Source organism: Pseudopodoces humilis, chromosome 6 (genome assembly GCF_049639895.1).
Source record: "Pseudopodoces humilis isolate 2021_Gansu_Grassland_sample_001 chromosome 6, ASM4963989v1, whole genome shotgun sequence".
In the NCBI taxonomy this organism is placed as follows: domain Eukaryota; kingdom Metazoa; phylum Chordata; class Aves; order Passeriformes; family Paridae; genus Pseudopodoces; species Pseudopodoces humilis.
This window is the reverse complement of record NC_142205.1, coordinates 56,188,060-56,476,417: the sequence shown is the minus strand read 5'-3', so window position 1 is coordinate 56,476,417 and position 288,358 is coordinate 56,188,060. Positions and strand designations below refer to the sequence as shown.

Below are 288,358 nucleotides of genomic sequence, written 5' to 3'. Positions count from 1 at the left end.
CACCGGGTTGACAGTGTGCCGCTGTTTCTGAGACTACTCTGTTCCTGAGATGCAGCACTGACACAAATCTGTACAAGGGCTGATTCTGTGAGTGCCCTAATGGAATCCCCTTCAACCGCTGTCTGCTTAGTAAGGCTCAGTGAATACTCAAGGGGAGACTCCTTGGCAATGGATATTGCCTTTTGCAGGAATTCTGTGTTGGAATTTTTAGTATAGGATGGCTCTGTTGGGCTGTGTGCTCTTTTTTTTAAAAAAAAAAAAAAAATCACTCAGTTCGCAGTTAAAGTTTTGTTTATGTTTCTGCAGTGTTTAAAGTTGTTCCTTATCTATTGCCTGTGCTCTTTATCATTCATAGGTCTGAGGGAGATGGAAAAGACCTGCTGGGTTTCAGGGAGGGAGGCAGGCAAGCCAGAAGCAGAGACAAAGGTAGGCTTGGTCCTCAAGAACAAATAACACAGTAAAGAATGACATTTCCTTATTATACTGTTTTCCCACAATATAAATGTGCCCCCTACTGCAGTATTTTGCAGTATTTTCAACCAGAAATTCATGCCTATATATATACACACACACACACACCCCCCTGCATGTGTGTGTGTATGTAAATACAGGCTTCGTGACTGCTGAAAGTCTGAAACCTGAACGACTGAAACTGTATTGATGTGGTTTCAGAGGTTGAATGTCACCCACCTGTACCTGCAGTCGGGAGATTTCACACCACCACACAAAAACACAACATAATTCTCTGTGGCATTTGACAGCGGACGTCACACCCGCAACACACTCAGACTGCCCCCAAGCAGTGTCACAGGAGCTGCCCCTGCACCAGGCAGTGAGAAGGATGTCCAAAGTGACCTGCATGATAATTCTCTGCATTATTTGCTTTTCATTATTCATTCATTCTCCAATTAGCATCCGGATCTCATTGTGTTTAGAGTTTTTTTCTAAACACACAGTCAAATCCGTGCTGTGAAAATTTTATCTAACAGTATTTGGGTTTTCTTCTCATGCTTATATGTATTTTTTGGGGGGCTTGCAGGGGTCTTTTCAGCCCTCGTTTGGTCTGTAAGTAACAATGTTTTGCCATAGCTATAGTAGGGCTGAAAAGATCACTTTTCCAAAAGGTGGGGCTGTTTAGATATTTGCCTCACACTTACTGTTCGATTTCCTATTTCCCTGCTAACTCATAGTTTCTTTAAATGCCATGCTGTAAAGGAAGGTTGGGCTTCTAAGTCTATTTTAAATTTTATTCTTGATAGTTTTCATTTCCCACTGCGTGGTAACTGTACTGGATCCGTGCTGTAGAATTTACACAAAAAGTTCTATGAGATTTGCTGGGCACAATTGTGAAAACTGTTCAGTATATCCTGTTTTCTAAATGTCAGCTTTTTTTCTTTTTTTTCTCTTTCATAGTGGGTGGGCTGACTAAACAGAGACTTTTTTACATGGTACTTTGCTGTTTTCTAAACAGAGCAGCTATGTATGCTATCTAGTTTATATACAGCTTCTTTTTTTTTTTTCCTTTTTTTTTTAAGAAGCAGGGTACCCTTATAAATGTATTTGATTTAAAAGAAGCTAGTCCTACAGAAAGTGCTTTGTTTCTAGTATCTAAAATTTCTCTTGATGTTTTTTCCTTCGTATTTTATTTGTTGCTTTGCTGTGCACCACTTTCTGAGTGTTTTCAAATAATTATGCATAGGTCCTACAATACAATAAGGCCAATGTTTGCAAGAGTTTTTGTTCTGACATATAACATGGAATGAAGCTAATCAAAATCTAAGTGTGGATTTTGCACTCACTGCAGCTTCTAAAATACATAATCAACATTATTTTGGGCCTTATGACAGCATTTGGCTTTAAAACATTAAAAAAGGACCATTCTAAATTAGGAAAACTAAAACAAAGAGCTATCCTAAAATAAATAATTAGTATTCTTAAAATATATCAGCACATAAATACATCTTGGATAACTGCCACTTTTGGCCTTGCTGGAGAGTCAAAGGAAGGCACTTTTTTGCTGCAATTAATGCCTCTAAATGGACCACATACAAAATTATTACCCTAAGTAAATGAATTAATCCTGCAGGCAGCATATCAGACCAGGTACTGCATGGCAGAATTCAGAGTGAAATTAAAGGCTCTTCTGAGCAAAACTGATTCCCAGCCAGGGCAGCCCTCATAAGCACTAGGGAAGTCACCTGAAAGTTGCCACTGGGGATGTTGCCCAATCTTTATTCACTCTAAGTCTGAAAATGGATTTCTCTGGATCTCTCGGGGCCAGGTCTGTGTGTACAAAGAACTGATAAAGTGTGTGCTGAACTCTCTTCCTACAGCTCTGCCGATGTAGCTGTATCTTTATTTCCATGCTATGCTTTTTCTTTGTAGTTTCTTTTGGTTTGATTTCCTTTTCTGGATTATTTCTTGCCTTTTTTAGTATTCTGCCCATTCCTGGCAAGACTGAACTCCTTTTTCTAGATTTCAGCCATGCCCCTATCCACATAAAAGTTCTTGACTATGGTACTTGATTTGATAAATGCCTGTTGAGTGACATCTTAGAGTTGAAGGCAGTAATAACCAATAAGCAGCTAGCCAGTTTAAAAATTCAGCTTAGGTTTCCTTTGGAAGTGATTACTTAGGGCTGCATCAACTTTCAGTTTTGTTGCACAGTACATTGTTATTTCTGTGTTTTAGAAAGTGTTTTATGAGGATGTGTGCTACTCTTAGATTAAACGTGGTCTTGATCCTATGACAATGTGAGTGTTCCAGCCTTGATCCCAAGTAACAGTTAACATTAGAAGCATGAAGAGTTTCCGTGGGTTAGAGGTACGAGTCTCATATTGAATGTTCTGTTTCTTTGATGGAAAAGTGTTTATCCAGAAAGATGCTTTGGAGAGAAATTTTTTATTCAGTATGATTCAGTTTGATCAGTCATTTTTGTAGGGGAGGTGATCTTTGATGCTTTATTTGGTTATTTGCACTGCCACAGAAGTATTCCTGGGGAGCGATTGAATTTTAAAGGGGAGCAAAAGGCAGCCTGTAACGTTTGCTTCCCAGGTTCCACTGCCCACAAAACAGCATCACTCCGTGGGGAAGTAGGAGGTTCTAGCATTCCTTGGGATGTGTGGGAAATGGCGTGTGTGTTTATATGGCCGTGGTTTCACCTTACACAGGGACCACCAGGTTTTAATGACACACTTGGCCACAGGAGGCTCAAGCCACTGACCACTGTGTTTATTCCAATGAGCCAGCCCGCTGGCACTGGGAAATCTTTTACCCCAGTTTACACCACGACATAAAAATAAAACAACACATTTCTTGTCTATAGTCACATTTTCCAATATTGGCACTGGAGATTCCTAGGGAAGGCTTTTTTTTTTAAAACATTTTTTTTCCCCCATGTGCTACCTGTTAATGGCAAATATAATGGAGGGTGTTTTCTCAGAAGGACGTAGGACAGCATGAGTGTGCAAAAAATGAATTTAGGCAGCACATCTTTAAAGAAAATTCTAGAGTGTGGGGTGAAAACAGTCCAGCTCCCCATGATGTCCTGTTTCTAATGAATGCTTTGTTCCACATCAGATTCTTGCTTTTCAAAGTAAATAAGGCTGGATGCTGAAATTCTCTTCAGAAACCTCATGTTTGTTAGTACTGTTTGAGGGGTAGGGAATGGGAGCAAAACTTTTAATCAAATGAATTATTAATTTTACAGTATTCTCCATTATTTTTTTTCCAAATCCATTCTTAAAATAACTAGGAAGAGAGAGGAAAGTCAGATGACCCAGCAATTTCAGGCAGATTCTTCTCTTTACAAAGAATATATGTCCACTGGTGTTGATGAATAATGAAAGGATGTTACCTATTGATGCATTGATGCAATACTGATGACTGACAAAATTGTGACGTAAAGGGGGGATTAGATGGAGGTAAATTATGTAGGGCTAGTAATGAAATGAATGAAAGTGTCATTAAAGTGGTGTAGAAAATGTTCTTATGGGATTGGTTTAGGTCTGGATATGTCTTGTACTAGAATTATAAAGTTTAATCTGTTCTTGATTAAGTCAACTAACTGAAATATCTAGTTGGAGGTATATGTATATTTGTTATTGAAGTCAACCCTGAAAACTTGTTGTGGGATTGGTGAAAGCCTGGTTGTCTTTGGTTTGGACCTTTTAACCATGCTTACCACAAGCTACCTAAAATATAAAGAGCCTCCTTTTTACTCAGGCCTTTTCTGATGTTGAAAAATACGGACTGTTTGGCAGGGTGACATTATGTAAGTGCCCTCATTCTCTCCTATATTGTGGAGAAATGGCAAGATTCATTTAAATGCTTCACAGACTGTTATTCATAATTACTTGTTTTGAAAGGTTTGAAAGGTTTTCCTTTCCAGTGTCTGGTTGTTTTACACATTTCCACAGTGGTGAGGCTTTAGTTTTTATAGTGTGTTATCGAATTTGCTTCTCTTTGCTATCATTCTTCCTCACTCGTGTTTTGATCACTAAGAATACATTCTGCCTACATACTGCATGTATTTGTTTTCCCTTTCTCAGTATATCACCAACAATGGTTGAAATATGGGCTGCACAAAAAAACATAGAAGCATTCACTGAAGTTCTTCTACTGACAAGAAACTTCTTTATTTTTGCCTTTAACACCTCTTTCCTATCTGCTATTCTGCCATGCTTGAAAAATGAGAGAGCTTAGGAGGTCTGCACCTTCACTTTGAAGCACAAATTAAATACATGAATTATTGGGCAATCTCCAATTCCACTAATTGCATTTAATAATGAGATATTTCTTGAGAAGTGCAGTGAGGATTAAATACCTTTGGTATATTGAGCTTGTAAAGTATAAAGGCCCTAATTCAACACTATTTAAGCATGTGAATAGCTCCAAGCACATCTGCTTTACTTCCATAGGAATCAATGGAATTTAGCCATGTGCCTAAAGTTAAACCTGTACTAAATCACTTCTCTGAGTACAAACAAACTGTAATTTAAAACTTATAAAAGCTATCTCTTCTCCCGAGTTCTACAGAGAAATTTCTAATCAGACTGAAGATAAGAAGCTCTCTTTTTTAGAAGTAATGTTCCATTTTCTTTTCAAAATAGCTTTAGTTTATTTTGATCAATATACTAACTTTAATGCCCATGCTTTCTCATAGGAAATGTCTTCTATCTATTATAAAAAATTCCTAACTATTTGAAAAGCAGTAGAGTGAGTCATAAAGCTTGTCCAAAACCATCACAGATTATCATTTGTGTGCAAGGAAGTATTTCATATTATACTAAAAAAAAATTATCAAAGAGAGATTGTCAGAAAAGTGCCTTCTAGTGATTCATACTCAGGGAGACTGGCATTTAAGTAAGATATTCTACAAAATAAGTAATCTGATCAATGGTTAAATAAAAATGCAAATCTGTCATTTTTATTAGATCCTGCTCTTCTGTCCAAAAAGACTTTGAGACATGAATCGTTAATCAATGGTATCAATGATATTCAGTATGTACTCAATTCTTTAAATATTTGTATTTCATGAATAGTTGTCATGCAGAACTCTGGACAATTACTCAGAAGAAATAACAGCAATACCTGGCAGACTGATGGCAGTAGGATTCAATAAAGAGTCTTGCAAGATCAGTGCTATTGTCGGAAACTTGTTTTGGTGAAAGCAAAGGTGGGAAATTTTATAAGGGAGACAGTCAAGTCTAATAGAAATTTCTCCAAGTGAGCTACACCCTGCCTTTCTATATAGCAACAGTAATTTTACCAAGAACAGGCAAAATCTTCTAAGCTTCATTCCACTATCTAGGAAGTATAAAGATTTGGTCAGCAGCTGGAATATATGATCTCCCAGGACTTTGCAGGCTTCAATAAATGCCTACAAGTAGTAGAAATTTCTGCAACAGCAAACACAGCATTTCTTTCCTCCAGATGTTAGTCCATCCCAACAAAATGGGAAATCTGGAAATGATCAATCTTCTTTGTGAGAACTCTAGTAAACACATAGCAGCTTCATTTCCAGATGGTGAAATCCACGTGCATCAGGCTTTCCACCAAGCACTCAGATTCACCTGAATGAGGCTCTGTGTGTGCTCACTCTGTTGCTTTCCTGCTCCTGCACACATCCCCCCTTCCCTTCTGTGTCTGTTCAGAGGAGGTCTTACTTGCAGTCAGCCATACCCAAAAAGTGAACTCATTGACAGTCATCTTGTCTCGTGTTTTACCTGTAATATTATGCACATGATGAATTATGGCCTAACCAGCTAGCTCTGTTGTGTAACTCAGTCAATGACATCTAATTCTAGGAGTAATTCTTAACACCAAAATCACATTGTCCCTCCTACTTTTTCCAGTCATTAATTCTTAAACATCTGCAGTGGTTATCTGCACTATATATATGTATATATATGTGTGTGTGTATATATATATATATGTGTGTGTATATGTATATATGTATATATATACCTGCAACATATAGACTAACCAAGGAGGACAGGAATAGTGGATTACGGATTTGCTCTTCTTCGGCACAGCCCCAAAAATCCATGAGGACATCTCCATAAGGGAAATATGACAGAAGTGGAGAAAGCAAAGGGGATTCAGAACCACTTCTAAAAAGGATGTTCTACCTTTTATCTATGCTCTGAAAGTTGACTACATTAGATAATGGTGTTTAATTAGAAACTAAATTAAGTAGCATTTAAGTAGTATGTTTTAAATATCATCTGAAGACTACTACCAGTAACAACACTGATTTAAAATTCTTTGTTTGTGTTTACTATTACTTAGTTTAATATCTTTCAAAAAATCAATTGCATTTTAATGTACTTTTTAATTCCTGCTGTGTGATGTAAACTGCCCAGTGAGATTCTTCCTGCCCAACAGAGTTTTCTTTCTATACAGACAAGCTTCAAAGAGCAGAGAAAGTATCATTATCCCCATTTTGCAGCTAGGAAAACCTGAATTCAAACATGTGAAAGCTCTGTCTAGAATGAGAAAATGGGATGAGCTTAGCAGGTTCATTAGCTAGCACATTTTAATAAAACATGGTTTTAGTCATCTTTTGATGACCAGAATGTACAGCTTACTTTAAAAACAATCTGTGATACTGTGGTCTGTGATATAGTTACTATTTTGTGAGAAGTGGTTTCTATTCTTATATTCTTCTGTTTTTCTTAGAGCTGCTGTTTACTATCCCTGCAGTATGGGTGTTTTCAGCTAGTACTGACATATTTGTCTGTATTGTTAATTATAAGTAATACTGATTTTTGCAGCTGAGATTTTTGTAAGAGCATATATTCTGTGTCTACATTTGAACTACAATCCTTTTGATCAGTAGGAATATGCTAGAAAAATTATGAAAATTATAGCACAGCTGCTCAATTTAGTATAGTATGTTTAATTTACTAAAGAGGTGATCAATATACAACAAGAATACCAAATTAAATGGATTTTCCTGAAACTTTTATTGCGCTGGTTAGAGGAGTTTAACAGATGCACTTATTATTTGGGAATCTATTATACTCAAGAGGGTATTGAGAGATGAACAGTGAAAAAATTCTGAAGCACCTGAGCAACTTAAAAATCATGTGTAACCTTGGTTCTTTAGTGCAACAGAAAGACTTGGGTCTTGGTTTCTGTTGGTTTATAAGGAATCCTCTGGTCATAAATGGTCATGATTGTTTTAAAATAGAGACTCTAAAGAAGGATTTACTAATGACTCCCAGAAGAAGAAGAAGACACTAAATTGCAGTTGTGATTTTTTTTTCCAGATTAGAATTCTTCTGACACATAACTGTTCACAACTTCCTGGGAATGTTTCTTGTCCTCTTGGTTAAGGAGTTGTCTTCTTCCAAATGTAGTTTTGATGAAAACTCTTAACTTGAGTTGAAATAACTCTTCAAATAGCCATACCCAAATCTGTGAAGTATTTTGGATGTGACTGTCAAGGGCTTTCATTTCTCTGTGTTGAACAGAAAGCCAGTGAACAGAGAAGCATACTGGGTGAGGTTTCGGATATGTTTTTATTATCTTCTAGCACAGCAGTTTCAGTGACAATAGCTGAGATCAGTGCCTGAGAATTTTGCCCTCTCCCCAGCGCATATTCACTTCAGAACAGCCCTGAAGATCCAGTAACAAAAAAAAGGGGATCATGTAATGTAGAAAGGAGAAATTGGGAATTTAAGGACTTTTCTAAGGCCATAAACAAGCAATGGAAGATATTCTATCCCTCACAGAGGTGATTTTCCAACAGAAAAGTTTAAATCCGTCACTGGGCAGCCAACAGAGAAATTTCTAATACCGGACATTTTTCATCTACATCCATTTTTCAGACTAACACATGATGAAATCATTAGTCCCTGTGGATCAATGGGTATATTGCCAGTGATTTAAGTGGAACCAAGATTTCTATCTAGAACTGTTAGTCTTGTCCCAGCTTTAAAAATAGGACTGTCTGCTTTAACAAAAAATTGGGTTCCTTACTCAGACATTCTCCTTTCCTTCCTGCACAATAAGACAAATAATTGATTGATTTTTACAGAAGAGGTAGCTGCAGCCAGCCAAGGTAACTCCATTTTTAATGCCTGAAGCCTCTTGGTAAACCAACCTCAATCAAAAAGTTGCAGTCATGAAGGATCAATGCAACAGTAAGGTTACACTTTCACTAGTAGGTTATTTTCTTCTTGGTGGAACACAACAGTAGGTCTGTGGTAAGGGGGGAGTTTGTTGTTTTTTGGTTTTTTTAAGTAAAAAATATAACAAGTCAATAATATCATAAAATAAGTAATGCTTTTCTTCAATATGTCTGTCAAGTGAAATGAGTGATATTTTACCGGCAGTTTAGATGAGTAACTACTAGGACAGGATCAGTGTCTTGTGCTTTAAAAATAAACTTCTTTGCTCTGAGTCAACATCTGTTTTGCCTTGGCCTTCATTTAGCAGCAGGAGACCATTATCCTGTGATGACTTTCTATTCCACTGACATCTCATCTGGTGCACCGATATTCTCAGTATTTTACTCCCCTGCTGTGCCCCTTCCCCTCAGCCACACACACACAAACACTCTTTATCTCAGCCTGTAGAATGCTGTGTTCTGCTGTTTCCATGAATAGTAGATTGCACATAATGTAATCCATCAGTTGCTTCTACCACTAAGGAAAAGTGCGTCCTTCCAATTAACTTCTTACATCCCAATAACACCAGCAACAGAGTTGGATAGGTGCCTAAAATCAGGATCATTTATCTAAACTGCCCTGACATTCAGAATCTAAGGTGGGGGACTCGACCATCTGAGAAGGCAATCTTGCAAAAGTTCTGGCCTTTCAGATCTGGTCTAGTTATTGCTAGGTTTAGGAAAATTGGAAATAATTATGAAATAAACGAGCTGAATTTTTAGAAAGACTTTGCTTGTTTTGGTTTTGGGGTAAATATTTGGAATCAAACTGGTTTCCCCAGACTTATATGAGATAAATTATTATTCAGAGTGACTAAATCTGTTAAGTTTATTGGTTTGGGACAGTTTATTCCTAATGCTACATCCTTTACTGTAAGATTTTTGGGAACATCATAGCGAAAATTTCTTTGCTTGATGCAGCAGGGTTTTTTTCTCCAGAAAGGAAAAGAGAAGAACATAAAACCAAAATGTAGCAATGCTTGTATTGGAGCACTCCAGAGGTCTATTTAACCCAAGATGTCAACAAGAAGATGGTAAGGGTTTTGTGATTCTACAGCTTTCCTGCTTTTACAATGGTGCAAGGACTAGATGAACCCTGGGGCCAGGGCAGGGAGGGAAATTGCTGTTATGGTTTGCAGAGCTTCTGGAAGCACTCAGTGCCTAATGGGGTGAGAAGTTTCCTCCTCCTGTGTCTTTTTCCCTGTCTCCTACACAGTCATGCATGTCCACACATGCACTAAGGTAATGGAGGACCATTATGTGATGGGAGCATGGGCATGCTTTTCTTTAAGATAGTTTTTAGGATACACCCAGAAAGCCCTCTGGATGAGTCAATCAAATTCATCCCATTTTCCTGTATGTCCTTTTGAAGTGCCTGCATTGAGTACCAAAGCCAAAACCTATCCTTCAGCATTATTATTTTAAATCTAAGTAGGACTAAAAAAGGATGTGTTATATGATGGGTTTACAGGCATGGTCTGAACCTGTCACCAGCAGCAAATTACATCTCTCACATTAAAATATAACCTCCTCAGTACTGTTTATTATACCTGAGTGTAAGCTGATTGTGATGGACCATGATTGTCAACTGATGCAAGGAAGAAAGACAAAGATGGCTTTGTTCAGTTTTCTTTTTTTCCGTGAGAAGTTTAAGCTAATGTGTCTGTATGTGGCCAACTGAAAACCTCCTCCACTTACTTTTCTCAATGTGAAAGTATAATCTGTGCATTTTCTTTTCTATCTTACTGTCTTTGAGGAATGACTGTGGGAACTTGCAAGATAAAGCTGCTATTGCTGCCTACTGCTTCAGATTATGTAGTGCACACTGCAGAACCACTCTGTGTATTTTTCTTGTTCATGGGTTGTTTCACTGCCTCATGCCTAAACATCTAGAATGAACTGGCATTCAAGGTTAGTAACTTATTCTAGTTGGTTAACCTACAAGTCTTTACAGTAATTTGGACTAGTTTCCTTTGAAACAGCATTTTCATAGTTCAGTTTTTTTACTGTATTGTAGATTCCTACTTTTCATCTATTGCCAGTTGTAGTTGATGCTTTTGCAAAGGCAATTAAGATGGGAAAGGGGGAGAAGAGTACAGACTTTCTCACAAATGTGTCCTGGATTTGTTTGAAATGTTTTCAGAAATGGTATTTTCATCTCTTACTTGAGTAACTTGTAGTTCAGGATGTTTGAGGTGATGTCATGGTGCATATTTTGCCACATTAAGTGGCCACATCAGGAGGAAGATCACCCTATATCATCCCCTTTTATGTTTCACCTTGGGAGGATAAAACACACCTAAGTGTACATGGTATCTCTTGAGATGCAGGAAAAGCTGTTGAAAAGTGCTGATTTGTGTTTGAAGACAACTCAAACAATTGAATCAAAGACAATGTTAGAACTCCATGTGGAATGCCCTAATTTTTAAATAATTTAGAGAACATCCCAATCAATGTATTATTTCTGTTAGTTCTCACTTCTTTACCATGAGAAGAAAACAGAGTTATGTGACAGTGGGAAAAGGATATTCATATTTCGGACTATTTCCATATCGTCTTGCAGTTCATTGCTGTGTTGAAAAACACATTTTCTAAGCTTAACCTACATGTTTCAGGGAGATGAGCTCCTTGAATTCAGCTTGGGATGAGGTTCTAACATTTACTGCTCAGTCATCTGATTCATAGGGCTCCCAGCTTTGCACCTCTAAAGGAGTTTTCCATACAAATACAGTTTCAAGCATTGCTAAAGTATATATGGCAAGTATTTGATTCAGAACACAGCAAAGAATTGCCCATGAGTAGATCTAATGTGTTTGAGAAGCAGCTTTCTGCCCTCAAATATTTATGTGTTAGCATATTTCATTAAGTACGTGAGTTTATACTGTTCTTAAAAAAAAGTAAGATTTAATATAACTTTTGATATATTCATTATCCGCAGACTTGTCTAATTTTTCCCTTTCTTGAATTTCCTGAGAATGTAGTTATTTCTAATTAAATAATGTTGCTTTTTAAAGAGCAGGACATCTTCAAAAACTCCATCAAGCTCTTTTTCTATAAACTTGGGACAATCAGTGCAGAAAATGTTAAAAACGCCAAATCTGTGAATCTTTAATTTTAAAATATGTCTGCATAGAAAAGGTATACTTATGGACCACACAGTTCAAGGAATCAGGCCAGTAAGGTTCAGGGTCCCATAGCCATAGGATGCCGTGTCAGATGTGTTGCAATAGCTCCATTAATGCCTTTCACCTTGATTTTGAGAATGAGGCAAACCTTGCCAAGGCAATACTCATTATACCCATTATTGTTCTTTGAATGCTCCAATGAGGCTACATTGCTCTCCCAAGAGGTAGTAAGCCTTCAAGTGTGGAAGGTGAGAAAGTCATCAATATTCACAAACTTGCAGTCTTTCCTGATGTGCTTTATAAACAGAGTCACTGCATCTTACCTGTTATATAACTGTAACCTCCACAAACTTTAAAGGTATTATTAAAGGTATTATTGTGTGTTTAGTTCTATGTAATAGTCTCAAGAACACTAATGGAGACATTTTCTTCTCTCTGCAAATGCAAGTAATTTTCATTATTTAGAGTGTGAATGGTGAGGTAAACCAAATACCACCTAAAGTACTTTGTGGTTTTATTCAAATGGCTGTTTGTAAATACTTCTTGCAAAGGGTTTCTTTACCCTGTATTTGCTCAGCATTAATCCTTGAAAAAAAAAATCTTGTGTGGTCAATGAAGACATTCAGTAGAAAATTGATCTGCTGAAGTACTTCTCTCAGAATGAAATTTGCTTATATGACATGCTTCTTTAAAGTCTTTTTTCTTAAAAGCATACAAACCTCATATGTCATCTATTCATATAACTTGTCTGCTATCTTCCTTGCTCTTAGTTATCTGCCTCATTCCTTTTCTCTGCCCATTTTTGCCTTCATGTTTTTTTCCATGCTGCTGGCTGAACACAGGATATCAGCTAATTCATGTGCTGTTGCTGCGCCTTAGCTCAGCTGACTATGTAACATGCATCAAAAAATGAATTTTCCCAGTATTTTCCAGTGCAGATTCTTTTCCAGTGTTGACAGTATGCTAAAGGATGTGTGTAAGCAACAGCTCTGCTGGGACATTTAATGTCCTGTCTGGCTACAGCTCTGTCACACACACAGACACACGCACGCACGGCCAGCAATCACTCACAGAAGTTTTAGTCTTCTTCAGCAGTCGTCCTTTGATGCTTCTGGAATGCAAAGGATTCATTTCTAGTCCACACAAGATATATTGCAGAGTATATAGATGTACGGAAATCGGAGCTTAGCTGTTTTTTGGGACTGCCAAAGTTTCACTGTAAACACAACTTCAAACAGAGCTGCTTTCTCTAGACTTAGGTTTATCCTGAAATTCGCAGCCTGTTTTCATTGTGAGTGTGCTTGTGGGAAAAGCCTGTTACACTGTAGATAATTTGCATGGCTGCCCAGAAATCACTGTTGTACAGCTTCGTACAAGAAGGTTGTTTGGCCAACACAGGCTGTTCTCTCTGGATTTTATTTGAATATGTTGGCACTGGAATGGAACCTGGAAGGTAAACTTGATGGTTGGTGTTATAAAGGCCTGTTCCTGCTTTTGCTGAGGTTGCAACTGAGTAACTGTAGTAGTCCATAAACTATTGAAATTTTTAGCAGTTCCAGCTCCTGGAACCCTGTGTTTGCTACCCTGAAAGTTCTTCCCAGTATAGGAAGAGCAGCATTCTTCCAGAACCTGGGCTGCCATGTTGTTAGCTTGAAGACACCTGGATTTGTGGAAGTCCTGCCTCTATCACTCGTCATCACAAATCTTTGCTTAGAACACCCTTCTCTGACCTAAATTTCTCTCTTGTTTGTCACACTGTGTTTTTCATTGAGACTCAGGTGAAAACAATCAACAACTTGAATTATTGGACTTTTCGCACAACGGGTAGACACAGGCGGCAGGCTGAAGATGGTTTTGGATTGATATGCCAAATACACCTGAATTCCAGGGAGCTCAATCTTCTTCTGATTCATTAACAGCCATCATTAATCTTGATAGGACCTCTTAATGGACATAGTAATACTTGAATTTTGTCCAATCCTATTACTCAGATAGCTGCCTACAGTCAGACAGTACTGTGTTATCCTAGAATTAACAGATAAATCTTCTCCATGTGCTAATGCCTAAGTAGCTGGAGTTTTAACAGAACAGTTAATGTGACAAGTCTTATGATGTTAATTGGGGCAGAAAATGAAATATTTCTACTTGGTAGAAAAGAACAAATATCCCAACTTAAGATGCAGACAAATTTCTGAACTTGCCAGCAACTTAGAAAGTAATGTATATGGTCATCTTTACTGTTGTGTGTGTCCAAGCTTGCTCTGTGCAAGTTGTCAAAACTATTTTTCTCAGCATAGTTTTTAAAGAGGGCAAAATAATAATTACAAAGAAAGATTTTGCCTCACACAGTATTAATTTATCTGAGCAGCTTACACATACATTGGATGATCTGTTGTTCTTCTAAAAAGAATCTGTGGTTCTAAAAATGATCCTTCTTGCTCAACCATGGATTTGAATTCCTTGCCCAAATATGCATGTGAATGTCAGAACCTAACGTGCATTCATGTAGCATGTAGTTTTCTGTTGATGAGCAGTGATGACTCCACAGTAAAAATCCATATATAACATTTTTTAATATACATGTGCATTTGTAAAGCTTTTTAAACTATGAATTCTTTTAAATGAAACAAGAAAACATTTTGCTTTTAAGCTAAGTAATCTTCAGAACTGGAGGTGCTGATAGAGTAATTATGTTTATTCTTCCAGTTTCACAATTTCTGTCTTATAAACATTGTTTTGCATTATTGGGCTCCACATTTCCCCTTCTCATCTGATGTTTTACAAATATTTTTCTAATTGCTTGAGACAGTGTGGTCCAATAAAATTACATCGACTTTCTGCTGAACTTGTTTGTCTGATCCGCTGCCAAAAGTTGTAGGCAGCTAGGCAGAACGGTTGGTCTCGCTTTCTTTCACTCCCCCTCCTCTAAGGCAGTGCTTTCAGTCAGCCCTCTACCCTTAAAAGAACATGCCTGTGAAGACTTAGGGTTGTGAACTATCCATTTTACACTTCTAAGCCACTCAAACGCTTCAGCAAGGCACTACATCCTAGCAGATTTTCAGGACTGAAACAGAATCTCTTTCTCTCTCTGTGGATTGTTATGTGATGATGTTAATAGAGATAAATCATACCTTACATTTTAAAGCAGAAGTACTTGTTTTGGCTCTGTGCCCATTCATACTTCAGCATAGCAACTATGTCAGCCTCTATTCAGTATTTCTTCATCTGATAAAGGACAAATTGTCCAGAAAGTGAGGTACTGTACTGCTTTATCACCCTGAGAGCCCACATAAAGAAGGTACAAGGGGATATAATAGCTGACATACATAGCTGTAAAGCATTCTGTATTTTTACAGTGACAGGGATACTCAGAGGAGAAGTGCAATCCTGTGGTTCTGAGTGTCTGAAAGAGCTAGCAGAACAATGAACTATTATTCTTGAGTCTTGATAACTGAGTGCCTTACAATGAGGGATGAATTGTAACTAGCTGTGAACTGAAAATAGACCCTTCCCTTTCATTGTCACGAACATGTTGCTGTTTATGATCAGTTTGGCAGACACTTTCTTCATGACATTATATCTCCTGGTTTTTTTGCTCTCATATAATGAGTCTGTAATTTCTTTCTTTACATTATATAGATTTGTTGGGTTTTGCTTTTAAAAAGACAGCATGCACATCACATGCCTCATTTCAGGTGCATTTTTGAGCGTTTGCTTATCTTGTGCCACATTTTGTGTGATAGAACATGATCAGGTCTGAGATCCCTTAAAATAACTGCCTGCTTGATATTTGGAATACTTTTTTTAAGTACCTTGAGGCAGAGAAACAAAGCAAATAGCGCTGGTTTGCCACAGTGGAACAGAGATGGTATGTGATCAGTTAGCTGCAGCCCTCAGATAAACACAGACAGACAAGCTAGCAAGCATCAACAGAAACCACATTATTGTCCCACTTAGATTTTTGGCCTCATGTTTGTTAAGTGATCTCTAGAGTCTGAAAAGCAAAACAAAAATTTTCAAGTAGGGAGAGCTGAGTTTGAACATTACTTGATATTAAGCATCTATGGTTCTTTTAATCTTCAGCATCAGCCATTTTTTTAACTGTCTTTCTCTCCACTTAGTTAATAAATACTTGGGCTGTATAATGGATGGTATTTATCAGTGCAACCTCATTTAATTTTTTAAGAGCTGCATAAAGCATAAACATAATATCTCTGGCTTGGGCAAATTACTTGACATCCTTAATAACATAAGAATAGCTAATAGTAATTTCAGAGAGAGTTTGTTGAAGCCTCCAGATGTCAGGGGCTATGGAAGTGTAAAGTATTATTACAGATGTTTCTCATAATAATAATACATCTGATAGCAGGGCAGAAAAAGGAATTAAGGGCCAAGTACTTCAGTCATTAACTGAGCTGAACTCCCACTAAGGTCTATGTGAGTTTTGCTCAAATAAGGATTACAGAATTCAAATGTAAGTAATTATTTCCAACATGGAATGATTTATACTGCTTTTCCAGCCTTGTCTTTCTAGAATCTTGAGAACAGAGTCAGAGTATATTGACTCACTGTACACAGAAGGAAAGCTTGCCAGTGCAGGGCTTGGTAGCCTGAGGAAAGTTTGACTCAGCCGTCAAAGAAAAGCCGTAGATACACAAAATCAAGCGGGGTGACTTATGTCTGCAGAGCAACCAGAAGTGTGCCTGCGGCAAAAGGAGTGATACCCACAGCCCCTCTGGGTTCCAGAGAAACCCTGTGTTGGAATCCTGGCTGCTGCATTGACAGTGCTGCTCACAAGGTGCCGCAGCATGGGTTCAGCTGTCCTGAAACACACCCCAAAAAACCGATGGGGAGGGAAGCTGCCGTGCCAGTTGATGGAAGGATTTTCACTGAGAGCTTTCTTTTTAGGCTGTGAGCTCTAGGTTGTTTGTTTGGGCTTTTTAAAAGCTGTTTATGAAATAAGTAGCTTTAAATAGCCTGTGTGCTTGTGGGAAACCACTGCCAGTAACTTTTTGTTGCAAAGAGAAGGTACTGTAGCAGTGCTAAACACATTCAGGTGCAGTTTGGTCCTACAGTATGGACGGCTCTGACCTTGTTCAAATGATGTGCCTGAAATTCTGATAAAATGCAGATGTTTAGAATTGGCCCGAAACTCTTAAAATACGATTAGGTACGTATTCACCGTACAACTTGTAGGTGTGCCTTCTTTCTCGAGCAATCAAATCCTGCAAAATCCCTTTTTTTCTTCTACTACACAAGTAGAAAGCTGCTGTGTATGTGGTACACAAGTCTTCTGAAACACTGGTGTGCAAGATGATAGGTGGAATATTATTTTTGGCAACCCTGAACTTTTTGAAGGCCTCCATATTGCTCCACATCTGTGTCTGGGACACAGAATTGTAGTTGTTTAGTGCTGGTATATCTGTTTATACACATGGAGAATAAAAAGAGGACTGGCATAAACAAAATGTCATATACATTCAAATTTTGATTACAATAAAATAATCATTCTGACATCATCACAAAAACCGAGTGCCAAAAATAGTAATCTGCCAGCTCATGAAGGGCAAGCCTCAGATTTCTGTGGTTTGGTTCATTTAAGCACTAAGAAATTTAAGCATGTTCACAAAACGTCTCATCTCAAAACTTCAGATAGAGGCTCTGTTCCTACCTCTTCACCAAGCTGTAGAGGCTTAAATCATTGTGTTCCTTTCTGTCCCCCTGCAGCTCCAGCTCAGGTATCCTGTGCAGGATACATCTTGTTTAACTGGACATCAGCAGTATAAGACCACTATAAGAACTAGTCATTAAACTTCCTAAAATCAGTAAAAGAAAACGGGGCATTTTGTAACCCTGATTCATCAAGCCTGTGTAGCCTTGGAATGAGGTATCTCATGCCTTACTAGTGCAAATTTTTCGCCTCAGGCTTAGGAGGGATGCTTGAACTGTCCCACATGTGACAGTTTAGGTCCCACTCATCTGCTGTCTGTCTTTCAATACTTTCAGATTCAGCAGCCCAATAGCTGAGTTTCTCTCAATTTTGCCTTGGAATTATTAGTGTTATTGGGGTGATGATCAGCAACAGTCAAGCAATTTGAATTTTAACGTTACTGCTGGAATATTTTATTTTCCTAATGTTATAATACATATTTAATGACATCTTGAATTTTTATTCTTTTCTACTCCATGGCCTATATAATTCAGTATAAAAAAATAAATTGCCTAGCATTGTGATATTGTGGGTTTTGATAGATATTTAAATAAATATATTGTTTTGTATATTCAGATATTTATTATAGCAGATATTGATATGCTTTACTATTTAAATAGATGAAGACTTTTGCCTGATCAACTAGAAGACATTTTTGCCCAAATAGTGGGATTTGCACAAACACCTCCACTGTTAGGAGGTAATATACTCAAAAACAAGGCAGCAGAGACTCAAAAATTTACTGGAATAGTGATGCAAGTTGGGAGATTCTTAATGATCAAAGCTTGATAATACTTTGAAGTACTTTGAAGCAAGATGCAATTCCCCAATAATGTTATGATATAAATCAGATGACAAAACCAAAGAGATGTACTTGGTTGTTTCATGAGCAGTGCTGAAAGAAGCTGTCATTAGTTCTGGAATGGCAAAATTACCCAGAACACACAATCCGAGCAGAACTTGCTGTGTCTGAATTACTTCATGGATTTTGCTAAATTAACTCGACATTGTAAATGTGAAATGTGAAGTTGGAATATAGATAGCTGTGATGTTTGATAATATTTGTGAAAAGAACTGGTGGTATTTAGGGAAGGTTTGATATGGGAGAGCAGAGCTAGTGCTCTCCACTGAAGAAACATCTGGAAATTTCAGCTACTTTCATGAGAAATTCTGGCAACCCTAAAGTAAACACCAATCATAAGTATAATAGAAAACTCATTGGAAATTTTGGTTCCTCAGCTCCCAGCAGCTGAAGAATCATAATTTGTCAGAGAGCTATATGGAGTCAAGAATGAGGATTTCTAATTGTAGATCTTGAGTGATCTAACATATTTGTAGAATATTTTCATTTTACTAATTTTCAGATTATTTTCATGTTTCAAATGCTCATGCTGAAAGGTAGCTTGTGTCTTGTAAAGAAGAATACTCCTAAAATGAAAACTTCCAGGAAAATGAAATTTTCTTGAAAGAAGATGGTAGACCATGTATAGAAATTTGGATGACCAAATCATTTACAATCATTACAAGAAAGAAAACATCTTTTATAAAAACATTTTTAAACAGGTTTTGTTTAAAAACTGCACAATACATTAATTCAATTTTGTATAATCATATGAAGTACCTGTAAGGTAGGTAGTTTAGCTAGATGCTGTTTTCCTATGTGAGAGAAATGGCCTCAGAATTCTTAGAATATTTAAGAATAAGTGACTTTTTTGGAGAATTATTATTTTCAAAAGTATAAATTGGATTTTCAGTGAAATAGTCTTGCAAAGAGTTTTTTGAAGGCTATGTTTCGGATTTTAACATTTTACCAATAATTTGAGGAGAGCAGCTCACATAGAAAATCTGAAGCCTTCTCTGAAACTTTTCTCCCTGCCCTAAAACAGTGCTGTTTTTAACCCAGATAGTTATTTTGCCTGTTTGTAAATGTCTGTTGACACTTTCTCTTCCTTTTTGACTTCCAAATGCAGAATGTTGGGTAACTGTGTCATCTCTCAGATTGCTAGGATCTTCATACTTTGTTTCCCACTGTAAATAACCTTTGCTACAAGAACATGCCACTCTTAGAGATTTTTGTGCATATCAGAAAATGTTCTCAGAGCAGTATTCACTGAATCTTTGGGAAGGTTTGCAAGCATTTTATAGACTAATCGAATGAAGTCCTTTTTCTTCTTCTGCTCCCTGGCAAAGGAAGGGACCACCTTTCAGTGAGATGTAACTGTTTTTTATATTTGGTGCAATGAAATTAAGATTAGATTCCAGACAAAACTGTTTTACTCAACAGAAATAAAACTGTGATGATTATATACAGAGAAGTCTGTGTTTGTAACTTGACTGGAAATCAGCCTAAAGCTTTGAGTCTTCTTCAACTGGCACTTGAAAACTGTGTATAGCTGAAATTAAATAAGAAAATGAAAGTATTTTATTATATTTTTGTGTTTTATTGTACCTCTATTGCTCACACTGTTAGCGTTCAGGAACACACATAATCATGGAATGATTATATGAAGGTGCTTTATTGAAGAGCTCTGGCTGTCAGGGGTACACATACCCAAATCTGACCTGACTTGGTTTGGAGTTTTTATATGTTTTTATACTCTATCTTTCTATAACTTACATATTAATTCTTAAACTTACATTCTTCTATTGTATGCATTGTTCTTACCCAAGCATGGATTGCTCGTGATCCCCTCTCAACCCCCTAACATTGTTTCTCATGTTCTTTAAACAATAATCAAATCTAACAATTGTATCATTTATCATCTATTGATTACACAAGTGCAGTTTCCCATGATCTTTAGCAAGCACAAGGCCTAACATTTCTCAGGGCCTACTTTTCCCAGGCCTTGCCAAGCCTAACTTTCTTTCTAAGTCCCCAAAGTTTCTGTGATTTTAAAACCTTTTACTATCAATGACATTTGCACCTAAACATCCACCAGATTGTGGCCTGAGAAGTACAAGGCCTTGCATCCCAAGCAGTACCCGTTTCTTTTCCTTGTACAACACACACTTTATTTGCCACAATTATTATTCAATTATTATTCAATTCTTATTTATTGGCCACAAGAACTACAAAGCCCATGGCTTTAGCACATTTCCCCCAAATCAGTGGCTACGGTGTGATGAGAAGAACGAGCTCCTGACTGCTCAAACCAAGAGCCTTATTTCCACCTGTTAAACAACATCTCTGTCTATCAGCACAGGCCAACACAGAAGAGCAGACAGACTAGATTTAAATCAATCAAAACTTTATTTATAACTGAACGCAGAAAAAATGAAACTATGTACAGAAAAAAACTATATACATAAAGAAGCAAGCCTCTACACCGCCTGTTCTTCAAGGTCCACCTGAGACTGTCCTGAGCAGCAGAAGCACTCATAAATAAATTGGAAAGTACAGCCCTGGATCGAGTTGCACGCCGCACATTGGGCACATGCCGGTAGTCTCCAGGGCAGCAGGGAGGCACGCGCTGCAGAACACGTGGCCACACACAGTTGTCACAAGCTGTCGTCCATTTTGCATAATCTGGAAGAAAGAAAACAACAACCACATGTATTGGGAGGAAAGAATTGGAGTTTGCTGCTCTATTGGCAGCAGGCAAATGAGACTTGAGAGCATCTGGAATCGGTTAGAACCCAGGAGGGACCCACAGATCTGCCAGTGCCATCCTGGCAAGGGCTCCTCCCTCTACATTCACCAGCAAGAAGGGATTTGTGGAGCTTCCCAGCAAGGGCTGTGCTTCCAGCCAGCTGCCCACATCAGCCAGCTGACTTGTGCAACTCCCCTTTTGGCTTCTTCCTTCTCCCACAAAGCACAAAGGATGACAAGAGGTGCATCCTTACCTCTGAGTAATAGTCCATGCAAATTGGACAGCTAATAACAACTCCTGGCTCTGCACTAGAGGGAACAGAAGCAGAAAGAACATGCAGCTGTTAATATCACCACACTTCAATGGTTATTGATACCTAAAATCTCAGCTCATCATGCAAGTGCACTGACTAGCCGTGGCCCATTTCCTTTGAAGAAGCCTGCTGTCTTTAACTCTCTCTTTCCTGCATTTAATGAGGATTTGGGCTCTCCCTGCCTCGAGGGAAAGAGCATCCTGGTTTTCACTAAGAGAAAGGTGCAATCAGTCACCCTGCTCTGGGATTTGAAGTAAGAGCAGTCTATAGCGCTGGCCAGTTGGTGTTTGGAAACTTGGACTTGCAGCAGTGGGTCATCAGGAACAGCTTTGGAACGACAGCATCCAGCTGTCCTCTGGGAACTATTCAGCCAGGAATATTCATTGCAGGAGCCAGTTCTAACGCTACAGAGTAACATGGCTCTGGCAAGATCCAGCCCCAGGAAGGAGCCTTTGGTCAATGTTGAATGCTGCAGCACTGAGTTCTTTCAGAGCAGTTCCATTCTGGAACAGAGTACTGAAGGGACAAAGTATTCCTTTTCTATATGAACCAAGTGGTGGGATTTGTTCACCTACAGAGGGAACAACTAAAACTTAAACATGTCCAAATTCACTGGCAAAAGGCATTATGCTTAAGAAGAGTGAAAGCCCTTGAGGTGGCATGTTTAAGACCTGACACCTAAAAGTTCCATACTCAGTTTCTCTCCTACATTGCCTTTCCCAAAGGCTCAAAGCACACCAGCTTTAATAAAACCTATGCCTTTCCCTTTCACGCCCAAAAAACCACTTTAGAAAACCTTCCATCATAATTCTCATGTGCTTTGTCCTCCCTAGTGACACAGACACCTGGTTTAATCTAATCAGCCTAATGCATTGCCTCTTTCTTATTCTGCTGGAACGCTCCTAGAGCAGGACTTTGCTGTTTCTCTGCAGAATGGGGATCTTACTGTGCAGGCAGCCAACTTGAGCTGCAAGATCTCCATGCCAGAAGCAAAGAAATCAGGGCTTGCGACATCCAGCACTGGCCATAAAAGCAGGACCTCCACAGCTGCCTGTGTGCAAGTGTACCTTGGGAAGAATGGCTCCAGCTGCAGGAGAAAGGGAGCCAGCTGGCAGCATTCCAGCAGGGAATTTCTGCTGGAATTTGCCCAGCTGCTGCCTGCTGGCCCCATGATGCCAAGCCTCATTGCTAGCAATGGAAGTATTTCCATATCTAAGATGGCTACTAGAACTTGTCAGAAAAAGCAAATGCAATCCTGAGCTATGGGCTTTGACCGATGCCCTTCCTTGCCATAGCCCCACTCTCATCCCTAAGGTTCTGTGGCATCTGCCTTGAGCTGCCTTTTTCTCCCAAAATGCAAATGGTATCATTTGATCATCATGCAACACAGGAGAAGTATGGAAATGCATAGAGTAGGGAAGGCTTCAGAGATAAAGCAGGCATAGCTGTATAACTTAGTCCTACAGAGAAAAGAAACAAAAGTACAAAATTCCATGTTTGGTAGGGCATGAGCCATACATACACTGAACTTTCAGTATCCTCCTCTGGTCCATGTTCTGCAGGGGCTGCATCAGCCACAGGTGCGTCATTAGCTCCTGTGCCATCAGCAGAGCCATCCACCTGTTCCTGGCTGTTCAGTGCAGCATTTCTCTGTTCTTCTCCATGCACTGTAAATGAATTTTCAGAAGTTAGATCGGTTATTCCCCCTCTCTCCTTGGAGCTGCCCTTCAAATGAATTCTAGAAATAGTCAGTAATGGTTCCTATTTTAAATGGACTCTGTTCATCTGGGTTAAAAACAATCTGAAACAAACTACTTTCCCAAAGAGTAAGGCTGAACCTTTCCAGACATTGGGACTACTTGTGGATGCTAAATGCAAAAAGCAAGTAGGAACACGCAGTCTGTGTGAAACTAAGTGACACAAAGCTTCTCACTCTGGCCTGAGAAAGCATAATGAAAAATCCAAATAGTCCTTGGTAAAGGACAGCAATCTGTGCAGGTGTTGTTTAGAATCCTTGTTGTTTCCTTGCAAGAAACAGTCAAGGGGTGCTGTTCCAATTAAGCAATGATAGTGATGTGTAAGTTTAATGAACAATGAGGGTTTTACCTCTCAGACCTTCTGGAACACGTCTATAAAAGAAGATCTGGAATAATAAACTTGGCTCTCTTGGACAAAGCAACTAAGAGAGTCATATCGTACTTCTGGTTGTTCCTAATACAGTACGACAACTACTCTGTTACAGAGCAACACAAAACATTTCCTTTGTTCTCTCTACACCCAGCTAAGAAGGTGATTCTCAAAGACAGTCCCTGGAAACTACAAAATTACTTGGAGCAGTGTCCCCTTAAAAATTGTCATGTCCCTCCTGAGTTAAGGTAATTTGAAAATGGAGTTCTATGGGATGCAAAATGTAGAACATGTAAAAGATTTCTTAAGGAAGGATGCTCTTTGTATTGATATATTTCATCCTGGTACATTTTCAAGCCAAAGCAACCAGAAGGGAGATTTAATCCATGAAATAGACAGCAACTAACAAACAAGCTCTAAGTGATGCCCATGGGTTAGAAAAACAAATCCCTTGTTGGTAGAATTGCTTTGGTAAGCTTCAGGCCTTGGCATGCTTCAAGGAGCTCAGAGGCAGGGGAAGGTTAAGAAAGCTTCAGGAGAAGGATGCCCACTGAGAGTGGACACAAAGAATGCAGAACTGAGGGGCCAAAAGGACATCCAACCCAAGTCCCAAGATAAGGAAGCCACTAAGAAACCCAACTCTCCTGAAATCAGCTTTGACTGGTAAAAAGTAATTCCTGCAGGGGGAGATTGCGACCACCAACTCAAGGAGCTGCAGCTCAAGAAACTGGCCAGCCCAAAAGAAGAGAGAGACTGAGCAATGCACTGATTGGACTAATTCTAGGGAGAAGTGAGACAATTGGGAACCAAAAGAAGACAGAAGACTAATTAGGAAGATAACAGTGTCACTTGTAACCAATCAATACTAATTTCTTTGTTTGTTCAAATTTGTAAACAATACAAGTTTTGCTAGTGAGCGTGTCTGATAGGTGAAATACCACTGAGCACCCAGACTGAAAGTGCAACACTGAAAGAAACAATCAGTGTCTCTTCCAAGTGTAGAACTATTGACCTGTTGCACCAAACCCAGTAACCAATCCAGTTTTTGTGGGCAACATCTTGACCAAGTTCAAGAGAGATCAATTTGAAATGGCCTGGTCTGTAACAGCCAGAGGGTCAAGAAATGCTGCTTGCTTTTTAACTCTCAGAAAATGCAGGCACCCATGACTTCTGCAGTTCCATTCTCCATGTGATACTAATCAACCACTAATCAATTAAAAGTGTAGGAAGCATCACCAAATTCCAGTTCCTTCTGCATAAGTATTCAGCCTCAACTCTTATGGCAGGGATTTTCCACTGTGACTGATAGAGGCCACCACACACACATTGCATCCATTCTCTAAGACACTGGCTAGCAGCTTGAGCCTGTCCTCTGCCTTTTACTAAAAGCAGTTTCAAGCCCTGCTGCTCCAGGTTCTTGGAAAAGAACAAAAGTCATGATTACATTCTAGATCAAAGTCCATTACCAAGTGTCAAACATCAACTCACCTTCAGGAAACTTCCATTGATGCACATGAGAAGGGAAAGAAAAGAAGATACAATTAGATTGGGTGAGCCCCCTGTGCTGCATGCAAACCTCAGCTCAGAAAGCAGTTCTAGCAGAGGAGTGAGGAAGGCTAGGCTATCACCCTCCCAGTTGGCTTAAGAACATTCAAAGCAGGAGCACAAACAGCTGCTGCCCTGAAAACAACCAAGTGGCTGCTGCTGATTCTGCTCTCATTGATGCAACAGGGTACAAACAGAGGCAGCTTAGGAACCATCTGAAAACCCTCCTCCCTCCTCCCCTGTTCCTGTGCCCTAATTCAATTTGGTCTGGAGCTGTTTCTTTCCCTTGTTCTCCCCAAAACTGGAAAATTCTGCTATTTTAACTCTAAATAACTCATGTTAGATGAAAGAGCTGCTGAAGAAAGGAAACCACAACAGGCATTGGCAATAAAGAACTCTATTAACCAATGCTAGAATTCCAAGGAACACATGGATCTGCCAGTGCCATCGTGGCAAGGGCTTCTCCCTCTATGGACACCAGCAAGGAGGGACTTGCAGGAATGGGCAACTTGGAGCTTCCCAGCAAGGGCTGTGCTTCCAGCCAGCTGCCCGTGGCACCCACCTAAGACAAGTGAGTTGTGCAGCTCCCCCTCTGCCCCTTTCCCTCCCACAAAGCAGGACAAGAACATGTGCATCCTCACTTGGGAGTCCTCATCTGACCAATCTGGAGGATCAAACTCAAATAGCAGCCAATCACTAGAGAGAGGAGAACCAAAAGAACATACAGCCATTTAAATGCACAGCCATTTCTTTCACTGGCCACCAAGGGTTACCAACAAAGAAAATGTTGGTACTCAAAAACATCCCCTATTCTGAATAAGAAACATTCTCCCCCAGAAACACCATCATTGCAAGAATTTTTATGTACTGCAAGCATTTCAGCATGTCAAGCAGTTCTCTTAAATTCAATTGTGGCTTTACAAACAGGGAAGGAAGGTTTCTGCTGGATTTTGCTGGGTTTATTTTAATTCTCCTCCAGGCAGACCACTATATTCCAGGTCTGAAGTATTTGCACAAAGTTCTGCAGAACCCTACGGCTTGGCAAAAACCTCTTTCTACCACATATATGAAATCAGAATTTTAATAGACACTTTCTCTCTCACATACCCATCATCTTCCCTTGGTTCCTCTCCATCGTTCCCTGACAGTGGCTCAGGTGAATTCTCTGAGGCCCTGGAAAGATGTGGCTGCTGCTGGCTCTGCTGCAGGGGTAGAATGGGGTAGAAATGGACACACTTAGGAAGCAGCAGAACTTGACACTTCCTGCTCCCCCGTTTCAGTTTCCTAATTGGATTTGGGCCAGAGCTGTTTCTTTGCCTCTTTCTCCCTCCAACTGGCAAGTTCACCTGTGATAGCCTGAGCACTACTTTTTATAGGAACTGCTACTGAAGAGAAAAAAAACCCTAGACCCAAACCTGGTCTTGAGTTTGGTGTAAGTGGAGCTGGGTCATGCAAAGTGAGTTGAGAAATTGGAGGCCTTTTCTTTGCACAGGTTCAGGAACAACCCTGTCAGGATATAACTGCCGTGCAATGTTTGCTGCATGTGTCTGCTTTGCACAGCAGTAGAGGCATCCCAGATTTGAGCAGACACAGTGCTCTGAGGGGTGGATTAAAGCATATTCTTTCAAAATAGTAGGGTAAAAAGAAAAAATCCCAAATGTGCCCCTTTTAAAGACTTAGGGGAATAAGAAACAGAATTAGTGTGTACCTCAGTCAGCTGCAGTTGCTTTTTACACCTCAGTGAGAGGGGGACCTTAAACTGATGCTGCAGCTAAAACACTTCTTCAAATCAAAGACTTCCTGTGCTCTCTTTTGAATCACTGAAGCAACAACCTCTTTTAGGTTGTTCATCCACTCTCTGCAACCGATTCTCAGGCATGCTGATGTGTTTCTGAGTGTGTTTGGGGTTGACTGGGAACTGTGTCTAAAGTGGTAGATCTGAGCCATCTTTCAACCTTTGAGGCCAGGGGACTAAGTAAGATTGCAGAGGGCAAGAAAATTCCTATGGATGCAACATGGAGAGGAGTGTGCCAGTCACTACTTACCACAGGAGATTCATCGCTGCTGATGGTGATGACTTCAGGCTCTGGAGAATCTCCTGTGAGATCTATGACTTCTTCAGCAGTTGAAAAAGAGAAGGTTAGAAGTGAGGTCAGAGATTGCAGAGGAATGAAATGGGCTGCCACTGTGGAACAGACTGTGCTTGGATTCCCTGTGCCCAAGGTGCCTTTTTTTCAGGAATGTGTCCAACATTTCACTCAAGCTTTGCCCTCAGCAGTCCAGAGGGAGCATTGTCCTCTGTGCATTGCCTCATGTGTCCTGGTGAGCATTGCCCTGTCCCCTGAAGGGACAAAACAAGAGGAAGAGCACCTGAGCTCCTCACAAGTTCTGTTGGATGACAACAGCTTACGGGAGGTACACACCAACAGATCATTCCTCTCCCATAGGGGAATGTTTAGCACACAGGAGAAAAAACCACCAAAACTAGAGGGGATCCTAATTCTACAATACCATGCTGTCCATGCCCCCCTGAAGAATGGGCCCCAGCTAATGGCTAACTTTTCTTCATCTTTGTGCAGCTTGGGAGATGCCAAATTCAGCCTGCCACCTCCACTGTGGCAGCTGCAGTCACTGCCAGCTCGTCAGAGCCCACATTCAGGTGTTTGAGCAGCACTTGGGGCCTTGGCTACACAGCTCATCTCCCACTAGAGGCCAATGGACAGAGTCCAGTAACAAACCAAAACAGCTGTCAGTGGGCTGGTTGTTTAGGGATGCCATCCCAGGTGCTTCCTCAAGCCCAAGGTTCCATTCCTCCCCAGGAAAGGGCCTAGGAAGTGGCAAAAGCACGTGTTCAAATGAACTCCAAGCCTCCAGAAGCAGTTTCTGTTCTTACCAGGCTCTATTGGCTCTGTCTGCAAGGTTCCACCAGCTCTGGAGGGCAGCAGCCTGCTCCGTTTCTGGGCTGGAGTGGAATCCAGCGCCTCTCCAGGGCGCTTTCGCTGACCCTGAGAGAGAACAAAGCCTTAGCATTTTCTGTGGCACTAATATGAACAGGGCACTTGGTTTTTGCCACACCAATGACAGCACACAAGGATACAAAAAACACTCCTGCAAAGGCTGCAATATGCATCCAATGGTGCTATGGGCCATTCCCACCTAAGTGCATCTCCTCAGAGCAAAGACATCAGCCCTGAACTCAAACAAGCTGCCTCACCAAGAAAGAGCCTGTCCCAATGGCTTGAAAATGAGGAGAGCAGTTCCCAGTTCTAGCAGGCTGCTGCTCACACTGTAAGCATTTCTGAACTATTGCTGTGTATACCCACAGAGATTCAAAACCTTCAGTATTCCAGAACATCAAGTTGCATGAAATTTTCAAAGGTTTCCATTCTTGTGCTTTTGCTACAAACTCTTGAAATACTTCCTAGAAGTACCCCATAAAATGTTTCAAGATTCAGATCAGCATTGAGTAGCAATGTACTTACGGAGCTCATGGTGTTTTTTGATCTATAAACACCGGCAAAGGAAATGGGACCAACACCAAAAAAGGAACCTCAGGGATGGGATCAATCCCTTCGGTTCCTTTGGGTAGCCCACTGCAGATTTTTTGGAGTGTCAGAAACCTGCTGTTCCAAACCTATCAGAAAAGTACAGGAGAGATCATCTATTTGGAATGCCAATTTTCTTGAATACCCCCATGCCCCAAGACTCCCATTGCCAAGTCTTCAGTTCCTGTTCAAAGCTAGATGGGAAGTCCGTGACTCTGGCACTTGAGCCCACCTGCAGCCCATGCTGCAGCCCAGACCAGCCCCTCAGCATGATACTCAGCTTTTCAAGAGTTGTCTGCACTCACCTGTACAGTCACTACAGAGTTTGGCTGGCAAATGTCAGCACACGGCTCTCTATTCGTAGCTGGGATGGAGAAGACGGATGCTCCACGTCTGCTGCGCAGCAGAGAATCCGTCAACTGGCTCAAGAAACTCCGTGTCAACAGAACCTTGGGAGCAGGAGTGCCCCTGGCAACTGATGCCAACATTCCATGCCCAGGTAACGGGGCTGCGCTTTGCTCACCCATGGAGTTCCAGAAGGCCATAGAGGCACCGCAGCCATGGCCTGGTTCTGCTGTCACCCGCTCCATCAGGGTGCTCAGGGCCCTGTCCTGCCTGGCCTGGAACCTTGCAGGGACAGGGCATCCACAGCTTCTCTGGGCAGCCTGTTGCACTGGCTCAGCACCCTCCTAGCTCTTGCAAACATCTGATCCCAACCTTCCCCTTCCCCCATGGCTCTCTGCCCCCTCTGGGCACTGGAAGGCCACAGTCAGGCCTCCCCAGCCCCTGCTCCTCTCCCGGCTGCACAGCCCCGGCTCTCCCAGCCTGGCTGCACGGGACAGCTGCCCCAGGCCTCCACACATGCCCAGGGCCGCCTCCAGCCCTGCTCCACAGGCACATCCCGCTCCTGCTGGGCCCAGCTGGACACAGCTCCGCACGCGCGGCCTCACGGGCACAGCTGTGCCTCCCACCGCCTTCAGCCTCAGGCACCTGAGCATCACTGGAGCCTTCCTGTGCCCAAAGAACCCCCAGCAAACCACACCTCCCCAAAGGAAGGGTTAAACCCTTCCTTAACCCTCCTCCTCCAGCTTTATTGGTCTCTGGCTGGTTTAACTCTTATGAGACTGCTTTAACTTGAACCCGAGTAAATAGCAATTAAAACAGAATCCAAGTTTGTTGGAGTTTTTTTTTTCAAACTGTTGAAACTATCTAACCATTCAGATCCTGATTTCAAGTCTCTGAAATCTTGACATTGTCAGGTGTTGAACTACTCCTCTACTAGAATTTCCCAACAGGGCTGAGGAGCTTTGCTCTGCTCCCAGGGTCAGCACCTCCCTCCTGAGGCCCTGCTCTGCTCTCCAAGGTGCCACAGCAAAAAAAGCAGAATTAATAATCAGTTTTCCTTCTAGCCACTCTGCCACGGGACCTGTGTTGAGAGGGATGGGCTGGGGCTCCTGAGAGCACCAGGGAACCCATCTGAGCCCTGCCAGATGCAGGAATGCTCCTCAGCCCCTGGTCCCTTTGGTTGGGTGCCCTCTGGTGTGGGGAGAACGGTGGAAATTGTTCCAGTGCTGTGGATATGAACACAAGGATATGTTCAGCTCGTGCTCTACACGAGGAGCCTCATTTCTTACAAAAATTTCTCACTTACTACAATTCATCCTTTTGGGTAATTAGGTATCAAGTGTTGGAGAATGGGTGGGGATGACTCTTCCATTTCTTTGAAAAAACCCTAAAGGAGATTCAATGCTTTAGATAAAACTGCTAAGATGCTAAAGCAATTCCAAAGATATATTTAATATATAAATAATTAAGCTACTTGTATGGGTCCCAAAGCACTGAATATGAGAAATAGACAGTGCAAATGTGCAGTCTCTCTGTTCTGGGCTTCTGAAGCTCAAAAAACCCCAATTCTTCTATGCCTCCAGATCACTGATGGAATGAGCTGAAAATGTGCTTTTCCTTCTGCTGACAACTATGCACCAAGATGAAAAACAAATTTTAAACCACCAAAATTTTAAAAGAAAATTGCCTCAGCTGATGCTGTTGAGCCAAACCCACATCAGTTTCAACTTCTTATAAAATCAGTTGAGTGCCATTTCATTGCAGGTTAATTAAGATCAAATTTACTTGACCATAAATGCTTTCTTTAAATGCTCTTTTCAATGAAAATACCTAGCATAGCATGTCACCTACGAATATAGCTATTTAAGAAGACATTTCTGCTTACTGTCATTGCATCCACCAGGAAGTTCAAAGTCTAGCAATAATGAGAAACAGAAAACATTGGTTTAAAATTTATGGCCGCCCTATGAGTACATCATTTTATGTGTGTCTGTGGAAGTGTTATCTTGGAGTACTATTGACAACTCAAGTAGTTTTCATGAATAGGAAAAATCAAAATATCACTTTATCAGGCTAATACTAATGTTTTAGTTTTTTTTATTAAGATCAAACCAAATAAGAATTAGCGGATACAATGAACCTTGTTTATTACTACCTCTGCCTAAATATGGCAATACTAAGACATCTTGAAGTATGACTGAGGATGCAGGTAAATAACACAATCAAGACAAAAATGAAAAACCCAAATTAAGGATGCATGTCCACACAGATAACCAAATTTTAACACCTAGAGGACTTAGTTCAGTTTGGTCATCTGTGTTTTCTGTTCCATGGCACAATGAATTTACTGTTGCATTGTTGACCTGAGATCTGCCTTTGCCTTATATAACAGAAGTCATTTTCTCTCCTCTCTTATGTCCAGTTATTATAACTCTGGACAATTGCATTTCTCTTCAATGTAACTTTGGATTAAACTGCTATAATTGAAGGAAATGGAGCTACAACACAGTGTACTGCTAACAGCTCCAAGTCAGGAACCAACTTCATCCATTCAAATGCACATTCCTTCAAAAGCCAAAACTCCAACAAACTTGGATTCTGTTTTAATTGCTATTTACTCGGGTTCAAGTTAAAGCAGTCCCATAAGAGTTAAACCAGCCAGAGACCAATAAAGCTGGAGGAGGAGGGTTAAGGAAGGGTTTAACCCTTCCTTTGGGGAGGTGTGGTTTGCTGGGGGTTCTTTGGGCACAGGAAGGTTCCAGTGATGCTCAGGTGCCTGAGGCACAGCTGTGCCCGTGAGGCCGCGTGTGCGGAGCTGTGTCCAGCTGGGCCCAGCAGGAGCGGGATGTGCCTGTGGAGCAGGGCTGGAGGCGGCCCTGGGCATGTGTGGAGGCCTGGGGCAGCTGTCCCGTGCAGCCAGGCTGGGAGAAAAAGCCTCCAGATTCTAACTCGAATGAAACCTTGCAACACTAAATGCAGCAGTTTGTTAACTTCCCAGTTATTCTCCAAGAAAATTGCTTTCTTTGGGTGTGTGCACAACCTGCTCCTCTCTCCATCTTCTGAGCACTGAAATCATGATGTTAGCGTTCAGGAATAGACATAATCATGGAATGATTATATGAAGGTGCTTTATTGAAGAGCTCTGGCTGTCAGGGGTACACATACCCAAATCTGACCTGACTTGGTTTGGAGTTTTTATATGTTTTTATACTCTATCTTTCTATAACTTACATATTAATTCTTAAACTTACATTCTTCTATTGTATGCATTGTTCTTACCCAAGCATGGATTGCTCGTGATCCCCTCTCAACCCCCTAACATTGTATCTCATGTTCTTTAAACAATAATCACATCTAACAATTGTATCATTTATCATCTATTGATTACACAAGTGCAATTTCCCATGATCTTTAGCAAGCACAAGGCCTAACATTTCTTAGGGCCTACTTTTCCCAGGGCTTGTCAAGCCTAACTTTCTTTCTAAGTCCCCAAAGTTTCTATGATTTTAAAACCTTTAACTATCAATAGCACTCAGAATTTGGTTGCATTCCCTAATGCTGTGGATACTGGAAAACCAGGGCTTTTTATAACTGTTTAAAAACAGTGCTCCAGTGAATTTCCTCCAAAACATAAAAGACCAGAGAACTTGGTGCTTCATGGCAGCTTTTTCTAACTCTTGCAGGCTGCAGTGGCATTACCTCAGCTGTCACGGTGCCCTTCCACAGCTGTCAGTCTGAGCAGAAGGCACTGTGAGCAGTGTTTGTGCCCTCCATTGGTCCTCTGGGGATTTGATGCTGTAGTGAATAAAGAAAATGCTTGCTCTTCCTTCATGGGAAATAAGATGATGAAACTGTAAAAATCCCACTATAAATATGTAAATATCCTCAGTCTGGAGATAAAAATGAGAAAGAAATAGTAGTTTCATTCATCCTACATTAAACTGTTTAACTACATTAAAATACAGCTTTTTCCCTGACTGGCTTCCTGAGTGTAGTTGCCCCATATAATTAGTGTTCTGAAAAATTATATGGGTGGTCAGGGAGAGCATCTTTAATAGAATTGCTCCTGTTTATGAATTATGGTAACCATAATATATTTCTCTTAAGCTAGACTTGGTAATTTCCTGTTTCTTCTTGCATTATTATTTCCTCTGAGATGTAAAGAAATTGAAAAACTTACTTTTCATATATTACAGTGCTCAAATAAATGTTTCACAACTATCACAGCTTTAGAAGGTCTGTGTATTTGTAATTCTGTCTCCCCAAATAAACTTCACATAACTTTACATTTTTCTGCTCTTTAGAAAGTGCTTTGTCCCCTGGGGAGATTCAGCAGAATGTGAATCTCACTCTAAGATTCATGTTTTATGGTTTCATTTTACTTTTGGGCAAGAGAAACATTCCTTAGGGACAAACTTTTTAAACTGTCATTTTCACAGAATCATGGAATTATTTGTGTTGGAAAAGACCTCCCAGATCATCAAGTCCAACCTTCAGTGGAACACCACAACGACAACTAAACTATAGCATTAAGTCCCATGTCCAGTCATTTATTGAACACTTCCAGGGATGGTGACTCCACTATCTCCCAGGATAGCTTGTTCCAGTGCTTAACGATCCTCCAAGTGAAAATATTCTTTCTGATGTCCAACCTGAACCTCCCTTGGCTCAGCTTGAGGCCAATTCTACTTGTCCTGTTGCTGGCTTCCTGAAAGAAGAGACTGACCTCCATCTTGCCACTACCTGCTTCCAGGTAGTTTTAGGGAATGATAGTGGCTCCGCTGAGCCTCCTTTTCTCCAGACTAAGCACCCCAAGCTCCCTCAGCTGCTCCTAATATGATTTACTCTCTAGACACTTCACCAGCTCCATTGCCCTTCTGTGGACTCGCTCCAGCACCTCCATGTCTTTCTTGAAGTAAGGGGCCCAGAACTCTTCTATTCCCCTATTCAGGCTTTCAGGAAAGTTTCAGAAAACCTGTATAAAGGGGATAAGACTTAAAAATACAAGTGATTTTTAATTTCTATTCATTGAAGATGGGACTTGAATGTAATTCTAGTTACACATAAGAATCAAAGCCAAAACTTGAAATCATTCTTAAAGCAGAGCTGTGAAGTGAACTCCGCACTATTTGTTATATCTTGGAGCAGAATTTGCTAGCAAAGAACTACTAAAGATTTCCTTCTAGAATGTTGTAGCTGACATTTGTGACAAATGTCATTTTACAGATACAGAAATACATGCCCACACACATAACTTTCCTTGGCCGTGGGGAATTTAACAGGATCCCATTTCCATGCTTTCACTAGATCTTTTAAAACTAGACAAGGAAACGTACAGAAACATGCCAAGGCATAGCCAGCTTCATGTTCTTCAAGAGGGATAATATGTTAGCAATATAATACATAGAATCTCTGCCACATGAACCAAGAATTCAGAACAGAAACCATCAGGCCCACAGGAAAGGTTTGTTTTATCCAAACTTGGAAGAAATGGGCCTATGGAAATGAACCAATCCAAATTATCGGCTGAAGGGATTCTTCAGCAAAACACCAGAAACAGATGTTGATGCCTTTTCTCAACAACTGCAAGCCAGTCAGTTCAGTTTCCAGTTTTCTCCCTCTATGATAAAGTTTCATGTTCTCATGCAGGTCAGGCAAAGGAAAGCCTTGAAGTAATTTTACACTCCTATGGCTTTGGGTTTTGTCCTTTCTGAAGATGCTGAAGGAGTTACCAGTGATCTTTATGTGGCATGAATTTACAGTATTTCCAGTAAATTCACTCATTAGGAAATATTTTCTTCCTCTGGAAAAAAAGAACCTTTCCCCATAGAGATTGCAGAATTACATTCCATGGAGGGTAACTGTCTCTGGAACAAATGTGTCTTATGGAGGATCTTAATCTGTATGGCATGTAATATATTACTTGGGTTTACAATGATTTTACATTTACATTTACAATATATTACTTGGGTTTATTTCTAGACTTCAAACCTCTCACTCGGTATTAGTGTGTTAATGCATTGGCTTTTCACCTTTTAAAATTTTGGTTAAAATCTTATTTCACTGAAAAGTGAAAATTAGTTTAGCAGGCTAGACTGACTCTGTTTTCTCTATTACACCATGTAGCACAATGAGCACAACTGGCAAGGCACCAGTGAAGAAAAAGTTTGGAGACTAGAGTAACCTCTTCCCTTCAGAAGAAGTGCCAAAAACCACTCCTCGGTATTTAAAAGTGAGCAACAAAGAGATACTTGATGCAATTTCATCTGCATGAAGAGCTGAAATTTTACTAGTGTCACTTCATTATCTCGATCCTCAGTTCTACAAGTATATAATCCTTGCCATGGAACACAGATTCCAAAAAACAAAATGGCCATAGCTCTTCAAAAATTTGTCACAACTCTGATTCTTTATGTTTGGTATAGGAAGAGACTTTCTATTTTAAAAGTTGGTAAAAAGACATTCCTTAAATCTTTTAGTTGTTGTAATAACTAAGCTTTAGATTAATGTGCTTCCAGTGAGTATTTTTAAAGCACTGGTGTCCAAAATAAATTTTAAGAAAGAAACTTTTCTCCTTGAGAGATACTAGGAACCCATTAAATTAACAGGAAGTACTGGCATTTTATTCAGTGATCTGATTCACATGTACTTCTTGTGATTCTAATCCTACAGAGAATGGCAGTGGAACAACAAAAATGTTTTATAAATGTGTTATAATGGTCAGGTTTGAATATCAGCAGAGGAAAAAATGCAGGTTTTTTTTGGTGTACAAAAATCTACCAAATTCTAGAATTTGTGGTATAAAATGTATGTACCATGAAATACATGGAAAGAAGTATACATTTTCATGTGCAGGTCACTAAAAACTCTGAAAAGACAGGAAGGTATTTTTGCAAACTCCTCCTATGAGGTGCAAAGTGAGGTCTAAGATCATAGATGACCATTAGGCATCCAGCAATAGAATCACCCCAGGCCCAGTCCAGTACTCAGTGAACTCCTCAGGGAATTTTTTGTAGTGAATAGACTGTTTTACATTAGCAGTATGCTGCACTGATCTTTATTTCATCAAAGATGTGCAAAAGTTGCTGTAGTCTAGGAAGAAATATTTTTACTTGCTCTACTTTTGAGTCTGTGGGTGGGCCACTGAGGATCCACAATTATTTCTACATGAGACATATCTGGTTTTCTGTCTTTAATCTGGTCAAAGAACAGTACACTATCTGTGACAAGTTGTAACCTCTTTAGCATTGTCTTGAAGTGGCAAATGATGAGAAATTATTTCTGCAAGGTTTTAAAGAGAAAAAAAGTTTGGCCAAGTGATTTTTATTTTGTCTTTAAGGCTTTGAGCAACTTATTAATTAATATTAGCGTCCTTCAGTATTCTGTGTTGTCTTTTTAGGAGAAACATGCTTACTATTTTGATAGATTCAGAAGGAAAATAATAGTCTTTAACACCTTTGGTTTTATCTTCCTCTGTGGTCTTTGTTCTAAGTTCAATGGCTTTAGTGTCACTCTTTAAGTCTTAATTGCTGCAAATATTGTCTGAAACAAATTCCTCATCTAGTGTATCATTGTATTTTGAGGAGTCCTTGATGCCATATGAACAGCAAATCAAATATATCTTAATATCCAAGCACGATATTATCATAGAAATGAAGGAAGAAGGCAACAATGAAAATCCAGAAACATTAGTTTCCTGTGGAAATGAACAGAAACTCCCTCAGGCTTTAATTCTTGGAGAAATGCTCTGGAGAAGGCAAAGCTAACCAAGCATCTCTCTGTACAGTTGAATTCCTCTGGAGTAAGTTGTAAATGATAGACAGACAGCCTGTAGCTGCATCCCCTGAGCCCAAGAGGAACACAGAGAAACAGACACAGAGAGCTCTGGTGGAACTGTTTTGTCTGGTGGGCTAAAATCCAGCCTAGGAGGGAATGAAGAAACTCAACGCTGAAAGGAAATTAAGGAAAAGCTGTTATTTCCCGGAACTCATCTGCAAATAGGTCTTCACCAAGTCCCAGCTAGGGACTCCCCCTGAGGAGTTTTGCCAGATGGCACAGGGAATGCAATGACTGACTTTTTTCTCTCTCTCTTCCCATGTCCTCCCCCAGATATTCCTGGATTGTTTATCCTTTGCTATCCTCTCTGTCCTAACCACTAGGTCTTCTGAGAAAGAGCTGAAAGAAGGGCTGGGATGTTATTTAGTGGGGAGTCTGTCATGTGAAATGTCCTCAGCAGGGAGTTAAGGTGCTTATTTAGGAAGATTTAGAGATGTGAGGTGGTATAGGAGAGCAGCAGCACAAGACTGGGATAAACAGCACTTCTTTGTCTCTATCACCAAGCAAATCTCTGGTTTGTGAAGAATTTTGTGCCCAAAGTCAATTTTTAATAGAAAATAAAATAGGTATAATGTGATTCCAAAGAAATCCACCCTCTCCTGCTTCTGTCCACTGTTGTCTACTGGAGGCTTAAAATGAGTTGGCTGATAGATTTGTCATCAGCTTAGGTTTCCTATGCTAATAGAAAAAAACAGATGAATGAAAAAATTTCTCAGGTGCTGTGTTGCTCTGCTTCTATGCAGAAGAAGCATTTTACTTCTATTTTACTTGGCTTAAGTTTCACAAACATGAGTCTTGCTCAGGAAATGGGGTCTGCAATTTTATACCTTAGAAATTTGTTTCTTGATGAAAACTTTCTATTTTGGATGTTGATATAATACAGTTAACTACATAATAGTTTCAGACCTGACACTGGCCATCTTCAGAACTGAGAATGTCATGCTTATTTTCTGTTCCAATATACCTTATGGATCAAGACGGTTCTTTCAGAGAAACTGTGGGTGCCCCATCACTGGAGGTGCTAAAGGCCAGGTTGGATGGGGCTCTGAGCAACCTGGTCTAGGGAAAGTTGTTCCTGCATGTGGCAGGGAGGTTGGAGGATCTTTACATTTCCTTGAAGCCCAAGTCTTTCTATGATTCTATGACTGTATGATTTAAATCACCTATTTAAAGAGTTGAACAATATGAACAATTACCTTATCAGAATCCACCAGCTGAGGAATATAAATTTATGCATACACTTGTGAAAAATATGGAATTCATGACATCTTTGCTGTCATGACTTCCCTTCTGGAAATCCCAAGGACAGTATAGTGCCAGCATGGGAAGGTGGGGCTCTGGCTAGCTTTAAAGTAATGCAGTAATTTATCTAACTATAAACTAACTGTCATGTTCTGAAACTTATTTTTCAGAGCAATAGTGAATGGAGATGATAAAAAAATCTGAATTTTTCAATTTTATGAATAGAAGATTAATTATTTGGGGAAAAAAGGACAGCTTTCCATAATGCATTCAGGGGAAAAAAAAGGAATATTAAAAGTGAATCAATGGAAATCTTTTGGGTAAGTTTATTTCCCATTTCATTGTTTACAATTAGTGATCATGATCAGTTCTTAACAATTTTTGTGCTCAGCTTGTTTTAGTTAGGATGAAAATGGAAAAAATATTTCATATAAGAATTCTGCCTTCCTTTCTGATTAATTAATAACACACAGTTTTAGAAAGTATGAATAATAGAGGCTGCAATGATACTGGTTTTATGTTTTCTCACAGACACTGTAGTAGTGAGCCAGCAAATGAAATATTGCATGTCATGCCACTTGATAGGATATAATTCTGTTTTGGAGCTCAGTTTAAATTCAGCTTGGCAGATCCATTGCTCACACTGTCATAAACCAATCTATTTTTATTCTGTCATTGTGTGAACTAAAAAAAAAAGTTAAGTTTGAATCTGTGTGTGCTGTACTTCCCCATTATTAACTCACTGTCTCTAGAATAGTGACCTGCCTTTCAGTCTTTTCTAGCAGGCTATACTCTTATTTCTATATAAAAAAAATGTGGGATGTTTCTAGCAAAAGAGGATTTTTTCATTATTTTCCAGTGTTACTGCTTATTGAGGCCTCAGAAGTTTCCCTACTAAAAGACTACAGAATGCCCTTGAAAGGTGCCTGCTCTGTGCCAACTAATTTTACCTTGGCTCTCTCAAATGAGAAGCTGACATTTTCATTCTGGTAGGAGGGAACGAGGGAGGGAGAGAGAAAACTTAAACACTGATGATAATTTGGAATAAGCAATTTTAATGCTGTCTGTGAGAGGAATGTCCAGGCTGGCCCTGCTGGCTCCTGCTGTGATACTTCCTGCCATAGCCAGGGAAGTCAATAACCATCTGCCCAGAATTATCCAGTTGTGGCTGGTCAGTTGACACGGTCTGGCATGTAAGATGTGCATAAACTGATGAACAGAAGCCTCTACTGTACCTTTTTTGGTTTTAACATTTTCCTCCCTTTTTGGTTTTTTTTTTTCTGAATTTATTTCTTTGTCATGCATCTTCACATTGTCTCTTCCCACAGGTTTGGTTTTTTTTCCCTGAGGGCTCAGCTGCTCCTTCCTGGGTGTACTGAACAGTGCATAGGGCTGGTCACATTGCTGCCTAGGTTTTACTTCCTGTGAAATTTCTGGCATTTTCACTACAAACAAAATCCTTTGGGAAGAGATTGTTTTTTCTTTCCCTGTAGTTTCTATTCCCTCGCCCTTCAGTAGTTTCTGTTCTGTTGTAAGTTGCGAGACAAAACTCCAGAAAACTGCTCACACCTATTCAAAATTAGGATGGATGAAGGATCTGGAAGATGGCAGATGTAGCAGAACAAAGAGGAGAAAAGATGAGTAACTTGGCTGCAGTCACAGAGCAAAGTGCTGACAGAGAGTGGAATAGAAACCAGAAATGCTGTTTCTCAAGCCCGTGTTCAAAACAGTAAACCATGCAAGTTTTCCACAGTGTTATCTGGAAATTTCAAAGACAGAATGACATGCTGTTGTAAAACTGATAATAGAAAACTACCATCAGAGAAGCACTATTTATAAATGGGAGGGTGGGAAGGAGCTCTCTGTGCTGAATGCCATAAACAAAGAGCACCAAGGGACTAGGGTGAATATTTTTGAGTTGGTGTGCTGTGGTTAGCTTTATTTAAACACAAACATTGTTAATAAACACGGACTTATGTATTTTCTTTGATCAATGAAGTCTGATATGTTTTAAACATCCTGAATAACTCATTTCTGTGTGTCCAAAAGCAGAGGAAGAAAGACTCTGAAGCACATGCTTAAATCTGTTGCAGTCCCATTTTTGTACAAGTTTACTCTGGTATCAAATAGACAGATTTTTCAAGGACTATGTGGAACTGCCTTTTCAAACAAAGGAGACCTAAGCTGATCCAATTAAAATGTATCTAAGGACACTTTTTTACATTTTACTTTCCCAAAAGATTTAAATAAACAGGTACAGAATGAATTTTTGGTTTTTACAACTTGATTCAAAGCCCAATTAAAAGGTCGCAGCATAGGTACTGTGTGAAAAAAAGTCCACCTTGAAGCTATATTTGATATGTACTAAAATCAAAGTGAATAACTAAAACAAATTTTTTCCCTACAGTATGTCCTTCTCTCAGTTTATTCACAGAAGCAAAACACAGATGTATTTTATTTTAATTAGTCCCTTAACTTTCTTTTGTATATATTTTCAATGACTCTAGACTAGTGGATATTATATCCTAGGGATGTTGTTACTATTTATTCTCTGACTCTTATTCACAGACCTTTTATTCTTTTGCATAGTATGCTGCAAATTGCCTGCTCATCTGTGTCCTTCACTGCTTGGATTACTTCATGGTGTTTACATAGCAAAGCAAACTATACAACGTCCCAGGGGCCCAATGCTGCTGCCCTGGAATACCGGCGAGTCTAATTGACAACAGGATGTGCCTGTGCTTTACGGTAGGAGAATCAAGCCCTCATCATAGCCAGCCAAGCTGGAGCAATAAAACCCATACTCTTTCACTCCTTGGTTCTTGAGAGGCAGAAATCCCTGGTTAGCAATATGTCAGATTACCTTTATATCTGTAAATATTGATTGCATAATAATGAAAATTAGTATGAACATTTATATGTGTTTCTTTCAGTCACTGATCCCCATTGAAATGATATTCAACAAGTTTAAGGTTACATATTAATTTCTAAGTTTTAATGAGAGGGTGTCACCTTATTTCGAAATATTCCATGCTGTGAGTGATTCAAAAGTGCCTTGAATGAAATCCTTGCTTAAATCTAGTGTTTACAGCAGTTTATAGCTGGCTTATTTTCAATTATCATTTTTGTAATTTGTCCTCTACTCTTCGGAAGGTGAGGGAGTCTTGTTTGCCACTCTGTTATTAGTGAGGAAACCAGAAGATAATGCAACACTAACTAAGCAGGCAAAAGCAGCTTAGCTCTTTCCTTGAAGTTCTATTTAAAGAAAAATTTTTCTCTTCTTGGAAAGAATGATCCTCAGGAGCAGAATCTAAAGTGAGTATCTAATTTAAGCCTGTGGCTATTACCTAGCCACAAAAAGGAACAGAAACAACTGGCTTTCTAGTTTGGGTCACTTCTGCAGAGGAAGCAGCATTTTATTCCCCATGAACAGAAAAGGGTAAGATCAAGAGTGGGTCCATAGGCATGCAGTAGATATCAGACTGCAGGAAGCATTCAGGAAAATCTGCATTACTTGTTTGGAGGAAAGCCACACCATCCCTCATGGGCCTTTAGAAGGCAGCATCACAGCCTGACACATAATCCTGCTTGACTTCACCAGCTCTGTTTCATTCCCTCCAGTCCTTCCTTTTCTATCTTTCTGTTCCCTCCCACCCATAAATTTACTCTTCTTCCCAAGAAAGCTGCAAAGTTCTGAGATGTGAGATCTGTCTCCCAGAGGGAGGTCAATAATAAATTATAAAAAGTGGCCAAGCAAAGCTAGTTCAGCATGCTGTATACCACATACAGGGAGAACAGGGCAGCATGGACCTGACTCAACCGTGACAGATTGCTCTAACATGAACTCTGACCTTTTGCATGGAAGAAATCTCCTTTCAGCATTCACAGCTTGTTTCTTTGAAATGAAACAGTGAATTCCATGGACACTGACTGTTTACTCCAACAAAATTGCCATTCACATGTAGGTAATGCAACAATTGCTTGGAATAACCTCAAAACAGCAGTATTAATACTGATCTTTCCTTTTAGTGTGTTTAATAAGAAAAAAAGGCCTGAGAAAGTGACGACAGTGGAGTGCTGAATGCACTCAGTATAAAATACTGCTTTTCTGCTCCCCAGTAGGAACCTTCCCTGAAAGTCAAGTATTTCATCTCATCCTCTCTTTGCAGCACTCGAGGCCTAGCATGTGGTGTAATGATAGCAGTTTTGCTGTGCAGACTGCCATGATGGGCTATGTAAGACAAATATTCCAAATCTTTTTGAGCGCAGGAGCAAGTTTACCATGAGAGTATCGAGTGTGTGTGTTACTATTAACTGGCAGTTAAATGGCATTGTTAGGTGTAATGATAGTCCAGGTGAGTGAACTGTCCATAACTTGGGGCCATTTCATCCTAGTGAAGCTAAAGTCTTTGCATTTTTCTATTTTGGCAGCAGCACTGACCGAATCCCCTGCTTCCTCTTTCTGCCCTTCAGCCTAGTAAATGACACCATAGTAGCATATATGAACTGTCCAGGGAGAGACTGAAGTAGGGAGGGCTGCTTCATAGCCTGAAGAACACAGCTACTGAATGTGTAACTAAATCCCATGCCTGAATATTGTAGGTCCAATTTAGGGGCCCTGACAGTTGTGATGACAACCTTGGTATGAATTGTTTCATTAAAGATGTGTTGGATATGTGTTTCATCCGTTCCTTGTGGAAACAAAAAAGGCGCGGTGAAATTGTGTAATGCTTCCCATCCTGTTTTTTGGCCATTATTGCTTCTTCTGGAGAGTCTGAACTTCCAGTGCCTAGGAATGAACAAGCCCATCTGTTCCACCCTGCTGCTCAATACTCAGTCTAGCCTAGCAAGCCTTGTTTCCAGCAGCTGGCGATTCAACTCTACCAGTCTGCGATGGTTTTGAAGGATGGTGTCATGATCTTATGCCACATGCATGTTGACATGTTCCTTTCCCCCCCCATCATCTGTTCTCCTGTTAAGCTGTGTCAGTGATGACAGAGGTGTGGGTCCATGATGGAAAGGGAGCAGTAAGAGTTGGAGGGCAGCCCTTTTTAAAATTTCAGTCCCTTCTGTTCATAGAAACAGAGCTTGTGTGTCAAGGTAATGCATCACTCAGTGGCTAGCCAGAGAAACATCCCATTGGGCTATGACTGAATGGAGAGACTACTGCAATAGTTTTATGTCTTTACTTCACCAAATAAAAAATACAAGTGTACTCTTCGTGCCCTCTTTTTTTTGCCTGTTGAGAAAAGCATAGTCTGTCAATCAAGAAAAAAGCTTCCAATTGTGTAGCCTGTTAGAATCATTGCATTAATAACATGTGTTTACTACTGGGAGAAGCAGGCTCAGTGTGCTAAGATTTTGTTTGTCAGTAAGTCATTGGAACCCCACTGTTAATCGCATACAATGGTTTGTGGTTATGCCACAATTTAACCCAGGTTTAAAAATACAAACTAGAACCTTGGTGGTCTGCTGAGAGCAGTGAGCAAAGGTATTGGTTGAACCTGCCTTGTGGGCTGCTGGCTCGGAGTCCTGTACGAGCTAATCAAATTTATTAACTCAAGCCATGACCAGAATGCGCACACGGGTGAGCGTGGGTGGGTGCACCCAGGTTAGGATACATTTTGGCTGCATTCTGCAGGGAGGAGGAAAAGCAAGGCTTTGGCTTCCCTTCCACAAAGACAAATTGGAACCAGATATCAACTAGATTTTGGGATCTCTGGCAGTCTAATAAGGAGGAGGTATTTCTTTTTGTTGTTGTGGGTTTTATTTATTGATGTAGGGAAGGGCTTAGGAAAAAACTGAGGGTGTTTCAAAACTGAATGCCGGTGGCATTTGATGCATGTGTGTATCATTGCTGAATTGCCCCCTGTATGCCACTTTAAAGGCAATATTACAGGCACAATCTCTGACTGCACAATAACGAGGTCTGAGTGTGGTTGCCAGAAAAGGGAGAGGCATTTGGCTACTAAGAAAAAGAATCCTGGAGAGGCAGTTGTGTGTCTTTATATGAATCTGGACCTTCTGGCAGAGGTAGGAAGAGACCAAGTGACTAAAGCATATTTCTTAATTACAGCTAGAATAGGGTAAGTGAAAATTCCTGTTTGCCACAGCACTGTAGAAAATATCATTCATAAACTGCAGGACTTGTAACACTCTGAGAAGAACATATTCCCCTCCAGAGATAATTATATCCATTTCACCACATTACCATACAGCCCAAGACATTTTGTAGGAACCCCTTCCAGATTTAGAGCAATGTGATATTTTTAAATAGCAGTGTTAGCATATAGTCAGTTCTATACATGCTTATTGAAATAAAACAGAATTAACCTCAAATCCTTTACTCTAAATAAAGATTTCATAGTTTCATTTATCCTAATAACTGAAATTATAATTGGCAAAATTAGTGTGATTTTGAAATGCCTAAATAGATTAATTCATGAAGTCAGTGAAAAATATATACTTGCTTTAAATTTATATCATTTTTCGGGATTTTTTTTCACATTTCTGATTAATATGCATTAACTCCTCACTGCTAAGTTTTTTTAATAAGAAATTAAATTAAATGCATTGAGATTTGCTGAAGGTACTTATACTAGTAAAAGCATTAAGCTTGAAAATGTGTGTAAGATTCAGGGCAACATTGGGTTTAACTAGCAGTGAGTTGAGACCATCCTTTGCTCATCAGGTCAATATTCTACAGAGAATACTTCCCCTTTGCCCTCTTGCCCCATCTCTACCACTCACAATGTACTCCACAAGATCCTATTTTTCTGGTTTTATGGGAGCTAGAGAGGAGCATTGGAGCTGCACAGCATCTGGGACTGCTTAAACTGTGGCAAGGAAGCAGAAGACAAGTGCTAATAAGAGGTGAAGAGGTGAAGACTGAAACATCCTTATACCCAACCGTAAATCTGCACCTCCTATAACTATTAAAGTCAGTGGGAATATTGTGTGTGGTGGCCTTTGGGATAAGACAACCATAAACATCTCCTCCCTCCCCATAACAGTGAATTATTGTTTGAAAAAACTGTCTCTTGGAGCTTTTTTGCCCTTTGTGTGCATTACATCTATCTGATTGTCCTTTACATGAGTATTTAGCTGATTTTTCTGTGTTGTGATGATGATGTTTCCAGTTCAGTGGCAATATCAGCTTAATTTCAGACTTCTAAGTATTTCTGAAAGTTTTTAGTAAAATGGAGAAGAAATTTCTACAGGCTAATTTCTTTCAGAGATGTAATCCTAATTGTATGTCGCACTCCAACTTCAGTGTTTAAACGATGGCCTGGTCTGGCTTCATGACTGAAATGTGATCGTGGCAACTCCAAGTTAGAAGTCAACTAACATTGCAATCGAATATTTTGCATATCCTGAATGCACAGTGTAGTTTGCAAACTGGCTGGCTTGAGCAACATCACTAGTGCAGGGCAGTAGGGGTGACATGCAGAGAAATTCTGTCACCAGAGTTAGCAATGGAACTTAGATATCAGGAGCCTTTATTTATTACTTCTTGAATAAAAGCCCTACAGCTGAAAACAGATGTCTTGCCAGTGAGCAATGTACAAGATCTCTGGTACCCATTCCACCAGGGTCACTCCTTTCTATAACATATGCTGACCATTCCTTTCTTTATCTTGTAGACAGTATTAAACCAGGAGTGACACAGTGGCTTGTAAGCAACTGCAGCTACTGTCAAATTTTGGAATTTTTGTATTTTAGACCCTGTGTGCCTCTGTCCAGTCATGGAATTCCCTTTTTCAGGATCTAACTTGTGGGTTAGAGCATGTTCTAAGTGAAGAGACAAAAGAAGTTGACAAAAAAGAAAGAAAATAAGGATCATATAGGCTTTGCCAGACTTGGAAAAATGTGGATGTATTAATCACCACTACCTGTGAGCTGTGTCCATACTGCAGAAAAACAGTCTTGGGCTGACTGACTGAACGGAACAGAACTGTGAACATAACAAAAAAACAACCAACAAAGACCAAACAAAGCGGGGAAATATTTCAATGGAATGAACATCTCAAGTTCAGCCCTGATCACTTTATAGGCTCTAAGTTTTCGGCAGTGTGTCTTATGTTCTGAACTCTGCATTTTTCAGCAATTTAGGTTTTTCTTTTTTTATGATCACTTTTTTTAGAAAAGCTCAAAATAATGCTTTGTGACTGCAAATGTCTTTATTTTGCACATTGTTAACACTTTGAAAATCACACATTGTTGAAAATGTGTACCTCTGAAAGATGCAAATGAGCGGCTGCTTAGCCTCCATTAAGTTTTAGCTGCAGACAAGGCTAAAACACATTCACTTACATGGTAGAATGTGTGATAGATTGGTATTCTGTGCAAATTGTCTTACTCTGCACATGTAGATCACAGGCTCAACTTCACATTTTTTTCCCCAGTTGATAGGTTTTATTCTAGTCTGCACAGATGTGTCCTTTAGAATGTTTGATAGCAAGGAAACAAGAATGTTATTTAGAAGATATTAAGTGGCTCTGTTGCAGATCATACTTCTGGAGGGGTGGTTTATGTTTGAGAAGCTGAGCACATCTCCACTGTCTGCTGTCACACAAAATTAATTCTCTTAGTTGTGTGTTGTAACTTGCCTTTTGATAGTGCTAGATGAAAAAACATCAAGTATGAGTAAGGGAAATACTGCATTTCCATCTTTTCACCCTGCCATTGCCCAGAAATCCAAGGAAGGCAGATCTCCACTCAGACATATGTGCACCTTTTAGAGAGGTAACACAGTTCTGACCATCCTTTCTCCCCTGAGAGGTGAAAAGATTTGAAAGTGGTATGGGGTTCTGGCTGCATAGCAAGGAGAAGGTTCAGGCTGTTGAAGTCATTGCTTTAGCACCCTCCTCTATGTGAGAAGTTGCCCAACAAATTTTGGCAAGGAAAAGTTGCCACTATGGATTTGCCACTTGTTCAAGTTGCATTTTAGCCTTGTTTCTATCAGCTGCTGTAGCAAATGCTCCAGAAGAGCTGTCTGGAAGCTGGCCTTGTACACTTATATATGCTGTATGTGTGCTTATATATATAAGCATATATGTATATAATTTACATACACACACACACACACATATGTATATACAAAGCTAAATTGAGAACTTTTGCATAAATTCCAGGCAGTTAGCAGCTGTCACACACTCTCATTCTAATGTGACTGTGAATAACATAAACGTTTCTAATCTTTCTAATATCTTCTGCCAAACATAAAACAAACAACATATTTCAGGTTGCCATGTAAAAGAAAAGAGAGTGAAGTTCTTTGGCTGAAAGACATATCAAAGCAAATATATTTAGTTGGTTCTTAAATGAAATTTAGTTTGAGGGATGGCAAGTATAGTTCTCTGTGGTGTTACACTCAGTGTTAGTGTAAACAGGAGTTTGCTTTTGGTTTCTCCCCCCCATTTGATCTTTAGATTTGTCTATTGTTTTGCACATTGTATTGATTTTGTAATTAGCGTTCCTAGGAAAAAAGCAGAATGTACAGAATTTGGACTCAATCACTATAAAAACTATGGGTCAAGGAAGTCATTCTCCCAAACCTGTAAATTTCTGTTTATGTGGATAAGACAAAAAAAAACCAAACCCACTAAGTTTATCAGAACCAGTCTGATGCAAAATATGGTTACCAAAACTGCAGGGACAGATTTTCACATGGCACTAGTACAAAAGACAGATGTTCCAGTTGAAACATCATTCAACTGAAAGTGGCCTAATTTCAGAGTTTCAGAGCATCAGGAGCAGCTAACATGGTCTTTTTCTTTGACATTTGATGACATTGCCCATTCTGAGTTTCAAACTTTGAATTTTAGAGCTAGAGAGGAACACTGGTTAAAATTTCCCAATTTTTTTTTAAAGATAATCTATGCTGGGTTTACATTACTTATCCATTCTGCTTTTCCCCAGAAACGTTCTTATGTAAAAAGGTGCATTCAGAGAGTGGGCAAAGGGACTCTGAAACTCAGCCAGGTGTGGAATGACAAAAAAAATACAGGGTTGATATTATTTGAGCCATTTTTGCTGTTTTGAATGTTCTGCAGTTCAAGACTCAGATCTTCATCTGTCATAGAAATTAGCACTATATATATTTTTATGTCATTTTACTCATGCTAATTGGATGAAGGAATTTGGAATACACAGGGAGTGAGGGAATCTGGCAGTGTGACATGTGAGTCAGGTTAGCACAGGAACACATGGATGTATATAAGTGCCTGCCAGCTTTCATTTTCTGATTATTTCAGTCTATTGTCAGTAAAAGAACTTTCCTGACTTGGGATTTATGGCCATGCACCTGTGAAGTGTTCTTCACCTCTAAAAGATGCTTTCAGCTCATCTCTAGGGTGGGCATCCTGAATGCCTAGGAAGGGCTGGCTGAAGCAGTACTGAAGGACTTGTGCTTTGATTAAAGAGAACCAGCATGCTCACCTAATTTTACCTTTTAACCTTTAAATTGCTAATGTGTCCCTGTCTTGTTTAACATGGAGAGAAAACACAAGGCATTTGCCACAGAAATATGACACATTTAGATGGAACTTGACAAAGCCTTGAGATATAAGAAGTTCACTTTTATTGGAGATCTGTAAATGTTCTGCGGACAACACAATGACTAAGACATGTTAGAGTATGTGCCAGGGATAAATTGCTTACATAGCCTTCTGGTTTTGCTCTGACTAGCTCTCCCTTCTGTCAAAACAACTTGCCACATTTAGAAAGGTGGTTCCATGCTGGCCCTATAGCCCAGTCTGTAGGAGTTTGCACACACAGAGCAATGTTTGACTAATAATTCTAATTTATAAACCATCAACAATCCTAAAAACAGATTAGCCAGCGAGGACTTTTTGTGACAAATACCATGGCACTTTTCCATACCGAACCACATAAAAGGACTCTGGGTCAGAAAAATGCATTCATTTAGGATCAAGTCTAGCAAAAGTCCCACGATTGCCAATGGAACAAGAATAACACCCCTGTTGCCAGACTTTTCCTAGGCAGTGGGTGGCCATGGATGGAGTGCTGTCCCTTCCCCCACCAACATAGTCTGTGTGTTACAAGTTGATTTCTGTTGAAGTCCAGCAGCTCCACAGTCTCAGGGTAGCTGGCTACCAGCCTGTGCTTGCATTCCTGCCTGGACTGCAGGGGCTCTGACAGCAAAGCTAACCGTGATGGTTAACTTCACTTCTGGTATGGCACAGGCCTGGTGGAAAACCCTGAGAGCTTTGGAATTGCACACTGAGGTTCAGGAACAAAGCACACAGGGAGTTCTAAACTGCCTCTGCCACCTCTCTGACACCGCTGTGTGCTTAGATCTCAAGATTAAACAATTCATTTGTGCCAGGATTTAGCCTGAGTTATGCAGCAAGCCAGAGCTCTTGAGAAACATGAGCAGCCAGGTTCCTCTGAGCCAGCATGGCAATGGGTGCAGCCTCTTCTCTTTGAGTGCAGACCTGGACACAGGTGAGGGGAACCGCTTGCAGCTACAGAGAGATCCCTAAATGATGCTAGTGAACTACCTTGTCCTGCAAAGTCACCCCAAAGCAGGTGTAAGGACACCCTGAAAACGAGGCTGTAAGGACTTGAGAAACACATTGATCCTGTCTAAACCAGTGAGGATTTCAGCTGCTTAGAGAAAAGGATCAGAAAACGGATGCACTTGGCCCATTTGTTGAGTTCACCAAGCTGAATGTATATTCTGCTGATCATAATACTGTTTTCCAGCTGAGCTTTCTCACCAAGAAGACATTTTTAGGGAGAAAAAACGAAGTGCAAAACAACAAAACAACTGAATAATTGAAACAGAAACATAATTTTGGAAGATGCTGAAAGTTAAGAAAATGGGAAGGGACCAGAGGGATAAAATATTATATTTGCCAGTTGCAATATTTATTTCCTCTAGTTACAGGGCTCTATGATGGGTGGATGAAGGTAAATGAGACTTGTTTATAGTAGATTTATGTAAATACAGAAGAGCTTTTCCAGGATCTACATATATCCACCAAATATGAAAAGTGTAATAAATTATTGCAGTAAAAATGTCAGAAGCTTCCCTGAGATCAGCAAGAAAAACTCCTTGGTTCTTCAAACCCAGCTACACAGCCAGTGTCGTGTGCTACTACCCTTACCCACATCCACAAAGGCATGAGATGAGCTTAGCAGCATACCTGGAATATCAACACCTCTGGATGTTTTACATTAAAGGGGAAATTGAAGGCCCAGTCTCATGCCAACTTGTATCTTTTATGTGCATATCCATAAAATACATGCTGCAGTTCAGTGACTGACTTTTCAGTCAAACTAGTTCAGACTTTTGCCAGAAGGGTAGGTCCCATCTGCCCCTTCCTGTGTTTGCTGTCTTGTGCCAGTGCCAGCATTTGTGTCTGTAGAACGTGCACTGCTCCAAATACAGGGTACAGGTAACAGAGAACTGAGCCAGGTGAAAGCTACATCTCTGCAGAGCTGTATCTCATAATCCAGTATCTAAATCTCTTCACTGGTACCAGCCTTTTCATGAATGCACTAAGTAAAAAAATAAACAACTTTTGTTTAGGTAAGTGCAGATCCTGGATAAATCCCGTGGGCAGTAAAGACCATATCTGACATATATTGATGCTGTGCTGCACGGATGGGCTGCCCAAAAGAAGCCAAGAGCAATTTCCCATGGTGCATATCCCCATGCAAGACCAGTTCTCAGCTGTTGCTGGTGCTTCATTCTTGCCATGTGTGTTGGTCCTGGTGTAAGGTATACCTCGGGCTGGGCACAGGCATGGCAGTACTGTAGGTGTGCCACGCGTTGCTCTGCTGACACTCAGCTCGTATCTGCTGTGGGCTCCTGAGAGAAGGGGGAGGAGGAGAGAAAGGAAAAAAAGCCCATGAGCAGAAGCTGCAGGAGCTCACAAGAAAAGACCCTCCACAAAGTTCTGTGTCCCAGATCTGATGCCTGACTCACAAAGCTTCACAAAACCCCTTGATACTCCTCCCTGCTGAGCTGAGCTGTCTTCCCTGATTACCTTTGATCATAAGTAGTGTGTTAACTTATATATTGCAGTTTTCTGGGTTTGTGTCTTGCTCATACAAGAATCTATAAGATGCGGGCTAGATTCACATGTGCTCTCACATTCCTTCCAGAAGAATGTAGAAAAATCAGAATGTAGCCAGAAGTCTCCATCTAGTTTGATTTGTCTTTTCTCTAACACTATCTAGGATTGCTACACGTAGCATATTGTAGGCCAAAGTTTGTAACTGCATTTAACTGCACCTTCCACACAGCTCGTAAACCAGATTTCTAATAGCTGTAATTTTAAATTTCTCTCCTTGGATGCAGTGGAAAATGTGACTTTCATGCTTTTCTGTATGTTTACAGCATCATAAATAACACGCAGATCTGAAGTGTTTTAAGTACATCAATATGCTGTTTTAAACAAAGTAGTGAAAATATGTAGCATATAGTGTCTAGTTGTTTTTATTTCTTTCAAGGCTAAGATTCCTCCTGCCTGCACAATTTTTAACTTTGCATGATTCAAGACTTCTTTATGTGCTGCACCTCATAGTAAATGGAATTCAAAGTGAAATGAAACTTGGGTGAAGAAAGCAAGTGTGCAAAAAGCCTATGTGTTATTGCTACTTACTGTAGATTTTACGATTTATAGAGTTCCAATAGACTTTTCACCAAAATTTCAATCTGTGATAGGTTTAATATCCAAAATTGTACAAAATCTTTTGACAAAACAATCCTTGAGTTGATACTTGACATGGTAATAACTTTCAGTCAACCAAGAAGTCTGTCTGTTGGTAAAACTGTTTGATTATAATCAGTTTCCATAGCTGCAGCAGTATGCTTATTATACATTACGTATTTACTGCACTGTACCAATCCAACACTTTTATAAAACAAATCATTGCTAAAAAAAACCTGCTTCTTATTTAGGATTATATTAGTATCATTCATTATATAAATAACTGATGGAGTATATAAACTTGGTTGTTAAATTCAACTACTGATCTGATAGAAACATTTTAAGCACCCCTTTGTCTTTTAGAGGTTAAAATCTGCATGTACATTCTCTAAAGGAATGGCTGTGCTCAGGCATAGATTTCTGAGCATTTCCAACCCTCTTCGCATGCAAGAGGACTTTGGGGGTTTTTTGTTGTAAGTGTCTCTCATAGAAATGGAAAGCCCTGAATGTATTAAAAGATGGTGTGGTCTCTTGGTCAAAAAATGCAACTGATGTTCTTGAACGTTCTGCTTCAGTGAACCCCTCACACACCACACATGGAACCAGTAAAGGAGCACTGTTTCTTCCTTGAAATGGGCCATGCTATTTCGTTGAAACAACATGTGTTTCTGCTGGGTGTTCTGTGGTTCTGTCTCAACAACATTACTCAGAGCTCAAATACAGCAGGTATCAGCCAAGGAACTCTCAAGTATCAGAGGGATGAATAAATCATATTTTCAAGAAACACCCATCCCTTTCAAATAGATACACAGCTATACATCTGAGACATAATTTGCTTGAAAGAAATAGTATAATCTCACTCTTCCAAAATTCGAGTTGCCAAAGGACTTCCAGTAATAACTTAAATGAAAGTCACAGGAGAGGGATTGAGGCCTCAGTACTACTGGGAACTATAAAAACCAATCCCTTTCCTCGTGTCTGTTCCACTGGTGACCTCTAGTGCCCAAGGACATGAACAGGTATTCAAAGTTTCTCCAGAGCATTGCTTTGAGAGAACGGGCAAGCAGTGACTTTTTTTTCAGTGTTAAAAATTCTGACCTGGGCTTTCAATTCACAGTATTTCAAGTGCAAAATAATAATACAGAAACTTAGTGTATTAAGGGAAGAAAAAGATTTATGCTAATTGTAAGACTAGAAAGCTTCTTATTTGTAAAGATGAATACTGTGCAAGATTATTCACATTTGGACCATCAGTTTCAGGCATTGTCTTTTCCTCAGTCTGTGAAAAGGAGCCAAGCCTACATTGCAAATGTTGTGCTTTAGCCAGCACATACTTCTGAGCAGATGACCTTCGAGCATGAGGCCTAAATGGGTAACATTGTTGTCAACTAACTGGAATTTATCTGAGAAATAGGATGCCTAAGTACCCACTCAAAGACCACAATGGTTCAGAGCTTTATTTTTAGTTAATATATTTCTTTTAATGTAGTATGTTCTGACATGAGAACAGGTTGTTTTCTACGTGAAGGAATAAATTTAGGAAAATAAATCTTAGGTACTTCCTTCACAACAATATTGTTGAATGGAGATTGAACAGAAAAGCAGTTCTGAACTTCACTGCTTCACTGTCAGCTACGGAAGCAACAGGCAGTTACGTAGGTCCAGGCATTCCGTGTTTCTTGGGCAAAGTGCTTTGGTAGATCTGACTTCCATGAAGTCCATCTCTGCCTGTGACTCAGACTTTAGGTAATAAGAAATTTTCCTTGGCTAATGTTTACCTAGTGATGTGCAAATAGCAGATAGCTCATGTGTAAAAGTGTTAACAGGAGTAGATTAAACTGTGCTCTGAGAGAAGCATGCTAGAGAGAAGTGCTAGAGAATTGTGTGTGAAGGAGCTAATAATTGAATGCATGCATTAATACTTTGCAGATATATATATTTTAATAGAAACAAGATAAAGTACAGCAAGGCTGGAATCTCAGATCTCTCTTTCCAAGACTGTACCCTAATCAATAGCAGGAATCACAGAACCACAGAATATGGTGAGTTGGAAGGGTGCAGAACACCGCTAGAGTCACACCATGTGCCTGAGAGCATTGTCCAAATGCTTCTTGAACTCTGTTGGGCTTGGTGCTTTGACCACTGCCATGGGGAGCCTGTTCCAGTGCCCAAACACCCTCTGGGGGAAGAACCTTTTTCTAATGTCCAACTTAAATTTCCCCTGAGGAGTTTTGCTCTTGCATCCTGCCCACCACTTGTAAGTATTTTGCTGCACTGTAATTGAGTTTTAACAACAAAATAACAGCTCAAGCTGCACCTCTGAGGAGGAACCCTAAACAAAGGAATCCCTGGGCTTTTATATTCCTCAATACGATATTGATGAAGGAATTGTATCTCCGAGTGTTCTGAAATGTCATCTCTTACAGGAGAGGTGGGCAGGTGCCCTCTTCTCTGATTATGTTGTAAAACAGAAGGATGCTGCAATGGATTCTAAATTGAAAGTCCTGGACGAACGAAGGTATTATCCTGCAGCTCTGTGCCAGGAGTCTGTGTCACAGGGAATGCTTTGTAGTACCTTTGCTGTTGCAGAACAAACCTTTGCTGTGGTGTGGTAGCACACACCATCACTGCACGGACCTCTTCTGCAGAGTTCTGATATTTCCTCCAGAGATCAAATGCCTAAAGCTCTTTGCTGTTTCAGTTGTTTATTGGGTCTGTCCTGAGAGGGCTAATGGCCTGGGGTCGAAGAATTCAGCCTTGTAGTTGCTGAATATCTCTTGAGTAAAAGCATGTGTATGGATGTGTAAGAGACAGAAGAGAGTGTGAGAATGGGAAGGAGAGGAGGTGTGTACAGAAGCTGGTCTTCCCTGTAATATAAACCGTGACAAATCCACTTACACATAGAGAGATGTAAGTGCAGTCTTAAAATCTGTGTGTTGGGTGGCAAAGCTGATTACATGACTTCATTCCTGATGTCATTTGATGGCTGTGGCAGTGAACACAAGCCACCTAAGCTTTCTGCAGCTTATATAAGAACAGCACAGTAAACTGCAGTAGCTAATTGCATACAAAGTACAGCAAAACTGTATGGGGAGACTTTTTGTATTTTAATAAAGGCATGGGAAACAGCTGACATCTTAATTCAAACAGGAACAGAATACTCTTAAAGTAAACATTATTACCCTGTTATCACATTGGCTGTCTGGCAGCAGTCCTCTGGCCAGGATCTGAGGTGTGAGGTGGTAGTGATCCAAAGTGCTGCACACACTGCCTAAGGAATACAAGCAGTACTCAGGTAGTAGAAATGTGCTACTGGTGTTTAAAAGAAAGCCAAACACTGCTCTGCTGTAGACATCACTGCTCAAGCACCTGGAGGCTCTGGGTACTTTTCTGACAACAGCAGCTTCTTCAGAGGATTCAGAGCATTCAGAGTATTTCCTGCTTTTAAGATTGCTTTAATGACTGAATCATCCATAGTCTGAGCCAGAAAGGGAGTAAAAATCATAAGATGACTCATTATGAGTGTAAGAATATAAGATCTACTAGTTCTAGAACTTTTATATGTTTTCAGCTGGAATCAAATCTTCTTTCAAGTGCAGTTTGACGAAAGAAAAAAGCAAGTAAAAAGGAACAACTGTAGGTGGCACAGAAAATGTGTCAGTCAACATTTTCAATTAGCATAAAAACTGTTTCTAAGTATGTTCAAACTATATTTACTTACATTATTTACATTACTTACATTTACTTACCTTAAAATAACTATCCTTCTGTTTGACCAGAAGGTTGGAGATACTCAGTTAAATAAATTATCAAGGTAAGATAAACATTTCAGATAAAATTTCCTTCTTTAAATTTTTAATCATAATTAAAATTTGTAGTTTAAATCAGGGTATAGTGCCTGCTCTCCTCCTCTATGGCTCAGTGCAATACAGACCCAGTGCTGGCCTCTGAGCACTGGGGAGAGCACACATGAGCAGCATCCTTTCAGGGGGTCTCTGTCATTTTTTATTCATCTGAATAATAAGGGTACCCCTTAATTTGAAACAACAACTTTCAGGCCATCAGGATCTATGTAGTCTTGCTACTTTGGTTTTATTTGGTTTGGTTTTATTGGTTTTATTATTCTATTTTATTATTCTATTTTATTATTCTATTCTACTGATACAATTGAAAAAAAAAAGGCACAACCTTCCAATTGTGAATAGGTTAAATTTAAGAATGTTGAACCCATCAGAAAAATGAAATGCTTTACTCTAAACATTCCTACTAAACATCTGGGAAATCTTAGCTTAAAAACAGTGCAGCAGGCACAATGGAAAATCCTTGAGAGTGATGACAACTCTGATTTCACATGTATTTATAATCCTTCACTTTGTTTATTTTCTTGAGATTTCTGAATTTGACAGAGACAGATATCTGAAAATAACTGACATAACTGACATGCTAGCTGTCAGCCTGCCCTTAAAATGTGTGGTCAATACATCAAGGGAGCTAAAAGATAGGGGGCACAATGTTATTTTCCACTACAAAATATAGAGAAGATGAAGCATTTTATGGTTCTTGAGTGAAATGGTCATATGTGAAAAAACAAATAGCTGACAGTCTCTCACTTCAGCAACTTGTATGTGGTGCTGAAGGCAAACTACTACCTGCAGTGTGTGAAGGAAGGACTTTGCCACTGTAACACAAGCATGGAAACACAAAAATGAGAGCTGTTGCTACAGGGATCAAACTTTCACCTGGGTTGTGGGTAAGATTTTCACCAGGCCTGTGAAAGGTCCTTCCTCAATAAATGGGATCATTTTGTGCAGTAACTTTGAGATAGTTCAATTCAATGTGCAGCTCAATCTCCTTTGTTCCTGTAGGCATTAGGGTTAATCCATAGTTTTGGCAAGTAAGAAAAGCAAGAGAGACCTAAATGAAACCAAAGCTGCTTTGAGACAGGAGTTTTGTGTTCTACACGTCTGCAGCTCCCAGTACAAAGAGGACAGTTTCTTCAAATAAAATTACATCACATACAGACTGCTGTGACAAAGAGTTAATGTGTTACTTGTAATTCAAAAGGCAAAGATAATAAGATGAATTTTGAAATTCTCCAAATATGAGATGGAAGACAGAAGTGATTGCTTGCTGTCCACAATACTGAAACTTCTTGTGTGGTGTCAGTAGTTCTGCCAAGGTAAGCAGGAAGAGGAATGAACTACTTACCTCCATTTCCTATATCTGCTAGGCGCTGCATAAATTTCTGTGAGAACCTACCAATGAGTGGCTGCAGATCAGACTAGACAAAATTTCTTCCACATGTTACAACCACATTGCTCATTAACCACAGTGATTTGAGAAATCTGCCCCTTTCAGTTATCTCAGTTGTGGGTGATGGCTTTGTGTAACAAGAGCAGTGCACAAAAGGCAGCTAGGGCTGGGAAAACCTGCCAGAGAGGGATGCTGGCAGCTCATTCCTCAGGGGGATAAGCCCTGTTTTTCCAAGGAAAATTCAGCAGGAGTATTCCTGGAGCACTTCCTCGCCTAGAAAAAGAACTGTAAGTGTGGTGTACATTTATATATGTATGAGGACCAAGAAACAAATGGTAAGCTACAGTGAGTATGACTGAATCTGCAGAAGCAATGATTTTGTGTCACCTTAGAGTAAACATGTTGTTACAAAGACCTTCTGGTTTAAGAGATATGCCACTTACTATTTCATAAGTAAATAGAATCTGTCTTACAAGGAGATAATGAAACATAATAGAGTTTTAATGTAATATTTTTATTTTTCCCAGCCATAGTCCTCTGTTTATACCACAGCTCCTGAGCACATACAATAATGTAGACATGAAAATTAGTGTGTGTGACTGTCACATCCCACTTCTACAAGGAAAGAAACACCCAAAATTCCTAGATGCCAGTGTTGGAAAAGGAACAACAAATTTCACAGGGTCTGAAAAACCTTATCGAGTGTTATTAGTAAATTTTCTGTGTATTTTCTGTCACTTCAGGAGCCCTGAGGTGCCTCTATTTGGATGTGTGAGGACAAGAATAGGACTGCAAATGAGAATACAGACGTGAGAGAGGTTGTTAAAGGGTTACAGATATTTGGACAGCTTCCTGGGGAGAACCAAGCTGACAAAATCCTTTTGAATTTTGCAGTTTCAGCAAACCTGCATATAGATGTCTTTCTAAATTTTCTCTCCTACTTTCTCTTTTTTTTATAAATCACTGTTGTTTGTTGTACAGTGCACCTATTGCTGCTGTGGCACTTTGTAAAATTAGAAGACTGGATTCACTCTGGCATTCTTGCTAGCAATGACAATGACAGCAGATTTCAGAAATGCAGAATATGGCAACCAGGGCAGGGAATTCCAGAGTATTCCATTGAGAATATGGGCTCTTCAGACTTGTCTTTTGTATAAATACTTTTTTTCTGTGTACACAGGAGATGCATGAAGATAATAATTTCTTACTCCAGTGAAAATGTTTGTAAGAAGGCAGAGGAAACATAATTGTTACTGGAGATGGTCTTCCAACAAAGTCTGAGATGAAAATGTCTGGTACACAAGAAGAAGTCTGAGAGAAAGGAAAAGGATGCATAATTAAAGTGGTTTCTTATGCTGGTTAGGAATGGACTTGGAAGGCAGCAAACATTGTAACAGTGTTTTTCACTACAAAAGTCTGCCGTAGCCTGATAAATGTTTTGAATAAAAGATAAGGGTGTGCACTGAAAAAAAGCTGTTAATGACACATTGCTGCAAGCATTATGCTGTCCTGTGGAATGGAGATATTTGTCCAAATGCTTGTCATTCCTGCTTGCTTGTCACTTCTGAAAGTCCAGCTGGTATCTTTTTCATGGGTTCAGGGGGACACAAGTATTCCCTGTTGTACTGCTGTATACCTCAAAAAATATTGTCTCAGTAGAGAAAGAGGGTGAAATTTTGACAGCAGGATGACAGTTTGCCAAGCAAATTCCTTTTTATGGATAAATTTATTTCTTTTAAATTAAGTAGTCAACTCAGTATATTCTATGGTGTACCCTCTGATGAAGTTCATATTTCTGTCAGCCCAACTGGAGCACTGACCATCAGTTTTGAGATGGACTTGGGAAGCAGCTATGGAAGGCATAATACTGTTTCTTTAAACTATCCTAAACAGCCAGGTATGTGAATAGTCATTACACTTTACAGGCTGGCACTGTTTTTGCTCTGAATACTTAATTTTATGGCACACTAAATATTTGTGAACATATTATGATCTGTGACCCGTGCCTGAGAAAATGCCTGGCTTTTGCAATCAATGCGCATTTCACTTCCATGTGTCCAGGCTTTTCCATCTGGATGCATTTTCCATACTTACCAAGAGCTTTGAGATCTACACAGTCTCTTTGTAGGTGTGACATACAAGAATCATAATACAAGAATATCCTCATGAAAACTGGAGTGCTGTTAGGAAATGAGCAGTTCAGAACTTGTCTTACTTATGAACAGGACTTGCCATTCACCTGTTGGTCTCGTAATTTCTGTGCTCACTGCACACTTGGTGAAGCGTGAAAATTCTTTACAGCAGATCCAAAACTTCTGGAGTCACAGAGCCCATTTGGCATCCCGGGTCTTGCAACAACTGTTTCAGGAGCCAGTCTGGTTCAGCCAATAAGCAGCACAGCCGAGCGATAAGTGCAGCAGGAGCAGGCTTTTGATGTCTGTGGCTTTTGGTGGCGCTTCTTTGCTGTGGGGACAGTGACCTGGGGATTTTTCCCTGGTGCTTTTACCCTGTTCCAGACACAAAAAGAAAAGATTAAGATGTTTAAGACAATACTTGTGTTCATTCTATTGTTTACAGGTGAGTGAACATTTCTTTATATTTTTTCCTCAGCTAATATTTCCTCTTCAATACTTGCAATTGCTTTTTGAAAATATTCCTAAGTACATTCTAAATTTAATTCATATGGATTGATCTATAAGTACAATCACTGAAAGTGTTTTGTATGTGCATTATTATATTGAACCACATGAATTATATATATATATATGAATTAAATATTATATATTTAGTTAGATCTCTATCAGTAAATTAAGGTTAACCTAATGTTTAAAGAGCACACAGTTATTTTGCCATGCAAATATCTGTGCCACTCCTAATAATAAAACTTCAAGATTTATGTAGGTTGGATTGAAGATTTATTTAGGTTTAGATTCAATTTAGGTTGTATTTTAAAGAAATTCTCTGCAGGTGCAGAAAGACACATGTGCCAGTATAAAAGGTAAGACTTGTTGCAACATTAGTCATCTTAGACTCATTAATGAATGAAAAATTAAATGCTAATATCAATTATGATCAATATTCTAACAATCAACAATAAAACTAGAGAAATGACAAAATCTACAGCTTGACCCTTTATATTTGTCTGCACTGCTGGTTACAGCTACAGTGACAGTATCTCAGTGATGCTGCAAGGAAACCAAAACTTTAAGTTATTTCAGGCCTTTTAACGATAAGCACCAAGCTTTCCCACTTGTCCCACAAAGACTTTGCAAATTTACTGAGTAGAAGTGAAAATGGCTGGGATCTCCCTCTGCAATTTTCATGAACTTCCCAACTGCACCATTTGCACAATTAGGACTGTCAGGTTCCCTTGTGTCAGTCCTGTCTAATGAAAACATTTATGTTTGATACTCAGAATTTGTGACTGAATGTTGTATTACAGAGACCTTACATAATCTGAGTATAATATTAGACAGTAGTGAAGATGTTTATGTTTGTCCATTAGAATTTGTGATTAATTGTATCAGTGTCATAAATTTTCACCAGAAAACTGTTTCCTTGTGAAGAACAAAAAAATAGGCTTAGTCTGGTATGAAGACATAAAGCACTTTCTTCTTTATACCTCTAAAGGCAGCAATAGAAGGAGAATTTAAGAAGGTGCAAAGAAGTGGAGGGGGCTGGCTAATGGACCTTCTTATCATGAAGGCACATGTGTTCTGAAACAAGCCTGGCTGAGAATTTATGCCATCCCTTTTCTAAGGAGTCCATGGAAATACGTATATCACCTCTCTCTGCTGAGCTGTGCCCGGCTTGGCAGAGTCCTAGGAAAGCTTCAAAGTGACAAAGCAAGTTTTTCTCCTAACCCTGGAGTAACTTGAATGCATTGCTAACAAATGCTGCACGTTCTCAGAGAGAGGCAGCATCTGCCCAGAAGTACTGTTGGGTGCACATGTTTGGTCTCTTCCAGAGAAACCATGGATGGATGTTATGTTTGGAGGGGATGCTATACTTCTAGGAAGAAATTTGTAGATAGCAAATCTCAGGGGAGATCAGAATTAAGTAAGATGTTTGATGATGCTGATTTTTTTAAACTTGTATGTCCAAGAATCTCATAGGGCAGAGCTTTTCCCCCCTGTGATGTTTCAGAGTCCATGTGGAATCTCCTGGAACTTCTGCTTCAATAGAAGAGGTTTTGTTTTGTTTTGCTTTCTGTGTCACAACTGTGGCTGTAAAAAGCATCTCCTTAATGCTCCAATAATGTAAGAAAGGGTATGGTTTTCCTCTCTTCCTGTCATTAACAAAAAGTTGAGGAAAAGTATCTTTCATTTCTCCCCAATTATTTTTTATTAATTTGCAATTGAAGGGGAGAAGTAATGTGAGAGAAGAGGTGTTAATTATATTTGTTAATTAAAGCAAGTAAATGAGTGTCATAATCTCCATCAATGTTGCCTCCCATTTGAGAAGCATATAGGGAAAGTGGAAAAGTGAGGATGAGGATGAATATATCAATAAATGTCCCAGGTGAGCTGAGCTGCCACATCCTATCAACCCCCATCAAAGCAAATGAAAATGGTTTTGCTAATTTTCACAGAGTGCCCAAATCTAGTAAAGGCTCTGATACTGTTCCCTTTTGTGTTTCATTTTCTTACTCTGGAGCAAGGAAATAATAGCTGAGAAGAATATATGTGACTTTTTTTTTTTTTTAAGCTATGTAAATGGCCGTGAGGGGAGTTTTCCCAAACTTTTTCTGATAAATATCTTAACAATTTCAGCTGAAATGTTCACACACAAAAAAAAGGGATGGAGGAAAAACATTTCAAATCAGCAGGCCAGATTGTCCAAGTTATGAGCACTTGAATCTTATGACTGAAATTCTCAAACATTCTCATACATGGTATGGCATACTCCAGCAATAATTTATTGAAATGTTTTTAATTTTAGGATATCTTTGTAATGATGAGGATGAAGACACAGCAGAGATTGCACCTCTTAAGGGAGATGATAAACGTGCCCAAAATTCTTCACTAGGTCTTGCAACTGAAACACAGGAGCGTGATCATGTTGCAGGTCTGTTTTTAAGTTGTTGCTTCCTTCAAATCCTGAGTCAGTTCTTCCCTCAGGTGTGCACCTCTGAGTCTTGTGAATACATTGTTCCACTTTTCCACTGTTGTTTTCCACCCAATGTCTGTCCTTAAAAGAATTGCAAGCGCAAACCAATTTAGCAGCAATATAACCCTGTGATTGATTTAAACAGGTTTCCACCTGTTTCTACAGAGGTGGAAGCTGAAGCACAAAGAATATTTCCAACATCTCAAATAACACAGCCTAAATAATTCTCTGTCAAGGGACAGGAAATATATCCTTTAATATGAGCTGTCAGGCATTTTCCATGATCAGTGGCTAGCTTCATATTCTGTGCCAAGAACAGAACACCAATGAAGAAGATAACAGCAGAAAAGGGCCCCCAGACCTGTGAAATGTCTCAATTGTTTCTGTGACACCTCTCTGTGTAGCACCTGCCTCTGGGTGTGTCTCAAATGCCACTCTGCTCCCGCTGGGCTTTCTGGAGTGACCTCTGCTCTTGGCACCACAGCCATGGGCTGCATGAAACTTCCTAAGTGCAGGCTCAGAACACTACTGCTTTCTCAAATCCTCCTTCTGTGGGGCTTTGGGTGCTGGTGGTGGTCTCCACAGCAGCTGCTGGGGTAGTGTTAGTAGCTGAAGTGTCAGGGATTTCACCTGCCATCCCTATTTCCTCCTTTTGTATTCTCTCTGCTTCTTATACTGAGGTAGGAGAGCCAATTTTAGCTTCATTACACGTGGCTGTGCAGTTTTCTCAAGCTTCTAATTTTTATTATTTCCCTTTTGGCAGGAAGAAGTCTGCCAACTCTAGTAGGTAAGCTGACAACTTCAACATATTGTACTTTTGCTTAAATAATTTTTTCTTTACCTAAGTTTTGAATTTTTAACTTCTTTTACTGCAACTGGTTATAGAATACAAAAGCTATGTATGGACTTGTCATTAGCCTGAAAAACTCTTTTTTCATATAATAATATTTAAGACACTCCTTAATTGCAAGTCATGGTATTTCTCTGGTGATTTGAGTAATGAGAGTATCACTCAACTAGACTAAACCATAGTAATTTGGTTTCTTATTACTATTACTTTGGGGCTTTTCCTCTTAATAAAATCTGTAACACAAATATTAATCTTGTGATCAGCAGTAACTGTTGCTCACAAAAAAAAAAAAAAATTGGTGATTAATCGTAGCACATATCTGCACTGCCAAAAATAAGAAAAGTACTCTAATGATCTGTCACATGTTTGGCTTATTTGTGTACAAACCCAGACCTGAATGAGATTCTTGTTTGTAGGAAAAATCAAGACCTATATTTTAGTGTCACATATAACTATTTTATGCTGCATAATTACCCGCCACAAATGTAGGTATTAATCTTTTCCTAGTCTTAATGGCTTAGAGTCATGGCTACATTTCTTTTTGCTCTTCTAGTGGCAGGAGTCAGCATTGCCCTTGTGTTGCTCTGTGTTCTTATTGTTTCTGTTTTTTGGTATGCATGGAAAAAATCACAGGTAAGTCCAGTTTTTTCCTTTGGATATTTGTTACTGTGTGTATAATATGTATATATTATAGAACATGAAGTTTCAGCTTTCCACTTGTCACTCAGATTTCTGATGTTCATTTGCACTGTAGTTGTTTTTCCACTGGGAAGGGGTTTTTTGTTACCACTGGATGGCATTCTTAAAATTAGGCAGCTTATAATCAAAATTTAATTAATCTCAGCTGACCTCCCTTTTTGGGTAGGACTCGCTCACATTTTTGTAGGAATGGTTTCTTGTTTGCAGATCTTTTTTATAGAAGGTCCTGCATCTGCAATGATAATTGTAGTGTTTGAGTTAGTCTTATCTGTCTGAATTATTTTAGGTCCTATAATTACTCATCATCATTTATGCTATAATAAGTTATCACAGACAGTCTTATCTGTGATGAGTTAATATTGATAAAAATGAACATACTAGGTAATTTATAATAAATGAAGTAACACGATAGAAACAGATGCAAAAATAGTCTATTACTGAAACAATTTAATAATATGGAAAAATATGAGGAGAACTAATATTATATTGACATTATTGGTTTTCCATTTGTCTAGCTCAGGTGCACACTGCAGTGGTGATAATACATTTGTGTTTCTTTCACAGGAAGGTTCAATTGAACTCAATCCTATCCCCTACGGTGAGGCTGAAGTGTCCTTACGAAGCCTTTCGGTGCCTGAGAACCAAAAGGAGTGGCCTTTTGAGAGAGCAGTGCAGTGACAGCAGGAGAGCTGCTGCATAACCCTCTGGGAAAAAAGAAAAGCCCTCTCAATTGTAGATAGTTGAACAGCACGCTCAAAAGAGCTGTATCTGCAAAAAAAGTTACATTCTTGAAGTTATAAATGGCCTTGTTAGGGAAAATGTCACACTTAGTCTATTTTTTAATAAATTAAACCTACACAGGAACACCACCACTGTTGAGATTAGCTGGAATGGCCACTGTTTGTGCTTGTATACCTGTGCATTTCCTATTGGAAATGGCTCCTGGAAGGTTTTAGCTTCCAAAAATCTGTCTTGGGCCACAACGAGTTTACCAGCATAAACAGTGCTATTCCAGTGCCTGGGGGTTTCCTAGGCATTGTTTAGTTTGCTAATCTAGATATCTATTTACAGTTTAAATTTCACAGTTGATACACCCACCCACTCATGGCCAGGGATTATTCAAAGATGACCACTGCAAACCTGCTTGCTCCTTGTGCTACTCAGCAGAAGAAATAGTGGAAGAGTGACAGTATCATCCAGTAAAATTCCGGTTTCTGGGCTTAACTGATTCTTAAATTTAAAATTAATTTAATAATAATCAAGAGTCACTCTTCCTCTGTTTCTTCCCCTGACTGAGTAGCACTAGCTGCTGCCAGGTCCCCTCAGCAGCCAGTGAGTGCTGTGGGGCTCTGGCTGGGCAGGAGCTGGGTAATCTGAGACCCAAAGACACACCCAAAGGGCTGCCCTGCAGGAACTTGGTACAGGCAAGAGGAGCAGAGAAGTGAGGGGATTGTCTGAGATGGTTCCCTCAGAATATTCCTGTGTGAGCTTTGGCAAGTGACCCTCATTCCTGAGACTGAGCTCCTGCTCTGGAGGGCAAGACCAGTAGAATGTACTTAGCTTATATTTATCAGTGAAGATAAATACATTTAAAAGCATGCAGTGTGTATCCCCACAGCAGTGAATCTACCCTGAGAGCTGTAAATTGGCAGGAAGGCACAGGTTCTGTTTTCATGTGAATCTTCTCAAACCAATATTACTTTTCCAAGTAATAGTAAAGAACTCTATGTCAGCTTTCAAATTTAGGTGACATTTTCTACAAATAAAGGCAATTTCTTCATGAAACTCAAAAAGATTTTCAGATGACTTTTGTGAAATACAATGTGAAGGAATATTTGAAAGCTCATCAGTTCCATAGATAACAATATCTTTTTAATTTCTGTTCATTTATTCTGAGTTTAAGAAAGAGGTAATTGTATGAATTTTATGTGTAGCAATATTATTTAGGGTGGGAGAGTTTGGCTAAATCTGCTTCCTATATGGTGGTTTTTTTAATGTGAATCTTCATTATTTCTCTTTCATTTAATAGAAATTTTGGAAGTGCTTAAATGCTTTTTTAGATATAAGATCAAGAGTGCCCTAGGCAACAAACAATGTTAATTGAACGTAGAGGAAATAAGAATAAAAAGTATTTGTGAGGAATAAATCATACGAACTATGTTTACAGTGCTTTTTAATTGATGTTTGTAAGCCTGTTTGTGAATAACTTTGCTTTTGCTTTCAGAGTATTTGTATTTTTTTCCTAAGCTTTTACAGAATCTATGTGTTAGAAATAATATTTAATATTTGCTATTTGGTGTTCATGTTGGTTATTACACTGTTGAAGACATTTTTGATTGCTGAAAAAGTTTTTCTCTACCTTGGGTGGCCAGTCCCAGAGGAGTAGATGCTGAGTACTTAGCAGATAAACTACCTGTGGGCTTGAAATTACTTGTGTCAATGAAGCCTGAGCAGCAGCTGGGCTGACACAGGTGCTCACAAATTGGGCTTTTTTGGCCCACAGCCCTGCAGTTCCCTGTCTGCCAAGCAGGGGAGCTCCTCATGGGAATGATGGAAGCGTGGGGGAGAGGGCAGTCCCAGCTTTCTGGGAAACAGGGGAGATGGTATTACAAAACTTGAGAGACATATGTTCTGTGGCTCTGGTTTGGAAATGAGACAGGGAATAAAAGGAAAGGGAGAACTCTGGGGAAATCGGGAAAGCCCTGATGAGCAGAAACTGCAGATGTGGAAGTCAGAGCATCAGCACATCCTACCTGTGATGTGATTGTCCTTACACTCAATTGAAAGGTAAGCACATTTTTAGTTTATTCACACTTTTTTTTCCACTCTAGGAAAGATGAGTAGGAATTGTATTGATTTGAAGGAAATTAATCTTCTAACATTTAGAGATGAGTCTTTATGAGTTCAAGAAGAGAAAAGTGAACTATCCTAAGTGGTGTTGGAACCTTGCTAACTGGGGATTACTTTTAAAAACAAATTACCCAAATAACCCTTATTAGCAGTGCAGTGTGAAGAAGGCTGAAGAAGTCTTTGCAGGCCCCTTCAAGCTCTGACTTCCCACTCTGCAATGATTACCACAGCTAGATAGTTGTGCTTGTACAGCAGGCTGTTTCATTTGTGGATAACTTGCAAAAAGTTGAAAAGCCCTCTATGCTGCAGCCAGCAGCACTAGGAAGAAGTGCCTTAGCAAATAAACAAGCATAGGGCAGATGTGGGTGATTTTCCTTGCTTTGCATTCAAATATTTTCAAATTTACTGCCTTTCCAGAGGTGTAGACTCTGGTGTAGACACAGCAGTGCAACATGCTGAAGACATGAGTTCCACAGCTCAAGATCTCTTCTCTCTCCCATGTAAAAATCTAATTGAGTTGTTCATTGTCCTCTTCATCTTTTTACTATGGGCAAAACCAGTGGACAGTTCTCTTTCCCTTTCCTCTGTCATTCGTATTACAGAACCTCTAGCACAACTGCTTTGTCTTCCAGACTAACAGTGTGACTTATCTTGCATAAATTTAAAGTTTAGAACTTGAAAAATGTGAAAGTACATCTTCTTTTAATAACTGGAGGCTAAAAATGAAAAGTTACTGTACTTTCTGGGGTAATAATGACATTTTTTACAGTTTCTACAAAATTTTTAGAAGTTGGTGTCTGCACTTACAGTGTGAAACATGTTTGAAACAAAAAAGATTTGCTTGGCCAAAGAACATGGACAGTACTTTAGATAGTCACTTGTATTAGTTGTGTACCTCCCTGGATTGATGCTCATTAGCCATCTTGGTCAGGGCAAAAGATTTACTCTTGCTTACCATAAGGATGAGCAAAAATTGAAAAAGTTTCACCACAAGTGTGTTAACCTCTGTCTCACAAACAGTAGAAGAAGAAACAGGAGAAAAAGTTTTCAACATTATTAATATTGAAAGCCAAGCTGTAAAAACTTAGATGTATTTAACCCTTAAAACTTTTCTTACACAAAGTCATCCTTCAGGCCTTTAAAATTTTGGTTATATCCAATTGTTTTCCATTCCTCCTTTCTATATGCTAGAAACAAACTCAGCAGCAACCAGCATGTTTTCCTCTCTATAGAGGTTTAACTTAAAAATGAAACCAGATAGAATATTGTCAAGGGTAAATATGATATGTGGTGGGAAAGGACTGCAGGGCCCAGGGTGTTATTAACAATATGTGTCTTTATTTAGACAGAAAGTAGGTGCAGCCACTCCTGCCAGGCCACTTCACACCACCTCAAACAAGAATGTGCAAGCACCTTGTTTGCAGTGAGCTGTCCAAACCCTGTAGGACTGCTCTGTCCTTCAGCAGTCCTTGCCAAGAAGCAAAGCATCCAATGGGCACACAGACAAACACATGCAATACCTTTCTGTCTCACAAGCCTTCCTGCTGGTGAGCTTTGAGCCAGGCTGCATGGCTGGAAGCAGTGGTGCTGGAGACAACCTGGATGCTTTTTGTTGATAGCACTTTTGATAGAAAGACATCAGTCCACTGGTGGGGAGTCCCCAGCCAGTTGATTTCAAAGCACTAAGTTTTGCTGTCAGACACCACTTTAGAATAGGTATTAATAGTATTGAAATAATTGACCATGGCTTTCTGTTCCCTCCTGTGTGTGCCCAAGCACAGTATGGGCATGTGACAGAGTAGGACATCTGTGCTGTCTGATTTGGGACCCCAGTCCACACAAAAGAGCGGGAATGGGGTGTATTCCAATGTGTGCCAGTGATAAGGCTTGTGTGAAACGCCCCTGCAGAGATAGGTTCTCGTGTGCCCCTCCCTGACAACACCCTCTTTTTCACTTCATGCTGGACATAACTTCATTTCTTTGGGGTTTGGTTTTTTTTTGTTTGTTTGTTTTGTTTGTTTGTTGTTTTGGGTTTTTTTGCATAAAAAGGATGTTTTGAACAATAAGCACCAGAATTTCTTCTGCCATGTTTGTGCCATCAAAAGTATACCAGACAAGGAGAACTTTCTCCTGCAGTTAGTGAGAGATCATTTTGTGTAGCTATGTACCCTTAGTAAGTGGAATGCCTGGGCTGATTTTGGTGGAACTACTTTGTGCATATTTCAGGTATACCTCCATTTAAACAAAAATGAAAAGGAAATTTCTAGAGGACTATTTACTTAAAAGTTTTATCAGTAACACCTATATTTTGTAGCAACCTCCAGAAAAAATTCTGAAAATAGAACAGATTGAACCATAAGGTAACCATAAAGATGTATCAGTAATGTGGAAAAAGTTGTTTCACATACTCTGGTTAACGTAGTTCTTGAATATGTAGAATCATAGACTGGCTTAGATGGGAGGAACCTCGAAGATCATCTATTTCAAACCCCTTGTCATGGGTAGGGACAACTTCCACTAGGCCAGGCTGTTCACAGTCCAGTCCCCCCTTGTGCAAACATTTTTTTCATTATTAAAGACAGCAAAATCAACTCTGTGAAACAAAGCAAAATCCAGCTCCCTTTCTTCTCCACAGAATGCAGAAGAATTGCTGCTGTTAGCAGAGAGTAAAAGTACTCAGAGGAATCAAACCTGTTTAGTCAGTGAGTGTAACAGGCTTTCAGTTACTACTAAGGAGGCTGTTGTTTTCTAAGGGGGAAAAAATATTTTTACATTGTTTATTCCACCAGCTTTAATAGTTGGTAAAATTCTGATCTGTGTACAAGGAGTCCTTCTTCATCTAGCACAGGTTTTGTAATGTTCTTCAATATTAATGTCCACAGAGAGTGTTGTTAAGCAACTCTGTGACATTTTGAGAAGTTGGCCATGATGCTTTGTGCTTCTCGGGGCTCCAGCTCAGACCATTTAGGAGGTTTCAGGAGTGTTGCTGATCACTTCTAAACCAAACTAATTTTCATTGGAACAGTGAGCCAAACTGCAAAATTTTCTCACACCAGTAATTGACTGGTCATCAAAACCGCTCACAGGAGCAATTTATTGAGCTTCATTTCACTTGCTCTGTGCTGCAGATATTGTGCTGGTATTGTCTTCTACCATGCAATTTGTTTATAACTGAAACTCTAGATTTAGAGCCTTTTGTGTTAACAAAGGAATTCCTTCTACAGTTTCATCCAGCTTGGCATATTATTTTAAGGGCTATAATTCCACCAGTGAATGTTATTCTGAGCTTGCAAAGTGCCTTCTAACAGTAAGAAGTTGCTCTGGGATACTAACAGAACAAATGAGCATAGACCTAGTGCCTGCATGTTATGTCAGAAGAGAGGTGCTGTCTGAATAACAGAAGAGGGTAATAATCTGTCATTCTTCAGTCCAGATTTGCAGTTTCAGCAGCAGATGGCTCAGATGCTGCAGGATCTGGGTATATGAATAGGGACATTGTTATTCCTCCCTCAGCCTCATTACACCTAGGCAGTCTGTCTGTGCCCTCTCACAGGCACCCCATTGTCACCCCAGAACAAGTCTTCATCAAGATGTATAACCCTAGCATTAAGTAAGTGCATTTTTAAATAAGATTATGGTGAGGATGATTAACAAGTTCTGATTAGCAAACCAGAATTTTACTGCAATTAGAAGAATTTATTTAGCACCTCTGCATTTTGAATCTTTGTACCTTGAGACAGTCAAGTGACTCAGGAAGCTGGAATTTCTTTCTAAAGTATATGTTGAATTCCAAGACCAGTGACAGACCCTGATGATAGAAAAATACTCTGTAATCATCAGAAGGATTCTCATTAAAATAATGACATTGCAAAAAAATCCTTAAAAGCAAAAAAAAAGGAAGTATCAACTTCTTGGAAGTACCTAGATTGGTATTAAAGGAAGGAGGTTACAGAATCATGGAATGTGCCGAGTTGGAAGGGACTCATCAGGATTATTGAGTCCAATTCCTGGCCCTGTACAGCACCATCCCCAAGAGGCACACCCTGTGCCTGAAAGTATTGTCCAGGTGTTTCTTGAGCTCTGTCAGGCTTGGTGCTTCCCTGGGGAGACTGTTCCAGTGTCCCACCACTCTCTGGGTAGAAAACATTTTCCTGTTGTCTATCAGATCTGATATCCCAATGCCCAACTTGAATTTAGGAAGAAGACTGAAAGGGAAACAGGGAACATACACAACTAAAATCAGGGCATAGCATGTTTAAAGTTTTTGACTAGGATTAAAGATATATTCCATTCAGGATTTGCATTTGTTATACAATCAGGAAAAGTCTAGAGCTGGAGGGAGGGCAGGGGAAGCTACCTTTCACAAGGTAAAATACCTGCTACTTTTAGATTTTATTAAACCCCTCAGATTTCTATTTCAAAAATATTTGTAGTACTTTTGTTTAAGAAGCTGAATTGGTTTCCACGATTTGTAGTGGCTGAAATTTTTAAGGGTTTGCTTTCAGACGTGTGTTTTCAGGAACACTCAGTATGGGTGAAAAGTAACGAATTAGGAAAAAAAGAAAGGGATATGTTGCCATGACATAAAAGAGGTGGCCACCAGCTGCAGTAAAACAGGACTCTGTAGAGTATTTGTATCTGCTGTATTTGGTATGAGCTATCAGAGAAGGCTGGTTTCCCCTAGAAATCCTAAATGGATTCTTTCTTTGCAGTAAGCTCCTGATCAGCTTGTGCTGGTGGAACTGAGATGAAGAGACTTTGTTCTGCACATTTTATGCTAACCAAGCAAAAAAGAAATGTGACTCCTTGGTCACAGGCTACTTATTTATCAGGAAAATTAAACTGGTTCTTGAAATGTTGACAGGAATCGCAGTATCTTTGGAAAACTGGATGTTTTTTCACACATTTTACTAACAAGCATTTTGGTTAGTGCCAATAAAGTCCATGGGTTTTTTTCCCACTGTGCAGGTATTTTCTAGGAAGCCAACTGAGAAAATGAAGCAGGTGTGCATGTGCTCATTACAAATACAATTGGCACCAAAATTGGGTTGTGTTAGTGGGGAAAAATCACTGAAAATTTAACTTCAGGTGAAAGTTATCCAGAACTGATAGATGGTTTGGCAGCTTGTTATGGCCCACTGGTTCAGCTCCTCATTTCCACACCAATGCCACCTAAGGCCACCAGTTTCTCTCTGATGATGAATTAATGGCAAACCTGCAGCTTGTGAGCCATGCTGAGCTGTCTGCTCTTCTCTTGTGAGCAGGGTGGTGAAATGCACAAAAGTCCTGTCTTGTGTAGCTCTCATTGCAGGGGCAAAGAAAGGGCATTCACTGAGAGCACAGGAGGTGAGATGTAAGCATGAAAGGAGCCTAGCAGGAAGGTCTTGGAAGTCATGAGCTCAATGACAACATTGTAATCCTCGTTTCTGTTCTTCTGCAAAATATTTGCATGGGATTCAGGGATTCTGGTTATTGAAAAGATAATGTCTGATCCCAACCTTCATGGACTTCATTAATGTTACGATTAATGACTTCATTTTATTGCTCCGTTCTGGGCAAAAGCAGTCAATTAAGAAAAATAAAACCCACATGAGGGAGTTCATCCTTATTCATCGAGGAATGCACTTTCTATCTTCCCCTACTAAGGCACTTCATCCTCTGCACACTGGTGCAAATGGGAGGAGAACATTAGGAAGCAGTCCAGGCTCCACTTAAGGCACCGTCTGGTGGCAGGATCTGTCTCTCTGGGAAAGTTTCTGCTTTTCACAGAATCCTCAGCTTCCTGTCTGTAGGATATATTAGGTATGTTTTAATGACAACTCCAGACTAGTGGAGGTTGGTGCTCAGCATTTTGCAGCCACGTACGTTATGCTACGTTGCAATTCAAAGAAACTGCAAGTCAGGAGCTGAATGGCAGGCCAGAGGGAGATGTGGCTGGACTGAGTATTAACCAAAGAAACTGGATATAGCATCAGCCCTTTGAATACTAGGGTTTGGTTGGCTTTTACTACCGAAAAAAAAAAAAAAAATCTGTTTGGATTCACAGCTAAAAATGTTACTGTTGTGTGCACTCACTAGAGCTCAGAATGAGCTGTCAGTGGAAAATACGATCTTCTAAAAAAATTCCCTTGTGCTTTTTCACCACACAGAATCCTGGAACCCTCAGAGGTGGTGCAGAGGCACAGAACAATGTGATTTTTATGTAGTCACACAACGTGCATGACCAAAATGTCTTCTGCATATAAATAATACAGATACAGATGCCCCCTTTGTGAAGATGTAAGAAATAAAGAAGTGTAGTTCTGAAATGCTACAGCAAAAAGCTGTGTTTTCAATTTGGAATGAGAGCTGGGAGCATGTGAAGAATAAATGAAATGGAGAGATTAAGCAAGAGTATAAGTCTTTAGTGACAATGTCAGATGCCTGGGGACAAAAATTAAGCAAGGACAGAGATCAGGAATAGAAAGAGTTTACATAAATTGAAGGTCTAAGAAGTCCAGAAGATTATAAAAGCTAAAATAGCAAAAAGAGTATTGAAAGAGCAATGACTGGAAGAGCAGATGGAGAACTGAGATTTGAGGGCTGAATGCAGTCAAGATAATAAGCAACCAACAATGCTGAAGTCTCTGAAGTGAGGGAAGACAATTGGAGGTGGTGGCTTGGAAGGCTGAAGGCGTCAAATAAAAGGAAGTGGAAAGGAAATGCTGAGATTTAGAGATTAAAGGTGAATAAAATCCAAAGACACAAGTATTGATTTGAGGTATCAAAATGTTAGAAAGGACCAGCATGCTTCAGAGTAAGAGCTTATGTGTGACCTGAGTACTGTACCACTGTCCTTTTAATGGGAAAAACAAAACTGTAGCTTGAAGTAATCCTGAGCTCAGAGTGTTTTGGCCCAAACATTGATGATGCAAGCATTCTTCTTTTTTTAAAAAAATAAAATTGTAGCTTCAGCAGCTTTTCAAACACAGCTATTGGGCACAGGCTTTAATTACATTTAAGTCAGTGTATTGGTACCAGCTTGATGGTTAGAAGATACCTACCAATTGTTTTGCTTTCTTACTTGAAGGCCTTTTAGTTAACAGGAAAGTCCATATTAACTGGTATTTCCAGCTCAGACCGAAATCAGCTCAGTAAAACTGTGTCCTTTCAGATGTTTCTTCACAAGATAGAACATCTTGCAGTCTCTGAATGTTACATAATAAATAAGGAAAGAGGAGTTATGTCTGGAGGACTGCCTCTAAATATGAGTTATTTTTTTCCTAGTGCTAAAAGCCCTTCCTATGTTAATTCCTACACAACAGCCCTGCTGTCTGGTTGTGTGAATACATAAATGGTTTTCAATAACCAAATGCAATGCAAGTTAATGATGCACACCATATCTTTAATGGAAAGGTTAGTAATTATCTTCTGTTTCTCCTCTTCAGGAGAATTTTTACTAAAACTTTGAATTTGGGGAGTTGATGGTTGATGGAGATTTTGGTTGCTACTGGGTTTTTGTGGGTTTTATTCATTAGGAGCCAGCTTCTACTTCTTCACTCATTTCTATGGTAATGTAACAAAAATCCCTCCCAATGAGAAAAGTTGAACTCTAGAACAGTCTCAAATTTTTGTCCTAAATAATTTCAGTATTCATAGTGCTTGAAATGATTCACAAATTCTCTAAAACTTGGAAAATGATCTTTTAATAGAGATTTTCCTTTCACCTGCGGAGAATTCCTTAACAGAAGCAGCCAAATCAAAATGGGCTCGAATACTATGGCAGTGCATTTTCATCAGCAATTAAAGCACCATGGTCTCTTCAGATGACAGTCAGGAAAAAGAGCATCTCTCTTCAGAAAACCACAGTGAAACCAATGGACAGCTGGAAATTTCAGGAAAATCTAATTTTGTACTCCAGTGTATGAAACAGTTATTTATAGGGTGTGTGATGGCAGTGGTGAGAATGGCATCAAGGTGACAGGCTGCTGAGGAAGAATTCAGAAAAACCTGACTAGATGTTTGGGCAAAACACTGTTTCTTTGTTTTTAGTAATTCTTCCAATCAGCCTGGTGTGGACTTCTCTGAAAATTTTCAGAGGCTTTCAGTGGTAAAGAATAACGTATTTTTTTCTTGCAATGGGATACAGAAACTACCATTTAAAATAGAAATAAATACCAGAATTATTTCTTGTTTTTTCAGGGGAAAATGTCTTCCTCTTGTCCCTACCCTCCTGTAACTCTAGAATATAACTCTAGTGTCTACTCTACCTCATCTCTGATATCTAATTAATGGTGTGAGACTGAAAAATGGGACTCTGTTGTGGGGGATCTTCTTCCTAGACGTGTAGTCAGATGCCAGTTTCTGCTTCAGTAAAATGAAAGAAGTTCTCTCAGTGTTTCCACCACTGTTCCAGTCAGCTGTTGGAATTGTTTCTAGTTGTTCCCCTCTTGGTTTTAGGAGGTGTGAGGAGTAAAGCAGTTTATTCATAATTGCCCTCCATTTCAGCGTTTGCCCGCTAATGCTCCACCTGCAGGTGAAGTTTCTCTTATTTCCAAAAGAACTGTAGGCCTCCTGCTAAGGTCCCTGACTCCCTTTAGGGATGCTTTGACATACAAGTGAAAAACATCAAGAGCAACTAGATAATTCAGGATTTGTTTATAAGAATCTTTGCCTCAAAAATAACCCATTTTATGTGCTCTGAAACAGCATGTCCTGTTCTTCTATACCACTCTTTAACCTCTGACAATGTTAGACAAGATTTCATTATTAACTGACCATTTCCACTTCTGGTCTGGAAAAGGATTGTGAATAATAAGAGTAAACTAACTACATAAAAAGAAGTTTTAAAATCATGGAAAATAATACCTGAATAAGTTGGGCTTGCTCCATCTTAATTATTCTTAATTACATTTTATTAATTCGGATTATTTCACATTCTGATGTGAAAAATGTCATGCTTTTTTCTGCTACTTCCCCAGCACTTTAACATCACTGAGAGACATTCTGGTCGTACATTAGGGTAATGGAAATACTTGCTGACATGCAAACCATGCTCTATATGTGCTCTGTAGGATGTCTGCTTTAGAAGATGCAGTCAGGATGGGACAATGATACATAATTGCAGCTCATTTTTTTTGGTTGTCAAGTTTTACTGTCTCCTTTAAGGCCTATTGTTAGAGTTTTGATAGATTTCATTGGAAGATTACAGACTTTTTGATCAAAAACTGTCTTTGCTTGGTTGGAATGGAATTCAGAGCCTAAATAGACTAAAGAAAAGCTCAAACTTTAATCCCAATACAAGTTCAGAAAAATCATGCAATTCTGCAGCTATCACACTTTAAGAGTTGGAAATGATAAAGACCACACAAATTGTTTCATGGAAGATCTTCAAACAAAACTTAATTTTTTCCCTTTGGAGAACTGGAATTTCTTCATCTTAATGAAATCCTTGTCTATGGCACTGGTCTTTTTCATTTCCTCCCATAAAACAGAAAAATTACCCCCCCCTTTTTTTTTTTTCCTCCCAGCTGTAATCTACTCTGCAAATACAAACAAATGCACATGCTTATTGAAGTCCTACCAAAGTTCAAAACCCATCTTTGAGCGGTTGCAGCACTGGAATCTGAGGTGAATGCAAGATGGGAAGTCTTCTTATCCAAGGAGGTTGCTTGCAGCTGTGCTGGAATGGTCCAGCAAAACAGGGAAAATGATCTTTTGTTAATACAAAATATGAAGTCACTTCTTTAGTTCAATGTTTGGTTCAATCTGAACTGCTCTAACAGTTGTACAAAATGAAGCTTTTATACATGCACCAAAAATTCAGATGTGAACATGGAGCAATTTGGGTATTTTTCTATCTGACTTCAGTGATTAACAGGTGGACAACATCTGACTTTTGTATATTTTTAAAAATCTAGAAATGTTTAGTCTATTTGTGTAGAGTCTTAAGAAAAAAATCCCCTCACTTTCAAAAAATGCTTCTGCATGAAATTGTGATGCTTCTGCATTAGTGTTATTTTGGGGTTAGGCAGAGCCGTTAACTCTGAGCTGCCAATTAAAACATGAGGCGCTTAGCAAAAAAATTGTGCATCTCTAGTCTGACATGGTTTTCAGAGAAGCATCTGCAGTTTATTGTGTTGTATTAGATATATATTTGTAGATATATATGTGGTATTTAGATAAATATTCAACTTCTTTCCTCAGCAAGTCCAATTTTTCTTTCACAATTAAAACTGGCATCTGAGTTTACAATATACAGACTGGTCTGGACAAGGAGCACTTACAGATTAAATAGCACTGGAGATAGCTGGATCTGAAGAGATGATCATAGAAATGTGTAGGTAAAACCCCCAACCATGGGTAGGATGCGTATTTCCATTTGGTGAAAAAAGCTGAATGTTTCTAAATGTCTTATAAATATTTGGGACTTCTGCTATATTTTGCAAAACTGTTTGTAGAAACTCTCCACAACAGACACACCCAGATCACCAACCCTGTCTGCTGGACCTAGAGCCAGGAATCCTATGCTTTTCCTGCCTGTGCCCTAGTTTCTGATTAGTTTTAACTTCCTTTTTATTTTACTTGTCATTCTCCTCAAATCTTCGTATCCTATGTCTTAACTCATGGATAGTTTAGGACATACCCGCCTCACCAAAATAAATCCAGCAAATGGGGTTATTTTTAAGTAGTTTCATGGTACTCAGAACTCATGGTTGCACAGCTAACACCCAAGTGTGCCTGCTTAGCTTTGCTCAGCACCGGGGGAAATGTAGCAAGCAGAGTGCAGGGATGTTATTTGGTCCATCGCCGCTGCTTCAGCGGGAACCCCTTTTCTCTGTTGTCTCTTTTGGTGTAGAACTGGAGGCTGCTGGTCCTGCTGAGAGTGAGGGGGGTGCTCTGGGGGCAAACACAGAAAGCTCACATCAGGGCATGGCTGTGGGGAAGGGGTGAGGGCACCACAGAGCCTGGGAGGGCTGCCGGGAAAAGGGATGGGGCAGCTTCGGAGCAGTGTGGTGATGTCCCAAATGGCACAGAGCAGCAAGGCAGGAGTGGTGCAGTGGGGAAGGAGAAGTCTGCAATTCTTTCATGGAAAAATACCCTGTTCTTTCCAGCTAGACCAATGGCTTCCCTTCATTAACTTGGATAATTTGTTTCATCCCATGTGATTTTGAAGATGAAGTGCCATACCTGGACTCTAGCTCAGTAAATGTCAAACTTATCTCACACTCGCGGAACAAAATCTTCTCTATGTAAAGCAGCATTTTATGTGCTAACACGGATATGGAAAGCTGGGGAAGGAAAATATGAGTTCTGATACTTGATCTCCTTTAAATCCTACAAGTATAGCTGTGGTGTATTTCAAATAACTGCCTTGCTGAGAAAAAAATGTCTTCTATTACTCAAACCCTTGCTACCTGATTGGAATTTATGACTGTCTAAATATGCTGTGTGGCTGAATTACAAGGCATGTGTATGTTAAACCTGGAGACTGTGGGAAGCAAGTAACAGTGATATACAAGGTAAAGAAGTATCAAAACAAGGAGCTGATGCGACCAGTGGACTGTAATAGATGTAAGGAGTTTGAGTGCTTGTCATCTGTCCACATGATCCCTAATGCTGGCAGCCTGTGGAAAGTGATGCGTGGAAAACTAGTGCAAAGTGCTGATTTATTTTATGCTAATGGGGAAAAGTCCATATTGTTCAAATTAAATCCTAAAGCAGAAACAAATCATCCAACCAAAGCCCATCCTATGGAGTTTCATTGAAACAGTTAGTGGTCTTTTTCATGACCTCAAAGTAAAAATCAAACAATGTTAGCGACTGCTGTTTTCAAGTGCTTCTGGCTGCTGAAAGCAGCCGAGATTCTCCTTCCTACATATGGCTATTTAAGTTAAAAGCCAAATTAAGGGATCACAGCAATTAGTGTGCATTGGCTTCTAACTGCACCAGAGTGAATAATGTGGGAGAAGGGAGCCAGGACTCTGCCTTGGCCTGTGCTTTTTCCCACCAGAGGCTGAGTACCAGCAGTTCTTCTCAATTAAAAAAAAAGAAAAATAGAAAGCAGGGGGAATTTCTTGCTGCTGCTTCACTTGAACAAAATAAAAGAGATTTTGAGCAAAATAAAAGAGATTATGCAAAGATGAACTAAAGTGGGAGTGGGAGGAAAGAAAAAAATATTTCAAAGAGAAGAACAGCCCACTTCAGGGCTCTCCAACTGGATCTGTAGTACAATGCTTCTTCTACTTTTGTCATAAACTGCTTCCCCAGAGGCTCACTGCAGGCTTGTTGCTCTCACAGGCTTTTTTTTTTTTAATGTACCCTGAGGCCTAGAAAAGTGTAATAGGACTTTTCAGCATTTTTATTTAAAAAGAACTGAGGGGAGAAGTGATTTATCAGCTTGGAGATTTAGAATTTCCTGAGGAAAAACAGAGGGGCAGAAGGCTTATGAATTAAATTTTTGGTTTTTTACTGATTTGAGCAAGAGCTACGAAACTATATAATAGTAGAACTCCCATTTCACTAAAATTCTTACAATATTGTCCTGTGGCACTTTTCTTCTCATTCCTGAATGTCCCCGAGTGTTCATTTTTCCAGAAGTTTTTTAGCTGTCCACTGGAATGACTTGGAGCAGTGAGATGACGTTGGAAGATACTGATCAGAGAACTGGTCTCAGAATTCAAGTCAGAAAATGTCTCTGGAGAATGGTCAAGAAGAAAACCAGCATTTTTTTCCTTCAGGTCTTTTTCTTAGGGTGAATGGTAAACAATGGTAACATGTTTGTGTGTCATGGTCTTTGTTGAAGCTGACACTCAGCTTTTGCCTCTCCCAGATGGAGTGATATAAATGCGATTGCCTTATGCTCCTTCGTGGCTTGTCATTACCACCTTGGGACTAGTAATGTGTAAATTCTGTCGGTGCTTCAGTGAAAAGGTTTATTGGTGAAAAATTAAAAATGGGGATTGCTTTCTGCACTGCTCTTATAGCCTCCTTAAAAATGAGGAATGAGCCCACAGCTAATAAATCCAGAAGAGGAATGCTCCTAATATTGTGTGGAAGGTGGGTAGGGGACCGTGCTCAGTGATCTTCGAGTGGTCAGGGTGATAGGGTAGATTCCTGAGGACCGGTAGCCAGCAAGGATTTATGAAAAGCCAACCTTCACCAACCCATCAGCCTTTTCCAGTGTAATGTCTGGCTTGGTGAAGGAGAGCAGAGCAGTGGATGTTGTTTACCTCAACTGTAGCAAGGCTTTCGACTGTCTCCCAAACCATCCTCATGGATGAGCAGACTGAGAAAGGGGGTTGAGAACCAGCTGAGGCATCAGCCTTGGGAGGTTGAGATCAGCAGCTCTAGGTCCAGCTGGAAGCCAAGGAGGTACCCCATGGGTCTGTCCTGGGGCTGTGCTGGTGTAGAATTGAAAATGTGAAAGGTGCCCTGCCCCTTTCCGACACTGATATGTCCCTACACAAGGGAATCGAAGCCCAGGGCACAGCCAAACTACCTCGATTTAACAGTACAGATCATTTCAAGTAAAGGTTGCTGGGGGCACAGGGGGAAGCAACATTTATGTGGCAGAAAGTCTCAAGCTGATTTTAAACCGGGAGAATAGAATAAATGGATGCCAGCCAGCTGTGGGAGCTGGTGACAAAGACAAGAGGCTGTGGAGCTGACCCTTGACACTGACAGTCACAGTTGCCTGGCACAAAACCTCCCCTATTGCTGCAAGAGGAAGACTGAGAACAACTACTGGTGCCAGCAGGGGTTTGGGGAGAAGCCAAGCGGAGCTGCATTTCCACTGGAATTCATTTGCTCACAGAACAGATGAGATACAAACCAGGGAGCTCAGTGTGGCAGTGGGAACTACAACTCAGGGGTTTGCACCACTTCATGCAGCAGAGGAGGCTGTTTGAGACCATGGCTGCTTGTGGGAGCAAGTACAGCATCACAGACCAGCTTGCTGTAATGCTTGGAACCAAGGGCATCATTCATTGTTCTCAGGACCATTGAAGGTGCAATCTCCACCTACCTGCTTTTCCTCTTGATTGGAATGTTGGTGAATGAAGGTCCAGACACCTTCTCTAGTATGTTTTGATGAAGTATTACAGCACCCTGACCTAACCATTTCTTTGAATAATTCCGGGAAGCGTCTTAATTTAGGATAATATATGCTTTTTTATATTTAAAGTACATCCCATGTGACATAGCGTTCACACAGAAGCATAGTGAAGTGTTTGCACAAATTCAAAAAGCAGTCCCTGAGGTGGACGGTTTTGAGCAGGAATTGTACACACATTTTGGACTGGAAATTATTCTCTACAGTGCAAAACACATACAGACACACAGACATCCCCCAGCCCTCCACCCCTTCTTTTTACTGTGAAATGCAAACTCCAGCGCCTGTTCAATATGCTAATAAACATGCAGATAAGATGAGGTTAAATAAACCTTCCTGCAACTTGGTGACTGGAAGTACTGAGTATTCTAACTCTGTGTTAGCATTAATGCTCTCTTTTAATGCGATTTGGGATTGAAATTCAGATGAATGATACAAAAAAGATAATTCAGTGATAAATTAAAATCAGCTACATCTGTAACACCAGTTGTTTCTAAATGAGATTGAGGTGTTTGTGTATATATAAGCAGTGTGTTGACTATGAGATGGATTGTAGAGATGAACAGTTCCTTACGCTATAGGAGTGTTGAAGGGAAATTTTGATTTGAAATGTAGATCCTGAAATGTGTATATACCATCAGAAAAACTATATAATCTCATATTCTGATATATACTATCAGAAATCTGCAGGGAGAGTAGTGAAATGATATTGACTGCCTTTATGTCTATAACTGCAGAAGGCAAATCCACAACATGTTATACATCATCAATGAAGGTGATGAAAAATACTAAATACAGCATAAAGCAAATATAAATAATAAATCCAGTAATAATGTATTTACACATTCCTTTGTATTTTTGCAGTAGTTCATAGAAACTAGAAAGGAGAATAACAACTGATAAATAATAGCTTTTAAAATTGTTTTCTTAAAATAAATATTTATCTTAAGATAAAATTAAATGAAGTCATGGGATGACACATTCAGCAATGCACACTGAATTAATTTCTTAACCCTGAAGAAGGAAGCCCTTGCAGAAGGAAGTTATCACAACCCACACTGGAGGGCAGTGTCGGCTGCCAGAACTGCTGTCAATTCCTGTTAACAGAGAAGAGTTTGTGCAGCTTGGGTTTTGGAAAGGCTGGGTGTGCCTTTAGGGGCTTCTGTGCTTTGGAAACAAATCTACAGGTGTCTGCCTCACATGCCTAGACATCATATATAAAAATTAATTTTTTTCCCCTTTCAGGAGGAACTTTGGTGTGAGTATTGTCTTTATCCATGGCGGCATCTGAAAGATTTTTGTGAAATGTAGCATAAGCCACTATCCTGTAACTTCAGTTATGGACTTCAACATATGCTTAACACAACTGGAATAAATAGTTTCCAGATGCAAATTAGTTGGAGGAGCATTTTGATAGATGTGAGGAACCAGACAGATTGTAGTAACACAATCCCAGGTAAAAGGGAAAACCCTTATTTGTTCCAGCTAAAACAAGTTGTCCTGCTCAACATCAAATGTCTGCAAAACATCTGAAAAAAAAAAGTATTTATGAAAGATTAATAATGAGAGCACTTTATCAGCTCAGCGTTCCCACTTCTCATGTTTCCTTCTGAGACCAAATTGCAACATGTAGCATGATCACATTTAACTGCCTTAATGTCTTGTCTTCTTGTGCCCAAGGAAAAGAATTTTCAGCTTAGAAACAAAGTTTTAAAAATTCCAGTCTTCCATGTAAGCTAGAAGGGTACAAACCAATATATAATATCAATAATTTATTAAGGTAAATATAGTGGTATATAAGCTCATATTTAAATGGGAATGTCAGTGTTTAGAAGAGGAAACAAAAATTCAAGAACATAAATGTCTTTATTAGAGAAAAATGTGCAGCTAAGAAGCAAAATGGTTTATTTAGCAAACATTCTTGTTACAAAAGCAGTAACTCTCATTTTAAAAAAATAAACCAGAAACCAGAATGGGAGTAAACATCTTGTTCTGTGGCTTTATCAGTTGCTGACTGATGGTTGATTTCCTCCTCCCTGGACATATCACACATGATTTGTATTTCTCAGCCAGCAAGCCAGAGGCAGGTGAAAGTCTCTGCTGAACATGTTGTACTTAGATATTTGTCAGAAGCTCTCTTGCCTACCTCTACCAGCAAACAGAAAGTGGCATTTCCAGGAAATGGGCCAGCATAGCTTTTGCAGCATTTTTATTCTTTGTGTAAAGAGGTTGAGAAGGATATTCTCACTAGCAATAACAATTTTTCCTTCAAACATTTTGCACTGCTGTGAGTGGCTGTGATACAGGAATACACACATTTACATATCAACCTGGCAGCCAGTACTACTTACACCTTCCCATAAGCTGTGATGTTGATGGTTCATTTTCACCCTCAGGAGCATTCTGTGAAGGTGTCAGTGCCAATATAAATTTCCCTCAGCAGCAGGATTCTCTGCAAATAGAATCAAGCAGAATCTGTCATAAATCGGAGGGGGGTTGAGTTTTTTTAGAAACAATTTGTAAGATCATGACTTTTCTACCCTTTTCCTAGTCAGACTATTTTGAGACCTATCAAATGAGCAGTGGAAAAACACAGTGAAGGCTTTCTAGGTAGCACTTCATATTCTGTTAATACACGGGATTTTTGGTAGTAGTTATCACGATAAGAGGCTTTTTTAGTAACTTTTTTTTATAGGAGAGCTCAAGAAATAACCTCTCATGTTTCCATTCTCCTGCTGCTTTTGGTGGGCATTGTAGTGCAGGTGTAGGTGGACCTTAAAGATCTGTGTCCATAGGGAATGGACAGAGTACACTGGCAGATTATTCATGGGTTTAGATGGAGATTCTCTCTTCCTCAAATTCAGAAGAGGTATTCTCTGTCCTCCATGCATAAAACTGCATTTCAGGTGGCTGCTAATGCTCGTTTGGAAATGCTTTCTATCACCTTCACACAGACCCTGGTCCTAGCTTTGGACTGGATCTCTGATTTCTCTCTTGTCTGATCTTAATTCTTCAAATGCTTTTGCCATTGGACAGCCCACTTTCAACTGTGTATGAAGATGACTTTCCTTACCAAAAAGAAACTTGTGTTCACAAGAGGACCCCACATGTGAATCTCCTTACCAAGCTCACCCTTAGCTCAACACGAGCTCTGCCCACTTCCCTGGGGCAGAAGGGACGGGTTCTCTTGCTCTTGGTGTAATCCCAACTCCACTGACATCTTGCTTATCTCCTTCCCAAGGCCACTGACTGAGGTATAACACACTGCTGATCCTGGGGTCTGATCAGGAAATACAAGCTTGTCTTACTAAATTAGTCCTAAAATAGGTCTGAATTCATTTAAAACAGGTTAATTATCTATCAAGTGCCTTTAACCTTGTCCTTGTTTCAGTCTTGGCTTTAGTTCATCAGAGTAGATACTCATCCATCAGAAACAGGACTCACCATTCCTAGTCTGTCACTGTCTCTTGTGCTCTTCCATGTGGGATCCAAATGCCCTTTTCTCAACAGTGGACATTCTAGGCTTAGCTGCCTGTTTATCCTGCTGCTTTATGCTGATGTGCCCTTGAAAATAACAAAATATAGTAAGGATTGTTAAATGACTCTTAAGGGGAATTCTCCTCCATTTCTATACACTCAGAGACTCACTTCAGATCCTATGAGCAGGGAAATTTCACTCCAGTGGAATTAATTCAAATGGAGAGCTAAGCTGAAAAAGTTTTTAATTTGTTTTACTCTGTTGTGTCTTAGTGCTCCATTTGGATAATCAGGTACAGCTTCCTAAAGGAAATCATGTGCAGCCATTAATGGCAGTCTGGGTGTCTGCTGATTTCCAGAACAGGTGTAAAAGACTAAGAATAACCTGAAGTTTTCAGTAAAGAGAGAACTTTTGTTTTTAGATGAAACCAAGCTTTCTGGCTCGTGCATACATAAGTGGTTTCCATACTGAAAATGCTCTTGACTCCCTGTCCCTGTTGTATGAAACAATCTGTAGTTTGCTTTAATTACTGTGTAATTGATTGCTAAAGAGAATACCTTCTTTATGGTCACTGCCTGTGCTACAAGTCAGAAGGAAGTCTTTACACTAAGCTAGTCCTGCAAAAATCTTTTTGATCCTTTTCAAGTCTAGCTGTAAACAATGAAAGAATCAAATATTCTCAGACTTCAAATGGTCCAGGACAACCTTCCATTCCCTCATTATCTGGAGACAAGGCTTTCATTTTGTAGCCAAATAAGCATCAAAGGATCACGAACTTGGAAACAGCAAGTTATGGAGGATTATGTGGAACAACTGCAATGAACCCTTTTATTATTATTATTATGAGCGTCAGTGCAAGACTCCTTTGGCAGCTCCCAGTTCAGCATTTGTAATAGACAGAGACACTGGTAAGTGAAACATTATGGGATTCATTAAGTGTAATTTTATAGGTTGTAACTAAAACCATTGACACTCAATAGAAATTTTTAATACAATGCCTTTTGTTGTACGTTATATTGAAAATTATATGTATATCCAAGAGAGTTTAGTCATGGTTATGTTTCTGTTAACAATGATTAAGGGCAAAATAACATTTCTTTTACCACATGGTTCAACAAATTAACTGCACAGAGAGACTGAATTCTAATCCAAGAACTATTTCCACGTAAGCAAGGAACAATTGCTAAACACTGCTGAGCCAGCCAACAGAGAACAAGTGTGTGCCAGAAAAGCAACAAATGAAACCCTGCCCTGTACACTGCTGTATGAACCATTGGGAACATCACAACTCTGGGTGTTCCTAATGGGGTGCCAGAAATCCTTCTTCTTGCCTGGTGGTCAGGGAAGATGCAGAGAGCTGCCTCATCAGTTTGTACCACTGAAAGAAAATGCAATTTTTCTCCTTTAGGTAAACTGGAGTACAAATGTTTTGCAGAGGCAAGAAGAGGAGGAAGAAAACCAGCATGGGAGTAGACAGAATCTTGATTTATGTAATTCCCCTTTGAAGAACAGGAACCCCTAAGGTTCAGTCAGGGCCTTGAAGCAATTTCTTACGCAAACCAACCTGAGCTCAAAGCCAATAGAAAACATTTATTTTTAAAAGCCCTCTAGATTTTTAGGAAGATCATGACATTTGCAGGGAGAGGTGAGCTGACGTGAGAAGAAAACAGCTTGGTATCACTGCCTTGGGGCTTGTCTCTCCCAGTGCAACATGCCCGAGAACCTGGAAAAAGCATCCTGGCATCTGCAGGGAGAACATGTCATTCCTCTAGAAATTTGTGACATTTTGGCAAAGTACAATGCAGAACTGACTAACCTCCATATTGTAGCCTGAGACCATTAGTGAGAATGATTAGGATTAAAACCTTAAGATTTGGATTAAACTCTGTTAAACCATGCAGAATCTAATCAGAAGGGCAGCTGAGCCTTTGCCCTACCATACTGCTTCTTATCTGTAAGAACTGGCATTTGTTAGACCTGGACTGAAATGGTCTGGCTGCTTAAAGAGGTGGCAGATAACAATTTCTGTAGTAGCTAAGCTCTTAGAGCAAATAATGATCACAACATAAAGTCCTGTTGAAATGCTCAAGACTGCATCTCAAAAACAGAAAGAGCAAAGATTAGCGCTGCACTGCAGAGCATTTGCAGAAATACCATAAATAAACCCCTGATGGCACCTGGAGGATGAAACAAAGTTCCTGGGAGACTCAGTGAATCCCCTCCTGACCATGAGCTGCTGCTGAGAATCCACCTGCACTGTACCCTGCTGAGCCAAGCTCTGTTTCACACACTTGGGCACAGATTAATCAAGAGACTCCCTAAAGCTGAGGAAGTGGACACCTGGCAGTACAAGAATCTGTCCACACCTGCTCCTAACCCCAGGTGAGACAACAATGCCTCCTAATCCATGGGGCTGGGGGTGGTATTTACTCAAATGCCAACCCCTAAGATGCAGACCTCAGGAAAACAGACATGGGAAACTCTAGCAGCTTCTCTTCCAAAGACTCTCCCCTGTTTTTTTACAGTTCTGTATTTAGCAGAACTGATTTCTGTATCCCTTCAATGGACTTATTCCTCTTCTTTCTGCCTTTCTTCACCAAGCCCCAGGCAAACACCTGTTCTAATGGAACATGGAAGCTGCTTGGAAAAGTTAAACCTTATGTACCCTCTCAAGAGCTTCCCTTCTTTTCAATGTTGTTATCACTAATACAACATCAAATTAGTATGGGCAGAACTTGATGTCTTTGCATACATTACATTATTTGAAGAGACACCTCAATGTACAGTCACAGAAGACACTGGATTATTCAAACTGAAAATAACAGTATTGAATGAATAGCTTTGGCTTCACTTCTGCAATTTGGGTTTTTCCATGCAGGCTTTACCATCGTCCCCTGGAGTCACTGGCCACGACAGCTCAGCTGTAGGACCAGCTGAGTCTGGAGGCACCTCACTCAGGGTAAGCTCCCTGTCCCAGCAACTCTCACCTCAAACCCCTCTGCTGACAAGACTCTCCTCGGCTCAGCCTCTCCCAGCAGCTCCAGCATTACCTGCAATTTCCCTAGAGAGATGATTTCTTACTCTCAGCTTGCAGAGGCAGTAGTAAGAATTGGGATTTGAAGCTGTTCCTGTTGATCGATGGGGATGGAAGGGAGAGGAGACATCAGTGCCTGCCCTTTCCCTCCCTTTCAGACAAGCAGGTAATTACCTTGCACAGACAGGCTTTCTGACAAGGAATATCACCAAACCCCCATTCCCAGCAGCTGAGAAGGAGCCATTCAGGGAGCCCTCAGGTACCAGGGCCAGACTGTGCAGCTGCTCTGTCCAAAGGCTGCAGGCTCATGCATTCAATGAAAAAAGGTGACAAGAAATTAAATCCTGTGACTTGAGCATTTTAAGCAGTGATGGAAATTCAGGGAGACTCTTTACCAGTCCAGACAGGAGAGCTCCTGGAGTGCCGCCTCTGCAACAAGAATTTCACATGTAAATTATTAGTTAATGGGATGAGAAAAACAAATTGACATTGGAGTGCTGTAGCCAGCAAAGCACCACAGCCCATCTCTACAAATCACAGATTCTTTATAATTTCTTCAAAGTACAGCTGATTCCGGAAAAATTCACGTAAGAAAAAGCTGCCCATCGGATGGTGAATGAATGTGGTAATAAATCATCTCAAAGAGACACAATTAATCTAAAAAATAAAAAATAAAATCAGCACATCATTGATAAGATACAAATCATCAATTCCAAGAACTCCTAATTTGATGAACAAATCAAGGAGATGATTTGTTCACCTCAATGATGAAAAATAATTACCAGATGATTTTTTTTCATGAGAGCAGACTGCTGTAGCTCTGTTGCTCTGACTACCTGTTATCTGCACAATCTTCTTTCATATTAGAATGCTACACTGCAACTCTATGTCCTAAAATTTTCTGTGAAAAGAGGGAATCACTTATTAAATTCCTATTTAGGAGAGTTTTCAATCACAACCGTAACAGCACATTTTACTGCCTGCCCTCAGCCAAGACACAAGAGCTATACTACCCAGCCTCCTTCTACCTAACCCAGTTTCCCAAGCCTGAACTTCAACTTTATGTCATTGGACATAAAATCAGAGGTTTAATTTCTCTTCACTTTTTTTTTAGTTTTATTATAGAATTTTCTACATCCTCAGCTTTAAACATACATTTGTGTTTTAAAGGATTTAAGCTCTTGTATCCCATTTTCCCATACTGCTGCATTTATTAGGAGAATTAATTTGCCCTTGGAGCACTTCAAAAACAATATTAAAAAAAAAAAAAAAATCTACATTTATTTCTTTACCAATGTTCTTGCAAACCAGCTTGCCATTTTCCAGTTGCCACCAGTCATTGCACAGTTGTGGTGCATGTTCTGTCCCACTCACACAGTGCCAAGGAATCATTGGAGAGGAACAGGGATGCACCAGGACCATGTCTGAACTGTGCTGTGTCAGCTACCAAACTGCAGTGTGGGATTTTCTGTTTTCCAGAGCAAATCTTGCCCTTACCAGCAGGGGGAAGTAATGCCTCTGTCTGGAGTGATTCCTGTCTTCCACTGGCTACAGAAATACAATGAACTGTTTGCCTCTTGTTCAATTATCATCACAGAAAATCCACTGGCTGTCAAGAGGCAGGTTTTGTGTGCTAAAATAAATGTTGTGCCCATGATCTGCAGATTTCTCTTGCCTTAGCCAGACTGTTTAGTCTAATCTACTACCTGCACTCAGTTTACTATTCCAATTAGTACTGAATATAATCTAAGTCAAAGGCTCACTTCTCCCACCTGTGTGGGACAAAAATCTTAGAAAGGATTTTGAGCATTGACTGCAAGATTCACGCCCCTAATGCCCTCCAGGTTCTGATCTGCCTGCACAGTATTTCATGGCCTGGGCTGGAGCCCAGCTACCTTTTGCCCACAGCCTCCCTGGTCCAAAAGATTACAATGACTCCCAAGGCACTACATTATCTAAGTGATCACTCCTTCACAGTTGTTAAACTGACAGGATTTTCTGATTCTTTCAAATGGAAATTTAAACAAAGACTTGACTTTACCACAGCTATGGGTTCCAAGTGAAAAGTACAGCAGGCAACTGGGAAAAGCCCCACATGGAACAAGTGAAAAACAGATGCATTTTATTACTTGGAGACTAAAAAAAAAAAACCCAAAAAACAAAACCACCTAAACTATTTTTCCCATTGACACGTATTTCTTCATATGCAACTGGCCAGCAGTAAAATCAAGATTTCACTAAACAATCTACAAGTTTTGTAAATGTCTCTGACAGTATAAAACACAGCCTTAAAGCTGCAACATGAAGGGCTAGACCCAAAAAACCCATAGCCTCAGGCAATACTGAGCAGGAGAGGAGGAAAACCCAGCAGTAAATTTGGGATCTCCACACCTTGACAAAATACATGACAAAGCAGCAGTGAGTGCACACTGCTCTTGTAAAGTGCACAACTTTCAGGAACACGAAGGTTATGGAAACACATTCAGAAAGGTTGATGATAGCCCAGAACAGTGCTGGTTTTTTGTGACAGGGGTTGCTGAAACTGCAATTAATGCAAGGAAAGCACAGGTTGCCAAGGGGTTATTTTAGTGTTTGGACTGAAAAAGTGCAATCGACTTTAACTCAGCTGTTCTGCCAAAAATTACATTTGTCTTTGAAAAGGATAAGCCAAGCCGAAGACAGAATGCAAGCTCATCTATAATCAATAACAAATCTCAAATTAAACAGGGTTGCAAAATTAGGTTTGGGCAATAAAGACTCAATAATTAAAGAAACTACAACAAACTATTATTGAAAAAATATTTTTGGCTGTGTTAGCCCAGAGGGGCCACTGCCCTGGGCAGAAAGCCAAGCAGGGCAGCCAACACTTGCTATAGCCCCACATCCTGCCTGGCTTTTGGATGCCCTCCCTGCTGGCATGTTCAACCCCATTTCCATCCCACCCCCAAAATGAACCCTCCCTGCTTTGCCCCAGCCCTGCACTGCCCATGATGCAAGAGAGCATTTCTATGCACAGCACCTGTACCAGCAGCATTTCCAGTGGGTATTAAACTCGGCGTCAGTATCCTCTACAATTTACACAGTGCATGAGAAAACCACATCCACTATTAGCAAACATCCTGGGGGCAATGCTTGCTGCAGAATAGACCTGAATCTCACACACAAATTATATCCCAACGGTGCACAGAGATGCCAAAACCACTCTTCCAAGGAACAGCTACGTTGCCTGACAGAAAACAAAAAGTGGGAAAAGCTTCTAACAAGAAGTGCAAGGCTGTGGCAGAGATCCCCTTGCACAATCATTGCTGCCACAGAGCACAAAATCCTGTGGGATTCCCTGAGGGAAATCCTGCTCACAGCCCTTCAGAAAGCAATCCACAAACAGAGCCCTGCAACACCTTTGTGGCAAAGACACAGCAGGAGCCTTCAGCCACCGCTTCTCTGCCTTGTCTCCTGGTTTCTAATTTACCTTGGATTGTCTTAAACCAACCTGTGGGATGTTTCTGTCAGGGAGTGCTCAGAGCCAGGCTCTGAAATGGCTTCAGCAGCTGGCCCAGCACATGGGATTTGGGAGGAACGTGTCCCAAGTGATGACGCTTCTGCCACTCTGAGCATCTACATTTGCACCACTTTTGGTCATTAAGGAAAGGGCAAGGGGCAGCAAGCAGGGCAGCAAAGGGAACAAGAGACTTCTTGTACAGAAATTCATACCTAAACCTCATTCAGAAGGAAAACACTAAGGCCATTCAGAGAAAAGCTACACTAGAATTTCTCTGCAAGAAGCTGAGAACACAAGGACTCTTGAAACACCTCATAACAAACATTCATTTATTGTTTATTTCCCCCATATGAATCAACCATCTCAGAAATTCCATCACACACAGGGCAGAAAAAGTTTATATACAAGAGGGACATACATCCCCAAAATAAGATGTACAGATTTATCGTGGAAACCAAGAGGGAGGGGAGAGGACAAAACCAAAAAACAAGGGCATTGCAGTCAGACTTTGACTTTCAGTTACAGAATAGATCTCTATCTCCATGTAAGTGGGGTTTTCAACTATTAAATAAATGGCATCTTAAAAATAGAACATTTGACAATTTCAACACATGTATTATTATTTCTTTTAAATAAATATTGCATGGAAATGATGCTGCTTTGCCACCATAGCTGCCTCCTTTCTTTCTGGGATTAAACAATCACCCCTGATTTTCCTTGGGTTAATGGTTTGCTTCTTAATGGCAAATGCTATTTCCTCCACTGCTACACTTCAATTTCTGTTTTTATTTATTTTTTGTTTGCTTTTTTTAAAGGCCTGAATAGGCCCAGGTGAAAATGATGAGCTTCCTTCCTAACGCTCTGCAGGCCTCTGACCTGGCTCAGGGTTGAAATATCATGGCTTTTCTTAAAATTTCCTATTATATGAACAATCTTTCTCTGTGTCCTGAAACAAAACCTACCTTCCTGCTGTGGAGCTTGGGAGTGATGCTTCCACAGATTGCTTTCCAACTGAGAGCCCCCAGAGAGCCCCCACACACCTGTGACAGAAACTGCCTGTGGTGTTCTTTCCTGCAAAGCCCAGGGGAGTTTGTCCTGGGAATGGGAGCAGCCCTCAACCACTTCCGCACAGCAGCACCTCTCCTGGCAGCAGGGAGGGACGTGGATGCACACAGAAGGAAAGTACCAGGACATCCCTGTCCCTGCTGCCCTTTATGTTTCCCCTAACACTCTGCTACAGTTCCTGCAGGCTCCCACGGTGGTTTCCGGGTTCAATAAAGCTTTTGTCTTTCCTCCCCCTCCTCCTTAGCTGGTGATCCTAGAAATAGCTTTGTCTGAAGACAAAATCCAAAGGTGGCATCGATCCACCGGTCTGGGATCAAGTTCCAAAGTACACTCCAGCCTCCAGGCTGGCTGCCCATCCCCACACTTCCTGAGAACAAAACATTTAATGCTGAGCCCTTCTCTGTCCCTGCTTACTCTGAGCAGTCACTGCTCCAGCGGGGATGAGTGCAAGCAAAGCTTGATAGGTAAAATGGGGAGGGGAAACATGGATCTTCCTTCCACTTGATAGGACAGCTGATCCCTGAAATGCTCTGAGGCTTTTAACAAAGCGAACATCAAAGGCCAATCCCTTCAAGGAGCAGAAAGGCCCAGCCATGATCCCGGTGGTCCTGCACTGCCAGGGAAGGTGACAGGAGAGCTCCGCTGTGCTCGGGACCAGCACGCTTCCATCACCTCCTCCCAGAACCCAGAAGAAGAGCCCAGGCTTCCCCGTGGCAGGGGCCATTTCTGCAGAAACTACTTTTGGAAGTGCAAACCTTTCGCTGATATTTATTTACGGTCCATTTTCAAAGCCTCAAACCCACAAGCAGGTATTTAACAAGGGGGGTACTTCTGCACATCTGCAGACCTGTTCCTCCCTAATCATGAAATTATGTGGAAAGGAAAATTCCTTCTCGTAAACACAATTATTTTGGGATACCATCCTTCTCTTCACCAATCCCACAGGTCTGTCAGAGAGAGGGCAAGGGATGTGAGAGGGGACCAGTGGGCTAAGGCACACTATTATGTATGAGAACGGCGGGATGCTGCTGTCACACCACAAGGAATCTTTGAGTAGAGAAGGGTGTCATCTCACTGAATACACAAATGCCATAGGTGCTGCCTTCACTGATACTGTGACAAGGAAAATAATGTTTGGAAACAGCTCATTATTCCCTTTCTTGTTCCCTTGATAGGTTTCTAAGTCACTGGGCCCATCCTATAGCATTGCTGAGAGAACATGTGAGTTGTCTCCCACATGAAGACAACCCTACTTTGGTACAAATCCTGCTCTTAGATATTCACCAAGACCCTCAATGGTTGCAGGCAAATATCTAAACGCAAAATGTATCTCATGTTCTGCATTCAGCCACTTAACCCCTCCTTAACCAGAAGCAATTCCTTCCCATGGAAGCTCTTAGAACCATCTCCAAGCAATCACAGTGAACCAGTGTAGCTTTCCAACCCCACCCACCGAAATGACAAAAACCAGCCCAACAAAGAATCCTCATGGTGACATCTCTCAGCAGAGGCAGACACACCACGTCGTTTTGCCACCCCAACTGTGTTTGGCTTGCAAGGCTAAAGCTGAGCCAGCCCCTCAGTAACACAGCCAGAGTGCCCAGGGCATGGATGTGCACGAGAGCACAGTGTGGAGGACCAAAGCAGTGATGACTTGAAAAGAAAACTTGCAGCACTGAAGGCAGTGGCTTCCTCAGTTATGTCAGTTGGCTGACAAAAGCAGGAGGGTGAGGTTGGAAAGCAGGCAGAGCAGATACTTTTGCTGTTTTTCCTTCAACATAATGCTGTTTGGTGCTTGATGAAGTTGCTACTTGCTCTCTGAGGAACAAAGACACCAAAGATTGCATCTGCGCTTGCAGAAACAACTCTGGCATGTTGACTGGGCACACAACTGCTGCAGACTGTGGGATGTTGCATAACCACCTCTGGAGGCAGATTTCCTTCTTGTCAGCATCATGTGCAATTATTGTCCAGCTGGTTATTTGTGACAGAAATGTTTATAGACCATCAATACATCGGGCCATTCAGACAATTCATTGCACTTCATTGTTTTAAAGGAAGGTGCCATCTTCCGTCTCTTCTTTTTCAAGGTAGCAAAGTGCTACCCTAGAAAAACACAGTTCAAGGGTTTTCCAGTGTAACCAGATAACTTCCAACTTTATTTAAAATATTTTCCCTTGCAGGTGCTTTGTATTGAACAATTAAAAAAAAAATTAAACTGTTTCTGAGGCTTCAAAAGTGCAAAAAAACTTCAAGGTATTCAACCACCTGGAGAACCAGTTAAGGCATATTTGCTTCCAGTCTCAGCCACTGTAATCCCTGTCTGATGTAGTGTACCAGGTCTGTCAGGCTACTGGTCAGTGCCAGAGCACTCGTCGCTCTGCTGAGTTCAGAAAAAAACTCTAGGAAAAAAGGGAGAGAGAGAGAAAAGATTTGGTTGATTTCATACACCAGGCACACCTGACAGGCGAGGAGTGACAGCAGCAGCAGTCAGCTGGCCAGTCCTGTTAAACCGTGCTAATGCAGACAGCTCAGCAGTGTCACGGGGCTGGGAAGGGTGACAAGCACAGCAGGCAATACAGGCAACAGGAAAACAAATTAACACACACTGAGCCACCTCCTCATGTCCTGACTTAAAAGAACACAGCAACTCTGTGGTAGGGGGACAAAAGTTTGGGTGTTCGCACCACAGTCCCTGCTTCAAGCTTCTCCCAAGTTCTAAACAGGACAAATTTGAGTGTCTTCCTGAGCAGCACCCAGAAGCACACACAGCTGTGGTCCCTTTCCTTCATCCATCCTCAGACCTTGGAGACACCAGAATTTTTCTACTTGTGCAGCTTGCCAGACTATACAGCTCTGGTTTGGATTGCTTATAGCTGAGCACGTCGGGCAGATCTCACATTCCTCCCATCCCACCACCAACTCCAGGCATCCCGCTCCTCCTCCCACACAGGAGGAGGCTCTTGCAGCACACCTGACCCTTCTGTGAGGGGCTGGCAGGCTGCAAGCCCTGCTCTGTGCTGGCAATCATCCGTGCAGGTAACCATGAGCTGTGAGAAATTCTCACACCTATTCCTTTGCAGTCACCCTTCCAAGATATTCCTACCTCCCACCGACACAAGCCCAGTCCCTCACTCTTCAGCTCAACGATATTGTTAAATACCTTTTCAGAAACTGGTCATTCTCTAGAGACAGCTCTCCTTTTTGACACCCAAAGACTGAAGCTAGAGGTGGAAAAACTCTGCTTGGTTGCGCAAGGAGCTCTTCAGAGTGCACAACACTTCCTTTCTAATACTTGCCGCTGCAGAAGCAGAGAGCATGTTCCCTCTGATTTTGCTTTTGTTTACAGAATCCATGCCCTCCATGGGGAATAGAAGGAATTCAAAGCCACTGTCTGAGCAAACAGAAGATAACCTGATCTGTCAGCACAGCATCATGTGAAAGGAAGACTTCACATCCATGCCTGCAGCCTCAGCTTGTCCTTGCAGGAGGAGATCAGAGGCTGAAGACAACTTGCTACAGCCTCGTGATCCACAGTGCTGCTCTGAATTATGGTGAGGGGCTGTCAGTGGACACTCCAGAAGGCACTTCAGCTCTGCACCAGTGACTTGGACAGCAGTTACTGCTTTCCAATAGCTTAGGACTTCCCTGCTTGTATGATCTTGATAACTAAAGGCTGCTGCTCTTTCTTCCTCTTCTTATGCCCTATGAATCGCACAAAAGAATCAAAGATGTGGCCTTTTTTATTCACTTTGTATATTACACTGATCATCAGTACATTCCAGTTCTGAAATGCCTCCAACTGTCCTGAACAGTGACACCACCACCAAGCCTACGTGAGTATTTACTGGTCTCCTGCACAGATCCACTCCCTGTAGAGTATTTAGTACCCCAGTCATCATCCCCCTACTTCAGGACCAGCCACACAGAGCATGTTTTGAATTTAGTCTTGACTGATGCAAGACTGTGCTAAGGCTGCCCTCCCACACATTTTCCTCCATGACTCACTCCTCTGGCTTATTAGCAGCATCCACTGCTTCTATCTGACTGTCTTTTATCAGCCTTTTGAGGACAGAATCAAAAATGCCACACATGAACTGCTGCTGCAAGCACAGATTTGCTCAAAGAACAGCCAACAACCAGTTTTTTATTCATAGGTGACTTGGAAAGCCTTTTGATTTTCAGCAACTGCCTCATTAGTGTGTGTGTGGATTTCTACAGCATTCCAACAATCCAGCCAGGCACATTGTGCTTATTTTCCTTCGCAAGTTTGCCAACAGGTCACGCCAATGCATCTCTTCACCCACACTGGCTCACAAAACTCGGTGTTGTATGGAAAACGACACTGCTGAGGCCACGTGAAATGGCAGGTCACACGCTGGACTGCACCCACCCTGTGGCTTTTGTGTATTCACCACTCCTTGCACCAAAGGACAATACAACATTTTTAACAACAAAAGAGTAAAATAAAAAAAAAGTTGCAGCAATTCTAGGAATTGCTGCTAGCAAACACTGGGCATGTGCCCAGCAAGGACTCAAATTCAAGTGCTGCTCAGCTTCTCTGTTAGGCACAGAAGCCAGCTTCACCATTTTCAAGACAAAATGACCTGGAAATTTGACAAAAACTAAAACACAAGGCTACAGGCCAAAATTATGTTTTTAAACAAAGTGAACCAACTCAGACAGAAAAGCTCCGTGTCCCAAAAGGAAAGAGAAAAAACACAAACCCCTTACGCTCCTTGTGTTACCACAAAGCAAGTTGGCTGGTTTCCTGCACTTGACACCGTCATCCCTTAGCTCTTGGACATTTGAGGATGCCAAGAAAACCTTTTAATGGGAACACTCATCAATATATCACCATCAAGTATCTCTGCCAATATGCCCTGGCAGAGATATTCAACATATTTCATGCTTTGATCTTTAGGTATGGCACTTGTTGCACTGAGTATCAGGATTGAAGAAAATACACACATAACCATGAGACAGAAAAGACAAAGGGCAAAAACTTACCTTTATTCTTTCTGGCCAGTGCATCAGCCTTTTCCCAAATTTCATATGCATGGAGGATATAGGAGGTGATGTTGACATAGGAAGAGGTGACACTGGAGATATGACAGGAGACAGTGACAGCAGAGCCAGTGCTGTTGCCAATGTTGTTGTGACCAACGCCGTTGCTATCATTTGATCCCTGCTGAGAACTCACAGATCCAGCAGGAGAGGGTATTGGAGAAAGAGGAGAAGGCAAGCCTGTGCTTCTGCAGCAGAAAAGAAACACCATCATGAACATTCTACTTCAGATCTAAACATCTTTCCACAAGGCTGCCTCATGCCAGGTGCTATCTGGCGTCACCCAGGCCTGCAGCATGGAGTGGACTGCTGAAAAGCGAGATATGTTCAGCTACAGCACAAGCAATTGTACTTCGAGGGCAAGGCCAAGTTTTTGGAAGCAATTTTGAAGGACTCTACTCAACAAGAGAAAATGTGGGACCACACATTGAAAAGGGTCATCCATCCAACTTCCAAAATCTACACCTACTTGTGAAAGTCTTTCACCAGATTGCCCAAGTGTTTTCCCTAATGCCTTCCAAATCAGGCACACTGAAGCTCCCCTCCTGTGGAGGCTGGAGCTTCTGGCAGCTCCTCAGAGCAGCCAGGTCAGCCTACACACACTTATTTATAGACCCAGGGCAGCTAAATGTGGTCAGCCGGCTGCCTTCCAGACACAGCCTGGCTCATCACACCCCCACCACTTCAACGGACCTAATTTTAGTCACTGGTATGGCAGGGTTTCCACCACTGCTCTCAAGAGACCATTCACTTCTCAATGAACTATCCTGTGCAAGGTGGCCAAAAAATGTAACTGGAATCAGCACCACTGTCAAAGTCCAAACAACCTTCTCTCAGCCATAGATTTTGAAAGACAACCTGATAGCCGTCTGCCACATGAAATGACCAAAAAACTCAGAAAAGCTCCTACTCATTGTCATTGAAACACAGACACATACCAAGAAATTTTTAAATCTTACCTTGCAACACCTGGAGAAGGTGCTTGTATTACTCTGAAATTACTCTGCAGCAAGGAATAAAAGTTTAGTTAGTTTTGGATTGTTCAGCTGACATCAGTAACTACCACAGCCATCAGCTGGCAACTTAGTGATACCTGTGCCCTACCTTGAAGTGGTCATTCAGGAGTCTGGAATACCTCATTGCAGTGTCTTTTTTGTAACCAAACACTGCCATGTGCAGAATGGACTGGCAGCGCATGCTGTGGACAGAAACACACCCAAATGTTAGTGCTTGTGCTCAGCCCTCATCAGCCTTGTGGGATGGAGGCAGGCACACCTCAGCTATATTGGAAGGTCAAGAGAGCTCAAAATTTCTCCTCCTGATCATGGTAAAAAAAGACTTTGTGAAAAACAAAAATCACAAGGGAAAGAAAGAAACAAGGAAGGGCCTTCTCTGGTCTTTCATACCAACAGGTGTCCAGGCTCTCAGAGGTGCCAAAGGGCTGAGTAAGCCCCATCCAGAAGTGCCACGTTCAGCTACAGCTTCAGTTACATAGCTCAAACACAGGCAGCCAAATCACATTCTTTCACCTCAGGTGAAAGCCCTTATGTGCACTCAAGTTACCAGCAGATAAAAATTTAAAGCCTATGCCTTCTGCATGTGGTCCCTTGTGATCGCCCAGCTTACTTTAGAGATGTTTCAATTCATTCTAGTCTTTATACTGGGTTTTTTTTCTGTTCCTTTATATTGTTTTTTCTTCCTTGCATAACTCTAGCTCCCATTTAACTCATTCCTTCGGCCGTAGAAGCAATGGATCTTTCCCTTTATCAAGTTTCAAAGCAGTGCACAAAGGAACAGGAACAGTTACTCACTGTAACACAGCAAAGATTTTTCCATGTGAAGAGACTGAGGAGTCTGCAAATGGTTTCAAAGTCATAATGAATCTAGGAAAACAAAACAAACAGGACCTTGTCAGCCAACAGAGCACTCTGAAGCCCCATATATTATGAAAAAACAGTGCATGCCATCTTAAAACCAGTTGGAAAGTCAGGAAACCTGCCCTGAGTTCTTAGTCCTGGCACAAAGAACTTTGTAAGATCTTGAGCAGAAGACTGTGTGTCAAAATGTCCTCCCCCCTCAAACACACTGCACTGCCACCCTCTGAAAGCCACTTACTTGATGAGAACTATGGTGTCACTGAATATGCTGTAAGCTGATTTTGGTTCCAGCACATCTGATTCCAAGGCAATCCCATATTCAATGAATAAAAGAGCAGCTTCCAGGTACTGAAAGGCCTTTCCAGTCTTGTCAGTCTATTGGGAAGAAAATTTTTAAACTAAGACCAAACACACTTCTCTCAAGCATACTTGAATTCTCTTTTCTTCCTAGTTAGGCAGGATTTGAAGAAAGAAAAAAATTTCAGTCTGGCCTCTGGGTGAAAATTAAAGGGTTCTCAACAGAACCCTTAATGTGATCCCAGTCATCAGCTTTGTATGCTCCATTTGTCTCTCTTTGCTCAATGGTTTCCTTGAGTAATTTATTATCTTCACTTTTTTAGATACTTTTGTCTGGTCTTTGAGGCTTGCCTTCTGCGAGGCACAGGGGCATTTCCCACTGCAGTATTCCCTCATTTCATTTTCACAGGTAAACAGAAAGTAGCAAATGGACATTATCTGACTGAGATAATGATCTGCCATAATTAGCAAAGCAATATGTTCACTTGTGCATGCTGTTAAACTGCACAGAGCAGAGAAAATCAGATCTGCCAAGACCACTTTCAAGTCTCAGTCATCAGCAACTCAATAACTGCCAGGATCCTGACTTTTCTGACTTGTTTAAACTGTCTTAAAACTAACTGTTTCATCTGTTCTCCAGGGATGCTTTTATAGCTCTGAAAAGCTAGCCCCCAACAATGCCAGTTCTGAATCCCATTCTCTAGATGTTTGTTTGTATCAAAGGGAAACATCTGAACCTCTGGCAAATAAAGGCAGCCTCCCGACACGACTGAACGCACTCCATGTATGGAGGATGGAGGTCATGGTAGCCAGTGAACCTCATCCCCAGACACACAGCTACCAGGGCTGAGTGCAGGAGCTGGTCAACATGCTCAGCACAAGGTCAAGACTTACCATTGCATCAGCTTTGTGCTTCAGCCTCTGGGCCTGTTCAATGTAGTATTCCTTTGAATGCTGCCTGAATTGGGGACAGAGGGGAAAAACAGATGAAAAAGGGTAGGATAATTATTAGTTTTACCTTCTTATCTAGAGGATGCTATGGGTTGATTGATTTCTTAAAAAATATATGTTGGAATAATATTTAAAGTTACACTTAGAAGTAAAAAAACACCAGAAATTTGGCTTCTATGGAAGCAAGTTAATTTTCTCATACCCATGGAGACTGTAGTTACAACATCTATCATTCCTCAAGTACAGACCCATAAATATATTTTAACTGAAACTTTTGATTTAATTGAAAATTAAATTGAAATTTTATTTAATTAAATAAATTTCAATCCACACACTTATCTGAGACCAAAACTTGCATTCAAGTTACCTGCTTACAAGAGAGGTGGTCCCTAATTTCCAGAGTAGCTTCCCTCAAACCAAAACCGTTGTGAAACTTTGCTTTCTTGTAAACCTTTACTTTGTGGTGGGTAGGCATGAGAAGGCAGTACAGGGCAGATCTCACACATCTCTCCCCCTCTCTTTCCTCCCAAAGAACTGCTCATGAAAAAGCAGAAGCCAGGGTGGCCTCATAACCAGCCCTGGCTTGTGTCTTCAGAAAGTAAAGATGAGCGATGTCAAACAAAAACTTACATTTCAAACTTGAGCAGAGGTCTTCTTGGCTTAGAGGTAACATTTGGCAAAGAAGGCACTGGGAAAGGCTTTGTGACATCACCAGATCCCTGGAAAAGGACAGAGCTAAAGCTGGTTAGAGAGAAACGCCTAAACCAATTCCAAAGCTTGGCTTTCCTAAATTTCAAGTGAAAATGTTTATCTGTCCCAAGCATAGTCTATTCTCCAGGGTCTCTTCCCCAGCAACCCCTGCTTGCTTCTCACTGACTGCTTGTCATGTCTAACACCATTCAAACTTCTCCCAGGCTCAGAGGAATTCAGCAGCAGGTTTCCTTGCACAATGACAAAGAGAGCAGTAAGGCTGGAAGCAGCACAGTTTTCATGTCCTCTAGCCAAGGCAGAATGGTAAAAATCTATTGACACTTATTTCCACCTTAACCACACAACAACTGCTGATTCCCCATTACCAACTACAGGGAAAAGGAAAAAGCAAGCAGTTAGAGCCAGCTAATAGAGTCTACAGTCTGGCTTAACACACACAGAGCAACATCCCAGACCACACATCCCAAAAGCCTCCAATAAACAGTCACGTAATTGAATTTTGTAACCCAGAAATGCAAAGAACCAGCTGCAAGGATCATGAACCTTTATGAACAAGTTATAAATGCTTATACCTGGGTTGTAGTCAATGCCACAGGTTGCTTGTTTTCTTATTTTTAAGCAATCCCCTCTTTTTATAAGCACACTTATTTTTATACCAATACACCAGTACTGTATTTGCAGTTGCCTCCAATCTGAAACGGTGGCATAAACATGATTCTCATGCATTTGGTGTTTACAGAGTATGTTTCTGAAGAGAATCACATAGCACCCATGTTGGAGGAAACATCTCACCCGTTATCCTGGATACCTACTTTGATGCCCTTTGACAGTTCTGTGTGATTTCCCTCCACTTTCCTGTGCTTGGCAAACAAAGGATCCTTGTGGCTGCTCTTCTTCCTGGGAGGGCTATCCATGGCAGGAAACTCATCAGTCTCATTTCTGTGTCTCTTTTGGCTCATCTTGGCTGACTTTGGTGCAGGATGTGCAGCAGACACAGCTGGCAGTGGTGGGAGTACATCTTTCTTCTGGGTTTCAGATGAAGCTTTTGATGCTCTGGAGATGGGAAGCAAATTCATCAATATGGTATATTTACAATGTAGGGATTTTTTACAAACTTAGTTACATCATGTGCCAATTCTGTTAAAACTCCTCTGGAAGTATGAGATGACCTGCTAATACAAAGAATTCAACAAAAGTCAAATAAAACTTCTGGGGCTTCATTGCGCTTTGGACAGCAAACCTTCACCTACCATCAACATACAAGCAAGCTGCTTTTCAAGTAGGAACTAAGTCTCAAAACTTGTCCTTGGAGCAAACACATGTAACCAGAACATCAAGACACTGCAAAAAAAAGCATGCCTCCAATACAGCCCCTTTTCACTCAGTGAGGGAGCTGATTACAGTGACTAAAATCCCTGGGAAGTATCACCCAACAAGGCAAATGAACTGCAGCACTGCCTGCCTCTTCTCTTTTCAGTAGATGGTATTTTCTGTGGCCAGAGATACTCACCCTGACGCTTGATCCTATATGTGCTTTGACAGAATTAAACTGAGTTTCTCCTTTAAGACTTGCCAGATCAACAAGACAACACTCAAGAAGTTGAGAGTGACTTAAAATGCTATGCTTTTAAATGACAGAGATTATTGCATTTAATAACATTGGATTTCTGATCATCTGAAGTTAGGATAAGCAGGGAGCTCTGACAGCTCTAAGTAGCACCAAAATATTCTACTTTGTTTCACCGCTGCTCATTTACATATTTTTTACTCAGTTTCTCAAAGTTTCCAAGAAAACACAGAGCAGGGAATCCCAGCTCATGGACTGCAACATCAGAAGAGGAGGAAATGAATCTCCCAGGGAGGAGATTGAGGTGTAATGCTGCACATTCTGCCTCATTCTGTTGAGCATGGGACAATCCTCTTTCACCACGTACTTCTCCCATGGTTTGGTCCCTACTCACATCACACACATGCTCTCAAGCTTCTCCACCTTGGCTCAGCTGATGCTCCACAGAATCACAGAACCATCACCTGACCTGCCCAAGTGCAACCTCTCCCCAGAAAACGCATCCTATCCTTCCCACTCCGAAAGCCAGAACATGACTAAAACAGGTGCTCATTTTCACTGAGAAAAAGGGAGGAATAAGCCCCAGAATTAAAGCTCTTGCATTACTACCAAAGTTCAAATATCCCCCTTCACGCAATTAAGTGTCAGTCCTGATTCCTCAGTGCTTCCAGACTGCATCAGTGTTTTCTCTTCAGAAAAGCAGTTTACTCCTATTGTCAGGACACAAACCTCAACACTACACACCAATCCAAGCCAACACCTCAAATTCAAGCCACAAGCAAGCAGGAATCAAATGCAGTAGCCCATGACTGAGGCATGAGTCTCCCCTCTCTGGAATGCTGCCCAGTTGGAAACAGGCTCTTGGAAGCACTCACTTGAGCAAAGGCCTAAGCCAGAATGCTGGCAGTGCTCTGGTATGCAAATTACAGGGGAAGCTCCAGCAGAGCTACCAGAAGCACTGCAAATGCCACACTGGGAAAAAGGAGAAATTCCTGGTCGCAAAGGCCACCTGAAATTCCAGACAGTCAGGACCCAAAAGGCACATTGGTTTTGTGCCCATTGGGTCACTTAGGAAAACCAGACAAAGACAACAGGATGACTTTGGAGAAGGGAAATGCTCCCTGCCCATACCCACCCACACCTACAGAGCTGCTTTCTGGACTGGTTGCTTCCAGTATGTAAATCTTCTGTAGATTAGGTTTTAGAAGGAACATTATGTTAGAAGCAAACTCATGTGTATAAGGACAGGAGATACAGTTCCTTGATCCAAGCTGTTTAGGAAAGATGTGGATTTATACATCCTTCTGCCATTCCACCACTGGATACTCACTTCAATTTACTAGAGTCCTGGTTAGCTGAAGACTGCAATGATTTTGTTTCTTTTTCTGATTTCATTTTCTTCCTATCAGTCTCCTCCTTCTTTCCTCTCTAATAGAAAGGGAAAAAAAAAGGAAAAATAAAATTACTTATGTTTTTAAAGTTCACATAACCAACACAGACCAACACAGCTAAGCTTGATTGATTCTGGCTAAAAAAAGAAAAAATACCTTATTGGAACCAACAAATTGCAAACCCACAGCACAGAAGATACGGTTTGCAAGCTCATTGACAAGTAACCTAAAATGACATTTTATCTAATTTTGCTTGGATAGATTAATTGATTTGTAGTGGCAGGGATGGAACTCCTAAATCTGTTGCTGCTAACAGTAATGAAAAGCAAGGCACTTGCATGTGAGTTAGATCACACTCCAGATGTGCAGGGGGTTTGGTTTTAATCACCAAAATGCTGATATAGGTGAAGTTTTAAAGCACCAGTAACCCAGGGACCCCAGAGCTGATGCAGCACTGCAGGTGGGGTCTCACCAGAGCAGAGTAGAGGGACAGAATCCCCTCCCTCAGGCTCATGACCACACACCTTTGGATGCAGCTCAGGACACGTTTGGCTTTCTGGGCTGCAAGCACATGCTGCTGGGTCGTGTCCAGCCTCTCATCTAGTGGAACCTCCAGGTCCTTCTCTGTCGGCATGCCCTCAGTGAGCTCTTCTCCAGTCTGTACTCATGTCTGGGACACAGCCAGCTTTGTGTCACTCACAAGGGTGTGCTGTGACATAGAGTCTGCCTCTGGCAGGGTGCTCAGGACAAAGCTCCAGCACTGAGATCACATTCTTACACTGCTTTTCAGGTTCCACACTGCCACAAAAGATGTCTGACAGTGGTACCTGACCCAGCTGGCTGCCATGAGGCCCCAAGGGTCGTGGTGCACTGACAGAACTGACAGTGAGGCTCTGAGGGGGACATCCCTGCAGTCAGGCACCGAGATTGCACGGGAAGACATGTCTAACATCAAATAGTTCCCCTTCTGTCTCTTAGAGAACAGGAAAAAACATGACAGATTGACTGCCTGTTTCCCTTTCTCCCACTTCTCTGCAAGAGCAGGAACTTCTGGGGTCTCTCAAGTTTCTTCACAATTTCCCTGCTCTTCTCAATTCTCCCTCACAACTACAGTAAATTCATAAAATGGCAAAACTAAATGAAACACAAACCGAGGTTACTCACCCACCCATGCTGAACCACCTGCTCTGTGAGGAGGACCAAATAGGGAGTCAGAGGCTGAAATATCCAGAGGGAATACCCAATCCCCACAAGGCCTGCAGCCAACTCTTTGTGCAGCTGACCCAGCTGGCTGGAGGTATATTCATAGTCCCCTTTGGGAGTCAGCTTTTCAAAAAACACATGTGAGCAACAATCACCTCAGTTAAATAAGGGGATGTCTTGTAATTCAAGGGAAAGCGACTGTTACAACTGGTTTTATCGTGTGAGAAAACCAGGATTTCAAAGAAACAGAGCAAAAATATATTCTAAAACACCAAAGCATGTTAGACAGCTTACAGGGCTTTTTGTTTGCTCAGGAGGGATTTGTGACCAATAAAAAAACATATGCAGACAATTTTGATTTACATTCCCCTTGATAACAGCTTTATAGAAAGATAATGGCTCTACTCCCAACCTATGAAGTGGGAAGTCCACACAGGCATTTCAAACACCACACTGGCCCTTGTACAAACCCAACTCCCACTCCACCTCTCACCCTCTTCTTTCCAAGGGACTCCTCAGGAGTGTCCGTGGCTTTCCTCTTCAAGTCCTGCTTCCTCGCACCAGGAAGGTCCTTGGTCTCTGCTTTCCTTTGGTGCCCGTTTTTGTTGGGGAGCTGAGGGACTTTGTCCAGGTGACAGAGATCTATTTTCACCACGAGGCACTCACGGGCTGGGGGATCCCTCACTGGTGAGAGCAACTTCTCCCCGAGAGGCAAGGGCAGTTTCTCCTTGTGCAAATCCTGAGGCCTGTGGCTGCTGGTCCTGATGGGGGTTGTGCCCTGGCCCTGAGGAAGGGGACTGAGAGCATCATGTGCCTGGGCATCTCCCATGAGCCTGGGGTCTAAGAAGGGTTTGGCATTGGCTTGGTGGGAGCCCTTGTCCTTTTTTTTCTCAGAGGGCTCTTGAAGTCCTGGTTTCAGATCTTTTCTGTCATTGGATTTTGTCTTCACTGTTTTTTTTACTTTTGGCTTGTCCCTGAAAGACTGGTCTGTGATCTCTAAAGGACCAGGCTCACTCTCCACCTTCAGGCCTCTCTTGGGCCCCTCATGCACCAGGGGCTTGCTGGGCCTTTTGATCCCCACAGTCTGCCTGGGTGAGGGCTCCTTGGCATGAGCAGGAGGCTTCTGGCAGCTGTGTTTAGTGGGAAGAGGAGCCTCCTGAGGAGCCCTGACCACCTGGCTCTTGTGAGGAGGCTCCCTCAGCTCAGTGTGCTGCTGGCAGGAATTGCTGCTGCCGCTGCCCTGCTCCTGCTTCTTGTCCTCCTCACGTCCATCCCCACGGGCAATGCCACTGAGGCTCTCTGCTGGCACTGCCGGTGGGTTCACCTTGGTCAGCCAGTTGTCAAGCTGCCACTTATTAGAAGTCGGTGGCTCAGGCTGCAGACAAAAAGAGAAAGGGAGGATTCAAAACTCATGTCTTTATGGGCTGTTTCCATCCTAACACAGCTTTCCAGAGTCCAGGGACTATTGCCTAGAGGTCTCAAAGTGTTTGCTTTTGCCTGTGAAGAACTGACTAGAAACAAACAGGCCATGTGCACTAACTTGCTCCAGAGCATCAAGGATGAACAGTTGGCTGAATAAAAAAAGGACAGAAAGGTCAGTGGCAAGTAGGTAGGACTTCATTAGTATTTTCAGGACAAACAAGGCAGAACTTAGTAAAAGAGAAGTATAACATCTTCCTTCAAAGACACCATATTGCCATGGGCAGTCTGTAACTGAACTGCTAGAGGGCAAGGTATCAGAGTGAGATGGAAAGATAGGCTGTTTCAAAGCTTGTTCTTGGTTTCTCCCTGTTCATGCACCTTTAAGGCAAAAAGAAAGAGAGATAGAGTGGAGGCAGGAGAGGAAAAATATATTACAAGGGGCTTTGTAAGAGTACCTCAAAACTGCCAGTGGATTGTTCTGCATCAGCTGTGGTCTGCAGACACAGCCATGTACTTCCCAGTGGCCTGAGAATGTTTTGCAAGCTGGAAGAACTGTTTGAAAGCATGGGACATGAGCAGCTGTGCAGCAGGTTTTTTAAAAAATGCATGGTCTCAATTATGAGAGCTGAAGGCACCAAGTTCTGTTTGTCTGCTTTCCTCAGTAAAAGCCTCAGAAATGCCAGTGCAAGCCAAATTCGAGAGCAGCAAGACTAAGCTTATTCCAGCCCTTCCTGCAGGTCTGATCCCTTCAGCTACAACCTGGGAGAAGCTGAATCTGTCTCTCTGGCACAGGAGCTGCCAGGAGGCAGCAGCTCCTCTTAAATTACCAGGAAACTGGCCTCACCCTGACACTACCATAAAGGCACCCAGAAATCCTGCACAGGCAGAGTGGGCCCCACACAGCCCCACTGTGCTTTCCAGCTGCGCCTTCTCTTGTCTCCCCAGTGAAGGCACTGATTCCTACAGGAGAGCTAGACAACTGTGCCAGAGGACATGGGGGAGCACTTCCAGGTTGGGCATCTGAAAGTCTAATTATGCTGGTACTAAGGGTAACTAAGGTTAATGAACCAGAAGGGAAGCAAAAGGCAAGAAAAGTCAAGTGATGCAGCAAAGATGTCAATCTTTGTCAATCACCTGAACAATGAGAGTGTTTCAGGTCTCCTGCCCTGACTGCATTGAGACAGCAGAGTGTGAGACAAGGGGCTGTGTAAGCAGCCTCTGCCTTTCATTTGCATTCACCTCAGGTGCTGGTGCTCTTGGAGGGTCGTTTGCTTCACTGTCACTCGAGTGGCTCTCTGTCTCCGAGTCTGAGGAACTGTCTGAGTCACTGGTGCTCCCTGACTCCGAGCTGCTGGAATGTGCTGATGCCACACTCTTGGGCTGGGACTGTAAGGAACTGCAAGGCCACCATGAGATAAAATTAGAAAGCAGCATGTCTGAAGGTTACTTACTTATTACATTGACAGGACAGTATTCAAAAAAAAACCCTGAAACCACATGCTTTGGCACTGAGATGAGAGGGGAGAAGGCCAGAGAAATACATTGGCATACTTAAAAAATAAAGCACCAGAACACAAAATTGATGGAAATAATAAAACTTTCAACTTCTACCCAGTCAAATATGTAGGCAGGATGCCACTGCTACAATGTGGAGCTGCATTTTGCCAACCAAAGTTTAAAAAGCACCGAAACTGCCCACTGCTTTCCTGAAAGACCCAACTCTCAAAACAAAAAACTTCCAATAAAAGTGAACAAGTCAGGAACATATATTTCAGCATGGTTTCTGTTTTCTTTGTTCTCCCCCTTAAGTTTTCACTTCATCTGTGTTACTTGGTCATGCTGCTGTACCCACTTCATTAACAGCCACATCAGGCAGCAGCATTTCTTGCAACACCCTGCTGTAACAACAAAAAAGTGTTTTTCTCCACACTGACAATGGAGTGGATGGAATTGAGGTATGTCCCTTTTATGCACAGTGTTTTTCTTTTGAAATGGGCTTACAAAATTAAAATGTAGACATCTGAATTTATTTTTTCTACTTTGGTTTCCCACATCAATATCAACATATTTGTATGAGTTGGAGGCAAGCCCCTTGCTGAACACTCCAACTTTAAGAGTTTGCAGAGACACAGATCATGCCAAGTATTGGTGTGTTCCTCTGCAAGTCTGACTTTGTAGACCATTCTTGTGCTTGAAGAATATACTTATCAAGCAAAAAAAAATCTATGTCAGTGCTCTCGTATAAGAAGACTTTCGAGCTTTTCCATCTTTCTTCCTCAAATGCTGGCATGTGGCTGCTCAGTCTACCTTGAATATTGCTTCTGACTAACAATACATGGCAGGAACTGCTTATAATCAGCTTCCTTTTCAAGAGGAGCTGAAACAGCCTCAGTGAGTCTTCCTAACCCCTTCCTGTTCTTTACCCACTTGGCTTATGAGCTAAAACTGGACTCAGATCTCACCCATCAACACTACAGCTGAAAATCCCATTAGCTGCAGTGTGATCTACAGATACACTGGTGGAGGGGAGGAGAAGAGAACGGAGCAGTTGAGGAAATACAATTCTGGCTCATAGGCAAAATCCAGCATGCCTGGATTATTAATTTCTAATTGGAGCTTTCTGGAAAACCCCACACAACTAAAGCTGACTTTCAGGAGCAGCCAGAAACCAAAGTCTGTAGCTACAAGAGGAACCAGGAGCCCTTACCGTCCTACCCCGAATATAAAAATCAGTTTTGTTTTTCTCCTTATGTGGTCTAGCTAGTAGTTTGGGAACAAACCTGTACCTTGGAGGAGCAACTGAAGAAGGTGACTTTTCAACAACCTGTTTTGTTCACAAAGACAAAGAGGAGAGGGGGAGGAAAGGTTAGCTCAGAACTCAGAACAATGCAACAAGTGGTGGTGTTTAAAGGGAAGTCTGTGTGCCTAGTGTATAAAACAGCTAAAACCGACTTGGTCATCACCACTCTCTTCACTATCACTGAGCTGCAGGTCGTCCTGGAGCATTCTGAAAGACAACCAGAAGATAAATATCAGCCAAAGCAGACACATTTTGAAGCAGCAGGCACTGAAAAAGATTTGGTTTGTACTTGCCAAAACAAATCAATTTCCCCCATCCTTTCTGAACATTTGGCATGTTCAATCTACTAAGCCCTGTCATTACCTGAAATTAATGGTTAAAATGGTTTGCTTTCTTTTTTTTTTTTTAAACTGGTACAGTAAGAGACTCTCATGCTATCAGCCTGCACTGGCTCCCCAAGGGACAGAGTATCAGGAGCTGTGCATGTTCACACACTCTCAGGGGCTGTGAGTACTTCTTCTGTCCCAGGGGTTCTCGTTTTGCTGCTCAAGTCTCCTACCTCACATGTGTAAATCAATGCCAAGGTAAAGCCTATCTCCCATCTCTTCTCTACTCAATGAACTCCATGTTCCTGCACATCTCAGCAGTATTGTTGAGCAGTTCAGGTACTCAGAGCAGTTTACAAGTGAAGAGGCTTGAGCTCTGTTTCACTACTGCTAGAGAGCAGGCTGCCCACAAACATTTCCAAAAGCATAATTTAGACCTGTGCCTGCAGTAGGTGGTAGCTACTGTTTGCAATTTCAGTATTTTGCCAAGGTTCTTAAAAGGCTGGAAGGGAAGGAGAGAGACCCAAAGCTCTCCCAGATTGTTATCCCGATCTCTGGCAATCTTGCAGCCATCCCAAAGGAATTGAAAAATAGGCAGGTAAAACTTGGCTATTCAAAAGTATAGTTATTCAAATATTGAAACTAGCTGGCAATTGACTCCTCAACCCAGAGGATTATTCAAGTGTCCTTCCAAAAATAGGATCAAAAGCTTGGGAGCTGAAACAGGGATTTTAATCCATCATGTCAAAACTCTGCTTATTTCAACCTCATTTCAAACCAAGGCCTTTCTGTGAGAAATTTTTCTTTTGGCCAAAAAAGTAAAATAGGACTCTGACCCCTCATGACAACATGTTTTATAGCAAGAAAACAACTATAAACGCTCCCCAGTGAACTACATCACCCTGGAAAAAGGGGGAGAAAGTTGGAAAAAGTCGCTGCTTTCTTTGTTCAGGCATTTTGACTGCCATTCCCCTGTGATCTACCCTCCACTGCCTCATTTCCTCACACACCTTCTCACTGGAAATCACCTCTTGCCTCCTCATTTAGAGTAAACACTGAAGGGAAACACTATGAGACACCACCTTGGAAAAGGAGAGCCTCAAATTTCCTACAGAAGGCAAAGAGCTCGCAGCCTGCAGCAACCCTGCACGAGCCAGCTCTGCTTATGGGCCAGAGCCCAAGCTCACTGCCAGACAGATGAGGCACAGAAATGAAAAAAGAACAGTGACAGTACAGGCACTCTCCACACTTCTGGGCAGTTTGGCTAAGCTTCTACTGGTATCCCACTGAATCCTTTTTTATTTTCTTTTACAACTCCTACGGGGAAGGAGTCTTTTAAAGGTGGTAGTGAAGAAACTTTCAGGGATGCTAAAGCAGGATGCTGAAAGGTTTTAAGTTCAGTTTTGGGGTGGGTTTGGGTTTTTTGTTGGATTTTGTTTTGTTCTGCTTTAAGAATTGTGGACTAAAGAGTTATTTCCTTTAGAGGTAAGAGTCATAGAATGGTTTGGGTTGGAAGAGACCTTAGAGATCATTTAGTTTCAAACCCCTGCTGTGGACAGGGACATGCAAAGACACTACCTAGATAGATGTCATTAAAACTGATTTAACTGTTTGTAATAAAAAGGACTACCTTTTCCACCTGAGCTGCTGGTAAATAAAATTCATTAGCATAAAAGAAGACTACAACTACTTATGGCCCATTTGGGATCAAGGAAGAAGACTAAAACTTCAAGTCATACTTCTGCAAGGGTAGAAAAAGCTAGCTTTCCCAAAATAAGGTTTTGACAAATCGTTAAATAGCCTAGTTAAAGAAAATAAATCTTCCTTAATAATTTTAATGCTCCAGTTAGCTAAGGAATTACTAGATGCCAAGGTTTCATTTGCAGGACCTGTTCATTTGCAGCTTATATCACCATTAATCTTCCTAAAGCTATTTAAAAGGAGTTCTTTTAGTGAGAGAAGCAGCACTAAAATTATTTGCTAAATATCACTTGCCAAACAACCTCACTGAAATCACAGGCTGGTTCCTCTCTGCTAGCCAGGTTAAAGATGCATCACCAAGAATGAGCTGGCACCTCCCCTTTTAAAAGCAGGGCTGCTTCCATTCCAGCACTGCCAGGTGCAAACTTCAGGACTGCATTCAAGAATGAAATCCATCTGGGAAATCCCTGCATGCTCTGAAAAGCTGAATGCTTAATTTGGGCACACAGATGCCCTGGGATTTCAACTTCTAATTAACCAACACAATCACTGTTTGTTTTCAGCCTGCTACACTTTGCAACACAAGCTACTCCAGGCAGCTGAATTTTCAGACAGTCACGTGTGCTTTGAACAACACAGAAAGCCAGGCCTGTTGTGCCAGAGAAAACAAACACAAAAAAGGAAGGGATGCATCACTTCAAGGGAAAGATGTAGAGGAAGTCCTCGGGCAAACTTCACTTGAACACAAATCCAGGCCACCCTGTTCCTCCTGCTTTCACTGCCTTTGCTGACCATGGGCTCACACATCCCTTGCAGATGAGCAGTGGCTCTGAAATGCCTGCAAGGATGCTGAGTAGAGAGGGGATCATGGCTGAGGACAGAACTCCATACCATGCCAAATTTACAATTCTGGCCCTGTAGGCTAAGGAAGGAGTCTTTACCAATTCTTGGCTGCAGGAAAAGTCTCTTCTCTCTCTGCTGCCCAGGAAACTGACTAAAGGGATTTTTACAAGCAGCTGAGAACTGAAATAATGATGATGGTCATAGGGTAGCTGGGGAGGAAGGCACAGCCTGGAGCAGTTAGAACTACTAGCTTTAGTAGTGCAATGAAAATTTCCAGATGTTCTTGAGGAGGAGCAAACTGGAGTGGATGAAAGTGAAGCAAAATAAGGAAGAGATTAAGGGAGCTGCTGACTGCTCGGCAAGACACTATCCCACGCTCCCAGTAAGTGAGGGCTCCTCTGCATTATGTGGAACAGTGGGAAAAGGGATGCTTAACAGACCCTACAGAGCTTGAGTGAAAAATTCTTCAATCTCAACCAAGACGGAGACATGCTTTTGCTCTTATTTGTGACTAGCCCAGTTTTGCTTGGTTTTTAATTAAATGATTTGTGATAAGGAAAAGGCAAACAAGTGGAGTAAGCTTAGTAGTCTGTAGTTTGCAGCCTTCCATGTAACAATATATCATGGACTAACAAGATCTTTATGTATCATATTAACTGACAGACATTTAAATTTGATGGTTCAGCAAGTGCCTTGCACGTGGACCACTGAGCCTTCCAGATATGGAAAGATTTCTGTTTGTTACTCAGGGCTCAGAACCTAGTAATGCTGCATTCGGCCAAGTTAATCCTGAAAGATTATTGTCAGCCCACACAAAACTGCTTTCAAAAAACTTCTGTAATTAACCTAATTAACTGATAACCACTTTCACCAGCAAGGACAACAGCAAGTTATTTTATCTACCGATTTTTTATTTTATTTTGCTTTAAAATTTCAGCCCTGTTTTTTACAGTTCTTGTAGGTGTAGGTTTACTAGCCCTCCCAGGCTTCAAAACAATATCCAGGATCAATCAGATTCAGTTTGGATCCTTTGTAATTTATGTCAGTTGGATGCATTATTGTAGGTTGAAGAACATAAAATCGTGATGTTAAATAGCCACAGATTAAAGGAATAAAATCACTAATCTGCTGCATTAATAATTGGGTTTTTTCTTCAGTTTTGTTTTGGATTTAACACAGTCATTGTAATCATGAAAAGGTTTAGTGGACTTGGCATTGGTAGGTTAAGAATTGGACTGGATGATCTCAAAGGTCTTTACCAACCTCAATGATTCTATGATTCCATCAATAATAGAAACAATAATGTTTCTTTTGGTGAAAATTCCCTGCATTGGAAGTTTTCTAAGAAAAATCAGATTGATAAAACCCTGATCTTCAGAAACATTGAGTAACCCAAAATTTAGTTATTTCCACGTTCTTTTAATTAACTGCACAGTAGAGATGTGAACAGGGCCTGGTTACTTACGATGTTCTTGGCTGAGAACCTGCCAATGTTTCTGAAGGTGCTCCATATTGCTCTGGAAATAAAAATAAATAGGTTGGATTTATATGCCTCCTATGGTCTCTTTCTTCCAGGACATAATTGTCATTCAGATTATTCATCATTCCAAATGGGGTTTCCTAATGAAATACTGTTTCTCTTGTGATGAACAGCTGCCTTAATGTCTAGGTAATGAATGTAATCTCTTATGCCATTTCTAAATTCATCACTGTTCAACAAAGCAGAGGAAACCACACCTCTTAAACATTTGACATGTCATGTATAACACACAACACTATCTGTCAATACACATATTATGTATTTCCTTTGGGTATCTACTTACTCCGGTCCTTTGCTATAGATCCTTCAGGTTGCAATTCCTAGAAAAAAAGGACAAAGTGCAAATTGAGAGTAAAATAAATGAGCTCTCTTGTAAGAGCAGAGTACTGATGATTTGTTTTTCATGTGTCACTTTACTGTGATACTGTAATAAACATTTCAACTAGCTTGCCAAAGTAGCCAATAGTCTAAGCTGGCCTGACATAGTTTAGCATGGACAGAAATGATAATGTGCTACTGTCACCAAAACCGGGTTGTTACCACATTAGGGGTATGTGCATTCTTGAAGGAATATTTTTAAAATTTTATAAGAGCTGCCAAACACTTCTTTTTAACACAGTCAGCAAATATTTCTGTTGACAAGAAGATAAAATGTATTTTGTGCTTCAGCAGAGACACCTAAAATGTCTCAGAAAAGTAGTTGCATTTAAAGTCCACGATTACAACAAATGTCTAAGTTGCTGAAGCACTTTTTATTCATCCCCACTGTGCTTTAATTTATCTGACTACTTCTGAAGGTAATACCTTCTAACAGCCCTTATTTATAGAAGGGGGACAAAATCAGATGGAAACATGCAAGAGGCAGAAAGCTCTCTTCTAGTTTTTCAAAAGTCCTGGCAGAAAGAGGGTGTCTTACCTTTGCTGGGAATGGAAATTTGGAAGGCTCTGCTTTAGTAGGTGTATTAAGAGCTGTCAGGGGAGGTGGCCAAGAGCGGGTCATTTCCTGGAAAGACATTGAGAGAAGCAGCTATCAGGATTTTTGCTGATAGGCACAGAGGTTCATTTGGGCATACCTCTTCATGCACTTGGGCATGTTTCCCCATGGCTGCTACAAAATTAGTGATATGTAAGAACACAGGATGTGCCTGGTGAAAAACAAAAGGATGCCAGACTTCCAGGAGTCCTCATCCTGCAACCCCAACCAGCACAGGGCACCTGTGCACAGCTCCCATCCAGCTAAAACACTGCTCCAACAGCAGCTTCTGGAGAGCAGTCGAGGCATCAGGATTTTGCAGCCCCAAACAACAAGCAAGGGAAGTGAATTGCAGAAACCACCAGGACTGTTCCACCAAGACTTCAGCATCTCAGAACAGCACTTCACATCAAAGAACCGTTTCTTCACGATCAGCACCACTAGCTTGGGAATCTCACGGTATTTTCACACTGTGCACAGAGAAGGGATAATACAGACTCAGCCACAGCCACTTGAAGCCTGTGCACTGCTCACAGAGTCAGTTCTGAGACAAGGTTACAGCATCAGACGTGGCTTTGCTCTGCATGAGTGGACTGGAATTACAGTGCAGTGCCATGCACAGGCAGGTGGGAAGGATACAGGTGTGCTCCTGCTCAGGGCCACACTGCTGGGGCTGGCAACATGGACACAAGGCAGTATATCCAGAGCATTTGGAGGAAGGGCACTTGGGAATGGCAACCCCCTGACTTGATGCAGGAGTAGCTCTGGCTGTCTCAGACGACTTGTCAGTCTTGAACTGTGTTACACTTACGTACTGATAGAAAGACTGATCCTACAACTCCAGCTGTATTTGAGGCTGACACTTATCCTTACTTCTCCTCAGCACACCCCAAAACTAGTGACAGCTACATCTGCTGAGTCAACAGAAGCAGAGAGGTATTTTTTCCCCAATTACCTTAATTACCTTAAGGCATGCTAAATCTAAGCAAACACAGAGATATATTACTTAAGAGTACCTACCCTCAAAATTTCTTCAATGGACTGCACATCAATGGGGTTGGTTTGCTGTAACAAGAAAGATGGAAGCAGCATGAGTTTGTTTAGGTTTTTTACCAACTGACATGAGAAAGGCACGCACTCAGTGAACATTTGCTTACCAACAACTCAGTAAATTTCAGGGGAGTCCATTAGTAATAAAATGCTAGTAAGGATTAAAATCCCCATCAGAAGGGCAGTTAAAAAAAGCACTTCTAAAATGCTTCTTGTTTTCAAGTCCTTGGCAGAGGTGACTGGAGATGCCGCCAGGATGCTCTGCCTGGAATGGGGTAAAACGACTTGAACAATTCCACCAGTGGAAAATGGTACTTGCAAAGTTACTGGTGGTAAATGGAAAAGGGAGCATCACAGCACTTTTGGTGTTGAATAAAGCTGAAACCAGTCTGACTCATCAATCCCAAAGTTCAACTATCCTCCTGATAGTGAGATGAAGATGTGGTAGACCTGGTAAAGTACCTGATAAAGGAACAAACATTCTACTGATACTACCAGTAATTTATCTAAAGCTGCTGAGCTGACACAGCTGGCCTGACGAGATCTGACAGTCAATCACCTGATACTATAAAACCCCAGTCCCAAATTTTAATGGCAGGGTCTTCTAACATATCCCTTCTTGGAGTGCATGTGTGCTTCCAAACACTACTGGGCCCAAGCCCTGGGGAACACCACTTCCACAGATCAGCTTCTCACCTACTAACAAGGCATGTGTTTTGAAAGTATCTGTCATTTACACGTCCTTTCCTAACTGATGCCATTAAAGGAGGCGGAAACAGAAAATAACTAAAGAGCTGAGTAGCTGTAACAAGCAAAATGCATGCCAGAGCAGTTTTCTTGTCTATAAACAAGAAATTCTATGGGAGTGTCCAGTCATTGGAGTAACTGCTGAAAGGGAAAGGCCAGGAGGACTTTATTCATATTCAAGGACACAGACCGTGAGCTACAGTGCCCAACCAGAAGGACCTTCCCCAGAAAAAATGTAAAGAGCAATTCAAGCAAGCATTTTGGTAAAGTCCAAAATTGTCATCCCCGGCCCTTTCACAGGAAGTCCCCTCATCTGTTTCCCACATGCTGCACTATTTACATTGGAAGGAGAACAGGAGATGAGGAATGCCTTTTCCTTGCAACCTCATTTGTCTGAGTCTACATAAAGCTCTCATTGAAGCAGTGCTCATTTGACAAAGCCTTGAATTTCTTCAGAAAACCACATATGGAGAGCTGCTTCTGACCTGACTCACCCAAACAAACGAAAGCAGAGGCAGGGCCAGATTAGTCACATGAATGAAAGCAAGGCCTGCAGATGTGTCCTACATCAGACAGGAGGAGGGGACAGGGAGAGCAAACAGCAAGGAACTACCACATGGCAAGAGACTGGAATGCTTCGTAACTCACCATGCCAAAAAAGGCACCCCTTTTCCTCTTTTCCTTCTCAGCAGGCTTAATCTGATAGCTCAGCCTAATTTGTTTCTTAATTCAGTAAGTGGTGAACAGCAGACATATTCACTTGCATCACCCTGTGCAAAATGCTTCAGAAACTCCTGAGATATCCCATGACAGCACCACAGGAAAAAACTTCCCACAAAAATGGTAAGAAATTAAGGTCCTGCCTGGACAAAGTATTTCAAAACTCTCTCTATAATAGATTCATTGCAACAAATTAAAATCAGTTTACTTCAGAAACTTTCAGAAACTTGAGTTTTATGAGGTGATAAGTGATGACAAAAGTGGAATGCAATTAACCTTAGAATAAGAGAATATCTGTGACAGCCAGTCTGGACCTCTCTTATCCTTGCCAAACAACACACATCCCCCTTCCCAGAGTTCCTTCTGATTAGCCCGAAAAGACTTTGACATTGATACAGGTTTACATACACAGAGTATTTATAGTTCAGTTGTCAGGAGGATTTATCATAACCCCCAAGGGTTCAGTGACTGGTTCTTCACAGGTCCAGGGGCTCAGCAGAAACCACTTTCTTTCTCATGGCACAAAATTTAAAGGAAAACAAACACATGGCACTGAACAAGCACCACACAGGTCTGCATCGGCGGCATAAGGATCTCTGTTTTTGTTGGGTTTTTTAGAACACCATTATCAAATACATGGTGAAATTATTGCTCTAGAGATTACAATCACAGATTGTCTGGGACATGCACAGGATCAAAACCACACTGGTCAGAGTCAGCTGACTGCACAGGGGTTCTGTTCTCAGGTAGGACTGTGACTGTGCCCCAAACCTGTGGGGCACACCCCCTTTCCCTCCATCCCAGTTCCAGTGACCGAGGACACTTCATCTTTTACAAAGCTATGAATCCAGTGCCTGAAGGAGCTGGGCTTTTCTGCATCATGAGTATTTTTTCCCCTTTTGTTTGTTGTTTGTTTTTCCTTCAAGTCACATCTTGGCTGTGTTTCAGCTTGTTAAACCACTAAACCACCATTAAACCACAATTACCACCCAGCATGAAGGGATGTCCTTGCCAGCTTCAAGAGAAGAGTTTAGGGGAAAGGAGAAATACGATGCTGCTGCAGGAAGAGTTACAAAGCCATAAAGCCTAAGAAATCCCCGAAAGGAACTCAGCTCCACTGAAGACTGTGGGTGTGGGAGACCAAATATTCCACATCGCTGTCTGTCCCTGCTAGCACTTTACAGCCTTTCCTGAGAACGCTGTAGCGTGCTCCCCACAGACAACTCCAGTTAAGCCTGGTGCATATTTGCTGTCTGACACTGTTGTCTGACTGTACAATCCCCATCTTGGATTTCCTTATACTACATCCACACTCTTTCAGTTTGGGAATGGCACAGGCACCTCCAAACATCACTTACAAAATGTTTTGATGGTCAAGGTCAAGCACAATCGTGAGACATCCAGAAATGTTGGCTTGCTAGATTTAGTTTGGTTTTTTAGACCCAGTGTTCCCATACAAACTCATGTTGTGCTTCAATAGCAGCTAGTTCCTGCAGCAATAATACTAATTTAATTACTAATAATATTAATAAGAATACTGATTTAAAAGTAAAAAAAGGAAAACAGTCACTGAAGGATTCATTACTACTTTGATCATGAACTGCGCAGGACTTCAGGCCAAAATAATTTCAAACATCTACACAAATGTAAGAAGCCCTAGAAGTTACTTCAGGAATTGTATGACTTTACAACAACAGGCATGCAGAAATGCACAGGTGCACATACCCACAAAAGAAGAGAGGGAGCTCTTAATTTAGAAAACAATTTAAAATCTGTGCAGGCACTCAATTCCCACTGCATAGCAAGAGTGTGAGGAAGCTCTCAGAAATACTTCCACGTCCTCTCCTCACGAGCAGTTCCAAAATCCACACACTTTCATGAACACATAGCTCTGCTGATGCCCCGAGCCTTGCACTGCTCTGCTAGGGAATTAATGAGGAAATCAGGACAATAAACTAAAAACCAAACCCAAACCAAATTGCCTAAGGAACCACCAGGCACAAAAGAGATGCCCCACTGGCTATGATAATGAAGATTGGGTTAGAGAGATTCTAAAGTTATTTATTTTTTAAAAGATATTCCATTAAAAATTACAGCACATATTTTCATCCCACCCTGTCACATGTGCCAAGTGGAGCTGAAGGACCGTATGGCTTTCATGTGTGGAAGTAGGGGGCTGAAGCTTTCTCCCTGGTCTTTAAATAGCTTGCCTCGTCAGGAGGCTGTGGCAAAGTAGTTTCAAGCAAGATGTCAAAAAAATCACCTCCCCGAGAGAGTTGGCCATGCATTATTTCAGAAGCCACTGTGTGACACCACTGAGATGTGTGGGCTCAAACAAGGCCAGTGGCAGTCAGAGCACACAGAGTGTGCAAAGATGAGGATGGAAGGTCTGGAAGCAGACATTAACTGGAACGGATACAGGCTGCCTCTCAGGCAAGTGTTAAGACATTACAGACCTTTCTGTTCCTTCTCATCTCAATAATTTCCACCCAACTGCTTATCCCTGCTACTTGCAAGCCTCTGCTGTCACATCCCATTTGGAGCTGCCCCCTGACATCCTGTGCATAAACAAGCCCCTTGTTTCTCCATCTCCATAATAAGTGAAACTGGTGCTGCAGGTACCCAGGCAGTGTAGGAGAGGAACAGCACAAGTGGGTTACCTGGTATCTCCTCCTAATTAAAACTGAAATGTGTGTGTGTACAGCTCCAGTATGCCATCTATTGCTCTCTGCCTGATCTCAGGCTGAGTTATTAGCACCAACAAAACCCAAGCGAGAGATGCAGCAACAACAAGAAAAGCCAATTATGAGTTCCATGCCCTTCATTCTGCTGCCAGGTTTCCTTTGTTTCCTAATGAGAGCTTTGCCCCTGCAACTATCAGCAGAGAAGGTCTCCAGCTCTCATGCTAAAAAAACCCAAACAAACAAAACAATCACATTTTCAGCTGCCTCTTATTTAACACTATGCTTTATAATACTTGAATAGCAGTATCTGTTTTTAAATTTATTTTTTCATGTCAGCTGCACAGTCATTGCCACTTGAATACCATGAAGATCACAAAACTGCACACATCACTATGTGAAGGCTTAGTTTGAAAACAACAGGCAAAACAAAAATCAGACTGAAACCTACCATCGTGTCCTTACTTCACCCATCTGTGCTCAGTCAGCCAGAGCAAGAGGAGATCTTGCATATTAGATACCCTCTCCTCCTTGCACACAAGTCACGCTAGCGATAGCAAGCCAACTTACTCTCCAAAGCGATTTCCCACCTGTGTTTTTATGCAGTTAAAAATCCATCCTCTCTGTGCTATAGATAGATGTGAGATGGACACACACAGGGCACATTTCCAATATGACCCAGCCAACAAGAGATGAGGTGCATTTTAACCAAGCCTCTACTAATCCTGATGATGGATGCAATAATGTTCTGCCATGTATTGAAAGAGGCTGCCAAAACTTGAAGCTCAAACTGTATTGTGGATCGACACAAATACATAAACATAAAAATTCATAAAGGCTTTCACACACCATCTTGAGGAACACCAGACACCAAGCAGATTCTCTGCCAAGGCTATTTAAACATTCCATATCACAGAACGTAAGCCCTGCAATTATTTTCATTTTACAAATCTGTAGCACCTTTTATATCATACCAAATAACGTGAAAATAATAATTTAAAAACTTTTATGAAGTGGGTATTTATATTATGAAAAAAACACAAAATCTGCCATGCAATCAATGTATGCTTTACTACCAGCAAATTTTCTTTTCCCTAGAAAGCACACAAAGTCCATGTACAACACTGTATTTTCCCATGTGCACTAACCTAGTCCATGGCCTTGTATTCCCTGAACTATCGATCGGGGATATTTTAATTGCTTGTAGCTAAATGGATTAGCAACAATAGAAAACAACTTGGTTTTGAAGCACATCCTGGTGAAACTTAGTAACTATAACAGCTCCCTGGGGGATAAAACCACACTTTCATTTCCAGCCCAAAGGCTCTATCAGCACCCAACTCTTATAACAAAACACAACTTTCTCAGGTCTGGCTGAGCCACTTGGGTGAACCTGGGAAAACATGCTGTTGCAGCTGCTGCAATAAAAAACACCCTGCAAACCACTTGAGAAGTGACTACACAGGGGAAAAAAGAATGAAAAGCAAACGAAACCATCAAAGTTGTGTCAAGTAAGAGAGATGCAGGCAGATAGTAAACACAAGATCTTCTTCTGATTTCTTTCATGTTAAGAAATTGTAGGGATTTGGGTATTTGTTTGTTTCCTTTTTAAAGTTCAGGCAAAAAGTATTAGTGTTTTTAAAACGAAAAAGGTGGAGTTTGAGCTAAAGTCTACAAGTGTAACTCTGCGCTGCTGCCTGTGAGCTTTGGATTAAGTCAATAACAAATCAGGCTAAAGTGTGTGCAAACACTACAAATCAAACTGTACTTTAAGGACGAGACCATCCCTTCCTTGACTTCACACTTCCCTCATATGCAAGTGTGGGAATACTTGCATATATTTAGGTTTTCCTTGGTGCTATTTTTCTATTAAGCTTAAAAACATTTCAGAGATATACAGCCAAATGGGACTTTCATTAGTGTCATGAAACCTTTATAGACATTTGTTTAAAAATCTCAAATCATATGGAGCTCAGCATGTCCCTTAATGACTGACTTCATAAACTATGGCTACAGATTTTAAAGGAAATTTTATTACAGGGAATATTGTTTGAGGTTTCATTACTACTGTAAAATAACATAGAGGTACTATTTGGCAGCAGAGTCCCTCTAACAGCAGCTTGAGCTGTTCCAGGAAATTCAGGAAGCTGCTGTCACAAAACTACAAATCCGTGAGAAGGGAAGGCAATTTTCTCAGCAGACTGCCCAAGACTAGGATTAATTTTCACAGGAGAAATTACCGCAAGACACATCACTTTTGGCACAGAAGAAGAAAGCTCGCTCCATTTCAACAAAAACATGACAACCACAAAAACTCCCCCCACCACCCAAATATAAGGTATAATTCAAAAGGGAAAAAAAAAGAAAATTAAACTCAAAGAAAACTGAAATAGCTGAAATTTTATAAAAGCCTTATATCTGATTCTCTTTGTGGAAAGCAGTAACAAGGTAGCACACACTGCAGCAGAAATACATGTTTGGGGATGCACTTGTTTGAGTTTTGTGCCAGCTTCAGGTAGCTAGATGGGTGAGTTAAGCTATGGAGAATGAGCAGAAACAAGCAAAACATCCTGGATCTCCCCTCTCACCAACCTAGTTCTTCAACCTAATCAAGTGAGACTGGAATAATTCCAGCAAATCAAAGCACAGCTAAAGCAGATCTGCTTGACACTGCTTCCAGTGTTAAGTTTCACTCCTCTAGTTCATGAAAAACAAACCTATTTATGATTTTTGCTATATGCACACAAAAACAATGCTGAGACATCGCAGAAATGTACAGAAGGAATCTGACTTATCCAGCCAGACAAAGTCTTCAAAATTACACTATAAATGCATTTGTTTTCTCATTTCTGTTTATGCTTCTTGCTTGAAGTCACAAGACTTCATTGTAGCTACATCTACAGTCTCAGAGTCCACAGAAACCTTCTAAAATAATTTCTCTGGGTGCTATTTCAGGTCCTCTGTGGGTACCAGGGTTTCACCAGCACCTACAGCCAATAGCCAAGCTCCAGCCAAAACCAGTGCCTACAGCCAAGTTCCCTGTGGAAGTTCCACACACACACTTAACTCATTTGACTCCACTCCTCTCTTTTCCAAGGCAACACCAAAGTTATTCCACTAAAAAAAATGCCACACCACCTTCTCTTCTGCTTCTGCCCACACCTCAACTCAGCAGCCCAGCTCCAAGCAAAGACAGCAGCTCCAGCCTGTCACCGCCCTCGTCATAGGTTTGAAAACAAATCAAACCATTCTCATGAGCTTTCTTCAGCTGACACTGGATGATCCTGGCAATTTAAGCATTTTACATCAAAATACTCAGCAAACAATGGTTGTACTGTCCTGTTCCTGCGTGGGTGCCTGCAGGAAATAAAACATTCTTTAAAGATTTTACACGCTTTTCTAACCCCGAGATGGATTATTTTGCTCAATCTAAAAATAAATACACGGGCCTCCTTGTGTTCAAACGTGTAAGAAAAACAAATTGCTGTTTTGTCTTTCTTTGACTAAAGTAGCCAAGGGGGTTGTGTCCTGGGGGAACAGACTGTTGATATGTTTTAATGAAGGATTCCTTACAAATCCTGAGCTGCTGAAAAAAATTTGTGCCTGTCTTGTTAGCCTCCATCTAATAATAATATAACTCAAATCCAAACAGAGTAAGCATGGAAGTTAAGTGTAGCACTGCCATGCAGACCAGGACTCCAGCCACAGATTACCTCTCTAGTAAATTGCTCATCACAAAGAACCTCCACACAAGAGCAGCTCTCCACTGCAATGACCATCTGTACAGTAGGTCTCAAAAATCTAGTTCTGATCCCTTGATTCCACAAAACTTTCTTACCTACTGTCCCCTTAAAATCTCTCCAGTAAATACTTTTTAATACTGCTTAAGGTGAATCTGTAAGTATTTTGCTCATAAAATGCTGAGGCTGTGTCCCCTTGTTCCCTGCAGAACGAAAACACGATTGTCTTTCAACATAAGCATTTGAGTGGGAGCAGCAAGACACTGTTCCAGGTGTTTTCTCATTTTCAGTACCAAGTCATTGTAATTTATGCCCATAGACATATTTTTACAGTATTTTGAGTAGCCCGACTCTATCCTACTCCAGAAAAAAGCTGGTCACTGCAGCTGAAACAACAAAAGAAAATAGTAACTATGTTTGTTAAGACCATCAAGGCAATTGGGGCTTTGGTGGTGAGAGGCATCCCGTGGTTCTAGAGATCACCTCAGATAGTTAACTGCTCCCATCTCTCAGAAATGGTTTCCTTTTCCAAAGACCACTTTCCCTTTGGAAAGCAAGTCAAGTTAGATATATGATGGCAGTGGTGGCACTTGGTGCACCTCCTCTTAATGACTCAGTAAGCAAGACTTGGAGATGCAGGCTCTCCCAGCTGTTTGAAAGCACCCTCGGCACCTCCCTACACTACCAACACTGCCAATAAAAGTTTGGGAAACAAAACAAATTGAAGAGGCAGGCTGGAGCCTGGAGCAACATCACCAGCCCCACACCAGCTCCCAGCACAGCTCTGTGCTGCTGCTTGGGACAGACCACACAACCTGGAGGGGAGCTATAAGGCATCAGTCACCAGGGCATCAAAGGAGAAGGCAAGTGGGAGGGACACAAAGGGATGCTTTATCTAAGGATAGTATTCCCAATGGGAAAAAGAGAACACATGTGTTGAAAGGACAGGAGTTGTATCTCTCTCACTGAGAAAATGAAGTTCTTAGCTCAGAAAGAGCGTACATGCTATTTTTAAACCTTAATGGAAATGCAAGAAATATCTTTAAATTCTTCCAAACCAAGGAACTTAACCTGCAGGGACAAAAATAGCAGGATATCCTTTTGCTTGCAAAGGCAACTATCACTATTGTTTTATAACTGAACTAAATGCAAAAATACCTATTTCTAGATTTTATGTTTTGTGGTTGGAACAGCAAGGTGCCTTATTATTATCACCAGTATCATGTCTACACAGATAAAAGTTATCCTCCTCAAGACAAATATTGGACAAGACTTTTGGAAGCTCCCTATCTTGCTAGAGACAATGGGAAACCAAAGCAAGTCCTGTCCACCAGTTACCTGGCCACTCTTGTATGCTAAACAAAGTGACCAGATAACTGAAAGTAGCCTAACTTGAAAGCAGCTTAACTTATACTTTCAGCTGAAAAAGCAGTGTCTGAGGTTGACACAGTCTGCTCCCAGGAGATGTTTATTATTACTCATCTGAGCATATGCAGACACTTTCATCCTCTCCTCAGCAAACAGCTCTGTGCGCTCAGCAAAAAGCTTACAGCACCCTGAGCTTGTTTGCCAGGTGGGAACAGAGGCCAGGCCTGGACAAAGCCTTCTAGAACCTTCTTTGCTTATGCTGTGCCTAGAATAAACAGTCCACAATATTTAAAATCCATATATAGAAGACACTTGCCTTTGTCATGACTCAAAATATAAGGTTCCTTAGAGACATTTCTATCATTCCCTAAACTCTGCCATAAAGACTGCAGACAGTGCTCCCCAAGTCCCAGAAATTCTTTATGGCCAGGCTTACACACTGCAGAGCTGTCACACATAATTTTTATCTGCAGCCAAGCGAAGCAGAAGGTGCTGAGCTAACGTACCTGGCTGGCATTTGGGAAGTGATCCTTGTCAGTCAGGTGTAATAGGAAGGCTACAGGCCATGAGCCTCCCAGGCTCAAAAAAGCTATCAGAAAACAAAGCAATGCTCAGAGGATGGGACAGGGTCACTTCACTGTTTCTTTCCTTTTCTGTATAATCTAGAGGGAAGAAATGGCTTTTTTGATTATTTAACATTCTGTCTGAATGGCTTGTAATTAAAACCCAAACAAGGAGAGATGACTACAGGAAGTACCAAGACACCAACAAACCTCTGCCTAAGGAAAAACTTTCTCCATCTGATGCATCCTAGGGACAGCAAACTGGAGAAGACTACAGACATTTACAGATTTTCTCTATCACCGTTTCACTGCCCATAATTTCCTTCATACATAATTGCTCAAATGATGCCAATGTTTGTGTAAAAAGTTCCCAAGAACCAATGGCAAAATACTCAAATCATTTAAAATACCTCAGGGATGTGAGCAGGCAGGTTCCTAATTTGTAGCCATGATGGATAGGCTCAACACCTTTACATACTGTGACTTAATGTCCTCTCAGACAATGTATCTACATTGTAATAGTTTCACATGCAATCCCTTAGACTCTTGAAAGCTGGACAAGCATTTCCCTACATGTGCCCCACAGAAGGCTCCGAGGAAATGTCTAAGGGAAGGGTAGGACATACCCAAGGGGTTACTGCTACCATAGCAAAGAGAAAAATAAATACCAAACTGCTTCTCCTCTTGTTTTCTTTGTGGAAAAATGTGCAATATTATCGTGGTAACATCAATACTGTATTGGCAAAGAGGGACAGGAGTGGAGCTGACCTGCACCAAGGAGGCAAGGGATGTCCCCTGCACTGGTAAAGCACAGACAGCATTCCTTCAGCACACCCAGACAAGGATTAGCAAAGCAAAGTTGCAAAGAGACAAGCAACGTGACAGCACAAGAGCACCTTCAGTAAAATGCCTGCTTCAAGTGAAAATATTCAGGCTGAATATACCACACCTTTCACCTTTAGAGAACAGATGGTGTCCAGCCAAGTCTGAATTACAACTTGGTCTGAACAGCAGTGAGCTAGCTGACAGGTTGATGAAAGAAACAAAAGTATTCCTTGTATGAGGAGCAGGTTGGTAGGATCTGGATCTAACATAACTTCATCTCCTGTTACATGAATTCACCCTACATCTTCCCAAACCTTTACCATTCGTCATAAGCCACTGCTATTCAAAACACAACATGCGTAAGTCATGTTTAAACAAACTAATGTTCTTAAACCAAGTTAAAAAAATATAAGCTTTAGAAGAAATAGATACCACAGTGTTAATAAGGGATCATTCCACACATCATTTATTTTACAACAAACTTGTAAAACGCCCAGTCACTCCGCCAGTGTGCTCGTTCTACAGACACAGAAACATACTTGTAAACACATACAGCAGTTAACCTTAAAAATCATGGAGAAGTGCTAACTCACTTCTCCCCTTGGGGGTGTTTTCAATTAAATAGTGTATTAAAACAAATACTTGAATTTAGGCTCTAATTCAAGACAAATTCTCTTAAAATTATGCTAATACAGAGACTGAATTCTTTCATCTCACAAGAAAAGGAAAAAAAATATTGCTATGTTGTTGCTATTCTTTTTAACTTCAAGCAGTGGAAAAGATCTGAAAACTTTAAGTAGGTTTTCTGGAGTTTTTCCAATGGTCAGTTTTTCCTTTTGACTTAAGCCAGTCAAGATAACATTTCTGACTGTGGCATAACCTAAGCTACACAGTAGTCTCTTGAATAGCAAAAGTTACTATTTGTCTTCAAAGGAAAGTGCACACTTGAACAAGTCACCCAAACTGGAGTTTCTGTAAGTGATACGAGTTTAGGTCAAGTTTCATAATTGGTTAAAAATTAGTCTGCAAGCCAAGTACTACTGAGCTGTATTTCCTTAGCAGCCAAAGCAAACATCACCCTTGTTCCTTCCTCCTTTGACTCGAGAAAAGCTCCACGTGAAGAATAGGCAGAAAGGCCAAAGCAGTTGAATTCAGTATCCTGGAAGGGGGGGACTCATAGAAGGCTGTAGAGTCTTTTATTAGATGAAGGTGGCTGTGGGGAAGGGAGGGCACAGAGGACACTTCCCAGCATCCAGCCCTTGCTGGGTCTGAAACAAGCACAGAGTGATGTCAGCTGCAGTTCGTATCTCCGTGGCTGGGTACATGCAAAGGAAGCTGGACTGATGGCAGAGCCTCTCTGGGAATGCACCCGGACCTTTTGCTTGGAGCACAATGGACTGCCAAGATCACATCTCCTACTATTTGCTACCCTTGGCTGAATGCAAAAAAAGCATCTCAATATCTAATGACATTTATGAACCATTTGGTCAATGGAATAAATTGGCAGGAAAATGTAACACTGCTAAAGCAGTTTGGAGGAGAAATTGGTGTGTCAAAAAGGAGAAGATCAAAAAGTTAGGAGTATCACCTTTTGCAACAGGGAATTAAAATATTTTGCTGGCTTAAAACAATAAAGCACTATTTTATTGCCTAAGCAATAAATGCTCATCATTATGAAGATAAAAACTGGCATCTAAAGCTTGGGAGGGAGAAGGATGTAAAAGATAATTCAGACAGCAACATTGTTAGACATCAGAGAAAATGAAAAATGACACCTCAAACTTCAAAGCACAGAATAATGACACAAGGAAACAAGAGAGGCATAACTTCTATGAAAACGGACTACACTGAGTAGTGTGCTGGGGCAGAGGAACAACACTCATTTCAGAAATTACCAATTGCTGTAGTCAGACTTTGGTGAGCTCTGGCAATCTCATGCCCTACCCAGGACCATCAGGAAGCCCTTCTCCATGCAGGACTGTTCCAGCTCATACAGACAGCAGGCAAACTCTTCTCCCCTTGATGCTGCTGCTCACTGAAAGCCAGAGGGCTGAGCAATGCCTCAGTGAGGCACCTTCCTGCTGCAGCACCCACATGGGGAAAGAGCACTGCAATCAGTGCCCAGGAAGCAAAAGCAATACCACCAGACTTATCCTAACCCACATCACTGTGCTGATCCATGTTCCTATGGAGCACTCTTAAGCTGCAAAATGCCATTTCCAATGAGGCTCACTGGTAGTCATTAAAAAAAAAAATCCCACGAAGTAAGAAATACTACACAAAGCACACGCTAAACATTTCCCTGCACTCAAACAAAGCAAAGAAACAGATCAAAGTCCAGGAGGTGCTCAAAGTAGCATTAGGAGAGTGTTAATGTGATGACCAACATAGGAAGATAAATCTTGTGTTTCATTCCTGAAAACACATCTCTTGAAAAAGGCACAAGGAGTCTACAGCCAAAATAATTCAGAGGCTTGAAACAGGCAGATTCACTCTCTGAGGAAATACCTCCAGTGGCATTTGGGACCACCAAAGCAAAGACCTCCAGGCTGGCACTTACCTATGAAGTACTGCTCGGCCAGGGAGGAGCACAACCACACACAGTGTTTCAAGACTTGCCTCATTTATAAGCTTTTTTATCTTTCAGTAACTAGAGAAGTTAACTTCATCCACATGAGGCAGCCTGCAATTATTACAAGACTCACTGAAAACACCCCCCTCTCCCTGCCAGTCCATCCTTCAGCAACCTGCTCCCGGTCAGATAGGAAAGGCAGACTCAGACACAGCCTCCACCGGACTTCACGGGGCTGGGTGTCTGCCTGGGTTCCACCTCGTCCCACTGCAGCCAACTGTTATACCCACCCTGGCACCGGCTGCATGCTGCACTTACCTCTGTGAACATGTCTTACTGCCTTCCCACATGGCAGGGCAGATTTCCTGTTTTCATACATTGCCTTGTCAGCCCTAATCAGTGTCAATAGGTTATGGTGTCTTTTGTGCTGGCGGCGTCAACCCTGACAGGAAAGAACTTTTAATCTCTTCCCTCACACCGAGCCATGAGAAGCTGCAGGCACTCCCAGGCATAACTCCCTTGGCTCCTCTCCGAAAAATTCTCTCAAGCACTCGGTTGCTTAGCAATATTTGCCTTCCCCCTGTACGGTTCAAATTGGCAACATCTGTCCCTTTGGCACTTTCCACTTGTGCAAGAAACGGTGCGGAGAGTTTCAGAAATCTACAGAGAGGTTGGTGGAGAATGATTCATGTGAGCCATCAGAGCTGCTTTGGCATTTTATTGCTGGTTTGTTTCCAGCCTGGATAGAAAGTGTGGCTTTTACCAAAGGAGATGCACACAAGGGAAAATCCTCTTTTGGGACTCGCCTACTAAATCAAATACAAGTAGCTTTTTTTGTTTACATAACTACACCCGCATGCTCTGGCTTGGTTTAGCTGAAAAAACCCAAACAAAATACAGCACTGACATATAATTCTTTCCTGTCAACTGGCATTGTGGGAACTGCAACTGTGACTTCTTCTAAGATACTGCATGCTCATCAAGTGAGAGAAAACAAGAGAAGCCAAAATGCGTTTATGCATTTAAAAATGCAAAAGTGGTGTGCAATCCTGACCTCATAACCAGTAGCCAAACCCCCAAACTGCCTGTGATCCATGCAGCCATCCCAAGGAGAAGTGATCAAGGTCATTGCCTCTGGATGTACCTGCAATCCAGCGAATGATGGGAAGAAGAAATTAAAATAATGTAAGAGCATAAAAAGTACCAACTGTTTTCACTTCTGAGAGCCAAAAGGGAATATGGAGAAGACCCAAGTGAAAGGCTTTGTCTTTGGGTACTTGGTATTACAATAAGCAGCAGAGAATCCCACAGTAAAACTTACTCTGGCTGCAATTAATTTCCACTCACACCACAGTGCCTGAGAGTTGTGAGAAAGGCCTTGGATGGCACAGCTTTGGATATCTACATGCAAAGTTGTTACTTCTCACATGCAAGGTGTATCTCAAAAATGAGATAGCTCAGTTTCAGCTCTTATGGTGAGGCTGGAGTTTACTTTTTATGCATTTAAAAATTTTCTTACTTAAAACAGTCAGCAAAAGTAACAATTCTCATTCATGCTTGATTTGCTTCTTTAGCAGTCACCAGCAACAAGACAAATAGACACAATGCCTGTGGGGAAGCATGTAAACCCTTCTCCAATCACCTAAGGTACTTCTGATTATAAAAAGGGCAGCATAGAAGTAACACCTTGTTACCTGTCTTGGTGCAAAGGAAATAAAATGGTCAAAAAAAAGGAATACAAGGGGTGAGGGAAAAAAACCCCAAACAAAACACAATCTCCCTTCTATTCCATAAATGAGAAATACATAAAAGATTGGTAGAAAGATGACAATAGCTTAATGCTAACTACTGTGTACTCATTACATAAGGCCAATAGCGTTACATACGTCTTTAAAGATTTTCATTTTGAAAGGATGCAGAATTAAAACAATATATTTACTTCTACTTTACAGGGTTCACCTGTCTGACAATTCCTACCAGTACAAAAAACTCAGGTGCCATGAAGAGAAGCCCAGTGAAAAGTTATCTATCTAGAACTGACTTTTTATATTTGACTATTTATATTTGCCATCCAAACATCTTATTAATTACTATTTACTATGTAACAACCGTGTTTTAATTGGTGACCATTGATAAATGTTTACTGAGGAAAACACACTTAACACATCTGGGCTGCTCCATTGTTGCTTGTTGTTCAGGGGCTCTAAACTGGCTGCTTCCCTATTTGCTTCCCAGTTCACAGGCAGGAGAGTCCGATGAAGCTGCATTACACGAGGTCAAAGGAGCTATGCCCTAATACACCCAAAATTTTTTGGGAAAACAAAGCCAAATCATCAATGGGCATCAAGGGCCGTACATTCCTCCATACACTATGCCCTTAATAATGCTTGAGGATTTATGAACACTCTCCCTTCAAAACAGCCTGACTGCTTCTTCCCCTGCTGTCAAGCCGATTCCCTTTCACACATCACAGTCTGTGTCAATGGAGGCAATACAAGGGTCCTTGTTGGTGCTGCAGCTCTCCGAAGGACATGGAGAGAGAGAATGGCATTAAAAGCATCTTTGTTTAGGTGCTGGCAAAGAGGTAAAACCTGGCACATGAAGAGAAGGGATACATCCAAGCTTCTTCATGTGTGCTGTATTTTTAAGCCTCCTCACAACAAATTTGGAAAGATGCCTTAAAGGGACAGTGATGACATCTGAAAGTACAGGCTTTGATTTGGGGAAGAGTGGAAAGAGCTGTTCAGTGTCTCTGTGAATGCAAAGTGAGTCACTGCACTGTTATCCACTGTGGATTCATTTACTCTGCAGTGAAACTGTGTGCCTATCTGGCCTGAAAGGCTGAACTTTTCAGTGTTGCCATAAGCAGAAGCTGCCAATAATGAATTCACAGCTGCAGGTGAAACACGCCTTAGAAATTCAATTAACCAAAACACATGTTGAAGAAATGGCTTTCCTAAGTTATGTCGAGGGAGATCACAGGAAAAAATGTATTTTGCATGTGGCTGTTCAGTAAACTGGGGCCAAAGAGCTCAGGGAAGAAGAGGGAAAAACAGCAGAGTTTCTGCTAGTCTAGACCTACTCACTGTCAGGGTCATTGCAAGGCAGGAGCCCCCCCTGTAGCTCCTGTTCCACCAAGAACTAAAGAGAGGGACAACCTTTCAGCCAACAGATCCCCTGTCAGCCTCTCCTGTACAGTACATCCAGCACATATATCCAAGGGTGTCACCTCACTGTTTCTTCTTCTTCTCCCTCCAGGCCCCAGCCCTGGAGGGCTCTATTATCAAACAGATGTTCATCACTGAGACCAAACAGAAGTAAGCAAATGTGACCATGACAAGACTGAAAAAAGCAGAAATCAAAGTAATGTATTTTTCACTAGAACTTACAGAGCCATTATCCAAAATGCCTGTATTCCTCCCTGCCTATGCACAGAAAACAAACAGGGGCCACAGCCTAAAGATCCCTACTGTAAAGCAGTATCATTCAGCATATTCACAAAAAAGGTTCCTCTATCAGCTTCAAAATGGACTAAGCATGACTTGTACAGAAACTTTTTTATTATCTTCCATTCCCTTTTTATTGTGTTCTTTGCCACAGATAAAACAGAAGGAGCATGAGCAATGCTACTCCTGCGCTGGCAACTATAGGATTTTCATGGGCATTTGCACTCAGACTCATGTGCTCAACAGAAAGCACTGGCAACTGTAGGATTTTCATGGGCATTTGCACTCAGACTCATGTGCTCAACATAAAGTGAGAAAAATGTTTCATTCAGCACACAGCATCATAGCTAATGCTGCCCTATCAAAAGTCATACTAAACCAAGTTACATGAGATGACAGAAAAAGTATGGGGATGGGAAAAGAGATAAGACAATAATGCAGATGAGACAATAAGATAATGTAGAAGGTGATGCCCTGCACTGCTTTATTTCTCTCCCAGGAGTAAAATCTGGTTAAGCAAATAAGGTAATGTGGACCTCAGTGAACTTCCTGTTTTCAGGTGTGATGTGCAATGCTAAACCTACTTGGTAGCAAATAAAGTCTCTCAGCATGAAAGTAATTTCACAACTTCTCAACAATGTCATTTTGACAGTTTCCTTTCATTTCCCACAAGATACTGCCTACAGCCATTTGCAGCTGATCCACACCCTTTTCCATGGAAAACAGACTGCACCCACACTCTTCCTTTTCATTACAAAGGTGGCAAAATACAATTTGAAACAATCTCCATAGCTCCCCTTGCCCAGCTGCCTTAGGACCATGGGATTCTACACCCCATAGGGCATAGCAATAACCTCAGGGCTGAAGGATGAGCACAGTAAATCTCCAAAATGTACCAGGGGATCAAGTGCCTTTGAGCTCACAGGAGGCCAAGCCAGGCAGCAGGCAGAGTCAGCGTGCTGGTCCCTTGGCACAGCTGAACCTGGGCTTCAAAGCGCACAGGAAAAGGAGCTGCATTTGCTGAACAACACATGTACAATGCTGCTCCTCCTCTCCCACTGCTTTACCAGTCAGGGCTTCTGCCTCCATCCCAACATGACAAATCAGAGAGATGGATGGGTCAGCAAAAACAGATGGAGTACAACAAGGAAACTTGCAGTATCAAGTCATGCTTTCCTGTGGATCTACAGCGAGATTTAACAAACGTAGAGAGGAGAATCCTGTTGTGTTCGCAGTCCCTTATCACAAAGCCCAGGTGACCACAGAATACACCGCATTGCTGGCTGTCCAGCAGTATTCAGTGAGGATTTGGGGCCTCCACCCACTACCACTCTGTGTCCTGACACTGCATCAACACTTGATCTTCTCATTATATCATTTCCCCCTTATTTTCAACAAGCCTTAGAAGAAAACAAAAATTATGGGCACAGAGGCAGGCTCAAACCACAGAACCTACTGCAGCCTCACTGAGAAAACAACAGAAAAATCAGAAAAGTGTCACATCCTCACCATTCAAACAGCTCTCTCACACCCAGGTCAAGCTCAAAATGCACCTTCTGAACAGGGTAACACACACAGTCATCACTACTCCTGGCAGTCACTGCTGTTTGATGACCAGTTCTCCCGCAGCCAAACTTACCCTGCTCAAACAGACATCCCAAAAAGTTGCACTCACCTCTATGGGCTCGGATGAGGTTTCAAATTTGGATAGTTCTGCCTTGGCTTTCGCCTTCAAATCTAAGAGATCTTCATCAGTCTCTTCCTTGGGCTCAGAAGGGGTTTCCAACTTGGATAGCTCAGCTTTAACTTTTGCCTTCAAATCTGAGACATCTTCATTGGGTCCTTCGTGGTATTCCTCCAGGAGAGGTTTGAGCTCCAGGGATTCAAATGGTGCCTGATCTTGGCCATCCATGGGTCTGACATAGGCAGTTGGTTTCTGCTGCATTGCACTGGCTTTTGATGTCAAAGAAGGGGGGAAAGTCTGAGAGGAAGGCTGAGTGGTGCTGGTCAAGGTAACGGCTGGGCTGTCCCGACTTTCCTTCTCCTGCGATCCTGTCACTAAGTCCTGCAATGATTTGGTTTGACTGTAGGTTGACCCATGACTTTTGATGCTGTTCTGTGACCTGGAATTGATGTGCTGGCTGGAATGTAGAGGTGACAGGGGTGCCACGGGAGAAGACAACAAACACGGCAGGAACGGGGAAAGGGCCAGAGGGGAGGCCTGCAGGCCACAAGCGTGACCTTCCCTGCTCCCAGGCTTGTCATTTTGGCTGTGGGGAAAACCTGCCTGAGTGTCCTGGCCATCACAGCCGTGTTCCTGACCGTGGCTCCGAGCGCTGGGTAAGCTGCGGCTCTTGCTGTGCAAACCTGAAGCTGGTTCTGTTCCTGACTGTGCCTTTTGGCAGTGACTGGAGTGGCTTGGAGGACGAGGGGGTACAACCATGGGTCCCACGGGTGGACGGCGGGTCGGAGGCTGGAATGAAGATGGCAATGTACGGATGGCCTTCTCAGGGAAGTATGGGCGATCAGGCTGTCTGGGGGGAAACAGAGGGGCAACACTCTTTGGAATCCCTATAAGGTTTTGACAAGATTTGTTGCTCATGAACTCCTTGACCTCCTCATAATTGCCCAGCATGTTCTGAATTCGGCTTGACAACTCATCTTCTTTATTAGTCTGCAACAGAAGAACAAAGAGGTGGACATTTCAAAAGCCCCCCAAGAGATCCAGCTCAGGAAGAGACATTCTTCAGGATCTTAACTTAATCACCACATACACACACACTCACTACCATGAGTGAAGTTAGGCAAGCTCATCTTGATCCTGCAAATCTCTCCAAAGCAGACAGGACCACTTGAGCCACTATCAGCTATTCCAAGCCAAGCTTGGTGCACCTGCAGCCTCCAGGAGTGCTAACATCAGATTCATTTGTTACACCCACAGATGCAGGCAGACAGGCAGCCAAGCTGCTCCTGAGCACTCTCCCTCAAACTACAAGAGGCCATCCCAAAGTCCATAATGCTCTTGCACAACCAACAGAGATTCACACACGTACTCTGAGGAATTGAAATTAAACATATAAATAAATTTGTATTTATCGTGCTCAAGTCTGCTAAACCCTATGCAGAGCCACAGCCTCTCCTCTTCCACCCCAACCCTCTTTCCTCCCTCTCCCACACCCTGCACCATTACCTTGTAGGGTTCTGCAAAGAGGGGAGTCTTCTCAGAAAACTGTTTTTTGTCTTCCAGAGCCTCCTGACTCCGTCTCTCTTTCTCTCGAATCCGCAGCAAGTTTCTATCCTCATTGCACAAGCTTTAGGAAGGAGAGAAAGGAAGGATGATTAACACTGTACACCAGTGTTATCAAAAGTATCTACTTTGCACAGAAACCCTGGTTTCAGACAATGGCATAGATCCAGAATGAAAGTAATTTGAAATCCATGGGATGGTTACAGCTGACAAATCAGTTACATCAAGGATTTGCTGCACAACACAGTAACGGCACACAAGGTACATGCATCCTTCTCAGTGATTTCTACTCCAGATAACATCCTTCAAGAACAGTGGGAAGGAAAAAGCTATCCATCCATTTCATTGTGAAACAAATTCAAGAGCAGTCAGTGGGGTGACAAGCACACCAGCTGGCAAATCCATTTGCAACAGTAAGTGTGAAAAACTACCATTCTTGTTCTTCAGACTTCCACCCCAACTCTTCACCATTCTTCAGGAGTAAATGAGAATGCATTATTTTGAAGGTGTTGCCACTTGAAAAGAATGAATTTTGCCTACTTGGCAAAAAACAAGGCAATGCCACTTGGCAATAAACAGGTTTGAAATCTGTTCACCCGGAAACCCATGTAGCTGCATTTAAAGCAATCACCCAAACGTTTTTAGAAAGGTCTCAGAAACTCAGAAAACACCAGGTCAAATCCCCCTGTTCCTCCTCAACCATTCATCTGCATGCACTCAACTCCACCAGCCCCACACCAAAGCACCAGTAAACCTGTGTCACATGCCCAGCAGAAAGACTTCATGGGAAACCAGATTCTTTAAACTACACCTTGCCTGTGAAACACTACTGCAAAACAAGGGAATCTCTTGCTCTAATCTTAATAGACATTGGAGAAGAAGAATCAGGCAGGCATCTCTCTCCTCTCCTATTTCTACTCTACTGCACAGTCTACTGTATACATACAATTCCTATACGCTTTTTCTTCATACTTGCAAATTCTCAAGTGTCCGCTTTGCAAGGGAAGAGCCTTGTCCTCCCCACCAGTGACATCTTCCTACACCAATAGCCACCTACTGAAAGTTTAATCATCCCTAGAGGAGAGGCAGAGGACTGGCTTTGTTGTAGCAGTTAACTAAGAGGTCTGACTGCTGCAGAGGGGGTTTCCTGGTTCAATGGGAGCTCTGGAAAACGATACTGACAGATGGCAAATTTCTATATAAGGAACTGCAGTAAGGATGTACTTGTACCACTGAGGCAGAAAAACATATTCAGGGGTTAGACTGTGCACATGTAGCATAGTTTCCAACTTTGCCAGTGCTGAACTGTTTCCAAATATAGCAATACTGAAGTGAACAGTATCTATGTACCCTACTTCTCCAAACAATTCTAAATGTTCATTACAAAAAAAAGAAGAAAGCAGGAATCACAGACCACTGCTTCAGTAAATACATACAATCCTTCTGTAATAAACTGTATAATAGAACCATTTCCCCCGTGCATCTGATGTCATTTTGCATGTCAGCAATTTCCTATCTATAAGCAGTCAGCTGGGCAGTTGCACTGTTTGTTCCGGAAAAGCTTTGTGCAGTCAGGTGTGGGAAACACCAACTGCAAAACACAAAAACTTAGGAAAAACTATAAGGCAAACTAGAAGCAATGTTAGCTATATCTACTATCTGAAATTGTATGCTTGCAAATGATTTTTTAAATTATTTTATTTATTTTTATTATTTTTTAAATTATTGTGTTTCACAAAAAGGCAGGCCACATATTATGACCCTGAAAATTGCTTTTTACTAAAACACTGCGCTTACATCCTTGTGGATTACGGATGTCCTTCTATTTCTAGGCTGGCAAGCACCCAAACTCAGAGTAATCAAGTTGTTTTGCGCAGAGGTTCTGATCATGTTCAAACAAAAGGAAAAACCTAAACCACTTGAGTCTCTCACAACAATAATATTTATGATGAGAAGTAGCTATGTTTCCTATATGTGCCCTGACAGTGAATGTAAAACAACTTACTTGCCGCTTGCTGCAAAGACAGAAGCTGTAATACCTCTAAAGGCCTCTTCTTTCCCTGAACCTTCCTTGACCCCAAGCTCTCTTCCCTGCAATAAATCCTTTCTAAAGAGTGTGGAGGGGGGGCAGAGGGGAAGGGCAGGGACACCGCCTATTTGCCATAGTGCCAGTTCCTGGAAGTTTAAGAGGAGACAAAGGTGCCTGCTCGGGAACATCCCAGTGGACACGGGCGCAGGCACACGTACGGGATTATCGGACAGTGCTCAGCGAGGTCCATCTTCATACCCTCACAGGGTACAGTGCCCCGGGGGGCTCCTGGCCATGCACAGCCTACTGTCCCTGCAGCCAGGCCAGGCCAGGGGTCATTCCCCTCCCCTTTGCTGCTCAGGATGGCCAGCGACGCCCTGCCTCCCTCTCTGAATCGGGTCAATGTAATTTTCATTCCGAGATTTCCTCCAACTTCATTGAACAGAAAGAGCTACAGTTTCAAAAGCAGAAGGATAAGGGAAAAAACACTAAGTAGCTACTTATTTAATAATAATAGTATTTAATGATGCAGTTGATAGTAGCAGCCTTCCCTTCTCTAAGTTGCAGACAATACCTTAAACTACCTGAAGAGCTAAAGCCCTTCCAATCCTATTTTATCATATAGGTGTCATGAAAACCTTTTGAAAACCGGGCTATGCTGTAACTCACGTGGCAGCTACCCTAAGGTCAAGTGTCAGGAAGCCAGGCAGAAAGTCTCTGAGAACCACGGTCAGCTCAGGCCCTGTGTGGCCCCGTGCCAAGAGGAGAGGAGGTCTCCACGTCCTGCCAGGCGCCAGCAAGGAAACCCAAGCGGAGAAGCTGTCTGCCAGGCTCCAGCATCCCTCGTGCACACGCAGCCCCAGCCCTGCTACTGACAAAGCTGCAGGGAGAACCCCAATTCCTGCTCTTCAGGAACCTCTTCAGACTCGTAGCTTTGATATTCAGATTTTCCTAGAATGAGAACTTGAGAAAAACCTCAAAACTACCGCCAAGCTCTTCCTTACTGGTTTGCGGAAATGCTTTGGGAAACTGGACCTCGAGGCTTGGCACCAACTCTTCAAACACACGGGAGCCTGGGAGGTGGGGAATACATGCACAAATTGCCCGCATCCCCCAAAAAAAAACCCAAATTGTGCTTTGATACAGACTGAAACAGGAGAATTCTGCTGGCTTCAAAGCAGCCCAAGGTGAAGGCACTGCACTGGCTCCCATAATAAGGGATTTGGTTCAGGAAGTTCAGCAAAGCACACACCCTGACCCGCAACATCATCCAAACTAGGGTCTGTAACAGAAGCCATAAAATACCGACGTGCTCTGAAGCTGCTCCCAGTGACATGCCAACTCTTACTACAGAGTTTCAAATGCTGATATGTGACAATCCAGACCATGACAACATTTTCAAAAAATAGACTAGTGCAGGAAGAAATTCTGCCTCTTCTGTCCCATGTGTTCTCCAAATGAAAATGAAATTAAAATAAAAATCTGCTTTAATAGCAATAAGATCTAGTGCTGATCTAGTGCCCAAAAGGAATTATCCAGGAGCAGGGAAGGGGTGTGGAGAAAGGCTAAAAAGCAAACACAAAAAACACTTGCTTCCTTCTCAACCCACAGAACCTCTTCCTCTGAAACACCAAGATACAACATTTCATTTTAGTACAACTGCAGGAAAATACAAATTTATTGAAGCTGTTTTGTCATTAAAATTGATTTTTTTAATGTGAGAAACTGCTGATCATGATTGAGAGACGTGTTTTTGCTTAAGGCAAGACACATCATCCCCAAAACCAATTTAACAGAGATAACAAGGATGCATCACAACAGCCTTGCTGCAGCACCCCGGCTCTGTTCCTATTAAAATCTCCACAAAAGAACTGCCACCAATTTATAGAGCCAAGATCAAATCTGCAAAGATTAAATATGCATTTTAATTCATCAGCCCATTAGCTTGAAAAGAAATGTGGATAAAGGCATGGCACAGAAAGTTCCTGAGTATCACAGCTGGGCTCAGCTCTCACACTGGTATCACCTACGCAGCCTGACAGTGACTGCAACACAAGCGGACAAAGGGACAACACTACAATATTGCTAACAAAAATTGACAAAAAAAAAAATTGTTAATACCAAACAGTATCAAAAACTCCTCATCCCAACCTTTGCTTCCTTTCCTTTATGGAAACATCAACAAGTTGTGACTTGCTGAATCTTTTAAGGTCTGCTTCACATCAAACACTATTTCTCAGAAAATATACAGTTTGAACATACACAAGTGTTAAGAGAAAAACATACGGCAGAAGTACAACAGATAGTACAGTTACTCAATAATTTTCTGCATCATCATCAATCAACTTTGGTACATGCTTCCCAAAAATACTAATCTTCTCACTTAAGTGATATGAATTGGAATTAGCTTTTCAAGGTTTTACTTCCTCTATCTCCTTCAACTCATCGCATCCATGCAGCCCTCTGACTGCATGATCAGGGCATCAGACCCACCGAGCAAGAGATTGAGGCCTCACAGCCCACCTGCTTATTTACAATGACTACAAGAAATCTCCTGACAAATATTTTTGAACAAAAAAAAAGTTCCAAGAAAATGCAGCAGCGCTGCAACCTTTCCTTCAAAGAATATGGAAAAATGATCCTGAATACACCTCTTTTTATGTTTTAAATATAGACCCCTCTAGGTTACACAAAAATAAAATGCAGGAGAGAAGGCTGGGATGTTGTAACAGGCAGAAGGGAACTGCCACTTTGCTTAAGTAGAAGCTAAGTTGGTTTTTGCTAGAAAAAAAAAAAAAGCAGTTCTACTTTTGTAACATTAATCATCTTCTCACTCAGCCTCTCCTATGATAATCTTTGGGTTCAAATTCTTAGTTATTTGTTTCTTCCCACTGTTGCCAAGTTTAAAATTATATTCATTACTCAGCCATTAAAAGGCTTTTGCTTCCTTTCAGCATCAATAGGCCTTTGATCATCAAGCAGTTCCCAGGAGTAAGCCTGATCTTTTCCTGAGAAGAACTGAGCCCCTGCAGCGCCCAGCAACTTTAGCAGGAACTGGGAACTCTCAGATGTTCTTCAAACATGACAGATCCTTCATAGACTGAGCCTAAACCCCAGTGCAAAATGGCTATGCACTTAAAAACACACCCCAAGATTTCTCAGCCTGTGGTCCATAAACCACTGAAGTCTCAAAAGAGGAAAAAGCAGATTTGTGAAAAGACGCAAATAACTGACAGCAACAACCTCTTTTGTGCCTACTCAAGAAAGGCAAACAAGTGAAAAGTTTATGACTTGGACTTTCCCTCACACCCTGGAATGTTTGAAATCTAACTATTATTTAGTCAGAAACTGCCACGTACAACAGCAACCTAGGACATCTGGAAAAACGTGACAATTATAGGGCATGTAACTATGGTGCTATAGCGAAAGAACTGAACAAACCAAGAGGCAGCATCTGCACTTTTGATGCTGCAGAAATGAAGTCTCTAAAGTAACCCAGGCTTTCAGCCTCTCCCCACGTAGGTGACGTTAATAGAACCGTCAGAAAAGGCGTTAATTATAAGTTAGACGGGGAACACGAAAGCTGTCATTCTCCATCTAAATGCAAATATACTAGAAGGGCTTTTAAGAAGGTGTGATTGTGTGAAGTGTAATTACAAGGAAAGCAGACATGGAGTTGATGAATTTAAGGCTTTGTTTGTTCTGGATGTGGCAGGCAAAGCAGGAAATGTGAAAAATTTAAATCACCGGGTATGTGCAATGAAAAATCCTGACCACTTCTCCTCTGCAAGGCGTTCTGTACACAGCAGTCCCAGGCACACTTCCCAGGATTTCCCCAAGCCACGTGAGTGGTCTGACTGCCATTCAGCCCCGAAGGCATGCGTGTCTTTGTGGGTAGGTGAGTAAAGATCTGCAACTCGAGAGCTATTTCAGTGACCGGCTATGCAAGAAAGAGTCAAAGCTGCTGGCGCCTTGGCTGCAGCTGATGGAGCAGCTCTAGAATGGATGGAACCTGAGCCCAGGACGAGTCCCCCCAGATTTTAAGGACCCTCTCATAGCTGCACACCAGGCAGCCTTGATTGCGGTGACCCAACCGTGACAAGACTGAGCTTCCATGTGAGCAGCTTTTCCAGGCAAGAGAAGCCCATCCATGTCTCTTCTCAGCAAGGATCAAAAACTTAGCTTTGTCAGGATACAGATAGACAGTTGCCCAAATGGGTTTATTTTGCAGAGGTGACAGTGAAAAATAAGTTACTTTAAACCTCACTCTCCGTTGCAAAATGGGAGGCTTCAGTTTGCCTCTAACCCATCTACACTGCTCCGTTGCACAGCTGAGCAAACACTTTCACACAGCCCCAAGTGCCTCCTCCCACAGAGAGCTCTCAGACCCAGGGCCAATCTGGTCAGGCTCAGCTGGTACACCCAGATCCCTCTGACAGCGTGCTACATCCTGGCTTTGTCTGAGAATCCGCTTCTATGGAGAAGCGGCATTCCCTGCTGAGCAGATCCTGCTCCAACAGAGGGGGGACTTTGACTCACCCACGATTGTCTCGGCAGTGACCTTTTCCCTTTTTTATGGATTTAAAAGTCAGCTGCAGTCACGAAGTCTCTCATCCACAAAACACAAGCTGGCATTATTCCCGACTTGCCACAGAGCAAGCGCAGGGATGCTGGCACAGCAGGCTCACCAGCCCTGTGCCCCAGACCCCGCTGCAGCAACTGTTCCAGCAGCACCTTCCCTGCCCCTGCAGCACCTGGAGCTAGCTGCAAGCTGGATTTTTCCCCTTGAAGAAAACGGAGGGAAAGCACTTGGCAACTACCACAAACTGAGCGTGTAAACTTGAACTCACACGTGGCCATGTCAGAGCAGCACAGCGGCAATTTGGACTAAGTCAGTGTTCAGGTAGTATGCAGGCAGCAAGAAAAATTAAGGTGAGTAGACCCATTAGAGACTCAGCTTGACACGTTCTGCTTTCCACCAGCATTGACAGCACCTGGAACACCTCTGACTACTTCGGAATGGACTGCCCTGCAGCATTACTCTCTCCCACAGTGTTCTTCCTCTTGATTATCTACATGTCATTTACAATAAAAAACATCATGCATTTCTCCCGATTGTTTAAGTCAGTCTGAGATGCATAAACAAATTTAACTCATTGTCTTAGAAGCCCCAGCTCAGGAAAATTATGCAACTGAAGTAAAATCAGTGGAAGAGTGCCAAATCTCAAATTCTGTTAAGCCTGGCCAGATCCTCCAGCACTCTGCACCTCAGTGCCTGGCTTCAGATGTTATCCCTAAGCCAAATCTTTCTGGCAAGGCTCTTTAAATCAGCTGCATGAGCACAAGAGCAGGGTCACCAACATGTGGTGAGCAGCAACCCTTTCAGAGCACGCACATGTGTGCACAACTGCCCAGCATGGGGAGAAGGTGTTCCCCAGTGGAAACACAGAGGCAGGATGGTGATATTTTATTAACTCCCCCACCACAAGCGAAATATCAGTGTCCCTAAAACTGACAAGGCATACTTGAATAGTCAGAAGCGGTTATCAGCTGCTGCCCGAGCAGTCTGAAGGCTTTCTTCAGTGAAGTGGTGCATGAAATCTCCCACTGTACCCATCTGCCTCTGAATTCCTCATCTCAGTGGCAGAAATCCAGCACCTGGGATGAACTGTTGTAGGCTTGTCTGGGAAAACACATAGGGTACAACCTACATTCCACCTTCTATAAAATATATCCCACCTGTTCATTTGCTTTTGCCTTGAAATACCTTTTTTGCTGTTCTTATTCAGTAAAAACAATAGGTTTAAAGGCAGCAATAGAACTGTGCGCTTGCAGTAGCATAAAAGGCAGAATGTAAAAATGTAATGTAAAAATGAAATCAGGTTTCTATTTATTTAAAGTATGTTCTAAAACAATGTCCTTTACTGGCAAAACATGGAGAGATTAGGTAAAAAGACTGTTGCAAACTTGTGCTATTTGAAAGGGAGCCAAATCATTAAGGGATTAAGAAAAGGCATTTTTACCTTTAATATTAATTTCCCAGGACTATTTTAATTCATTTTTTCAGACAACTGCAACTTTTGATTCACACACATTTTCACTTTAGTGGGTATAGGAGATTAAACCATGCTTGCTTAGACCTACTGTTTCTTCCCACCCAATATCCAAACATTTTATTCCTGATGTAGCACAGAAGTATTCAGTGCCTTTTGTTCATTGATTTTATAGAATCCCCTAAATGCCACTAAACAAACCCCAACATCATTGTTCTCCACTACAGTAAAAAAGGAATTTCAACAAGATACACAGTTAGTAGAAGAAAACCCAAAATGTTTAGTGAGCAGCTGCTTCATTGGTGTGCATTTTAAATCCCTTCTCACGTAACACTTCTTCTCATACAGCTACTATCCCTGCACATCTGGCCAAGTGAACATGCCACTGGTTTTTCCCCAGGAGCCTGCTATCAGCTGACCTTGTCCATGCTCTGCCAAGCAGCTCCTGTTCCATCAGTCACTCTGCCACGCGGTCCACAGGTGCCACAGCATACACCTATTGCCACAATCTCACTTCACACGCAGCTCAGCTTAGCTCGGTTCCCTTCAGCCATCCCCAAAATCCTGTTTTTTAAAGACCTGACTTCATCCAGCTTGTTGTAAATGCTGTCAGACAGCTTGCAAGGGCTGGAAGGGAGACCTCTGCATAGCCCAAGAGCCTTTCACCTCAGATTTCCTGCACAGTCTGGAGGGTCCTCCTTTCTTCCCTCTGTGATCATCCCAGCTGAGGGCCAACGCAGGCTTCTGGAGCTGACAGCTCAATGCAGCTCAAAGCCCAGTGTGTAAAATGTAACATCAGCCTGAGAATTTGCTCCTTTCCCGACTGCAAACCTGAAGCTATTTAAAGAATTAACTCCACATCAAATGCTATCTGTGAGGCATGTCAAAAGCAACACCTGCAAATATGAGCATTTGAAACTGTCTCAGAAATATGGATATGTGCAACTCTGCCTCCTGAATCTTTAATTCCCTGCAACCTATTAAACACAAGAGCAACTTTTAACATTTCTTGTGAAACATTCTCACTGTAAATCCTTCCCAGACAACTGAGTAAATCAAATAAAATGAACAGGATAGTACTGTAACAAAATTGAGATTAAGAAAAATTTAAAAATATGAAAGAGATTAATTATTTCATACTTTCATAGGAATTAGCAGCAAACAGATCATGCATGAAAGAAAGGCTTCCTATCCTTGTGAGTTTTTCACTTACATAACAGCATGTACCAAGTAACAGGTTGGACAAGTCTTATCTGCATAGCAAGGACTACGTAGAAGCATAACAAGATTAGCAATGTTTGTTGAAAGGATCTGTTTATATGCTGAAAAGCCCATTTAAAAACCTTTCCTGCATTCCCTGCCAGACTCTATTCCAAAAGTATATTCTATTTTTTTTTCATCATACACAGAAGGGCCTGCTAACTTTCCTATGGTTTGTATCTGTTTTTCAATTTTATTAAGAGGTGCACATGCTCTGTAGCCGACTACCTCTCTGTGCTGGAGTTTCAAACTGCAATCGAATCATCAGCCTGAACAAAGCATCTCATTGTCATTTGAAAGAACTTGGCAAGTGTTCAATCTAAGCAAGAGCAATAATCCATGACAGGGTGCATTAGGCAGGTACTGATGCATGCCTAATGCACACTGCAAAGCATATACTCCTCCAAAATACACTGTGAAGTATCTTCTCTTTCCTTTTTCCTGCTTTTTAAGAATATTTACATAAGCTGTTACTTTTAACAACTAGAAAAAACTATCCCTTTAAAGAATAATGATAAAATGCATATGAATATTTTCCCCCTTCAATTCTGTACACGATTATTCAACATCTTTCTGATTTTCCAATTAAAAACTAAAAAAAAAAAAAAAACCCAAAAAATACCTCACAAACCAAGACAAACACAAAATACATTTTCACCACATCATCTGCACCTCTGTTTAAGAAGCACCTATTTTCCCTTGGTTCTGGAAACAGGCAAGAGCTCAGCTCCACCACCATTAGCCACACGTGCATGCAGGCAGTGGGAACATCACCCTCTGGCTCGGACCAAAAGCAACAGCCAGCCCCCGTTCCCACGGGACAGCAGCAGGGCTTTGGCAGTGCCGAGGCCACGGCAAACACTGGAAATCTCTGAGCTGCCTGGTACAAGCCAGGTGCTGGGTCTGCATCCGTGCGCACCGGGCAGCGCTCAGCGGGCACCGGGCACGTCCCAGCCCTGCCAAAAAAGGCTTGAGCAGTGCAGGGGATTCTGCAGGCAGGTGAAGTCAGGCGTCCTTGCCTAAGGCAGCACCAGGAATCCAGGCATAAATCTTGGGAAAGGGGAGTACTGGTGGGAAGCAGCGAGGCCAACTCCGAAACACTTGGCTCGCCTCCCTGAACGGCATGTGCTCCTGGAGAACATCTCCCCTGCTAACCATGCCCTGTTCTGGAGAGCACACAGCTGCACCCCAAACCAACAGCCAGCTCAATACCCAGCTAATTGTTGTTTCACCTGCTGCTGTCTAACCTAGGTGAGATATCTGAAGGATGGACACAGTTTCTCTAAGGACTAATATAACTTTTAAGGCTTGCAGCAATACCAAAAAATGATAATGGTCCATGCGCCTCTGAGCTGCTTAAAAACACGAGGTGTTTTTTGTGAACCACGTAACACAGCAAACCCCATGATTTTTACAGGGAGGCAAAGGGACAATGCATTTTCTAGCTGAAATAGCAAACTACTACATACCAGGAGTTTTCTGCCAATAATTGGGCAATGTGCTGATTAATACTTTTTCTGGGTTGCCTAAGGACACTGCATGCATGAGTATCTCGCCACTATTAATTAATCACTCTTTGTGCTTTTATCCTGGTAGAATTTACATGTTGCACACAGTGAATACCCTGAATGAGGCAATTTCTACCTCCAAAAGCACTTACTATTGTCAGTTCATTTGCCCTGCTTAGCCCGATGCTCAGATTGACAATAAATCATCATTCTTAGCAGCTGAAGTGTTTAGTGTCTTTCATTCAATATTCTTTCCTCCTCGATGTTCCCCCTGGAAGTACAGTAATCATGTGCTGAACAGTCATTTACAGCACTGCAATTAAGAGATTATTCCATTAGGCTTTGTATTTCTATCCGGTTTTATGTTTCCATTAAAAGCACTTTGTTAAACAATTGAACAAACAACTTAATGCAACAGCAGGAGCCTCATGAACTGATGCCTGTCAGGCAGAGCCCCGGTGAAGCGGCCCACGATGGACAGGAGGTGCTCATGGGTCCACAGAGAGAGCCTCCTTTTTGGCAGGATCCCAAACCAGGGAGAGGACAGGCAGCATGACTGCAGACGGGCCAGTGTGGTGTAAGCAATCAGGGAGTGACTGCTGCCAAGAGACTGGGTGAAACTGGGCAAGACTCACTGGCCGGTGACGTGTGAGTGGCGCATTCCTCTGTAAACACAGCATCGCATCTTGTGCCTCTAAGAGCAGAGCAAAAAATGTCAAGGAAGTTCTACTTCCATCAAAAACTGACGACCTCTTCAAGAAACAAAACCTGACAGCCAAAGGAAGTCACATCTGCCCAGGCAATGACTGTGGTGATTTCACACTGAGCTTGTGACCAAGGCTGGAAAATCACACCAAGGTGCCGCAGAACTACACGCGAGGAGTTTCACCAGCGTATCCAGCATTCTGTCCACTCTGTGGTGACTCAGGGCACTTCCAGGGAATACATCACCTTCCCTGGTAACTTTCCTGATTCCCTTTCCCAGCCTCTGCCCTTACGAGTATTTTCATGGCAACGGCCAATGAGTTCCTGTCCTCAACGCCATGGAGGTAACAGACTTGGAAGGAGAATGAATCAGCGCTGCCTCTCCTCGGGGTTCCTCATCCCTGCTCTCCCATGCGTGTTCCCAACAATACTCACTCCCTGCCCTCAGGATGAGGCAGGAGGTCTGCGCGTTACTCGAAGAGGGACAGAGCAGATGCCCTACAGTAGCCACTGCACCGAGCTCCTGCGGAAGGTTTTGCATTCTTACATGCAGGCTGTTGGACTTTTCCTCACCCCCTGACTGTCTGCCCAGAGCTACATTCAGTGCCAAGCACAGAAAGCCCCTTGAACAACCTGCATCCAAACAGAAAACTTCCTGCATCATCACAGGGATGCACTGACTCAGGATTACTTCATCTCTCTGTACTCTCTCGCTGGCCCCGAAATTCATTAATGAAACATCCACAAACAGAACGAATAACAACCTCAACAGCAGCTAACACCTCACATAACCCACTAACATCCAGCCAAGTCCCATGTAGAAACCTAGGTATTTTCAACGAAATGCAAATTGATCATAGTAATTTGGAACCACAGGATAACATTCTCTGTACACACTTTTTAACACATTCTGTAACTTTTCCATCTTGCTCAATTGCTTGGCTACTGCAGTGACTAAACACAGGCTGCAAAGGAGTAAAATTCTGCAAAGCAAAACTTGCCATAAGTCTTTCTGGAAGCCACTTGAAAAAAGGGAGCAAAGAAAGAGTCTCTCTATTTATGCATTTTTCTATTCCTCTTGAAACTTTCATTAATCCTCAGAACAGCTCTTAGAATCCTTTCCAACTAGCAAATTGTGCCTTAACTCCCCAGTTTTTCACTTAATAGCCCTGCTTAGAAATGTGGTGCTTCTAGTAATGCATACAACAGAGAAAGAACACAGGAAATTGTAAGGTTAATATCCCTCCCTTTTCTACCTCTCTTTTTCTGTCATTCCTCAGTTTCAAGCTGTGAATCGGGAATCCATTTTGAGCACTTGCTTATACACATGCAAAACCTATTCTCTGTGCAAAAGCTCCAGGTCAAAAATTCTTTTTGGGCACAAGCTCAAGCAGAACTCTTTACCAGGAACACCCTTTTGAAGTGGACCTAAAAACCTAAAAGCCAAAGGAAACTAGAAAGTTAGATACTGGCATAAATTCCCCTTTTCACTGAAGTACAACATTGCCTTATAATAACACAGTTTAAGTCTCTCAAAAGATATGGAAGGGGTAGACCAGCTGGAACTCAATGTACAAGCTGAAGGCTACAGTTTGGCCCCAAATGAGGACAGCACAGAAAAACCCAGAGGAACCAATAAAATTTGGAGCAGCAGCTGTAACAACACCTTGTGTGTTCACCCTGCTGAGCCCCGGCACATCAGTTCTCACCACTGCCTCAGCTTTCAGCACACCCTTGGCCAGCTGAACTCACACAAACCATTTCAATCCTCCTCTGGTTTCCTACTTTCCATTGAGGCTTCACTGTGTATAAGCAGGCTCCTAGATCTCTATCTAGTCAATGCCTACACCTCCTTTGCACTCCCCTCTTATTTGCACTCACCCACACGAAACAGAAGAGGAAGGGGTGAAAGAACAGTTCAAGGGCCTTCTAAGAAAACTGCATGGCTTAATTAAAGACCTTTTAAATGTATCTTATTAACCTCAGGAACTGCTACTGGTTGTTCAGACCTCCCCCTCTCTAGGGGAAAGAAAGAAATATTGAACAAGTAAAACCAAATCATTATTCACTTGGCAGATTACTGTACACAAACAGCCTTTCAAGTTGTTACATTCAAGTAAACACAGCTTATATCAATATCATCTGTACTTTTCCGTCATTAGGCTGCGAGGGAGAAGGATGGCTCATTTTCAAGGAAGCAATTTTTACAAAAGGAAACCATTAACTTGATATTTAATCAATGCACAAAGGAACAGGGAAGTGAAGAAGAAATTGCTCAGAAGATGGGATTGGGACACAGAAAGAAGAGAGTTTTCTTCACAATACCATCTTTTATATGGCATTTCTATCAGACTTTTTCAAGGGGGAATATTTTCAAACATTATTTCAATGTTTTGTCCTGCTACAGTTGAAAATAGGACCTTTTCTCCTACTTTCTACTGTTTTGACTAGCACAAACAACTGCCAAATCAGAAAGTTACTGTGCTGAGTGGAAACAGTACTGAACACTGGACCCTTGGCTGAGACACCATGAACTCCATATATCTCTTTATAAAAAGGTACAGCACAGATACTAAAGTCAGTTCTATGAAAGGAACTGAAGCCACTGCATTTGGCCAATGTTCAGCCTAAAGGACAGAATGTCAACTAAATGTCCATTAGATTTAAAAATTAACCCAGACTATATCTTGCTTTATAAGCATTACAGGATGGGGGATGTGTGTGTATGTTTTTCTTTGATTTGGGGTGCTTTGGTGGGGTTTGTTTAGTATGCAGTTTCTCAGTTTTCACAATAAATTCGCTCACAAGTTGTTCAAATAGCAAAACAACATCAACACACACCAATACAGTTGCCAAACCAGATCCCAAGAAGGTTTTGGTTGCAATTACCAGATTATGCAATAATTAAAAACTGCTTTCATTTATTCAAGAATTACAGAAAGGAGGTTCTGGCTGTGTAACACAGTGCCATACTACATCAGCTGTCAGTGTTCCTCTATATTGCAAGAAAAACAAACAGCAATAGGTTCCCTGCACATAAATTCAGCCTGTCCCTCCAAACATGCAGGAAAAAGGGATGTGTAATGAGAGAAACCTATTTACTGTTGGTCAGTTCATCCAGTTTAACTGACTTGGAAAGAAAACACCCTTTCCAAATCATTAGGAACCAGACTGATTCACATGCTTAAGTAATGGAAGAACCAGCTTGGGAGCCAAGTTTTAATGTTATCAATTTCTGCAGACTGACAATTTCATCCATCTGTTTTACTCCACTGTGGTCCTACTTGTGTAGAGCTGCACTGTCAGTGCACCATGGCACCAAACAACAGCACCACTCATCAGTGACATGCTCAGGTAGGTAAAGAAACTCCACTTTGGGGCTGGCTCACTTGGAACCAAAACCAAGGCTGAAGTCATCCCATCTGCCCACTAAGAGTTTGGAACTGGTTTGGAAGGAGGAGGGAACAACAGCAAAAAGTTAAAGGCATCTTCAGAAGGAAATTCTAGACTGAAGCTGTTAATGCGTTTTTTTTTCTCCCATCCCAGGCCAAACTCTTCATTTTTATTACAAATAAATACACAACTGCGAGGGAAAGCTTTGTGCTACTTCATTCACTAAATGACCAAGCCTTTTTTCATATGTAAAACACTCTGTTACTGAATTTTTCCAAGTCAGCCAATTTAGGAAGTTATTTTGGTCTATTGCTCTCAATTCCTCATCGTACAAGTCAACTTCTTTTCCTGCAGGTCGCAATGGCAAAAGTACCCCATGTCTCCGAATAATAGATCTCATTATTATGGTGTTTCTAAAAGCAGATGCTTTTTTTAAAGAAGCTACTCCTCAAAGAGCAGAACATGATTTTACCTATTTTTCTCTCTCCCCAGTATAGGTGGCTACAGAGAATTTTCTTATGCTCTAGACCAGTAGCTTTTTTTACCCCTGTAGTGCATTACACAGAACCAGACATTCCCCCTAAAGAGGGCCACAAACCCAGCTAAGCAAAGAGAGCCTATTATTACTTTGCTGAAGCCAGTCCATGTAAAATAGATAGGGGTTTGCAAACAGATAAAGATCACCTACAGTGTTCCTAAACCTCGGCAAAGTGATCACATTCCCTTTAAATATTAAGGCACTTGTTCATCTTGCTTCCAGAATGAAAGTTACAGAATATCATGCATTAAATCAGAAACCCAAAATCAAACCAATGACCAATTAAAAGTCAACTGCTGCATAAAGCTGACCACTCTGCTACAAGGGTCTCAGCAAAGAAGGGAGACACAGCAGTCCAAAAGAGCTCTTTGGACAACACAGCTTGCACCCACCACCCCACAGCCATCCTCCCAGAAACCCTATGTCAGAAAAAGCAGACTTCTTCACCAGTATCTTGGAGTTCACACTTGGGCCAACACAGTTATCTCACCTCTGCAGTGTATTTGTTGCCTTTTAGCTATGCCAGCACTTTTCACAGTAAAAAAGGCCTGTGACAGACATACAGACATGGCAGCTTCCAAGCAGTGGCAATTCTAAGGGAGTCTTCTAAAAATCCACTGCAGCACAGAGGGATAGGCCAGGCTCTCTTTCTGTTAGCCCATGCTATTTTAGTAAAGCTATGAAGAAATAGGTCTCTAGACAGACAGCCTGTTCTCAACAGAGCCACAGGTTTACTGACATCAGGAAAACAAATTTCCTAGGACAGCTTGTTCTGGCAAGAGCTGTGGGGACAGGGAAAAGAGAAGCATGTCACCAAAGCACTTCTAAACTGCCAGTATATTCCCTGCCTTCAGATTAGGATGATTTTTCCAAAATAGCCTACGGGGGGGGAGAGGATTATTGAGAAATAGCTGCATACCCGTTATGAGGGAGAGTTTCTGAGCTGTGCTTGAAAAGATGAATTATCCCAGTAATATCTTTTTAAGCAAAACCTTACAAACTGCAGAAGAACAAAAAACCCAAAAGCAATTTCTTATCATGTCTCCAGTTCTCCAGAGAATCAGCAAATATGCCTTTACTGCTCCACATTTTAATAATTCCTTTCCATTTCAGACGCCAGCAGACACTTGTATTTCAAAATGCAGTGCCCACAGCTCAGCTCAGGGAGAAGGCACGTGCATTGGAGCTCTGTCACACACCTCACATGCACACACCACCTGCTCAATACCACTGTGCCATGAAGGACCTGATGATACACCACTGAATACATCCCTTGCTGCTTGCAGCTTGTACAATATACGGCATTCTAAGAAGCAAAGATGTATGGAATAAAAATGCTACCATATGCTTCAAGAATTTCCTCTTCTGTTCCTTTTTAAAAAGGGCTAGTTCTTACTCATGTTTTGTTTGATGATAGAGGTGTTTTTGTTGTTTGTTATGCTTTGATGAGTTTTTGTGGTTAATTTTTGTTGCTCTTTTTTTATTTACAAACACAAAAATGAAATCCCCGTTCTTGCAGTTCTGAAAATGAGTTTTACTGTTGTCTCTGAGGTTAAACATTAACAACTGGCTTGTTGAACTTTCTCTAAAAATTACAGCAGGGATATTATTTTCTCTTAACCTGATGGCAACATTGCAAAAACAACAGTAAAGGAAAACTTCAGGTTGCTAGTACAATAAACACTCAGAACAGCTGAAAATGACAATTCTACAAACAATACTTAAGCCTAAACTAATCCAGAAGACAAACATCTTCATGAAGCATTACTGACAAAGGTTGCCTAACCAAGTGTACCCAGATACCTCAGCTTGACAATTCTGAAGCATTAACAGGGGCAGAATAACTTCCCAAATGCAGTTTTGTGCCCACACACCTACTCTTTCTCCCCCATTTGCCACCTCCCCCTTCCAATACAAGAATAAGGCAGCAAAAGAAATGAACTTTTTAAAAAGCCATGCTGTTCAATAAGGTGAGCAACAACTTCTGCACCTCAGCAGCAAAAGAGCTGGCTCTACCCACAGCAGCTGCCAGAGCTGAGGGAAGATGGGCTGCAAGAATCCTACCTCTCACCATTTTCCACAGCTGCTTGATTCTGTACTGATCTAGAACTCACCTTCTCTTCCCTGAACTGGCTAAGATTAGACAACTGGGGAAAATCTTCTCCTAGTACCTGCAGTAGCTCTTGTCTGTTCCCCACAAAAGCATTCTGCTGAAGAGGCAGCTCTGTCTTAATCTATATATGGTGACACCTTGTTTTGGGGGTGATAATAGCCCCAGCCAGCCCCACACTCTTCTCTTTTTTATCATGGACACAGATGAACTGCAGCAGCCAAAATTGCAAAACATAAAATAGCCAGTACATTTTCCACTATTAACATACCACAGGGAAAAAAAAATTTCCAGGCTGTGTTCAAGACCAAACAGGAAAAGGACTTTCTCTTTCCTTTGAGGCTCATGCACCTCTACACTTACTCTTTTGTCATGCCAGGTAAGCAAACCAGCCTCTGCACTCCCAAACACCCAGCACCAAACCCAGGCCCTAGGATGATACCCTGCACTCTGTGGAAAACTCTTCCTCACTTCACCGCCCTCTACCTCATGGAAAACAATGTCATTGTAGCATTACCACATAACCTTTCTATAATAGAAAAGGAGACACCTTTTCTATTCTATTTTAAAGACATTTAAAAGCTTCATGCATCATTCAGTATGGCTCCTCTCAGAAGAAAAGTGCTGAAGAGAATTTACGCACCTCATTAAAATCTTGTTTCCTGCTCTTCATGCTGCATCTTGCAGTTGTACTAGCAAATGATTTTCTCGTAAAAAGCTGTGAGAAGAGGCCTCTCTTTATAACACAGATTCAGACACAGGAAAATTATATGACCTGAGGAAACATTCCCTTGTACACCAGCTCAAGTATGCCATGAGAGTTGTACTTCAAAGTTTTCAATGGCCTACTGTGAATTGGAATAACCACTGCTAAGAAAAACCAAACCAACCAGAAAAATCCACTTCCCTGTGAGCATCTCCTTTTTCTGTGTGGGAGCATTTCAACTGCAGGTCTGCCTCAGAGCAACTCCATGCTCAGAAGGTCCAGGCAATAAGGAACTGCAAACTGAAAATCCCCAGCAGCCCACAAAACTTGTCATAGATCATCCAGACATCTGGTTCTGGAGAAAACAGATTTGTATTTCTAGGCAGAGCCAGTAGCAAGCAAAACCAACAGGGTTTCACGGGAAGCTTTAGCTTTCAATAGACAAGAAAACTCCAACAAGATGTTATTTCAGCCCTTCTTGACCTCCATCAGCTGACTGGAACCCAGCATCACCATGGCATTCGCCTCTATCAACAGGACCCATGAAACAAACAAGTTATGATAAGTGTCCTTACATCTGGCCTGGAAAGCTGTGAAACGACATGGAATGAACTAAAGCTGCATCTTTCAATGCAGCTTCTCCTCAGGGAAAAGCCTCAGGAGAGTCCTGAGAAAAACCTCAGTGTTACTCCCTTCAGAATCTACTGTGTTTTAAGTATAAATAAGGCCACATTTTATTTCTGCACAACATCACCTTTTTCTACCAAAATGGGCAGTACAGCCTCCTCTCAAGACTTCTGGGTTTAGCTGGTACAACTTGGCTTTAGGGGGTAGAAACAGAGGGTTTCCCAGACTGCTGTCCATTATTACCCTTCCCTGCAGGGCTGACTCAGGAGAAAGAGCAAGATGAGCCCAGCAGGGATGACAGCACAACACTCAGGTTTCATGTTGCTCTCTGACTGTGGACTGCATTCACCTATGTAGAAAGATTAGGAAATTGCATTCATTCTGAACACCAGAAATAATCCTAACCATGTCCACACTGAAAAGCAAGTTATAGATAAAACAACATGAAATTATTTGCATCCAAAACAAAGTATTTTGTTTATCCTCCTACTGTAAATAAGTACAACTAATAGTGTCTGCAGACAATTTAAAATGGACTCAAGCAGCCTGAGAAAAGTGGCCTGCATCTTAAAATAAAGAGGCAGATGTTCATCTAAAGATCCTCAGCTTGCAATCGCTGCAGTAGAGCAGATATTTTAATGAAGAAAGAAGCAGAAATGAGATGGGCTCTGTCAGTCTGTCCCACACTCCTCCCAAGGGTCCTGCTGTATTCCCAGAGCAGCTGAGCGGCACATGATGAACATCACACCACACTCGACAAGAAACTAAATTTGTCCTTATTCAGATCAGTTCTGCTTCTGCTCACAAGTTCCTGAATATACCATATAAACCTGACAAGCCCTGTTGCCTGGGGACACCACAGGCATCAGATCATCCGTGCACTCCAGAAGTGAGCACATAAAAAGCTACAGCTGCAAACCTACGGCTCAGCGAGCAACTTAAAAAACCCCCACAAGCCCACATTATACACAAAACAACGATAACTGGAGGATGGTTCCTCCACCTAATAGCTCCAGATGTAAGCTATTTGCAGCAGCAAATGGGAAAAGCTGGTCATTCTCAAAAGCTGAAACCAAACCATGCCCAACTCGCCCTGTAACCATTTTTTAGGATCATGATTTTAAAGAATGCCGTGGCATCCATTAACACACCAGCTCCTCAGTTACCACTACTGCAGTTTTTAAAAGCCTAAGGAGCAGCAACAGGCAGGTTTCATCACCATTTCCTTGCCCTTCCGCCCTTCAAGACTGTTAAGCCCAAATGCTAGGTGAACTGCTGAGGATCATAGCACTGAAACTGAAGAAGGGATGCTGGATTTTCTTGTTTCCAAACAAGCATCCTTCCCTATGTCACATCACTTTCACTAGCTAAAGCAAACAGCATGTGAGAAATAGAAAATGTGAGCAGATGGAGGAGTGCCTGAAGGCCTTGTACAGAGTGATACAGAAACCACTACTGCACTTGGTATCACACCACCTCATCAGTAATTTACTGAGCTTGCAAAAATTGCCTGTATTTTTTGCAAAGCACAAATAAACACAGAAAGCTCACCCATTTCTTTTGTCAGCTACCTTGCAGAGTAAACTCCCTGACATGTTTTGGCAAAATGAATTCTGGAGACATGTGGCTTCTCAGCCCCATGCAGTAGAGTTCTAATTACTTATTGTGAATATTAATTCATCCTTCACTGTTGAATAAAAGCTTCTACACACCCACAATGAACAATTTTTTATTTTTTTTTTTAAATGGGATAGATATCCCTGCAGATCTATGCCACTTAAACAGGAATACCACAGGCTCTCTGGCAGATGCACCTTCTCTCCTACAGACTCATTTCTGCTGCTCATATGCGCTCCTACTCCCTTTAAACGTCTTAAAACAAGCAATAATCAGAGATCTTATCATTGATCTTCAGGCATACAGAGTAACCTCCGCACTCACTGTGCTGAAATGCTCTGACGCAGTTTTACAGCTTGAGCACCTCACAGCAGCCTGACAAAAGCAAACGCCAAGGCACAGCATGGAGAAGGAAGGAGGGTACAGAATGGCAGGTGCATATCTTGTCCCCACATCTGTCTCAAATGGCAGGTGCGGGGCATGATCCTTCCACTTGCCCTGCAGAATTCAGCCCCACGGTCCCAGCCCTTGGACCATTTTCCTCCCTTCAGTCTGAGCCGCTCGGTGTGTAACACTTGATTCTCTGCGCCATTCACTTTAGGGGTCAGGGATGTGGCTCACTGGCCCCAGTGCCAGCTCTGCCCTTTCTCGGCCAGCTGGCTGAAGCTGGGGGCTCCTGCTGGGGCCCGGCTCCCGCGTGGCCTCCTGCCACCCAGCAGAATGGCTGTGCGACCTCTGAGACATCAGGCATGTCCCTGGCCTTGGAGCCAAGCCAAGCTCCAGGGCCAGCCAGCATCCCTAGGATTTATGCTGCATCCAGCATGCGGTCCTATTACAGCAACGCTGATAATGCAGGCCAGTAAATCATGCAAAGGAAAAAAAGATTCTAGAAACTCAATCTTTACCTTTTTGTTAAGTACTCTTTATGCAAAATACTCCCAGTATTGGGAGAGTAGGCCGTGGAAGCTGGAGAAGAGCTCAGCTGTTAACCAAGCAATCAATCTTCCCCTGCTTCTTCCACAAACCTCAGAGCTCTGTCCTTCTCCAGTTTGTAATTTAAAGCCAACCCTTGGCTTCAAACCTGCAGAAAAGCACCATGTGAAAACGCACCGTGAGTGCCAAACTTACGTGTAGGATATACCACCATTTTAATTTTATTTTTTTTTTCCTGCCTGCAGGAAAGAGGAACAGGGTGGTTGTATGGTGTGGGACTAAAGAGCAAAAAGGAATTTCTCTCTTTGGCATTTCTGAAATGCCCATTAAGGCATCGTAAACGCTGAAAGGCATTTAACAGGTACCTTAAATAGCACTGCTCCATCAAGTACTACTGCTTAAGAAAAGCTGCCTCCCCCATGCTGAGTGTGAAATTTACTTTAGGCAGGACACTCCCCCACTCCTCCGAGAACAGGCAAAATGCCGCTTCTTTAAAACCACAGCTGAAAAGTATTTAACCAAGATCAGTGTTTTCGCTTGAATTTTGCTCCCCGACAGCAACTAAGTAACTCATTTCCATACTCTTCTCTGTTGTAACCATTTTCTATCCCCGCAGCTCTCCAGCAGACACAACCTGCTTTCCCCGCGCACAGCCAGCTCCGCAACCCGGCCGAGCAGAAACCATTCCCCACCTCTGGAAACACTGCTGTAAGCAATGACAGAAACCTGCTCACGCCGGGCTGCTTACAGGCGAACAGAAACACACGCGAGACAAGTCTGGAGGAGAAAAGAGAATCAATTTCAAAGAGCTTTTACACAGACGAGTCCACGGGGGGAGAAGGAAATCAGTTTCAGGGAGCTTTTAACTTGTCGGACTGGGAGAGATTTGACGGGGGGCAATTAACACTTTGTTTTTCCTGCTGGAAGAAAGTTTACGCCGAGAAGAGAGAGCGGGCACATCGGTGAGCAAAACACGCGGACAAATCCGACCCGGGGCTCAGGGTAAAACCCCATAGCCAACTGAGCCTGAGCAGGAGCCAGGGCATCACAAACCCAGCCCTCGGCGAGATGCATCGGGCGCGACCGAAGTTATTTAGTGCCGTACCTCGACTGGGCAGCCATCGCGGGGTTATCCTGCCAAGCGTCCTCTATCCATGAGCTCCGTCCGCAGCCGTCCAGGCTCTCTCTACCCCGCTGCTAAAGCCCGCCGTCCCATGCGCCGGCCGCCTCCCCGCCGCTGCCCGGTGCCGCCGCGCCGCGGGTCCCCCCGCCCGGGCGGCCGGCGCAGGGCTGGGGCTCGCTCATTTTGATCGACATCCGGGCGCCCGGCCCTCCCCCGGCCGCCCGCAGGGGGGGGGGCCGGCCCCGCCCCGGCCCTGGGGGACGGCCCCGCTCCGGCGCGCAGCCGGCGGGGCCGGATGCCGCTGTCCGCCGGGGCCGCGGCCCCGCCGGCTGTCGGCGCGGTGCCCGGGGCGGCGGGAGCTGAGGCAGCGCGGGCCCCGCGCCCGCCCCGCGCCCGCCCCCCCCTGCCCGGCCGAGCGCTCGTGGTACGGCCCGGCCTCTGCCCGGGCGGGCGGCGGGAGGGCCGTGCCCTGCCCCGGAGCTCGCCTGAGGCGCTGCCTGCGGCCAGCGGGGCCAAAGGGCACGGGCCGGGCCGGGGCTGCACCGCCAGCCGGCCCCTGCCCTCCACCACGGCCCCGAGGGTGCTCCCGCGGTGTCTGCTTGAGTTGGTTGCTGTTTTATTTGGGGGGGGGGGGTTTCTTGTGTGTGGGTGGTTTTGTTTGTTTGTTTGTTTTATACTATTATTATTTGTATGGGAGGTTTTTTGTTTTTAGAAGAACAGACTGCAACAACTCTTTCAAAATTTTTCAAAATTTCGGAAGTTTGAAAACCTTGGAAAGGAGCTGCCCAGCTGCAGACACGCGTCCCAGGTGTCCGCACAGATGTGGCAAAGGAAGTCCTGAGAGCGCTGCTAAAGCCAGAGGGGGAATTGCAGGCTAAGAAACCTTTGGGGAAAGGTTTGTTGCGCACACGTGAAGCTGGTTATGCAATTTCTGCTGGGCTCTGGTCCTGGCCGTGGTTTGCAGACACACTCGGAAAGCAGGAATACCTGTCCTTTGCTCTGGGTGTTTCTTGGCACAAGTGTAGAAACAAACTACTCCTGCAACTGCTTTCAACTAGGAATTAACCAAGCATTCAGCAGGCAAAAAAGGACATTTATCCAAGATCCCTTCAACTTTTCTCCGCAACTGAGTATGGCTGAGATTTCTACCAACACTGCAACAACCTTATGTTCCTCCTGCTTTTCTGGTTTAAAGCACAGCTTGTGTCAAAGTACTTGGCAGATACCAGGAGAAGAATTTATGCTTGATTGTTTTCCTATTTCAGATAACCTTTATGGGAATCTTGTGTCTGAGCTATCTCCACAAAGATTAAATAAAATTCATATCAGCTCTTTCAGGCAGAACAAAAGATAATGGAAAAAAAAAAATATTCTCTAGATTTTCCACAACAGCTGAGCTTTCTCCATGAAAGAAAATTTGTTTGCTCTCACCTAAAGTTTTTAGCAGTTTTCCACCTGCCCCCCTTAAAAAGCACTTAATTAAGTGCATCCAACAGATCAGTGTTTCTCCAAAGAAAGCTTTCTGTCAGAATATGTCCTGTTACCTGTTGACTGCTCTCTCTTCTTCTCCAAAATCAGCAGACTGAAGCTTTTCTCACCTGTTTCTATTCACTGATGAAGGATATAATTTTCTTCTTTTCTCCCTTTTTGTAAGATGTCTTGCAAAATGAAGGAAAATGTCTCCCCTAAGTAAAGCGCAAACAAAACAAATCAATAAAATAAACTCTTTGCACTCTTCAGCTCATCATAAGCTCAGAAATGCACTACTGAGCTCTCTGTCTTAAAAACCTATCAGGAAAAGCTTCCTATAGATGATCATCATTCCAACTGGTATTTAAGCTGCATATAATATTTCAAGATCTATTCATTCATATCTATCTATGCGCTGGATGAGAATGGAATTCGCCAGAGATGAAGCTTGTGGTTTAAACACTTCACAGAAATGTAAATCTAACCAAAAAAACAATCAAACAGGCTGTGCAGGCAGCCTGGATGCCATTGCTACTTAATTGTGAACTCCTGAAAAGGCCAGGCTACCAACCTCAGGCATCAGTGGTAAAGCACAGGCCGTAGGTACCTTATGTTTCTTTTCAGTCCCCTCTCACTGCCTATAGACCTACCTGTATCTGGGCATGTTGACCAGAAGGATATTTCAACAACAGCAACAACAAAAACCCCAAACCAACCAACAAACAAACAAACAAAAAAGGACTGAGAAGTTTCAAGCATAATGCAACATCATTTCCAGATAAGGCACAGATAATGATACATTGCCACAAAAATTACTTACAGCATCTACAGCAGAGCCTGTAGAAGAAAGATGGTAGTCTCTTTGCTCACCACTAACAGTGCTGGCCACACCCAAGTGTTGGTCCAGGAAGGGGAATGCAGCATCCCTTAACTCCAGAAAAAAATAGAATATGACATTACACTAATAAAGGTATAATAATTTATTAAGTTTGTGGGACAAGTGCCAGAAGCTTGTGGCATTGCGAAACAATTAATCAAGCATAGAATACCAATGAAGTAGGAATACATACCAAGCAATAGTAAAATCATTAGAATAAAGACATGGTCAGTAAGCTTTCCTGAAATACATTTGCAGTAAAGTAAAACATGTATTTGTTTATACACAGAAATAGGTCAAATTCATGCCCTTACCATGCTGTTCAAAACATCTCATTGCACTGCACTGCGTCAGGTTTTTAAACAGACACACCCCCTTACCTTCACTCTTCAAGAGTCACTGCTGTCCTTTCATTAACATGCTCTCCCAGCTCTGTTGACAAGAAATCCATCTTACTTCTGCCATTTATTGCCACTGATGAGTCATTCACATCTGGAGGTGAAAAGGGTCCAATGGATATTGTGTTTCCCGGCCTGAGGGAGCTGTGGGTGGCCTTTCATTTGCAAAGGGCTCTTCTGCACCACGTCAGGAGGCAAGAACCGTGCTCCATAAAGGCTTTGCTGCCCCAGCCCAGTAGAACAATCCCTGACCCCTGAGCCCTTCTAGCTGTTAGCTCCCTTCTGCCTTGCATCTCTCTGCTACCTCTACAGAGAGCCAGAGGCTGCACACCTGCAGAATTGCTTGTGTTTTGGCAATCCCAAACCCTACACAAACCTGCCAAGGGCTTGATTCTCTTGTGTCTTTCCCCCCTGGTAGGCAAGGAGCCAGCCACACTACAAATGTGTGTGTTGGTGCTGTAAAGCAAGGGCTACGGCCATAATGCACACGGTTTTGAGGATTCCACGTATTTGGAGGAGCTGGATAATCTCATCCTCAAACTCCTGCCTCCAAAGTTGAGTTGGAAAGTGAGCAAAGCTCAAAAACCCATCCAGGCAAGCACACACAAAAACCAGTTCAACAAGGTAAATGAAGCTATGAGAAATGATGAGTCTGAAGAAGGCTGAGGCAGCAAAACTCCCTCTTAACCCTGATTCAGCAAAGCACTTCCCTGTAGGCTTGTTTTATTGCATCTCCTTAACCTTAGCACTTTCCAGAACCAAAGCTGACGGCCAGGAACACATCCTCACTGGGCAAATCCTGGAAAGCACTTGGATTTCACCGGGTCTAACCCACACAGTGTAGCTTCAGTGAGGTTAAAGGAGCTGCAGGGCAAAGGAAAGAAACAGACGAGTACAACACCGAAAAAAGGGGTAGGGAAGAATACAACCAAAAGGGTATGTTGACTTTAACGAAGAAGACTAACTTGGGTACAGTCTGTTGTGCAAGTAATTGCTCTACAGATGTTAGGAATCAAACTTTTCTGGGAAGAGAGGAAAACAACCCTTCATCTTTTAATATCTTAATTGAAGAAAATAGATTTTAAAAAGAAACCACCTCACAGGCACTAGAGGCTACACCCTACTAGCTTTTGGCAACCAACAGGAGCAATTTCCATCATCTTACTTGGCATTACTCACTTATCACTCAGAATGCCTTAAAATGTTCCATAATGCCTATGAACTTTCACAAGTTAGGGCTCGTTCCTCGTAGATGTATTGCCAAAAAAAAAAAAATGAAGTTAGATGTAATTTGGAGAGTGATAGCAGGTGGTGTGAGGGTAGAGCACACTGGCAGCTGTAAAGATCTAAATGAGAAACAAATGGAAACGGCATCAAAATTATCCTTGGGGGGTTGGGCAGGGACAGAATAATAAATTTTGCTAGTTATATGTGTGTAAAACCCTCATTGTCCAAAATTCCAAAGATTTATTTCTTCAAGCACTGTACTCTAAGCAGTACATCTGCATAAGGATCCCACTGAGACCCAGTGTCCAGCACTGATCATTTCTCAACAGATTCAATTTACAAAAGACATCAATTGTTTGGTAAAGACAGCACGCTAGATTTAAAACTCCTTCCACTCAGTGGTTATGATTCTTGCCTTGAGGGGGGATTATTTTGTTTAAAACATTTGTCACAGCACCTGGGAAGCCAAGATTTCAACAAATTAATTCCTAGTTATTGCCACTGTTCTGCATGCCTGTAAATTCCATTATGAAGGCTCAATTTGGGTCAGCTTCTCTAGAAGAGAAAAAGCAGATATTTAACATCTCTTTTCCAAAAGAGCATATTGTTCATGATAGATGCCACCCAAGCTTTGTTTCAACAGTCAAAAAGGCCAACCCAAAACATGCTTCCTTGGAGTCAATAGTGGGAAAAAGGGAAAGTCAAGCAAGAAAACATGAAAAATCTTCAGTTTCCAAAGCAGCAAGTTATTCCAGTAATTGCTACAGTGAACAAAAAATGAAATCTAAACATTTATTTCCTCCTTCGATGTGTGTCTGTGGGTGCACACCCTGCATTTAGGTTTTGTGTGTGTTCCATCCGAAATCTCCATTTTAAGTCAACTCTCCAAAACAATTTTGTACTGCAAAATTAAAATACAGAATACTTGCCCCCAACCCTCCCACAGAGATTTTCAGAGTTGTGTGAATCCTTAGGTTCTCCCAAGCAGCCTAAATCATCATTCAGTTATGATTATGTTCAGTGAAATACTACACAACAGGAAGGTTAGATGGAAACTAAAGAACAGATTGCTTACCCGAGGCAGCAAATCATTTGAATTTTTGATGTGTACTAGGTTGACAGCTTTTTCCACACACAATTCCCAATACTGATAGGCTGAGGCAGAATCTTTGCATCAAACACACAGTTCAAGAAGCTGAGTTCAGGAAAAGCTTGTAAATTCTGGGAATTCTCCTGTAAATACCTCTTTTGGTTTCAGAGAGACCTCTTAGAGCCACACACGCTAATTAGTAGATCATAATTAATTTTTGCAGAATTTTGCCTTAACTGTCAAGAAACAACAAAATAGATTTGGTAATCGCCTGTCTGGAGCTGCAAGGCAGTGGAAGCTGCCATGTGACGTTGGCTCCATGGCAGGTTTTTCAAAGGACCAGCAGCTGCCAAAGCCAGCATTTCTGCTGAGCTTTTCAGCATTCCTCACAGGGAACTCAACTGTGACAGGATGAGGGACACTGGCTTGAGATCTTCAGGGATGTGCTATGCAGAGAGCCTGGAATGTCCAGCTGGCAGTCACTGACAGTATTCCCAAACATACAAGCCAAACATGTGGATTGTATATAGCTAAGGAAGGGACAACCAAGAGATCCATTTTTCCCTTCTCCCAGCAGTGATGCTGTATTTCGGGTCAGCTGCTAAAGAGAATTTCAGGCTTGGCCAAGAGTGTGACAAATGAGAGTACTGCTACTGGCTCTAGGATATTTTGCTCAATTTTAAGAATAAATGTGCTGTTAGGATCCTCCCTTTAGACAACCAAATAGGATGATGAATGTCAACATTCAAGAAAAGGGGAGAAAAGAAAAAACAAACACTGAAAAAACCAGCTATAGACTAAAAGGTAGCACTGGATAAAAACTCAAAGCAACAATGCTCAGGAAGCAAGGAAGAAAGAGAAGGGAGGATCTTATAGCAATTAAGCTCCTCATGTCACTGTAAGAGCAGTTCTGCCTAGCAGGTGACAGTTTCAGCCACTACAGAGCTGGCACCATTTTGCCTCATCACAGTAAATACAAAAAAAAAACCCTCCCCTTGCTTTGGTCCACGTAAAGGGGGTGAACTCACTCCTATAATGCTGTTCACTCACAACGTCCACCACCTATTTCTCACCATCCCGTCTGACCCAAACTTGTCTTTGGTTGACAGCAGAGCAGAACTGATGGCATCAACATCATTGTCATGAGGTCTGGCCCAGCCCGTGCTGCGCAGCCATGTTCTACAAAGACTGGAAGAAGTGAATCCTGCCTGGAAACATGATAAAGAAGTCCTGATTAATTAAGTGCAAGATCGCCTCAGCAGAAGCGAAGCCTCCAACAAGAAGAAATAGGACAGAAAATGTTTACATTTCAATTTGTTGCATTCATTTGCAGCATGTCACGCTCCTGAGGGAGCAAAATGACTTCTGGCAGGGATCCAGACTACGGGAGCTTTATGTGAAGCCTCGTGAACCAACCCACTTAAGGCAACTGATATGAAACAGGAGCACAGGTGCTTTGATGATTAGATGAAGCAGCTGACCTCTAGGTCATGGCTTTAACAGCAGGTGAGGGACCATCAGACAACCATTCTGTGAGCCACAGAAGGAGGGGTTTCCTCAGCCAAAGCACGGACCTCACAGTGTAACAACACAGGCAGATGGAGATGCACACACACATGTGACTGAACAGGGTGCGGGGGAAGCCTGCTCTGCTGCCAACTCATCTTAACACAGCAAGAAAGCATGTGAGCAGCCAGCAGTAAAATCTAGGTTTCATTAAACAATCTACAAGTTTGGCAAATGCCTTTGACAGTCAGGTTCTCAACCACACTGATGCCCCACGGATTTGCGGTTGTGTGGGCATTATTAACCTGAAGTATTTCCCCAAGTTACAGATGCCTTTGCAACCAGGTTATGTTTCATTTCCTGAGAGATTTACTGAAGAAATCCTCCTGGGGGTTATCACAAGAAAAATTAAACAGGTGATTGGGAAAAGCCAGTATGGATTCACTAAGGGCAAATCGTGCTTGACAGAGCTGATCACCTTCATGATGGTAAAGGAACTGCTCATTCCAAGTGGGACGGGTGGCAGACATTGTTTACTTGGATTCTCCAGGGATTTTGATATGGGTTCCCACAGCCTCCTCCTCAGGAAAAGGACACATTATGGTCTAGACAAGTGGGCCTTGCAGTGGGTGGGGAACTGGCTGGCAGGAAACATCCAGGAGGTGCTGGTAAACAGCTCCTCTTCAGGCTGGTGACCTGTCACAAGTGGGGTCCAACAGGGATCGATATTGGGCCCAAAACTGTTTAATATCCTCACAAGTGAGCTGCGTGATGGGACCAAGTACACCCTGATGAGGTTTGCCAAGCGGGGAAGCAGGCACTTCAGAAAGGAGACTCGCCCTGCAGGAAGACCTGGACAGGCTGGAAGAGTGGGCATTATGGGTTACTTGGGCTAACATGAACCTTATGAAGTTCAACAAGGACAAGCATAAGGTCACAAAAGCTGCTTGAAAGACCAAGGTAAGAGCTAGATAGAAGATGTTTTTAAATAAATATTTCACTTTGACTAGACCCTTCATAAGGACTTTGTTAGAATTATGATGCTCAGCACAATTCACTTTTGGATTCCTTTCCTGGATGAGCTGCTTAATACACAGTGAGTGAGGCAACTTTATGTTCCAGAGGAAGGGGAACATTTTAAAATGCCCTTTGTGGAACTCACCTCTTTCCTTCACTTCTTTCAGCTGTGCTGAGCTCCTTTGGGCTCAAAGGTGAATTTTCACAAAAACTAACTGTAATGTAACATCATCTTCATCTCCACATACATAATATGAAAAATTTCTCATGTCAGGTGCTGATTTGTGTTCTTACCTAGGGCCAAGAATACTGGCAAATCTCAACAAATTAAAGTGAATGAGACAACTGGACAACATGACACAGTCAGACTGCACAATAAATTGTGCAAGGGAAGCCAGGAGGTCTTGAATGATAAGGTATCCACGTGTTTTCCTTGGTTGCACTTGTTTTCTACCCTGTTCCATAACCTTGGAGTGCAAAAGAAGGTTACTGTATCTCTAGGAGCCTCTGATACCATGCCCAAATTCACAAAACAAGTTCTGAGAGCTGCATTATCCCTATGTGCTATAAACCATTGAGTCACTGGTCACCCAAAAGACATGTAAATAATGTCTCTCTCACAAGAGAGTAATAAAAAGAGAAAGAAAAAAGATAAAGTGATTTGGGGGTGAAGAAGGTAAGTGTTCTGGAGGTAAATAATGCCACCCTCCCTAGCAGTACACCCATCTGGCTGGACACACAAATCCCACTTAGGCAAATGCTTCTGTTGAATCCTGTGCTGAGAAAATGCTGATTTCTAAAGCAACCATCAACGTGCCAGGGCTGCACATTGCTAGACAAGGAGTTTATATCCAAAGTCCTGGGACCAAAAGGCCTGAGACAAGTAGCCTGAGCTGGTGGGAGCACAAAGCAGTCATGGTAAAGACTTATCACAGCAGACAGCATTGCTGAATGCTTACGGTGATACAGGGATTTGAAACAAACAAAACAAAATTTAAGCTCTGCTGGGAAAAAATGCAGCTGTGCATGAAAAAGCAGGTTACAGAAAGGGGATGAATACTGAATAATTATCATATGAATGGACAACCTTGCAGGGCTCACATAACTCCTGCCTAAATCTAACCTTGTTTGCTAGTGCTTTATGATTCCCTGAGAAAAGCAAAGCAGGTAGCTGTGCTTCAGGGAATTATTTCCATTATGGGACTGGGTAACATGAGTAGATTGTGCTGATGGGAAGACTGGCAGTGCTCTAGGAACACTACCGTTGAGGAAATGCCTCCTGATAACCACTCACTCTCCTGTTACCTGTAGCATCAGCACGATAATCTTTTCATAGAAGAGCTGGGAATGCTGCCTTTGTGTCATTATACCGAAAGCCAGCTTTAGGAGGAACCAGACAGTGTCACCTCTGCTTCAGAGCATTCAGCACCTGTTAAAGACATTGAGGGGATAAATGGACTTGACCTTACTTTATAATTTGATTTAGCATAAATGAACATTTTTCTCCTAGATGCAAGATGACCCAGACCAGTTATTTTAATTACCAGGTCAGAGGTCACTGTTCTTTGAGACATTATTATTTCTTGTTAGAAGAACTGACTTAAAAAAAAACCTTGTCACAAACTAGGATTGTTCTGAACACAGCAGAATCTAAAGACAGATTTGAATGCAGGAAACACACAACTGTAGAGACCATGCTCTATAGGATGTCTTCATTCTCAATCCAGCAGCAAGCTACACACAGGAGATACAATGAAATGCAAGGAAAGTTCTGCTGCACTCCCCAGAACGTTACCACTCAAGGCCAGGGTATTTTTAAACCCACACATGTTTGACAAGAGAAAATTTATTTACTTGACAAGTGCCAAAGGAGCTGTGGAGAAAGTGACCCCATTCTACAGTGCATAGCCAAGAACTCTCTTGCTTTATCCTCTAACCCTGTCCAGTTTCCAAAAGGCTACTGCAGGCTTGCTCAGCACATCAAATTTGCCTCACTCACCTCAAGGAGACAGAGAGGTGTCACACACCAAAAGCTCAGAACACTCCTATTTCAGCAGGCTTGTCCTGAAAGCTCAACAATGTTAGAGGTGGAACCAAAATCAAGTTCTTTTATTGAAGCTCTGAGTTCCACCTCTGACAAGACTTCAAGGAAAGAACAGTAACTTGAGCAGGTTTTAATGAGATATCCCAGTGTATCTGTTCTTGAGGACAGTGCAGAAATATCCAATCTGGCTTTAAAGAGAGATGAGAAGACAAAACAGACCATACAAAGTTTCTTGTTACTGAATACGAGACTACATCTGTGACCAAGTTAACTTGTTTAGAGATAATAATTTGTTTGGTAATCTGGCTATTGTACTGAAGTTACAGTTAGAGCCCTACCAGAGAAAACTTTTTACTATGGAGGTCATCACAGTACAACAAGGAAGATGAAATTTATTTCCTAGAACCCACTTGAGGAAATTAGCAATTAAATCAGCTCCCAGTCCAATGATTCATCCTTGAAGTCACATTCTCATAGCCAGCAAGATCTTTCCAGCATTTCATTAAAACAAAACCAACCACCCTTTTCCTAACTTCTCATTAAGAAGCAAAGTTCCCTGCAGTGCCCACTGGGCTGGCCAACACAAAACACTAGTAATTAAGCCCAAGAAGTGATGTGCAAATTGAGGTCTGAATGTCAGCCACAGGACACGGTGTTCTGCCTTTTTGTGTGTTTGTTTACCCAAAGCAACAGTGGAAATTCAGTCCTCATGTCCACAGCAATACAAGACTTTCCATGATGGCTATTATCAATTTTATCAGAAGCTGACAGGAACTGGACCAAGATGTGTCTCTGCAAGAGATCTACAGAGGCCAAAATTTCAGACACAAATGGTCATTTTCATCATCGCTCTCTCAAGGGAGAGGCTGGTGTGAAACATCCCACTCCACAAATTCTTCAATGCCCAGAAGATGTGACAGATTCACCATTGTCAAATATAACACCTTCATCAGTCAATACTCCACTGGACAGGTCACTTGAAATTGAATGGGAAATGCAGAAAGAATTTTCCAAAAGATGGAATCCAGAAGTTTAGCTTACCTCCAATTACCACAACCTAGTGGCTGTGCTCCAGTTTGCAGTAAACACTACGCAGAACCATGTGCCATGGGAGCTTGTTATCTCATCATGTATGTGTAAGTCTGCTCTTCATTGTCTGTTCAGTATATCCAATAAGGCATTAATTTGTAACAGCCACTTTTGGTCAGTATTTTCTTTCCCAGTGATGAGCTGGACTTTTCTTCTCAGCTGGCTCATTCATTAATTTATTTGCCACTTTGCCCAGCCAGGAGAATGTCATTCTCTGAATTAATATTTGGTGAATGAGCACCCTTAATATTCAGAGCCCTTGCTAAAATGCCCTCTTGAAGCTGCTTAAACACTGGGTAACGTTTTCCTGGGTTTACCCTTGCGATCATCAGCACCAGACAGATTCTCTCCACTTCAGCTGTGCCAAAATCCACAAGCCACTTGATGTTTGCCCCAGGTAATGTCCTGACTTGTCTATCAGTGGGTGTCAGAAATTCAAACTTCCACCCAGATGATGGTTCTTTTTTTTTCCCACACAGGTAGGTTTAGGAGTTCAGTTTTAAGGAAAGAGGCTGCTCAGCAGCATTCAAGTAACAACAGTAATGAACCCTCAAAACAGTTTCCAAGGAGCAACTGGAATCCCTTTGTTGCCCTTCTCCTGGAGGCAAAGACCAGCAAGGAAAACAAAGATATGATAAACTACTAATGGCACAGGGCTGCTTATGTGGCAAAGCGTTTGTGCTCCTGTCAGCTAATTCTGGCTGGAAAAACAAAAGGATCCTTTCTCTCTTGGGTTAACACGCTGGGTCAGTTCTTTAATTAGAATTATAATGGATTATATATCAGTTTTTTCCCTAGTCTGGTAAACTTCCTGCTAAAAATCAGATACCTATGTAAAGGAAAATCCCTTTCATCTGCAGCATGTCCTGGATGCTTACTCAGCAAGGCATCCCAGTTCTAAAAAAAAAAAAAAAAAAAAAAGCCTCTCAAGACTTTCTGGTTCTGCAAATCATATAGTCAGCATAGTAAGAAAGCACACAGCAATCTTCCTTTCAAGGAACTAGGCTTCTTAATCATTTTACTTCTCATTTCTTCAAATGGGGACATAAGTATCTTAAGTAATCTAATCTTTTGAAGAAAAAGATGAGCATTGGTGCATATTTCCAACCAGATTTTCCACAGAAACCAAGTTTAAGCCATCCCACTGCATAAGCACATCCAATTTTTGTAATGGGGTAATTTTTGAGCTGTGGGGTCTTTTTCAACCAAACTGACCACATCAGGTGTCAGAGAGGGGAAGCTCCACCCGCTTACCAGAAAACAGACAACCTTCCAGTGTCCTCAGCAAGTGTTAGACTAGAGAGCATTCAATCTTTGTTTGATATTCTATTCCTTAGTGTTGAGACAAAAACCCAAAGAAATTCAGAGCACTTCTCAAAAGAGGCCAATGCCACCTTTCACCATTTCTCAGGAACACCTGAATGCTTTGTGTGTGTGCATGTGTTTCTTTTTTTTGTACATATCTCTAACTTTTTTGTTTGTGTACACGTGTGTGTTTGTCCTTTTTCTGAGGGAGGTTAGGCCAAGTTAGTTATTCTCTGCTTTTTTGTGTGCCAACCATTAAAAGGAAATTTGGTAGAACACACCACAGATCATCATCATATCTGTGAGGACAAGCAGCAAAATCTGGAATCTTTTACTGATTCGTGTTTCCTATAAGCTGTAATCTGATGCAAACGGTTTGTGCTGCACTTGGCTCCATGCAGCATGCTATACAAAATCTGTTCCTGCTTCTACATTGTTTGGCACGTACCTGAAAACATTTAAAAGAAGAATTTAACTGCCTTAACTGTTCTGTCTGGTTACCATAACACTTTCTTTTGTTTCTAAAACCCAGACATGCCCAAACCCTCTGAACTCACTATTTATGTTAAAGCAACAGCAGTGTACTAACTAGCTGTGTTTAATTACTTTGCCTGTATACAACTGTAGTCCTGAAAATCTGTCTTCAATTTATAGCTCTTTCATATAGGTGTACTGCCAACATGACAAATCAATTTGCCTCTGCTATCTACACAGAATTAATTTTCCTTCCTCAAACTATGCTGCTCTGAAAAATTCACAATTTTGCTGTTATGCTGGATGGAATAAAATACACAGTATTACTGACAAGTGAAAAAGTCTCTTTTCCTTTTTTAAGTCATGCTATTGCAAGGCATGATTGTAATTGCCTCAGTTTTGGGACACAGGAACACTGTGGGCTACTATTTCAAAGAGTCAAAACCTTGAATAATAACTAGCCTCTGAACTTACTTCCACCACTTTAATGCAGAATGCTGTTAAATCAACACTCTTACACCCTTCCTGACAGCACAAGTCAAAGGCTTCAGTTCTGGCAAGGATTGTTGGGACAGGAATTTTGCCCAAGCCCTCAAATGACCACTTGGAGGCTGATGTGTTGGATGGCAGCATTTATTCACCATCCAAGGCTCCCAGAGAGGTTAAAATGAAAATTTTCTATCAGAACAGTTTTGACTGTTTACAGTATCACTAAACCACTGAGCTACTTAGAATCTGGTACCTTGCCTCCAACCTCAAGCCTGGTTGCCCTAAGCAGAGTAGGTTACATTGTTGGCAGATCACTGCAGTGGCAGCGCAAACACATCCCCTCAAAAAAGTGACATGGTCTCAATGACCAGGTGTGCTGAAAAACAAGGAGGGAGGGAAAATAAACTCTTCTGTTCACTGTAGTGTGGAAACTCTCCAGAAAGGAGCCCACAGCTCTGCCAGATTTTTCCAACAGATACAAGAAGAGAAGGACACTGAAAATTTAAAATGTGCACAGCCTTTAAGTCTTAAGGGCAGCAACCACAAGAAATGATGCCATGGAAGGCCAAGAAAAATAAATCACAAGGACACAAAAATACCCAGACCCACTGTGATCAGTGTACATTAGGTATATTTTTATTTACAGAGTAGAGATGTCTAATCAATTATAAGGTTAGACACTCAATAATTCAGCTTTTTTTTGTGTAAAAGTATATAAATATATACATGAAATTCTATGAAGTAAACATTATTAACTGTGATACAGTTAACATTCACTACTATCCTTATGCTAACAGGCATCTCTTAAAGCTTAAATGCTGATTTCAAGATACCTTCTATAAAATAGCTGTAATTGTACCAGAAGGGCAAAAAATTCTGTGCCATGAACAAGCTTTCAGAAGAGACTAGTAAAATGTCTGTAATAAAGTTTGCCAGGATAAAAATACTGCTTCATCCCTCCCACTTCCCCACCCTGTAAGAAACAAATACCCCAAAAACAGTTGCAGAACTGCAGGAAGTAGTATAGGATTACTTTTTTTCTTCTTTACTTTTCTTTTTAAATTAAAATATTTTTATTTCAGTATTTTATGACATATTAAGGAAGCTGCAAAAAAAAATGCAGCTTTATTAAATATTGTTATACAAAAATCTCACATGTGCATCCATGGGGCTGAAGACAAAAGTGGTATTGTGTGAGCTATCCCTTTCCCTTAGAACTATATACTTTATTTGGAATGACGGAGAGACTTTACAGAAAAGACATTGGACAGCAACTGAAGAAAGAGATTAGAAAACTATTGGCAGGACAAATAAAATGTTCCAGAGCCTCTCAACCTCTTTGCTTCCTTATTTTAAATGCACTTCTCCTTCAGTATTTTATTTGTCTCTCTGTTGCTCTTCGTGCTGGAGATAGTTCAGGACATAAAGGACAACCTGATAGCAGAAAATGTACTGATCCTGCAAGGAAAAGGAAATTACAGAGCATGTGAAAAATGCCTCCATCACCTAAGTGCTCTCACTTGCACTTCACAGTTGCACAGCGCTTTCAATACTAATTATATTATTAAATAATAAAGCCACCACCAAATCTCAAAGAAAACAAAATACCCTGAACAACAAAAAGCCCAAACAAAAGGGCCACAGTGGAAAAATACACAACCTCATCTTAAAGCAAGTACAGATATGACTCGGCCAACTAAAGATTTATTTCATATGGGACACTTATCCTCCTTTCACACCAAAACCACCTAAAGGAGATTAGGCACTTAATGTAAGCAGAAATGAAGACAGCAAGTGAATTTCAAGGTCTTGCATCAATGCCAACTAATACAGAACTCAGAGGACAGTGCCACTTTTTACTTTAATCTCAGTGACAGAGGTGTGGGGGGGTGATACATGTTTTGGGGTGTGAGATGGGCATGGGGCTGATAGCTTAGTGGTTTGATTTCAGGGTTTTTAACTAGGACTTCACAATTCCTTCCCACTCAAAGAAAAAGTGCGTATTTTAACAAGACCTCGTGATGACCATCTTTAAAGTTAATTAGATCTAGATCCAGATTATTCCTAAAAGATTGAACTTCTGGTTCCCAGTATCTCCCCAAAGGAGATCTCAAGACATCTCTGATACTATCAGTGATTCACAGCAGCTACAGTTAGGCCTTCTCTTCAGTTTATGATGCAACTTGAATCCAAAAAAGCTTAGCTGATTTCCTCTATAAACACACAGTTTTAAAGATGAAAACTCACAATTTTTTAAAACACTCTTTTTTCAAAACAATACACCATGTTAAAAACAGCTTGAGTTTATATATGTTAAATACATCCTGCTGCTCATCTGATTTAATTCTTGTGACACAAATGGCACGTTACAGTGCACAAAGGCAATTGCTGTGTGCATTACAAAGTTCTGGCACTTCAGATGGTTCAGTGAATGCCTGGGGAATCCAGACTCACCTCTGTCTGAACCATTCCGTGTCTCTGCAGACGCATCGTGCGCACCAGGTCCGAGATGTCAAACTACCAAAATGAACAGCAAGTTAAACCTTCAATAAAGACAGACATGCAGAACAAAGAAGCATCCCCAGCATCAAACCAGCGAATAGAATTAGGTACATTAGTAGTGAAACAAGTAATTCACTAGACCCTATGTCTGTGTGGTAGGTAATCAGCACGTGCTGTCTCTGGGCAATCCAGATGTGGCCTGACATCAGGCGCCCCCACCTTCTCTTGTGTTCTTTCTGTACACTGTCCCTCTTGCTTACTCTAAGCTAAGTGTGCAGAAAAGAGTTTTAGACATTCACAGGGTGCTTAGAAACTCCACTGAGGTAAGCAAGACATAGCTCATCTTCCCTAGAAATTCACAGTTTTGCTACCCTAGGCCGCTGAAGGACATAAACATAAGGAAGCTAGCACCCTCCTGTGGATCACCCTAGAAAGCAATCCCTGGTTGTGCTGGAAAAGTTAATTTCCACACCCTTTCCACCGATTGCTCAATCCATCATGGCAACATCATTTTTCTCACACCACATGCCAGAAGTCCAGTATGGTAGAACATGTCCTTGCAACATACTTCAAGTGGCACCCGGTTGCTGCAGTTCCCTAACCCAAGGGCCGCTGGATATTAGAGCTCTCCCCAGCTGGGATCACCAGCAAGGAAACACAGCGTGACAACAGCATGGCACGCTCTTTAAAAGATTGCACGGATTCAGTGGAACACATTTCCTGCAGGTCAGAAGCACCACGGAGCCCATCCCTGGGGATACTCACATCGAGGTCTCTGCTGATCAGCCCCAGCACCACATCTATACAGATGAGGGTGCCCGACCTCCCGATGCCGGCGCTGCAGTGGGTGATGATGGGTCCCGACCTGTGCACGTGCCGCATGTAGGAGATGAAGGTGAGCAGATCGTCTGGCTGGGAGGGGGTGTCGTGGTCAGGCCAGGCAATGAAGTTCAGGTGGGAAATGTGCCGCACTTCCCCTGTCTGAGGTTCAGAAACAACACCGCCATTTGGCATGTGGCAAGAATCAAAAGAAAGAAGTTTGAGTTCCCAAAGAAAAGTCTCAGGACAGAGAGGTTTTCCCAGTGAAGGTGCTTTGTAATACAATACAACAAGAGCTAAACTAGAAATAACTAGTAAGTAATTTAAAAGTGTAAGGTTCACTGTGGTGACTGAGCTGATCACACAGAGGAGTCAATAAGCCAGGCTGAATTTATTAGTGAATTTCATATCCCTACATATGTTTCTGTGGCCAGTGGGAGCCAAAATTTAGAGTCTCATTAGTGTAATGAAATCACAGCCTGGCCCAAATGCTTTCTCCTATAAAGGTTACAGAGCAGCACAAGCTGCAATGAAAAACAGCTGCCCAGTAATGATCGCTGGGCAATGAGGAGAAGCCCTGGGTTGCCTCTTGATGTAGGCAATGCAAGTGAAAGCAGGCAAGCCAGAAGTATAAGGATAAATATGGCAACACTCAGAAAAAACTCTAAGCATGCAGAATTGGATTCACTCACCTGAATCTCTTCGAGCTCCAGCACTCTGATGATGAAGCCCTTCAGCTGCTGAAGTCTCACAAGAGCAAGGCGTAGTCTGTCATTGATCATGGTGGTTTTATTGAGCACATCTGGCCAGTAACGCTGACACTTTATCTTTTCTCCCTCGACCTCCTGAGTCATCATGGCAATCACAGTACAGTTTTGTTCCCAAACCATTTGCCAGAAATCTGCTACAGTAGTAGGAAGAGGTCCTTGGCACGCGATGTAAACGAACTCCTCATTCCCCACGGGCATGCGAATGAAGCTGGCATTGATGTACCCACCTTCAACCCCGAGAGGGACTCTGGTGGTGTCATCTGCAACCCCCACACAACAGAAAGAACTCATGTTAGGTGTGCACATCATCAGACCTCCATGCAATACAGGTGCTGGGCCTTTCACACAGCCCTTATCTCCACAGATGCTTCCACAGCTTGCTTTGAAAGAAATAAATCACTTAAATACTTAATTTAGGGCACTAGTCGGTATTTCCAATAAAGAAAAAGGAGGGGAAATATAAATCAGCAGACTGGTGGGATAAGTGATTCGAACTGCAGCAACCCTAAAAAGCAGAGGTTGAGTTTTTCTCACATAGAACTAACATCTGTCAGATCTTACTTCTCAACAGCGAACAAGCAGAATTTTATGCCAGGAATATTTTATGGCAGGAAATTCACTGGCAATAGTACACGTCTGTCAATTCTGCATGGGTAAAACAGTAAAAAACCTTGTCTGGTTCCCCATGTACACATTATTTAAGACATGGGATCTACTGAAACAACTGAAAAGTCTGTGAACATCCATCCCTACCTACCACAGCACAGCAGTTTATTTTCCACTGATATTTAACTGCTTTATAGGTGCCTGCTTTAATTTCATCCTTACTAAGATTAGGAATCAAACCATCCCACCTCTGATCCGATCCATCTGACCATATAGGTTTGTGACAGAATATCAACTGGGAATTTCAAATGAGTTAGGACTTACAAGGAAGTATGTTTTTATATCTGTTCTTTCTCCTGTTCTCCTTTGCTTGTCCAATCAAACACTGATCCAGAGGTTTTAACTCCTGAAGGTTCTGTAAAGAAGCAATTACATTTGCATTAGGAAAGCACTGATTGGTAGTAAGAGCGGTTATGTTATTAAGTCATTAACAAACAGAATAATTAAAAATCAAATCCTAATGTGGATATGGAAAATAATGCAGTCACAGGAAGGAATCTTTTACACAGCCAAGAAAATGAAATTAACAACAAAAAAAAAATCCCCAAACTCCAAAAAACAACCAACTCAAAACCAAACCCCACCGAGTATCCAGTAAATATTTTATCTCAAAAAAGAGAACATGTAACATGGCTAACTTAAGCCTTTGGAAAGACTGGTTTCACATTCAGCAGCTGAGCTTCACAGCCTTTGTCTATGCCTGTTTACATCATAGTCACTTGGTAATTTACCAGAAGTAAGAATGATGTAAAAACACTTATGAACTGAATTCAAACTGATCTCATCTTTCAGCAGCTTGTGGGAGAAGGGAGAGAAGTCTTTGGTGTTAAGTCTTTTCATCTCTTTTTAGCTTCCAATTAAAGAGCTCTGGTATTCAAGGCAGTGATGATCCAGCCATTCTATTTTTGTTTCATACTGGGAAAAAGGACTTTAAAGGACAAAGAGTTACTCACTTCAATCTCTTTAGAAGGGACTCCCTGTTCCAGCAATCCACGCAACATCCTGATCACTGACTTCAATTTGGCTCCTGAATATTTGCCTCCAGGGAGCACATTCACAGTAGGGAGTGCAGAGATCTCTTCATTTGTCACTAGGGGGAAATCTAGCAGAAGATATAAATATAAATAAATAGGTAAAACCAGGGAAACATAAACTGTAGCTCACAGTTGGATTTGCATGCTGCTGCACTACCTGTTTTCTCTTGAATGTCCCCATACACCAGAGAGAACACACAGCTCTCTCAGTTTGACGGGCAAAACCAAATTAACTAGCAAAACCAGCAAGACAAAATCAGCTCTGATGACTTCAGTAACTAAAGGGCGTATTTTCCTGAACTTCCAATAAATACATTGAAATAAACTTCAAGTACATTTTAAATATAAGTTCACACAATAACCTACACAAATGGATGAACACACACAGGTATGAATTCAGAACTCTCCACATTACAGCCTGTGACTTGTTTTTAGCACTAATACTCAACATGTATACAGCATATCTTACAATTATCACTTGGAAGGACTTTTTTTTCCAATACATCTTGCCTCCCATCAGTCCTTCAGTGCTTCTCTGAAGCACAACAAAATTCATAAACCAAGAATCAATTGGTATTGCAATTAGAAGTGTCCTAAATCTACTTAGTCTGAAGTATCACATGGATTATCTTTTTTTCTTTCAATGAATGCAAAGGACTGCTGTATATGAACTTGAAGAAATGACATTTCTAATGCTAGCTCAAAAAAAGGGAAGACCAAATTCTGCCAAACACATCAAACTGCACAGATTTCCACTCTGCCACACTGAGCAACACCAAAAGAATGACAGTCAAGACACAAGTAGCGCCTAATCTGAGCATGGGGTAGTTGGTACGTGAAGCACATGACATATCAATCTAATCACAGTCAAACATATATTTATTGTCACAACTTTTGTGAGACAGATACAGAGGAAGAAAGTATCTCAGCTGCTCTCAGCTCTTTTACAACTACGGACACTACGTTGCCAATACTTGCTCCTGTTAACTCTCACACACCACACAAAGATGTAGAGATCCTCCCCAGTGCATTGCTGAGCTGTTAGAATCCCCCTTATACCTGCCATGACACCCTCAAAACATACCCAGGATGTCTCAAAATTCACTTCTGTCTATTTAAGGTGACCCTGAAGCTTTTCCACTGATTATGTTAAATGTCCTTGCCTTTATTTACACGTTCCTGGCTGACTGATTCAATCGGCAGCTCGTCGCTTCCCCATGTGATTTCCTCCTCATCTGCCTGGCTCAAGGAAGGCTGTGGAGGGGATCTATAAGAGGGCAAGGTATGAAAGTAAGAAAAGAACACCTAGAACCAACACATTTGCAACCTAGTCAAAAAAAAACCAAAAACCAAACAACAAAAAACAACAAACCACACCAGAAAGTAATTTATAGCTAACAATTACTTCTGGACTGAAATGATACCAATGATATCACAAACCTAACTTTTTTGCCCCCATCCCCCCTTTTTTTTTTTTTTTACATCCCCACTAGTAATAACTACCACTGCAATTATTTTTCAAAGGCTAAGCAACTGAATAGCATCCAATAGCAGATTTGGACCACTCATACAATTCACTACACTTGAGTATCTATTTTCAATTCCAAGTTTTCTAGTTTTGAAGATATTGATGAATGTATTAAGTACTTTAGGTGATAATGTCACTGCTTCTGCCAAGTATCAACCCCAAACTTCCCACAAGTTTAACAACATAAAAATTTTCACTGAAATTTCACTTAGACTAAAATTATTTCACTAAGAAAAACAATCTTGGGAATATCTGAAGTCCAAAGTGGCTCAAAGGGACAGCTAGCTAGTAACTTGGTCAGGCATATGCTTTGTGCTCCATGGAAAAAATAGTAAGGCCCAGGCATCCAAATGGGAGCTGATGGAGCAGAGGAAATCTACATTTGACTTGCAGTGGTCTAAAACCAAGAAGATGTAACACTAATGAAGCTTGTATAGATTTGAACTGAAGACAGCAGTGTTTGGATGTTTTCTTCACACCCAAGTACCAAGTTGTTAGCACAAAGCAAATTATGTTATATGGAGCCATCTGAACACAGTCCAGTTACTTGCTACAATCATGTATCAAAGGAACAAATAAGAGTAGGGCATAATAAATCACAGAAAGCTGATTAGTATTGAGGCAAATTACAACTTTTTAAGTAAGGAATAGACCAAGAGAACAATTCAACAAAGACATTGCACAGATATTTTATTTGGTTTGTTTTGGGGGTGGTTTCTTGGGTTTTTTGTTCTTGTTTTTCTCTCATTCTAACATATTACACTTCAGACTTACAGACTTCACAAGTTTGCTTTCAAGCAACACCAGAAAATAAATCTTACCTTTCTGGCACAGCTTTTACTTCACAATAGTCTTCACAACCATTTACAGGTGTTGGCTAGAAGAAATAGTATTTCAAAACACATTTAAAGACATAGTTGCAACGTTCACATACTGCAAATTTTAAACAATTAACAATTACAGGGACTATTTCTGAAGGGTACTAAGTTCAAAGCAGCACATAATGGAAGACTTTCCTCTTTTAGACATCTCATTAACCCAAAATAACAGAGGACGAGAACACTGAGCACTTGGAAAGATACTCTACTGTAACAAGGCCAAAAAGCTATATTAAAATCATTCCTGACTCACAGCAGCAGTAGAGTCACCTAAGTTTTCCCCAGTTGGCTTTTTTTTGTTTCTAATACTTAGAAACCCTTTATGAAGTAAGCTTGATAGTGAAAACTTCTGCCTCAGAACTGCCAAGCCACAGTTCCTATACTGTGGACGTGTAACATAACAAGGCACTACTTCTAAATGACACATTTATTCATTCACACCTTCCTGAACAGACAATGAAGACTCAGCACAGAGGAAGGCATTTCCATCCCTCTTTCAGGAAAAATTCTACAAAATCATTTATGCTTTCTTTTTGCTTTTCCACTGCCATCCCAGGACAATTTTACTTGTAGCTCTCCCTAGAGCACATTGACACAGAGCCAGATTCCTGATTTGATTTTCAGCCCCACTAACTGGACAGAAAGCTGCAAAAACCAGGATGCACTGGAGAGACAGAGTTCTGCTGATTTGAAACAAGAGACAAAACCCAGGCATCCAGTGCTGATGTAAAACAGGACACACAATAACAGAGAGTAAACCACATATAGAAGTTATTCAAGCTAATGAACTTATCCTAGCAAGATATTCCAGCAGCAGGAAAAGAAATTTCAAATCCACATTTTGGACACAGTGAAGTCTACACAGCATTAAATTTTCACTCTGACTGCTTCCCTTCTTTGAGCAGAAGTCACTGAAATATTTTAGATTAAACAGCTGAAGTAACATTAACAAGGTAGTTTATTACCACCCATTTCATAATATGAAATAATATAATAACTTATTTTTGAAAAAGAAGCTGATGGACTTCATATGATAGTGTAAAATAACTATATGCTTTGTTCTCTTATATAGGTAATTTATGATAATCAAGTGCTATTTAAAGTAAGTGTTTATATGCCATTTAAAGCTACTACCTACAGTAATGTTCTCATTTAAAGAACATGCCATGTTATTTCCACCAGTTCTATGCCAACAAAGAAAAGAATTGAAAGAGCATCTGCCAGCTTCTTGCCATCCTACCTCTGAAAAATCTTCAGGTAAAGATGACCCATCACAGTCTGTGTCCTCAGACTTATCTTCTGTCACCCTTCCATTCATCTCTACTGAACAGGAAAATCAGGGTAACATAAACATAAGATAAACATACCAGAAAATGCCCAGGAGCCACCCTTTCTCAGATGTGAATCCTGTTCCACCTGTCTGGCACTAGACAGGGAATACAGATGCCAGAAAAACCAAGAAACACTTTTTAAGTCCCCTTGATACCAGTGTGTTGGAAAAGAGCTCTTACTGTACAGAATAATCAGACTTTAGGTTTCTTTATTTTATAACTGGAACAGCTGCTATGATATGTGAGGTTGTTTGCACAGAATATCTGTGTCACAGCATAACTGGTGCACAGGCTGCAGCTAAGTTATCACATTCCAATGAATGCCAATGTTTTTTCTTCAGTTCAGTTAGATTTAGACGAGCAGTAGATCCAAACCAGGATTCTACTTACTCTGTGTATTAACAAAATGTAAATAGCACATGCCAGAGAAAAAATCTGACTTGTATCTGTCTGCTATGGAAGCACTCTGCTGCCATACCCTATGGATTCAATTCATCTTCAGTCACAAAGGACAGCCTACAGGAATTTGGAAGTACTGGAGCTCCAATTATATTCCTCAGCTGATGTCCTTGCCCAGCCAGAACCTCAGTGATCCCTAACTTCTAATTGCAATGACCAACGACAATAATCCAAAGATCTTGAAGTCATGACCTGTAATAATTATGATTTTGGTGGGTGTATCTTGAGTTTTAAAAGGAATCTCTACAGAAGTAGCAAGTATCTTGCTTGAATTTTTGGAGCATGTATACATGGTGTGACACCACGAAGGAACTACAAATCCTACTCTTCATTACATTTGAGTTAATAACAAGTAAAACTGAGGAGATGGAAAGAAGGAAAAGTGTACAATCAGAAGGTGGTACTGAAAAAGAGCCAGTCTTTCTAAAAGAGACAAAGCAGGTTGTTAAATTGTTTGGCTTTTAAGAGATCTCAACACATTTCCAAGTTGCGCAATCTGAAATAAATGAAATGCTGAAATGCTTCAGCATGCTAACATGACTGCAGCTGCAGGACCAGGTACCTAAACAATAGGAATTTCACTCAAGAGACAACTCTAGAATAGGAATAATTTTCCCAGATTACTTATAGCAAAATTCAGATTTTTCAAATTAGAACTGCACTTACTACATTGCATCTCAAATTCATGGTAATCAGCAACTATTTGTCTGCATTCAACTTGGGAAACTTGCAGTTCACAGATCAAATCAAAGTCAATCAACTCTCCCGGCTGACAAATCAACTGCTTACTTGGCACCTTGTTTCAAAGTGTTTATTGTCAGTGATGTTCTTTTCTAATGGCTCATGTTACCTGGCAGGTGATTTTCTGATGCAGCCTTCTTGAGATGTAGAAGACTCTGAGCCTCTGAAGTCACATTATTCTGATTTAAGAGGTTCTGGGCTTCTTCATCTACAACATCCAACAGATACTGGACAACTTCATTGTGGTCATCCTCATCATAATACTCATCATCTGGAAACTCTGCTCCTGAAGACAAATAGTGCAAAATGACAAGTTTTCCCAATATAGAATAGTTTGGGATAACTAATTTAAAGGGGTAGACACAAGACATTATTTCTAGCTGTTAGCATGGCCTTCCTTTATTTCTCTCTAACAGAAAATCCAATTTCTGTAAATCTACTTTCAGCATCAACTAAGTCCTATAAAGCAAAGCACAAGGCTTGGAAATGACCTTCTAAAAGCGACTGCCAGCCTCACATTTACTTATTTCAGCGTATTCAAACATGCCATGATTCTCTTGCACTGGTACAATAAAGACAGAATAATGCAGTCCCCATCTCACCTCCTCTTACCTGATTTGTCAATGTGTTTAGGAAAATCTGACATCTGATTGGTGAAACCAAGGGAAGGTGCATCTTCTGCCTCTGAGAGGTTCATTAGTGCTTTCGTGTGATGGATATCGTTTTCGGTATTTCCCTGAGAAGGTCCTAGGATGCCATTGCCATTGACCTGAGGAAACAAAGAACAGTACAAATTAACTCTCAAAGAGCCTGGCAGTTTGTTGAAGCAGAAAAAAACCACTAAAAAGTTCTCATCTCTCCTCAGCAATAAATAAAACCTCTATGCATATCATCTGAGATACCTGGGTAATGGATGGGAAGTTACACATGCAAGAGCAAATAAAATAAAAATTAAAGCAACTAAGAAAAAAAACCCCACATGCTGATGAAGCAGCAGCTTCTACAAGAGAACATATAGTAGTAGTTAACATTATTATAACCCCTACAAAATGTATGCAAGCTTCAGAACTTTTGGTCCCACAACACAGCATTTCTAAGGAAAAACTAAAGGGAAAAAAGAAAGAAAACCACCTAGTGAATATAATATGAAATAATATAATAACTGCAGAAACTGTGGGCTGAATGGAGTATTCTGGTTGATAGCCTTGCATCCTTCTCATAAGACAATTTATCAACAATAATATCAACAAGGCAGTGCCAAAGAAAGAGCAGACCAATTAAAAAAACATTTACTATGATCACTGCTTATTCATGTCAATTGATAATAGTGGGTTTATATACTTTGATCAACAGATTATTTCATTTTATTTAGTTTTAAAAGTGTTTGAAGAGTATTCTTTTCTCTGGTTAATGGTAACAAGCACAAGAGAGAAGCATTTACCTTGGGCCCATAGGCATCAGTTGACTTTTCTGTTTTATCACAGGGATCACCACAGGAGCAACCTAAACAAAAACAGGGAAATAACAACAACTTTTTATCTGAAATTAAATTATCCCCCATTAATTATTTTTATAAAATAAGCACATGAGTAGCATTTCTCCCTGGTTTCTGTGCATTGCCAAACTTCCATCTGAATGACTACACTTCATATGATGGCTTTTTGAACGTTCTATTTAATGGGATCAGAAAGCATGAATGCTAATACAAGCAATTAACGCAAAGCAAAGAGAAATGTTGATAAATAGTTTAACAACTTACAGTGGAAACATGCACCTTAGAGAACAGTGTTGATTCCCTTTTCCTCAAAACGTAGAAGATACAATCAAACAAACACCCATCATTGACCACTTTATTTTTTAATATTATCTGACATCTGAGTCCTTCTTCAAAGGAACCCTTCTGCTCTATATTAGAGGGAATTTCTAAACTACACAAGGAATGACAGCATAAAGACACTATTGCTGAATTTCTTTTCATGGAGCTTGTAGAGGAAAGATAAGCAAAGTCCTGTTGGAGCTGGTCACAATAAGCTGGACAAGGATAGTATCTTACAACCCATATCAGTTCCTTTATTTTTATAAACTTCATATAACTTTATAAACTTCACTTGCTGTGAGTAAGCACACAAATCTTACCATTAGCTTTCATTGGCCACAGACTTGAGTTCTCAGAGCTTTTGTGTTTCGGGAACACTGCATGACCATCTCTGTGAAAAAAAATATTTACAAGAATATTTATTAAAAAAATAAGTAAATCACTGTAATCATCAGATATTGAAGAAAACTGTACTACTGGTAAAACTTCTAATCATTCCCAACCAACTTGGTGTCATTTGCAAACTGAGTGAGGACACGTCCAATAACCTCTTCCAAATGATCAATAAAGAAATTAAACTGGACTGGCCCCAATACTGATCCTTGGGGAAACCCCACTAGCACCATTCACTATTGCTCTCCCACTCCAGACAGTTTTTAACCCAGTGAAGAGCATCTCTCCAAGCCACAGGCTGCCAGCTTCACCAGGAGGATGCTGTGGGAGACAGTATCAAAGACTTCACTAAATCCAGTAGACACATCCACAGTCTTTCTCTTATCCACCAGATGGGAAACCCAGTCATGAAAGCCAGGTCATGAGGGCCAGGCAGGACCTGCCTTTCCTGAACCCCACCTGGCTGGGCCTGAGCCCCTTGTCCTGTACATGCTGTGTGGTCACACTAGAGGTGATCTGTTCCGTGACCTTCCCTAGCATTGAGGACAGGCTGGCAGGCATGTAGTTCCCTGGATTCTCCTTCCAGCCCTTCTTGCAGATGGGTGTCACACTGGTCAACCTGCAGTCACCTGGGACCTCCCCAGTGAGCCAGGACTGATGACAAATAATGGAGAGCAGCTTGGTGAGCTCTCCTGCCAGCTCCTTTCATATCCTTGGATGAATCCCATCCATCCTCATGGACCTGTGAGCATCCAAATGCCACAGCAGGTCTCTGACTAATTCCTCCTGGATTGCATGGGGTCTATTTGAACGCTTGTAGCTCACAGCTGGACACAGCCTTGTGTTCCCAAGAAGCACAAAGCACAGCAAGTACCACATACCCCTGTGCTCCACTGCAGCACCAAAAAAGCTGTGAATTTACAGACCCTTTCTGTGGAGTCAGTCCTCAGTAACGTGTGGTGAATTTCCTGTCATACCAGGAACAGGTTTTACTCATATACTCATACATACACTCATACAATCATGCAAGAAAACAAAAAAGCACCGGGAAGCATTTGCTTCCAGAACACACCTGGTTGCTTTGAGCACCACTGTTGGAAGGTAAGTTTCCAGCATTCTTTTGGCTTCTTTCAGAGTCATTCCTTGTGTGCTTACTCCATTAATGTAATGGATAATATCTAGTACATGCAGACTCTCCTCTCTGGCAGCAACTGATTTGGGGAGAATGTCACTAATATACACAACTTGATAAAGGCTGTCATGGCCTCCTGATAACGACAAACCTTCATAGGGAAAGAAGAGGAAAACAATAAAAATCAAGGTTTCTTTGTAGCTGAGAGGGGAGATTTTCTTTAGGGCAAAAAGCAGATTAATTCCATGTTACCTAGCTCCTCCTTATGGCACATTAGTGTAATGTCAGGCAGCAAATGAGGCAACACTGGCATCTTTGGTAACTCCAGAACACGCCCTAGCACTAATCTGACAGTCCTTGGGGCAGCTCGGAGAAAGTTGACTGCATCAGTATGGCTCATGTTAGTGACATCGATGTCATTAACCTGCAACAACGAAAGCAACACAGGTGTCCTTGTTATGTCCCAAGTAAGACAGCATCACTGAAGACACATTTATTGCTGTTCCCAAGTGCTACTGAACCATGCCTCTCAGAAGGTGTGTGCCTTTGTCCTTTAACCACACTTGACCTGCCTTACAACACAGTTCACTTTTGTTTTTGGACTCAGTTGTCCTTTTCACGCAACCCCTGTATATGAAAACATTAATTCTCTCACTTTTATGAGTCGGTCTCCAGGCCGTAGTCTCCCATCGCTTTTGGCAGGATCCTGGACAATGTCATGAATGTAGCAGCCAACACTATCATTACCCTTGGTCACTGTAAAACCCAGACTGCCCTTTTCTGACTTTGTCAGAGTCACTCGGAGCTCCACTTCCTAGGGGGACAAAACAGCAAACTTCACAAACAGGCAATCAATCAGAAGAAATACCAACATTTTACTGAATTTAAGACAGCTGGAAGCAGACAACTGATTCACCTCCTGATTTAAGTGGGACACAAGCCTGGAACAAGACATATTTCTTATCAGGCTTAGCTTAGCTGCTTCAAATAAGCATCTCTAATGAGTTCAGACAGAGCCAAATAATGCTTTGCATGGAAATAACACAGGGCCAAAGGTCTATGAATTAAACAAAATTCTGAGGGCACGTATCAAAACTCACACCTTATTTGACACCCTTATCTAGCTGCCAGAAAGGCTCTGTATTTTTAAATATCTCAACACATCCATAATTATTCAGAACAAAATAAGTGAATATATTTTCCTACAGTGAGGCACAACACCATAGAGCTTATCTTGAAACTGAACACATGCATGTGTTTTGCCCATTTAAATTTGCATTAATTTTGATTTGAAAGATATAGATCTGCCTCATTTGCACTAAAAAAAAATAAAACACAAAGAACCAAGAAAGATGGAGAAAAACTTCCGAAGAAGGGATAAGAAAAATGCAGTTTCTTGTCAAAAAGGACTATTGGCTAGAAGAGCTTTATAACCTGGAAGACCCCCACAACTGGGACGTATCAAGATTTAACTTCAATTTTTTTCAATCTTTGAACAGATTATGTGAGGATATGGAAGTCCCTTCTGATACATAAGGTATTTCTGTGGTGTCAAGAAGCTTTCTCAGAAAAGCCTCAAAAATAGGCTTCATCTTGCAAGCAGGAGCAGGAAGTCTTTGGGATTCACAGTTATAAATGCAGCAAAGAACAGGGTCTCCTGATGCCCTCAATACCTCAATTTATTCTCTGACCTCTGAACAACCACCTGAAACTAAAAGAGCAGAAACAAGATATCTACCATTTAAGCTTCCTCTGAGTACATGGTTGAGAGGCAGGCAAATATTTAATGCCAAAGTTTCCAGGATGAAATAGCCCATGAAATGGACATATACACATCTACCTATGTACAGATGGATGTCTCCACATACACAGAGGGAAATGCATCCGCTCTTCAAGAGCCCACACAGAAACAAAATGGTTGCAGACATTGGTATGAGCAGCTGCCATTAACTGATTACAAATGGCAATGCATTTGCCCTTTATAAGGTACACACCCAGATTAGTGCAGGTATAAATTACAACTATGCCATTTGTTAATTAATGTGCCTAATTTCTAGCCGCTCTCAAAATTATGGCTAAAACAACCACAGCGGGACATTTATGCTCCTGAAAGACAGAAATAGTGGATTACTGGCTCATATTCTTCAGCATTTTTTTCCAGCTGGGTGAGTAATGAATCTATTTCTCCCAGGTGTGAAGTCAGCTCAGAGACAGGAGTAGCGTAACAATCATTTATTAACATGGATGTGGTAACATCAGGCACAGTTCTACAGGTTGGGATCACTGGCAAATCCAAAGGCAGATCACTACAGATAAAGCAGAAAAAAAAGAAAAACGGGCATAAGTACAATATAGCTGTCATTCATAAATTAATATATGAACCAAGGTTGACTTTATGCAGCTCTAAAAAGCAAACAAAAAGAAGTATTTCTATGAATAGGTCCAATAAAATACTCTTATAAACATTTCTGCAGGGTGATGAGGATCATTATCAGCAGCATACCTGTCCTCAAGCTCTGCCTTGCCAGGAGCCTCTTGATCAGGATACAGGATGGTGCGAACAGTGTCCTTCTGAGGAGGGTGTGCCTCATACTGACTCTGTGCCCGTGCCTCGGCTTCACCTGAGCTGTGGTACAGCGCTGAACTCCAGCCAAGGCCCACCCGTGCTGCTGACTCCATCACCTCCTCATCACCACTTCTGCTGCTGTCGCTGTAGCTGTCTCTTCTGGAGGGAGATTTTAGCTGTTTCTTGCTCAGATCAGTAGTTTCATTTTCATCTGAGCTGTCACCTCGTTCTCCATTTGATGGACCTGAAACTTCCCTGCTGACCTCTGGAAAAACTTGTTGGGGCGAATGGATGGGGGTCTACAAGAGAAAAAGCATTTAATTCATCATAATCCAGTTCTGATGACAAAAGAAAGTTTCAAAGACTGCATAAAATTACCAAAAACAAGGAGTCAGTGGCTACTGACTGAACTGTGGAAACGTATCACAGCAGTTTCAAAAAGTTCCATGCAACGTGGCCAAGACAAAGTGTACAAAACTTTGAAACTTATGCTGCTAAAAACCTTTAAATTCATCTGAGGAAAACAAAAATACTTTAGCTTCAGAAAGCCTACTGATAGATGCTTTTAATCTATACCTGGCAGTCTTCTATGCAACTACCATGAAATACCTTCCAACCAGCAGCTGAGGCTCACAGAGATACTGAAGTAAAACCAGTCTCACAGAGGAGGGAAACAGAGAAGCTGTCAACCAAAAAGCAACTATAACAAACTACAAAAACTAGGATAATTTATCCCAAATGGTGACTGTTAACCAAGTTATTAACTCCCATGAGTAACAATTTTGCCAATTGTCGTATATTCCCAAGAATTATGTCAGCCAGCAGACAGAAAAGGTTTAAAAGCTTCACTTATGCTTTCATGGCCACATGTTCTTGCGTACATGAACACATCAATCTGTGATAATGTAAAAAGAAACTTTGATTTTCCTCTTCTTTTAAGATATGCATTGTTTTATTCAAATTCCTGTTAAAGTTCTATTAAAGTTCCTGTTATTCCACATCACAAACAAGTCTGTTACAGGAGTAGTTATTTGAGTTATTAGTTTGCTCAGTTGCTTATCTCTCATTCTAATCCTAATTTCTTGTTTATGCATTTAAACTTATCTCATCAGACTTGAATGATTTTATTGTTTGAAAATAATGTTTAAGTAATGCAGAATCAGAGTATCCTGAGATGGAAGAGACTCACAAGGATCATCAAAGTCCAATTTCTGGCCCTGCACTCAGGAATCACACCTTGTGCCTGAGAGCCTTGTCCAAATGCTTGTTGAACTCTGGCAGGCTTAGTGCTGTGATGAATTCCCTGACAAACTTAAATTGAAGACCTGTCTCCATTAGTTTTATACTTTCCTGCATTATGGAAAGCCTAATTTTCAGGCAATTTGTCCTCTACACTCTCTTTTGCTGAAACACATTTCATTTCCACTTCTTCAAGTATCCTAAAATGGCCTTCTGTTCTTCCAATTTATTTACTTGAGCATTTTGAAAATATTCTTTGGGACACCTCTAACTTCCAGGAGGTAAATATGGCAACCTCTTCCCTGTTTTTACATACATTAACACCAAGCTCGTGTTTTGTAGAATATCCTTCACAGAAATAATCCAATTTATATCTGATATCAACTTCAAAACATTGGCCTGCAAAGAAATCTCTGCCCCAGAAACACTGTATTCAATCTGTTTCTCATGTCTTAGGTCACAAAACGGAGGGAAAAAGCTTTTAAAGACATACATTCCTTTAACATTCACACAAAACTGCAGTCCTAAGGGATTCATTCCAAGAACCACACTTCTGTGAGCACTCTCCCCCCACCCATTATTCCATCTGCATCTTGCATTTAACTAACCCACCCACCCACCCACCAGATTGAATAAATGAACCTTAAATAGCAAATAATGTTAAAAAAAAATCACATGCTGGACACCTTACCAGCAGTGAAGGATCGATGTCTGGCAGTATTCCAGGTGGCGGCCGGCAAAGGAGAAGAGAGACCTCTGGAGATGTTCCCCTCAGAGCAGAGATGACTTCCTAGAGCCACAGAGGGATTCACTGTCAGATGCAGACTTGCAGGACTACCACAGTATGAGTTTCACTACTATAGGTACAAACCTGCTGGGACAAACCCTTCAGAGATGCCCCGTTCACTTTCAGGATGACGTCCCCAATCTCTATTTGCCCGCTCTCTGCAGCCGGCTGCCCAGGGAAGAGCTTCTTCACCCTCACAATAGTTGATCCCAGCTGCTCTGGGGTCACATTATCTTCACGGCAGAAACTGAACCCAAGGCCTGAGCTGTTCTTCAAGAGTTTTACCTCGAATGTGTTCTCTGTAAAAGAAATATTAACTTATTATTTCCTAGCACATGGCCATGGAAAGAGTGTCTGGTGCTCTTATTCCAGACACGACATTGTGCAATCTCTCCCTCACATGGTTCTTTCACTGAGTTGAACAGAAGTGTTACCCAAAAGATCCCTCCAGGTTAAAGAGGACAAAAAGCTGATCACAACTTCTCAGTCTGCTTGCTTGGTCTGACAACATCAATATGCAGAAAGGCAGAGTGTCTCCAAAGGACTATTCCCTAGGAAGTTTGTTAAGGAACCTTTTAAAGCACAGAGTGACACAACCTTTCCAGCCACTGATCAGGCATTAGTGGCAGCAGCAACTGGAGTTCCTGGCAGACAGGATGGGTCCCATGTAGGAAGACCCAAGGTATTTGCAGGGGTTCTGCCATCTGGGTAGGTTTCCCTTCACTTGCTCAAGTCACCAGCAAGAGAGGCTGAATTATGTCAACCTCAAGTCATGTGCACAAATCTTTCTCTCTTCATCTAGCTCTTATGTCTTCTCTCTTCTAAGGCAGGAACTTCAGAACCCACAGAAGCACTCATTTATATATACATATCTAAATTCCCATGGCACCCCTTAGCAGCACCAGATAGAGCAGCACCCCCTTTACTCCAACCTTGCTACAACCTTGACATCTAAGGCTGCTGAAACTGGGAAACAACATGAAACAGGGAGAGAGCAAACAGTTAATGGCAAATAAACAAAGTAACCAAGATGTGAACAGAAGCCTTAAAAAAACGCACACCAGCACAAAAAGAAAGAGACTGCATTATGTGCAAGGGCTTGGTATCGATTCTTACCTGCTCCATTCCCATCCTAAGAAGTGAAGGAAATATTATGAAACTATAGGATGCTTTGACAGTTAAGACAATTGCTCTGTGTGACCTGACCTGCAGTGACAAAGCTGTAATCTTTGGCATTTGAAGATTCTGTTGCTGGCTTCTCCTGTGGCTCACACTGCCCCACCTGATTTGGGAGCGTGCACTGTGGTGTCACTGGAGCATGAGTCTTGGCCCCTGACAGCTGACCTTTTTCCAACAGCAGGTGCACCACCTAAAGAGATGAAACTCCAGTTAACTGGCAACAGTCACAGAGATAGCAGATTCTAGAGTATGTGTTTCCTTCTAACTTCTCAGGGTCCAGACTTTCACATCAGCAAGTGTTATAGATACTCCCCATATATATCCTCCAATTACTCCTTATTTTCTAAGGGTTGTTAAGTTATGAACTCCAAAATACACTAATGGACTTGAAAGATAGAGTAAGAAAGGGTTTTCTTCCTATAAAATTAGGAGGGTGTTAAGAGGTGTCAAAGATAGTGTCACTTGCATATTTGTACAGGGAATTAAATTAAAAACATTTTATAAAGTGAGCACAAATAGTAGTCCTCAGTAGCTCTGAACGTGTACACTCACTGGCTATTTTCAGGTGTGCGAGGAAACCAAGGAGCCTAAGAAAGCAAACCTAAAGTAACCATGACAACACTGGGGAGAATTCCAGTCTCGGGGTTCTTTTACCTCTTTTCACTCATAGAGAACTGGTTTACCACAAACAGGAGTAGAACCAGCAGCCACTCACCTGGCCTGTGTTTCTCAGTGTTTCAACAGCTTGCTTATGGGTAGCTCCTTCCAAACTAATCCCATTGACAGAGAGCACGCGGTCACCTATGTTAATAATTTAAGAAAAAGTAGGCAGAGCATCACCTATAAAACATCTATGATTCACAGAAACCTTCAAGTCTGAACTAACAAGAACAGTTATTTAAGGAAATTCTCCCTCCCTTCTGTGTTCTCAGTCAATCAGAACTTTGCAAATAAACTGTATGCTCCAAAAGTCTATTCCAATCTAATGATTCTGTAGGATAATCCCATGTCAAAACTAGGATTAACCATCAGAGTCACAGCCTGCCAGAAAGCTCAGACTCTCTATTTAAAACAGATCTTAGTCCACACTAGGAATGCTCACTTTAGTGAAGAATGTGGCCTGGCTTACTAACAAGAAGAGCCATAACAATTACAGCATTTTCTGTACTGAGTTGCCAGGCGTGCCAAGCAAGAAGGCCACAAGTAACACAAAGCCCTCTCTCTCTGTGCCTGGAACAGAGAAGCATTCTCCATCAACATAGGCTGCTTTAGAGAACAAAAATCCCACAGGCTATCTCCTATTTATCCTGTCCACAGCCTCAGCATTGCTGGTTCTGCGGCTGCTCTACATTAGTTTTTTAATCCTCACCAGCAGAATTAGCTATCAAGGCAATATTTAAAATGACAACTGCAACAGCCTGGAAAAACAGCTCTTCTTCCCAGTGAAAAAAGTACAAGGACAGGAGGCAAACAGAGTGCTAGTGTCCAGTCCAGAGGATATTGTCAGGTCCCCCAGAGATAGTCCTCTGCCCTTTTTTCACATTAAGAGTCCCCACTGAAAGAATGGAAATCCTACCTTTTTCTATTCTGCCATCTGCTTCAGCTGCTCCCTTGGGAATAATTGCTTTCACATAAATACCACCATGCCTTATGCTAGTATTTACACCACCCTAAACAGAAAACAAAAATAGGATTTTTAGTCTTTTTGCAGTTAGAATACTTAGTAATTAAATACAGTGTCACACAAGGAAAACTGTTCTTAGGAAGCATTTGGGCTACTGACGTGTAGAAAAACCAGAGAAACTATCAAAACCAAAATGTTACATCAAGCATGTTCTGTGCAGTCATGCAACTTGCTATGAATGAAGTTGGGGTGGGAAGACTGTACAAACACAGTGCATCACAATGCAAATGCACAAAACACAAATTAATGTCCTTCAGCAGAAACATGCCTGCATTTTGTTGGACTTTACATGCTTGCATGCACACCAAAGCTCAGAGATGTGCAAGATCACAGCATGCCAAAGCAGGAGATGCACAACCATGCAGTGTCCTACTCCAACACAACTTCTCTGATGTAACAGGAAATTAATGAGTGCTGCTTTCTCTTGGCTCAGACAAGTCTGAAGGTCTAAGCTGCTCAAGTGAATTGACATTGTTTTTGGAGGGCCTAGTGGGGGTAGGACTAGATGATCTTTAAATGTCCCTTCCATCCTAAACCATTGTGTGATTCTGGCTCAGTTTGCTCCACAGACTTGCAGAGAAGAGGGAGACCAAGTGTGTTCATGTCCACTCCCAAAGCACCCGGTATTACAAGTGAGAATTTAACCCACAGGTAACTGCACACCTCTCCTTATCACCACTGCACAACAAAACAGTGCAGAGGCAGAATGGAGGCTGGAAAAGCAAAGGGCAGTGAAGACACCACCTGGTCACCCCTTAAGGGAAATCTCTGCATTGGCTGGCATCTTCTAAGATCTCTACAAAGCCAGTGCATGCATACAGCAGGTCTAGTGCTACTCAGTTACCAACTCCTGCTCAGCCTTTGTTCCTCCAGCTGTCTCAAGCAATGGAACATGACTTTGAATAGACTGGGATGCCAAATTAACAGAATTTCCTTCTGCTCCTCTTACAGTCCTAGCCATATATATGGAAACAGTGCTAGCCTTGCAAATTGTTCCTCCACTGAAAATAGCTGAATACTAAAATCCATTAAGATCTACTTTTTATTACATGAACAAATGCAGTGGAAAAAATGTTCATCTCAGTTGTAAATCATTCTCCTCTTCCCTAAAGTGCCACTTTGCAGTATGACAGGCCCTAAACATAAATCTACCTTCAAAATCCTATAGCCTGAAGAGAAATCAGTCTTAAAAAATATATTTTTGCCTCATATTGCAAGAAAGCAGTGTCAGCCAGGTCTCATTTGGGTTTAAGTAGTTTTTTGCTTTCTGCCTTTTCTCCAGCAGAGGGAGAACACTGAACATGAACACTGAACATGAACTCCACGTGATTGAGCATGCACAGATACTCTTAAATAGCACTACTGCTTCCACTGCCTGCTGTGCCAGTCTGGGAGGGTCTCCCTTCCTTGCAAATTTGCCACAAGATTAGGTAGCAAGGGACAAAGACCATCTTGCCTTTTGTACTCACAAAGCAGCATCTGTGATAAGAGTCTATTAGGACTTTGGGGCTCCACCGTAAAACAAAAAACAAGAATTACTTAAAGGGCAGATGACAACAAAATTAATATAAATTAATAGTATTACTTTTCAGCTTTGGTAAGACCAATAACACATCAATAAATCTATATAATTAAAGTGATTCCAGAAAATATTTTGCTTCCTTGTAACATAGCAATTTAATGGGTTGCTGGGAGTAGAGAAAAAGAGAAAACATCTAAAAACCTTGTCAAACAGTACCGTGACACTTATTCCCAAGCCGTTATCTTTTTTTGCTAGTTCAACCTCAAAGATATCTCCAGGTTTAAGAAGCGTTGCAGAAGCCTTTTTAGAATTCACTTTGTTTGCTGTATTCGATGAGGAAGAATCCTTTATTTACAAAAAAAAAAAAAAAAAAAAAGAGAGAAAGAAAAAGAAACAAACAAAACAAACAAAAAGAGACAATGATTTGCCTTTAGAACAGATGTTTACAGCTAAGACCCTAAAGGGTGGGGTTTTGAGTCAGACACAGCCAGAAGGAGTCCACCTGGCAAAGTACCAATTAGTAAGACTCAAGGCTCACTGCTTCAACTCTTCCATTCCTGCCATTGAACAGGTTTAGCACAGAAACATGCTTGGCCTTTAGCAGCCAAGTCTTTGCTGTCCAAGTGAGCTGGTTACAGAACACAAACTGCAGTACTTCAGCATTACAGCAGCCTACAGTGTGTTGGATTAATTAGCAGGAGCTGCCACAATTTAACTGAATAACCTCCATCAGCTGAACAGAGGAATCACTGAAAGCTGGAAATAAATTTGTAGTACCTGTGATTGTGCACTTTTGGAAAGGTGAAGCAGCAAGCTGTGTCTGCTCAAGAGCATGACTCACTGGTGAATTTTAATGCACAAAAGCAGTTTTTCCAAAGATTAGCTCAATCCCAGAAGACAATGAGTTCTGCTGCTACCCACTCCAGCTGTATCACTCCTACTCTCCTCTAGGAAAAACTTCATTTATCTGCCAAGTGAACAAACTTACCTCTAGGGGTGGTGACTAGATTATGAACATACTGGACAAACACACACAATTGAAAGCAGGTTTCCTACAGCCTCAGCAAGTGCACTATAGGTTTATCCCAAAGCATAATCTGCCTCTAGTAAGACCCATCCTGTGACACTGGAAAACTGGAAAGTTGTTTCAAGTTACAGAAGTGATTTTCTCCATTTATTTTGAACAAAATCACCATGCTATTAGAAATCAGCTTCTAGCATTAGCTGCAGGCTACGCCAGGCTGCTCTCCCCTCACATCCTGACACCCAGAGACAGCTATTTCAATACCACTATCACACTGATGGGAAATATTAATATGAAATCCACTGTGCCTTTTTAGATGGCTGCTGCTCCTGACTGCCAGAGTAAGTGGCCTCATCCATGTCAGAATCCCCTCGGTCGGAATATTCCACAGGCTCCGCTACCCCGGGCCTTTTATTTTTCGCTCGTGTACTGTCCGATGAGGATCTTCTCTTCTCGATGGCCTTGGAGCCTCCAGCCTGGGACTCGCTGTAATGCTGAGCATCCTGCGGGGCTCTCCCACTTGTATGTTTGCCACAGAAGCCTGCTGGCTGGCTCTGGGACAGGCTGGCGCTCTCGGTCCTGGAATCCTGGGAGCTCATGCTTCCATCCCGCTTGCCTCCCGACAATCCAGAGAGGCTCCCTGGAACAGGCCTCTGGTGAACGCAGCAGCGGTTGTGCTCTTCTGAAGAGGAATCTGCCTCGTTGTCCTGCACTGAAGAGGGCCTCCTCAAGTAACCCCTGGCTCCATTGCTGATATGAGCAGTGTTAGACGATGCTGAAAACCAGGAGACAAGACAGCCATTAGCAGCTGGCAACACCTTATCTGCAGCACAACTCCCTTTTCTCAGCTTACACCCCAGTGAGGTTTTACCCGCCTGGATATTCCACAGAAACCTCTCCATTCACACTGTACCCTCACCAAAGGTTACCCTAAAACACCTCTTCATTCTGTCTCTGAACACAATTCCAAGCCGAAGATAGCAGGATTGCCTACAGGAGAGACTGCAGATCCCTACCTTTGGACAGCTTGTCCTTGGGCTGGGAGATGACAAGCGTCACATCCTCAGGAGCATTCTCCAGGATTTCCAACGCTGCGTGGTGGCTGACGCCTTCCAAACTCGTGCTGTTTATGGATATGAGGCGGTGTCCTGCACACAAAAGGGCTTGTTCAGATACAGCCTAACACCTACATTTTTACCCATCAGTGACAACGTGGAGTACAGGTCTGACAACCTGTACACAATGAGTGGATTAAAAATTACTAAACTTAAAGTGATGCTGCAATAGGAACTCTAAACATTAAAAAAAAAGTGCCAAACCCCAAACCAGACCACAAAAACTGGTTATATCTCCTCTCTGCCACATCTTTACATATTATGATTTCTTCCTTCACTTTTGCTGAAAAAAAACCCCAAAAAAACCAAAAACCAAACAGGAAAAAAAGCAAAATCAGAAGTCAGATGAGCAATATGCAGTTCAGTTCGTGATACAGACTAAAATGAGAAGGAAAAAAAAAAATAAAAAATACATTTTTCTTCTCCTCTCACACTATAGTTATGGTTATAGTACATGGCTCCATTTAGCTTTTTTCAAAAATCAAAGTATGCATACATAGTTTTAAAAATTTTAATTTAAATGTATCTGTAAGGCAGACAATGGAAAATAAAGCCCTGATCTTAATATACAATTTCAATTTTTCTGCTACTTCAAGCATTATCATTTTTACATTGATTTGTATGACTGTTGTTTTTGTATAGTTGAACAGAGAAGTATCACTTCTCTATCACTAGTTTTCAGAAATTATCTGGAAGGTAACTGAAGGCCACCATTGTAAGGAACTATGATACCCAGAGACATAGATGTAATTTTACACTATTCACCTGGTTTGAGAGTTCCTTCCAAATCAGCTGGCCCTCCAGGAATAACTGAATGAATAAAAATTCCCAGATCAAGTTTCCCTGTCTTCTCTCCACCGACTATTTGAAAGCCTGTGGAAAAAAGGCCCAAAGCAGGCAAAAATATCAGTGATCACTGTGTAACTTAACACAAGTCCATATTTTAGAACAAACAAAAGCTTAGTCATTCTAATAAATGTAAAGTAAAAAACCCCAGACACCTCAAATTTAAATCTATGTGGAAATAAACAGCAAAGCCTTTTGATTAAGCTTTACTGTATATGCTTGTTTTAAGCAATTGATTTAGACTTGGTCTGTCTGTTCAGGACACTCCAGCAAAGGCTACAGAAGACAACTCTGGCAAGAGAAACACACAAAGAGGTGACATGAAATGTATATTTGCTGAACAGATAAAATTTGTTTTCTATCACATAAAAATTTCCAGTTTTCTCCATTGTTCGATGTTTCACACAGAAGTTTGACCCAGGTCTTAAGATCTGAGTTTTCAATCTCCCTGTTTTATTTTGAGGCTTCATAATTGATTCTGCTTATTCTACCACGTAAACCTGGGATGAATGTTCCAGAGGAAAAAAAAAAAATAAAGTAGATCATCTCAGGTCTTCTCTATTCTAGTTAAAACAGCAAAGTACCATAATTTCATCAGGAAAAAAGAGGAGAAATAGTGCATTTCTTTGAATTTGTTTTTCCTTTTGCTCAATTTGTACATTACTGTGCCGTGTAAACACTAAGTATTATTCTCTCGTAGGCTTTTTCCCCCCCCTCAAATTTATATTTATGGTCTGATTTTGAATGACAGAACAATGTCCTTAAGGACACTTTATGGAGTCTTCCTAAAGCATAACACTGACACCAAATTTTTCATTACTCATACAGGAAAAAATGATGTGGATTTATGAAAAAAACTCAATGGTAGAGGAAGGAATGTAATGCAAATATCTCATCTCCCAGTCTCCTTAAACATCAAATCAGTGTTCCATCTGACAGTACAGGAGTAAGGAAAATAATCCACAATTAGAACATAATGCTTTTATTGTGTCTTTTTTATAAAAGCATTCACTTAAAGCATTTGCCACAGTTCAAAGCGGTGAAGTTCCACAGAGACAAAATTCTATACTGAGCACAGAGGCAAACTTTAAAAGGCCAACTTCTAGGATAACCAGTTCATAATATAAATACTATCCTACATTTACAATATGGAAAAAGTGAAAAACAGAGTTGTTTAACATCATAGAGAGTGCATTTTAAATGTCTTCAAAATACAGCTACCGCCTGCACTGCTTTACTCTGCTCTACAATAAATGCTTAAGTACAGACCAGAAAGCTTTGTTTTGTTTATGAGTTCTAGAAATACTTGTCAACAGCAATTTTAAAGCCACTTACCTAAGCCAAACTTTTCATCCTTTTTCAAGTTCACCAAAGTGATCTCTCTCTCTGGTGTGGCAACTCTGTTCTGTGTTGTTTGAAGAGAGTCAACTGTAAAGCCAACATTTCATCATCAGACACTATCTCATCACTTCCCTTCAGGTTTACTTTGAAGTTCTTTTCTATTAAAAAATATTACTTCTCTGATAACTTGAAAAGCCATTTTGATCTAGTGGGTCCAATTTTCATCTTCTAAGCCATGGCCAAAGACAGCAAAACAACTCCTCAACCCTTCTAACTCACTTCCATCTTCAACAGTTTAAGATCTTTTACTCCTCCTAAGAAAAACAGCTAGCACAATCTTGTGGAGGGACAACATAAATGAGCCCTAGAATCTTCAACTTCATTAGTCTCAGTTCAGAAAAATATTTAGATCTGTGTTTATGTGCTCTGCTCACAGGTAGGGAGGATGGAAACACATTGGTAAAACAGAAACAGAAGGTCATTATATGAAATTACTGAAAGTTACTCAGTGAGTTCTCTTAATGATGTCTCTTCATTAAAAACCAACCAAAATTAGAAACATCTACTAAAACTTCTCTTGCTTAAATTTACTTCCTCATTTTGCAACTCCACAGGCTGCTGATTCCACCTCTTCTAAAATTTTAGCATCCTCAAAGTAGAACTCTGACTCCTGAGGCTTCCCATCAGGCTGCAGTAGACCCAGGCATTTAAGAGACCCAAGGAGAATATTTTGGTGAAGAAAAAAAACACACACACAAACAACAACAAAAAAACCCCGCCTATAAGCAAACAAAACACAAACAAATAAACAAGCCCAATCTCCTGAAACTTCAGGAAACACCAACATACTGAAAGTCTGAACTCATGGACTTGCTTCCTAGAGAAGACATTCATTTGGTCCAGGAGTACCTGGGGTACTTTTGCCCTAAGGGGAAGGGGCAATCCACAGCTGCAGGAACCTAATGAGCTCCACACACTGGCACAAGGAGAGAACATGTGATGCAGGAGAGTGCAGCAGACTGCACATCATCCAGAAAAGGAATATTTTCTCCCACAAAACCACATCAAGCCTAAAGAGTGAAAGAACTAAAAGGAAAACACAGAACCAGTAACCTCCTAAGTGAAGGAAATGAGCTTTCAAAAGCATGATCTGGTAGGTAAGAGTACCCTTCAAGTCCCTAACTAAATAGACACTACTCATATTTGAAAAATACTACACAAAGATGTCTAAACCTCCCCCAAGAAGCAATCCAAAGTAAGTACTAGGAGTTGCATTTAAGAAAGGCATCTAGCTAACTGGCAGAGGCACTTAAGAATACCAAAGACACAGGATAGGTGGAACAGTGAAGCACTTGCCAGTGACAAACTGACTGAATTAATTACTTTTCAACTTACCACTCTCTTTTAATGCTGCTGATGACAGAAGATTTTCTGAAGTATTCATGCTAACACCTGTGACATGCATGGAAGTTTTAGACATTATTATAGATTTTTTTTAAAAAATACAAAAGCTACCAAGAATTATTTCACAGTTCACATGAGCTCATTCACAATATAAAACTACTTCTTTTAAAAATGATTAAACATAAAACTAGCTTTGTATTAGCAAATTCAAATTACTCATGTACTTTAGTTCTAGTTTAAGGTTCAGATAGATGGTAGCTCATGCAAAGGCAATGAATTAAAGGGAGGACAGAGGTTTGGCCCTTATGGTTATGGTTAACTTCATTTAAAAGTAATGGATCTTAAGCAATTAAATCAAAGACTAAATTTTCTAACAATATTGGATATTGAACACGTTGAACCTAATAAACCAACACAACAGGACTCTTTTAAGGTTTTGTAAAGGAACAAATAAGCTGCTGTAGTAACAAGCAATTTGAACTACTTCTATTTAAAATCATTTGCTTATAGAATCATATTTTCTTTGAAATGATCACAGCCAAGCAAATATGGCCCTACTTTAAAGAGGGTAAAATAATAAATGTACCAATATATTAAAGTAAAGGGGGGGAAGATAATTCAAGCTTCCTAGGAAAGCAGCCCTGGCCTGCTCCAAACATATGAACCCCCGTGTTTCATCTGATATGTTTCACCATGCAAAGAACCTATGTCCCTCAGTGCAGGCAGTGTGACTCAGCAGGACTTTCTGACATGTAGCTAAAATCCTCACCAGAACTGCTTCCCAGAAGATTAGGGGTAAGCACATGATCATATTAATCATAAAACTAAAGGCACAGGGTAAATGGGTGCAACCAGTCACTACAGAACCTGCATGCCTCATCTCACTCTTTAGCATTTATGCTCTCACTACTGAAAATGCATCATTCCCAAGTCAGTCCTGATTTCAAGTGCACTGAGGGCAGACATGGGATGTCACACTCTGCTTTGTTTGCTTTTTCCTAGTTTGTTTATAATAACCCCCCATCCCCAGAAACTAAACCATCTTCCACTTTTTCTGATGTCCTGTCCTGATGTACAGCAAAGCCAACCAGCAGCTAAGGCTACAAGTATTTCAGTCACTGTGGTTTCCATTGTTATAACAGGGAATCTTCTAGAACCAGTAACTGGTAACACAGAGATATTAAAAATCAATGCTTAATAACCCAGTGTTAGTTGAAGTCTATTTAGCTGCTATGAATGTTTTTTGGTTTTGTTTTTTTTAATGTCAACTCTCTCCTTCAGTTAATAGTAAGGCTACTTGCATGCACTCCGATCCTTGCCAAGAAAATGGAGTAAGTGCATCTGGCTTACCTCACTACAAAAGTGTTTTTGTGAAACACTCAGTGTACTGCAAAAAATTTTAACTAATTTATTATATCTGAACAAAAAAAAAAAAAAAACAAACCTCAAAATAAAAGAAAAAAACCCCGAAGCATGGAGTTACTATTTAGAGGTACTGGCCAGCTGATACCGAACAGTCACTTCCAAAAAAACATTTCCCACATCCTTTTCACAGAAAACACTAAAAAAGTTCAGCCTTCACAAACAGACTGTGAGGACTAGCAAATTGTTAAAAGATCCATACAATCAAATGACACCCCTGAAGTGACAACCTGGAAGCTGTTTTTCTGCTACAGCTTATACTTTACACCCCTGTGCACAGACTGGTGCTGGCCAAAGGAGGATTTTTTCGGTTTCACTGCAGTAATGGCCTGGATCTCTTTAACATGTGATACTCTGCCCCCACTTTTAAATCAGAATATTACCATCACTTAATAAATATATCAAAGCATTATACCCAAAGCCATTTTAGAGGTTAGTTAGTAAATACAGTAATATTATTTTTTGCATGCTGACCTACAACATAGGCTTGACCGGTATCTTCAATGGATGATGAGTCTGATTCATTTTTCTTTCTTTCAGGGCTTCTACTTAAACCTGCATGAGATTTTGAACTTAAAGGGGAGAAGGAGAGAAGGGGAACCAGACAGAGGGAAGAGGAAGTTGGGAGAGGGAAGGATCAATGTAATAAAATAATGGCATGAATAATAAATCAAAACTGATGCAAAATGTACATTGACTGTACACAAAGATACTGCAGGGTGGTCAGAGAGACTCTTACTTGCTTGGCTTTAATGCTCCCGTTGCTGATCCAGTATCAAATTTTGGCATTTGCTGAAAGACCCTTCCCATTATATCTTCTATTCTTTTGGGGGAAGAGTCCAAAGCAGTAATAACATTTTTCTTCGAGGGATAAACAGAGATATGACTCTGACTCAGATCGTGAAAAGACTTGCTCATAACTCTGGGTCTTTCCTCCCACAGACTCTTCTCGTTCTTGTCCCTTGCAGAGCCAGGAAGTGGCTGGAAGAGTGAGAGCTCAGAGCAGGACAGTCTCTTAAGGATCTCTGCTTGGACAGACAGGGGTCGAACAGCGAGTCTGTTCAGAGTGCTGCTGGCCAGGCTGCCAGTGCTGATGGCTCGGCCCATGTTGAAGCCTTTGACAGAGTCTGCATGAAGGTTCAGGCTCCTAAACGAAGCCCTTTCTGTGGAAATTTAAAAAAAAACCAAACAAACAAAACACAAACAATTGAAGTTATTCAGTAGAGCTAGTGTGACCACCTTGTGTAAAGAATGCTTTTTAAACAGCCGACTCTTCTTGAGATGCTCACCAGTATATACCATCATCAGAGATATATAAACACTCACCATGGAGTTTGCTCAGGAAGCAAAGTTTGGAGTTCATGACACTACACTAACCTAAAGTCCAAAAACGCAGAATATCTATCCTCTTATTAGCATGAAGGCTCATATTCCCTGTCAGGCTGCTGTGCCTTATACACAGGCACATCATCTCCTTCTGCAAAACAAATAATATCCTCAAGCCTAGTGACCTGGAAGACTACGCTTCCTTTAATCTGCTTATAAAAGCCTTTTCCAGGATTTGAACAAATAGGGCTCCTCCATCACCACACTATCACACGCTACCAAACTTCCATCCATCATTGCTTTGTCTTCTCTGCACAAGCCCCTCCACATTTACAGTACAGCTGCAAGGCCATGAGGGCTTGGAAGCATCTTTGCCCAGTTACAGAGCACCAGTCCACTCAGGTGCACTTAAGAACATCCCCTGCCACAAACATCCTAGCACGAAACAGAAGGTGTTGACTGGGGTTTGCCAGACTTTTTGACTCATTAGCAAGGATCCCCTTAAGCAGCAGCGAGAAACAGGTCTTGGACTGTAATTAAATTAATGTCAGCTGAGTCGTGGGAACTGTCTGGGAGGATGTTCTTAGCTGAAAGCAAATTCATGATAATACATCTTAGCCTAAACCCTTCTTAATTCAGAACAAAGCTGAGCAGGGCTCCTTTCTATTACCCTAACTGCCTCCTTAGGCTAGCAGCTAAGTTCTTGTGGCTTGGCGCTCACACAGGAACTTGATAAGCTGTGGCAACTTGTTGGCTGGTTAGAGACTTTAAAGGAAATCAGGCCACCTGAACCCTTCATAAACTTCTCTGATGTCTTGGAGTCAGGTCACAGGGAAGTCTCAGGAAAAGCAACCCTCAACTACATATATATTTCTGATTTAGGGTTGAGCAGTAGGTTTTTTCAACCCTACATACATGTAGGAAACAAGAAGCTTTAGGAAGCTGCATTGGAAAAATTCTACTCTTTGGTACACATTACCCACTAGGTTTAATGGTAAATACTGTGGCATTTAGAAAAGAGTGTATTTGACAAATGCAGCCTCTGTCCTGCCATTCCAAAAGACTTTACTGCCTCCAATACCTCAGGCAGGAATTAAGTGACACAGTACCTCCAGTTTCCTCAGTCACAGAGATGGTGAAGGTGTTTTTTCTGTCCTTTCATCACGTGAATTAGTATACAACTACTACTTCCTTATCCACACCAAGCACCTCTTCTAGCCACAGCCACCAGACAACGTAAGCTACAGAAGAATGGTTTTGCCCAATCAAACCAGAAATCCACAAATCCCAATTTCCTGACTCTGACAGAAGGCATCCATGACGCCTGCATTTGCCATGTTCCCATGATGAGGAAGAGTACCCTAATAAAATATGCTGAGATCTTTCTCTTGACACTGTATTTACCCTCTGAGAACCTCAAACAGAAATTTCTATGGATTTCAGATGAATATGTTCACATCATTAACTATATTATATAGGATTTGGGCTTTTCAAACCTTCTTCCAATCCCACAACTGAAAAATCTCATGTGCTCAAAGCTCATCATCTGTAAGGTTGACTTAACCCTCATTTCATTTCTTTTGTTTTTCCATATGCCCTTTCTGGAATGCCCTTTTCTTTACTGTTATGTATGTATTTTCTTTACTATTTTGCTGAGTGCCTCCAACTACCAGCTTTTACCAACATATTAAGGGTTTGATTTAGATTTAGTAAAGTTACAACAACAGCAAAATTTTTGTTTTATTTGTTTTTGCTTTTAATAGTCAGTGTGCTGAAGTTAACCATAATGCTGATTTGTTTGCATCTGATTACAAGTGATTGCTGGAATCTGGGACCTCTGATTTCCAAGTGATCTGCACTGCATAGAAGCAAGCTATTGTCTTCCAGACTCCCATAGCACAACACATACTCCATCTGTTAAGAGCAACCAAGTTTGCCTAGCCAAGAAAGCCTTTCCTGTATTGCTTTTCTCTGCAATTCAGGATAAGCAAACTCTAAATCAGAGAATGGTACAAAGGCTTTAAGTCACTTGGTCTTATTTCTTTGCCTGAAGTTGGCTGAGCCAAACAGAACAGAAAAAAAAGGTGGATAGTTGCCACATGCCTTTTCCCACTCCCACCCTTCCTCTTTTCCTTTTTTTTTTTTAAATAAGAGATGACAATATCCACAGTAATGGGGTCAAACTTCATCCCAGCTACACTAGTGGAAGTCTGGATTAACAGCAAGTGGAATGCAGACAGGTAACAGGAACAAAGAAAGCATGAGGAGGCAGACTGACCAAAACAGCACCTCCAGACCGTGCTGAAGGCCAACCAGCCAAGTGAGCTCTGCTCCAAACAGCAAAGAAATTCATAGAGGGTTTTTTTTCAATGATTACATTATCCAATTAATATTTTCTATCTAAAAAGAATGCCTTTGCATTTTCTATTATGCACACAAATTATGGAAGAAATGGGAATTATGAAGGAGATGGGAATTATGAAGGAAACAGATTAGTATGTTGTTCCTTACCAGGTCCACCAAACATTAAGTGGAATAAAGACAACTGTACCCACAACTTAGAGATGGAGCATCATGGAATGCTCCCTATTTTACTCACACTCCCATGATCACACCATGAATTCCACATTATCAAACCAATCCCTTTCACATTAAGCAAAAGGTAAAAGTCCTGTTATTGAAATACCTTCAAGATATTTCTGAAAGAAAAGGCAAAAGTCTTTTTAATTAAAGAGGGAAGTACTATTAGTGACCTGGTTTTACATTCCTTTTAGTTTAGAGGAGCTGCTGTGTGCCAGCTTTTCTGTGTTCTCCCACCTCCTTTCCCACCAAGAACAAAACCTAAACAAAATCTAAACAAACTTAGCTAGCAGTCTTTTCGTAGTATAAACCCTCCAAATGTAGCTCTACACATAAGCAGCACTCAGCAGAATTACTGAAACTCCACTTCAGTTTTTCTCCTTAGAAAAATACATATAGATTGCTAATAAAGACTAACACAGTATCACAGTCCTTACCAATGTCCTGAGTGTCTTGGTTGCTCTGCCTGGTTCTCATCTGTAACTGGAACTTATGCTGGGAAGAGCAGAGATGCAAAAGGTACTGGCAAGTCTTGCTATTGTCAGTCTGAAAGGCATGCTTGATGCCATCTGATGTGTTCTGCAAAGTTATTTTCTTCTTCTACACAATGGAGAAAGAAAAAAAAGTCGAAGACAAAATATTTCTTTTAGCCTACAAAGAATTCTGTATTTGCTTGTGCACAGTTACAGCGTTCAAACTTGCCTGAAGCAAAATGCACTGATGGGAGAGATTTCTATTAAAATAGGAGTCAAAGGTAATGTGAGATTTATAAAGTAGCTCTTTAAAGCTACTCCTGGGCTAGATGAGAAGGTGCTTTATTATTTAATCTGTCTCTCTTACTGTTAGTGCTGAGTAATGACAACCAGAACTATTACATTTTGCAGGATGGGGTTTTCAAAGGCCTCTGAGGAAGTCACAAGGAATGCTGCCATTTAAAATAAAAATAACTAAATGCTGATCTAATTACAAAATCTCTCAGTTAATGTTCCAGGTCTTGAACTTATCTTTTTAGAAACTTTTTAACTTGAATTTATCCATTCTAGTTAAAACCATCTCTCAGATGAAATAGGCTGTAGCTTTTCAATGAAGTATCAGACAGAAGTGCCGTTTCCAAAACCTATATAAAGGAAAGCTCAATTGAAGCTCAGTGCCTCATTAAAAACTGACACATGATCACCATCTTATGGTGTATCCACTCAAGTTGGCTGGTGTTGTCCAGATCAAGTGTCAGCCTGTTATCTTTTATCATTTAACTTAACTACTCTTGGAAATATAACTTGGAAAGCAACATAGGTGCATCTCCTAATTATACTGAGTACTGGCATTTGCCTCTACCCAGTCCTCTAACACAGGATTCTCAGTCTGGTGCTCCTTCACTATACTTGTCCATGCAAGCTGAGGAAAAAAATAAAACCTTTGAAACACAGAAACTCATATTTCAATCCCATAATATGACTGCCACACAACACAGTCAGACTATGCTGTAAAATTGTAAATTGCAGCTTAATTTGCAAAAATAACCAACAAAAGACTCACAGTAACTGGAGACAACACAGAGAGGAAAAGAGACCAACTTACACTAAAGGATATTTTCTTTGTCTCTCTCCATGGGAAGCGCAGTACAGGTGTGCGGGCACCATTGTGAACTTCAAAAATGACAACTCCTTTGCAGCACACCCCCAGAAGGATTCCTGTTTGGGATCTCTTCTCAGGCAGCACGTGATGAAGGTGAACCCCATATTCTGTGAGCCTCTGACACAACTGCACAGATCAATGCAATGAAACTTCTATGAGTATGAATTTAGGGCCATTACAAGTTTTCATACCACTATACGAATGCTATATAGCGCTCTGTAAATGTTTTCACGTGTGTATATAATTGTATGGATTTTACCAAAAATAATCCGCTCTGCCTGGTGATTCCACTTACTTATGTTTACAGCTATTGTGAAAGATACACATCAGCTGAGGGTTTTAAGACTTGGTAGTACCTCTTGACCTGCCAGGCTAGAGCAAACAAACCCAATGTTTATTAAAATCGAACAGGGAAAGCACAGAGAACACTGAAACTGAGTAAATCAAACTTGCACAAAGCAGTTGTTAGCAGGGAATTGTAACTGTAGACAGATGCACTTTTTCTTCACACATTTTCTAAAACCAGAATTAAATTAACACTGCAATTATGTGATCATATGAAGGATTCATATGCAGTTTCATTTGCTTTGCAATCCCGGTTATTTACCCCTGTTGTCTCTTCAGTACTGTGTAAGGGACTGATGGAATGAATCAAACAAGGGAATCTAACTGCTTCCCCCACCACACCTCCAGCCATTCTAGGTTTTAGCTAGGATCATGTCCCCTACTTTGTTCTATGTGGCAAAGTTACAAGAACACTTCTATAAAACAAGCAACAGACTTGGAATGGACAAAGTCAACTGAGTGCCTCTTCCATCACATACTCAGAGATGGTGGAACTGTAGTGTGGCTGTGGAATTACAGTGTAATGGTTATTTGGTGTTTCAACAGCAATCCTTCGCTCCCTGAACTGATTTTGATCAAGGGAGAACCTGATTATTATCCCACAAGCAAACACCGTAATTAGATTTCTCAATGGGTCCTCCAAATACATCTGTGGATAATGGCTCCTATCGTCTTACATAAAACCTGCACAAAAAATTCTCCTTGGTAATGCTTCTGGTTTGCTTCATACCAAGCATCACACACAGTACTAGCTGTAATGATTTTTTTGTAATTTATGGACTTTTGCTCTCTATAGAAAGCACAAAAGAATGGGGAATACAGGGTGTGCTGCCTCATAAACACAGCTTCCTTTAGAGCAAACACAGGACCAGGAGATGCTTTTAGCTGGCTTGAGCTAGGACTACTGATTGGAAAAAATGAGAGAACTTCCCATCTGTTACGATTTCTTTTGGCTTGTTATGATGTGTCTTTTGGACAAAATCTTTTCAGCTTTCTTCCTTTCAGTATTACTCAGAGCTTGAGTTGTTTTACGGTGCTTTCACCTGAAGTCCATGCACCCATATTCCAACAAGGGAATTCTTAAGCCACAGATGAAGGAAGCCAACTGCTGCCCACTGACCTTCAGAAATTCTAACTCTGTCTCTTTTTCAGAAGCACCCACGTAAGTGCTGTGCAGTTTTGGCAGCTCTTCCTTGACGTAGGACAGATCCAGTTTCTCCATCACTCTTGCTGGGACATAATGTTCTAGTCTGAAGTAGGACAAGCCGTGCACCTGCAACACAAAACACAAAACATTTTTGTGATGGCACCTCCATACACTGCCCTATGAGCCCAACTGAAGCACAAACATCCATTTTTACAAACAACTGTACATTACAATTCAGAGGATCATAAGATTCTGAGTAAGGGGAGGGAATAATAATCTCCATCAATAATCTCCATCTTGACCCACTGATTTCATTTCAGTTTCTCCATTTTCAAGCCTGACTCTACTTCCACTGACAAAAAAAGGCTTTAACACACAGATCTTGCACTGAATTCCACAACTAACTGTGTTAGACTTCAGGAACACCTGCTCACACTAAAACCTGCCAAGAGCATATCAGCTGAGCTTCCAGTCTGGGGTGGAGCTGCAGAGCATATGTGGCACATCACAGTCCAGTCTTTCATGAAGCAGCAAGATCACAGCTCAACAAGATCAAAGGTGAAATTGATGATGTACCTCTGCCTGATAATCTCCATACTCAGCCTGGAGAGCTAGAGATGCTAATAATAAGGCTGTCTCATCATCACAGTGCATCCTGTCTTCTAGGATGTCCTTCCGCAACTGCAGGTAGTACTGGTGACAGGTCAGCGCGTGCCTACAACAGGAATATAAAACAAAACCATGAAAAAAACCCACACACCACCTCTGGCACCCCAGTACTGATTAATACTCAATTTCCATCCATAAATTCAGGGCTTAAGGGGCAATAAAAAATTTCATACACTCACTGTATGAGACTGACATCATCCACAAAAAACTTTATGCGAAAAAACAGAGTGAAGTTGACAGGAGGCTTGTTCTTCTTCTTCGGTTCTTCTTTCCATCCTTCTGGAGCTACTTTACTTAGCTTTATGTCAGGATCCACGAAGAAAAACTCATTGTCTGCCACAAACATTAAAAAGAAGCACAAGGGTAAAAGCATGAAAACATAGTATTTGCACCAGCTGGAGGATAAAGACCAGATCTATAACTCTGAAACTGGGCATCGAACAGCAAAGTTTTCCCTTGACAAACAATGACTTAATAAGCCAAATATGTCTTAAAGAGATAAGGGCAGAAGAAATAATTTAGCAGTTATTCTTACCTCTTAAAGTAGCCAATCCAAAGAAGTGATGCTCCACCAAGCCAATATGGGCAACTACCATATCAAAGACATCTTTACATATTGTTTTGGTGTCACAGGTCAGCTCCAGCTTCTGCCCACTCAGAAGCATCACACTTACTTTTCGCCTGGTGTCATCACTCTTGCCTTTCTTAGTCTGCAATTTGTAAAATGAAATCTCTCAACATTCACACTTGTGATAAAAACACATTTGTTGGTTTAAACCAACATACTTCTTCTGCCACAGATGACTGAACAGCCCCTTTCTTACCAAGATAGATTTCGGTAGATCCAAGGAGATGAAAGGCTCAATCGTCATTTTCACAAACTCTGGGCCAAAGAAATTCTGCAAATCACAAGAGAGTATCAATGAACACTGTGTTGTTGGAACAACAGGCTGAGGCACAGTCAACTCTTGCCCTGCAAATGCAAAAGAGGGACCAAAGGCTAAAATTCGGCAATTGTCTGCTACCTACTCTGTACTATATGCAAATTATCTTCACAAAAACCTCTTAAGGGTTGGGAGACAGAGAGGGGAACCAACCTGGTTAGTTAAAGCCTACATGAACTAACTCATCTTAGTGTGATGGACTGGAGACAGATACAGGAATTAGTACCCTGTATCAGGGCAGGAAGTTCCTGAGTCTTGTTTCAAGTTTTCCCATCTTTACTTAAAAAAACCCCAACAAAATCCAGTTCATCGGAAGTAGCAGCAGAGGGCATCAAGCCATCATCCATTCTACACATCAGACACTCTGTTTACCTATACACCTCTGTCTCCCTCTTTGTGTGTAATTCTGTATTTCATCCACATACCAAGACAGCTGGGAGATCAAAAGGGATTTGCACAGAGATTTGGGTGAACTTATGAGCCAAATGAATCCTCTCTCTCTCTCTTTACCTTCCCAACTTTTTCATTTAATAACCTCTGATGCTGGCGGGGCATATCCACATTCCATGAAGTGAAATGCAAATGAAGTGGCTGAAAACACCACAGAATAGAGGAGAAAACCTATGCCTTACCTTTGTTAGGGTGCTATACTGTTTAATTGATGCAATTGTCGAGCCTTGCTGTCTGTTTTAGCATCTCTTGATGCCACTTTAGGCTCTGTAGCCACTAATGCCACAAAATCTCAGAAGTTTTACCCTGTGAAAGTAGGCCAACACCACACACCTGGTATTTCATCTGCTGATGACTGCTTATTACAGGACCTGGTTTATGAATCCCACATACGAAAGTTTCAGTCGAGACACTGCTCTGTTTCAATGAAAACAAGAGTTCACCTGAGCTCAGGGCATTACCCTCAGTTTTCTTTGTGTCATGGCTGTTTCCAGGGCTATTTCCCTCAGCGGGTCTCTGGTGATATCAAGCATTGAGGATCTGATTGCATCCCCTGGGTAGAGGCTGGGCCGGGACTGCCTCAGAGCCATCCTAGCTTGCAGTTGCATCATTTCTTCTTCCTGGCGCTTCAGCATCACTTCTTGACTTATTAGTTTGCCTTCAAATGGTGCTTCATGCTGCCTGTGGGACAGTCAGAGGGGTTGACAGATTAGCAGGTATGCCTAAGACATTCTGCTGCTTTAAGCACATCCCCAAGTGGAAATCAGAGCACACCACCAGTCATCAAGTACTGCATTAAAGACATTTACTCAGCAGCCAGGAGGTTGTCTCTGTGCAGCAATCCATCAATGTAGAAAATAAGCAAACACACCAGGTTTCTGCAGCTGCCCGCAGAGATGTCACATTTATTTGTACGAAAACAAAGGCTCAGCTGCAGTCTGAAAAAATACTCAACACTACAAACCCAGAGAATCAGTGCAAAATCAGTAGATGCAGAAGAAGAAGGAAAGTATTAATGCTTTGCAAATATCTTAATTTCTGTGTTCGTGTGGGGACTGTGAAAAAGGCATGCTCAAAAACATGTCATTAAAGAAAAAACTGAAATAATAGTGTACTTTCTCCACATAAATACTGATTCAACACTTTCTGTTTGCATGAGCCTGATATTTATTCCCTGATTTCTCCTGAGAATTAGTACAACTTGAAATATTTACATAAAAATGTTATGTAGTAACATCCTAAAGTATTCTAAATATCACACACTAATGTTTCCATAATCTTATTTTGCTGAAAATTGTTTTATTGTTGTTTTTTTTTTAAATTCCCAAGAATGGCCTGGCTGATATACAGTCACCCCAATAACTAAATTAGAGTCTAAATTTATAATCTGAAGGAAAACATGAAAAAAACAAATAAAAAAATGCATCAGTATTTAAAAAAACCCACAGCAACACATCTGCAACTTCTTTTCTGCAAGTATTTATACCAAACAGCCTATCAAATTTATTCTTTACATAAGGAAGGAAATTCACATCCAGTTTGGATAAACAAAAGCCACTTTTGAGTTGAAAAATAAAATAGATAGAAATAGATAGAAAAGTGAACAACTGAGAAATCCAAGAAAAATAAAATCGACTTCCACTCCCCTTCTTTCTGTTCCATGCTCACAGAAAAATACCTTCAAACCCTGAACTAAACAAAAACCAATTGAGCCTTCTGTAGAAATCCTAAACCAAGAAAAAACAATGTTCTCTCCCTGTTTACATAATATACAGAGGCAATTCTGAAACAAAAATGGACAGAGGAAACTAAGGTGTCTTTCATGAAAAAAGCTCATTTTTTTGGCAATTCTAAACTGCGTGTTAAGCATACCACCCAAACTGAGTAACGAAAAACATGAAAAAGCAAAGAAAATATTTAGAAGCCTGTGTATCCCTGCAGTCAGGTTTAGAAATAAACATAAATACAGAGTAATTCTGCACTGAGTGACCCAGGGCCCTTTGTGGTAAGGTAATATACAGACTTTAAAAAAATACATTAAATTTATATACCTACTTCCTAGGAGAACCTAAAGATATATTTGATGAGTGACAAATCTGTTAATAAACTAAGAGAAAAACACACCTGTCCAGGACAGTACACTTATCTATGCTAAACCATTAGATGTGACTTCAAATTTCATTTTCATCTTTTTACAACATTACTAACCAATACCAATACTTTTAATACTAAAGTGTCATTGGTTAGCATACAAAACCAGCCTTAAAATAAGAAGAATTAAATATAAGAAGAGAACAATGCTAAAGTTCCTCAAAGGCAATTTCAGGGAAGATACAGAGTAGTTAATGAACAAATGTATTAATGTAAACCTTTCCCCTGTGTGTATTAATGTAATCCTTTCCCCTGTGCAGGACTTTCACAGCATTTTTCCCCCTTCTCCCTCCTCTGTTTTTTTTCCTACAAAAGACTGAATAATGTGGACCAAAAAGGACAAAGAAATGAGAAAAGGCTTCAGACCTGCCAACACATGCTCATGCTTAGCTTTTCACCATGAGGAAACTTGTTAGGATCAACATATATGGGAATATTGACAAAACCCTAAGTTAAATACACCCACAAGCACCCTTCAGATCAAGGTCTAAGGATGGGCTCTGAAATAAAACAAAAACAAATACTTTCTGAACATAAATATCTATGAATTATCAAAGACATTTGAAAAAGACAAGTTGCAACTGGCTCCATCTATAAACTTGTTACTGTGAAAACACCTACTGCGAAAACCTTGCCTTTTTTAAAACATATAGTCCTGTGCAACAGAAGCAATGAGAAGTTTTTTTCATTAGGTTGGTTTTATTATTTCTGTTGACGTCTATTAATTTCTCTGAAAATTGGGGTGGTTGTGGGTTGTCCATGGAGGAAGCTGAAAAACCTAAGGGTTTAAAAATTTTCCTGTCTTTAGTATATAAGCATAAACACCAAACATAAATCTACAAGTTTCAGCATCCTGGGTCAGTACAATTAACTCTGGCTTGGTCTGACTGCCAGTTTTTATGGGGAGCAACAAGATTCAGTCTTTATGTTCCAAGACAAGGAATACACCTCTCCTACAGAAAATAAAATACTTTTGAAATGTACAGGAGAGTTCATTTGTGAAGTTCTGAATATGCCAGTGTCATTACTGAAAAAAAAAAAAAAAAAAAAAAAGTCTAAATGACATTCCTAACAGATAGCATCACAGAAGTGTGTTTTGTGTGGTGCTTCATCAGACAAGTACTTGGCTGCTACTCTGTATTTTCATCAGTGTCTGACTGCAAACCAGAATCTCACAGCTGCTTATTAGCTGCAGATGGTAGGGGAGCACAAACCTGGAAGGCTGACACTTGGGGGGAAAAAAAACAAAGGGAAGTGAATTCCCTCTTCACCTGGTGTACTTACCAAGAAATTAGCAGGTATTGGATCAGAGAAGGAAGTTGGAAGAAAGGAAGCAGGTAGGCATTCCCTAATGATTAGTGCAGTGGGAAGGTCAGGAATAGACTGAGAAAGATGGATGCCTTTTGGTAAGGTAGGAAGGATATGAAAATGAAATCTACTGGAAGGAAAAGGCAACAGAAGGAAGAGATCCATGTCAGCTGCTGCTCCTAGAGAGAAAAAGGAAGAAATAGTAAAGGAAGAAAAAGAAAACAAAAAAAAAAGGAAAAAAAACAAGGAATACAAAAAGCAGAGAGGGAACAAGACACAAGCCACTGCCACAATGCATTCCAAGAAGCTTAAAGGATAACAACAGTCACAGACCACGAGAAGGGTAATACTGAATGTCTATGGCTTCTGCTAATTTAACATCGGGCCAGCCCACCCAAACAGCACAAGCTGCATCTTCTGATAACTCTGAACAGCTCTGCTGCTTCTTTTAAAAGAAACCTCCCTCAAATCCAAATCCTTCTATTTGATTTACAACTCAATTTCATCAGGATAATTAACCAGACTGGCTCTAAGAATATGTCACAGAAACAGTAAAACTAACATGTACTGAAGTACAGATGGTATCTCTTGAATGCAAGAGAGACACTGAAACATACTCCCAAGTGCTGATGGAATTTAAGTAATGGATTAAGTTGCATATACTTCCCCAAACCCTGGAATCAAATGACCAGCCAAAGCATGTAAACTCTGAGATCCAGGCCCTTGGAGCCACTTGTTATCACCAGTTTTACTTCAGACCTGAGGTTTCTGAAGTTATAAAAGCCATGGTGTTTTGCAACAGAGGACATTTTAAAGCAGCAACATGCAATGTCCTGGATAAAAAGATAAAGTTACTTTCTTAGAAATCCCCCATTTAACTAACTACCATCTTGGATGGAATTCCTTTTACATTTGTTAGCATTGGAATCTTTCAGGAGCTGCTGCAGAAAGACAGAGAGAGCACACTGTTTTCTATTCAGCTTGTATTATTAATGGAGCTATAACCTAAACATTACTACAGGACTGAATTATGCTTGTGGCTGCTGTCCTGTTTCTCAGTAGGTCTGAAAAAAAAGCTAGTTAAAGCAGTTGGCAGCCTTCTTTTTTCATCTTAGATATATGTACTGTCTGGTAGTTACACTAATAAAAAAACCCAAACTTGTTCATCTATAAAAAAATGGGTGAACAATTATGAAAATCAGTAAATAACTACCTGTGATACCCTACCACGACATTTTTGTGCAAGTGTAGTGGTATCAGAGTGGAGGCCAAGGATACAAGAGATTAAAAGAAAATACTAAAATATACTTAAAAATAATAAAAAATAGTTACATACAAGTAAAATTCATTCCATTGCTAAGTACAACAGGTAAGTCTATGCTGTGCTTGCAAAACATATTTTCCTTCTAGATTTCACACATATAGAAATTACATCCATTAAAGGTACCAGCCTTAACAGAGTAATACATAACAGTGTGAAACAAACCATGAGAAACTATGTACTGCTTTACCTCAGCATTTTCACTTGCATAATAGGCCCGATTCATTTACAACCATGATTCATTTACAATGTGACTCATTTACATACCACATACTACTTTCTGTTTCTGAAATACTTTGTAAATAGAAACAAAAGTTCTCTATCAGCATCCGCAAATTACTGCCAGTTTATTTGGAAGCATGACTATGGTGCTGAATGGGCAATTTCCTGGGTTCAAGGCAAAGGAGAATGAAGATTGGCTTCGCAGTTTTCACCAAAATAATAAAAAAAAAAGGTGAATAAGTTAAGACAGCTATATCTTGTTTCTGTACATACAGTGGCAATAACGTGATTTGCCATTTTAGTGTGGTGCCAAGAACAGAATGAAACACAAAAGTTAAAAGGTACAGTTCTTGAACAGGGTTACATGGAATACAAACCAGTAACCCTCAGAAGTCAAAGCACATATACTCTCTGAAGACAGGCAGGATTCCCACTGCTTGCACACCACTAACACATGCAGCATTACACAGATATCACACTCCTGACAACACAACTGTGTGGATTCAGTTAAGCTGAATGCTTAACTAATGCTTCTTCCCTGCCAGAAATGCCAATAGATAGGTTTTTAGATTACTCTTCATTTCTCAGGCAAAGTGCAGGTAGTAAGGAAACCAATTAATCAAAGCAGGAAACCAAAAGCTGTACAACCTCCAAGGAACTTCTCTCGTGCTCACCTGCACTGAGATGAAGCTCATTTGAGACCATGCCTTACCCAGATCATTTTTGGCACACAATACAGTGCAAGGAGCAGACACTTAATTTTCATCTCCATGTTCAAAGCATGGCTCTAAGCCCTACTTACCAACATCACCCTTTGCTTTAAATGAACATGGAGGACACATTCACCAGCAGTGTCACATCACCCAACACAGGCCCAATCTCCACACACTTCCAAGTTTCTTTGATAGGATACAGCAGGATTCCCTTCCAACATATGCCAAAAACCTATGAATATCCTAGAATATTGGGCACAGCAGCAATATTTCTCCTAATCTAGAGCATACAAAGTAAAAGAGAAGGCCTTTGTTGCTGTGATGCGATGAGGGAAGAGGGGAAGAAAGACCTGCCTTTATTTTTTTACCCCTTGCTACAAAAATTATCTGCATCATTTTGATAAAATATTCCAAGGTGATAAGGTATCTGGCAGAGACCAGAAGAAACTTTTAAATCCAAAAGGTCAATGTCAATAAAAATTTTCAAACCTTTAGAGTGGAACCATTCTCAAAATGTAACAGGTAAGGCAAGATGTGCTTCTGCTGTATTAAAAAGATGCTGTACTAAGGTGATGTTCGAAGCAGAATCTTCTTTTTAAAGCTGTATTGATGAATGGCATTTGAAAAAATGAAACTCACACGGGTGAATACTTGATATTTGAATACACTGCACAGTAAAGTAATTTTCGAAAAGCATAAACTTTTACTGAATTAGCTGCTTAGTAAGCGCTGAGGTACTAAAAAAAGTTATTCCAAACACAAAAACATGAACTATGATTTTGCCAAAATAACCAAAGAAAATGTATGGCTTTTGACTTATTTCAAAGAAATAAGCATGTTGCCATTTCCTTATTAAATGTAAAAACCCTCATGCAAATAAATCTGTATTCATATCAGTAATTTCAGAAACTTTATTTTGGAAAAGTACAATTAAAAAATAATTAAATCTTTCCAAGCAGAACATAGCCCCTGACCTCCTGACAGTTATTAACAACCTGATAGAGTTCAACCCAGTCTCCATTAAACATGGGAGCTGAATGTGGGTGCCCAACTTACCTCTACATTGCAGCGCATCATGAGACTTCTACTTCAGAATGCGATATATAATTCTGAAATGCTATTTTCATTCAAGTATTACATGGCAATTTTTTTAATCTTAGCCAGAAACAGGGATGGGAGCGGAAAAACTTCACCTGCAGATTTAGAATACATTCTTTGATAAAGAAAAAGCACTCCAAGACATACTGTTTCCTAAGGTTTACCTTGTTCTCTGAGAATTAGCTTGACTTGATGTGGAGATATCATCAGCACCTGATAACACGCCACTGGCATCATCTCTCTTGAAACCTTCATTTCTTCTCACTAGCAAACCAAGAGACAAAAATTAATACCTAACTGGGCAGCAAAGCACACAGAGTAATCCCATCTAAAATTCAAGGATTTAGCAGTCATATGACATTACTCAGAAGAAATTGTATTTATCTGTTCTGCACAATGGCACTACAGTTCCAAACAAATTAACATTAGGAAGCTGACTTCAGTTTTCAGAGCTATTTTACAGTTTTATTCCAACAAAAACAGCAGATAGTCCTTTGAAGAGGAACTCTAAGGAAAGCGTAAAAGAAATCACAGAAAAACCCCACACAATTGCATAGACACCTTCCCAAGGTAACACATGTTTTTTGTCAGCCTTGAATTGAGACAAACACATGGCAGAGACATCATACAAAACTACCCCAGACCAGAAAGAGAGCAGCTAGTTAACTATGCATCCAGTACATGAAAAAAGGAGTTAAGAAAGAAGTATCTGAACTTGTAATCATTATCCCTGGAATCTGACTCCTCATTATAACTTATAGGGCTTTTTTCCTTTTGGCAATATGTTAACCTGTGATTCTCTTTGTAAAATTACAGCTTTTGCTAGAAGATCTGCCTGTAGCTGCACCTGAAATGCTACACTTCCAGCTTGATTTTGCATAGTACCTCATTTCCCCCTCTTACTGTACCCTCAGCAAACAGACCTGGCAGGAGAGCTCTCGCAGAATACACTAAAGCCACGTTCTTTAAAAATAGTTCTTTTTGACAATTATTTCACTGAGCCCAGATACATTACTACTAGAAGGCAGCTCTATCTTGCCTGTACAAAATTAAGAGTTGTTGACTTTGGACTGGAACACGTAAGCAGTCTGTTCCGAATTGCAAGCAAGCAAAGGGAAATTATAGGAGCCTCAATATTTGTTACTGCTCCTCAGGCTTCTGGCTCAGGAAGCACAAGAACAGACAATGACAAAGAAGGGTGAGAGAGCAGTGAGTACATGGAAGATGGGCTGGAATTCTGTGCATACTGAATACATATAATGCAGGTATACTCCATCTTCCTATTGTTTTCTTTCCTAATTTTCACCAAATTATTTGTCTCCATTTTTATAACGATTCTGCAAAGATGATTCTTCCCGCCATACCTCAGCAAACAATCCTTTGTATCATCTGATTTTTCAAGCAATTAATTTAATAAACTACTTAAATTTATCTTACAAACAGCCTGCACTACATAGTACTTTTGCATTACATTGAAATCCTTGGCATATAAATTATAAACCATTTAACCCTCATAGCAAAACCCACCGATGAAAGTATATCATGGATATCCCATATAAAGCTTTTGTAATTCCCTGCTACTGTGCACTACCAATTCCATAATTTTTTTTGCAGCATGTTATTATTTAAATAAAAACACTTCTACTAAAAAGTTAGCTATTTCCAGCTTTTCCTATCAAGTTCTCTCCCAGAGTGCTAAATGTCAAACTCATTTCTGAACAGACTGCACATTATGCTGATCCATACATAACGTTGTAACTTCATCATCTTAAAACTCTGTACCAGGACAAGTATCAAGACTCCTACTAAAGGCTTTTGGGGTCTGTTTTTCATCTTGAACTTTTTCTTTAGTTTTTTTTTTCTTTGGGCTTTTGGTTGGTTGGTTTTTATACATAGATCTTACCTTGCCTGAAATCTGGTTCTGAAGAAATAACAGATGGACTTTCACTCGAAGTACTATAAACATCGCTGTGGTAGGATTTGTACCTTCTCAAAGGCTCTGAAAGTTTAAATCAAGGTATCAGAAGCAGGAAGCAACAGTCATAATGTAAAAATCAAACACAAACATGTGAAGTTTTAAAAAATATTATCAAACCATTTTAAAATGCCTTTCTGTGGCTATGGAGCCTCAAAGCAAACACCCAGGGGATGCTGTGCAGTCCCATTCTGTTCCCATGGCCTGAGGGGTCTGTGGTCAGCCTGGCCCCTCTTGGCTATCCCAGTACAACCACCTCCTCTGAACTTCCCTCAATATCACTTCCAAGTTAAAACTGGTATTAAAAACCTCCCATTGAGACCCAAGACAAAATCAGTTCCCTCCTGCAAACTTTGGTGTGCACCTCTTGCATGTAAAAAGCAATCACCAGAACTCCATCCCTGGTTCTTTTACCACATAAAAAGAAAAATATCCACAGAGATAAAGCAAGCACTGGCAAATTATAATTCAGCTCATCTTTGACATCCACAAAATATGATTAACAATCAATTAGTAAGCCCCTAGAGGATATTTAATTAACCAGTACAGCTAAACTGATGTGATGAGAAATCAATACAGCAGTCTCAGTTCCTACTCTCAGGGGATTATGTAAATAACATACTGGAGCAAAGGGCTCCACAGAAGGGGGGATGTACTTGACATTTCCAACCATCTCCCAGAACCTTCCTAAGCACAAGCCAACAACCACCCACAGAACGTGCAAAAAAGCAGAACACACACACAAAAAGAGTCTCTACATCTTGGGAATACCAATGCTTCACTGTCGAAGAGAGACCACAAAACCTCAGGTGTCCTTATTTGCAGGAGGCTGTTTCTTGTTTGACTATAGTTAATGTTTTTGAAAACAAAAGCAGTGATATAGAAAATACAGATGTAACTGCTGTGAAAACAAGTGCCACTCATTACAGCAAGGAATAGGCAATGCAAGAATACAAAATGGGGAACACATAAGCAGATATTTTTGGAGGCTGCAACAAAGAAATCCGAAGCTCCAACTTTCCACGCCCAGACAACAAAACATCTGGTGAAAAATTCTGAGGGAACAGTAAACCTGCTGCATAACTTCTATTAGGTCACATGGCAGGTTAGTCAACCATACTACTCATATAGACTTCCTGCAGAGAAAAATTCCAAACAGGAAAAAAGCATGAAAAGAAGTAAGGTAATGCAGTACTCCAAGAACTAAAGACTAGCTCCTGTTCACTTTGGACTGTTTCCAAAACCTTCATCTTTAAAAGCCAATATTTTCCCCATTTCCAACCATCTCACCTGGGCTGTGCAGGGAATCTTTAAGAAAACTGGGAAAGGTAAGCAAAGTTGCAAATCAAGTTATGAAACCAGCAGGTCTCACCAGCCCATCCCAGTTGCACAGTTTAGCAGGATAAAACCCAATTAAGCCAAAGAACATTTTACACTACTCTCAGAAAGGAGCAATGTGGACCTAAAGCAAGATGAAAAGAATCCACTGGGGCTGTGTGGGAGCCGTGAGGTTGCTTCAGTCTTTCACAATGGCTACTTTCAACGTTGTGGATTTTACAACAAACAAATCTGCCCCCAGTCTAGCAATTATTTGCCTACCATGGGAAATAAAAACCAAATTCAGTGGGTAGCTTTTGGAGACATGTTTTTAAAATGCTCCCAGACCTTAAGTGAGGCATCAATCCAAACATGACACTGGAGCTACACTACTGAAACGTTTAACTAAAACCAGACCTCTTGTTTCCCAGTAGTTTTATTAGCTGTAGGTTTTTCAAGTCTGCTGAACTGACTTTGAAGCAAGATGATGATAAAATGTGACATGAGATTTTTAAACAGACTTATTTTTTTCCACTTAGTCAGCAGCTGAGGCTTCTCAAATTGCACACAAATTATGGCTCCATTCTAGTTCTTTGAGACATTAAATTTTGAGAATACCAAACCCATGGTAAAACAGAAATATTCAGTTAAGCCACGAGACAAGTGTTTGTAGGTGCTGGCATGATATGGGACTCTGCAGGGTGTTTGACTTCTCCTGAGTCATCCTGTTAGCGGGAGCTGGTGCCATGCCATAGGCCATGAAGTCCATGAGCCAAGAAACAAAAAGCAAGATTTCCACACACTGTTTATCTCAATTTTGTCACAGACCCACACATAAGGCCCAACAAAGCTCAAACCTATTCACAAGCAGAGCTGGAGACAGGACCACACTCCTGTCTTGCCACATCCTTCGCCCTAATCAAGACCACACCAACTTAACCCAAGAACACAAGCAAAGGTATTTTTCTCATCTGCTGTAGGCATTCAACAACCGTTCCTTGCTGGGCTATCAGGCAAGGTTTATGATTATCAGGCAAAGTTTAAAGTCAATTAAGAAAGCTACATCCTGAAATTCCATGTAAATCCTCTAGAATTACATCCATTTTGGTCAGTTTAGAGAAAGTACATACAGATGTAGAACTGTTTGCTACTGGAGCATCTTCCTTCCAGTTCTCTGCTGGCCTACACAAAGGTCTGTGTGCACCCCCTACACACGCCCCCAGCACTGCACCCCCTCTTAACCAATTGCCTTCCTTCCTGAGGCACAGACAGAATGTGCACTGCAGACCTGCAAATACTCAGTTAAAATGTAAATATTGAGAATATTCTATCTATAATGCTTGTACAGTCATCCAAATAATTTATGCTCTCTCATCTCCTCCAGCAAGTTCTCCTCAAGTATAACGTATCATATTAGGATTTAACTTCAAAGAAGGCACTTGGATCATGCCCAAGCTAAGCTTCTAATTAAGAATTGGCTTCCAAAGGTCACAAAGTCCCAGTTCTGGGATGAAATTAAAGTTTAGCTTTTCATACAGAAGTTTCAAAAGTAAGGACAAACTTCTAGTCTGTCTTGGCCGGGAAGGAGCTGAAAAATGACAGCAAAAGCTAAAGACTACAATAAAACAACTTCTGTCCCATATTTACAATTTTCTGTGGGAAATCTGAATGGCCTTGGTTTGTTGCCTTAGTTTCTTGGGGATTTTTTGTTTGTTTTTTGTAAAAAGTTTTGGTGACTGAAGAGAGATTTCAGAACTGATTAAACTTCTATAGACACCAAGCACATTGTAGCAAAAATAACTGTATCAGTTACCCTCCCTAACATTTCACTGTTCTACAGTATTTTACCAGAACACTGAACTATTTCATACCTCAATAGAAAAAAATCCATGAGTTTAAGCACATCTTAAGTGTTTGTAACTAAAATGAATATATAAAACTTGTACTAATAAATTAAATAAGCATGTGGTAGCTCCATGATGCAAAGGTAGATGATGCATTACAAGTTGAAGAGTCTGTCTTTGTGCTGCTTAGTGATGCAGTGGTGCTTTTTCAAGTTCCCTATCAAGACCAGCAGAGCACAACCTCCCAGGCACCTCACGCAGCATAAAATAACAAAATGCGCTATTTACTCAAGGCGAGACGTGCAAGCCCAGACAAGTCACTTACAGAGAGCCTCACCTCAGCCAACTTCAACAGAAATCAGAGAACCACATTCAGCTTGGAATTTCATTATTCTGAACACAAGTCACATCAGATACACAGGTTTTCAAATACACATCATTACAGAATTATTTCTGGCGGCGCAGAGAAGGCGGCAGAATTAAACCAACAGTTTCATGATGGGGAGAGAGCTCTTGTTTGCCCTTTGAAGTTTACTGGTGGGTGTCTATTACAAGAGAGTGGTACTATAATACCACTTAAAACACATTAACTGTCCTTCAGGAGAAGCTGGGACTCACTTCTTTCCCATGAGTTAAATCAATAGATTAGATTCATATGTGTTTCTCCTTTTCTTTTCCTCTTTTCATCTAAGAAAATCTGAACTATCTTATGCAAGCCAGTATAGGTTTAACAGGAAGAACATTGAGATCCAGTTCAAATTCCTGGCAAGGATTCATATCCAACAACCGACAAAGGAAACTAGCCCATTCAGACTTCCAGGGGAGCAGGCTCATTTTAACTTGCAAGATTTCCACACTCACATTCTACATGAAAAAGATGTATTACACATGCAGTCCAAGTCACCAGTCATCCAGGCAACCCCCTAGGGAGCCCAGTCTGATGCACAGGGCCTGGCAGGATCTAATCTACAGAGAAAAACGTAGCCTTGGAAAACTGCACAGAACACACATCTCTAGTGATGGCTTGAAAGGAAAACAGAGACATTAAAAATAACAATGCCAGGGCCTGGTGAGAACTCAAGAGACCTGTATTTAGAAAGACACCCTTGTTTTCTGGATCTGGATCATGCCATCTGGGATAAGGTATGTAAACTAACACAGGCCCAGACTGAGAGCTTGTCTAACAAAGTTGTTTGCCTGTTTTAATTTAAATGTTTTATCCAACTGAGAATGTAATGTATTGACCAAAAATTGACTATCTCAGATTGTGTGAGCTGCTGAAAGCTCGATAGATGAGATAAAGCAGATGCCACTCTGCTGTGCAATTATGCAATTGTAAGACCTGGTTTACTGCCTAATGTTAAGCTGTGTAACTCAGCACAAAGTAATAGTTGCTGATGCCATACTACATGTATTTTACAGATATCCCACAAATATCTTCTTCCTTGAAAAGCCAGTATCTCTTGTCTCAGTAAAATCAACAGCTGGAGTTCTCTAACTGAAATAATATCAGCCCTACCAACATTATCCTACCTCTCAGATTCATTAAAATGATTTCTGAATATTTTTCTACTGGACAGACCAACCACATGAGAATCTATTTTGCCACCAGTGAATTTAAATCACACTGCAGCACCACAAGCAAACTGCCCCTTCCTTTTCTTTCACATGCAAACAGATGTGCCATTGTGCGTGACTCAAATGGCCCACAGTGAGCTCAGAAACTCAGAACATACAATTCAAGAGAAAAAGGGAGAATGTGCACTTCAATAAATTCACAGTGCAAGGTTTGTAAAGCAACTATTCCTTTTTTCCCTCCTAAATCAAATTTCCCATTTAACCCACGTCTAAAGAAGCTCCCAAATTCACATCTCCAGGGCTTAATATGCTGGGATAAATTTGCTACCAACAGCTGCCTGATGACCTGCAGAAATGTTCCCTTAATCAAAAAAGCACCTTCAAACTAAGGGAGCATCTAAAATCCAGGCATTTACAGTATCCCTAACTGTAACCGTTAACTGCATCCTTTCCAGCTAAACACAGGCTGTCATAACATGGAAATTTTATAAATGGGGTCCAAATGAGTCTTCAAGGTGGCCAATGAGACTAGTTTTGGGAGATAAACACATGGAAGAAGACTTAGGAGGAAAAGACTCTTGTCTAGAAACACAGACTATCGCTGCCTCTTCCTGCCGACTCTATGAAGCAAGAGCAATAATTGAACAAAACCCAAAAAATCTGAGGATTTAATAATCTGGGTTTTCTGTCAGAAAAAAAATAATCAAGGTAAAAAGAGAGAGGAATAAACACAACTTGTGGGTCTGGAATTCACATGGTTCCCAACTGCAAAAACATTTAACTAAGGCTTAAGAACATTCCCAAACCGCCCCCATTTCCCCACCCCTGGATTCAGCATCCCAGAGCTTCAGCAAGATCAACTTTTTCAGTATCCTCCCACCTTTTTTTGCCCTGTCTGCTATTTCAACCCACAGCCAGCTATATTACTGCTCTCCTAACTGGTTTTGTCCTCCTGTATTCCACAAGGGCATGGGCAAGCTTTATGTTCCCTCATGGATCTCACTTAGAACATTGTCATAAACAACACTGCATTTAAACAAATTTAAAAAAAGGATACCCATTCACTCAAGTAACACATAAACCCCTTCACTTTGAATTATGCATACACACAAAACAAAGAGTGGAGGAGGAGCTGCCTAAGCAAAAGGAGAGGTTCAGACAAGGCTACCATTACCATCTCACAGCCTTGTGCCTTGCTACTGAGCCCTTTGAGGGCAGGCCTAGGATAGGAACACTTGAGTGTGTGCATACTTCACAACTGTCAGGAGATACAATCAGTTTGGTGGGAGAAAAGGTAAAAAAACCTGGAGCATGGGAGAACAAACGACACCTTCCTACTCTAGAGCTGCAATGAAGGAGTATTACTTCCTCTCTGAAAGAAATGGGACACTATCAGCAGGTGCCAGGCAATAATTTCCAAGTTTCAAAAGAACAACAAAAACAAAACCTGCTTTCTGGGTACAGCTAAGATGTTTGGGTTTAACACCTAATAACTTTATAACTCTAATCAATTCTAAGGTCACAAAACCTCCATAAAAACCCAAGAAGGAACAAAAGGGCAAAGACGAAGAACTTTCTTGGTAAAACTGACACATACTTTTGGATTCTCTTCTTAGTTATCAGAATTGGCTATACTTTAAGTCAAATAGCAGACTCTTGCCCTTGCCCCCATCTGGCTAAATGGCACCTAATCATAAACAATCATCTTCAGTACAGAAGAGATAAACAACCTCAACCCTGAAACTGTACAGCAGATTAACATAAGCCAGCAAGTTCAAGAGCAAGGCAGTCGCAAGGACACGGTCCTTGGAAGCCTTGTGAGGCTAAATCTGAGATGTTCCAACAGTATATTATAGTACTCTTCAGATGGTCTGCAGCTCACTACATAGTATCACAGCACAGCTGTAATTAAAGCTCTGTCATTCTTTCCACTATAAACTTTGCTTTTCATGAGTTTATAATTTAGATTGTAAAAATCTGTTCTGAGTGAAAGCTTGGCAAACCAGAGCCTGTGTATAAGAACATTTTCTTTTTCCAAGGCAGTCAGCTCCTTAAGGTTTTATGAATAACAGAAAAGTTTTCCAGCTTAACCCAAAGTAAGTTAAAGAAAAATAAGCCATATGTCACTTAAATTCCTTTGTAGTTTGAGGAGGGGAGTTTTATCTCTCCAAATTCAATTCACAGAGAGTCCAATGTCACTTCACAATTCAAAAATGGAGAAAAACAATGTATACAGCCAAAAGCAGAGGCTTAATACAATTTACACAGGCTTAGCTGTAACCTAGACCTGGGCTCAACTGAACTGAAAATATCCCCAGACCTACCAAAGAGAAGGCAGATTGTGTCTCCTCTGCTACCCAACCATAACCCTGCTTCTCGTGACTCCTTGTCCATTCCTCCTCCTCCAAACTGAACTGAACCCTTACTCCAAACTGCATGAACTTTTACATGAAGTAAGTTATTCTCCTCCCTTTTTCACTCATACCTCTCAGCTACGCTGGTCAGAAGAGTAATTCTACACACACTTGACACTTGATAGTGTTGGATGTGGAAATATCTGTCTACCCACTAAGTACTTCGAAATTACATACAACAGGGATACATAAAAAACACAAGACTATTTTTCATTTCTTTGACAGATAAAACTGGCACAAGACTTCTTATGAAAGATCTCAAGAGACATGTTTGGTGTTAAAAAAATGTAAGATGAGGAACAGTAAAACATATGGAACAAAAGAAGAGGGAAAGAAGTCTTAATAGACTAGCAGATTTTATGTATTAAGACTTTTGTGAATCCCCTCACTAAGGCAGAATAGATACTTCCAGTCAGGTCTCTCAGGCCCTGTAAGACAGAACCGCAGCTAACTCTTATGTGAAAAAGCATTCATCATCCATTTTACTAGAATACTCTTTTAAACCGGCTCATTAAAAAATTCCCATTCACAACTAGTTTCTGGTCCAAGAAACTGAACAATTGAGAGCCTAAAATATAACAGTAAAGCACACATTCACACCTTCAAGAGTGAAATACACCTTCCTTGAAAACAGAAAACTGTGAAACACAGCTACCTGTTGAGAAAGTATCTTTACTTTTTTCCTAGCAAGTAATTCAGAAGGATGGGCAGTGAGTCACTGGCTATTACCTCAATCTTCCCTGCACATGTTTGTCACTCAGTCTCTGTGACTATTAAGGCCCAGTTCCCAGTTTACTTTGCACTTTCACCCATTCCTCTCATGAATCTAGTAGTTTCACACATCTGACCTATCTCAGTTTGCAAGGCACGGGCATATTTTGTTTTCTGCCGTCTCCCAATCCGATTGAACGAGAATGATAAGCCCATTGCTCATCAATGGGTTTGGCCGCGCTTTTGGTTTTGCTCTTGTGCAAGACAAACCTGCACAAAGCTGCACTCCGGAACAACAAGGCTATTGAGCTTTCCCAATGCTGGGAGTGGCCTCCTCTTAAACCCTGTCAGCTGCCTATCTCCAATGATCCAAGTTGACTCATACACTTGAGATGGACCCCATTTTTTTGAGAGTCTTAAACCAAAAGCCAACCAGGCTTCCCTGTACTTCATCAGACATCCTGGTAGGTAACAACAGATAGTAAACTGCTACAGAGATAAACAATGGTATCTCCACAGTGCTGCTTTCATCTATGTTCATTTCTTCACATGATAATGTAACCCTCATCCAAAGATGCTGATTTTATAGCACGAGAGAACTCCAGCTGTACCAAAATCACAGCAGCTTTTTAACCTGCCTATGCCAGGTAACACTCCTCCTTTCTGGAACAAAAGGCTCATGTGCACAGGAAAGGATTGGCTTCCCCTGCTAATTGCAGTACAAGCATATCCCAAGATGGCCACAAAGGGCATGAGTAGGCATTTTCAGAAATTCAACCTTGACAAAAGGCTTTATCATCTCTCCTTAATATGGAGGTGTTTGCACCTCAGGCAGAAGAAGGAGGCCAAGGTAGGGTGTGTTTTCACTTCTGTCACACAGCAGGAAGGCTAACTCAATGAGTCTTTGAGTGCACCTGAGTAAATGTACACAGCTCTTGTACCACACACCTTGGATGACCAAGTTATGCTCTTTGGCCCAGCACAAGCAGGATCCAGCTCTATACAGCTGTCTCAAACTTACAGACCCTGAAAATCACCCCACAAAACCAAAGCAAATAAAACATGCAGTTCCACTTACAGGGTACTGCATCAAGGTCATTTTATAACTCTTATAACAATATAACTTCTATAACAATTTCAAAGACCTGCTTTTCCCCCATGCATTTTTTTTAATGAACTGATGGAACTTGTGTGAAGTATTCCCACTGAAGATCTGAACACAAGGCAAATGTAAAAAATTCATATTCAAGGGCTTAAGTCCAGAGCTATACACACAAAAACAGAGATCTGGAGATGAAATTTTCTGCCTTTCCTCAGGGGCATAAATCCATCTCTAATAGCTGGAGATGAGAATCTTCCATTGAGAAAAATTACTTGACAACTGGCTGTTACCACCTTTTTTTTCCTAATTGTAATTGATGAGCTTGAAACTGGTTAGAGGTCAACTATTCTAAGTAAGCAATCTGGACAACCACATTTATCTTCATTGGCAACAGATGCTCTAATGACTTAATTTTATGTAAAAAAAGATGAAGTAAAGACCTCAGCTGTTTCAAGAGCTGCTACAAGAGAACTAAAATTTATCATAACAAGAAATCTTTGTTTGACGACTGGAATATTCAGAAAATCAAAAAGCTTCACTAACCTTCTACATTCATAGCTTCCCTCAGAAGCTGCAACTTCTTCTGTCTCTCTCTTATCCTGTCAAAGGCACTTGATATTGCTGCAGAAGTTGATGTCTCAGGCATGTGGCGCATTTGGTCCAGTTTTTGTGGTCCAAAGACATCCAGCGCTATGCTCCCATCGGAGTATCTTGCTTCCTTGTTTCTGGCAGTAGTAGAAGTCCGTACTGTAAATGTTTCACACTGATGGCTGTGCCTGTGAGAGCCTCCAGCATGGTCCCTCTCAGCTGCCTTGTCAGTAGAGCAAAGCAAATCTGTGGAAGAAGCCCATATTTTCCGTTTGGGAGGGACATCTGTGTGAAGGTGACCTTTTTTCTCAAGCTCACTGGTTTTACATCTATGAGGACAGAAAACATCTTCCTGACCCGAACTGTAATCTGCAGAAATGCCCTGGAAAAACTCTTCCTCGTCTCGTGTTCCTCTAATGGACAGAAATCCCATAGACTTGCTAAGTCCTTTGTTAAGGGTGGTCTGTTGAGAGAAGTGAGCTCTGTGTCCATCAGGTGCATCAACAGCCAATGTTTTTCCTGGAATAAGGAGACATTTTATACATGTAATTTTCTACCTAATACACAAGAGTCCAACACAAATTACTTAAAATATATGATGAACATGCTTGGGCATTGGTTTTACCAAGCAAAGCATTGCGAAGGCTACTCCAAGGGTTCCCTCGGTCAACAAAGACAGAAATGCAACTACTTCATACATGATGACCATTTTATTTCTTTTATTTCTAAAATGCTCAAGAAAAAAATTAAGACCTACTATAATTCAGTATTAACATTAAAATCCCCCAAACTATCACATAATTGCTGAAAGCTGTTTTCTCATTAGTTTCATTTTCAAAATAGCCTGGACTATCACCAAAAATACTACTTAATAATCAATATGAAATCAGCCATTCCTCTCACACCCAAATACACCGCCTACAGGTTTTAATAACAAGTCCAGGTTTGTTCTACAGATTTACAGATGTCCTGCAATAGAGTCAGCAGTAAGAAAAGAATGACTGTGTACTTAGGAATTATAAAAATCCTGGATCTTCCTCTAATGACTAATTTTGGTGACTATAGTCTCTCCTGATAAAGAATATTCAGAAACAAAATCAACAAAGCTTCCAATGTTAAAATGGTTCTATGAGTCTGCACCCTTTGAGTTTCAACAATACATGCATCTGCAGATATTTAGGAAGCCTCTCTTCTCACTCTCCCTTCTCATGAAATTACTTCCAGAATAAAAGAAGCAGACAGAGCTGGAACCATATCCAAATCATAACTAAAATATGTGGTCTCTGAAGAGAAATATTTCATGTCATGGTGACCAAGAAGTTTTGGCCCAGGTGGAGTCAGCATGGCATGTGATTGATGTCTTCCTTAGAGCTAGGCTCATCATCCCTCTTTATGATGATATTCTCGTGAACATTCTTGAAGAAGGAGTAGCCTTGAAGATTTCACTGCAAAAGCAAGCAGCCATGAGTTCAAAGTAATCACTGTGCTATATCTACTACTCTTATAGAATGCTACATTGACCTTCCTGCATCGATTGAAATCAACTGCCCCGCTCAAACAGCAGGCTCCTGATGATCTTTATCTAGAGTGTTACCCTTCCAAACAGAATTTCACAGAATGCTTTAGGGATGTTTGAAAATGTAGTCACTAATGCTTTAAAAGCTCATAGCTTTTAAAGATGTAAACACTTTCAACTCTGATATTCTTTTTCAAGAGGGGGGTGTGCTTTTAGTTTGTAGTCTTTATTTCTGTGACCTTTAACTAACAATCAAAACCAGCAAGACTCAAGCCAAACATAACCAAGTAGCCCCTTGCTGCCTACCACCATGTAAATACACAATGGTTAAATGTTAGGGTTTGGATTGTCTAAAAGGTGTCTTGTAAGAAACACAATTCCCACGTGCTCTAACCAAGAAAATAAGAAACACTTTTGCCAAAGAGAATTAACTAATTTTCTAAAATGATCTGATGCCTCATTTCATATTTTACAAAGATAGCTTTAATACTAAACTAAACATAATTATCTTTGTGGTCAAGTAAATATTACATTATTACCTTATTCTCAGACTGCACGTCATCCTAAGGCTGGTGAAATGTGTATAATACATTTCACACACAAAAAAGCCTTTTAAAAGTAAGTGTTCATTGTGAAGGTCCTACTATCCATCTAAAGCAGTGGGATGATATTCACTCTGCAAACACAAACTTCACATTCATGTACATGCACCAAGGATAAACATTCCTGAATAGGATTTTAACTCAGTCACTTGTGAGATAAAAAACCAAACACTGCAGTTTGCTTTTTAAGATGGCCAACAGAAATGCAAATCAAAAGAGCTCTGAGAATCATCCTCCCAGTAATGGGAGTTCCAAGATAATTTTAGGCCCGAGAAAACCAAAACAACCTCCTCTACACACTGCTAAAAAACCCCAAACACCCACTTCTTTAACACTGAAAGTATTTACATGCAGGGACCTTACTGAACAAAACAAAGGCAAACAAAGTAGAAAAATACTCAAGAGAAGCAGACAGCTGCAACTCCAATACACTGCCACAGCTATGCACACAGGATTACTTGGTACAGCACCAGTCATGACTCAGAAGAACATTCCTGGTTCAAAAGATCATTTGGGTCTCTGCACACTGAAGCACGATCTCGTTGCAGGATCGCGTGCAATGAGAAGAGTCACAAGGCACTTTTAGCGCCTGGGGGTATCCTCACCACGGCACCCCAGAGACACAACCCTGTCTTGCTGTGTGCTGGTGAGAACTGCAGCAAAAGAGCCCACCTGTCATTCAAAAAGAGTGCTGGGGGAAAGGAGCATCCTCCTCACCATATCTGTGGTTCCCACGGACTTGGATATACTAGAAGCTATTTCCTGTTTGTAGAGAGGCACTGAAGACACAAGCCCCTTTGCCTCAGCACACAAGAGATGCTCTCTCTTGCGCACATCAACCACCCACTGGGCCTCCCCTCATGAGAAAAAGTGAAGGCCATGAGCACTATCTCATGGCTACTAGGGACGTACTCATGGCTACAGCTTTGCCGCTCAACCAGACAAGTGCATGATGAGACAGGAGATAAGCTGTCCTTTCAGGAAGCAGTGCAGGAGGTGTTCCATGCTGCTCTTCCACTCTACAGATTTAGATCAACATTGACTTAAGCAGTCAGCATGAGATTTTTACATAGTACCAAAATGAATCTACAGCTGGCCTCAGAATCCAGGCTTGAGACTGCAAAATTCTCTTGGAAGTCTTTCATCTGTCCTTTATTACTCTCTTTATTACTCTCCCCATTCACACTTCTGCTTTTCATCAGCCTTGCCAATTCTTCCCACCTCTGCAAAACCCATCCCTCTCTACATTACATTATTTCAACAAGCTCTGCCCAAAGTGACTGACAGTGCCAACATGAGTTGTTTAAAAATCATCCTCAGAGAAGGGTAAAGAAGAGACTTTGGGGCAAGGAGTGCACAGCCTGTGTATCTTGAGAGGGCAAACTGAAACAAAGCAGCAATAGAGAACTTTCAAACGTGTACTTTATCCCAGCCAAAACTGCATTCTGCTTTTAGCACCAGAGCACAGAGGCCAAGGATCAAGGGCAAGGCTTCTCAATACAGAAGTAACTCAAGTGCAGATACCAGTAGTAAAAATGGATTAGGCAACCAGCAATCAGTCCAAGCCAATATTTCTGGTTTTAATAACGTAAATCTGTCCTCGTCCCTTCTTCCTTTTTTGAAGCACTATTATAGATTTTGTAAGTCACACTATCAACTGTTAAGGTATTTTCACTTTTTTAATCCTGGACCTCCTCCACTACCTCAGCATTACTTGGATCAAGAGTCTTAAATGACTGCAGGAAGTCTCTTTCAGTACAAGGCTCATGTATCCAGCTTCCAGAAAACAGTACGCCTCCAAAACAGAACAGACTGGAATAATATTCCTTCTTTAACCATGGATTACCCTTTTAAATGGATTTTCAGTTGAATGGCATGCTCAAGTCCAAATTCATTAAGTCAGAATGTGGTTTATTCTTCAGCTTTTTCTCCCCCAGCTTTTATAATGAAATGTGTGAAAAAATGAAGGAAAGAACCACCAGCAAAAACCTATATATAAGGAATAAATATCTAACTAATGATCCTAAGGAACGTGCATAAGGGAAATTGTGTGCTTTTATAATGCAAGACTCATGTTATGACCTTCCTCTTCCTAAAAAAAAAAAGTCTGTATTTGTAATGGAAACTCTGGAGACCTATCCCAAGTATCTTGGCTCGACTAAAGACATTAATCATATTACCTGAGACCACACAGAGCTACTCCAGGCTTCAGTTACCCAGGTGTCTAACAGGACAGAGAAGTGCCTCCCTGTCTGGCAGTGAGGGTGATAGGACAAGACATTAATAGCAATTAAGCAATTAAGATGCTGCAGCATGTAAGCAACTTCAAAAGGAGTATTTCCCCTTCCCCAGTTGCTTCTTTCTCTGTTGCACTAAACTCTCCTCCTTGCTCATCTGAAGAGCATATGGGTTCTTCATTCCCCATATCGCCCTTGGGCGTTTATCCTCTACTTGATGTTACATTAGTGCAATTATTTATAATTACTGTAAATAATTCAAATGCAATTACAGTAACTGTATGATTCCAATGTATAATATATAGTGAGGGAATATATAAAATAAAAATAGCAATTAATCACCAGGAATTCACGATTACATTCCCTTGTGGTGCTAAAATGAAACTCTAGTTTTTCAGACACACCTTCAATTGCCAGATGTTACATTTGCTGAATAACCATAGATCTGCTTCCTTCTTCCTTTGGTGTTTTCAGCTGTGAATGCAACTACACCCTCTTTTACAGCAGTCTCATTCACAGACCATCTTTCACTCACGCTGACAGTAATCTGGTTGATTTTCCTCTGAGAAAGAGTTGCTGTCTAACTAAATCCAGTCTGTCTGCAATTACTTGTGTACAGCTTGATCATACAGGCAATTAATCCAATACTAAGTAAGTGCAAACACAGTTGGTACTATCACATACTGTATCTGCTTTTGCTGCTTCAACTCAACTCAATTTTCTTTATAGCCTTTCTGCCTGCCCCTTCCTTTTGTCTGAACAAAGCAGAAAACATTTTTCAACTCCATTATGGATTTTGACTTGTGGATGTATGTCGATGCACACATATGGGAGTGGGGGTTGGTTAGGAAGAGAGAGAGGCTGCGTGAGCAGGGAAAGACAGCCCACACGTGCATGAGAACACACACCATTCACTGCCAGATTGGAAGGTCTCAAGAGAGGAAATTATTATACAGGAGTTTAAAAAACATCTCCCACGCCATCTTTGTGCAGAAAACAAAGCAACAGAAAAAACCTCTTTCTCCCCAGACACTGCGGTTAGTTTCTAAAATATGAGTGGGTAGCTGATGGAGGAGTTGGGTTTGCAATCCCTTTGGGACAGGCTAAAAGCCAAACAGAAGACAACAGAGCCAGATGTGGCCTGTGGGTTGACTGCTAAGAATGGCACCCCCTCTTTTCTTTTACTTTCTAAATTGTTGAGAAAAATCCAAGTTGCAGATGGAAGTACTCCTAAACAATGCATTCTCTGTGAAGGAAGAATTAAACTGGACACAAGGACTGTTGGAAGCACTATATGTAATGGCCAAGTTATAAATCCTGTATAAAAATTTGCATTCATTTGGACTGACAGCTCTTCTATCAAAAACACCAAACAGTTCCAAAAACCAGGCATCTTGTTCAGAACAGTGGTAGTGAGCCTTGCCAAGCAGCACTTCATATTTCATAAATGCAACATTTTACCTCTTTCTTTCCTCTGCACGTCTGCAAGAAAATGCAACCATTGCTCTTTTCCACTCAGCTTTATGGGTCAGGTTATTTTTGGTACATTTTCAACCAAGCAGGCAAAAGATCCACCTAGCTACTCCCTTCCTGGATTTTTGTGTATCCCAGGAGAAGCTCAGTGATACAGCTGCTTTTCTGCACAGAAACAGCATTTGGCATCCCTGGATTGGTTTCCTCACTGATCTTCGTGTTTGCTCTTATTTCATCTTCAGAGTTCTGAGTCTGTCCTCAGCACTTCCAACAGTGCTAGGCTGGAAGCTCCCTATACCTGGAGAAACTATACCTAAATTTAGAAGATCTCTATCAATGCCAACTACCAGTACTGCTAGATGCAAAGACTTATTGGAAGAAAACAGGCATGGCTTTTGGAGTGAAAAAAGATGAAATCCTTTTTTTTTTTCTTCCAACAAGAAATCTTCATCTGGATTTCATTTGGTTTTGCTGAACTCTGGAAGTTATTCTCCACCTACTCAGTTCTTTTTTTTTTTCTGGAACTGAGGAGACAGGGGAAATTAAAAAAATAAAATAATAAAGAAAAGTATATTTAGTATTTTTACAGATGACAGGTTTTCAAGTAAATGGAAATAAGTTTGTGCTGCAGTTTTTGATAATTTAAGTCTGTGTGTTTGAATTTATCAAGATAATGTTTAAGCTATCACTAATGTTTAAGTCATCACTATAAGCCATTTCTTTGCAGACTAAAAGTTGTGTTTTCACCCACTTCAGGAACTAAAACGATCCACAGTTAACTTCCTAGAATCAAAAGCAAAAAGGGTGTGTTTACACTTATTTGAGAGGTTTTTTGTTGATATATGGAGTGGTAATTAGACACTAGAATATTGTTAAAATTAAAAGCAGCTTCACTTAGCCGTTGCATTTTTCATTCAGTTTGCAACACCTATCTTTGTTATACCTGATAGTGCATACAGTCTAATTAAAGACTTGATCAACATTAACCATTTTGATCACTATTTCTAAGTATTTTCTATTGTGTACAGTTAGGGTGAATCTAAATGATCTTTTAAATTAGTTTCAAGCCTTCATTTATGTAGCACATATTTTAGGCAGAGAAAAAGGTCAGAGTACAACTGTAATATTGGACTTGTGACAATCTACCACATTGTAAAAGTCAAGTTAGCATCAGGGGTCCTCACGACAGGAAAGCCAAGACACCTGTTAGCTGCATCTCCTTAGAAGATGAAACATCTCTGGCAAAGGTCTGTCCTTGGTGTTCTTGGATCATCAACTTAAATTGAAACTTTGCAAATAAACACATGAGGTGCAGGATTTCAGGTATTAGATGGCTGGGAAGCAGGTTTCCAGGCAAGTACATGCTAAGGAGATTTCAGCTGAGCATTAAATAGCCTACACATCCTTTTCAAGGATAATTTGTGGCAAAGAGTAACACAGTGAATTAATTTTTGCTTTATATTCAGATGAGTTTGACAGTTGCTTAAACTTTTGTCACACCAAAATAACTTTATCAAGCAAATTAAATAACTTTCATATATAATTCTTGATGTAAGAACTATTTTAAGGTCTAAAGTGTTTTTAAGTACAAAAATGAAGTAATTCATTGGTTCAGATGACTCATGACAGGTCTTACTGCTTTTATTTCTGCTGGCTAAGTCAGTTTCTAAACACTGTGTTCTGAATACAACTTGACTAAAAGCAAACATTCTGTAATATTAATTTAAAGTAAATTACTTCTGCAGCCAGCCTTGCTGTAAAACTCATTCACCAAGATAGCCACAGAAAGTGAGTCACGAAAGAGACAAAAAAGAAATTTAACTGAGGAGAATATTATCACAAAGCTGTTCATGAATATAATAATTATCTTGAAGACAAAGATAGAAATGAATAGCTGAAAATATCAAAGCTGGTTACATAAGGTGAGCAAAATATTTGATTTAAACATGTGAGGTGGAAAAATTTCAAAACACTTATCCTAAGTCAACAATAAAGCCCCAGCAATTATAACAGTGGATTAACATGGAATGAAAAACTGATCCTAATAAAAATGGAATTCAAATAAAGGAAAAATCATAGCATTTTTCAAAGACTGCAAATTTCTAAAGTATTAGTTGACTACTCTCCAGTTATAAGCACATCTCTCTTACTGAACCATCTCATATTCATGAACTTCACACAACTTATCAGCTATCTTAAGTTACATGCTCCAAGTAATTTTCCAATACTCTAAAGTTCACAATAAATGCCTTACCCCTTATGCTGCCTTTTTCTCCATATGACAGCTATTCTATTCACTATGAATTCTAAGGTTTTCACGACCTAACAGAACTTCACCTCCGTGAATATCACCCAAGTCTTCTGTCCTTTCCAGTAAAGATTTCTGCTCACTGAATTTATTTTATTTATAATACACTACAGAAGTGACTAGTAAAGTTATACAAATCCGTATGTGCACCCACCTCACCCCCTCCAATCATCCCAGTGGTAAACTTCACCCAAAATGTGTTCTTAGAGGCAGTTAAACCTGAGAAAAGGGCAAAAGATGACTCACAGGACTTCTAACTCATTAGAAAGATGTATTCAAAATCATAATCCTCTCTTAGTAGCTTACTGACCTTCTAAATACTTGCAAATTTGCAACTGGACTAATAGGTATTTATTTCAGCTACACACAGCAGCAGAATAGCAGAGTGACCAATCAGGGAAAAAGGACTTTGTGCCTTCCTGAGTTGTTTTGGTTTTGTTGGCTTTTATTTTTTCAACTGTAACATTTTTCTTAAACCTTCATCTGGCTTTCTACTTAGGGGTCCTCAATCCATGAGATTATCAACCAATATAATCAGCATTGCATTTCTACAGCTCACTTTCCCTTAAATTTACAACTGTGCCCCTAGGTCAGCTGATGTGTGCTGTAATTGACTGAATTTGCACCGGCAAAGCAGCACACCATTGCAGAAAAAGAAATAGCAAGCACTGAAGTGCCCTGAATGAAATGCAAGCTGTTGCCCATTAATATCAGACACCCGTTTCACTGGGTCCTCACTAACTTCCAAATACATGACTCAGTGTACTTAACATCAGTGTAAAAACAGAACTGAAAACAGCTAGAACTGGTTTGGATATTTGAGGGGTTCTGTTTTGTATATTACAATTCCCTGAGGTCTCAGCAAAGCTGAGATCAAGCAATGTACTTAAGATCAAAATAAAGAGAAGAAGGTGCTATTAAGGCATACAAGGAAAAGTTACTTATAACAGAATCAGAATTGGGAAAGCTTTGGGGAAGCTAAGAAGGTTGTAAAGCTTCTATTATTTGTAACACTCTACAAATGCAAGCACTTTCAGTGAGCAACAGGTGTTAAGGGATGAGGACTGTTCAGCCAACTTTGTTGTCTGGGGGTTATCAGGTTCTCTCATTTCATAAATATTATTTGAGTAAAGATTCTATTAAATTAGAACTCTTCAGAAAGTATGAAGTTCCCTAAAAAGAGAACTTTCAGAAAGTAATTTTGAGCAAGGTTGCTTAAAACTCTCTGTTAAATTTACTGGTTGATAGCAGCGGAGCCAAGTGGACTCAGTCTCCAAGAATAAGAGGAAAAAACATTCTACCCATTAAATTTTTTTCAAGTTAGAGAATACAGTAAAAAACAGAAATTGGATCATCTAGTCTACTCCCTCTGAGTTAAAGACAAAGTCTCCAGAGAAAGTTTCAGACATTACATGTTATTCACCCTAGTGCCGACCCAGAAAGCCATGAAGATATTGGCTGGAGCTACTACAGCAATCTCCAAAATTTAGTAGAACCTAAAACAAAAGGGTTTTTTGTTAAGATATAATGAAGACACTGGGGATAAGCATTATTTCAGGAGAAAGGAAAATCTGCTAAAAAGTTTAAATGTAGTTGTGGGTAGGAAAACAAATGGACAGAGAAATAAAACCTCTCAAACCACAAACATTTAAAAAAAAGTTAAAGATTTTCTAAGAAAATTAATAACGAAACAGCAAAAGACCGGTCAGTTGTATTAGAGAATGGAAAACTAGAAACAACAAAGAAAAGAATAATGAGAGTTTGCTAATGCAGTAAGAAAAGACTTTAAAGACAATCCTGCTATGTCTCCAAAACTTTACAAATATTTTAATCATTACCAAAACATGGTTAATTGTGGTTATGAAATAAAAAGAAGAATAGGTGACAGAAAGAGGGCATAGAAATGAAAAACTTGAGGTAGTAAGGCTTTGGGCTTAAATAAAGGTCTTGAAAAAAATACTGAATATGGTAGTATTGGCAAAAGAACAAAGGTGTTTAAAGAAACTGTTTATTGGACAACACTGGAGACTGGGAAGCATAGGGTTAAAGAATAAACAAATTAGCACCCAGAAAAATAAGGTTCTGGTTCAAACCTTAAACTTAGTGGGATCCAGGGAAAAAATTTAAGAAAGATCTTAAGAAATTCAGAAAAGGCAGACATTACATGGTTTACGAATCCAGTCAACTAGATTGATCCAGTTCCAAACCCTGTATTTCTAAAAGATCTCCCTACTGCCACAGAAATATTCTGTCAAAAAATAAAAGAACCAGTAAGAAAGCAAAGCCCCTGAGAAAGCAGTCAGAACAGTGAATTTGTGCCAGAAAATGAAGAAACAGCTTGTACCAGAAACTGTTCCTAAACACATAGTGCTGTAGTGGAAGGGCTGACAACCACTGTCATAAGTGTTTTATATCGAACAGTAGCCTAATCTAGCCTCATCTTAAAAAAAAATAATAAAAAGAAAATAATCAATAAAGAAAGACCACTAACCCCTTGCCAGACTTGTGTCTAACTTCTGCAGTTCATATTGCCACTGACAACACCATGGGTTATTTCAGTTCCTGCTTTTCAGTGCACTGTTGCTTGACACAAAACCAAAGAAGAGAGGAGCAACTCGCTCACATCAGCAACATATCTGTGTTGCAATGACTTAGACTGGTCCAAGCTGATGCCTTATAAAATGTTCCTGCTCAGCTCCACAATTCTTCCAGAAAAATTTAGAGACCAGCCTTTTGGAAGACTACCTCCTCTTGTTTGAAAAGACTAGCACAGAGCTGATGCTGCTGATGTTGCCAATGACCTTAAACAATATCTATGATATTAAACAGCAAAAAATCATAGCAAACACCAGCATTCAACCTAGATCACTTTATCCTTTTTCCTCCACAGTGACAACAGCAACCATCTGTCTCCTCCCTGGTCTCCCAGTTTCCTCTTTCCTTACTTCCCTGAAGTAAAGTACAACCCTACCTGGCCTCCCTATCTATCTCACACTGTCAAAGCATAGCAGAACTGTGATGGAATACGTCACTTCTCTTCAGAAACAACAACAACGAAAAAAAAAAGGCAGCAAAAGAGCTTTGTGTGCAGGGAAGAGTCCAGGGCTCCCCAGGACGCAGGAAGAGCTGTTTTGTGCAATTAGAGCTATGATGAGAGAGCAGAGTCTACAGGAAAGAGGGAACAAGGAAAAGCTGCTTCCTCTTCCTCTAGCTGACCAACCTTCAGCTGAAAATCTCCTTTCTCCAGAAACAAAACATTTGGCCAAGAACCTTTAAAACCTGTTCCTACCATAAGGACAGAACTGAAAAAGACAAATATTTTCTTGAAGCCCTCACCACCTGTTACCATCACCAACATTTACCTAGACACTGAACCATCCGAGTTTTGTGAATGCAAGCAAGTCCTCCTCCGATTTCTTTGCTTGCAAAATCTTCCCAAACTTGGTCTTCCACAGGGCTGCAATGAAGCACTTACCAGTGGGAAGCCCTTTTCCCCTCAGCCTCTCCCGAATTGCCTGGCTCCTGTCTGGCTGCAATTTTCTATCTCCATTACAAGACAGCTGATCCATCTGCAAAAAAAAAGGCAGTAACAAAGTCAAAATGTTGAAAGAGCTCATATAAGTATGAAACATTGTTTTTATGTAAATGCACACTATTAGTTTGTGTCAAACAGTTAAGTGGAGAATGGGAGTTCAAAATTTTAATAAAAAATTGATTCATCAGTGAGCATATCCCCTAGAATTATACATATTTGAATAGCTTGCACATTATTTAACTACACATTTGGTCTACCTTTTTTCCACTAAGAATAAATTAAGTTCACAAGGATGTAACTTAAACACATTCCACCCCTACAGCAAACTGAAGGGACAGCAACACTCAAAACCATCTTCCATGATTAAAACGTGACTAGAACTTGCCTAGTTCTACTGATGAGTTCTCCTTGTAACAGGAAGAACTGTCTTGTACCCTTGCAGGATTGATTGCACATGTCAAATCACATGCATCCATTGGTCAGAAGTCTCTTCAGACCCTCAGGCACATTCCTTTTCATGTGTCAGGCTTAACTACTCCCACTAACTTTTCACCTTTTTTTTTTTTTTTTAATCAATACTTCCCTAGGAAAACCTTTCACATGTTCAATCATTCAAAGAAGAGTTTATTTGCTACAACAAAACATTCTTAGTGAGATCTTTTCATATAGTGGGAGTGCAACCTGGACAGCAGGAGGGAAGGAGAAATCAAGCAGACTTCACAGTTACAGTACAACCCAGTTAACACTAAACAGACTGAATCAGCCTGGGGTTATATTGCCCTTTACAAAGCAAATTAACATGGCAAATGAAAACATTCAAATGAGACCTCTCAGCTGTGCTTCAGACATCACCAAATGACCAGTTACAGAGATAAGACCCCTTTGATAAGGCCCATCAAGATTAGAGGCATGCCACTCTTGGAATAGTAAATTGTACTCTGCCTCTGAAAAAACAAAATTTATACATTTTTCTTGTTAATTTAAAACATTCCAGCACACACACAGAGCACTGATCATTAAAACAAGCAGGGCAGGCTGGCTAAGGTGCACAAATACCTAGCAGCACAGCTATGCTGTCATTGTTCCCTCAACTCTTGGCTCTGTTCAGTTGGGTTTTTCCTTGTCTTCTTGCAAAGCCAATGCAGTGACACGTTCAGAATTAAAAAGGTGACTGGCAGAGGAAGTGAGCAAAGTTTCAGCACTGGAAAACTGCTAGTCCCAATCCTTCATTAACAAATGGACAGGAGCTTGGGAGCACACTTGCTGGATTCAGCTCTCTGCTGGATTTCAGCACAAGCATTTGGGAGCACTGTTACTGTCTTTGGCAGGCTGGTCTAGATCAGTCTGCCACAGAAAAACCAGACTCCCTGAAAGCCTGCTGATAAGAACAAGAGGAGGGAGAAAACTTGCTAAGCTGAAATGGTCATCAACAGCTTGGAGAATAATGACTCACTTTCCAGAGTGGTTGCTTCTGTAGCTTGTGGCCTGATTTAAAACCTGGATCTTTATTTTAACAGCACCACTGATGAAGGCCCTGTAGCCTTTTATTTCACTGAACCACAGACTAGTCCCACTTGGCAACTACACAAGACTTCAGACACTACAGTGAGGAGCACTGGACTGACAGGCATACCTCACGGACTAGACAAGGCTTTGTGGAGCTCAGGCTCAGCACTACTTCTGGAGGCCTGCCATAATCAGCTGCTGTCAAATATCAGACAAATGAAGGGACCTCTTCCTTTCTGCAAGCACTTCCAAACCAGATACATGAAGAAACTATCTATCAATTAAACATTTTTCATGCAATTTCAGTGCTGTCTCTCTAGACACCAGTTTTTACATGGACCTGCTGGAGTGAGTCCAGAGAAAGGACACTGAGTTGATTAGAGGGGTGGAGCACCTCTCCTATGAGGAAAGGCTAAGAAAAGGCTTAGGGGTAATCTAATAGCGACCTTCCAGTACCTGAAGGGAGCCTACAAGATGGAAAAGAACTATTTACAAGAGCATGTAGTGACAGGACAAAGGAAAATGGCTTCAAACTGAGAGTAGATTTAAATTAGGTATTAGGAAGAAGTTCTTTACTTCAGGGTGGTGAGGCACTGGCAAAGGTTGCCCAGAGAAATTGTGGACATCCTTTTCCTGGAAGTGTTCATGGTCAGGCTGGATGAAGCTCTGAGCAATCTGGTCTTGCAAAAGGTATCCCTGACCATGGGAGGGAGGTTGGATATAGCTTTAAGGTCTCTTTTAACCCAAACCATTCTACTATTCTACGCCAATTTATGGTCTTCCTTTATTTACATAAAATTATTTAACTATTCTGAATTTATGCTGTAATGGTTTAGGTGAAGAGAGAAGTTGCCCATCAGGAATAGTAACTTTGCAAGATGAGTTCATGTAATTTCTTTCACTTCTAAAAACAGTTTGGTCATTATCAGACAATAAAATCCTCCACAATTCTCATATTCAAGAGCTGAGCAGAAGTGCAAGAGAATTGTCACACTGCCTAAACAGTCCTCCTTTCTGTTAATAAGCAACTCTCCAAAAGTCAAGCATAACTTCAAGTTAAAGTAAACTCACAGCAATCATTTCTGAAGCATTTCAAGTAGCAACAAGTCTAAGGCTTGCCCTACAGTTCATCACCCTGTTCTCCTGTTTCTCCCTACTTTTTTTTTTTTCAATGAAGACAGTTCATGAAATGACCTCCTCAGAAACTCGTAAATGCATGTTCCAGGAGGAACTGTCAAGTGCACAAACTGCTACATGGGGAGAGAAGCTGTTCTCTCCTTTCAACACTCACCCTTGTCAAAATTGCAACATACCAAAACAAGAGGAAGAATGACTGCAGAGTGACTCTGAATTAGCACTTTTGCTCTCTTCCTGCTCACCTCTATTATTTCCTCAATCGCTGACACAGACTTACCCCAGACAGGCTTCCCAGAACCAGTCTGACCAACTGCTTCACATATGAGAAAGAAGGGGCACAGTTGCTGTTCCTTATGTGGGCGCTGCAGGCATCCAGAACAGTCCGAACAGACACACGAGCATAAATGACATCTTCACACATGCCCAGGAGAATGCTGTTGAGATGGTCTCCAAGCTTGATAGGCTAGTGACAAACAAGAACAGGGGAGACAGGAGAATCAGTTTTAACTTGGTTAAACTTGGTTAACTGAGTGACTTGGGGAACAATCAGAAACCAAAGACACTCAAAGACTTATTACCTACATTATCTGAATGCCAGTTTGAAAGTCACCATCTAGGAGGTGAAAAAATAGTGGCTGTAGAACAGGAGAGAGACATTCAGCCTCTGGATTCAACTCCTACTTTACAATGACCCAGCCTAAACAAGCTGCCTGATCTCCATGGTCAGGACACCAATGACTTTCTCAAACATTTAATGAGTAAGTGAAAATAAAGTAAAAGCGAAAAGGTTCAGAGGAAGTTTTATTCCTTAACTTTGAACATTCTGCCACTCAAGTATAAAATTCAAATCTCATCACAATAATTTTGGACAACCCTCTGTGCTCATTTTCTGCAGTTCCTCACCTCCCCAGTACTTTGCAGCAGATGTGTTAGCATTCCCAAATTCCACTGATATCACTAAAAAGTATCAACAAAAAAAGTAAGGAATAAAACAACCAAGCCACTGGTTAACGAAGCAGAGCTTCATAACTGCAGGACAGCACCCATACAGTCTAAAAGAAAAGTAAATCTCGATGTCTTTCTGCCCTCCCTGTTGAGTGAATACAGCAGCATGCTGTACTGGAATATCCCTCCCCAGGGTATGCAGCAGCCAGTGATAACACTTGTTCTCAGGTGCCGCAGGCACTTGCGACCGGAGCGTTCTGATCTGCAACTCTCCCAAAGTGGGTGGTTACCCACAAAGTACAAACACTGTCAAGCTTTTTGCATCAGAGTGCTTCAAACAATTGCAATCTTTCAATCTTCCCTGTGTGTGCACTCTTAAGGTGAACCATAAAAAAGGCACTCTGGACCACCCCGATTTAATTAATATAGGCTTTTCCCATCTATCTGTTTATCACTCCTAACTAATAATAAAAAATCATGTATGTGAATAAGATATGAATCTCATGTTCAGCCACACTCCCAGCAGAGAAGCAGCTCATTAACAAACAGAGGCAAATACAGAAAAAGGGCAAATCTGCACATGCAAATTAATGCGCAAAAGTAATGCCACACACAAGACTGTCTTTTTGCCAACACTACCTCCGCAGGACAGAAGACCCACATGACTACATCCCAAAGGCAGATTCCTTCTAGGCATACCTCACCACATTGTCTTTGGGGAAATCCTGTTTTATTAGCAGGTAGGGCATGCCTCCCCACTACATTACTGAGAAAGTGCTGCTACACTCTTAACACCAAAGGAAGAAACACAGAAAATGGGGACTGAAATTCATGCCTACACTCCTCTCAACACCTACCTACTTTAAGTCACTCTCCTACTACTGTTGAATACTACTCTTTTCATCTCTTACAAGACAGGAAAGCAAAGAAATGGGAAAGCCCTAGAATATAAGAAAACTCTAGGAATTTTGGGACAGGTGCAGTAGCCATTATGAACAGGTACCCCTACACATTCAGAGCTTCGAAGTTTTTTACTTCACTTAGCTGCATTCAGGCAGTTACTTCCAAATAAGTACAACTGAGACGCCAACTACCGCTCTGGTAAAGAAAATATTAGGAAGCAAAGGCCTAAAATGCTGAAGTCTTTCAAAATTTTCTTCCTTAGTCTTATATATAACATCAACTTGTACGAACAAACCTAAATCTAAACCACAAATTGCTTCTCCCACAGCTGCAGGTCCATTATTAAATGCCTTTACAGAAGCATTTTATCTTATTTTCACTCTTCTAGGTATTTAATTCTAAAAGTTTAATTTGGGACAGGGAAGGAGCTCTGAGGAAGATAAAGAATCACATCAATCTTCAGTCAGTTTTGGCAGGACAGTCTAAGATTTATGCTGGGTGTGTAAAATAACCACATTGAGTAATAACACTCATCTCTAAGCAGTCTGCAACTGTGTTTGCATTGACTGACAAGTCAATAGCAAGACCTGTTCCAAACAATTCATACCCTTTCTTGACCATTGTGAAAGGTTATACACATATATTATCTATATGTGTCAAATCCAGACTCACAGAAGCTATGGCAGCATGGAGAACAAGTTGTTTTATTATGTGTAAAACAACCATGTTACTTCAATATTTATTTTTATATAAGCCTAAACCAAAACAAATTCTTTTCTCCTTTGTCAACAGCTTAAACTGCTGTCTTTCAGCCTGTGGCATTATAGGATAGACTAGCCCACATGTATCTTCATGGAAAGTAACAGAAATGTGCTACCAGCACCTTCTCCCTGCAAAACCAGACCACACTTCACAAGAAAAACTCCAAGTATGGGAAAGAAAACTTCTGTACTGTGCAGTGACAAGAACAGACTGCCTAGAGAAGCTCACTGAGCCATCTGGATGCAATCCTGTGCTACGTGCTGTGGGATGACCCTGCTTGGGCAGGGAGGTTGGACCCACTCTGGTCCTTTCCAACCTGACCCTTTCTGTAAAATTCTGGGAAAGGCCTCTTGCTCCTCAGTGTCTCAGTATGACACCCTGCCATGCAAACTCAAATGCAGAGTCAGTCTAACAGTATCAAGTCTGGAGCTGCAATATTAACCAAAACCAAATCCAAACTTACCTGACTTTGAGGAACTTCGTGGTCAGCTCCCCAAAAGAGCGCCATACCAAGAGAATAAATATGGACCTGCCATAAGACACAAGGTATCTGTCAACTCATTGAACAAGACTAGAAATGCAAAGCAGACTTTTAAAGGAGAATGACTAACTTAACATCATTTTGCTTAGAAATAAATTTCTGGTATTTAAGCTCAGCTGTCTTTCAAATCCTACCTCTCCTTTACATGAGGTTCAGAGAAGCAAATCCCAGTGCTACAAAACATATGACATCTAACCAGTGTCCCCCATTTTCTCTGTTCAATTTTAAGCTTTCATCTCACACTGGAGCCAGAAACTCATGTAATCCATATAATCAGCCTAGTGTGGGGTAAAGACTGCATGGTTGTGTCCAAGGATCCTCAAAACTTGTGTCTCAAGGCAAGGCAGACCTTGGCACAACTCAAGCAGGGGGCTATCCTAATGAAATCACAAAGATTGGGATCAAAGGAAAAAGAAGGAATGAACAAAAGAATGTAAACATTTAAAGCAGTGCCTTAATCTGCCGCTGATATTTTAAGGTACAAATACATTTGCCATTACACATACAATTAATGATTAATATGTCTTCAGCATAATAAGCCCCTCACTACAGGGAATAAAACCTTTAAATACTGCAGAATTAAAAGCACAAGCACATGCTGGCTCTGTAGGTGACTGTCAAAAAAAACCCCAGGTAAATGTAGAAAGAAGGCACAATTTTTCTGGACTGTGTAAGTAATATACACTAGTGTTGGCTCTTTATACCATGTTATTAGTAATATTTACGGTACATAAAGCAACAAACTTCTTGAATAATTCTGAAGGCAATGAACAACAATTACAAGGACAGTGATAAATTAAAAGGTCACATAAGTCAGCCTCTTCACCAATTAAAAGCAAAATATCTTACTTAAATTCTAGATCTATAAATTGACAAAAATCTGAACAGATTAGGACAGTAGTCAGAAAAATGCATCAAGGTTTCTAAGTTAATACCACTGCCCCATCCACCCAGAAACATTCATTTTCAAATACTGAGAAAATTGTTCTCTATCTGGTTTATTATCCATTACCCTTTCAACTGAAAAACTACAAAGACTTTGTTACATATCAAGATATACCACAGCTGCACAGAAAAAGGTGAATATGCTTTCACAGCAATAATGAATACAAAAAATTTTTTTAGAAAAAGCCAATAAAACACAAAAGACACAAAAACAATCAAGAAAAAGCCCAAATCAAACAAAACCAGAAATGCCCCAACTTTTTCACTCCCCCAATAATGCAAGAACAGCAATTAAAAAGACTATTATAAAGTTAGTTAATTTTAATTAGAGACATTGTCATAGTCCTAAGTCTGCTGGCATTCAAGAAGAATTTGGATAATGGTCAGATACATTTCTGGGTTGTCCTCTTTGGAATATGGAGTTGGACTTGATGATCCTTGAGGACCCCTTTGAAACCAGGGAATTTCATCATTCTACGATTTGGAACTTCAACATACCCAAAGAGGTTTCCAAATATGAGATATGCAATCAGATCTCTAAACTAAAACTTGCTACTCTACTAATCTATCTGAAAACAGCTTTCAAAAGATGAGCATTTATGCAAAAATTCTAATTAATTTTTGTTTCATTACACTTGAAATATTTTCCACAATATATAAATCAACATGACATTAATTTCCCAAATCAATCTCCATTCCAATTTTGAATGGTTTGGTTACTCTATTTCCCATAAGCTTGTTGTCCTGGTTACCTCAGATGTATTTTGGATTCAAACTGACTGCATGTCTTAGAATCAAAGGGGTTTTCCTTTACTGACTGTAATTTTTTTGGGGTATTTCTCCTTGAATATACCATTAATTTGCATTAGCAAGCACAATCACAACTGAAAAGACAAAGGCAACTCTGTCACTGTCTGATACAAGGCCTTAAAAAACAAGGTGCTTTTCTGCCTTCAGCAGCTTTTAGTAGAACAATCTAAAAGGAAAAAACCAACGATTTCCAGTAATTCAGTGAACTACAACCAGTTGTGACAGAAGAAAAAGAAGTTTTAAATGTGTTAAAAGTTACCACAGTCAGCAAAGCAAAATCTGATTCTGTGACCTAAGAAACACAAAGTCAATATATTCCTTACAAAGAACCTATGAATGACCTGATAGAGTTTAATAGGAATGGAAAGGGAAGCAGGCAAAAAAAGAGGGATGCACATATAAGCTATGTATCAGCTCTACTAACTTCAACTAATAAAAGTCATAAAAGGACACCAGTTTTTGTACAAAGCTGTTTCAGGGAGCTTCCTTCTTCCATGTAAGCAACTAAGGGGATCACCTTCCATCCAGCAAGCAAGGTTATGCTGCCACCAGGAAAGAAATTCACACAGCCCTAATCAGCGAGGATTAATCAGCGCTGTACATGTACAGAGGGCCAGCATCTGGTCATCGCCTAATGAAATGCTCTGTGTTGGCATTTACAGGCCACAGAGGTCCCTCTGAATGTTTCCTTCCTAGAGATTAAGAAATGTCTCAGCATGGCTTTTCATAGTAACAGTCCTCCCATTTATTTCAAAAGGAAAAATAAATAGCATATTGAATACTGGCACAGAACAAAGAATGCAATCAGCTCTGACAAAGGTCACAAGCTTGTCAATTCAGAACTATTTTTTCTGCCATTTTTAAAGGCCAGTTTTGTACATTAACTTCAGAGTTGGCACTAGAGGTAATGTTACTGTCTTCTGAAGTGTTGTCCCTCTTGAAAGAAAAGAAACAATTCCAATAGTATTACTGCAGGATTTGGCAGCTGCATCCTAGATAACTGAACCTGAGTCTTCATTTGTCAGTGTTATTTTTACTTCTCTATTAAAACTTTCAGCCTAGGTTTCTAATTGTTTATAGTTTTGCCATAGACAAAACTGTAAACATATTTTTTTACACCATTAATTTTGACAATATGCAGGGAAAGAAGGATGTCTAAAGGGTTTGGGAATAACTGTGGACTTTCAGTAGGTATTCAGTGATATAGCCCTGAAGAAAACTGACTATATACAAAAAAATTCTAAAACAAAATACTCAACATAGAAACACATGTTTTAATAGTCCTTGTTCACACAACAGCAATCAATGCCAATACCACTTTCCTCTGGAGTAAGAGCTGTTCTTCCTGGAAGAACACTGCCAAATGTCATAATTGTTCCCAGATTACAACACTGGCTGTGGTTAGCTTTCCTCTTAGGAGTATTGATCCAGGAAAGCCAAGGAGATAGAAATAGCTCAGCTTCCTTTTCACCCCCACCACTAAATATCTTTGACTAAGCCAAGGGAATGGTTTTCTGGGGAAAGTTACCATTCACAACAAATTTTGTCAAGAATACAGCTGAGAAGATAATAATTTTGACTGTACTTGTCAGTGACCTGGAGATCACATATACAAACCTTACTTGTCTGAATATTTACCCTTGTGAAAGAGTTAAAAATGAGAAGTGGGAATTCTGTGCAGCCCTTGCCCAAGTACGTACGTGGCCAGGGCTTGTTGAGACTCTTCCTCACAACTGCATACAACCATAATCACTATTCCACTTTAACCAGCAAAAACAAAGTAGGAGGATCCCTTCCCCCCCTCACAAAAGAAATTACATGAATCACAAAGCAAAGGGAGACAAAAAGGACAGTTTAAAGCTATTTTGTGAAGGGATCAACAGCAAACCACTAGAACTGTCTGCCAAGGAAGAGGCACTGTACCTTTTCAACATCTGACAGGGAAGACAGCGAGTGGTTCTGCAGAACCTCTGGCGCTGTGAATGCTCGCAGGTCTTGTTGGCACACATTTTCATCAGTAAATGACACACTGCCAGATGGAAGCAACAGGAGAGACCATGGAGAAATGATGAATCCCAGAGCAGCAGGATCAGCTGTAATTGAAAAGGGAAAAAAACAAAAACCACCCTGAAAATGAAGCAATGTTGTTTGATGCCCTTTCTGGATGTTAGTTTATTACCAGCCTACATACTATTAGTGGAATAGATTCATGCTTCCTTTTCCACTTGTGGTGTTTCATAACCACAACAACCTCAATTTTAATCACACTGGGGAGTAACACCTATCTTTTATGAGTATTCTTTACTATTATTCATACCAGCAAGCTCAGGAACAGCCTGCTAAAATACAATCTCCTGTCCTGAAGTTATTTCATTTGTGTTACAGTTGACATATAAAACATTCCCTTTCTGCACTGCACATATCATTAAGGCTAATTCCAACAACAGGAATGGAGATTGCTCCTGTCCTAACATAGCACTACTGCAGCAGCAATGTTTGGAAGACAGTAGACAAAGTTAGTGGGGAAGGAAAATACTCAGAGTGGCTAATAGAAGGAGACAAAAGAGAAGAGTTTTGGGGCACAGAAGTAATTTTTAGTCTAAAGTGAAAAAATATTACAAATACCTGAAAATTTCAAAACAAGCACTGAAATTGCAGAACCAAAAGTAACCAAGATATGCAATTTGCCAGCTAAGGTTTTAGATGTCTGATAATACTGCTGTCAAACTAACTTAAAAAAAAAGACAAAAAAAAAGACCATTTCCTTAAGTCAAAACAATTTTTTCAACACCTCAAACATGAATCAACTCAGTTTCACTGAAGGAGGCATGAGGTTTTACTAAGAAAAAAATAAAAGTTTTATTTTTTCATAGGCAAAAAGGCAATAGCTCTGTCTTCTGCTACACAATATATCAAAGACCTGAGGAAACACATTTGAGTGGTATATCCTTTTCCCTTGATATAGTAAGCAAAAACAGCAGAATAATAATTTCCTCCATTAGCACCACTACTAACATTTTCCACTCTCCAGCTCAGGATATTCCTACAGTGCTGGTTCCTAGACTGCTGAACTATCTTGTAATCTAGAATATTTCTAATCTCCTAGGATATTAAATTACTGCTTGCAGGTATCAGGTGTAAAAAGATCTCCCAAGCACATCTTTCAATTTTCTAGCCCCGCTTCCTCTGAAACAAACAGAACAAGTGTTGTTCACTGTTGTGGCAGCAAGTTCAGATGTTAGAAAAAAGAAACAAGAATGAACAGGCCATTTCTATTATATGTAACAAGAAAATACAACATTATATAGCAAAGCTTCCAAAACTATTTTTATTAAGACTACCTTAGTTGGCCTTTGACTTTGAAAAATTATCCTGTGGGTAACTACTGAATTCTGCACCACTTCTGTGTGTATTCACCACTGATATAAAAACCCTAAACAAGCAACATCTTATAATATTTTAAAATCTACCTTATGAATCCCAACTCAGGCACTTCAAGAAATGTAGAGGCTTTAATCTTACTTTAACATTTTGTGTAATAAATACTTGAAATACATAAAAACTCTTCATATTCTAAACTAAGACTATACTAATATACTAACATATACTAAGACAAAAAATTGATTTAGTTTTAAGAACAATTAAACTCCCTCAATTAGTCTGAAGTCTTCCCAATATTAATTTAAACAAACCTTAGAGCATTTGTCCCCTATAGATGTAGAGTCTGAATTTATTGATCCACTCCCACTCAAGAATCTTCATGACTTCAAGCAATGAAAAATGAATGTGATAAAGAGTAAGTTTAGAAAAAAGACTGATTTTGCTGTTTTACTGACATTTTCTCATCTTCCTCTTTCAGTAGCCTATAACTAACATAGCAGATCATAGAGCCTACACCACAACTCCAGGGAATCCAAACGATTGTTAGGAAGGATGAGAATAAAACGGTTAATTCTCCAGTTCCTTCCTCAAGGCATGCATCACAAACCAAAATAACTATCTCAAAGCTCCAACCTGGTAGATATACCTAAGGAAATACTTTTTAGAAACACATCTCTAACATGTTTGCACCATGGATAAAAAAAAAATTGCAAAGATGCAATGTATCAAATAGACAGCAACCACAGGAAAAGAAAAGAAACTATTTTCCAGTGATAATATTCGCATCATCTTCTATTTAGGCTTTCAGAATTATTTGTAAGAGCAGTAAGGGTAATACACTCCTGAAAATACTGAGGAAAATGACAAAAAAAAAAAAGTTTCAAACCCTTTTTTTCTAAAAGCACTGGAATTCAGGATATGGCTCCGGTCAATTTTCTATCTAATAGGCTTTCAACTGTGCTAGAGCTGCCAGCCTTCTGAGTTAACTCCAGAACTATGCAACTTGGTAACAAAACACTTGTGAGAGCTCAGCATTTCAAGCAGTACCAAGACAGAGATAAATAGCATGGTCTTACTTAAAGTGAGAGACTGAACTGGCTTTAAACACAATAAAAACAGAAACAATCCTCAGCTACAGAGCATCTGCCAAACAAATGAGAGAGGAAAAAAATCCTTTATGTGCTTTAACAGCACAGAAGTAGCCTAAGATAAAAAAAGGCCCACCACATTCTAAGAGACATGAAGACAAATTTTGAAATGGATCTATTTTACAATACTATTGGCAGGTAATTTTGAATTCCCAAGCTACAGTCACAATTCCAGTCAGTCCTTCAGGATCTTTACCCCCCACTTCTTGTAAGCCGCACAGAACGCATACACACACATCTCTAAAAAGCACAGAACAACCCAAAAATATACACAAGGCTTTCAGCACACATTTTTGCTTCCCTCCATAGCCCTCACTGAGACAAGTAAGATTTCTCCTAGAGCAAAGGATCCTGAAAATTTGTATGCTCAGGCCAGGCTGGAGGCAGACCACTGACTCACCTGCAGCCTGGCCAGGATTATTCCAGCACACGGCACCACTTCTGCTGTAAATCCTCTCCTCTTGGGCTGGTGCAGCGTGTCCCTGCATGCCTGGTGCGCAGGGCAAGCAGCACTGCAGTGTCTCTGCTCCCTCTGCCTTTGGCACCAAGGGATAGGGAGAGCTCTGATGGGATACTGAACCCCTTGGAAAACTGAAATGTACTCTTTCCTGAGGATACTGGAGCAAGAAACAGCTTGAACAATTAGTTTCTGAGATCACTTTCTGTTGCTGAGCTGCCCCACAATCAAACACCACACTACACTGTAGTGCTGACTACATCCAGCAGAGCTCTGCAAAGAGTGCAAGTAGTCACTGAGCCTCTCTGGTGTGAGTAGGGTGGGTGGAGGTGGAGGAAGGGATGAGGAATAGAAACTAAAAAAAATTTTAAAACCCCAATAAAATTACATAAGTCCAATCTCCTTCTCAGCAACCGAAAGATCAAATGTCACCAGACGATGAAAAAAAAAAATCATTCCCCAACACGTACTGGCAAAAGGAAAATCATTTATCACCTGCCAACAAGGACGATCTAGGAAAGGAGGATTTGGCTTTTTTACCCCTTCCTATTGCATTTTTCCTCCTGTCAACCAAACCAATCCATTTCCTGCTCCATCCGAACTAGGTCTATGACTACATTGGACTCACCACTAGTCCCATCAGCACATTTCACACTTTGCCTTCCTTCTTTTCATTACGCTTACTCAGGCAAAGCAGCTACAGTAGTTTGACAGTCAAAAGTATTTACAGATCCCTGAAAACCATAATCTTCTTCACATCCACTTTCAGATGATACAACTTTTCTTTACATAAATCATTTCCCATATACAAATCTGCAAGACATTCAACTTGCAAAGACTCTTTCTTTGCTCAACCTGTCTTTTTAACATCAGACTCACTTTCCCTCTTCCCTTCCCCCTTCCTTTAGATACATGTCTCCAAACTTAAGGTCCAATTGTTTTCAGAATCCTCAACGCACACTTTAGAACAGGAGTGGCCTGGGTGACATATGAAGGCTTTCCCACTTTCAAGTTTAGATAAATCTTTTCCAGTTAAACCTAGCAAATTAGAGGGACGCCTGTTTTATAATTCTCAGCAGCAGCGAGCACAGCACTCTCCTAATGCTTATACACTCACATTTGAGATTACTTCAAAGACTTGTTCCTTTGACCTCATGGAGTTCTGAGTGCAAGATACAGCATGTCTGAAACAGCTGATACACCCTTTCAACAACAAAATAGTTATTGCACATAATTAAACAGATGTAAGAGAAGGGCAGGTCTGGTATCAGCCTTTTCAAATCTCCAGATTAATCTCAACATCACCAATGCAACTGATGTCAGATCTGCAACTGAGTCCTAGATTGTCTTTCTCCTTCATTTAACAGCTTATAATGTGCTGACAAGACAGCTACCAGAGCTGATCTTCTAAACTGGTGATAAGCAACTGGGCATTTCAATTTAAGCTTTCATTTTTTATAATGATAGAAATAAATTTGTAAAGTTCTTTTTAAGGAGTTCAACATCTGTTAGAACCATAAATACAAAGAGGGATAAAAATACGCACATTTCTGTATCTGTTGCTGAATTAGGCATGATGTGATATGCAATTGGCCACGAAGACAATGGATTTTCATCCTGTGTTTCTCTTATTCAGTGCTTTGATGGATAAGAAGATAGACTCACTAAAAGATATGCAAAACTTTTTTGTATGAAGAAGTCATCAAATCTGTAACAGAAGCCTTTTTTGGACATTTTTTCTAATTTCCAGAAACTAGCTTAAGTAAGAAATTAATTGAAGAACAGGTTCTCAGTTGACAGAGTGATAGCAAGATTCCCAACTTGAAACAAACTACCAAAACCCTACCAGGGTCACACACAAAAATGATTACTTGGGCTGGTAATTCCTTAAAGCATCTGTGGGTCCTGGGCTGGTGTGGGGAGGCTGACAACAGATGGCAATTTAAGAGTTTGCTATTTCCATGGCCTTTTTTATCCCCCTTGTTTCAAAACAGCTGGAACACAAACTGTTGAACAATATGCCTCATTTAATTTTTTTGAACAAACAATGTACAAAACATTCAACAAATCTTGTATTTTGTTACAGAACAGCGTGTTCAGGGACTCCAGGACTCTGTACAGGGAGGAATAGCATTTCTGAGAGCTGGTCAAAGCTGAACATGCTGTGATCTTGCAGAAGCTAAAAGCTTGCCCTATCTCCCTCTGCCCAGAAGTGATCAGTCAGTTCTGAAAAATTTTGGAAATTCTGCCATAAAATAGCTCTTCCACACCATATGCATGGAAGAAATGGGTCTGAAATTTGACCAAGGAAAACAAGGTTTCTTGAAGATCCCCCACTTGCTACAAGTCCTCCACAAATAAAGAACAAAATTGAGTGAGACAAGCCTAAAGGAACCTCCACATTTTCTCTACCTGAACATTAACAGCGCCTTCATAAGCCAGCATAGAAACTGATATTCAAGATGACAAAAAAGGTTTCTAGATTGCTTCATTACTGAAGACAAACCTTCATTAAAAACTGTCTTGTTATCCAACTCTTGCTGAGAGGAATTACATTACCTTTATCAAACTCAGCTACACAGAAAACCTCTTTCATTTGAGTCTCTTGAAGTGCATTTTACCAAAGGCTATATCCCAGGTTAATTAATAGCACGCAACTGAAAATAGTTCGCTGAACTAGCAGAAAAACAACTCAATAAAACGGCTTCATCTCCAAAGAAGAGACAGATTCTTCTGGCACTGATTTTATCTGAATTTGTGTTTTGGTCTTCATGGATAGGAAGTAAGATCAGAAGCTTCTGCCACCTTAGCCAGTCTTGGCTGGCAAACATTCCCCTGCCTTAAAAACACATATCAGAAGTCCTGGGGCAGATTTCTGTTTTGTGCTCTCATCTTCCAGTACTTGTTCTTCTGAAGGAAGGCTCACTGTGTTCTTGTTGTCAATGCTTGCATGCAGTCCTCATATAGATTACGATAATTTTTCTGCACTGCTCTCAGGGTAAGAAAGGCTAAGCTCTTATTTTCAGTGGAGACTCCCTTCTGGAAAAAACTGAGACCCAGGATAAAGTTTTAAGTGGTTTCACTACTATGTGCTCATACAGCTGTGATCTTGTAGGTGGATTAGAAGATGGAGCTCCATGTGTCAATTCCTCTGAAGTTTACAAGAGTAAACCTCTAATCATTTAAGATCCCTCATAAGTCAAGGTCTTAACAATATGTCCTCTTCAAAGAAATAATTCTCCTGTTTCCAAGAGAGAACAAAGAGTGAAAGAGAGGAGAGCAGATGCCAGCTTTCCTTTTCTTGCAATATGAGAAGCAGCAGGACAGGTCAGTTGGTCAAACTGCAACAATAAACTCAGCATTCCTGACAGGGAATGCACTCACGGGCTGTGAGAACATTGGTAAGGAGAAGAAGGTAAATTTGAATGGGATGTCAAAACTATCTATAATTCACCTGGCAAAAAATATGTTGGAGAAGTTGATAAAATTCATATTTATAAAGCTAAGTCAAGTGTGATCAGAAATCAGGTACCACACAGCAGTTTCTGCCCACATCTGCCTTCACTGGAGCCTGTGAAGTGTCCAACAGAGCCCACTCTCAGAGTCTGGGCAGTGTGTAAGACACAGCCAGTGTCTTACTCAATGGATTGGCTAAGCCAAATCTTATAAAAAAAAAAACCCAGCCCAAAATAACCTAAATGTTGAATCTTGGTAAAATTCTGAATCAAATACTTGCAAGAAATGCAAAATATTTTGCCCCAAATAACAAAGATGTGTCCCTTGCATAGGAATGTGGCAAAACAATGACTATTTTCAAAGAGTGAGCCTTTGATTTTTCATAATAAAACTGAATAAGCTTACATAGCATGCTGATATAAGGGGATGGCCCCCTGCAAAGGTTTTGAAATACTAGGATGCAGCATGGGAACATACACTTTATCTGAGAACAAGTTAAAGATGTTGCTGAAGTTCAATATGTGGCTTAAGCATTTATTGCTATTAGAAAGAGCAAGAAAGGGAGGGAAGGGCCCTAATGATTTGCAGATTTTAAAGGAAAGAAAGGAAAACAAAAGGAAGGGGAAAAGTTCCATATTCAGACCTAGTGCTAAAATGTGTATTATTATCAGTATTGCAGATGCTGAGCTTGAAGCCTACTGAGGCTGGAGGGAGGAGGGAGAAGAAATACTTCTACTCCTTTGAAATACAAGACAACACCACAATCCTCTCAGTAGCTATGTAGGTGTTGCCACTTGAATTTTGGGGAATCATATCTAGCCCTCTGGTGAAGTTTTCTGTTTTTCACCTTTGAGACAAAATCTCTTCAGAGCACACTGGTCATGACTGCACAGTACTGTACCCATTTCTATGTCTCCTTCAGTACCAAAATGTTTCAATGGTCTCAGACCATTATTTATCACTTTTTTCCTATGTTCCCATCTCACTTCAATGGGTCTAAAGTAATTGAAGTTATCACCACAAGAAATGGGATGTGTCACAGATTCTGGAAGAACATGAAGTGATGGTTGAAAGCAACCTTTGGGCTAGGATGCAGAGAGGCACTCACCCAGAGACAGATTAGGAGCAAGTAATTGTTTGGGTTTAGAGCCTAGGAAGGACAAGACAGTTTACTTATATGGCACCTTAATATAACCAAAATGTTTCCAGTCTTGTATTTATCAGTCTTAAAAAATGCTTACCTTTTCTGAATAGTTCTTGAAGGCTCTCTGCACTTTGATTCAAAATAGCCCATATTTCCTCTTCTTGCAATGGTCCCCCCCGAACCTCCAGAGCCTCTGCTAGTGACACATGCATGTTACCTGGGAAATAAACAGACTGATGTAAGACTAAATAACATATTTTCTTCTCTGTGCATGCTGTATTCAAGTAGTAATAACCCATGTTCAGCCCTCGGTCACAAAAATTCTCCCATCAAATATAAATAATACAAAACATTCCCTGTGGCAATAAAGAATTTTGAATTGAATTCCAGAAAAGCTCAGGTTAAAAAAAAATAATGATCCATATTAATATTGTAGGCTCTACATCCATAAATTCAACAAGCTGGCATTAATCCATATGCTATGGGCAAGTGTATGCTCTGTTTATAAAGATGACAGATCGATCAGTAGTTACAGGTTTATTAAAATAAATCAGTTATTAACATGATTTTGATAAGTTTGAGTCAGTGAAGCTGTTGTTAGGAAAGGAAGCTCTTCCTCCTTTCACAAGGTTATTGATAGCATCTCATGAGCATATTATGAGAAGCACTACCAGAAAATATGTACAGAAGCAAAATAGCTATAGAACTCATAGCTATGGAACAGCTTCTCCTTACAGTTAAAAAGCAAAATAGAGCTCTCAGCAGCACTCTACTAATTACATCCCCAGGAAACAAAGAAAGATTTCCTTCCCCAGATAAACAAGGTTATGCTGCAGTATTTTTTGAAAGAGCTTAACCACTTTCACCACACTGCAATATAATACTCTGTTGTCCAAAACCATTTGAAAACTGAAGAATGCATCCCTAAATATTCTGGCAAAGCAAAGCTTCATCTGTTCAATAAACTCAGGAGCAAATAAATCAGGTGTTGGCTTAATTACTCCATATTTCTATGGAATGTTCTCAGATTGAGTACTCATGCCAATTTATATTTCTGATTAGAATGCAGCTGCAGTGGCTTCTCTCTTTGCTTCTCTCCAAAGCCCAGAGAAGATCTTGAGGCAGTGAGCTGTAGTAAGAGCCTAAGGTGTATTGTCAGTCACTGGTAAATTTGTTATGTCTCAAAGGCTCCAAAGCTGCTGCTGGAAATGGAAAATACAGTTCCACAAGGAATGCTTATGGTCTGGAAACCAGTAACTGATATCAACAGTTTTAGATGATCCAATGGTACTGCTGGAAGCTCCTCCCCCTTCCTTTAAATCACCCACCCAGAGCCTCCCCAACATACCATAATATCCTGGCTCAGGTATATGGGCACTAACCTAACAAATTTAAAGAGGGACAGGCTTACAGGCTATATTTAGTTTCCCAAATGTCTAGGCAGCTTTATGCCTTCCATGTGTTTTTAATTACAGATAGCCAGGCTTATATACATATAATGGCAACACAAAAGGCTGAATATCCTGCGGTTTCTAACTGAAAATATGGGGTTTGACAATACTTGCTAAAATACTAGCCTTTTCACCTAGAATTCCATACTACTAGTGAAAAATTGCATATTGCTGGCTGCTTTTCACAAAAAATAAGCACAGCTTATTTTTCCTTATTTTACAACTTGCCAGTTTGTAGCATTCAATTACTGTGCATATTTACTAAGCCAGATATATTTCCAACAATAAGTGTTCAAAAGTCATCATCAAAAGACAATGGAAAGGAAAGCAGACTCAGGTAACATTTAAAAGAAAGATGAAATCTGAATTCCCAAAGAGATAAATAAATAAACCATGAAAAATGGAAAGGTAGGGACCAATGCAGACTTGCAATAAATGCATGGAAAACCAGAGAAAATTGTGCTTCCAGTCAGCATGAGATTCACATACACCAGGCACAGAGCGAGTGTCTGGTCTCGCTGATCCAGGAAATTCTGTGATTTTACGCCACTGTCTCAAATTTCAGTAGGTACATCTATAATCAAGTTATCTGGATAATTCAGATCAAAAGATCTCGTCTTCTCCTAGGGACTAAAAATACATGAACTGCAAATGAAAACTTCCTGTGATAAATATTCTAAAGGAGAATGCCAAGCATAAGAACAACAATCCCCTCTCCCCCACCCCAAATCCGTCTCTGCTCCACTCGCCTTTTCCCCATTCTGCAAAATGCTGCATCCTTTCAGCTGTGACTGAATAGTGTGGACTGCTCTGTGGCAGCTATAAGCCAATTCCCTATTTAACAACAAAACAGAGACCATAAGCGTGTCTGCTGAAACTCCCAAACACATTACATCCACAGTAAAAGAATCCTCCAGCAAACAGTTTCTTGATCACAGTAAGAAGCAGTATGAATGTACACACCCAGCCACTTCAGCTGTAGCAATGCAAGCAACGAGATCTGCTTGAATTTTACCGATAGCAGGAGCTTGACAAATAAAAATCAAACACACAACACAACAAAACCAAACTATTTCAAACTGATTTTGAAAGCCCAAGCAAAATCCATCACAAAACCAGTCATTACAAGCACAGCCACATGCAAAAGGCCACAAGCTGGGATTTGAGTGGGATTCTCATTGAAGCAGATCTGTTTCAGTAACTTTTTGGTAACTTTCTCTGTAACTTTTCTTCCTCAAAATTATCTTTTAAGCTGCAGTGCTTGTCTGTCTCAGCAGACCAACATGCTGGTTATGAGGATTAAAGAACTTCCCACAAAATGGTCCTCTGGCACCAAGGAACTGACTGAGGGAAGCTGGGATGAAGCTCTTGGCAGGAAAATGCAAGGCCAGGTTTCTCCACCTGTACAGCCCACCTCTCATCAGCCAGGCACCAATTTCAAGCTGACAGTGGAAGTGCCTGGCTCAATACATATTTCTCCCCCACCAGTTTTGTTTGTCTCAGAAGTTTTTTCACAAGAAGATATTTGTAGTACACAGTTCATCCAAATTCACTGTCTCCTTAGATTCTGGGAACCCTAAATAGTGTGTAGTCCTTTGTGAATACAGAAACCTAAATGCTCGATACACACAAAAGCTTTTGGTTCTATGCAATACCCAAACATTATGATAAATTGCAACATAAGGACTATATTGAGGAATTTTTCTAAGAGAAAAACATTTAAAATTTTTGTAGAATACCATATCAAAATCATGCTCCTGGCATGATTCCCTGTGTTTTTCAGTGTCTCAGGCTGACCAGCAAAGAAATCTTGATGCACTGGTAAAGTCCTCCATGGACTCTTAGTCAGCTCATGTCAAGCCATTTCTCTGCAACAAGCCTTCTCCCCGTCGCCTCTTCATGTAAGGAAAGCAAGATCTGGAATCCTGTGCCCTGTTCCTTTCACTCCTTGTAATAAGGATGGACAGAGTAAAGAACACTGAAAGGTGGACCTTCCAAGGACAAGTTCACTCCCCTTTTCTCGGGACAGAGGTATGATGGCATCTTAATACGAGGCCACATGGAGATGGGATCGGGGTAGGCAAGTCTCACGGTTAGGTGGTACGTACTCCACATGAACTGCTAGGGCATGGATTGCCCACTCACCCAAAACTCACACCAGATCACAGCCACAGCACATCCAAACAGGGAGATTTGCACAGCAGAGAGCACAACACAGAGTAGGAAGGCAGGACCAATTAAAATAGCTAGCACTGGAGGTGCACAGACATGAACCTGACAGATTTCTTGTTCTGAGGCAGAATTTACTCTCAGACCACACAGGAATACTATTTCCACAGGAAGGGAGTTGCATTGTATGGAGGCAGCTTTTATGCTCCAGGACAAAAGAGTAAATTCAGGTGTAAATCATTTGTATTAACAAGCTCTGAGTGCAATTTCTCGGCACCATTCAGCCCTAATCCATGCAGGCAGCACAATCACAGGGAAAAATATTGCCTAAGCCAGAGGCCTCTCCTGTATCTCAGACACTTTTTGAAAAGAGTCTGTCTACCTCGTGAGGACCAGCTGCCAGCTCCTCCCTCTAGACAGACAGCTCACACACTCCCCCCATGAGTGGGATGGGGCTCTGTCTCTTGCCCAAAAACAAGCTCAGTGACCTCCTGGCTTTAAAAAGCCTCATTTTAAAGTCCCAGCAGCCCACGTTAAAAGCACACCACCTATGGAAGATCCAGACATTGCCAATGCCACGAGGCAGCCTTCCACTTGCTGTCCCAAGTAAGACAGAAAGCACAACAGGAGCTGCCCTTCACACTGAGTAATTCTGTCAAAATGGCTGTTTTTAAGTATATGCTTTTCTCCCTACCACTTACAAAGTCTTCACACCACCTCACTTTTTAATTTCTTATGTAAGCAGAAGTTAAATGCTCACAATTCTCATTTCCCCCAACCACCACCATCTTTCCTCATGTTTTAAATTTTAAATTGAAGGTCTACAACAGCAACGAAGAATTCAGAAATTTTAAAGGCCTATTCTTTCCAAATTTTATTGAACTGTCACCAGCCAAAATATTACGGCGCTATTGCTGTGACTGTGATTATTAAGGACTGTAATACAGTAATTTTTGTCAAAAAGTTCCTAAAAACAGACAAAAAGTCAAAAGGCTAAATTGCTTCAACTTAACTAATGCCTGACAACTTGGTGTTTTGGTTTTAGCAACATCCCTTGCTTTTTTTCCTTACTTTGTGCACCAACATTTTTCCCCAATGTTGTAACTTCAGAACAAAAACTTTTAGTCAAAAACTGTGCTTTAACATCAATTAACTGAAATGCCTGCACTACCTCACACTTGAAATTTCATAGGAATATGGTGCCAAGAAACATGAAAGGCAGCTGCACTAGGCGTAAACTCTGCAGGTGTTTTTAGATGTGCAAGAAACAGTGAAAAACATCTAGAATACACTGTTAGAATTTCTCAATAATCACATAAAATACTCTGATATTAATTTTTATTTTTGACAAAATTTAAAACAAAGAAGAGAGAACTAGAAGGCTCTATATACATATATACAAAATACTTTCTGTGGAGAAAGAACCCAACTTACTTGTCCCATATGAAACAGTTACCTGACCTTAACTGTCCTGAATATGAGCAATATTTCCCCCTTGCTCCACAGGGACACTTAGGCAAAAGGTGGCAGGAGGAGAGTCTCAGAGGAGACTTTTCTCTTAGCAGATGAGCCAATAGCCCCTTCTTGGCCCCTCCTCTGGAGATACAAATGCCTGGAATCAGAAGCACATTTAACAAGGCAATTCTATGCAAGAGAACCTCTTAAAATTCACCTTCCTTAGCTGCCTGAAAATAAAACACTGACACTTTCATTCAGCACTCACTGAGCATGAAGTGCTTTCTAAAAGCACTCGACAGGCACAAGTCTTAGTGACACTGAACTGGGGCTAGACCTGGATAGTTTGGAAAGTCTGCTCTCTCCCATTTCAGAACCTGAGCACCATAAGCCATTACCAGGCCCTGTAATTTCAGAACCCTGGCATCTATCCTATTTATTTACATTGGCCCACATCTTACACCCCCAAACAAGATCTGACTATGTATACCAATTAGTTTATCCCCAATAATAAATACTGTTGCTGAAACTGGGCTGAAGTGCAGAACCCTGGAGCCAAGTTAGAAAGCTTGGCACTTCAGTAGTCTTTGAAACCTTATTTTCAAAATCCACACATAAAATGTGGTTTTCCTATAGTCGCAGGTCCAATTTGCATAGACTATCCAGAAAATAAGGCATTATTTGCAAATAGTCAAGCATGCAATCAAGTCAAATACACAAGCTAATCAAGTCAACTGTGCTTAAAGATTTTTTTTTCTTTTAGAGTCCCTGCTCTCGAGTTAATTACTGCACATTATTTTCAATTATTGTCTTGAAGGATAAGGAAACAAACCCTTGTGTCACATCACTTTTTTCATGTCTCCTGCAGGTACAAAGAGGGGGGGCACAGCCCCACAGGATCCAACTACCACTTCCCCCCCTTTTTTAAAAATATTTAAAAAGCTGCCAGAAATCAGGTGGACCAAAATTTATGTGAAAAAACCCCTCACTTTCACGATGTTTTTCATTCAACCTTATTACCCAATATTACCTTAGCACTATTCTTTCTCTTTCATTTTAGAGAGGTCAGCAGAGATTAGTATTACCATCCAAGTGTTTCTCCCCTCCTCCTGTTATGGAATAGATTAGCTTCTTCCACTCACATGTTTTCCTTCCATGTCCTCCTCTTTCTCCCCAATAGGCACACAAGATAAAATGTCAGCAAAACAAAAATTTCATGCTCCTGGGCAAATCCTATACCAAGAAAATTTATTTGAAACTGCATTTCTTCTTCAAACTGATAGCTTGCTGCTTGAGCTCAGATCTCCTAAGTAAGGAACAGAATAGCTCAAATTTGTAAGAAAACACAATATGAAAACACTCCCAGAAGTATAAATCTTGGCCTTTTATTTGAGCATACACAGATGAACAGATGAGATGTTAGCATTTCTCCTCCCAGAGCCTTAGATCAGTATTATATTCCCATATCTGGAAGACAGAAGAATGTGACACACTGAGAATCTTGGCTCGCACCTCCAGGACAAGCAGTGTTTATTTTGCTCAAAAAGTGCTTGCTTGCTTTCCTGGAAGGTGGAAAGAAATCAGCTTCTGGTACTGGCCTGAACACACAATGGAAGACAAGCAAGGGTTAGTGTTGACTCCCTCCTTTGCTCTTCTGTCTCCATCACCAAAACCAGATAAACTTGTTTATCTGAAGCTTTGTGTTAGGCAAACGAGTAAAGCCAGTCCAAATTGTATATAATGATCATGAAAGTCATGTTTTCTAGGCAACTGCAGAATGCTTTTTTATACATGAGGGTAGCTGATGTTTCACATTTGATATTAAAATTTTATTCAGAAGAGTATATAATTATCACTACAAAGTAAGCTTAATCCACATAAATCGTAGCATGACTCTTGTATCCCTCTCTTTGTTTAATTGTCAGTGTAAGATTCTTGGGCAACTCCCTTATTTTGCTGTTGATCTGCTCCACCTCGGAGAGGGCACGTCTCCTGATGCATTTCTCATACTTGCAGCTTTCATTTTAATTGCTAAGTAGGAGCAGAAGACCTGTGACTAAGGCAAGCTTTAAAAAAAAAGAAAAAAAAAAAAAAAGAAAACGAAATTTCAGGACTATAAAGCAGCTTGGCAATAGTGACACTTTTTAAACAGTAACACCCTCATTCACACATAACAAATTAAATCCTTCTAATGACCTGAAATAACAGAAGCAAAAAGGCATCTTACAGCAGGATGGCGTGATGATGTGCTGTCTATCAGACAAAAAGGCACTAAGAATGGCACCTCCAGCTTTAGTCCAGCAGTTATTCCATTGTTGCATTCAGAGCCACGCATTCCTCACATACTGTGAAAAGGTCATGACTGAAGTCTGTCCTTACTCACTCACAGCTCTCAGCACAGCTGAAGAGGGAATGAAAGTTTTTGTCAGGGGAGCAGAAATAGTAGCAGGCACCTGATTTGAATGTCATGGAGCCACTAGAAAGCATTATTCTAAGTCAGTAAGTACTGCTTCTCACCATCTGTGACATTCTAAAGCTATCTAGAAATAAAACACTGGGGCTCTGGTGAGCAAGTGAAGGAAGCAGTGATAAGTACTTAGTACAGTAACTGCTTTTTCATTCAGTACATTATAATTATTTTATAATATTATTCATAATCAGTTCCCAGTGTTTGAGAAGAGTAATGCTCAAATATTTAACACCAAGATATAAATTGCCACAGACTAGAAATTCGGCGACTCTACCAATAGGTTTCACTAATGGAACAACTCACTTAAGAGCAGATTTTTAAAAGCTTAGCTTAAGGCCTCTCCATGGTAATGAACTTATACTACATCAGACAAATTCTCTAGTACCAAAGGGCTCTGATTCTGTCAGAATCCTTTCAGTCTCAGTAACAGAGAATGGAAAGGCATTCCCCTTGCAATAATGTAATAGTCAGTGTCACGAAGGCAGCACAACAGGATCAGCAAAAAATTAAGCCAAGTGTCTAAGAGTTCTCTATTTTCTGAAACGTGGCACTCGAAAGACCTTCAGATAGGTACAAAAAAAAAAAGTTAATGGGCTACAATACTGGGGGGGAGAAGGGAATCATTAGTACCCACCAACCTTAGTCATAAAGAAAAGTGCTAGGTTTACAATATATTTGTAAATTACACAGAAGTCAACACACTCTTAAGTAGAAAGACTGACCTTACCATATGTGATTTCAAAGCCTGACATTAATCCTATATATTCACATCCAATCCTTCCACAAATGGCTTTTTAGGCTGTTAGGGGTGAGTAAACTGCATGGTTCACTTGGGTTTTGAGATTTCTTCCCTTCATGGGAGAAAGGTGGCTCTGAGCAAAACAATCTTCATCAGCCTAAATATATTTGACTATCAGACATTTTGGAAAAAGAAGTTAGCATAACAGATACACCACTATGGTGTATCAAAGCAGTTTTTCCACAGTTAAAAATAACCTCATGTATGGTACTTGTGAAAAATGCACTGGATTCAAAAATAAGGTTTGTGTTCTTCATTTGAAAGCAGAATCCTTACACACTCACGAGAAGAAAGATAGCTGCTGACTTGTGTACTCAACCAGAAAAATTCCTGGTATTCAGAGTACAGTTCACACTACCTCATGTCCTGCCTGGAAAGGAAATAATATTTGATAATGGAGATAAAACTGGCTGAATAACAGAATCAAGCATGAATGACATCTACCTGCATCTGATTCCTCCAGCAGTGCTTTACCTCAAGTATATACATACATATATGTATGTATACAGGTAAAGAAGCTGCACTGCTACAACACCAGGATTCTTTTGTTTAAGCACACATTTAATTTGAGAGCTAACAAATTCCCACATGGATCACCCCACTTACCATATTTCTACTAAACTGCACTTACATGTTTGTGTGGGTTTTGCTATGAAAATTAAATTAAAAAAATAAAAAAATAAATCCAACCAGTTTAAAAATTAATACCCAGCCAGCATCCTCTGCAGCTACCTGGTTCTTACAAATACTCCAATGGCTTTCTTACTCAATGCCCTAAGCTGAACTACATCCTCACACATGTTTTTTTCTGTGACTTGGGTGAAAATAGTTGATGAGTCCAAATAATTACTGATAGAGAAAGATCATCTGGAGGGTCTATTATGCACCAAGTCTTCAGTCTTTGATGTTCAAAAAAGTAGTATTCCCAACTCCTGGAAAATTTAGATTTCCTTAAGCAATTACATATGCTCTACAACACAGGCAACACCACAGACACCCAGGAGTTGCAGCAGAGAAAAAAAAGAAGTGTGTTGTCTTCTCAGACAGTTATGATGTCTTATGTTCATTTCTGAGGAGCAAAAAAAAAGGAGATATAGCACAAAGAACAGAACATTACAAGGTCTGCAGATAGATGACACCATGGATATCTTATCTGTGAACTCACCTGTCTGGGAGTAAAGCTATTATTCACACAAGTGATGACTAATTATTATTGTGAAAGTCTGAATTTCTAGACTGAAAAACAGACAAGAAGGAACAGAGGTCTACATTTCAGCTGTCAAGAACACACAAGAAAATCTATGTCTCTTAGGACCACAGCATAAGCTGAGAGATTCTTGCTCTGCTTTCCTGTAAATTGAAATTAATGCTAATTCAAGCACAACAGCAAATATCAAATCTTATTCAAAGAATACTGAATTTTCTTTGCTCTTCTGTCACAGAAGAAAAAAGTAATTTTGCTCTAAGGTAGATAGCCTCTCTACTCAGACATGGTGAAGGTGCAAGATTTATACTTTTTACATGCACGAAAATACAATTTAAAAATGTCTGTGATATATTATCCTCCTATTGGTGTGAAAACCTTTACAAAGATTTAAGCAGGGGGAATCAGTGACTAATCTTATAAAGCAACTTCATACACTTGCAATTGAGAAGCACAACTGACAATACCCTGATGCCTCATCAGGAAACATGAACACTCCGGGGGAATGGCAGAGATGGGAACAGGCAGCTGGCTGGATTTGACTTGTCCACACTGCCTCAAACGAAGGCAAGCTGATCCTAAGGAAATGAGAAGCACTGGTGGGTGCCATTACATACCTAGCTCTCTGCACTTTATGCCTGTCAGCATTCAGGAATGCTGTGCTTCTTACAGTGCCCACTCATGCCGAGAAAGAGCGTGCGTGTCCCCACATACGCATGTGTTACCCACTGCCTTTATAAAATGCATGGGTGCATGCATATACTCCATATAGACCAAAAATTTCACTTTTAAGTTTCTGTTGAAGGACAAAAGAAAAGCCCTGAAGGACAAAGAGAGTTACAAATGGGCAGGAGCACTGATCTATTTTAAGAAGTCAACATGAACTACCTGAAAGCCTTGTTAGAGGGTCCCTAAAGCCTATTAAAGGTTTTGGCCAAGACAGATTTAAATAAGATTCTGTAAGCATTTGGAGAAACAGATTTGATACCAGCAAATGGGCTGCAACTCTAATAAGAGACCTCCATCTGTCCAGAAACCAGCTCTTCACTCTACACACACAGGGTATAAGCATAGCACCAGCAAGTCTTACAGGGTAGAACCAATTCCTGCAAAAAACTTCAAAAGCAGCCATCATCTTTAAAAACCCCTGTCCTCATAAGAGACTTCACAGCACTTCCTTTCTTCCATAAGCAACTAATTTTCCAGGAAAAAAAATAACCTATTCAACTGCTATTTCTTGAAAGCACTTAATTTCTCTGCAAGTAATAGGAAAGGTATTTCCCTTTCATGAAGTGATGCTGAGCAGAAAATTGTCCTTGAACAGAATACATCTCCATTTTTCCCCTAGTAACTGAGAATCTGTCTATGTAACATCATTTAGGTGATCTACCAATAGGGTCCAACATGCCCTGTATCATAAAATATTTGGTTAAACCACAACATAGAAGATACCAGAGCTCTGAGTTAAATGCACACAGTGCAAATATGGAGATCTCTTCTCCCTAACACCTGCTCGTCCCACAGAAACTGTTTCTGATCATTTGTCCTCTCAGATTGCAGATCCCTTCTGCCTTCACTTCCTTTCATACTCAAGCATGCAGAAATGAATTTAAGACTAAATCTGTGCTTATTCTCTGCATATAACCAGTAACCAATTTGCAGGACACTTAGAAATCTGAGAACAAGCAAAAAATACACTGTGCATTCTACCATGCTGGGAAACAGAGAGACCACCCAGAAAATGGAAGACAAGCTTTACATGAAAGATATTCTTCCCTGTGGGTTCATTATAGGATTTCCCTAAATTCTGAATTATCTGCTGCAGGTGCTTTCATATTTCAGTATTTCCCAAGTTCCTGGACTTCTCTGTTAAATCTATTATTAGAAGGGTCTTTAAATATTGCCCACCACCATCTGGCAAATACTGAAAAATACTGTATTTTAAAGGCAGATTTTCTTTATCCAACCATCCACAGCTGATCCATTTCCTGCAACTGATAGTGTACATCAAAATTTACCTATTTTTCACCCATTCAATTCTTTGTATGTGGTATACACCAAGTATTGAGAACTGTATGGTCTGTGTGACAGCTATTTAGCAGCATGTCTGGAGACAGCCATCAGTTCAAAGACTCTATGTAAAACATGAAGATTTTTGGTCATGGAAGCTTGCTTTTAAAATGAGCTCTTTATGGAGGCCAAAACCTTTCCGAGCAGCTTATACCGTCTAGTTTAAATCCTGCAATTAGGAGGTTTTAGCTCCAGATTAATTAGTAGACAAAGCCACTTGAAGACTTGGAATGCCTATGGTTAGGAAATCATGATCTTCCTTCAAAACATGAGTTGACACAGCACATATGGCTTTGTGCCAAAATCATACAAATTAATCAGAACCTGACCAGTTAACCTGAGTCCCTTGGCCTGCCACTCTGCTTCTGAAAAATATATAATTATATACTGCATGATTCAGTATGTGTTTACAACTGAACAATTGTTAAATTGACTATACTGCCCCTTGAACAAATTTCTAACACACACCCAATTTATGATTCATCTTAAATTCAGCGATTACGCATGATTTATTCAGTCCTACAGCCACGATATTCTCCATGGCTTAACTGCCCTCAAAGGTGGCGTGATTATTAGTCCTTTTCCTGTTAGGTGGGAAAACTTGGCATTTCTCTTTCACAAGAGATTCGTCTACTTGTAATCTCTGCCACCTCCAAATGCTTACCAAGCTTATGGTTTCTGAGCCAAGAAAGTGAATGTGATTTGGAGTGTAAAGAAAGACCCTCACCACAAAGAACATTAGCTTCAGTATCATTTGACAGCAGCATGAAAAGCCTGAGTGATTTCTACAACTCCTCAGCAGACCTTCCACACAAAACAGACTGCCTGATCTACAGCAAAGACAAATAGATAGTCAGTGGTGTAACAGATTTGATTTATCTTCACACACCGGAAAGGACAAAGAACTCCATCTGATCACTATCTGCACCCCGCAAGGTTTTGGTACTTGGTGAGATTACAGGACAGAACAAGCTACTGAAGATGGCATTGCCAAAAAAACAGGAAAAACAAGACAGCAGCACCTCCTCCCATGACATAATACCAAGCCTGCTATCACCAAAGAAACTCCAGAGTTCTGGGAAGTTTTGCTTTGTCTGGATGATAAACATTCATATTAGATGGACAAAAAGCCATATTACACCCTTGGGCTGCATAACAAAGACAAACTTTTCCTCTAGAAGACTAGAAATTGAGACGGAAGTGATTCACAGCATCATCCTTCTTTCCTTTTATTTGAAGAATATTCCTACAAATAGTAATGGAAATCTAGTCAGTCTGAGGACATACACAGGTACTGCCCATGTACAAATTATATTTGCTGTATTGGAACAGAACCAAGCAGAAGGTCACATTAATCTCTGAAGCCACTGCCCAGTGAGGGATTATGTGAAAGGAGAATAGAAGCATAATATAACAGCACTTGAATCTTTTATTCACACAACCGGACCAAAGGGAGCTAGGCCAGTTACAGAATGCACGAAATTTTGCTGCCTTCACAATCAATTTGATGATACTGTGTATGACAGCTTAACTCTGTAACTGTTACTGCATGAAGACCCAAGAAAACACTAACTACCATTGCCTAAAATAAACAGAAACACCTGATACTAAAAAAAAAAACAAAACCAAAAAAAAACAAAACCAAACTTCCCTTCAAAACATTAGAGCTCAAGTCTTATATAATCTAGGCTGCATACAACTTAACTTTCATCCTTTACATGTATGTCTAGAACTTTGACAACAATCCAAATTTTCTTCCAGTCCTGAATTTAGTATTTCAATTTTATTCTTGCAAACTTAAGAAAATGGGTATGGAATTTGAAAAGTATTATTTACATTTTCAGTATACAAACGGCATTAACGTTAATTCAATAATTCAGCTTTCAGGAAAAAAATTTCACAAATGTGTGAATGAAAACATGGGCTGAACCTCTTCAAGTCCCATTTCTATCTTTAATTGTTAACTAAAGACTTTGGAGATTATTCATTGATACATCACATAGAAAATTCATAAATTCATAAACTTAAAAAACACCACTTGGAGAGTAGTCTGAAACAGATTTCAAAACTTTCAAATGTTTGACCAATAGTTTCAAAACATCCTCCCATAAACTTTGCTTGCAAAATACTGAATTTGAATGAGTTTATCAAACTGGACCAGTTGTACTGGTTTACCTCAAGTTGCATACGCTCTTAACCTGAGAAAAAGTAGTAGCAGCAATCAGTGAGAAGCACCAAGTGTTCACTTACAGAAATACCCAATTTCGTATTAATGTAAAGAGGCAAGGAGGAAAAAAAAAAAAAAAAAGGAGGGGAGGAACAAAATTTTACAGATAGAAACCTTAGAGACAGGAAAATGTATTATCTTTGTCCACAGTGGGAAGTTATCCATAGATTCCTCACTGTGCACAAAAGCTGGAACCAAGACTTCAGAGAGCTGAGAGAGAACAGAGAGTATGCCTGCACTAAAGCACACATGGGCTTTTTTAGCTGAGGAAGAAATACCCAGCTTGCAAAGGAGCAGTCAGGAGCATTAGAAACTTTCACACAAGGAAAAATAAATTAAAAAATAGTTATAGATACCAAGCCTTGCTGGCAAAAATTAAGGGATTCAGTGGATCATCACTGATCAACTCCAGAAGAAAAGTACTTTTTCATCAAAAAATTGCTTTATTGCTTGATTTTACACTACTGACCCTTTTTCATCCATGTACCTAGACAATGAATATTAACCCAGTTATTCAGGGGAAAATAAATCTATAGAACCATTCATAGCCTGCATTTTAAAAGATACAGATTAAAATTTTGAACTTTGGCAAAAAATTTAACTGAAGACAGCTGGTATTAACTTAGCTTTTCCTCTCTACCATACTGATGAGTGACTTCTCCTATTTTCTAGGGATCTTTTATAGTAATTACTTGTATAGAAGCTGTTGTAAAACTTCACCCTTGATTTTACACCATCAGTCTACAATCAGGTAATAAAAAACCCAATTTCTCCCATTGGAAAGAGTATATATTTCTTGCAATTTCTCCCATTGGAAGATGGGAATGGGGAAAAAAGGAAGGTGAAGGAAATCCAAAGTTTCCAGACTCAGAAGTCACACACAATTTACAGTTGCTCTATATAGCCAGGCACCTGCTGGTGTCAGTAGAGCTTTTTTCACACAGCAAAATCTGAAATCTTTGAAAGGAGCTGGAAGACTTCACACCTCAAGGTTCTACCAAACCTATTGTAAAAAGCAGTTGCTCTTTTTAGATGCGTATTACTTCTTGGCACAAACATTGTGTCATTTGTTGCTAGGTTTTTTTTAACTAGCTATTATAGCCTATCACTGAAAATACATCATAAGCCTTGAAATTAATGTTCTCTACACAAAAAGTAAATATATATATATATAAAACCTATTAAAGTCTTGACAGGCAATAGTTTCTCTTCCATTTCTCCAAAACCACTGAAGAGGGAAGCAGAACAAACAGACTTTGCATCAGCAGCAGACTTCCCAACCACCAGTTCATGTTACGGTGAAAAGTTAAATTCTGTGATCTTCAGCTCTTTAATATTCTCAAAGCAAAATCAATGGGTGGGACAGAATCAGCAATAATTAATGTGTATATCAAAGGGTTCAGTTAATGTGAAGCACAAAAATATTTTCTATAACATTGCAAACCATATTCTGCACTAGGCAAGCACCAGGGAATTTTCCACATACCACGTTCAATTCAATTTAATTCTAGTCTGCTCACTAATACTGAGTAGTTGAAGACAGAAATTCCTTCAGTGTCTGACAATATCACAAAACTAAGGGCTTTGTATTTAAAAATGTTCTTTTCAACTATTTTGTGCAAGGGCAAAGAGCACACACAGCACACATATTAGTATCAACAGAGCACAAGAATCTCATGCTGAGGGAAGCAAGAACAAAAAGAATGGCTCTTATACAGAATGTCCTTCCCTTCCTAAGTAATATGTTTCTTATCTGTAAAAGGAATCCAATTATTTATGTCTACACAAATTGGTTTTTGTTGTACTTTTCATGTGATGCCATTTAAAATGACAGTTTACTTATGTATTTTACCATTTTACCTAGTAGTATATTTTCACTTTCCTATTCAAAAACTAAAACTACAACCTAAACTTGTGATATCACCAAGGTGTTCCTGTCTTTTTCTTCTCTCTTCCTTTTTACTCTAGAGATATGCATGAAAATTAATTCCCCTGATAACTTAACCATCCACCATTTAATCCCTCCTTAACAATCTGAACAAAGGCAATACAGATTCCATGACACAAAGGATGAAAAAGCCAGGAAGGAATTGCAGCTGGAACCAGACAGCTGTTCTTCTCTGAACATCAAGTCAAGCCCATGTGGACAAACATGAGCTTCAGAGGCAGATCACAAAAGATTTCTTATTAAGCTTATTAAGCTTTCGGGCATTTTTCTTTTCTTTTTTTTTTTTTTTTTTTTTTTTTGAAAGGGTTTAAAGAAGTTCTCCATTTGGAAGAGCTTCCCATTTCTGTGGGTTCAGAAACTTAAGCAATGTTTAATACAAGTACTAACTGGATCAGGCCAGCTCTCCCACCCCCTTTCCTGGCAATCACCAGTTTACTGAGTTCCTGAGCTCAAGCTGCACAGTCAAATCTAATAGTCACTGATGGTCTCTGTTCTGCTAACTTCTCTAATCCCCTTCTGAGCACATTTACACTTTCACGCCACATGACATTTTGTTCCAGTAACACAGCTGCAATTAAGCAGTTCACAAAGAGTATTTTCTGTTGTTTGCTGTAAGACAGCAACTTCTCAAATTTCACTAGAAAAGAACATGCTAAAGGTCTTGAAGGACCCAGCCATGCCTCAAAGTTGCCTGACTTTTATTAAACACCAGTAAATGTTTGCAGCTACCAAAAATAATAGAATATGGTTTCTTCCAACAAAAGCAATCAATTTTCCAGCATACTAAGTATTTTCTCTCCTTAGGGAAATGCATGGATATAAAATTTCAAAATTATTATAAAACCACTTTTAGGATTTTCCTTAGTATTTTTTGTGTATCCTTTTTTTGTGTATTTTGTGTATTATTGTGCAGTATTGTGTATTATTGTGACAAAACAACAAAAAGCAGGCCTTAAGTTTTCTTCCTTTACACACCATATTCCTCAAATACACAGAACATAGAACTGGATCACAGATCAAGGAAAAACAGAAGAATTATTCTTACCAAAACTGTTTTCCAATAGATTGAAACAAACTAACGTGATACAATGGTATCAGAAAACCTCTAAAAACAAGAGTAATTAAAAAAAAGACAATTTTTATAATGCATCACACTTCTGAAACAACCAAGTCTTGTGCCAATCATGGTGAGCACTCACACTTTAAATTGACATAAAGGAGCTTTACACAGCTATTTCATTAATTCAGTTCTACGTGTTAGCCCATGTGCTTAAAGCTCCAGGCTGATTTGGCTGTTCCTTCGGCTGTTCCACACATGTGATATCCTAACTGCAAAGCCACTCGATAAATGAGTCTATATTTCTGATGAAACAAACTTTCAGCACTGCCAGCTAGCAAATATTTTATAATCAGATAATCTTTAAATTCTTTATTAAGGTCATTCAAGGGATTCAATGACAAGGCACACTGGAAAAAGGAGCTATTCAAAATTTAAGGTTCTTTACTATTAGCTTGTTTTGCTAAGCATTGTCAGATTATAGCATCAGAAGAAACCTCTTTCAGAAAATGTAAGTCTAAAGTTTTGGGGTTCCTTAAAAACCTAGAGTATATATTTCTTGCAAATATTATTAGATAGATCACTATAATAAGACTTCCCAGACAAACTTCTGATTTTCAGAGTCTGAACAACCTTACAAATAAGAAGGGGTAAGAGGATAAATAGCTCTAAAAAACCCACAAAAAAACAAGAAAACAAACAAATAAAAACCCACAAGACATAAATCAGATAATTATTAACCCTTGAAGACCTTAAACACAACCACTAAGCTGGGAACACCGAAAGGACTTGCAGCTATGAAAGTCTGAAAACTCATCCCAGTCTTTACGAGGAAGAAACCTCAGGTCACAGAAGTCTCCACCGCCAGCACATGAGATAAGGACAGTCTTGCAAAGCCCATAAACCTGAACTAGAGGAAGCTGAAGGTGTCCCAGCACATCTTGAATAAACCCAACCCTTTCTTTCTCCTCCCCATTCTTTACCCCACCTTCTTTTTGTTCCAGATTATGTGCTCCTCAAAAAAACAATTGTTTTCTAAGAGTTTTCACAAGCTAGACCTTCCAGGTCAGAATTTTCCAGGTGCTGTACAGGTATTCTTGCTATCTTGTAAAATAATATCTTCCCTTTTCAGATACAAGCCATTTGACAGCCCACAAATGCTATTCTTGTACGGAGCACTGTTAATTTATGGACATACAGACATATACTGCATTGTCTGCTGCAATGTTATGTATCAATAAGGATGTCAATAGCATTTGCATTCCACTTTCATCCCACTTGAATTTCCAGTAAAGTTAGTAGGGAAAGCCTCATCGTTCTTCAGGGTGTATCAATTCAGATGCCAACCATAAATGTCAAAGTTAATTTTATAGAAAAATATAATCAAAATTTAAGTTTTCCCTGGACTGGAGCATTTATTTTTTTTAATATTTCAGCATATTTATTAGATGTGCAATTATTGTTTGCTGCCATATTCTGTAGAGTTTTCTAACACTAATTAATAAGCTGAATGTTTGTGCAAGTGTTTCTGAAGCTCTGTCTCTAATGGTTAAGAGGAAAGCCCTTTAGGTGCAAGGCATTGGTCTAAGAACAGAAAAGATGATTGAAGATACATGAAAACTCTAAAACAGAGTCTGTGAAGGCTGGACAGAATCTCCTTCCTCCAAGAAACCTACCCAAGATAAATCCTTTACCCAAAAGTGCACAGGAAGCTCATTAACAAATAAATCTCTGCATAATACATGCATACAGGCAGTACTCATTTCCTAAATGTTCGAGACTTACAGAAGTTGAAAGCAAAATGGCTTCAGAAGAACAAACAGAAAATGCACCTCCTCAATCACTGAAAAGTAGTTAAAACTCACTAAGGCACTTGAAAGAAATACCTAACAAATCTTCTGAAGGAGAAACCAGTACTTATCACCTGTTGAAGCATCCCATTTAAGGAAGTGACACACAGTCTTTAATTAGGCTGCTGGAAGGATAGCTCCACATAAACCTAACCACACAATTGTCCAGTCAGTGACACATACTACAGGAGCTGTCTCTCGAAGCAATACGTGTGCTGTTCCTCACTAACATTAAAAAGCAAAGCATAAAAGCAGCACTTGGACCATCCTACCAGCCATTTGCTTGCCTGGGATTTAAACTCTCAAGTTAATTCATTGAAGGCAAATACAGCTTTTGCACTGACTTGTGAAAAGAGAACTATTATTCCACTGGTCATAATCCTAAGCACTAGGAGGGGATTTTCCACCTACTGATTTTACAGTAAATGTACTAAAAGGCAAAACTTCTGCTCCACTTCCCTTCTCTAATTTTTCTCTGTGGAAACACTAAATTCTGTGACAAGAGAAATGGGTAAAATCAGTAATAACATAATGCTGGCCCCTTGACGACTTGTGGTAAGATAAGGAAAATCAGCAAGGTATTTTAGAGCACTGATACCCTGATGAGGAAACTAGGTAGAAAAGTTAGGCTATTTATCTATGACATGGTTAAATATCATATGCTTCATTCTTTCACCCCTCTATTGCTTAAGGCAATATCTAAGTCCAAATCTATCATCATTTAAACCAGGCATGACTTTGCCAGGAAGCACAACTATTTCTAACAGCTGAAGTTTCAGACTTTAATTTAGCTCTCTCTTCAGTCCATTTCATCTTTTAAAATAACAATATATAGAAGTGGTTAGCAGAAAAAAGTCAACAGTCCCACCAAGAAAGATGGAACACATTCAAAACCAAATAAGGTTGCTTACAAGTTTCAAATTTTGTAGTTAATATTTCAACAGCAATGTTCTACAGGGTAAAACAGACATGTTTTTATGAGTCCCATTACCTTTCCCTGGTGACACTAAGAAAGCCCTGGAACCACGTGCATCACAGGTTTATTAGGGTGGGTTTTTATGCTCTCCATGTAGCCATTCATGGTTATCTGAAAACTGGAAAAAAACACAATGCAATATGCACATGCTATTGAGATGCTGAAGAAATTAATATTAAAAAGAGAAAAATCCTCATCTGAAACATAAAATTAATTTCTGGGAACCAATTCCCCTGTGCAAACAAGGAGCTGCTAATGAGTGTCTACAGCCCTAGAGATTATGAGACAAACCGTGTTCTGTCTGTACTCAGCAGTAACTTAGAAAACCTTTGCACTCAGTTCCTTGGGTTTTTTCTCTAACAGGTTTTGAGGGCCTACCCACTACATAAGCAGAACACTGGTTGTTATGTGAATTAAAATAAAGACAGACTATAGGATATAGACACGAGACTCCAAGAAGCTTCCATCTCCAAGCATGCAATTCTACCACAAAAAAATTATTTACTTTAGCAAATATTTATGCTTTTCAATGCCAATTCTGAAACAGCACTTAAGTGAACAAAAATTATAGCAATTTCAACAACATTGGCAAAACTGTGCTACTGCAACAAGCTAGTATTTATTGTCAGTTTCATACAGCACACAGTATGGTGCTAAGATTCCAACACACAATGGTATCCTGGAGTGTGCCTGTAAGATTACTGTCATCTGCCTGCTAGAGAACATCAGTTGCATCTATACACATACAGATGTAGCCAAAAAAAGCTTTAACAGTGGTTGTGAAACTGCATATGAAACACACAAGAACCTGTGTTTCCACTGATTTATCCAGCTTTTATTATGATGAAAAGCACACCAAAAAATTACGAATTTGTATGCTCTAACTGCCTTCTCCCTAAAGAAGTAAACTAAACTGGCTTTCAAGGAAAAGTCTGATAGGAAAAGGCCTCTTTTAAGTTCTTTTGCTTGAGAAAAGAGTGTTTCCTAAGAAGCTCAGCATCAGTTTCAAGCTTACAGCACAAATATATGTCACCTGCAACAGGGCTGTTCAAGAAAAGTCCCCCATAAAAACTTCCAGCTCTTTTCTACTTTTCTAAATAAGCCAGACTTCAGATCCACCATTTCCAATGTACCTCTATGCACATGCCTAAAGCCAGGTACTCACACATCATACAAATACTCAGAGAAGATGTCAACACCACATGAAAGTCATTTTCAGATTCACTTTCAAAAATTTCAGCCAGCTCTATAGAATGTTCCCGCCCATATTTCCTCCCACAGATGCAGACAAATGCTCTTTAGGAAGACAACCTCCAAGAAACACACACACAAAAAAATTTAGCCAGAGCTGAATAAAGAAACCATGAAACCCCAGAAAACCATGTCCTTCCTCTGACAAGGCAGAAGCATACAGAAATTAACAGTCTCAAAATCTACTAAAAAAAATTATGTTTTTGACAGCATCAGATTAGTTCACGAAGAGGTTTGTGTTCAGTTCCCAACTTGAGCACTTAAATTTTCATCATTTTTAAATCAGTCAGTTCCTCTCCCTGAGCTTTAATTTTAGCCTCAAAACAGGAGATGAAGCTTTCCTCTCTTTTCCGAGTGCCTCAGCTCACCTAATTTAATGACCAATTGTTTGAAGCAGGAACCAGGAGCTAACACAGCACCTAGTCCTAAACCTGACATTAATTACCCTACCACCTGTAAGACCTTAAAAATACTCAACATCCTGCAAAACTACAGTATTCCCTATAAATACCAGCAATCAAAATTAAAGGTGTCCTTTAATTCTTGACATATTACTTGCAGACATTTCTGTGGCATATTGAATTTACACATTAAAGATAAAGGACAGATGAAACCCTGAGAACAAAGCCTTCCCACGTCTGTTATTCTTTCTACAGAGTGTCACAACTGGAGCAGATCTCTATCCCAACCAATTGTATTTCAAATTCACAGGGCATATCATTGTCCCAAGGCAACCCACTCCATAAATTGCCTTTTATGAAAGCATTTTAACAGATAATGATGCACAAAGAATATGCCTGGTTCCTCACCAGGTATTTAAGTGGCAGAGGAGAAAGAGAAGCCCAGATGAAATAAAAACGGCACCAAAGAGTCGTCTTGTGCCCTTCCCATCTGTAAATGCCAGCTTCCTTCTCTGTACTTCAGGAGGAGGTGGGGCTGGGAAACATTTCTTTCAGAAGTTCCACCCTTCTTTACAGATGCACAGATTTCATTAATAGTTAACTGGCGACACACAACATTAACTTACCCTGGTATTCACAGCTTTCCATCCACGCGTGTCCCATGGTAAGCGACAGCTTGGGGCAACCGCTTACAAATATTTTTTGCACCATGACACCCTACATCAAGACTTGCTTTTCAATCTTTTCATCTCACTGACTAGCTCACTTTGAAACAGTAAAATTCCAGCCAATTTTTTCTGTAAGCAGAGGAAAAAAAAGTGACAGACTGTTGAGCTGATAACCAACACTTCTTCCAAAAATGCAGCAACACTTAATTTTCTTAAGCTTAACAATCTACTGATCTGGCAAAATCACTTTGAGTTTATCATCAGTGGACTAAAGGTTCTAGGTTTGTGACGCAAGTAAAAAGCTCTTTGAAGAAAATCATTCCACTTAAAAAGCTGACCTTACTCTTGTTCAGGTTAATAAGTCTTCACAGGTGCTCTGGAGCAACCACTACAGAGGCTTTTGAGTGCAAGGTCTCCTTCACTGTGAAGAACTTTGAGCAAGAGAATGTCAATATTAACAAGGCCCTCTGGGCCATAATGTCGTGTATTTCAACATATAAATATTTGAAGCTATTTAAGAACAGCGGCATTCAGAGACCTCAGTGATAAAGAAGAACTTTTTGAAACTGACAGGCACTTCAACAATAAACTCCATTTAAGAGTCTGCCCAGTCTCATTTTTTCTAATTACTTACCTCCCTTACAGGAATAGCATGCTATTAAGGTTTGCTGATTAAGATTTGAAGGTACTTTGAAGATTTATTGTACCATACAACCACTAATTATTATTGTTCATACCTGCATTTGGTTGGGAGAAAAATAGCTAGGTGCCAAATAATTTCTGTTCCACATGTAAAAATAAGAATATTTGCCTTGCTGTGCTCTTTAGAAAGTGAACAGCAAAAAGATTGCATTTTTACTTTCAGACCCTCTCTATGATAGTCTGTATGAGTCATGTGGCTGAAAAAATCCCACCATAAAGGAAAAAAAAAAAAAAAAAAAGAAAAAAAGAAAAGAAAATACACTACAATTTCCTGCCACCAGAACAGGTAACATTTGTGCCCTGGTAGCTTCCCAGGAATGCAATCTCCTCCCTTTCCTAGGCTTCTTCACTACTTCCCTTCAAGGCATTGAAAATGACAATGGTACTCACAATTTACATTGCTATGCACAAGTTATCACAGGCTCAAGATGACCAGTCACAGTGGTTATTTACCGCTCATCCACACAGTCCATTTTTACTTTCAAAGGCCTGTGAAGCTGTAAATAGACTACTGGGTCACATCCTTTCACCAGGTTCTGGTGAAAATACACTCAGTGTACTCACTTATGCTTTAACATTCTGTCCAACATTTTCACATAGATACTTCCTTGCTCTTCCATCCACTCAAATGTCCTTGAGCCTGTGGTTCTCACAGCCTTCAATTCCACTCAACAAGTGTCTTGGAATCAAGAGTTGTTTTGTTGTTTTTTTTTTAATTGAACTGTTAGAACAACATCCTGTGATACAGCCTGTCTCATTTCATATCCAATATATTCAAAAGTGTTTCATTTTACTGCACCCAAACTTAAAGAAAAACAAAACCACACTCTGATTAGGAAAAAAAATCAATACAAAACCTCTAATCTAAATAAGGTTCATTTTTCTATCATGCACAGCAAAAGAAAAAAAAAAAAAAAAAGTCCCATTCTGGAAGGAATACATTATGCACCTTTCCACTCACTGAACAAGGTTGTTAGGTTAAAAATGAGTAATAAAGTATCTTTAAAAGTTAAACTGTATATTTTTCTCTCGCTGTCATTCTCTTCTTTCCTTAAATTACCGCTTAAATTCTAGAACTGCTCATGGAAAGACATACTTGTTGGCAGATAAAAAAAAAGACTCTCCAAGTGAAACACATCTGCTGCATTTGAAAGCTGAACAGATATGTTCGATGGATAGCACTAGGAGTGGTAGCAATTTCTGTTGTAACTGCACTACCAGAAGATCCCCTGACTAGATCTTTCCTCATCAGTATTTCTTGCACAAGACCCAAATTGTTTGTTTTCTCGTTTGTATCTCTATCGTGGCTGATGCTAACTCTTGCAGAAATGTCTTTAGAACCTATTTCTGGCCATCCAAAGACAGACTTGAATGGGCCAAGTCCAGACAGATGTCTGATGCTTAATGTGAACACCGACTGTGCTGCTCTGGAATGGGTGCTGAATGTCATCATTTCACCAACCTGAGCCCAAACGAATGACCTGGGAATCATGACACCTCGGAATATATATATATTCAATGACAGCTTTCTCACATGAGGTTCAACTCTCAGGAAAATGTCTGTATATTCTGACCCAGTTTCCCTGCACAGTTTCACAAAACACCTCTTCCCTGAAAAGGTTTCAGGAACTGATCACGGTTACTGCCCCAGCTAGTTCCACATGCAAAGACTTTCATATTCCCTTCTCCAAAACTCACACCTTAATAAGATGGCTAGACACAGATTACCTGCAACCAACCTTACAGTTTCCATGTCCTACATTTACTTCTGATCCTACCTACAAAACCAAACCGGTTCCCAAATGTTTCCCCAGTAAACAGGAGGGGTACAGAACAGCTCCTGGCGGTTCCCTATGAAGTCACTGCCTTTGTTGTTTTAAACATGCAATTTAAAGAGAATGACACAATCTAGAATATGAGAGAGATTATCCTGCGGTCTGCGGAGGTGTCGATTGCTAGGAGATAAAAAGCCAATGAAACCTACGCTATTTCTCATCACCGGCCAACAGATTTATCCTTCATTTCTGCTCCTCCAAAAACGTTAATGAGGAAAAAGTTTCCTCTCTGTTAACAAGTCCGAGGGCTGCGGGGGCTGCTTTGTTTGGCTGGCGCAGGCAAACCCAAGCCCTTCTCGGCCGGCAGAGCGTGTCCCGCTGCTGCCGAGCGCCCGGCCCGACCCCACGGGAGCGGGCTGCAAGTCCCGGTGGGAGCACCAAAATCCCCCGCCATTGCGTGCGGCCTTTCTTCACCTCTCCCACAGCCCGCCGCCGGCCCCGCCGCGATCCGAGAAGCGAAGCCAGGCGCTCACACGCCCACCGGCGGCCATCCCTCCGGGACAGCCCCATCCCCCCGGAAAGCCCCGCTCGGCGGAGGCCGCCGCCGGGATGGCTGCCCCGCTCGGAGCGGGAGCCGCGCACCTACCGCCGCTTTGGAGCCGCTGTCCGCGCTGGCAGGGCGGCGATGGAGGCGAGCACCGCCGAGCCTCGCCCGGAGCGGCCGCGCAGGGCTGCGCTGGGAGCGCGGAGCAGCATCGCCTCCCCGCCGGCCGCCAGACCCGGCACGGAGAGGGCGGGAGCGGCGGGGCTCCCCGCCCCGCAGCTCCCTCCCTCCTTCCCTCCGCATTCCCTCCCTCTCTCCCGCCGTGCACGGCCGCCCGCAGCCGCCCCTGTGCCCCGGTACCTGCGTGAACGCACCGCGGCCGCCCGGCCCCGCCGGCCCGGCGCTCCCGCTGCCCGCTCCGCTCCGGTCGCTGCCCCTCAGGGCCGCCAGCAGCGCGGGGAGGCGGCCGCGCACCGCCCACCGCCCCCGACCGCCGCGCCTTCCTCCCCTCCCTCCCTCCCTCCCGCTCTCTCTCTCCTCTCCCTTCTCTCTCTCTCTCTCTCTCTCTGTCTCTCCCTCCCGGCCCCGGGGCGGCGGGGAAGATGCTGACACACGCCCGGCCCCGCCCGCTCCCTCCGCGCCCTCCCGGCCCCGGCCCCTTCCCGCCCTCAGGGTCCGGCCGGAGCACCACAGCTTGGGGATTGACTCGGGAATTGGCTCTCCTGGTGGCGAACTTCAGCCCTGTTCTTGGCCCCAAAGGCGTTTCTTCGGTTTTGTTTGGTTTTAGTTTCTTTTTTTTTTTTTTTTTTTTTCCATTTTCTTTTTCTCGGGGATGATCTGGCTGCTCACAGACCTTGGCTCTTCAGCTGGAAGTCTTGGTCTGAAAACTTGAACAAAAGCCTTAATGGCAAAGCTTTCAGACACGATTGTTCATAGCTGTTTGTTCATAGCTGTTAGACAAACTTGGTGAGGGAAAGGTCCAGTTGATGAGGTGAAAAGTTGCCCTTTTTTGCCTTTTTTTTTTTTTTTTTTTTTTTTAAATTAAGACTTCTTTTTACACTTCCAATGTGAAATCCACTGTGGGAACCCACTCCCCACTTGTACAGTGGGGTTGAAGCGCCTCCGGTGGGTTCCTCTGGAGTTTTTGTAGTAGATCCCTCCTTTGCGGAGACAGACTGTGGAAGAATATAGTCACAAAATAGCACTTTTAGACGCAAAGAAAAATGCCACCAGAAGTGTGGTCCCAAATTCATGCTGTGCAAAAATGAAATTTCAGAATGATAGTCTGGAAGGGTAATTTCTGTTTGAAAAAAAAAAAAATTAAAAAATTGTGAATACAGTTGCTTTAGAGTAAATAAAAATATTTGACTGTAACTGTTTCCTAGTGAAATACCAAATACCAATTGCTTTGTATAAACTAAAGTATTAAGGACTCAGAAAAAAAGTCAGTCTGCCATAACTAATAATGTCAGGGACTTTGTGTAAGTCATAACAAAAATAAAGATGAGTAGTAAAACTAATTTACATAGTAAGAGGTTACAGTAATCTGAGAGGTTGTTAGTTATGTAATTTAAATATAATTTTCTTGTAATACAAGTTCTTTGAGTTGATAACTATCTACTTACATTTTAAGGTGAACTGGCTATATTGCTATCCACATTTTCAAAAGAAGTTCATTTTGGTCCCTGCATGTTTTATACATTTGATGGCACCTCCTCTTTCTACAGGTTACTGTCTCACTGAAAGAGAACTTTTTGTAGGTGCTAATGATATGTAATAGATTTTATCCGAAAACTCTGCTTCCACGCTTCAGATCACTTCATAGTGGCCCTAACCCATGCCACTATATATTCTGTTTTCACTCTATTTGAAGATAGGCCACAGAAAGAATTCTTTGTAGGAATACAATTTTTTGCAAAGGTACATTATTAATTCAAGGAAACAGAATGAGTGAAGTGGGACTTGGGGATGTGTTAAAACCCAACCTAAATAACCAGGCAATATTGTATACTTGTACCTGAATATGCCTCTGAATATAGAAGTCTCCTCCCCAGAGAGTCACCTCTCTTAAAGGACTGTACATTTGATTGTAATTGACTTTCCTCAAAAGAAGATTTAGTTCCTTGTTCTTCATTCTCCTAATGAGCCTCTGTTTGGGGCAGCATTTTCCTTGGCCTCGTAAATGTATGTGAATGCCTTAACAATTATCTCATTAGACTATTTGATTATATTTTTAATTAAACATCTTCAACAAGGAAAGTTGGAGCTTAGGATCAATGAAAAATATAATTACCATCTTCATCTACTGTGCATTTTACAGGGATGCAAATACATGGAAAACATTGCCATAAGTTTAGAAACTTCTTACATCACTAACTAAAAGAAAGACATAGCATGTTGTGCACAAAGACTGATGCCTTGGAGTGCCTCCACTGTGGAAAAATGGAATGGCTTTTGTCAGTGTAGTTCTTTTGGATTTGTTATGAACACAACACATTTACTGCAAAGATTGACGTTCCAGCAGTAAAGAGATTCCTGAGTGTGACTTTTTAAGGAAAAAAGCTGTTCAGAGAAAGTTTCCATGATAACCAGAGCTGCAAACATTAAATTTTCCTTTAAAGAGATTGTCTGGCAAATAAAGGTTCTCCAATTACTCCACCATCAAAATCTTGCATCATTTACTTATAGCTTATGTTTAATGTAGGGCAACTTTTTTTTCTAAGAAAAAAAAAAAAAAAGAAGCCAATTTATATTATCTACTGTTCTACTGTTCATGTTGAAACTTCCTTAATAAAAGGTTCAGTCTCTATCTATGCCTAAAATGGAAGATTCAAGATCCAAGTTCCTAGTTTGGGATGCATATCTGGCCACACCTTGACTGTGTATTAGGACAAAACCTGTACATAAACTGGACAGAACTATCCCTTAAGCTCAAGAGTGTAGGCAATTGAAAACCAAAAATTGTGTGTCCTTCTGCAGTTTAGAGGAAGACTAAGTCTGACAATTCACACTTTGTGACTAAGGAAAACCATAAAAAAAAAAAGAAAAAAACCCAACATAGGTGCATTTTACAGTAATTCACACACTTGGCCCACAAAGCACTTTCTGTTTGTCTGTGTTAGGTGTTGTCCTCATATTATATAAAAGATCCTATGAAAATTACATGAATGGCTCAGAAAGAAGCAGCAAAGGAAAACAGCTACTACAAAGATTAAATCTCTGGGAAATATTAAGACAGTATGGTGACTGTCTGGGATTTTCAAAAGCGACAATTAATTTTGGGTGTTTCCCAGTTTTGGTGCACAAGTGGGGACCTTTCTTTCAATAAGTGCAGAACAAGTGGTATCTGAACTTTGGCAGCTTGATTCACAGATCCCTTTAGAACTACTGGCCATTTTATGTTCTTTGGCTAAATGACAATCAAGGGATAGGGAAAACACTGCCTACAAACATTTGATGAGGCTCAGTGCCAGTGGGAGGAAGTATTTTCAGTCCCCATCTGCAGTGAAATCCATTTGTAGGCTAATGTCAATGAAGTCTGTAGTGCTCTTGTTGACCCTATATCAGTACAGTTGCAAAAAAAGAGGCCTGAGATATATTTGGGACTACTGGTACCTTGTAAAAAAAAAAGAAAAATAAAGTAAAAAAAAAGGAAGTTTACAAGGAAAATAGTTCTTACATCAAGACTTACAGCTCTTGAGAATAATCTTTAAGAAAATCTAATTTGCAGGAGATAATTAACTTTAGATACCTAAAACCAGACTGGTTGAAATAGTAGTAAATTTACAGTAGAGAACAATCTTGCCCAGACAGAAACTGCTTGTTCAAACTGGTCCTTTCTGCATTTAACTTTGGAGTCTATCTTAATGAAGGTTTTGTTTAGGAATATTAGAGCGAAGAGTTAAATCAGAGCAGCGGAAGAGAGACATTAAAATGTATAGGGAGAGTAGGAGAAAAGGACTTGTTCTCATTTGAGATGTGAAATGAGATGAAGGGTCACCAAGGCTGAGAAATACACAAAGGCTGTCCCAGACTGCAGCCTGCTTGGAAGAAAAGGCTCTCACATCAACAGTGGCTAGATTGTATGGAGGGACAGACCAAAGTCTAGACAAGTTGCTAGGGGGACAGAGAAAAAAGATTTTTTTTTTTCCAAAATTGTAGTGTTTCTGTCATTTCTATAATTCTATAATTGATGACTCTCTGCTGACCAAATTGTAAAGGCCAGGCACTGAGGATTTTGAATATTCTTTTGTTGTAGCTCTCCAGCATCTACAAGCATTGTGTTTGTCTTCAGTCAATTCATTCCTCTTGCTGCAGTGCAACTTAGCATCATCCTGTGTGCAAGTGATAGCACAACTTCTGCTGAACACACCGAGAGCTTCACAGCTCCCTCAAACAGAGAAGGAGCTGACTTGTACAAATGACAGCTTTACATTTGGCCGTGATCTTCTTCAGGTCAACTAGAAATGCTGCTTATCTAGTGGTGATTCTGTGATTTGGGGGTCATCTGCTATTTTTGGTTTTGGTTTCAAGCAACCATGATGGCAGTTTAAGTAGGTGGATGTCGGCAGGCAAATAGCCCAATACATGGTTGCAGCATTTACAACGTGTGCACTGGTTTGTTACCCTTCCCAAGCTGTTGAAATTCCTCAGGCTCCTCACTTGGATAATTTCTGCTTAGTCAAATCCCACTTTGCTAAGGTGATAGAAGTGACTGTAAACTAAGTTGTTCATATTCATCTTTAAAGATTGCATGATTTTGCTATTTTTGACTAGCAAATATGTGCCTATTGAGATGGGTGATCTGAAACCTAACTGGAAGGGATGGGAACTGAATGTAATAATTGCAGTGTTTTCCATTAAAAGGTAGTAAACCCAGTAAAAGTTAGCAATCCAAATTAACATAATCCAACCTACTTTTTCCTAACTTTTTAAACACTGATTGTTGTTATCTGTAAGACTTTCTTCTCAGTTTCTGTTGTGGATAGCATTCACTCAGGGACACTGGTTATAGTGGAACAAACTCTTGGGTCCTGAAAATTGTGCTCAATATTTCCTTTGTGCTTTTTTTATGTTCCCAGTGCCATCTTTACAGAGGCAATACCAGGGTCCTTGCATTTCCTAGTAGCAACCAAAGGTACACAAAGAAATATCTGACAATACATGTGAAATATTTCAGTAAAGGTTAAAATATCTATAGACGAAGAGATAATAATAAGATACACTGATGCAAACATGTTTGTTGAGTCACTAAATGCTTTGGAAAACCAGCAAAAAAAAAGTTTGAAGATAGACTCCAGGAGAACATAACAACAGAAACACAGAATTTAAGAAGTAGAATCCCTGTATAAACCACTAAAGGAGCTATCAAAAAACTAGAAGAAAACAAAAATAAGAAAATATGTCTAATGACATAGAATTATTGTACTTACTGCAACAGTGCTTGAATTTATTTTCATACTCATAAAAATCTCTTCTGCCTGCCTGTAAATCACTTAAGGGTATCATTCTCCACAAGAGTTCCACCGGAATTATTCCAGAGTAATTACATTGAAATTTGTGGAATTAGTCCAGTTTTACATTGAAGTTACAGTGACCATAATCTGACTGTAGGTGACAATTACTGTGACAGATACTTACTCTATAAACCCTTGTAATTTACATTTCTATTCACATTTGTCATAAAAATCTGTGAACTAATTTGACCAAAAAGCTGTCTTGAGTCCTATGTAGTAATAAGGATTATTTTAATATACTTGCTTAAAGTTATTGTACAAAACTGTGCTTTTAAAGGCTGTGTGCTGGGATATCTGATGGTAAGTTTAGTTTGACTAGGTAAAAAGCTATTTTGTCATACTGAAGGGACTGAGTTCTGCCCTAGAAGATGACCTTTTCAAACAGTTGCACCCACTGAAGTGGATTGCTTTTAATTTTAATTATTGGAATAATAAGCAATAATAAGTATGTGCTTTTGCATTTGTTCAAGCATTTGTTCAGGATTTTACCTTGCTTTC

The 288,358-nt window shown here is 40.7% G+C and overlaps 4 protein-coding genes across 11 annotated transcripts; 1 reads left to right on the top strand and 3 right to left on the bottom strand.

Annotated features, from left to right (window-relative positions):
• Positions 1-20,786: 20,786 nt before the first annotated feature.
• Positions 20,787-25,152, bottom strand: LOC148184194 (E3 ubiquitin-protein ligase RNF4-like). Its single transcript, XM_088057130.1, has 4 exons — positions 25,031-25,152; positions 22,938-23,082; positions 21,356-21,410; positions 20,787-21,038 (listed from the first exon to the last, which is right to left on the bottom strand). Exons 1-4 carry the CDS (start codon positions 25,110-25,112, stop codon positions 20,889-20,891), a joined length of 432 nt encoding a protein of 143 aa, XP_087913256.1. The 5' UTR covers positions 25,113-25,152; the 3' UTR covers positions 20,787-20,888.
• A 34,290-nt stretch (positions 25,153-59,442) lies between these two features.
• LOC148184193 (uncharacterized) lies at positions 59,443-65,915 on the top strand. Its single transcript, XM_088056725.1, has 5 exons — positions 59,443-59,570; positions 61,935-62,060; positions 62,866-62,889; positions 63,506-63,585; positions 64,216-65,915. Exons 1-5 carry the CDS (start codon positions 59,531-59,533, stop codon positions 64,327-64,329), a joined length of 384 nt encoding a protein of 127 aa, XP_087912851.1. The 5' UTR covers positions 59,443-59,530; the 3' UTR covers positions 64,330-65,915.
• Positions 65,916-82,509: 16,594 nt separating this feature from the next.
• AFF1 (ALF transcription elongation factor 1) lies at positions 82,510-158,042 on the bottom strand. Of its 2 annotated transcripts, XM_014254797.2 has the most exons (22): positions 157,882-158,042; positions 135,241-135,361; positions 133,726-134,724; positions 115,359-115,403; positions 114,282-114,368; positions 113,649-113,685; positions 113,291-113,342; positions 109,108-109,162; positions 108,942-108,979; positions 107,395-107,551; positions 105,227-106,108; positions 103,470-103,567; positions 101,385-101,625; positions 100,492-100,580; positions 99,805-99,868; positions 98,852-98,988; positions 98,548-98,619; positions 97,841-97,934; positions 97,696-97,739; positions 96,680-96,924; positions 84,038-84,157; positions 82,510-83,045 (listed from the first exon to the last, which is right to left on the bottom strand). In XM_014254797.2, the coding sequence occupies exons 1-21, from the start codon at positions 157,896-157,898 to the stop codon at positions 84,051-84,053; spliced, it is 3,681 nt and encodes a 1,226-aa protein (XP_014110272.2). In that variant the 5' UTR covers positions 157,899-158,042; the 3' UTR covers positions 82,510-83,045; positions 84,038-84,050. The 2 variants fall into 2 exon arrangements, with proteins under 2 accessions (XP_014110272.2, XP_014110271.2); XM_014254796.2 differs by lacking the exons at positions 82,510-83,045; positions 84,038-84,157 and adding an exon at positions 90,920-94,071.
• Positions 158,043-171,496: 13,454 nt separating this feature from the next.
• On the bottom strand, positions 171,497-282,788 carry PTPN13 (protein tyrosine phosphatase non-receptor type 13). Of its 7 annotated transcripts, XM_088056324.1 has the most exons (49): positions 282,447-282,565; positions 277,019-277,121; positions 257,425-257,544; positions 249,665-249,834; positions 245,909-245,974; positions 243,113-243,298; positions 240,133-240,226; positions 228,477-229,040; positions 218,896-218,991; positions 217,157-217,256; positions 210,641-210,860; positions 209,610-209,684; positions 209,321-209,495; positions 208,965-209,118; positions 208,693-208,831; positions 208,090-208,242; positions 206,568-206,750; positions 205,427-205,589; positions 201,823-202,246; positions 201,558-201,655; positions 199,653-199,709; positions 198,252-198,344; positions 196,836-196,943; positions 195,972-196,103; positions 195,264-195,730; positions 194,133-194,276; positions 192,302-192,395; positions 191,441-191,526; positions 190,753-190,915; positions 189,631-189,845; positions 189,451-189,549; positions 187,458-187,819; positions 187,086-187,260; positions 185,610-185,768; positions 185,207-185,378; positions 184,895-185,105; positions 183,750-183,820; positions 183,055-183,116; positions 182,226-182,382; positions 181,723-181,899; positions 180,323-180,405; positions 179,026-179,081; positions 177,840-177,943; positions 176,596-176,744; positions 175,907-175,997; positions 174,899-175,236; positions 174,153-174,368; positions 173,340-173,402; positions 171,497-172,343 (listed from the first exon to the last, which is right to left on the bottom strand). In XM_088056324.1, exons 3-49 carry the CDS (start codon positions 257,537-257,539, stop codon positions 172,263-172,265), a joined length of 7,560 nt encoding a protein of 2,519 aa, XP_087912450.1. In that variant the 5' UTR covers positions 257,540-257,544; positions 277,019-277,121; positions 282,447-282,565; the 3' UTR covers positions 171,497-172,262. The 7 variants fall into 7 exon arrangements, with proteins under 7 accessions (XP_087912450.1, XP_087912449.1, XP_014110286.2 ...); XM_088056323.1 differs by lacking the exons at positions 277,019-277,121; positions 282,447-282,565 and adding an exon at positions 282,705-282,788; XM_014254811.2 differs by lacking the exon at positions 277,019-277,121 and having other exon boundaries at positions 282,447-282,568.
• Between the last annotated feature and the right edge of the window lie 5,570 nt (positions 282,789-288,358).

Bases quoted from the DNA above. Each gene is read 5' to 3' on its own strand.
- AFF1 (XM_014254796.2), bottom strand. The intron at 113,343-113,648 runs GTAAGTAGATAC...TTTTATTTCCAG, and splicing joins ATCTATAGCAAAGGACCGGA to AGCAATATGGAGCACCTTCA. The intron at 100,581-101,384 runs GTAGGTATCCAG...GTCCTTTTCCAG, and splicing joins AACTGTCAAAGGGCATCAAA to GGATCTGGTGATGTCACAAA.
- LOC148184194 (XM_088057130.1), bottom strand. From the start codon at position 25,112: ATGCAGCACAGGGGGCTCACCCAATCTAATTGTATCTTCTTTTCTTTC. The intron at 23,083-25,030 runs GTGAGTTGATGT...ATTCATTTACAG, and splicing joins TCAATGGAAGTTTCCTGAAG to TGCATGGAGAAGAACAGAGA. The intron at 21,039-21,355 runs GTAAGGATGCAC...TCTTTCTTCCAG, and splicing joins GCATGGACTATTACTCAGAG to ATTATGCAAAATGGACGACA.
- LOC148184193 (XM_088056725.1), top strand. From the start codon at position 59,531: ATGTTTAAGACAATACTTGTGTTCATTCTATTGTTTACAG. The intron at 62,061-62,865 runs GTCTGTTTTTAA...CCCTTTTGGCAG, and splicing joins GGAGCGTGATCATGTTGCAG to GAAGAAGTCTGCCAACTCTA. The intron at 63,586-64,215 runs GTAAGTCCAGTT...TTTCTTTCACAG, and splicing joins ATGCATGGAAAAAATCACAG to GAAGGTTCAATTGAACTCAA.
- PTPN13 (XM_088056322.1), bottom strand. From the start codon at position 279,366: ATGGTGCAAAAAATATTTGTAAGCGGTTGCCCCAAGCTGTCGCTTACC. The intron at 209,496-209,609 runs GTAAGAAAGGGG...TACAAATTGCAG, and splicing joins ATCTACCGAAATCTATCTTG to ACTAAGAAAGGCAAGAGTGA. The intron at 175,998-176,595 runs GTGAGTAACTCT...GCTTCTTTACAG, and splicing joins TCCCTTCTAAAGAGATTGAA to AACCTTCAGGAGTTAAAACC.